Source organism: Cyanistes caeruleus, chromosome 3 (assembly GCF_971803275.1).
Source record: "Cyanistes caeruleus chromosome 3, bCyaCae1.hap1.1, whole genome shotgun sequence".
In the NCBI taxonomy this organism is placed as follows: domain Eukaryota; kingdom Metazoa; phylum Chordata; class Aves; order Passeriformes; family Paridae; genus Cyanistes; species Cyanistes caeruleus.
In genome coordinates this window covers 50,276,016-50,564,373 of record NC_141703.1, presented here as the reverse complement: position 1 = coordinate 50,564,373, position 288,358 = coordinate 50,276,016, and the positions used below count along the sequence as shown (strand labels likewise).

General features: G+C 36.4%; 4 protein-coding genes across 19 annotated transcripts; 2 read left to right on the top strand and 2 right to left on the bottom strand.

Annotated features, from left to right (window-relative positions):
• Positions 1-126,638: 126,638 nt before the first annotated feature.
• Positions 126,639-131,918, bottom strand: MZT1 (mitotic spindle organizing protein 1). Its single transcript, XM_023930197.2, has 3 exons — positions 131,789-131,918; positions 129,791-129,936; positions 126,639-128,369 (listed from the first exon to the last, which is right to left on the bottom strand). Exons 1-3 carry the CDS (start codon positions 131,835-131,837, stop codon positions 128,346-128,348), a joined length of 219 nt encoding a protein of 72 aa, XP_023785965.1. The 5' UTR covers positions 131,838-131,918; the 3' UTR covers positions 126,639-128,345.
• Positions 131,658-150,127, top strand: BORA (BORA aurora kinase A activator). Of its 10 annotated transcripts, none has more exons than XM_086881084.1 (13): positions 131,806-132,037; positions 132,847-133,017; positions 134,108-134,214; positions 136,528-136,573; positions 137,925-138,006; positions 139,185-139,250; positions 140,004-140,060; positions 141,715-141,932; positions 143,309-143,462; positions 144,486-145,090; positions 145,452-145,583; positions 146,872-147,049; positions 149,883-150,127. In XM_086881084.1, the coding sequence occupies exons 2-13, from the start codon at positions 132,862-132,864 to the stop codon at positions 149,894-149,896; spliced, it is 1,815 nt and encodes a 604-aa protein (XP_086737210.1). In that variant the 5' UTR covers positions 131,806-132,037; positions 132,847-132,861; the 3' UTR covers positions 149,897-150,127. The 10 variants fall into 10 exon arrangements, with proteins under 10 accessions (XP_086737213.1, XP_086737210.1, XP_086737214.1 ...); XM_086881088.1 differs by lacking the exon at positions 149,883-150,127 and adding an exon at positions 148,245-149,849 and having other exon boundaries at positions 132,033-132,236; XM_086881083.1 differs by having other exon boundaries at positions 132,037-132,236.
• On the bottom strand, positions 149,971-169,473 carry DIS3 (DIS3 exosome endoribonuclease and 3'-5' exoribonuclease). Of its 2 annotated transcripts, XR_015284539.1 has the most exons (22): positions 169,224-169,473; positions 167,132-167,289; positions 166,199-166,392; positions 166,012-166,085; positions 164,770-164,937; positions 163,698-163,862; positions 162,683-162,796; positions 162,457-162,594; positions 161,273-161,419; positions 160,417-160,533; positions 159,539-159,640; positions 158,889-158,953; positions 158,700-158,784; positions 157,982-158,109; positions 157,435-157,521; positions 156,635-156,791; positions 154,863-155,077; positions 153,559-153,643; positions 153,291-153,459; positions 152,755-152,913; positions 152,229-152,351; positions 149,971-150,288 (listed from the first exon to the last, which is right to left on the bottom strand). XR_015284539.1 is itself a non-coding variant. In XM_086881077.1 (21 exons), the coding sequence occupies exons 1-21, from the start codon at positions 169,461-169,463 to the stop codon at positions 150,205-150,207; spliced, it is 2,889 nt and encodes a 962-aa protein (XP_086737203.1). In that variant the 5' UTR covers positions 169,464-169,473; the 3' UTR covers positions 149,971-150,204. The 2 variants fall into 2 exon arrangements, 1 of the variants encoding a protein (XP_086737203.1); XM_086881077.1 differs by lacking the exon at positions 153,559-153,643.
• On the top strand, positions 169,331-273,720 carry PIBF1 (progesterone immunomodulatory binding factor 1). 6 transcript variants are annotated; one of them, XM_086881078.1, is made up of 18 exons: positions 169,331-169,455; positions 170,754-171,069; positions 171,946-172,046; positions 173,814-174,012; positions 178,986-179,105; positions 187,184-187,317; positions 189,340-189,448; positions 192,696-192,877; positions 194,662-194,787; positions 198,793-198,891; positions 232,346-232,511; positions 235,805-235,955; positions 239,905-239,995; positions 243,281-243,383; positions 245,152-245,282; positions 253,063-253,147; positions 270,969-271,142; positions 273,395-273,720. In XM_086881078.1, exons 2-18 carry the CDS (start codon positions 170,818-170,820, stop codon positions 273,449-273,451), a joined length of 2,280 nt encoding a protein of 759 aa, XP_086737204.1. In that variant the 5' UTR covers positions 169,331-169,455; positions 170,754-170,817; the 3' UTR covers positions 273,452-273,720. The 6 variants fall into 6 exon arrangements, 4 of the variants coding, with proteins under 4 accessions (XP_086737204.1, XP_023785444.1, XP_023785518.1 ...); XM_023929676.2 differs by lacking the exon at positions 169,331-169,455 and adding an exon at positions 169,524-169,931; XM_086881079.1 differs by lacking the exon at positions 169,331-169,455 and adding an exon at positions 169,588-170,164.
• Positions 273,721-288,358: the final 14,638 nt, after the last annotated feature.

Genomic DNA, 288,358 nt, shown 5'->3' with positions numbered 1-288,358 from the left:
CTTGCTCTTCCACTTTCAAGGCAGCCATCCTGAAACAAGACTGGGGCATTCTGGCACTATTGTCATAAGGTTCTATTTCCATGTTTAATAATTCTGCAAATGCAAAAGGTTCTATAGCAGTCACTGCTATTAGGTGCCAACTCAGAAATATGAGAATTCAGAAAATGGAGGGGGTAGGATGAGCAAAGTGGTGAAGATTTAGGTTAGATGTCAGACTGGAACATTCTGCTGAAATTATTGCAAAATACTTACTGGCAGAGAATAATAAATCTGACCAAACACATTTATTAAAAGTATTTTCTATGCATTATTTATTTACAAATAATCACCTTCTAGATATTTAAGTATTAGAGAGACTCTGTTTTTTTCCAAGAAAACTAATTAATTTAGCTATCCCAGTATAACCCCATTTATCCAATTTACCTACTTTTTTATTCTACAAGCTACCCATAATTTGAGCTGTCACATTAATATATAGTGACTCTAGTGCACTTAATCAGGACAACTCTAAAATGAAAAAATGGAGAGAAATGCATAAACATTTACAAGGTCATCTGCAAGCATATAATTTCATAAGTGAAGGTATCCTATGAGGCACATTTTAACCTTAAAAGTCAAGGTCAGAATGAGTTTATGTATTTGTTTATTCCTAAATAAACTGGCACCAGTTTCCTTTGTTTAGTGGCAATATAGGAAAACTCCAGGAAAACTAGTGACATGGAATATAAAAGACATTGACTATGTGCAAGTCCTTAATTTTCCTTTTTCTTTTTTTTTTTTTTTTAATTTTATGTTCAGTTAAACAAGAAGCAGAGCAATATGTGCATTGATGGCCTCATGGAATACAGGTGACAGAAATTAAGAGCAGTAATTTAAAATTATTTAAAAGGCAAAAGTATGAAGGACTAGTCACCTGTCACCACTACTTATAGAGACTAAAGTTTCCAGCACAAGATTAGTTTCCAGTTAGATTCTTGTTTACTTCAATGATTATTCAGAATCACTTTCTACCAAAAGAGATCTTTTCTTGCTCAGCATATTCACATCTTTTTCTGTAGGAATAAAGCCTTCCTGTAGGAACCCAGGGCTTTATCACTTCCAGGTTTAATCACAGTGTATGACACTACTCAGAACTACGCAAACATGCAGAATTTGGTGAGCCTCCTTATTAAGTAACTTACCTGAAAGAATATGTGAACCTTGGCTGTAGTTGCTGTAAAACGACAAGAGCAAATTTTTACAGCAGTCACTTGGAAACATACAATTCCAAACAGACAAATTTCTGAGAGATACCTTGTCCCTCACTCTTTGATACCACTGTGACAAATGTAATCACAAGTTTGCACTTAAACTCCTGTGCCACTACCAATGGCAACATTTTCTCACAAAAGTTCATATATATCTGATTTTTAAAAACTGTAACTACATTTTCAGTTGCCAATTCTAATTAATAGACTATTAGTAGCACAGACATAGCTCCTCAGCCTATTCAGCATTAGACCACAAACCAGACTTCAGCACCACAAGAAACAAACTTCTCTTTTAGGCAAAGTTTGTAGTTGCTTCAGGTAAAAGTACAAGTGAAGATGTGTCTTGAGATCTACTTTGCTCTGAGAGCCAAGACCCCTTTCTCTCTTGATTAGACAAGATCTTGTTATCTTCAACCTTCTATTCTTCCAGGCTTTTTAAAACAGATTGCTCATAGAGCTGTGAGAGTTTTACAGGAAGTAGTAGACATTCCTTTGGCATTAGAAGGATTCATAAGAATTCTTCTTTTCAATCCTTTTATGCATATTTCTGTAAGATGTAGTTTTAAATTTGTGTGTTGAATGACTGTGTGAGTTAGAGCATGAGTGTTTATATGGAAAACCCTTTAATATATAAATGAATAGCTTATCCTGTGAAAGCTGTGTAATTCCATATCTTGATACAGTAGTTTCATGCTGTGGATGCAGTCCAGCTGGTAAATCAGTTATAGTGTGAAACTATAACTGCCGTAATTCACAACTACCATTTTTAACCAAGGTAGGTTTTAAAACCTCTTTACAGCTATAAACCAAACATTCATATTTACCATGAAATGTCTTCATGCTATGTTTCAGCCCATCTTGTCAATCAATACCTAATACACTGTTAAACTAATTAGATACATACAATGTAATTATACATACAATGCAATTATATGGTAAGTAGAAATCCTCCTATTAAATATAACAATGCTTTAGACATGGGTAGACTAAAGAAACAAAGCTCTACAGAGTTGTGTACAATGATTATTATCTAAACAAAGAGCTGAAATGTCATATGAAGATGGAGACAATAAAAGTGATTGATATGTCATTTTTTTGTATTAGTTAAGATATTGTGTGCTGACTACTTTACAATGCACTCTGGATACAAAAAAGTGTGTCACTATGCTGCTTGAAGACATATATATATTTCTTTTATTGATCTAGCCTGTTTAAATTACACTATTGTTTTCAAGGAAAGCTTATAATCCTTTTTAGATGAGTGACATGTTTTCTTTTTAGCTTTAGCGCTTTTCAGAAGAAAAGACGACGCAGAGAGAGCATCAGATCTAGGAAGCACGTGCATCAGCTATTATCAGTCACCTAGCTCATACTTGTCTCCTTAATGTGGTTTCAGAAGGTCAGATCTGTAGCAGATGTATTACTCAGGTGACAACAGGAACATCAGCACTGATGCATATCACTCATGGAAGTAAAGCCTCTCTGCCTGGGCCATTGCCGCCCTATCAGGACACCATTGCAATGAACAAATTGTTACTTAGTCTCATAAATGTATATAAAAAGAGCTGCCATCAGTGTACTTCCTTCAGGCCTGCGGAGTCGGTCTCCTCAGATGCAGACAAAAGAGGACTTTTGCAGAGAGGGGGAAAAACATGTATCTATTCTCCAGGTTGGTGATAGAATATGAGAAGGAGCCTACAAGGCTGGTGAATTTCCAAAGCATGAATTTGACAACAACGAACACAGCAGATAAGCATTCCCAAGACTATTCAGTGCAGGGTGCAAACCCCAATTTAACTGTCAAGATGTCAGTACCTATAAGCAAATTAAGAGTCTAAGCTCCTGTGTTCAGTTGTCTTTGGCTGGACAGCAGGTGCCCACCAAGCTGCTCTAGCATCGCCCTTGTCAGATGGAGAAAAAAAATAATATGGAAGTTGTCTTGTGGGTTGAGATAAGGCAGTTTACTAAAGCAAAAATGAAAGGCTGTGTGTGCACAAGAAAAGTAAAAAAACCCAAGTGTATTATTCTCTCCTTTCCATCACCAAGCCATTACCTGGCCATTTTCTGGGACTCAAGGCTTCAGCACATGTAGGGGTCGCTCTGGAAGCCAAATATTTTTAAATAACCAATTCTCCCCCTTCCTGCTCCTTTCTCTTAGCTTTTATATCCGAGCTGACATCATGTGGTATGGAATACCCCTTTGGTCAGTTTGGGTGACTTGTCCTGCCTGTGTCCTCACAGGATTTTGCCCACCCCTCTGCTACTGGTGAGGGTGAAACACTGGAGAGGGGACAGCAATGCAGCAATGCAGCAATGCAGCAATGCAGCAATGCAGCAATGCAGCACCAGCGCTGCTCAGCAGTGGCCAAAGCACTGGGGTGTTATCAGCCCCTCTCAGCTGCCAATGCAGAGCTCAGCCCTGGGCGGGCTGCTCTGGGGAAATGAGGTCCATCCCAGCCAGACCCAATGCAGCTCTGGTTATGGTCAGCTGAAATTTAGTCAAAACAAGCAAGGCTGTACATCTGGCTAAATATCATTAGCTACTTTGGGGGAATTTTAAGAACTCCCATCTTCTATTAATTTTATTGACTAGATGAAAGCTTAGATGCCTAACTCACATGCTGGTGCTTGCATTTATAAACCTAAATTTAGATTTTAGAATCCAAAGCTGATGATCTCTACAGGTACCTTCCAACCTTGGCCATTGTGTAATCTCGTGGTTCCTCAGTTCCACATGCCTACTCAGCAGAAAATGATGAAACAATAAAGCATTTTGAATAACTCAACCTTCTAAAAACTTTGAAATCATAATAATTTCCACATATTACACAAGACTATTTATAAATTTGCATTGCAACAGAGTTTTAGCAGAAGCTCAGAAACATTTAACCTCGACAGATATAAATCAAAGTTTAAAGCACCAATGACTTTCATATTCATTGCTCTTTTTTTGTTTATCTCTTCAAGCTTTAATTTCCAAGTTCTTTTATATTTATTTTATCATTAAACTTTGAAAAGCATATTCAAGATGCTGGATCCTCTTGTGTGTATCATAGTGGGCAGTTCATAGTTAGTGACTGGTGAAAGGACATAGCCATAAATTTTAAGTAACCTTAAACTACTAGTTTAGTGTGCTTCACCCATCTACAAAGCACGCTAAAGATCACTTTAGAGATCACTTCTAACCCCATGATACACCACTGTCCTCTGGGGTGTTATCCTTCTCCTACACTTTTGTTTGTATCTTCATCTCTCTGCTTCCTCTGAGGGTCTGCAGCATTTCTTGGAGGCACACCTTGGTCCACCTTGCACAAAACAGCACAAAACATCAAAGTCACCTACTGAATATATTCAAGCATTGCTTTGAAAATGTATGCCTGTATTTTAAAGTGAGGTGAATTTTCATTTACAGTTGAAGCAAGATTTAGAGGAGATCAATGAAGCCTCCCCCAGCTGATACATAAACAGATTTTTTAGACTTTAGAATAATCAAAGAATTAACCTAGTTTCATTCCTTCATGAGTAAAACTCACTGGTAGGCTTTTATTATGTTAATTTTCCAAACTTGCAAAGCAAAAAACTCAGTAAACTGAAGGTAACCAAAGGGGCTGTTTGGTAGAGACAGAAATGAACTGTGTCTTTTGAAGTGTTCTAGAGAAAATGTGTTCAGAATATTTAAGTCTCAAGTGAGTTACCAAAGGTTATTCATTCACAAGTGAGATAAATTCATACCTGTCAAATTGTCTGGATCCTCTGTGTGATCACTAGGGCCTCAAATCATTTATTTTTTTCCCCAGTGAAAGTTCAAGATTTTCACATATCCAAATTTAGTAGCATTTCCTGTGTCTGAAAGTAAATGAATTCATTTTCCTTTCATCTCACTTTCCATTTTTACAAGACTAGTGTGAAGAAAAAAAATAAATCCAGGTTGGCTGGCATAAATTGTTTTAAAGTACAATTTCACACTGCAAACAGCCTGCAACCTCCTTACAACAGACACTATATATTTAAACAATCTTCTTAGAAAAAAATCCTGTGGCTGGCAGTGATTTTAAATGAGTGTGTAAAATATAATTTCAAATCAATTCAAGACCTGCATAGACCTTGAAGACTTTTCTATGGCTTAAGCTCTTGGATGTGCAAAAAAAAGCATTTTCTTCTTCTCCACTTTGATACTTGATCCAAAAGGAATTACTACAATCAGCCTAAACTTGCATTATTGTAATAACATGAATCACTGTTTCCATCATGCAAAGTGTGGACTGTGTTTGGTATCAGTCCTGTGGATTGATCAAAATTTCACAGAGTGGGGCTAAGGAAGGAACTGAGAAGTCAGCAAGTATAGCAAAAGATCTTTCATTTTCAATGAGAAAGAGATGGTCAGGGCAGGCAACACAGAAGCTCTTTGCTCATGAAGCCAGAATATTAAAAATGGTGGACAGAGGCAATGAGCAGGAGACACATTACTGAGGGAAACAAAAAGAGTTGGAGACTGATACTGTGAATATTTCCTATATTTTCCTAAACTGTTCTTACTAATAATTGAACATAATCGCAATTCAAAATATAGGTGGGTTCAAGATCCCACACACTGCGCAGTCAAATCTTTGTAAAAGAATATTTATATTTTGCATTTCTGACTGCATGGCAAATAGCTTAATTCATTTCTGAAAGAAATAAAATGCAGAAGAAAGTCCCTTATGTTTTTCACATGCTTTATGCTAGCTAAGTCAGCATTAAAAAGAAACCAGTATATGAAGTTTCTGAAATGATGAGGGTTATGTTTTTATATTCTGTAATTTTTACTTTTCTTTTGTGAAGTGTTATATTTCACAGCATTTATGCCCTAACTTTTGCTGCATTTGGCACCTCACTGCATTGAAAGACAAAGACATTTTTAATAAGACAGTAGGCCAAAAATTTGGAAAGCCTGTCTCCTCCCTAGATACACAATTTCAGAATTCTTTCTTTTCCATATTGTGTCATTAGAACTCAGAGACAGTAAAATACCTTAAACAATATATCATTCTATTCAATTTATATATTTCTGGATAAAAAGTTAAATTCTCACATCGAGTCACACTGTTATGGTTGATACTTATTTATTTGTTTGTTTGTTTGTTTGTTTTAAATTCCATGAATATTTTTTATTTCCAAATCTATGCATTACCCTTCCCTCAGAAAGTGTTTGTTCTGAAAAATGCAGCCTATGTGTTGTCTGCTGTTTTGATAATGCCTGATTCATGAAGGGGAACAGCTATTTGTGGAGAATTAAAACAATTAAATAGTCAATCATAGGTAAAGCAAACTATTCAGTCTCCTAAAACTGATAAATTAAGCCTTCCATGCTTGTACCTTGAATATGAATATATTGCTTCTGAGGAGAGCATTTTTTATATTTACATAGCTAAGTTTTATGTGAATATTAATGAAATTTAATTGAATTGAATGAGTATATTAGTGAAATACAAGAGATTATTATTAGGTTATTATTGTTGTTATCAGAAAGGAACTTCTTTACTTGATCACCCATTGTTTGTATACAAAACTTCAAAACATTATTTTCAAGGGTTCTGATAGCATTTTTAGTGTACAGTATTTTAATCCACTCTTGCAAAATGCACAAAGCTGAACTATTTTGATCGTACCAAGGGGAGAATCTGGCCCAATGGGGTCAGAGGAGAATGTAGCAGCATATGTATATTGCATAAATACAAATAAAATAGATCACAAGGTACTCAGAAAATGACAGATACTTTAATTCTTAAAAGGCTTAGACTTTCAACTCCTTTAGAAATTATGAAATGAAGAATAACAAAAAAACAACCCCCCATTATTATCCAAGCAGAAGTGGTATAAGATCATTTATCTTGATGGATGTCACCTTAGAGCACATATTATCCCTATCTCTCAAAGTGTTTTTTCCCCCTTATTTCATCTCTGACATTCATTGTAAATTTAATGATCCACATACGATTTGCTGGTGTCTCAGTCTGGTGTTTTGAATCATGAAACTAGTACTAAATTTATGGCACTGCAGTACCACTTAGTGAATCATTAAGCAGTACAGTGATTTTAACGATTTGGATCATACTGGACCTCATCACTGTATAATGAGGTTCCATTTAGTGTAAATTTTATGTAAAAATTCAATTTGCAAACCAACAACATGAAACTACAACATTTTTTTTAACCTGACATTGCATTTATTTATCGTGATTTCCATCAGTGTTTCACATGGGGAAAGAAAGTGCTACCTCCTTACAAAAATAATTTTTTATAGTCCTCGCACCATGGAAAAATATATACTTTCAGACTAGTATTTTTGTAGAAATCTATTCTAAAACAAAAACCTCTAGAGGGCTCAGATGTGGTTATTAGAGTATGCTGAATTAGACTGTGGTATTACTGATGTGGCTGAGCACTTGGAGAAATGACTTTTCAAAGGGCTCCCAAACCCTTCTCTGCTGTGCAAGAGGATTAGCCAGCACAGAGGGGAACATTCCTTACTGACCAGCTCAACAACACTGGCTCAACCCATTACCTTTTTTATTATAAACCCTGTTTCTCAAATCACAGACTTTTGGTGCTGAATTGCTTCTCTAAAATTCACTGAAGGACTAACTAGCTATAATTAACCAACCCAAATAGAGATTCCTCATTTGGAGGAGTTTTGTACTGTAGAAACTGTGCAGGGTACAATGGAGCTAAAGTAGTGTTAGAATAGCTAGCAATTCCTATGAAAAGTTTTCCATTTGTAAACTAGTACTTTTATAGATTGTTATACATTTTTATACAATTTTATACATTTTTTTCAGTAAAGTTTGTGTCTGAATTTAAACCTATTGCTTATATAAACTTATTGATCATAAATCAAACTGAAGCATTGACGAATAATAATTGGGTCATAGTGTCTAAGTCCATTTCACCTACTCTCTTGGCAGTATTAGCTAAACTGGTTGGTCCAGAGTCCTAAAACAGAAGAACTTTAATGGGAAGGAAGCACAGTTCTTGAAAAGCACAATGATTTTTCACTTCTTCCCATCCAGATTATATGCATTTATGGAACTTGAGATTTAATTAATTAAGTCATTGAAGCCCTGCAGTATTTTTGAAGTGGTGTAAAACAATGCAGATGTATTAAAATCCTTACATTAATTGATTTGCTAATTCAACAGCACATGGCAGGTCAGACTCTAAGTATTTTAGAGATGCCAAGGGTAATAAAAGACATGAATAGGATGAGACTGGAGTTTTTCCCTCAAAAGGAAAATCAAAGAAATGCAGCAAATCAAATGCATATAAGTGGCAAATGAGAAAAGTAGCACAATGATTCTAAAAAAAAATCTTAGAAAAGCTTGTGCTACAAAACATTCTAAAGCTATGCAGCCACTTTTCTTCATGCCTAGCCAACTCAGATGCCCAGTGCTAGACATAAAATATAGAAACTTTCTGTTAAATAGCATCACTGGCTAAGAAGTATGTGATGCTACTTACCTGTGTGTTTTTTAAATGGAGAATAATATACCAGAGAGAGAAGCTCCTCTCAGCCTTTTAGCTTTCTTTTCCATGTTGCAGTTGTAGGTGTAATATTTTATGAAACCAGGAACATTCAGTAGTCTGACTTGAGCGACAGTAAATCTTGCTGTATTAAGCTGTGTTGCTGCTGGGGAGTTAGAAAGAAGGGTAGATGAAATGCTGCATAAGATCTCTAGCAAATGAAATGCACATTTTAAAAACTTTACAATTGAATCCATATTTGTAACAGTGTTTAGGAAATAACAAGACTTGCTTTCATCTAGCTGAAGGAATATGTATGTGCACACTTTCACATATGACAGATTCAATAGCATTCTCATTCACAGTTTAGTGAGTACTAGAGCTAAACAAGCAGAGTTTCCTATGGATTTCCAGCTGATACTCCCTCCCCCTACAGATGCTACATTTCCAGTGAACGTTTCCTGCTCAGAGAAAGCACATCTGCTTTGTGTGGATTCTCTGATGTCTAATGATGGTTGAACAGTGGTCACAGTATTTCCTTCAGCTGGGTCACTAATGGGGTCCCTCTCTCCAACTTTGCAATCTGCATCACACATTTCCTCTGATCTGTGATCCATGAAACCTATAGTCTACTGTGAAATTTGGTCAAATCTAACTAAAGGGTATTGAGAGGAAGGGTTGAGGCAAATAACTGAACAGACCTAGGCCAAGATGGTATAAATGCGTATTTTTTCCTTTATAATCAAAATTTAAACAAAGCGGAAAAACCAGAAAGCTGGGTTAGTAGTTTCACAAAGTCTGCCTTTTCCTCAAATTAGATGGAATATTTTAATTTACTCTTGACATGATCTCAAGACTTTATAAAATTTTCACATACAACATGATGTATGACCTCACCACGGACAGAGCATTCAAAAGCATTGACCTGCAGTTTTTCCATAAACTCCATGCAACAAAACCAGAGAAAGCCTTTGGAATCTGAAAGGGATGTTTTCATTATAGCATGAGCCAGAGTCAAAAACTTTTCAAAGAGAAAAAAAAAAAGTAAAAATTTACCAAGTGAGACAGAAAAAACTATGACGGCTGGCAAAAGCATGTCAGCATTCACCTCTGCCTAACACACTCTGCACATACGAGCTGTTTGTGCCGGTTTCCTAACAAAAAAAGGGGTCTGTGAATGAATAAAGGACTACTCATCCATCAGACCTGATCAGCTCCTCACTACTGACAAAACTGTGATCAATTTTAGCCAAGCTTGATCAAGTAATAGAAGAGCCAAAGATATTTAATTGGAGCAAGTCTTTTGAGACTTAGCAGATAGGTCTTCATAGGTGGCCATGACCCTGCTGCCCTAACTTGCTTGTGCTGATGGCCTGCTGGCCACCTGTGCAACCTGGAATCAGTGAGCCCTCCGTGGCCACTTGCCCAGCAAGGAGTTCAAGTGTAGGGGAGGTCACTGTGGGCACTACAGGAAAAGGAATTTATGGGAGGCATGAAAGAGAATTGAAGGTGGTGCAGTAGCAAATTGAATTATTTTATTAATTTAGAAGATGGAAGATTTGCATCCACGGGTGACAAAAAATCTCCACAGCTCAATGAAAACCTCTTCTTCTGATGTCTTACCAAATTAACTTTTCATAGTCAGAAAATAAGTTATAGTGTACCCTTTGGAAAAGAGGAGCTAATGATAGGAGCAGCACCAGTTGTTTTATTACGATTTTCTTGGGTGATTCAGACTACCCAAGGCATCTGGACCACACAAACAGTGTGGCCAAAGCAAGCAGTATTCTTGACAAAAATCACCTTGAACCATTCCTCAGCAAACCTTAGCTAACCGACAAATCACTGCAACAGCTTTCTGCTGGCTTCCCAAGCAGCTGTGTTCCTACTCACACAGAGCATACAGTTCATCCAACACAGAGATTAGACATCTAAACACATACCATATAAAACTCAAGGCAGACAACACTATTGAGAAAAATATTAAATTATTTTCTGTAGCATTGTTCTATGACAAGGTAATGGTGTTTAGAGAAAAAACTTTACTATCTTTGTCAAGGAAGACTTGTGATTCTGGCCAAGAGCCCAAAACATCTCAAAGGTTATATTTCAAAATATTTCATGTAAAACAGAAATTTTAAAGGTAATTTGAATTATCCATCTCATAAATCACCAGTTTTTAAAATGTTGGCTGGAATCTATTCCAAGTTTGAATTATTTCTCATATGAAGTATAGATCACTCATGTATAGTCTTTATTTTAAAGGCAAAATAAAAATTAAAAAGTTTCAAAAAATCAGTTTCTAAATGTGAAAATACAATTTTTGTGGCTGTTATTTGCAAAAAAAGCACCCAAGCTAACCCTGAAAAAAAAAAGACGACACTCTTCCCTACACACACTCGTGCACACACGCATCCAAGGTTTGTCACAGATGAGCTGAGGAATGAATACATTTGAATACTTGAAAATTTGTGTATTCTTTCTGATAGCTTTGTTTTGCCAACTGCATTTTCAAACATTCAGAAAGAAAACAAACACGTACAGCTAACTTGTTTTTGGCATCGTGCCCACAATATGACTAGCTAAACTTGTCTAAGTTTTTATTCAGTCATTTGTTGTAATAACAATTCTTCTGCTTAAAATTTAAGTTTTATGCTGCTGCATTTTTAAAGCAATGTGTAATGTTTTGCAGCATAGTTATCTGGCACTATCTGTATATCAGGGCAGCCAACATCAGTATTTTATTCTAGATCATAATATGCTTGGCAAGATATGGTTTATTTATTTATTTTTAATTGGGCATTTAATTCCTGTGTAATAAAAAAATCTATATCATAAAACCAAAGAAAACTTTCCCATGGGAAGAATTTCCATCTTTTTGGTCACTGCTATTTTTCCAACATGTTTCTCTTTTCAACGTTCAACAGTGCCAACCCCCTCATGTGCTGTGCTACCCTCTTATAGCACAATCTTAATTTTATGTTTTGGTAGCAACCAGCCATATGAAAAAAATAACAAGCAAAAATATGTTTGACAATGGCATGACTAATATCACAAGAAAGCACATATGAAAATGACAATGAAAAGCAGGATCCTGCTAAAGGATATCACCATCAGCCTAGCAATCCATGGAGGTGCTTAGCTAAAGCAAGATAGTTAAAGGTCTTATTTAGAGGAACATGTGGACTGCAAAAGACATATTAACCTTATTAATTCTTAGGCACTAAATGAAGTTCTTGTACTTAAAGGCCTCATATTTTTCCATTTACAGATACTTGGTTTTTACAATGCTTTTAGTTCAGGTACTTCTGCTCCCCTCTTCAGCTGTACAATCCTCCATGATAATAAAGAAAAGTAGCAATATAGACATATATTGTGTGGTTTTAGCAGACATGGACACGTGCTTGCATTTAGTCTATTATATTGAAATGGTGATGGAGAAAAACTTTTGGAGATAGTCCAGTTTTTATGAAAACCTCATGGAGCCTTAACCTAATGGACAAGATAATATAATTAAATAAACTGTTTTTTTATGTTTTTGATAGTTATTTACTTTGATACTGAGTTCTAAAAAAATTTTTCAACATTAAAGAACCTTACATATGAGATGATTTTTAAAAAAACTCTGAAGTTTATTTGTAGCCCATTGTTGATCTTATCATTCAGATTTTAAAATATCTGATCAGGGATTTTTTCTGCTCCAACAGTTTCAATTTTGCAAGCCACTGGACCTTAATGTGAGCTAATCTCTTCACCTATTTTGTGGGGGAAGTGGGGAATCTAAGTAGGTTTTTTGTTTAAAATAACAACTTTATGTGCATGCACAGCAATTACTGACATTTCATAAAGTTCATATGGCTGTACATCTCAAATGTCTGTATCAGGGCTGTATCAAGAAAAGAAAACACTCTGAAAACATAGCCTGAAATGAGATGTTAAACTAATAAAGGAGTGAGTCCATTTTAATACAACAGTTTTTGCTTTATTGCATCATGTTTTGAACATAATTGTTTTCCATTTTCCTCCTCTTTTACACTAATAGTCTGTATCACAGTTTAACCACAGCCAGCAACCCAGCCCCACACAACCATTCACTCCCCCATCAGTGGGATAAGGAAGAGGATTGGAAGGGAAAAAAGTGAGAAAACTCATGGACTGAGATAAAGACAGTTTATTAGGGAAAGCAAAAGTCATGCAAGCAGAACAGAACAAGAAATTAATTCACCACTTCCCATGGGCAGGCAGGTGTTCAGCCACCTCCAAGAGAGCAAGGCTCCATCACACATTACGATGACTTGGGAAGGCAAATAGCATCACTCTGAACATCCCCCTTCTTTCCCTCACCTTTATATACTGAGCATGGTGCCATATGGTCTGGAATGTCCCTTTGGTCAGTTGGGGTCACTGTCCCAGCTGTGTCTCCTCCCAACCTCTCATGTACCCCCAACTCCCCCACCAGTGCATCAGTGTGAAAAGCAGAAAAGGCCTTGGCTCTGTGCAAGCCCTGCTCAGCAATAACAAAACCAGCTCTAGATCAACAATCTGTGTTCAGCACACACCCAAAACACAGCCTTATACCAGCCACTGTGAAGAAAATGAACTCTACACCAGCTGAAAACAGCACACTGTGCTAAGGATATTCTGCCATGGAAAGCAAACATCCTTTCTTGTACTATGTGCAGAAACTATAGGAAGGGTTGCAACAGCAGAGAAGAGTGATATATGTCTGAAGAATTCTTAACAGGAAGATAAATGGAGTTATGCCTAAAAAACTATTAAAAAACAGAGAAAAGTGAAATTAGCAAGTGTAGAAATATTACAGAAAACAGCGATGGTCTTAATGTGTGAGATGGTTTATATAATATATGGTATCAGACTGTATCTAGAGTTTCTACTGAACTCTGACTTCTACACAGCTCAATATGTTTTTGAGAGTTGCAGCTGAATCTTGTGCACTGTTAACAATAGTGTTACCTAGGTTAGTTCACCTAAAATTATCATACTTTGGACCATGAAGGACTGCATTTGTTTCCATGGTTTAACACTGTCTACTCAGTTAGAACAAAATGATGAATCAAAATCTCTCTAGTGGACATAAAGTGAGAAATTTGAAACTTCAAAATATGAGTAAATTTTAAAAATACAAAAAAGTACTACAAAAATAATAATTATAATAGCAACTGTAATAAATAAAATGCCAAACTCAAACCTAGGCTCTAAGCTGCTTTTCTCTTTCATGGGATCTGCAAAACATGAAATCACATTTTGAAATGTCATCTTAAAATACTTCTGATATATTCTAATTGTGTATCAGAAAGGGGAATTTTCAACTATTTATAAACGTAATTAACCTACTTGCACTTTATCCACCTTCACGATTTTGTGAATTTCAGCTGTATCACCTTTAACTTTCTCCTCTAAAAACTTAATGTTTCCTCATAAATCTGCTAGTCTGCCTCCTAATTCCCTATACTCCTAAAATTGTCCATCCATGGAGAGGCCCAAACTACCCACAATACTCAAAAAGTTGAGCTAACAAATCTTAGACTGTAAGAAAATGAGAATTTCTGGTTTTTTCTTCATTCTCTTCTTTGAGATGACCAGCATTTTGAAGGCTTCTTCGGGCTTCCTCAGCCACCAAACTGATATTATAAGGACTGACTCTATAATCATGACTTCCAAGTTAGTGTTCAAACTTTACTTTTCCCTAGAGGCTTTAAAGTCACCTACATTAAACTTCATTTGCCATATTTTTGCCCACTGATGCAGATTTTTAAGGTCATTCTGGAGTTTCTTGTTATTGGGGTAACATTTTACTGAAATCATCTACAAAGAAAGAGATTTCTCAGTCCGGTCCCTTCTCTGGTTTGTTTATGAAGACTTCAGTAGAACTGGTCCAACCACCTCTCTGTGTAGTACTTCAGCATGGATTTATCTCAGTTCCAAAAAGGGGCTAGTAAGGTCTGTTCTTTGTTTAATATCCTTATTCAGCTTTCATAAAGGAACCTTTCGTCCTATCCTGTGTCAACTCAGTTTCTTTAAATGGTGAAAAGACTCATCAGAAATGCTTGATTATAAAAAACTCTCAAGAATTCTGAAACAAAGCTGATGTATATTTAATATAAATAGCTATTGCAGGTTCCTGAGGTCTGAGGGTGTTTTTTAAATAATGTTTGTCAAAAATAATAATCTTGGAAATTTTTCCAGAAGACCAAAAGAGAGACCAAAGTTTCCTACGTTAGAAACTGTTGCCACAAATAAAAGATTTGAGTAGAATGTCATTCTTTTATTTTAAATGCACCACATGTTGTCTAATACCTATGCACAATAGGGTGCAAGTTTAATGACTTGCTTATTGTGCCCCTGTTGTAATTAGATATTAGAGGACATATGGCATGGTGAAGACTTAGCAGTGAATTTTCTTATTTTGATTGTTTTTTGCTACATGCATAATGTTACTTCACTGATGATATTGTTGAACAAATTTATTCACACATTGACTTCTGGGTTTATAAACTGAAATTCCTCCCAGATTATACAAACCCCAAATATGTAACTAGTATCAACAAGTGAATGATCGATAAAAAAGGGTATAATCTCTTCAAAAGGTATACGTTTAGAGACCATTGTGAATGCTGCATTTATGCTTCAAATTATGGTCAGAGTTCAGGATTCATTGGTGAAGGAGTGGCTTCTCTTTCCCTTCCAGGATCTTCTCCTTTTACAGATATATATACATGCTCCCCAAATGAGGATCCAGCCTCACATCTCTCTTCCTCAGTTATCTTTCTCCTACTCAAGTCCCTGAGTTCTGTCACCTTTGGTATCTCTTGTCTTTATTCAGTGGGTCTAACTGACCCACTGAACTGAACCATTTTTCATTTTTTATTACAGGAATTTGTGGTTAAGCATCTGGTACAGGGTTGATACAATCCTTTAAAAGAAAGTATTAATTTCATAGGTATAAGCAAGCTATATATGGATAAGGTATTAAAAATAGGAAAAACGGAATTTCAATATTATATAAATACACAAAAAATAGAATAAATTAAGTCAGACTATTTTATACATGATCTAAAAACTGTTCTATACATAATTTTTCTAATATAATTCTTAACTGATTCTATAAAATTTATTACTAAAGATGGCCCATAAGCATAGTGGGGGGATTGCTTGGGGTTTTTTTATATGCCTGGTCACAGGCATATAAAAATATATAAATATATAAATATATAAATATATAAATATATAAATATATAAATATATAAATATATAAAAATATATCAGGCCACACAACCAAGTGCTTTTTACTTGCAGTACTTCTGGCAAGATAAATTTGCCATGTGTTTTAGAGGACATACGGTATCTCAGTAATTCATACTGCACTAACCTCCTAAACACATTAAAACATTTCTTCTTGCATGACAAAAGCTGACATTCTGTTTCCTCAGCTGGTAATCTAGGGGACATTACCAACACACAGCAGTAGGAAACTATCAGCAGCACGTGATATTTCAGCAATACACACAACAGGCACCAGTTTTGCCAAGAGTCATGTTTTTATCATGAATCTTGCAATAGTTAATTTTTTACCCAAAGTACTCATTCTTGGACAGTGTAAATAAATTAGAATCTTAGCTTGTGTGTATTTTATGAATATGTCACTGTCTTTTCCAGGGGCACTGAAAACATGTTCCTAATGCCTCTGAAGAGCTCAACATGCAGAGAGGAACAGAGAAACACTGTTTTTTTATTTTTATATTATCTCGTGTTATTTACTGCTGTTTAATATCTGTGGAAGGAATGATACAAAATCTTTTCATATGGGGATTGGTATCATTGTGATGAATCGCAGTGCTGCAAATCAATACGATCTTAACATTTTTTTAAAAACAGCATTAAATTACTTCAAAATTACCATAATCTACCAAAAATATCATGGGAAAACTCGAGGAAGAGAGAGCAAACACTGAAATCCGTAAAGTATTGTCATTGCTTCTTTTGATTGACGACAGTTTCAAGAGTGGCATTAATGTTTTTACCCATCTTTTCAATTTTCCTTTTAGAGAGAGTTCTGCAAATAACTATCCTAAGGGGTACAGAAATGTTAGAAAATTTACATTAAAAACTCTGTACAAGTGTCCTACATTTGATATTGAACTTGTCAGGTAGATGTTGCAGAATTGTTAGGTCAGCACTACATTTCTTCACTAAGAGATTATCTCATCACAGAAAACTTCTACAAGTCCCCATTCTTAGTAGCACTCGCAGTTGCTTGCCCCTGTCCCAGTGAGCACTGGGAGCAGATCACAGTGTAGTGAGCCTCCCAAATGAGCCATGAAGTTTGATAAAATACAATCTCAAGTAGCTGCTGGCACCTCCCTGTCAGGCTTACTAATGAGTGCTGTGTTACTGCTCGAGTCAACTGTCACATTATCTCCAGGCTAATAAACGGATCCAGTGACAAACAATACACAAACAAAAAGGAGCTGATAGAGGATCTTTCCTTTTAATTCCTTCTCTGCGTGTCCCTAGGACACAATCAAATTGTTGGAAGAAGTGATTGTCATGTCGCAGAAGGAAATTTTTCATTGTTCACGGCTTTATGCATTTATTTATTTTTAGTTATGAGCGGCAAAAGCAGCTAAGTGAAAATATAGTGGGTCTTTGTTTAAAAGTTAAACAAATATTGCAGAATATGCAATACTTTGGAAAGTCAACTGCTCGATAAACGAATTTTCATGGTTCACACTCTTTCCTATTTGTAGTGATGGCTGGAAAGAGATATGCCAAATCTCAGGATGAAAATCTTAGCTGAGGTATATTCCCTGCACTAGAGAAAACAACAGAAAGAATAATTACCTGCAAAAATTGGGTCACAGAAAAAATTAATTTCTGAAGACTCATGTCAAATTTAAGGAATGGCAAAGCACCTGCATAACCTTAATTCAGCACCTAACTGAGGGCCATTAAAATAGTTTGAACATTAGCAATTCCCTAAGTTCTCTTCCTGATGTTACCCACCAATCAATGGTCTTCTGTAACATCAAATATTAGAGGAAAGCAAATTTCTAAGCAGCTGTTGATGTCACTTGAAAATCTCTGGAACTTAACAGTGTTAATTTTGGAAGTTAAGAAAACTCTATTATGTATTTCTTTCTGCATAGATTGTACACTAAAGAAATTTATCACAAATTTATAACTGCCTAAGTATGCAACTTCCCAATTAAACAAAAAATGAAACCAGAAAAAAAAAGAAGAAGAAATAACTAATGAGCAATGTCAGAAAACACAGTATAAAAGCCATGAAAGTGAAAACAAATTTTACTTCCTTATTACTTCTAGGTCACTAGTCCTAGTGACCTAGACCCAGAGGGAGTAAGATGCTTGTTTTCGATTTGTGAAGCCATGTCCCATATAACCAAGGAGTGTTGCAACTCATCTACTTTGTATAAGGCTCTGGAGTGAAGTGGCTTTTAGTGCTTGCCAACTTTCCTTCTCCATCCTCTGTAATGTCCAGGCACAGCTTGTGTCCTGCTTTGCCCATGCCAGTCTTTTCTCTCTTTATTGCTATCAATCCCTACTTCCTTTGTTCACCTCGGAACAGGTTCCCTCCAGCCTGTTCTTCTATAGTTCTCATTCCCTCTCTTCTGCAGTGATTCTGACCACTTCCAAAATTTGATAATATTGGTGCATCTGCCAAAGAACTGATGTGACTTTACAGAAGTTTAACTTTGGATGTTCAATACAAGGTAAAAAGACCAGCACTTTTTGTTACATGTCCCACATTCACTTTAGCACAAGAAGTAACAATGCTTATTTTAATCCAAGAAACATCAGTTTCTTTCCTACAGCTGTATTTAACAGTACTGCTTTTGGGTACACATCACATGGAATACTGAATTGTCTGAAGATGTTTTAGAATTTACATTTAGCAAGAAATAGAGGAATATTGGTTTCTTTAGTTTTCCATTGTCATGTGACACCTACTGGAGTTATTATTTTAGGAAATTAAGTTCTGTCATTTTATTGCAATCATCATGCATGATTTTTCACTAGAGTTTTGCTCTTCTTCAAATCACTTGGACATCTCATACAGCGCAAAATAAGAACTTGAACAACAAGGGAATTCAACAAAGGTACCAAAGACGTAAAAGAATTTTTTCTACTGGCATTCCTTTATCTTTATTACAGGCAGAAAAGGTTAATATAAAAGAATAAATCAAATTCCCTTGCCCTTGAATTAATATTTTACCAATCTGGACAGAAATTCAAAATACAATTTAAACTTTCAACACAGTATATTGTGTAAGTGACACCTCATAAGCAGCATTATTACCAGAGATGCTTTAATGTATCCATATCAGTTCATGAACACTCCTGTACCTACAAGTGGCTGCCTTCCAAATCCAGGCCCTCTTCTCAACGAAAAGCCTAGTGAACTGCATTTTAAAACTAAAGTGAAATGGAAATGAATGGAACAGTGTGATAGTTGACTCATTCATGTAACAATATTGCACATAATTCTATGTACTTATACTCAGTGCTTGGGGAAATCTCTTATGAAAGGGCAGAGTTTTACTGACAGTTTCTTCAGTTCTTAAGGCACACTATTCCTTTAATACTGCTCCTATTTGTGCTGTAATCACAAATATCAGAGATAAAATACCAAAAGAAAATGGTGCTGCTTATGCTGTCATATAATTCTTCACATTGATTACAGCAGAGACAAAATTCTTACAGTGCAGATAAAGGAAAGTTATTCTACATAGTAATCAATACAATTTTGTGTTTCTTCATCCTTAAATGCTGCAAGTTCAGGCTATTTGTATAGATTGCCTATAGATTTATGGACTTAAATAAATTTGTCTAAGCTTACTTGCATTTTGCCATGGGTACAAGTCAGTGGGTGGCTGTTACAAACCTCCATCTGCAAGTTACCACTACACATCTGTTTCCAAGCTGTAATTCCCTAAAGTAAGTTTTTCTCCAACTTGCAAATATCTCTGTTAGCTGCTCAATTCTGTTCGATACATGTTAGATCTCAATTCAGTTCCTACCAGTTATGTGAGAAAAGAGGTTGTCAGCATGGTTAATTTTTAAATATTTGCTGGAAGTTTCAGCATGATAAAACTTGGAAAAGGAAAAGTCACAATTTTAGTCTCCTGAAAAACATTGTCCAAAATTCCAGTCAGACACATTTTGCAACACAGTGGGAAACAGTAGCATTGTTCTAGAAATTTTTCCAACACTTCAATTTTCAACAATTTTGTTTCTCAAAAAGAATATGTGCAACACAGCAAATAAATAGGTATGTGCTTAAATATTTGTGAGCAGCAAATTAGAGCTTTGTCCATTTTTCCTCTGAAAAGCTTGCTTTTGTTTTATTAAAAAACCCATGAAAGCCAGGCTGCTTCTGTAAATGTGATGCCACAACAAATAGTACTGTTGGCTATCCCTGCTTTGGTTTTATGTCCTGCAGAGAGTGACATCTGTGTGCAAATTAACAACAGATTTGTGTAAGCTAGTTCTGAATGCAATATTTGGGGGGAAAGAAAGAAAGAAAGAAAGAAAGAAAGAAAGAAAGAAAGAAAGAAAGAAAGAAAGAAAGAAGACACCTATAAAATAATTAATGTAAAAATAATGTGATTTAATTTGATTTCAAAACACTCTTGTTACCTTCTAAGTGTGTATATTGTTAAAAAATCAAAGTGTTAATTGCAAACTTCAAGTTTTATACTTGGATTTTTACTGTCTGAAGACACCCTTTCTGTGACCTGCACACAATGTCTTTGGAGCTAAATGACTGCTGCTAAGGACCTGACATACACAGAAATATTTAGGGGGAAATTTACAGTGAACTTCTAATCTGGTCCACAAGATGAACATAAATTAGCCACTGGAACTCCTCTGGTGGCTCCTAGGTGACATTCTTAGTGCTAATTTCATTGCAAAGGGAATCCACTTCATGTACTTTTAAATTTGCTCTGCAATACCAACCACAACATGGAAAGTGGGAACAATTTGGTTACTGATCTAAAAAGCATATTCCTGATCTGAATACAGCCACATCCACTAAAGTCAGACAGCTCAAAACATAGTCCATCTCCAGACTCAGAAAAAGTTTCTTAAAAAAATAAGACTGTGAATGTATTCTTCCCAGAAACACTGATAATATTTGCATTTGCATTTTTAAAAGTCCTGAAAGGCTAGAAACATAAGCTCTTTCCATGAGGGTATCTAATCCTGCTTAACATGGAATCAGCTTGTCTTAAATGTGCAAATGGTGTGAGGAGCAGAGGCTGGGACATAATCCCACTCTTTTGTCCAGTTAAAGCCCTGCCCCTGACATCAGAGAATTTTGTTCCCTCTTCTGCTCAGTGAAAAAGTCATCATTTATTTAATGCAGAACTTCACCTAGAGAGCTTGTGTCACCTCTACAAAGACCATCATGTCACTCAATCCCGGATAAGTAAAAGCCAGGAATCTTTACTGGGGCTCAGCATTTGAAGGCTTTCAGAGGCATACAGGACTAGCAGGAGTAGCATAGGAAGAGGCAGCAGCTATTGCTGTAGTTTTGGTAGAGGCTAACCTTCACCTGTTAAAGATGTCCACTGATGCAACTCCCCTTGGAGAATATGGAGAGACAGAGGTTCAATTTATTGATCCAAACAAAACTTAAATAGGAAACACATAAAAGACAACCCATCCTGACAAAAGTGAGGCAGACAGAACCCGAGTTGGAAGCACTACCATGACTCTCCTACTCAAGTCTGAGGCACAAAAGTATTCCTTCAAGACTCAGGGATGGCAGAAGGCAAACGGGAGTAGGACCAGGAGAATTAAGGTTTCTGGTTGAGCCAACTAGCTTTCTCATGCTCCCTTTTCTAGCTTTCCAAACTTTAGCTGTTCCTCATTTATTGCCAATAACATTAGAGATGTGTGCAGGAATGTGGTAGATGACCATCAGGGAAAGCATGGCTTCCAGTTTTTCATCTTTACAAAGACCCCTACCCCTAGATTTATATATTATCCTGAGTGTAACTTGCTCACCTCCCCTGTTGTGCTTCTTAAAGGTCTTCTCATTGTTTTCCCCTTCAGGATTAGCTGGGAAATAATAATTTAGAGGTGACTTCTTTCTTAAAATGTACATTCCACTGAAAATATCTTAATCTTTGATAATTGTGAATGCACATACAGGAGAAAAGGGACGCTTATTCATGATGGCATGGTACAGCTACTAATGATACTGAAAGCACTGAAAATTACCATTTCAGATGTGTCCAGAGCAGTAAACTGGTAAACAAGTCTGCAGTTAGTGCTATGGATGGTTTGAATCAACAAGGGTGAAAAGATTTGGTTACTCTGTGTATTAGTGTTAATAGGAATAGATTATAGAGGAATATTTGTGATGTGACCTTCTGTGCACTAATTGAAATAGTATTCAGAGTCAGCAGTGGAGTAATCAAGTTAAACACTGAATCATAAATCATCATGAAAAGTGCTGTCACAACTTAGCCGTTAATGCCCTGTATTGCTGGGCAGCCTTACGAAAATATCTGCTATGCCGATCTTTAGGTTAATAGGAACAGAAATGGCATTTAAAGACTATTTGGATCAAATCTGCTCTGAGGTTGAAAGTGTTACTCTGTTAATTTACTGGTAATTTGAAGTGATGTAGTTGGGGTTAGAAGCAACACAGCTGAGCCCCACACAGCTAAACAAAGAGTAGTGAGAGTTTGTCTAATATTTATTTAATTGATACAAAATATAACGCACAACCTTAATATGTCTGTAAGTGTGCACCTTCCCTTTGTCCATCAGTTAGCATTTGGTATGGAGGTCAAAATCAAAGCACATAAAAGCTTATCTTCATAACATGGTTATGTTACTAAAGCAAAAGGACACTAAAGTTCAAGGATAGACTTCTATATATTTTATAAATAGACGGAAATAAGTGATTTTACTCTTATTCTGAAAGCTGAGGACCTTTTAAAAAAGGATTTTATAAAACAAAGCACGTTGCATTATTTTTTTAAATAATAATAAGAGTTCTTTTAATCTTGTATTTGCAGGGAGGAGAAATAAAGCTTAGTCTCCAGAATCAGAGATAAATAGTTTCTAAAGGCAGTAAATTTCTTTAGAGTAATTTTGTGATTCAAGTTTGACCAAAATAATAAGCATAAGAAATATCACAGCTGGAATGATGTATACTTTTTATAATAAAGACCTATGTCTAAACACTGGCAAAGCTTGTGCTAATTTGATTACCTAGACAACTAGATGCATAATGTTTTGGGGGGCGTCTATTTATCATTATTTGCTTCAAATATTGTTAATTAACATTAACATAAATTACACCGGGCATCTGGTACAAAGTAACTCATTTTAAACAATGAGCAAAGCCAGTCCTTAAAAAAACTTCATAGATTTCTGTTTCAAGAAAGTATCAGAAATGCACATTTATGGAAATATGTGCCAAATGCTTCTATGACACACAGAAATCTGGAAGCAACAGTATTCTATACACAAATTTTTCATACAAGATCAGCAAGTATGGCTCTTTATAAAATGTATCTATTAATGAACAATGAAGAACAATGGACAAAGTTTAAGTCTATTATTAGACTATAAAATGAACCCAAGTATTTGACTAACTGCAGTCCATTTCTATGCATTTATTTTTTGCCGGCATGTGCCTATGAAGTTCTTCACATTATTGAGATTAAATTCTGTTTTCCTGTTTACTGTTGTAAATTAGATTAATGTTATCCCAGAAATTCCCTAACTAAATGGATAAAAATATTCAGCCATAAAGTTCTTGGAGTTTGTCTTTTTAGTGATAAGTGATAAAGAGAGGGAGTTAATATGACAGCTACAAATGAATAAAAACATACAGTGCATTTCTAAACAAATTGACTGGAAACACCTGCTAAATAAAGCCACCATAAAATCAGAGTTGCAAGAATCTGACATTGTTTTGTGCAGAGCTCAAGGAGATTTTGACAACTGATTTATTCTTAAGTGTCAAATTGTATTGGAATTTGGTGTATTTCCAACATTTGCTTGAACATTTTCATTCTTTTCAAGTTCAGATCTCAGGCACAGTAAAGTAACAGATAGATGTGTTATGGGAAGATGTCCCAAATGTCTGCATCTTCCTGGACCAAGAGTTGAGGTACTGATGTGACAAACTCTGGGAATGGCATCTGGAAGCGGAGGAGGCACCACACAGAATCTCACATGATTTTAGACTCTTCTGAGTAAGCAACTAAATCATAACCCTGCTCTGGTGTGATGCATTTCACAGTGAAGTTTAAAACAGGTTTCCTGCAAACAGGTATGACAGCATACTACTGGGAGAATTACATTAAAAGGTAAAAGGTAAAAGGTACTCTTTCTACTAGCAAAGCAATGAAATTTGGGTAAACTAGGTACTGGTTCAGTAGTGAAAAATCAATTTTAAGATGCCCAAAATTATAAGTGAAGACCGATTATCTTGTGTTCTTTCACCACATTATTATTTGTTTTGGTCTATTCTTTCAAATGTAACTTTTAACATATATTAGCATCTTTTTAAATACCTGGCCATGTGATATGAAAAACTGGAATGTTTATGTTTCACCTCATTTACTATGATATCTTCCAGAATTTGCGTCCACAAATGTTTATGAAAATTTCCAGGGCATTATCTAAAAAGGCAAACAGCTGTTCCCAATTTGGATACAGTGTAAGCCTAAATAAAATTACCAGGAAGAGCTTATTGCCTCATGGAAAATCAATTTAAATACACTAGCTGTATCTGAAAACCTTCTTGATATTTTCAATATATTTTCATTTGGTAGCATGAAATTTACTTCAATACTAAATTTTGACCACAAAAACGAAATTAAAAGACCACTGAAATCTAGTCCTTAGAATCACGCTGCTGCAGAGAAGTATTATACTTTCTTCATTGTAATAGATCTGGTGGGCAATGAGAAATCAATGTTTGCAACAATTCTGTAGGTCTGGGCAACAGAAGCTCAGCCCTTCATTCCTGCAAGTCAGCTCAGCTGGCCAGTGAAACAAAAACTGACTTGCCACAACATAAACTTATAGGAAAACTATCCTCTGTGGCTTTTATGGATCTAAAGGTTGTACTACAAGAGTATTTTTGTTTCAGTATATGATTCCTTCCATCCAGAAAGTAATTTCTAGACTCCTTACCATCTGGGTGATACTAACAAATTATACTTGATACAATAAAACATAATTTTTTAGAACTTTAAGTAATAGGAGATTCCAAGCAATTTATTTCACAGAGTTTTATGAGAAATTGCAATTTATTACATTTTCTGGATATGTTCATTTTTAGCAGTTATTGCCAAATTCAGCCTCAGTATAAAAGGGTATAATTCTATTGAAGTCACTGGTGGTATATCAGTGCTACATATTCCCTAGTTGGACAATGAAGCTGTAAATAACCAAATACATCAAAAATAAAAATTGATTACTCTGTTTTATAGTCTCTTAGACTGAATAAGTTTATGATTTAAAGCTGTGTCATAATAAAACCATGCTGGGAGGAAATCAGAGAGAGAATACAGCATAATGGGCCAAATCTAGTGTTCAGCCAGAACAATTACCTTAACTTCCATAGAATTGTGCTCATTTCAGAGTTTATTTTGATTTTAAAAATGAGGGAAATATATCACTAGCTTGCCTTCTTGTTTGCCTATGAAATAGTACTCTGTATTTTCAGTGTTATTCTGTATATGCTTTAAACTTCATTCCTAATCAAAATGTATTAATAAAATTAACAAGATACAACAATAAATAATATATTTCAATCATTTTGTGTACTTGCAACAATCAGCATATTAGAAGCTCAGACTTGGTTTAGGAACATTTTAGAATCATGAGATCTTTAGGCCAGAGAGAGCCATGTACAGAAAAAGCCAGCTGTGTTTCCAGACTAACCAGCAAGATTTCAGAGGTACCAAGAGCATTTGTCATCTCATGGTGGCTTTCTATTGTTTGATTGAGATCTTGGATGGATATTTGTTTTACTACTGTTCTCTTTTTCTGAATGTGTAGTGTTTTTTAAAATTCATTACTGTGTTTATTGCATTTAATAATAATTGTATTCTTTGTGTTTGCCTACTACTCAGTTGCCAGTACAACCTGAACCACCAGGTAGGTTCATTACAAAAAGAGCCAGTGCCTGGCTTCAAAGGCATTGAAAATTGCTCTAAATTATTCACACAGCTCTAACAGGAAATCATTCATATATATTTATGCACACACAAGTGTGTGTGTGTTTCTACATATAAATAAAACCAAAATAAATAAAAAGTCAATGCAATATAGATTACAGCTCAATGTTCTGCTTTGCTATAATCTTATATAAATCCAGCTTGCACAAATTTAGCAGGTGCTTTGAAATTTATATATATAAATGTAAATTGTGTATTATTATGCACACACAAATTACATTTTCACACACTATGCAGTTTACCTCATTTGATGCTGAAAAATATATAATTTTATTCAAGGTAATGATAAAGGGAAAGAACATGTATGTTCATTTAAATTGTTAAAACTGATTTTTTTTAAAAGTCTAAATTAAAAATCTACTGTAGTGACCCTGTCTTGCACACTATAATACCCTAAAACTTCTAAGTCACTCAATGATAAGAGGCTGATCTAAATGCTTCCACTGCATTAATCAAATACCAGGTCTAATTAAAAGAGCCATGCACAAAGCTTTTTCAAAATGTTGCTCAGGTATTGCAATAATTTCTGATCACCCAAGCCTGGAAGACAAATAATTAGAGCTGCCAGAGCATTCTGATGAGTGATGTCAGCATCTCCAAGTGACCTTCCCTCCACTAATTAATTTTCATCTTAAGAAAAGAGACCCTGTTGTTGCACATTATTAATTGAGTTCACTAAAAGATGCGCCTGATTAATTTTTGTTGATAATACTTGTCATTCTATGCAGCGGCTGTAATCATTCTATTGGGTTTTATTTTTTTAAGTTGATCTAGGTCTTTTACAATGTGACTGATACAGTATCTTCCATACAGAATATTGTGCATAGGGGCAGAGTCTATAATGTGAGTACACAGCTTTCATTGTTGCTGAAAGTTTAGGTCAAGTGGAACTTTGTTGTCTAGTTTGCTAACTCATTTTCAGTTGAGTTGATAAAATATTTTCCCTGCTGCCTTCTGGGGCTTCCTTCAGTTTCCCAAATTAAGAGATTCTTACCTTTTTCCACATACTCCCCATCTTTACCCCTTTCTGCCAGCCAAAGAGAAGCGTGTGGCTGTCTCAGCAAAAAAACCCAGGAGCCCTCTTGGTCCAGGACAAAAGCAGTGGTGGGAAGGATGAGAGTGAATGGCTCAGCCTTATCCACAACAAATCATCCCAATGACAAGTCTGGTCTATCCCAAGCAGAGTTCTCCAAGCAATGATCACATCTGTTTTGTGAGGCTATGGATTCCAGCACAAACCTCGTCACCGTGGATTCTGGGTATGGGGGAAAGCAGGAGACATGTATTTCCAGGTGGATAGCAATCATGATGCTACATCAGCTTCATCCATTAATTTAGATGTGGCTACAGGTGGTGGAATGAGTAGACTCTCCCAAAATAAGTGAATAACAAAGCTACAGATGCATAACCAGGAAATTCCATTTCCTCACCTCAATTTCATTGGCTACTCCAAAATTTGGATCTCTCAAACTCCTCTGAAACCCATCTAGTTTATATAATTAAGCATTTGTAAGAGCTAGGGAGAGACAAACACAAGGACAATCTGCAATTAACATATTTATGTTATTTTCTTAGGCCAGACCTCACAAATTCATTTCTTAGGGTCCAGACCTATGCAGCTCTGCACATGGAGAGACCATACACACACCAACAGGTTGGGGGGTCTTAAGTCCTTGGGAATCCCATGCCTACAAGGAACACAGCTGACCATAATGATGTGTAATAATTTGAACATTACCAAGAATTTTTGCAGGAAGTGAAACTGATTTCCTGTTAAGTGATCTTAAAATGTATAGCCAACACAAGCCATGAAAGAATATATATTTTTCCCTAATTTGAAGAGTATTTTAATCATGTTTTAATCAAGATAGCTGTGATTACCAATTTATCAAATACCAATTTAACAACAAAGATTATGGAAATTTTCCCACAGCCAGTGAACAAAATATGATTAAAAGAGTTCTTCAGAGCACTGTGATGAAAATATGCATAACTCTATTCTTCAGCTATGGTCTAGCACATGAAGGGACCAACATATTGTAAAAGCAGTAGGCTATCTAGTTATATATAAAAATAGGAGAGTTATAAGTTGCAGTAAAAATAATTATTTTACAACAGATTTGAAAATGTTTTTTCTTAGGCATTCAAGCTTGGATTGCATGTTCTGCATTTCAGATTGTGATAAAGCAACATTATACCTTTATTTATCCTTGCAAACATTCTTTACTGAGCAGTGTGGTTCCAAATTCTGATTGACATGTAAGTAATAAAATTATCTGAATCAGGGGAAATATTTATTACCCTGGGAATTTTTACATCCCCATGTAGTAGTAGTAGTAGTAGTAGTAGTCCCCAATAGTACTAAAATATAAATCTGTGATTGTTCTACATAAAATCTTCTCCGAAAATAAATACTGGTTTCTTTTTGTCCTTTTGTCCCCCCAAAAGCAGTGTTACTACAGCTGCGATAGCAGCTTTGATTTTTCATTAAAGAAGATATTGATACATAAGCAAAGACATTAGCAGAGAGCTATTGGCTTCATCTAATTTCCTTTGGCTTTTTTACTTTCTTTGGTTGGATACACAAACACAGATCCCAATGATTAGATCCCTTTTGCTACATCAAATAGCTTTTCATTTATTCAGGATTCCTTTGATATTTTCTTCAAACAGATTCACAAAACATTTAAAAGACAACACAAGCATCTTAACATAACTAAGCTACTTGCCCCAAGACCTGGAAGGAAGATGGAGAAAAAAAATGTTTTGTTGTTTGTATTCTTAAATGCTTTGCCAGAATGAGAATGAGATCATACGCAGAAAAGACAGCTTCACAGAACAGACTGAAAATACCATTAAACTACTAAAAACTATTTTCTAATATACTAAATATTTATTTGAAGTTTTAAATGGTTGATTAAAAAAATACTTATTTTTGAAAGCATTTATCTTCATAATACACATATCTGATGGTAGGATCACCAGGTGAAAGTAGTGGGTTCAAGCATTTCTATATTGATTCTAAAGTGCGCTCACAGGCACACACCACACATACACACACACACACACACACACACACACACACAAGTTTACTTGACAACCTGCGGAAAAACAGATCTCTTCCTTACCACCCCCAGGAGCCAGTGCTTCCATCATGATACATATTGACAGTGTGTAAAACAAAGAACAAATCTGGTAAAATGTAACTACATATAAGCAATGGATTTACCTAGGTGTTCTTAAGTTGCTTTCCCTCTGTTCCAATGCCTTTAGGCAAATGCTAGCACTACAATTATGCTAAATAAGTCCAAAAGCTGAAGGAAAGTCTTCAGTTTCCTTTTCCTTCTTTTTGTTCACCTGGATAAGCAAGTGGCTGCAAGATGAGTTGATTCACTGCACGGTGTTTAAGTGCAAAACTAACTCTGAAAAATACATTTATATTTTTTTAAAATGCAGGGTTTTGTCCTCTAAGCCTGCTGAACAAATTCATCTCAGTGATACAGACATTTGATTCACTGAAATGAAAAAGGAGAAGTCCATGGCACAATAAGGGAAAGAGAACAAGAACTGCCCCTTTTAGAGGCAACTTGACATTGCATTACTCACAGCACATCACATCCTCAGTTTTACTGTAAATTTTGCCCATGTAAATATCACTGAGTGATGTTTACACTCACCTTTCCCTGTGGACTCTGTTACAGGGAAATTTCCAACCCTGCTCCTAGCTCCAAGAAAACCAGTTATCCATAAAGAGATACCTGAGGTGGAAATCAGGTCCCACATGTAGCCACCTAAATTAGGTATCTACATGTGAACTGATGTCAAAACTCCAAATATATTCAGTGGAGGGCAAGGATTTACTCATTTTCTCCAACAAAGGTGTTTGAGGATACTATGCAAAGCTCAAGATAAATACTGGGAGATGCTTCAAAAAGCATTAGAGGTCACTGACTGTAGTGATAGTTTGGCTTACTGTAATAGGAGTTTAACATCTCACTCCTGTTGGACTACATTTAGGTATCAAGTTGTGATCTGAAACCACTTTGTCAGCTCTAAACAGTAAGTATCTCCAAAAGATTTTCTCCAAACTCCTTCTGTGGCATCTTCTCTAATCAGAACACCAGGTTAGAATGGTGTAAGCAAGTTCATGCTGATGCCATTTAGCTCAATTTTTATATTTTACACCTCAGGATCTTACAAGTTACTGCTGGTTCCATTTTATTGTTTCTCACCGTCTTTAGCTACTACCCCTGGCTTCTGTCATCAAACCAACTATTAAATATTTTTGTCTTTCACAATTGTTAGTCAGACAAGAAACTATTTAGCACTGGTTACTTCATTTTTAATAAGCAGAAAACCTGCCATTGTGAAGAGTCAAACTGACCTATGAGAAACAGACCTGATTTCCTCAAAAACTGGTAGCCCAATACATGGATCTCCCTGCTCTGTTCACCTTATCTCTCCAGAATTAAATCTGGAGTGTAAATACCAGCAATCTTCCTTGGAGGGCTTAAAGGAACTACCTCATCAGCTTGCAGACCCATTTATCAGCCTGAGTTGTACATTTTCTTACTCCTGTACAAAATGACATGAGTTAGTTGAAGGCACTGAACCTCACCATTACTTCCCCCTGGGAGTAACCAATTCCCTCCATACATTTCCCCTTGAATTAAATGTCAGGAAAAACCACAATTACAGACCACAGAAAGCCTTTACAAAATCAAGAAAAGTTCAATCTCTCCTACTGGAGCTTTGTCAGTATACATCCAGCCTTGCAAAATGGGGGGTTTTTATTCCAATGTCAAAAAAGCCAGTCTATTTAATCTGGTTACCAACATGAGTCTTCACTACCTGGGCCCCTAGATGTATGAAGCCACTGAAAGCCTCAATCAAATATAATCTGGTAAGATCCTCAAGTTTACATTCAGGTGGAAAAGAATTGGCATTAGCATCTGCATTTGAGAGAATTTTATGGAAGAGAATTTATCTCCATTAAAAATTAGAGACACCCTGGAGACACCTGCAAGGACTTCCCAGCCACAATAAAGCAGCTCCTAAGTTGCTGGATCCCAAAGTATCCAGGCTGGAGTCATAGGCTTGAAGGAGGTTGGTTTTACAGGGTTTGTCCTGACTGCAGCTGTGGATGCCACACCTCAGCTGCTTTATTTGTGTGGTCCCTCTCACTCTGCTGAGACTATCCACATCCTCAGTGGGTGAGACCAGCAGAGTCTCATTGGTGATGGGGTTTTTTTGTGTGACAAAAAAATTCATCAACTCATGGTATGCTATCACAGACTTGTGCCAAGTGATGATTTTTGCTGCAGCTGACCTGAGCTGATTGAATCCATGAGTTATGGATGAGAGTTTGCTGTCCATTACAGATCCCCAGAGTTTCTCTGTCCTTCAAATAACGTCCAGCATTAACACTAGGCCAGTGAAACGCAATGTTAAACTTTTATTGCTATTGTAGACTTTTCCAATTTAGACTATTCTCAGAGTCATCTTCATGTGCAAATTAATGCCAGCTATGCATGTACATACACACAGTACACGTGTAATTTCTTTGGATGATATAAGATTTCATCAGAAAGAAGAGCTGGAGTTACCAAATGTGTTTTCATCAATGACCTCCTATTAGGCTCAAGAGTCACTAGGTTAACTGTCAATGATCTGATATCTATGCTGTAGCAGAGCCATCTCTTTATTCACAGAATATCTACTATTACACCAAGTACAAATCAGAGCAATTGTTTTCCCATTTATGAGATTTATACAGCCATTTAAAGAATTTTTTCTCATGAAATCACTGATAATATCATCTCAATAGTAAAGTGAATGGTTTGAATCAAATTTCTTCCAAGTAAGTTTTGTGTGTCAGCAGGAACTTTCAGAACATACTGGCTTATAGAAATGAAGATAAATATAGGCATATTAAACCTGTCTTTTTAGAAAGAATGATTCAAACCTCCTATCAAGTTTTCATGTTACCTTGGAGGAGGGAGAGGGTAAAATAACACTAACATAACATCCAGACACACACACAAAAAAGCCAACCAATCAAAATCCTCCAAAAAAAATAAACACCCCCAAAACCCCAAGCTAAAGCAGTCCCATCAGAACTGAGGAAAAACTCTTTGTCCAGTTGTCTTTTTTTTCAGAACTATTCTTCCAAAGTCCTTGAGATGAAAGAGAAGGCCAGACCTCCCAGCAGACTGTGAAACAGTTTGACTGTCCAGCTGATGATTCCCATTTCATCCAGAGCTGGTTCCCTTTCTCCTGCTGATCACTGCCTCACATCTGTGAGCCTCCTGCTGCTCATCTCTTCTACCCTCCTATTTAGAATAGAAAAATGTGCCCTGCCAATGGCCTTTTGCACTTCTGCCTTTGCTTGTCTTCTTGCTGTGGTGTTTGCAGTGGTCTCTGTGACCCCTACTCTTTTTTTGCTTTCCTTTACTACTCTCCCAAAGTTATTATGAGAAGCAGAGAACACAACATGTGTCTGACATTCTGAACTACTTCTGCTTCTCTACCTTTAAGGATCACACATTCAAGCCAACAATGGCTCCGTTGGCCTCTCTTTTACTCCCTGGGATACAGACACATTTGAATTCCTTGCATTCAGGAGTTTCCTATTCCTTGTTCTACAGAGTTCATCACATACAAAACTCTTCCTATTCTCACTCTGGGAGATATTAATCTTGTTTCCCAGACTAAGGGAGTTCACCCATTACTATATAATGTATTCCCTCTCCTGGGCACAACAGATAAATATTCCCAACATTTCTTTAAAAACTGACAATGAAAATATGTTAAAAGCGGAGCCAACTAACACTCAATGGCACTCTCACTAAGGTCTCAGAGTGGAGATGGAAAAAGAGAGGAGGGGGAAAGAATGTTAAAAAGCTCCAGATATTAATAAATAAAGATTCCAGACAGGTCCTGTGTGCCATATAATGCTTTGTCACTCATTATGTTGCAATCACATGTGTGAGGAACAAGCTCATCTACACAAATCGGGATTACAGTCATGAGAAGATGAGGACTTTAATTAGCTGCACTTCTAACTTTTAACTACTGCCCTTATAATAGGAGAAGGATTCTATCTATCTGTTATAAAATTGTATCTCCTCCTCCACACCTTCTGGTTCTATGCAGCACACTGGGTGCTCACAGTGTTGGCTTTGCTGTTTGTTTGGGGTTTTTTCCAGTTTCATTTCCCAACTGATTTCCATTTGTTTCATTTTCTTTTGATGTATCAGAAATCATCAATCACATAATTAAAAAAGGAGTTGAAGAATCATGATTAATTACTATCTAGAGCAAAGGAATGTTAAATCCCAACAACAACTGAGTATGTTCTGTAAAGGGCTGAATACCTCTCCAAGAATCCAGCTTAACTGGTTATACCAGCTTCACCTACTTTGGAGGCAATGTTTAGAGGGATGTTTTTCTTGCCATAAATTTTACTTCAGAGTTGTAAAGAGAAATCATCAAAAGTCGAGGAATTAATAATGAAAAAGTCATTGTTTCTTTTGGCATCCTTGTTTTAATTAGTCATTTATTATGCAATTGCACAATATATTTCCATAGGAAAAATCACCACATTTTGTCTACAAGATGGACAAGGTTCCATGAATGAGACAGCTGTTCTGTGTTTTCTGCTAACATCATGTTTCAGCATACAGTCCCAGACCTCATTTACCCAGCAAGCCCCACTTTAAAAATAAGTATCTTTTTCCTTGATGGGATTTGTTTTTATGACACATCTAAAAGGTGTCAGAAAACCTCACAAACATTAATAGATGTTGTGCGTATACAACGCTTTGGGAGGCAGGAATGCAATCTGCATTTTCAGTTGTTTGCTCCATCAAAACACAGTGTCTGCTTTATTTCAAGTGGTCCTTTCAAGAGCAAGGAAGAGCCTCCCTCACAATACTGCAGCTGCATTCTTCATGTCTGCACATTTTTCAGTAGTCAAAGATGTAGCAGAACTTACAAACTTCCCCAGACACTGCACGTGTTTACTAATGAAGCATTTGTAGTAAAAAACAAGAAATATATTTTGAAGATGCTAAAAAGCCACAAAACATGACTTGTTCCTTTCCAAGTATCAGCTCCTTGTAAACACTTGGTAACATAAGACATCAATCTACAGATATTGTAAGACTTTATCTTAGATTAATTGTTCAAGTATTAAAAATACCCCTCCCCACCCCCCCTCCCCCCTACTATCTGGGTTTTTTAAGATATCTGAACTTTTTCTGTTTGTCATCCCAGAAAAACTAACTTCTGGGCAAAGAGCAGCCCAGCAAACTCAGGCCTGGAATAATAATCTGAAAATTGTAATTTAGAATTGGACAAAGATGAAAAGCAGAAACAATAAGATTTGCTAGAGTGCAGAATGGGTTTAATGATGCCCATAAATAACAACTTTGTCCAGGGAAAACTAGAAGCCTCTGCAAGGCACTTAATCTCCACAGGAGCATGTGAAAAGGTTCTCTGAACAGACTATTTAAGTAAATTCAGTCAGAAATGCCGGTCCAGTTACATTAAAATACAAAATCTTCAGAACTGAACTAAGTGGCAGAGGCAGGACATAATGAATCTTGCCTCATCCCACAGTCCACGATGAGACATTAATTAGCATTTTCAGTCCACTGCCCATGGCTATGTTGTTAATTTTACAGGCTTTTGAGTAACTCCTCTGCATCATTTCTGTGTGGCAATGTATCTCCTGGAGAAACAGAGTCAGGAATGCTTTTTCAACCTAGAGTTTGCAGAAGAGCCCATCTCAGAAGACAAGTTACATTTTCAGTTTACACAAACTGGATACATAAAACTGAGAACTAAAATTACTGAAACTGTGCCAAAGCAAACACTGATGTTTAGATCTGTGTTTAAGATACTTTTGTACCTTGGAGATGCAAAAGGAGCACCTATTTCAGACATGTGAAAGATGGTAAATGGACTTACCTTCCAAGAGAATTAAAGAGATGGTTATGAGAAAGGAAAACCAGTGAAAGGGTGTTTGACCAGCATGCTAAAAAGTGTTGCTATGGTTCCAGACATCCAGTTCCATAAGTCAGTGTAGATTTTTATATTGCCCCATGAACAGACAAGTACAACATGTGTCAGTGAGTTAACTTCCTTGGATATCCACAACCACTCTTTTAAACTCAACTTACATTTAGTATATAAAACATTGCCTTAAAATATTCCCTAAATAATACAATAGCACTACCTGGGTAGTGCTGTTCAAACACACAAAATTATCTGTGTGTTAAAACTATCAATCTCCTACAGCTGATTGTTGTCCAGAGTAGTTTTGTGAGATCTGAAGTCATCGATTTGAACACATCATTTTACTTACCATCTTCTGCTTCAGACAATACCAGCAAGCTTCAAGGGTTTTCCATATTGGAAGCTTTGTATATTTTGACTTTGGTGGGTTCCTTGTTTGTAAATAGAAATTGGCAATATTTCACATTGAGCATTTAATTGTGTGCACAACTAGAAGAAACAACAAACAAACAAGCTTCAACACAAATAATTCCTGAAAACATTGTATATTAACTTGCTTACAGTTGTACTATAGACATGAATAATAGAAGAGATCTGTACATCCATAAGTTTATATTTTTTTCAGAATTTATTATGTTTTCGATCTAACTTTTATATTTGTATGGGTATTTTTAAGTTAATACAGAAAATCAGATGCCAGTATTCAAATCCATTCAAATCCAATAATTTGAATTTTTTATAAGCAATTCTTAAAAAATAGTGTGAAATTTAAAATCTTCTGCACATTTTTAATTGTGACCTAAATTAATAATTTTATAATTAAATTTACATGATTTGATTTATATAATGACCTCTACTATTTTTTACTGTTAAACATTTACAGCAATAGTGTAGGATATTGTATTAACCTATTAACATGATTTTTTCATTCTTTTCTTTTTTTTTTTTCTTCTTTTTATTTTTTGACCTTTGTGGACTGCATTAAAATCTGTCTGTTGAAGGGTAGAGTGTGATTACAGTTATGGTGTTGTAAATTTGGGACAATCATTTGAGTGACAGTGAAGTTTAAGTGTTTAACGGAGTACCCAATATTACTGTAAGAAAAAAAGCTCAATTACAGTAATAGGGCATACAATATAACTAAAACATGGCAAGAGCTGAGACAAGCCCAGCTGCTTAAAGCTCATTTCTCTTCTTCTCATGCAAGCAGATCGTTACAGAAGTCCTAGTCAGTGCCACAGTTTTATCTCACACATCAACTCTCTGATAGAAACATATATTTGGGCTTTGGCATCCAACTCAAATAAGGCTATTCTTGCACTCTCATAGAGGGAACACAGGCACCATGGGGGTGAATATACAAGAGAGAATGAGAAATGACATGATCCATCAATACAGGCGAATGGGGCAAGGATGTGTAGCCTAAAATGAAAGGGTCACACTAACTCCAAAAGTCCTATGTGGATCTATGGGATGAGAAACATCCTATATGCCATTTACTAGGGTGCCATTTGAAAGAATGTGCTGCACAGGGTTCCTCATTATTCATTAGGGCTGAATCCTCATTCATTCTCCTTTATATGCCATCCTGAATCTGCCCTACAGAGTCTTTTACAGGGAAATAACAATAAACTCTCTTATCAACAGCTTGTTGTAGCAGATACAATACATGGGGTACTGAGATCAAAAAGAGCATGAAAAGCATTTCTGCCAACATCGTACAAAATATTGAACATCTGCTATATCTGGGATCCTGGGAGTTGTAATTATAATTTTTGAAATCTGCACACAAGAGTTATAAATATTAGAACTGTAGCCTGTGAAAGCCATGAAATATTTAAGTTGTTTGGCAGGCTTAAGAAAAACTCATAAACTTAATTTAAGCAGCCAAACACTGTATTTTTACAGGTTTTACATCTTTCATGTCATTAGTCATATAAATTAAAGCAACCACGGAACAACACAGAAGTTGCAGCAGCAAGACCTGCGGGTGAAAAAAAAGGTCAGCTTGAGATTTAAGACTTTCACCAACACTTCACCTTTCCACTTACCCTGTATTTCAATTCTTGTATTGAATTTGTCATAGGTATCTTTAACGCATCCATTATTTTATTGTCTGTTAATTCTCAGTAGTGTGCCTGATGCTGATCGTGTGCATAAACACACAGCAGGTCAGATTCACTGGTTACATGGCACCAGTCTAGTGATGCAAAATACTCCTTAACCCACCCTCTTTATCCTTTCCAGAAAGGTTAATGGCTCCTCTAAGCTAGTGGAGAGATGCTCAGGGTCTTTCCCACCCTTCTTTTTCTAAAGGAACAGCAGAGAGGGCAAGTACATGTCATCCAAATGGTGATCAAACCTTAAGGAGCAGCAGGTAGCTTACACAAATCAGTGATGAAAGGCATCAAGGAAGGAGCTTAGACAGGAGATGAGCTTCACAGGAGACAAGCAAAAGGTACTGCCACGCCTTGAAGTGTTTCATGAGCCATGAACATGATAGTAGAGGAGTAGGAAGAGGAGAAAGAATCATAAAGTTGTGCATAGGGGGTTTTCAGTTTGTAACAATCTTTTAAACTTGTTCAGACACATCAGAAATGTTCAGGATTAAGATGAGGAAAAAAAACCAAACCAGTTTAAAATAGCAAATTAGTAAAAAATGCAACAGCCAGATTCACAGAAGCTAAAGTATGAAAAGCCCCAAAGGCAAATTCTCATTTGTACAGTGTCTGCTCCACCTGTTAGATAGCCATATGCTACTAGAGAAAATGGAGCCCTGCAGAAGGATTCAGGGATCACCAACTGTGCCACCAAAAGCAAAGCAAGAATTTCACTTGAAGACAAGTAAAGCAGAAAATGTGAGAATGAGGGCCCCAAATTTTGCTCTCCATAAATCCTGTGTTCAGCAGAGAACACTGCTGTACAAGAAAGTCATCTGACGTCAGAGATGTCACAATGGATCAGTGTAGGGGAAACAAAAGAGAATGTGTCTCAAGGGGAACAAATATATGCAACACATTCCCAGAAATTCTTCTTTGAACTAATGAACTGTGAGTAAACAGAAAAACACATACCCATTCTTGACTTACCTAATAAAATATGTATCTAAGTGCCAGATGCCATGAGACTATGAGATGTTAGGGTAGTTATTAGTTAATTTAATGAACCTAATTATGATCTCACTTGTATATATTTTACACCAGCCTAAGACCATTTGATCCATTCAGGAAAGCCATTCATGAACTGCACCTTTGTGCTGCACTTGTCAGCAGATTCCCTTTTCAAAGGTGCTGTGCTCAGACTGAGGCACACTGTAATTAGGGGGGGATCTCTGTGATTTAGAGGCTTTCATCTAAACTCTTTTCCTGGCTGCCATTTTAATATTAGAGGAAAAAGGTGTGCTTTCAGTATCTCCCATGATACAAAGATGATGCTTCTTTCACACAGACAGGGTCTAAGAGGTTTTCTCATGTTACACAGGAGTGTAGCTACTTTGGCCAAGGAAAGTAGGGAAAGACTCTCTTCAGTGCCTACTTTCTTTCACTGATAATAAGGAATTTGTTTTCTGAATAAGGTTTGGAATTTAGTGCAACTCTTCTACCAAGAAGCAACCCAGCATTGCTGTGAATCTGAAAGTACTGGAAGTACTCTACAAAGACAGTATTTTACAAGAATCTTCTTAAAACAAATCAGTTCCAAACATATGATTTCAAAAAATGTCATTATCTGTCCTATTTTTTCATACACTCATTAACAATATTTGTGTTACAGACTAGAGCACAAAGAGCTTTCACTCCTCATTTTCACATGAAACTCTGAAGAGATTTCCTGTTATTTTCAGGACAGGCAGTTGTAAATGTAATCATACACCTGGTATACTAGTGTTTTAGGGAAGCAAACATGTCCCATTTCCCTGACAGACAAACACACACATGCATATCTCCATCCAAAAATGAAAACATCAGCAAGGAGTCACCCACTCTGTTGTTATCATCCTCATTATCTCTCTGTAAGTCCTCCCTCCAACAGCTGGGGTTTTTCCCTGTCTCATAGATGTGCCATTGAAGACAAGTTGAGCAAACACTAGCAAGGAGTTTATTCTTTCTTATTTTCTAGTTCTTCCTTCAATTTTTTTGGCATCTACAGGAAAGAGGAAGAAAAAGCCAGGAAAGCTACTGCCTATAAGAATGGAAAACCTACAGAAGACCCTAAAAGAGACCTGGAGATAATAACAAGGTCTCTGTATCTCTGAATTTTCTAAGCTACATGCTCATCTGAGGCCAAGCTCTCTAGCCAGCTTCTGGCAGAGAGACAAAGCCAGTGTTCTCCAACAACAGGGCAGTATCGATATCCCACCTCCACTTTAATGTTGAAAAATTTCTTCAACAATGTTTTGATTAAAAGTTAAGGTCAAGTGAAAATAAAAATTCATAAAATAATCAGCAACATATTTCTAAGAGAAGGAATAGAATGCAATTCAAAATAAGAAAAGAATCCATCTGTTTTCCTGCCTAAAAATGTACAAGAAGTTGGAAACATCACTGTGAGGCTTTTCAGACAGCAGAAGTGTGCTTTATTTTAAATGGTAAAGGGCTGTATTTATAGAAAATTAATTTCTCAGATTTGCCACAGATATTAGTAGGATGATAACTATGGCATCTGCATCAGTCACATCTGAATCTTATTAACTCCTGTTTTCACCTACATTTCTACAGCATTGCCACAAGGTATCTGCAAATACAAATGATAAAGATGTTAGGAATACCTAGCAACATCCCTAGGGGTTCAGGCAAGCTTCTATTGACCTTAGCTGGACCACAGGTTCTAGTAAAAAATTTATAAACAAACAAGGGTACCATATTGACAGCTGATGCATATTTTTCAAAACAAAAATTAACCTAAAAAGAGAAGATTCACAGTCACTTTGATGTGATGTCACACTATATTAGGAATGGTGATGCATGACATGGACTCTTTTCTGGGCTGCACAGGAGAGCAAGTTTTTTATTCTAGGTCTTCTTTAATAGGTCTGAGAAAGTCCAAGAGATAAAACTCTCATTGGTCATTAAACTTACACATCACCATCGTTGGGCGATTAGGAACTACACCCCTTGACTGTTTTTACAAGTAAACAACAAGGATCCTAAACAACACCTGCAAAGGTTGTTTTCCTTCTCCAAGGACTGCTTGGATTTCTCCTTATGATTTCTCACACCAGAGTGAGAGCCTTGTGTGACTTAGTTTCACACAGGGTCAAGCTAATGCTTGAAGCCTAAAAATCTCTTATTTGACCATTGTCAGTTCCCATATGTGACACTGTTACTTGGTTCAAAAATTAACCCAAATTGCACTGAATATGGTATGAGGAAAACATGGACTGTTTTCATCATTGTGGCCATACCTGCCACATTTTAAATAGTTGATATTACTACATTGTTATCCATTCTAAAATGAAAACAACAACAACAAAAAAAAATCCATCCCCAAAGGATAGGTTTTTCTAAGTTAATAGCAATGTTGAGTGGACTGGACTGTCAGGTGTTTTGAAAATCAGCTGTGCTGCCATACCCAAAGGGTAGTGACCAATGATTCAACATATGGCTGCTATCCAGTAACAAGCACAGGGGTCAGTACTGGGGCTCATATTTTTCAGCATCTTCATTAACAACACGGCTGATGACACAGATTGCACCCTCAGAAAATCTGCAGACAACACAGAATTTAAAGAGGGTGGCTGATACAAATGAGTGGCCAAGCTCTGCTCCAGAGGCCCTTTGAGAAATTTGACGACTGGACCAACAAAAAGCTCGTGAAGTTCAAGAAGGAAATTTCAAAGTTGTGTGTCCAGGTGAGTAACCCCTTGTGCTTGTGCAGGCTGGGATGCAACAGCCCTCTGGACAGCTCCACGGGTGTGTAATGCTGAGTTTGTTTCCAGGAGACCCCACTAACACAGGGCAGCAGCACGGTTCAGCACCAGCGAGGCTGATGTGTGAGGAGGAGCATGTTTATAACAGAGGAATGTCAGGCACAATTGAGGGGGACAGGAACAAGAACAGAAAACTTTCACTCACACTGGCATGTCCGCATGACTTGTGGAGCAAGTTGTTTCTGTCCTCTGTATCAATAATCTGGTATCTCTGCAGGGACCATGGGCACACAGTACACATGCACAGCATGCATGTGCATCTAAGGTCTCATGTAATACTCTTAGTCACAGCAAAGCCATAGGAGTTCAAAATTAACAGCCCAGTTACAACAGTGAGGACAGAAGCAGCAAACTGGCAAAGCACAAAGGCAGAAAACCCTGCACACTGTAAGGCTCTAAAAAAAAGCCTTTCATAGCACATAGGAACAAGGGAAACACAGACACATGCACACACAAATTCCCTTCTGAGCAGGTTAGATTGAATGAGAGTAATCATTTTAAGTGCCCAAATTGCCTGACACCACATGGTGCTATCAAAAGCATTTCCATTTTTATCCAAATCAATGTCACCATTTTTCTGTAAAAATCAATGTGGAAAATAGAAGCAGGGCTAGAGGAAGATGCAGTTTTTGAGCCCAGTGGAAGCCATCACATGGCAGGATAACTGTAGGAACTCAAGACTTAAGCATCTAAGGCATGTCCAGCAAGTTCTGATGAGGGGCAATAAGCAGCTAGAGAGAAATTCTGGGTTTGCACATGGACTAGGAAAACTGGTGTTTAATTTTTTTGCAATTATAATCTCTCTTTCCCTCATACTTATACCTAAAAGCACAATGGTCAATATTCTGAACATCTTTCCTTCATATCCCCCTAACTTGCATTAAACAAAAAAGGAACTCTAAGTGAAAATTCAGTGAGCACCTGTCTTATAATGCATGAAAGCAACAGATAAACACTTGGTACCAGTGTGCAGAGCTGCTGTGAGAGCACATACTCACAAATTCTAGGGAGGAAGTATCCTTCAGCCTGTACCCCAGCCTGTTAAAAGAAAAAAACTGAGGCACTCTCTGCAGACTCATAGTGTGACTTATGGAAACTCTGAAAATACATTAAGAAATTACCTTTCCAAAGACATTTGTTGTAAACTTGGCCTTCTAACACAAGGAAAACATCTAGGGTATCTTTTCAGAGTCTTTAGTTCTCCATCTTGATTTTCTTAGAAAATCATTTTATCATTTCCCCTCTTGGAGAAAAAAATGCATAACAACACATTCTTTATTGAGGACGTCCCTTCTCATTTTCAGCAGGACTTCCTAGTAGGGCAAACATAGACTTGTCAGTCAGGAATATATAGACTTCTCCCAGAAGTCTATATCCAATGCAGATTGCATCCCTGGACCACATCACACAGTCACTTTCCATCTGCATGATAACTATAACTGAATTGGGGCCATTATAAATCCTTAAGAAACTCACTTTGACTTGAATCAAAAGCCAGATTTCTCTTCCCCTCAGCAGTACATCCTCATGGCATTTTTTGACATGTTTCAAAGAAAAACTGACATTGAATATACAGCAAAATATCCAAATCATAAGAAATTTTCCTGTCACAACCCAGTGATTCTTAATTGGAATAACCACATGATTTTGGGTTAAAATACCTTGGAGTATGTGCAAACAATACTCCACCATCATTGTCTTGCAGGTAGATCAGAATATCCTGCTGCAAATTAGCTAGTGTCAGCCTTCTCAGATGAAGAATCTAAATTCTCCAGATATCTTCCCTATTAGGGGATTGGTGTTGAAAATCTATGTAACTGAATAAGGAGCACCACGTTTTGATAGCAAAATCCTTTGTGATGATTACCTAATAGCCAGCATTTGTTCAAACACTTTTAATAGACCCTTTTTATCACATGCAAAAGAATTTCAGTGCTAGTTCAGTCTCCTGTTTCATTCTGTCATGAATCACTTCGTAGAGACATTTAGAAGTCAATAATCCACTGTAGCTTTGATGACAGGTGATTAATTTCTACATTTTAGAGACATAATAAGATTTAGCAATAAAAAGGCCTTGAAGTAACCTACCAAACAGCTTTAATCTCAGCCTTGGGACTGTTGCTAAATATGAATGCTTGTACACAAATGCAGATGATTTAAGTTAGGAGGTTTTATTGCAGACTTCTTGCCTTTCGTATTAATCTTGCTTTACAATCAGGCTATCTATACAATCACTTTATACTGAATATTGTTTCTAATGCAGTACTTGAGGAAGGAAAGTACGATTATTTACCCACAAGGGCTATATTCTACCTAAAAACTAGTTTTACATGCTTTCCATTATGTGGCTTACCAGCACTCTTTGTGTGGCAAGGTTGGATGGGTAAAAAAAAAAATTAACAGACACACAACTAGTCAGTGCCGGCCTGCACAACCACGCAGAGCCCTCAGGGCTCAATCCATCACACAGTGAAACTGGTGGGAGTATTTTGTTAATGCCAGTTGGCAGATCACTGTAACAGACAAACTTGAATAAAGGACCAAATTCCAAACTCTCCAGACATGTGCTGGTAGTAAATACAGAATACCTACATGGGTCCTGATCTGGCTTTTCTGATCTCTCCTAAAAACTGCCTGGATTCTCACCCTTCAAAAGTGATTTTCTGCTGAAAACAGTATCTGAGAAAAATGAAAAATTGCTCTTTTAAACTCCCAGTCTCCTATGTTTTCTTTATACCTGTTCAAGAATGCTTCATTTTTCTACTCAAAGTACGTCAGTCTGAAACCTTTGTCTATAAAACACTAAATCTTCGCTAAAATTCCTTCAGCCAAGAATCTCAAGATAAACTCACTAAATGGTTCTATGGGCTACTTCCCTTGAGGAGAAGAAAAGATACTACAGTAGCAACTGCCTTAGAAAACCCATTTGCTAATGCCAAGTTTAGAAGACTCTTAAATTAAGTGGGAGCCTAAGGGGTCTAGTTTAGGTTGTATTTGTTAGTGATCATATGGTTTCCTCTGTAAAAGCAGACTAACAAAAAACACAAACAGCTCTGGTATCTGGGGAGACATGGCAAGTCAGTGAACTCCTTTCTTCTTGCAGTGTATAAATTTTGTAGTGATCAGTCCTTGGGAGAAAAGGTAATAGAGGAACTGAATTTCTCACATCTAAGGGCAGCATTAAAATGCTGAAGAATATTAAATGTATTGTGCTTCTCCTGCTCTGTGTTTTGTGAAGGGCAAAGCATTAGCAAAGAAGGGATGGGTTCTACTTTTCTGTCTCTCAACACTTTTGGGGGTGGATGAAGTAAAAGGGCAGAACTTCCACTCCTGAAGAAGGAGCAACACCCTCAAATATCATCTAAGCAAGCCCTGAAGATAAGAAAACTAAAAAAATAAAAATAAAGCAAAACAAAACACATGTGACAGAATCAAAGGCAGCAGTAACACCTCCTTCCTGTCAGCAGACTTTGGGGAGGAGGAACAGAGGCTTTTGCAATCATGACAAATGGTGTTTTATCAAAGACAAATGGTAGCAATATTGCATTTCACTAGCATCTATTAAGAAGCCATTTGAATTTTAAACTCATTTGAAGTAAAGGAGATTTCAATGTCAGGAGATGTGGATAAAGATGTTTAGGACAAGTGCTAGATGTGGGGGTAATTGGAAGGTTGGGAAGCATGGGTGACACAGTGATGGTGGCGGTGAGGATGACAGCAAGAATTCTATTAGAGAGTGTAGGTGTTCGTATTTGGCTAAGTATAAAGTGGAATCTGTAAGAAATATATTTCCTAGCCATATTCCAGACTGATATGAAGGCAAGACATGAGTGTATAAGTTTTCTCCTTTCCTTTCCAGTGGACTTAGGTTTCTGCTGGACAAAGTCCTACGCGGCTTTTTTGGAAGGCATTGCAATATGGTCTGAGTACATGATTCCATTCTAGATGATCAGGAACAAGGACACCTTAGTCTAAATATATCTCAACTTTTTTTTTACAAACTTCAGGAATATATCTTCTTTAAGTTGAAAATCTCAGTTTTAATCCAGATTCATAGGTTCTGAAATCTTGCTCTTTTACTTTATTCATTTTTCTTGTTAAGAACAGGAATGAAAATGCAGTTTTTCTCATAAGACCTTGAATATAGGAACCTGATGGTTAAGAAGTCTTGATTACCACAAAAGTTGTGATAAAAAAGAAAATAAACATTTTTCAGACCTATAAAGGAAGCAATATTTGGAACAGCAAAAGTGGATAATGAGGGAAACAGAAGGAAAACAAGCATATGCAAGTAGAATCTGAAGGCAAAGAAAACTCAATCCATGATTGAAGCCAATGTTGAGATGTTGTATAAAACTGGAAGGAAAAACAAAAATCATAGATATCCAAACAGGATGAAATAAAAAGAAGCCCTCTATGCATTTATGACATGTAAAATCCTAACTGTTCTCATAAGTACAGAATATACTGATTCATTTCAGCACTTCAGAATATAACTTTTGCACTTCAGACTTTCCAATATTTGTATCTCAGTAGGGGAAAGAGCTGCTTCTACATGTAAAGTAGCAACGTTGTGTGTGAGGACAAACACATATTGAGGAAATGAATCATAGCTAGAAACTGGACAGTTGGGGAAGATTAGATATATCAGACAGCAAATGGCAGAGTGAGGTACTGCAGTGGAGCTGCCTACGCTGCAGAGCACAGGAAGAGTTATGACATTTATGCATTTTCATTTCTACAGGTGGGGACCTCAAATCATTCCATGGGTTAGGCTTCAGGTATCTCTAATATGGTCCTGCTGTGGCACACAGTTGATATACTTCTGACTTGTCAAGAAAACACACAAGACGCACTTAAATCTCTTCATGGTCCTAGCATGAGACATAAAGTTTGAGCTGCTTGTGATTTCAGGATGTTATGTCCCAAGCAACACATTACATTTTCACATTCAAAACTTAATTTCTCTTCATAGACTTTGGTATTTAATTCCTTATTTAGACCTTCAATATGAAGCAGATTATTTGAACTATTGCACAAAGGCATTTCTTGTCTACTTCAGTGAATCAAATGATTTATGACAAAAAATTGCCCAAACATTTTTTTTTTAGATCTAAGGGATTTAATACTTATTTCATTCAGATAAAAGAAGATATAAAATGGCCTTTTTATCTGATAAAAATTCAATATATTCACCGTTTTCAGATCTCTCCTTTTTTTCCAAGAAAATTACTAATCACAGAAAACAACCCAACAGCTTGGTGGATAAGTAATTTTTCAAGGAATTGATATTCTAATCTGCACCTTAACCCACTGACCTTCTTTGACAGAGGAACATCCTACCTATTCTGCCCACTGTCATCATAGCTGGGAGTCTTTTTCACAAAAGTTTTCTGCAGTCAGTTCTGCAGTTCCAGTTTCAGGGTCAGAGTAGACACTTTAAAAAAAAATGGCACTGGGTCAAGCCCTTTTACAAAAACAAGGAGTCAGAGAATAGATTTCAGTGAATTCAGTAATTTTGTTAAATATCTATGCCATTTTAAATAGTATTTCCACTGCATGTGATCACCACTAGGTATTCCTGCTTGCTGAGGTCAACACAACTCTTCTAGACCACATCTCCAGCAGGCTGCTAGACCACCTCAATACTTTTGGTATGGGGACTATGATGTAAACACGGTTTTGCTGCAAACAACTACTTCCTTTTTTTTTTTACAGAAAACAATTACAAAAAAAATGTTTTCTCAATTCTTCCTTAGATCCTAGCCTGAGGATCTAAGCAACCTATTAATATATGTTCTATTCATGACAGGCAACCCTGGTTTGCCCATATTGTCTCCAACATGACTAAATCTCACTGTGTTTCTGTGTTTATAGTCTAATTATTTTTAATAGAATACATCCCAAAATCATTTAAGATATAGATGAAAATAAAAGTTATTTAGACCTCCCCATTTCACCTTTTTAGCTTTGTCTCTGCCCAGCAAAATAAGATGAAAACACATTTCCTGTCTTAAAATCATAGCAGGCCTTCACCCCTCTTAAGTTTCTAGATAAAGCAAAAACAAAAATTTAGAAAAATTTCCAGTACTCTATATTCATGGATGCAGTTTCTGCTTTGAGAATCCTACTAATAAGTATACCTTTGATGTTGTGCTTCTTTCATGGCACTATGGATGGTAAAAACTGCCTGGATGGCCAGGCCCAGGGTGCTGTAAATGCAGTCACATCCAGCTGCCAACTGGCCACTAGTGATGTTCCCCAAGGCTCAGTTCAGGGGCCAATCCTGTTTAATAACTTTGTCCACTACCTGGATGAGGGGATGCAGTGCACCCTCAGTCAGTTTGCAGGCAGCAGCAGGTTGGGTGGGAGTGCTGATCTTCTGTGGATAGAAACCACAGTCCTCCATCAAGAAAAGCACACAAGGCAAACCACTGGTATCAACTCCAAAATGTGCTGCAAGTGTTTGACAGGAAGCACTGATCACAAGGTGTGTGCAGTCCTCCTCACACTGCTGTGCTCAGCATCTCCAGACTAATTCCAGTGTCACTCTTGACTCTGTGAATCAGAAATAAATGCATGTTCAGAATGGATGACGTGGCTGAACAGAAGGTAAAGCAATGAGATACCGACTCCAGAATATGTTTTTTTGGATGGGATTCTTTAGCACGGATGTTTACACATCCAACATATCAACTTGTGTATAAAAGCAGATATTTCAAACAATTTCATAATGAATTCACTGCCATCTACTATCCCTTGATTTCCTTGCATCTTATTTGCCATGGGCTAAGTATTGGCCGAGTGGATTAAATGGCAAAGCTCCCACAGAATTCAGCATTCTTTGAATTTTATCCAAACTGTCTTTTTATCCATGCATTCTAGATTATTTCCTTATATATTTCAAAATATTTTTTTCAAGATTAATTTAATTTTATTTCCTCCTGATACTTGAATCACTATAATATTCTTTACCATTTGTATCATTCTGATTTTCACATGTCATCTCAATTCAGTATTATCTGTGAAATCTCTGTGTTTCCATGCCTTTAGAAACACTAGAAGTCAAAGGTAAAAAATACATTGTTGTAATAATATAATGTTCTAATCTATAATATCAGTAGTAAATTACAAAGGAACAACTAATCTCATTAAAAGCTAGACTTCTAGAATGAAGCCCATTCTAGTCCAGAGAAAAATAATTTAAATTTTCAGTTAGATGTGATAGCAGGCTGAGCCTGTCACTGGAACAAGCAGGTGAATAGAACTTGGTAAATTGAGAAATTGCTGTATGAAGAAGTTTAATATATCTGCTGCTGAAGCAAATGACGGTGGTTTCTCTGCAGGCCAAGTCTAGAAAAGCTAATGTTAGCAAGATGTGCAAGACTAAATAACAGGCATCAGGGTCATGCATCTTATTAAAATCAGTATTTTAAAAAGTGCTTGCTTTAAACATTTACCTTGACATTGTAGATTATCTTTAATACCAAGCCAGCTCTTCTTCAGTTGACCTCTATTTGAAGCAGCTAAATCCCAAATATATGATTGATTTTTGGTCTTCTCTATTCAAAGAAAAATATGAAGCAAAAATAAAACTTCAATATATTTAAAATTTATGCTTGCAGAGACAGACTCTGGTGAAATTCTTCCAACTTCATTTTGTGCTGAACAAGATGAGAAGATTGGACAAGATGCATTTTGAGAAGACCTTTACCAACAGATAACCTAGGTGGTTATAATTAACATTTTAGCCATTTCAAATATTTAGTGCAATATGTTTAGTACAATTATAAGACACCCAAAAGGGTGGTTGTCCAAAACCTGAAGTTTCTCTAGATATCAGGTATCAGTACAACAAAATTCTTACACAAAAGCTGAGCCACAACAACAAAAAAAATGTCAGCCATAAGTCCATTGTTCCTTTCCAGTTGGTTCAAATGATTCAAGCAGAAAAACTGCCATGAGAGCAAAAGAAAAGTGAGCAACCTAAAAATTTCAGCATAATATTTTAACAAAGTTGACTTTTTTGTCTTTTGGTTACTATTGAGCTCTTGATGCTTACTAATAAAACTTCAGTAATATCAGCACTAAAGTTTTGTTTTACCTGTCAGCAGATAAGTAATAGTTTAGTAATGCCTCAGGGTGATTGATGGCAAAGTAGCAAAAAAATAGCTAGTACTATAAACCCTATTTACAACATGTGAGAAGAACCTTGAAAAGATAATACAATGGATTACCTTTGTGTTATTTTCTATACTTGTTATAAAATTTGTCACGGGTTCTTTAATTGTCTCATTTTCCATTTTTTATGGTCTTTGTCATGACAATAAGTTTTCACATAACTCACTGTCTGCTAGATTGCTTCAAACTACGCAGCACAAGTCTGAATGCATTGGAGACGCTGCGGCGTGATCATCCAGCTCTTCAACCCTTGTTCACCTAGTTATAAAATTTGTGAATGAAGAGCCATAGGAAATTTTATGTCCTCCCAATGAACAGCCATTCCCTACCTGTTACTTTTACAATTTTATTCCTTCTCTTTCCCTGGGCTGTCCACCCAAGGACTAGCTAATTTGACCGCAGAGAAGTCACACATGTGCAGGTCCCTTTGTCGTACCAGTGAACCCCACATTTTTCACTATGGCCTCCAGAACTCTGGGGTTTCCTCATAATCCCATATTATCATAAAATAATCAAATTCTTCATTTTCTTTTGATGAAATCCAACACCCTTAAAAAAAGCTAATGGAAAGGGAATCATGAAACAAGGTAGAAGCTCAGTAAGATCCATAAACCTCATTTTCCCTGCATGTATTATAATTTTTAAGTCCATTCCAAGTTGTTTTGGGGTATGATTCATGATTTTTTAAATGCCCATTGTTTGCAGTGTAGATGATTATTGAAAAATATTGATGGATGATACTAAAAACCTTATATTTTAACAAATACATTGATGGCTCCTAGTGCAGCCTGAGGAAAGCTTCCTTAGAGCTGGCAATGCTCATGGAAAGCACTTCCTTCCCTCTCCAGCTGGCACAATGGCTCCATTTTATCCTAGAATACTGTAGCTTGGCCTCATTCATTCACATTGCTCACATTCTGTCATTGTGTTGCTTTAAAGCAACGTGATAATTGTGCTTAAAGACTTCAAAAACCTAAGTCCAAAAGGTGTGTAACCACATGTTAAATATTACTTATATTACACAGATAACTACAAACATGTTTTATTTTTCTGCTGTTCCCTACTTTATTGTTCAGATTTAGGTACATTAAAATACCAAGTAAAGCAAAGGGATGATGGTAGTTTTCTTCTTCAGCAAAACTGAACTTTGAAACTTCCTTAAACATAAGTAGAACTTCAGAAGATTTTGAGCAGTTCCAGAATCATAAAACTGCATCCACAGAAAAAAGAATGAGCAGAATTTCACATTCTTCAGCCAAATGTGAGGTCAGAAATCTTACAGAGAAGCCAGCTTGTGCAGAGATGGCAATGGAGCCATGTAGTCATAGTTTTGGGAAATGAAACAGACACTGACCAAAAACACAGGCTGCACCAGCAGGACAAAATGCTTTACTGACTGCAGCCAATGCAGTTATTAGCTCTTAAGAGAATTATAGTTCCAGAACTTCCACTTGTGATAAAAAACTGCAACTATAAGAGAAACAGCCTTTGTATCTCCAGCAATCAAGCTCTTTAATGCTCAGTGCACAAACATCAGCTTAAGTAGAAAATAATATAAATTATTGTAATAATATTCTATAAAAAAATAACAGATTAGAGATGATCACCTGACCCTTGATGCTTGTTTACAAAGGAAGGCAAGGAGCCAACATCAGCCCTTCCTCTCCTGTGTTGGTTAGTATGATAAGTATTTAGGTCAGTAATGAGAAAGGAAGTGAGAGTCAGTTGGAGTGGGTGGAAATTAGACATTTAACAGCAAGTCTTACGTCCCATTGCCATTATTTTTATCAATGTAGAGCCACGTTTTAAGAGACTTATAAAAGAGAAGAATGATATTTAAACAAGAGATCTTATATTCTAAGAATATACAATACAAAAAAAATATACAATGCAAAGAAGTTACAATAAAAAGTGAGCTGTCAAAAATGTCACAGATGCTGAGGAAAGAGGTCTGAGAAAACAGGATGCATATGTCATGAGTACAGGTACCATGGCTATCTGTGTTAAATTGAATGGTCAAGCTGCACAGCCTGTGGCTCTGCCCAGCCCTGGAGCCCAGATCCTTCTGGTGATGCAGAAGAAGGCTGAGCAGCAATTTTAAAGCAGGGAAGTGGCCTACCTGAGAACACCTGCGCTTGGGTTCCTTTGGCTGAATAAAGCAGAAGTGTCAAATCTTAAATCACCTCTTCTAAAACGTAAATCTGTGAAGGAATTTGTAGGGTGGAATGGCAGATGAAAGAAAATAAACAATATTTGGGTGCCAAGAGAGGATCAGGGAATTCTTTCAAAAGGAGGAAGGAAAAGAAGCTCCTCAGCTTTTACCCTTACTCTACAACTCCCAAGATTTGCACATCAAACTTGGATGTTACAAAGGAGACAGAAATCCTTAGCATGACAAGCAGTAATTTACATAAATTTGATCTCCCAAGAGCTGACTTTAAGAAAATATTGCCACATCTATTTCTCATCTATGTTCACTGTTAGAAACTGCACTCAGTGTTCCCAGATAAAAAGGAGCAATCCAGAACCATAATAAAGGGGGGAGATGAAGGGGGGCAGGAAAACAAAGGCCCTTAGATAATAAAGTATGTGCTCACATATTTTATTCTTGAATACTTAAATGCACATTGGAAATATATATAAATATATAGCTTTTCTTTTAATTTATATTTAGCACTGTTAGGTTTTATTTGGCAGTGCATATTTGGCAAAAGTTTATCAAGCCAGTTGCTCAACAAGCAAATCCCTTATCTTGAGCACAGCCTCAACTTCTTACCTCATTATTTTGTTCCCAGCAAGAAGATGGGAGTTTCAGTTTGTGGTACATTTCATGTTGACAACACTGTAATAGGTCTGTTTAACAGAGGGGAAAAAAACACAAGAAAAATATATTTAAAATGATACAATGAAGCATTGTTCCCCTAGTGTCATTGAACAGGGCCCAACTATACCATTCATGGGTAAATACAGAGCTCTGACATTTAACTCTGATATTACAGACCAATGTTTTCAAAGAGTCACATGCTCAGTAACTGCAGCACATTTGCAATTGTCTTTGAAGTTTTAATCTCAGTTCATGCTACTAAAGCACCATGAAAGTTTATTTTTAACTTGTTATATAAAATGTCTTTAAAAAAAAAATTAAAGGAAACATCTCCAAGAATGAAATATGTCAAAATGAAAGCTTCTATTTGTGTAATTTCCGTATAGTGTTTTTCTTTTAAAGTTGGGGTTTTTTTTGGTTTTTTAATGTAAAAGAAAAAGTGCTTCTCAGTTTATAACAGTTTTCAAATTTTATTTTTAAGTTGTTGTACGGGAAGTAGGAATTTTGAGTGCATCTATAGTGAAATATAAATAAGACTAGAACAGATGATCCCACTAAGCCTACTTTTTCTCAATAAAGCTATGAAAAAAAAAATTATAGTGAAACTATAAAGAGAAAGGATAATGTACTATTACTGAATTGCTGGCACACTCCAGTATTTCAGCATTTAGTTTAGAAAACCCATTTTACCTAACATCATATACACCTCAGACAAATGAATTTCACTTGGGTTTGCTGTGAGATCAGGGTCTGAACAAAGCAAAGCCAGTTGCAGACTGCTGTGACAAGAATTACTGTGTGTTGCTACCCAAAGATGACAACATCTAAGGCTTCCATTGAACTTCTGTAGTCACCACTGCTGAAACTTCTCACGCCCTCTGCCTCCCACTCATCCCTGCTTGGTGTCGCTCTTCCCCTTCATCTCTAACCTCACCAAACTGTGTGCTTACAGTCAGTATTGAGAATTTTCTTTCAAATCCATGTTAGATCTCTAAAATTGCCCTCTGCTGAAATTCCTTTCCCTGTTGCCTCAGTTTCCCCACTGGCAAAGTTAATTCAATCTTTGTTTACTCCTCAAATATCTTCAAATCAAGTCTTCCCTTGATCATCCAGTTTGCTGTCCCAGTCCTCTTACTACTTCAGTTGTCTTTCTGTTTGTTTATTTGTTTGGTTGGTTGGTTTTCGTTGTTTGTTTGGGGGGAGTTGTTGGATGTTTTTTCTTTGATTTTTGAGTTTCTTAAATTTCTTTTTTAGAGTCTAATTCATCCTGACTAATTCTGACTTTGGGAGTGGAGAACAGTTATGAAGGCATATGGGCCCCTGCTACCCTAACTTTAAGAAAATCTCACAAACAAATGCAAATTTGGTGATGAGTTAAGTCCTAGCCATTGCATCTGGCAAGTAAGTCTGGCCAGTAAAGCTGATTTTCTTCTTTTCAACACCATTTTCTTAGTTTCTAGTTAGCAGAGCTAAAAAAATTCTTGTTCTGTCTTTGCTATTCCTTTTCAGCTTCTCTGGACATTATTTCAGTATATATGCCAAATATCATGCTTATCACTCTGGTGGAAGTTATAATTAAATTTTGTAGATTTTCTATGTGTCTCTTCTTAAAGACACAAACTTTTTTGCATATTCAAACAATTAGATTTTTTTGCCCAGTGTTTCATCCTCTCAGTCTTTGATTATGGCAGCATTTCACAAGAAAGGCAAGCCTTCCATTTTCCTAGACAGTTGTTTAGACCATATAGTCTTTTTTTGAAATCTTTCTTCTGACTACATTGTTTATCACCCAGGCCCTTCATGGTCTAGCCCCCACACTATTTTTTCCCTCTGTATTTCAGAGTGTCAACTCCCAACAGCATCCAGCAAACTGTGCCCATGCCCGTGACTCATTTCTTGCATCCTCAAACACTTTCTTGCATGCTACCCTTCATGCTTGGGAGCTCTCCACAAACCTTCAAACCCATTTTCTGCAAGACTTCTGAAAGGCCTGGCAGTGGTTAGGCTGGTAGTGCTGGCAACACTTCTCATCACACTGACTCCCTGTCTATATCACATCTGTCTATATCAATCTGCTGTGGTTTTACAGTTTGAAATTCAAAACTTGGTATGTCCATCACCAACTTTTTGTTTTGATTTTTACCAGTACCTGGGACAACTGGGACATGGTTCACAGCAGTGGTTTATAGCACTTCAGATAATGGGGAGAGAACACAAATTTTTCACATCTCTGAGAACAAGTTTAAGTTCTATTTCATACATTGCCTACGAGATTATAAGCATCCTATTTTCAGGTTACAGAACACACATGCTAGTATCTCCAGGCATGGAAAACAGACTAAAGCTTCTGGCTCTCAGTCCAGCTTTGTATCTTGGTAAACCACCCTACTTGTTAAATTTGTAGGACTGTTTCTGGAAATTGTAAATGGTGCTGATTGAGATGAACAAGTGTATCAGTCACTGAGGAATGGTCTCAAAGGCCTGCATCTCTGCAGAGTTATTAAGTAACACAGTGTGCTAGGTCTGTGATAAAAACTGTTGAGCAACAGTTTGGTGGCAAAACACATGCTACAGAAGTAAGATTTCTCTGAGATAAGTTTTGTTCTAGAGAACCACATAAAGTGGAATCATCAAATTTATTTTACAGTGGATTAGATCACATTCTCTCAATGGATATGAGCATTTGCAGATCAAAATGAAAGTTAAAGTTTTGACCTTTTCTTTCTTTTTACCATTTTGAAACACAAAATCTCATGAAGATGTGAGTAGCCTTAGGTATTACATGAGAGACAGGAAAAAAAGCAGTAACTAGAGTATACCAGTTATTTCCAACAAGTGCATCGGCCTATTTCCTTGTTACAAAGAGATTCAACAAGATTAAAGTTAACTGCAGTTTCCCAAACAGTTTGATTCAAGCTGCAGCATTACTTACTATTTTCCTCCTTTTTCCTAAAAACTAAGAGCATTTTGCTACTTAATTATGAACATGAACAAAGTTAATTGCATTATTAAGTCTTATTAACACGCAATTTACTCTGAAATTTGAGGATATGAAGGTTTAGCTTTACTTTTCGTATTCTAAGAATATGAAATAAAATGGAACATTTGTGAGGACTGGTGTTTTCCATTTGAGTTTTGTCTACAAAAAATACAATCACGTCAGACGATGAAATGAGTTATAAACGTACTCACAGCACAGTATTTTCATTCAGGAGTTTGTATCCCTTAGAAAGATAGACCCAAATAATGTAAATCTGATGAAGAAGTTAATTATGGGGGAAAAGGGCCAGAAAGTTAGGAAGAGAAGAAGTAATATCATTGATTTGACAACAATGGCTGCCAGAAACAGCTTACAAATCATGGAACTGTGCAGGGACGAAAAGTTGACTCTAAATTATGGTGAGACTGGCTATCTCTAAATCACTGGGGAGCAAAATTACTTCAGTAGGCCTTTAATTTTCAGTTATTGAAAGTCAACATCATGGCAAATAGCTGCAATGTTTTACAGCAGACCATCATGAAAGTATTTTATTCTTCACTTTCCAAAAATGTATGAAATTTTCAAACACAGGTGAAAATCAATCATCTCACCAATCATACAAAAAGCAGCTCCCATCCCAAGTGAGGTATGGATTCACAGAATAATGAAGGAGATGCTCAGAGTCATCTGCTCAGAATATCTTGCACTTGTAGTGCCTTTATCCAAGGACTCCCAAGTGCTCTACCAGTTATAAAGGTGTTTTATTTTAGCAAAACCAGTAGCAGAATAAGGAAGGAATATTCATAAAAAAGAGCAAGCCCTTTCATGCCTTACCTCCCCCTCTCCACCCCTGCCCCCCATCCCACTCCAATGTCATTTTCTGAATATGGAATTTCATTCTTGGTCAGGTAACTAGAGTCTTGCACCAAAATAATCAATAGCAACCTGATAAGATTTCTGCAGTATCCCATGGCACAAAATTCCTTCTGCTTTTCCTTTTTCCTTCTCTCTCCACATATACAGAATCCTACCTAGAACTGTGTCTCTAGTCCCCAAAACAGCAATAAATACTAAGCATGGAGGTGAGAATAAAGTTTTGGTTTTTCCCACAGCACAGAAAAATATCTCAGGTCTGTGAATGCTGGCTATTTGGAGCCCAAAATCTTTCCTGAGAACAGGACCCTATCTTTTGCAAAATTTCCCTTGGGTATCCAACCAGTGGAAAAGCTGAAGACAGCAATGCAGTCCACCTCCAAGATTCAGCTTTGACCCAGAGAGAGGGGATTTACTCTACTAATGAATAAAATAGGGCCAACACAAAAGCTCAGAAATTTTCCCATGATTTTTCAGATTGTCTGTTGCTATATACTCTGGCTCCTTCCAGACTCTGACTGAACTCAAGAATAACACACAGGAATAGCGTTTACAAGGAAGCATTTCCTGTATTATTTTGGTTGCAGACACGCTTTCTTAGAGGCAAAGAAGAAAGAATATTCCAAATTACTTTAACATTTTGGGACATTTGAATTGCTACTAGCAGTAAATGACAGAATTAGGAGTTGAATCTTGCATGTCTTAGTCGTGTTAACCTGCCAAAATGTCCCTGGCTTGCTCTAGAACAACCTCTCAAGCCAAGCCAAAAGCTAAGCCTTTGTATTTGCTTAGTCCTTGACCAGATTGGTTGGCCAGATTGGCATGACAATGCCAACAGAGTGTTTTGGAGACATATATACTGTCCAGATTGGGAAAAAGTGACCTTCAGGTATCTTTGATCAACTTCAGTGTGGAAACAATTCCTAGTTGCTATGAGATAGGACAGTCTTGACTTGTAACTAGAGCTATGTAAATTATTTTGGCTCAATAGGTTCAAGCTCCAATTTTTTATCCTCTTAACTCTCTTTTCTTTTAATCTTCTTTCATTTTTCTCTTTTTTTTAAATAGAAACTATTCTTATCCTTATGGTTTGATAAGGATAAAATAAGCGATAATAAAAAAAGCAAATTTTTTTACTTTTTATTTTTGTTGTTGTTTCAGTTTCATTTACCAATTTCGAAAGCAGTTTTTGCCTTTTCTCAGAGAATTTATTATTGTCCAAAATTATTCTGTTTGAATTTTGCATATTTATAAAGATAATATCCACTTATTTTCCTGAATTCTACATTGTTTTCAGAAGAGGACATGTGTCATATTATGAATGATGATACAGCAAAAATAAAAGGTCTGCTGGTAGTTCTCACAGTTCAGGCACTGTCAATGCCATGAGCCTGATTTCTTTATGTTACTGCTCTCGTTGACACCATTTTTATACTTACTTATATACTTACTTATATTTATATACTTTATATTTATATACTTGTACACTTATTTATATACTTATATACAACCCACAAATAATCAGATAATACAGACTATTTAGACAGCAAAATACTGAAGGAAAAAATTAAATATCTGTTTTTCAGAAGAGCAAGGCTGTGTGCAAAAACTCAAGAGAGGCTCAGAAATATGCAAAAAACTTGACATCTGAACACAGAAATGACCATTCCTCTTCAAAATATATATTGGAACCTCAAGGCAGAAGAACTTGTTTTCACAGTCCATAATATATTTCCAGCATGGTAATGTACATTAAAGGGCACAGGATGATCTTTTGTCCTGTTTTAACTCCAAGTCCAGATTCTAAAGCTGATGATTTTTTGTTGATTGTTGATTGATTAGTGTTTGTCATCTGGGTTTATTTTTAATGAAAGCCCAAAAAAGTGCACAAGAGAAATTTCATGAACAAAAAGAACACAAAAAATTACTAGGATGTCCAAAAACAAACTAATAGGCCAGTGCTGGCAAAACTTATTGTCATCTACCAACTTGCATCCCTTAACTGAATCTTTACAGTGTTTTAGTTCCCTCCCTACTTTATGTAAAAATATGGAAAAGCAATAGCCCTAGCTAGATAACACTTTTCGAGACTTTAATACTATCTATTGGATATAAGGACTCTTCAAAGAGGATAACCATAATGCAAAATGAGGTTATTCTGGATCCAGTTCAAGGGAATGAGCCAAGCATGATTAGCACCATAAGGCTGCATCTACAGAACATCTTGTACAAACGGTATTAGAAATAATAAGTCAGGAGGACACGATGTGTACAAGAAAATACAAGCACAGTTATTTAAAGGAAGCTGACATTGATGGGAATTCAGTACTACAGAACATATTGATTCAAATTTCATAACAGTGTTACAGATATGCATAATAAAATTCCATAGGTCAAATCTACTTCCACAGATTTGGAAACATCTACAAAAGTAACAGCAACAACAACAACAACAAACTATGAGAGGAGAGTGAGAGACCATTAATGCTGGAAGGACAGAGGTTCTCAGCCTCTATCTTCACCTCTGTCTTTACCAGCACTGTTGGCCCCTTGTCCCTTGGAACAAAAACTCAGGTGATGCAAACACAAATCCACCGTCAGAGAAGAAGAGTTGGTTTGTGAACTCTCACAGGAGATTGACCCCTAAAAGAATAGAGACTCCCTGTTTACAAGGAAACACATGGAAAAGATGAGGCTTAATGGATACAACTTGCTCCTGTGGAGATTCTGATTGGATTCAAGAGAAAAAATTTTTCCAATGTGAACAATAATCCATTGGAACAATTTCTCCAGGGAAGTGGTGGATTCTCCAACATTGGACACTTTCAAGAGTCAGCTGGACAGGGTGTGGAGTAAACATGCCTGTGGTTTTGCCAAGAAAGTTTGGACCAGATAATCCTTGAGGTTCCAGTCAGCCTGGTGTTCTCTGAATACATTAAAAAAAAATAAAATTAAAAAGTAAAGACCCCAGAAAATATTAGATAGGATTTAACAGAAATATTGCCATTTTCCAGAGACCATAGTTGAAGAGCTTACCATTTATTTTAGTACACTGTGAAGTTCACTACGTTTGAAGTAAAAGAACATTGCAAAACTTATCTAGTAGGAAACTGATCTTTTAACTAAAATTATTTTTAAATACTTGAGAAATAAAAACTGTTCCATGTTACTGGCAATTAGAACAACAATGTGGAGGTTATGTGACGAAAAACTAAACTTCAAGGGAAGCCAAAGTAGTATGTGCTGCATGCCAATTACAGAAGAAGCTTGGTGTGACTTAGATATAAAACAATAGCCATCAGTGATAGAGCTGATCTCCCAGGAATTGGTGGTTGAACACATCCCTCAAAAGCAAGTGAGTAGGAATAGACTTCTGCATCAGCATGAGACACCTACACCAATATGTGTTTTGGGAAGGATACTTCTCACCTAGCTTCAGAAACTGGACATGTAGTCTCATGTACTCAGTGTATGGAGAGAAAAAGCTCCAGAGAAAAAATTGTCTTCTGCTCAAACACCCACAACATATGGACAGACATTTCTTCAGGAAGTTCTCTCCAAGGACTGTGGAGGGAGTCAACATGACCTGCTTAGGCTGGACAGATCAGCTGGAACAGTCCCAGACTCTGCCAGCTCTGCTTTATAAAATATATGCTCTTTCCTCTCTGCCTCCTGGCTAGAAAGGTTACCCACACAGCTTGCAGCCACGCTTACCTTCCTTAGCTTCTACCAGTTCTGGCCTCCACCAGTAACTGCTGTAACATGTGCAAATGACAATCTTTACACAGAAGCTACCAGAACTTCCACTTTTATATGTCTTGCTCCACTTTGTACTAAATTATGCTATGTCAACATATATATTTCAGTGAAGCAAACCTATTAAAAATTAACATTGTTTTATCTATTGAATGAAAATATTTCTTACATTAAATGTTTAAACAGTCAGTGAAATTAAGTTCAGCATTCATACTAAGATGTTTCTAAAGCTTTAAACACAAACAATCATAATAAAAAATGTTCTTGTTTAATCTACAAAATAAGTTCATTTGATTTTAATTATCTGGGTAATGACCAAGCAAGTACATCAAGCACATCTCTTCCAAGATATAATGAAAGGAACAGAGGAGCAAACAATATCCCTGAGAATAGACCAACACATCCTGACTCTAAAGATGACTCCAGTAATGAAAATCTGTCTGCTGCGAATGACTCATCTTCTGAGGACTGCACTGAAGATGCTGAAAATCAGAATGATGCATGTGAAAATAAAATTATCACTATGAAGATGAGGAGCAGCAGTGTATCACTGAAGACCTATTTGATAATAATGAAACTGAGGAAACAGCTAGCAGTACAGAAACAATGAAAGCAGAGGAAATGTCGATGATTATAGTGACTCAGTAACTATTTATTTAAATGCAAGAAGAAGATATAGAAGACAAGGAGGAAATACACTGGACAACCATGTTCCTGACTGAATAATGAACTGAAAGGACTAAAAATGTTAAATTAAAAACAAATAAATAAATACAAACCAAACTAATACCTCGCTGATGAACGAAGACTTAGCACACTGCATTCAGGTCTACACAGCAATGTAGTGACATTATCACTATACCCAGTCCTGAGAGGGTCTGAAAAGAGTGAATCAATGGGAAGTGTAGGTGCTTAGGCCCTCTTGGCGTTTGACTCTTCATTTTCATTGAAATGAAGACTCATATTGACTATACAAGGAAATAATTTTCTTCTTATTTTAATTTTCACATTAGCTGATGGTACTAGCAGCAGTACTGATGAAAATGTACCTGATGTAACATCACCACAGGAAACTAACCATCATAATGAATCCCCTTCTGCTGCTGAAGTACAGAGATGCTAGAACATACATCTGTTTAGAAAGAAAACCAAACAACAAACAAAACCTAAAAGCAGATTTTTTAAATACAAACACATATTTTTATTACCAGTGTCTTCCTGCTTTATGCATTTATATGTGATATTTTCCCCCTCTTTAAATGCATTTTTCATAAGCAACCTTTAAAAATATTAATCTGTTTCTATCCTTCATTGTCATACCTCCATAGAGATTTCCAAAGAATTTCCCTTCCTACTATCTCTGTCTAATTGTCATTTTGTGATGGCTGATTAATCTATTTCTTTCTTTTTCATCTAAAGATAATCAGTGGTTAACTGGTATAAAATATCAGTTTCTGAAGCAGTTAATGTTCTGTCAAACCTATTTTTAGAAGTTTTTAACTGATCACCTTTGGCTGTTTTTTTACTTAGAATTATCGTTTACAACATTGTTAGAGAATTCTAAGGAGCAAAATAACACAAAATACTTACTGAACTTTTAACCACATGTGTCCTTCATAATATCATAGCAAGTGTTGTTTTTTCTTCTAGGCTTAATCACTGTTGAAGTGTTGGGTCCTATTTTATATTTTAGACAACAGGACAAAAGACAATCATAAAAGGAAGTGTTCTTTCACACAACACACAACTAAATTGTGCAGCTCTGATGTTGCAGAAGCCACATCAAAACAAAGCCACATTAAAATGTAATTTGTTTTAAAGCAATTACATTCAAAAATGGGGGAAAAAGGTGTTTTGGAACTTTTGAACACTAATGTTGCAGACAAAACCAGCAACAGAAGATGCAACACATGCACAGGACTTTGTGCTAATGGTATCTAATGGCATACATTCAAAATGTGTAAATACCAAGAGAATTTTTTCTTGTAAAGCAAGAATTTTATCTCTGGATGGAAAGTAGGTTGGCTTTTTTATTTTTTTGCAGGAGAAAGAGAAGAGCTTTAGACCTTAACATGTTTTAGATCTGAAAGTCAAGGTTTTGATTCAGTGCAAGCAATTAACAGTTAAAAGGGAAAAGAAAGCCAGAAAGTTCAAGTTGTAATTGAGGATGTGATTGAAGCAGCAAGTCCAGCTTGGGGTGTAGAACCAGCTTAGAAGCCAAACCTATGGAGACAGTTAAAAAAAGGGGAGATGAACAAAAGTTACCATTGTAAGTGTAAACAGTGTCACTGGACATAAATGCGAGACAGCATCAGTAGAGGAATAGAGTCACAGCAGCCAAAAATGTGGCATTCAACAAATGGGTTTATATGGGGAGAAGTGAGATAAATGTTTGCTCAGAGATGTGTACAGGTATTTGATTTCAGAAAATGTTGCTTCTCCCCTAAGATGAGGAGATTAGAAAATAATACAAGTGGATAGTAGAAACCACATGGATATTTCAAGATGATGCTTTGATCTGCTCAAATCCATGAGGGCAAGACCAAAGACCTTATAAACTAGGAATTTGAACAGATCATAAAATAAGACAGAGAAGAGATAAGAAATGTCACCAGAAGAAAACAAGGAAAACTAAAATGAAAGGGGAGTCTGGCACGCACTTATTTTTTTCCTTACATGTTTTGGGTAGGCTAGTGTAGAAACAGATAGATGTGGCACCAAAAATTCAAGGAAGAAATATCAAGCCTATGATTGACAAAACTGATTGCTTTGATACATTCCCCTTCCCAAATAATGAAAATATTTGTAAGGTACTGCCAGCTTCTTTACACGGTTATCTGAAATTCTGAGGGAGAAAACAAGTATTAATTTTTCCCTTTTCTTTAAAAATATCAAGAAGCAAAAAGAGCCAGGATGAAACTCTCAATTAACTTTTAAAAATCACATGAGAATGCAAAAATAACAGATTCTCTCTTTCTGGACGAATCAAAAATTAGAGAAAAAAAATGAGGATAGAGACTTGCACAGTCATGTATAGCAAAAGCACTGATGTAAATTGACGCTACCTGGCTACTGTGTGGGGAAGCATATTGTATTTCAGAGTATTATCTGTATCATAATTCAGGTCAAAGAACACATTTAAGGTGTCTTTTATGATTCTTGGGCAAACTTAGATGAATAAAGAATGAGCTGAGTAGTTTTTGATACTACAGATGTGTAAAAATCAAAGGAAAAGAGCTTCCATTCACTCCTTTGAGCTTTCAGAATGCCTTTAGGTCTTTCCATTAGAAGACAGAAGTCCCTGAGAAGGATCAGAAAACAATATTCTATTGGGAGCAATTTGATATCTGTAATACAGTTGGCCTTTAAAAAAAAACAAACCCAAACTTTACTGATGAACAAATTTAATGCAAAAATGTTTTAAGATTATAAAAGCATTTTAGATCTTTTAGCTTTGCAAAGTCAAGCATACAAGTATGTTTTATTTGAAATAATGCAAATTATCTTACATTATCTAACCATCTTGGCTATATAACCAAGCACTCCAAGGGCTTGTCTGACTATTATAGGAATAGCACAGAAAAATTGCCAGTGCAACAGCACAGTTTTACAGAATGCAAGCAAACGAAAAATATTCATGACATTGTTGAACAGTGCTATTTAAACTAAGTCCTCTTTAATATGCAGAGGACTCATGCAGAGATTGCAAATCAATGCACACTTAGGATGTGTTTAAACATAACCAATATGTGTATCAGGAAAGAGCACCAGTTCAGTAGTGCTGAGGCAGCTACCTGGTTTTGGGAACACAGGACTGGACCAGGTAGGTCCCAGTCCCAGGTGCCGACGGTCGCGAGCAGCAGGTGCTGGTTTTGAGGAGGTGTGCTGAACATCCACTCCAAAAACACCACACCCAAGGGGGCACAGAGCAATTCTCTTCCCCATGTCATAAACTGTAAAACTAAAATGCAACCCAAAATATAAGGTGTCCAAGACAGAGAGTGAGATTCCCCAGAGTTCTGGGCCTCTCCAAAAAAAACAGGGACATGGCAAATTTAGCTGACTACATGCTCGTAGATAGTTGGCTGCAAAACTTGTGCAGAGAAGTACGAAATAACCCATCTCCCTCTGGAATGTTGCTTCTGAAGAAAAGGTTTAAGAAAAACAAACAATTGTTTTTCTTAAACCCAGCAGTAGATTTGGCCCTAAATATTTTAAAGATGCACAGAGCCCAAATACAGAATATAAGAACAAGTAGACTCTGCTCTAGAGCTGTGATAGAGTTTTAGATTGCATAAAAATTTAAATTTTAAAGTTTAAAATTTTAAAATACCCTTCCTGTAGTAAGATACTGTTATTGCTTAGCACCTGCCTTGCAGGTGTGAAAGAGGATGACTGTCTTCAGGAAAAAGAAGAAATATCTTGCTAAGGTTTCTCAGCAGACACATTACACTGTTTTGTTTTTACACATTATTACTGTTTCAGTTTTGTCATTACTTTCCTTTGTTTCCCCCACAACAGTAGGACAGTTTTTCTGCCCTGGAATGTAAAAAGGAACCTTTTGAAAGTACTTTGCTGAGAACAGCTGATTCAACATTGCAGTTTTGCCTCTTCAGGCTTGGTACTGTTGAAGGGATTTATCTCAGCTAACTTCAGCTATCTAAAAAATTTAAACTCTCACCTGAGGTGGTTATCCAGCACCTTCTCATTACCTACAAAGAACAGCACATTCATAGGGTAAGGTACCCTAAAATAAATGTATAGGGTACATAAAAAAGGAGACTCTTTGAGAACAATTTTTAGGAAGACAAAATTTTTGGCCATTTGCTTACTAGTGCTGGATGCCAGAGTCTTGCAGGGTATTTCCAGATTTGAAGGGGTGGTGGGGAAGGGGAATAATGCAGTGTGTCCCTCTGTCATATTGTTTTATTCAGACACACTCACACACACACACACACACACACACACGTAGATGCAAATACAGAGTAGCTAATTGTGCTCATCAAACACAAGACTGCAAACGACTTTGACCATAATTGTTCAGCAATACATTACTGGAGGGAGATAAGGAGAACTGCTGTAACTGAATTTAAATGTGCTTAACACCTGACTCTTGAGCACCGATGTAACACTGAGCAGCCCTCTGAATATCGATGAGGCACCATTTACAATGAGGTGTCGCCTTCCCCTTCCCCTACCCCTCACAGATAAAGCTGTGTTTTGTCTTCTCTCACAACCTAAGAGCAGTTCTTGGAAAAACAGGTAACCTTAGCATTTCCTGCTCCAGTAGTGAGTGTTTGAAGGGATCCAGAGTGATGGTAAGTGCTTCTTCTGGGATGGGTGCTTGTACAGAGCAGCTCTAAACATCTTGCTCTTCCCGCCCGCCCCCCCCCCCCCTTTTTTTTTTCCTTTTATTTTCCTTTCTTTCTATTTATTTCCTTTTCCCTCTCTCTCTCTCTCTCTCTCTCCCCCCCCACCCCAGTACCCAGTGGAAGTTTGGCATCAAATGGCTGAGAAGCCAAGTCTGAAAACCTTAGTGCTGTTCCCTATTTAACTGCTGCCGTCAAGACCACTGAAGTAGAATAGGAAGGGAAACAGGAATTTCCCCTTCGAAGCCTTGCTTTAGTGATCCTGCCATGACAGCACTTCAAAGAGAAGCTGTTCCTTCCCCTCCCAGGCCAGCTTCCACCCTCAGCAACTCTACAGAGCAGCTGGGCTCATTAAAGCCCTAACAGCACAGGAAACGGCACAAAGAACTAAATTAAATTAAACACTTAATTTATTTATTTTGATGTATGAATTAAACAACATTGTCATAAATCTCATAGCAAATCCTGGCCACATCAGAAAAAAAAAAAACAGCAAACATTTCCAAGGGAAAATTGAAAGTCCCTTTAGTTCTCCAGATAAGAGTTTTTATTTGTCAGACTCCATCCCAAAATCTGCTTTACAACAGGCTGATTTAGATCAAGGCAAAACTACAAAGAGGAAAATCCCTATGGAGAAGAGCCCAGATCCTTTGTAAAACAACTGGGTTCCAAAGCCAGACAATAGGCTAACAAAAGGATGCTACCTCTTTAAATAGGAGTTTTAACTCATCCCTTTCTAATTATTCATGTAAATTAAATTCTACAAGTGAAGAAAAATTCATAAAAGTCGTACTTATTCATCTCAGAGGGAGATCTGGCATATGAATAGTGCCCATAACCTCGGAAGGTGAAATGTAGAAAATATCACAGGCAACTCCCACCTCAAGTTAACTGAACCAAAAAAAGGGAGAATCTTGATGTGAAGGAGACTTGAAGGAGATCCTCCCTAATCACTTCTTAATAGACTCACAGTCCTGACACAGGAAACAAATCAGAAATTCTGAGGACATGTAATTGTTAATCACTAGCATTCACTATCAAACTCAGTCAGAACTTAGAAGCACAGACAATGAACATTATCACACTGAAAAATAAGACTTATTGCTAAGGGTATTCACAGACTTCTATAGTGTACTAAAGCAAAAGCTCTGGCCATGACAATGCCATTGTACTTCCATAGTTATTTATTTGCCTCCAGTGAAGAGAGGGTGGAAAAATCATTATCAGTTGTAATCAATATATTTCATAAGCAATTTTTTTCTGTAGGATTTAGCAATACTAGATTTATAGCTCTAACCTGTTCAAAATACTTATTAGACTTTCAAAAGATGAAACAGACTGAGCTTCTTTGGGAAACAAAAAAAAGACCAGGAGAAAGAAATTGAATTAATAGCTCTTACCACACCACCACACTCTGTATTAATGAACAGATTATCAGAATGACATTGCAACTTGGAAAACTGAAATTCAATTTTTTTCATATTTCATCTCCTAGAAAAAGAACGATGTGGTCTGCAAACAGGGTTTTAGAAGTCATCTAGAGTGTCTACGGAATGAGCCACATAATTTAACACAAAAAAAAAAAATGGTTAAAAGTATGAGGGGAAACTATACTAAGGATAATTAGGCACATGTTTATTCAGTGCCAAACCAACAGACCCGTACATGCCTCCTTTTCATTAAACCTTCCTGTCCAGAGGCATGAAAAAATCCCACACTGGGGTTTTCTCTGCCCAGAAAAGCTACACTAGCAGAAGTGGTGTAACCCCTGGTGAGGTTTCCAAATTGTGTATGGTTTGTTGTTTTATCCCACTAAGCCCTTCCAGTATAAATAGAGATTACCCTAACAAAAGAGTACGTTACTTGCTAAAACTTCATAAGCCAGGTCTTCAAATAGGAACTCTATTAGTGAACGCAGGTTTTTTTTCCTTTTGGTGTTGTCACTACTCTTCACCTTCCATCAAAATTGAAATAACTGTGAAAAGTAAAATTCCATTCTGGACAGCAGAAAATACAAGCCAAAACTGCTAGCATAGACCTCACCCTGGAGTAAATACAACCAGAATATATATCCATAGAATATATGTGTATACCAGCAGAGCTTCACTCTTACAGAATGCAAAGAGGTTATTCTTGTGCAGAACTTTCATATCTATACCTGTATCTGTCTAATTATTCCATACACACATGCATGTAAACACACACATTTACCATAAATGGTTATGTAACTGTATCCATAGCTAAACCCCATCAGTGTAAGTGTATTAACACAAAATACAGATTACCCCTCCAGCAAGTAACAGAACCAGACAGATTCTGAGTGTAAGCAGAACCTTGCACTATACCAGAATTACAATGTTAGTCGGAGATGAAAGTTCCCAGAAACATCTTTCCCTTTAATTGGGCCAGTTACTGGTTCCCCTTCAGTGAGTTTTCTGACAGGAGCCCCTATCCTCAGAAGGTTTGCTGCTTACAATTGCCTGCTTCAGCCTCTCCTTGCATCTAATTGCCATCTTTCTTGTGTTGCAGATAGAAAGGCTGATTGCCGGGTGTGAGGGATGGGACGGACTTTTCCCGTACCAACAAACTTCTCTGTGTATTTTAGTTTTGGTTTGGTTTGGTGTTTTTTAATGTTCTAGTGGTCTGCTTTTTCTGGTATTTAAATAAGCATTCCTTCAACTTGGGGTAGCTCTGCTGTGTCAGGAGGCTGCAAAGGGCTCTGCATCCCAATAAGACACAGGAGGTGAATAGAGCGTGTGTGTGTGTGTGTGTGTGTGTGTGTGTGTGTGTGTGCGTGTATATCAGGGCAAGGAATGTGTCTCTGCACCTTGGCTGGTTCATGTCTCACTGTGTCTTCTGCCCCTGCAGAGTCCCTTGTGATGGATCAGAAGAACTATGGCTGTTACTAGGTACCATATTAGAACTTATTATTCCCCAGTGAGATCCAGCTTTGCCAGCAACTTTAGCTGGTTTTACTCCAGGGAGATAAACATCTGTTAAATACATCTATAGCATCCTCATTTAGCCAAGAGCAGTCTCTTACCACGTACAGGCTAGGGGCTGTCTCTCTTCACACAAATACTACTTCATAATACATTTTTCTTTTGGAATTTCAGGGTATATTGAAAGTTTTTCTGTGACACTGCTATTCTGAATTCATTTCTGGAAGGTTTATTTAGCACTTCTGTTCCACTGAGTTGTGAAGTATAACTCTATACAAAGACAGGTAGGTCGTGCAGGGGAAGACCACCCTCTGGAGTCTGGGTGCCTGCTATTCTTGGGGTTTTGCAGAAACTTGTACAAAGTCCTCCAAAGATTGCTAGTGAAATGCTGAAATTCCCCTCCCTATGATTGATAGATTTAATAGGTTCTCCAAAACTCATTCAAAACTGGCTAGGTTTTGCAGAAACTTGTACAAAGTCCTCCAAAGATTGCTAGTGAAATGCTGAAATTCCCCTCCCTATGATTGATAGATTTAATAGGTTCTCCAAAACTCATTCAGAACTGGCTACACCTATCCAACAGTAACAACATTAACGTGACATACTTTCCCAGCACAAAGATAAGCAACATTTCTGAGAGATCGACAAGGTAGAAAAAAAAAATTCTAACACCAAAATACTAAATGTTGCAACAACCACAAAACTTGACAAAATTTTTTCAAACCATACCATATAACTTAAGTTCCTGTTGCAGGGATTTATTCCAGTATAGTTAGATGAGCGATCAAAAACGGCCTTACAGCTCAAAGCTAGTTACAAACTTAACTACAATGACACCAGTGTGCTTCCATAATTAGCCCATCATACAAGGAATGTACTTGTCAGCCTGTGAATGCATATACAATTATTCAGCAATGTTTCAAGAAGCAAAGGAATAAACATGATCAAAGAGCATCCAAGAATTAGGGATATATAATTTTAATCTCTGAAAATTGTGCTACACATCAAATGCATGACAAATAGAATAAATAACAGACAAATCTGATTTATAAAGTTTGAATACCACCTAGGGGTTATGGTGACATCATGCAACAAAAGAAAGAAACTGAATTTAAGATTAAACATCGCCTTCAAATTTCACCAAATTCTGTTTTCTATACATTGAAATGGATCTCAAAACTATGTCTCTCACCCCCCTCTGGCTCCTTTGTCTGTTTTCATTAACTGCTCATATCCCTCACCTTGGGTTTCCTAGCTGTTGAAGGAAGCCATAACCTATTGAGGTAAATACAGTTATTTGGTTGCCACCACACTCTTTGATGCACATTTTTAGTTGATCACAAAACTATAGTTACTCCTTCTTATCACTGAAACTTAGCTGCATTTAGCAGAATTCCTCCCAGACTTTTTAGGTATGTGTAAAACACGGTAAATATATGAGTGATTTCTATTCTGTTTGATCATACAAGGTAAGCAGTTCTCAAACCTCACAACACTCATCTGCTCCAAGAGCTCATACCTCTGCACAGGTGAGATAAGCTGGCACAGTCTCTGTGGGTCCTTTTCCTTGCAGCTACACTGGTTCCTGGCTCATGCCACATGGTATCAGCCTCTAGCATCTACACAGATATGAAAGACTCTCACAACAATTCTCCTTGTTATCAGGTGTTTGGATCTTGAGCTGTTCGATTGAATTACATCAACCATGGTGTATTTACACCAGTCTGATACCAAGGCATTTGTGTATTTTTTTGAGTCACAGAAATGTAGAAAGAACAAAGAGGGCAATCCTCAATGCAGCCCGGTTCAAAAGCAAAAACACTGGCATGCTCTTTATGTTTGTTGTTATGCACGTCAAAGCAAAACAACCAGCAGGCAAAAAGCGTGTTTAGACTCTGCCTCAATTTTCTATTTCATGCTGATTAAGATATGGCTGTCTCTTGTCCCTCCTATTCTTGCTTTATGCAGGACAAACCAGCTCAAAACATGATTTGTACTATACATGTCCAGGGGGCAGGTGGGGAAGGAGATCCATGCAGCCAGAAAGGACAGTCTAGATGAAACAGGAGGATAGGACAGAATTTTACACATAATGTTACTTACAGACTCAAAGTCCTGCCCTTGTGAAGCTTCTGTGAACATTCACATAAATAAAAGTCTACAATTAAAGAAGAAAGATGCTGACATATCATTGTGTAATGGGTATCTGCCCCTCCTAAAGATTACAGAACCTCAACTCACCCAGAGTCTTTCAGCTGAATCTTCATAAGCTACTCACATGAAAAAAAAGAATACTCCAAACCCAAAGTCTCTGTTTTTTTTTTTAAATGAAACCACTAAAAATTATCAAGAATTGAAATGGAAGAGTTAATAAACCACTATCCCCCTTGCCCAGTGGCAAGATGTGTTATTTTCTTCAGGCTTGTACTTTGGCTAACAGCTTTTCTATTGCAGTAAGTTCTGTGTGTCTTCCCTTGGGAAAAGCTGGGTGAGTTTCCCCACTTCAGCTCTCTGACTGCTTGTCAGCCTCCTCCTTTCCATGGGCTGTGGCCATCTCAAGCACTCCGCCAGTTCCATCCCCATGGTGCCTCTCGGTCCCTCCCCGCCAACAGCAACACCTGGGAAAATTCTCCCAGAACTTGCTCCCAGGGATGAGCCAACCCTGTTCTTTAAACTGTATCCCACAATCTCTGTGCATCCACCAAAACAAAGGAAAGAAATGCCTTCTTTTAGGCTACCTTTCTTGGCTACCTCTTTAAAAGGACAATGACATACATTGATGAAAAACTAGCCAGAAAACACATCAACCAGGTGCTATCTATCACAGGTCTCCCTATCCTCAAGTAACTGACAATTCAGCTTTATTCCCTCTCCTTCCCTGTAGCTCACCATGTGCCGCAAAGCTCTCTGAAAACAGGTATTGATCCAAGACGCTGCAAGGACAGAGCCTTTTGAGCAGCTCTGTGCCATCATTTTTCCTGAGGATCTGAAAATACAGAAAAGCTGGGTCAGCTCAGACTGAGCCTGGACTTAACCTGGGCAGGTGCAGGAGTGGCAGTGTCTGCCCCAGGTGAATACACCCTGGACAATTTCTCTGAAGACTTACCGGCATGAAACATTTGCTCTCTGCAAAGGTGTATTTTTTATTGCTCAGCCACTCGCAACTAGATTAAGGGTTTTTTATTACCTTCATTGGCTTAGTATCTGTCACTTTCAATTTTACTGACTCATATTTAAGAATAATGTTAATTATTTTAATGTGTTTGCTGTAAATCTAGCCTATGCTAAGAGCTATAATGCAAACCATTTGCAAACTGAATCTTGAATTATAATTAAAAACAAATGCTTTGTGTTGTTTGTATTTCCATAGTGTTCACAAACTACTGAGGGTTGGGATGTGACTGCAGAAGAATTACATCAAACACGTAAGAAGAAAAAGACTGGTTTCCTATCTCTAATTAAAACAAAAAAAAATATTAAATGGATTGAAACTATGGCAGGTCCTGAATTGTTGTTTCAGAGGTCTCTTCCATCAGACATGCAACATTAAACAAGGAAAAGGAAAAACCATCAACATAAAACAGTTAATATAGATAATTTTTCTGGTGGTTTGAGTTTGGTTTTTTTTTGCAAATAAATATATATAATATAAAACTAACAAGTCTTAGCATCTACTCACTGCAGGGGCACAGGCGGCAGAAATTTCATAACCATTTCAGAAAACGAAGATCTCTTGAATTTAGGAAAAAAAACTATTCAATTCTCTTCAGATTTAACAGAAGACTTTTATCTAGGTGTACATTTTTCACCCTCAAAGTTTCAAATATAAAATATTACTCCCTGGGTTAAAAAGAGATAAAGTGACTAAAATCTGCCTTCTAAAGAAAAAGATATTACAGCCAATTTGTAGAGAGATTAATAGTATGTGCAGTTACACCAGATTCTCAGAATAAGGAAAACTAAGAACTAAACATATATCATTTACCTACAAGCTGGAAAGTACCAGCTTAAAAATACCAGGTTAGAATGAGATAGCAGTGACACCAAGTCACAAAATGGCCATAAGAAAAAATATTTCCATGATGTTTTAGGGGCTGGGTTGCAGAAACGAACAGCTGGAAAAACATTCTACAAAACGTTAAGCCAGCAAGAAAGAGTAGCCAAGAATAAATAGGTAGCTATGGGTAGGATTTTGCCGTCTGCTGAGGAATAAAATACAAGGAACTGACAGCATAGAATCCTGCTTTCCCTAACTGTGGTGTCATCCAGCTGAGAACCTCACAGCTGTGGCTTGGTCCAGACCTCTGGTGCGTGCTGTTATAATTTTTTTCACAAATTTTGATTTAAAGACTCATTTTCAGTAATGCACAGGGAATCACAACTGGGCCCTTCTCTTCCACAGCTTTGTAACGTGTTGGTCTCTGCCTCTTAGACTACAGGGAAGTGGCCTGACTTACTGCCTTGCTTAAGTTATGTAATACAAGAAATCAGAACTAAGACCCTGATCCTCAATATTTGTACCAGGAAAATAGAAAATAAGTAGCACTTTCATATGTAGAGCAATAAAATAGTGTTTTTCTATTTGTCACATTTACCAAGGGACATATTTCTGGGTTGGACATGTATCTGTACCTTTGTATTATCATTCCCAAGCCTGTGTGATCTGTTGAGCTGGGAACTATATAACAGGGAATTTCATGTTTTGCTGTTCTTAGAAAAGTTTTTTAAAATGTTCCTCTATACAGAGACAGTCATGTGTATGACACCAGGTACAGATGTGTATCTCAAGAAGCTGTAATCTCTAGACTTTTATTGTCTGAGAAAGATCTTATCAACTAATTACTCATAAATCACATTACTTTGGGCAAAAAGTTGCTTGAAAATATTTGAATCTTCTTTTGAAACTGTGTGTAGCTTTATTTTCCATCCTACACTTACAGCCCTAAATCTGGAAGATAAATCCCGTCTCACTTTTATATATCTTGAAGAAAGAAATATCAATAAAATGTCTGTGACAGTGTCCCCAAAAAGAGAGGTTCTGGGAGCAGCTCATTTGATCCAGAATTTCAGACAGTGGAACTTCAGGGGCAAGCTCATTGTGTGAAGAGTGAAGGGAAGAATAGGCAGGATATCCTGCTGAAATAATTTTGGGGGCTTGGTGTCAGATTTATTATATTGGTGTGGTCCAAAGTGTTTTTCCATACCAGGCTGGAAACGATGCCAGTGTTCACTTTCACAAATATAGAAGTTTCAGGTGCATAGTCAATAGAGGTTACTGCTGGTAAATCCTGTTTGAAATGGATATTGACATCAAATACCTTCTTGTCATCCTGGTAAAGACGGGGGGCACCTGCAGTGCCTGAAGCCTAAATCTCCCCAAATGCAGGCTAACTAGCACTTTGCCTTGCCCTGTACAGCCCTACCACACAGAAGTGTTTTTGACAAGGAATCCCTAGCAAGTTTGCTATTCCTTGTGGGTAAAAACTGCAGTGACCTCACCAAATCTGCTGTCTTGTCTAACCAATTGTACACTGCAAAACAGTCAAGGTCAGTCACTGTGTCCTCGATGAAGCCTTAGAAGAAAAGAAGAAATAACCTCTCTTTCCTCATTCCTTCCTCCTCTATTCCCTTTTCTGTTTTCACTCCTCATAAGTACCGGGGTATACATGATTTGTTACTTCCACTGTACAGCACAGTCTCCTTTTGTTTCTTTATCCCACAATCAATCAGCCTGCGAAAATAATTCTGCTTCTAGACCAACACAAAATTACTAGAGTAATTAATCTTGTTTCAAATTCTGGCCATCTGTACAGAATCTCAAAAGACAGGTGCTTAAAATTATCTTTGAGAATACCTGTGGAAAAAATACTGATCATCCAGCTATTTGCATACCTACCACATTAAACACAGGGAGGGGGAGCTTTGAAAATTCTGGCATAGATTTCAATGCTCTCTGCAATAATCTTAGATAAATTGCATTCTGCCTGTGCTTCAAAACCCCACTTCAAACACTTGTGCCAGCAAAATGCTGCCATTTTAATTCTGAGCAAACAGTGGATCACCTGCTGAGTCCAATGTTAGGTCTAAAGTTTTCTGTCATTTAAAAGCAGTCTTCTGACTTAAATATAAAATCAGTGGCTTACACAGTGAATCATTATAAATCTCTTGCAAGCTTTTAAATCAATCAGTCAAGCTTAGAAAGCAGTGTTTTTGAGAATCATAGCTCTGAGGCTTTGGGGCCTTTTTGTACAAGAGTAATAAAAGTAAACCATTTCGTAGCTTTTATGTATAGTGGTTAGTTTGCTTTTTACTTCCCAAGGACTACCCAGGTTTGACTAAGTAGGCTTACCACAGTATTTGGGGGAAAAAAAAAATCCATTATTTAATATTTTTAAACCATAAAAGAGAGACTAACACACAGAGAAATCATTTTTGTTCTGCTTAAACATAAAACTTGATCTAAAATGATCCTTTATACAGATGTGTTATTTTCTGGCTGATCATAAAGGCTGAAAATCCTAAATGTTTTTCAGTGCAAGGCTAGACAAGTAATTGCAACACTGGTGGCAAAAGTACTGTCACCTAGAATTAAGGGTGCTTAGCAGTTTCCATAAATACAACACTGCTTCCAACTGCTCTAAACTTTGGAAAAGCTGAATTATGAAGTTTTAATTTTCTATGCCTCCGCCTGTCTATGGCATGTTTTTCAGAGAGAAGCAGAAATTCAGCAAAGGAATTTGGGAATTTTTCAGAAGATTAGAGAAAATTTTTATTCATGAAAACTGTATTTGACTTCATACAGCTTCCACAGATTTTCCCATTTGTCTAAGGACCATTGGACACCAATTGTGCTTTTTAGTTGCCATCATAACTCCTAAGTGTTGGATGGAAAATGTATCTTTGTGATAAGAGGTACAATGCTTTATTTGCTCTGTTTCTTCTTAATTTTGTGTGTGCTTAAACATATATATTTATGAGTGTCTGTATTATTTATCTATATGCATATGTATATGCAAATAGTATCTATGTATGTGTATTTCTTTTTCTTTTATACTGTTAAAAAGGTTGTGCCTAAGCATTAGAAAGGAAGGCTGCCTGTTCCTTTTTTTCTGTCATCTCTACACTGGCACAGGTGAACCTTCTGAAAAGAGAGGGCTACATCTTTCCTGAGACTGAGATTTCTTTCCAGGGGAAGTTCTGGAAGCAGTTTAAGGTGGGAAGACAGAGATACATGCAGAGTGGGCTGGAAGGCTAAGGAGCAAAGGAGCTGGTTGCAGTGGGAAAAGTGAAAGAAACCACATCCAAACTTTAGGGATGATTGAAAGAATATTTTTCATGACCAGAGGGGTGGCATGGAGCCTGTGTAGCTTTATGAGGAAAATAATCTTGCCACTCTGGAAAGCCATGATGGAGAAAACTAAGAATCAACCCAGAGAGACGTAACATGGAGAGAGATCTTTTCCTTTAAATGGTGCCACTGAACATACTTACTAAGGACAGATTATTCTGGGGGCTGTTGTTATCTATTTTAACTAAACCAAGCTTTACTGACTAGAAGCCCAAAGGTGTATCCTGGGCACACTTGCTATGCTGTGGCCTCACCACAAGGATCCAGCTGATCCAGGTCTTGCTGACCTTCACATCCAAAGGCTAGAGATTTTGCTGTGGTCTGGGATCTGCATCTGTCCCTCAGCTGCTGGCAGAGCTATAGGTTTCTCAGTTTAGGTGCCCAGCTGGCTCTCTGTAATACAAAAGAAGGAAGAGAAAGTCTTCAGGGATCTGTGAGTCATTTTCCTCCACTCAGCAACACAAAGCACCTTTGGCTGTGGACCTGGAGTTTATGCTCTGTGCCATATCCCTCACGGATATGTCTTAGGAGGGAAAGAGACACCAAAAACAAAAAGAATACAGATAATTGTTTGATATTTGCTGTGATTTTTCCTGGTGTGATGTTTGTGATGACATGAGGAAACCACTACAGTGCAGGAGAAGCCATAAACAATCAGCACTGTATTCCATCGATTTGAGTCATCTGCCTTTGATAACATCTGCCACTGGTTAAATCAAGACATAAACTCAATAAAAGAAAGTAACAAAGTTTCCTCTGGAAAAGACGTTTTTCCACCATCTCTGATGACTTGTATGTTTTTACACTATAAAATGGATAGGGACAGATTTAACTCTAAAATTATTTTATCAAACTCAACAATGCACATAGCCATTTTGTGCAACTATGCTTTTAAGTCGTATTCTTTCAACAAATACCAGGTGCTTGGCTCCTGCCTACTCTTAAGATAATGTGTTTCACATATTGATTATGCCTTGTATAAAAGAACATTTCCTTTGATCCATTTTGCTCTTCAACTGCATGGAAAGCTGCTTTGTCCTTGTGCAGTTCAAGGTAAAGGAGCAGCCAGCCCCTCACCTGAACTTATTCTGGCTTCTGTGAGACTGAGAAGTGCTCAGCCCCCTTGAAAACAAAAAGGCTAATTATGTGAATTCTTGTGGATTTAGGAGCCCAAACTTACACATTCTATGTTAAAATAATTCTGCAATTAAGCATAACCCATTATTTTCTTTTGCAATGACTGGGCCCTTCCTGTTTTCACATCACATCCAGAAGCTATTCTCACTATTGTTACAATATTGATTAAGTTATGCAAAAAATTTATCATGCAAGCAATATAAAACTTATTTTTTTACATAGTGACCCATAATGTATATAATTGATGGAAAAAATATCTCTACATTTGGTCATCTTCAGATCAGGCCTAACGTTCATTTTGTTCCTAACATACACTTTGTTCCAGCAAATTTTGCTTGTAATTCCCTGAGCTTTGTGCCTTTCTGCCTATGGTACTGCATTAACATACTTTTATTGAATTATATTTCTCATTCATGTTAACCGAGAAAAATTAAGAGCTTGCAGCAAACTAAATTCAGGTAGATATAACATCATAGGAGCAGTGTTTGAATAGAAACATGAATCAGGTAATAAATAGCTCTCTTTGATCATTGTTTTTAAAATCTCTTGAACCATACTTTGATTAGTTCTATTTAATATTTAACATCTGGTTAGTCAATTTCAATCTGCGACGAGCGCTGCTGGAAAAATTCTATGCTGACTAAATACATTTATAATACTACAAAGCTGACATGTAATTGATTTTAGTTCCCATAAAAGGATTATGTTAACATTTCTTAATCCATATATTAGGGTTTCGTGAAGTCCAGTGAATTCACACTAGGGATACTAAGTGTTTATTCCTTATCAATATTTTATGTAAAAATGATAGGACTATATTTTAGCCTGCTTTAGTACTGCTTGCTAGCTTTTCCTCTGGAAAAAAAAGCTAAAATGCAGAAAATTACTGCTGTAGCATTGGTGCAGTGAAGGACTATTTGGTGTCTTCAGGTTTTATATTAGCCAAACAAAATCCTACTGCACGGAAATTTAGCATAGCAGTAAACTGCTACCAAAAATTGTTTCTCCTTCTGCTAAAAGAGTATGATGGATGCTTGGATTTTTTTTAAATCTTCATAGTTGAACAAAAAGTATTAAATTCTTACCCAGGCTTTTGATTTAGCAAACATAGCATTTCAGGTCAATGTGAGTCTAGGAAGCCATAAAAATTGCCAGTAGCTGCTGCTGGCTGTGCCCAGTTGCCCAAGTTAACCCAGGCAATTTGTTAATTGTGTTTATCTCCAGTCCAACAGAATAAGTGCTCTATTAATAGCAAATTTAAAGTCCTAACGTGTCTCCAAAAATGCAGAATTCTTAAATACAAAAAAGATCTTTGCCTGTCTGAGAAGAGTTTGATTTATAAAAATTTCCCTGTTTATCTGATCAAGATTGCGTGCATTTCTGTTCAACACCATAACTAGAAGTATGATATCAGGCAGTGTGAGTTGCTGACTACATCTTCTCTTTTGCCACAGTAAACCCACCCCTAATCTAGAATAGTAAGTCAAAAGGGGCTTAATAGAAATATTGGTTCTAAGGTGATGACCACTTCAGGACCATCCCACTATATCCATCCCATTACGTAATACTTTGTCAGGAACCAATATTTTGCTCCAAGGACAAGGACCATTTAATGCTCACCCCATCACAAGAAATTATCTTATAGAGAGGTAGTTGATATGGGCTAATTTAGAGTGGGGGGCAACTGTACGTTAATCACAGTAGCATCCACACACTTCTCAGTACTGATGCTCATTTGTCATTCTCTTACATGAAATTCACATTTGCTTCCCCTGCAATACTAAATAAATCACAGCAGCTTAAAATTGATGATAAAAATTAAAAACACTTTTGCCATTTCCAGGAAAAAATGGAACCGCACAGTGTTTTTTCTCCTTACACCAGCTGTACTACAGTGAATCTGGATTTCCATTTCTCATAAAGTATTCCATTATACTTTCCTAGCTATTCCTTTAGATTAAGATTAGCTTACACAAAGAAGTGTTATAAATTGTGAGGGATTTGGTGAAGAGAAATCTGAAAATGTTAATTGTGAATCCCTAAGTTATGAACTGAGAACTCAGTTCAGGCAAGGAGGTACCTTTGGCCCTCAGAAGCGAGGGTGCCTAGATGACTTTAGTAGCATGTACACATAAACTTTCTGGCACTAGATAGTGGACTTGTGCCTCCTTCTCTAGGATTTAAACACCTGCTTTCCACCAGAGCCCTTCAAAAGGCAATAGATAATTTTTTTTTTAATCTTGCACCTTGTCCTGTGTGTTCCACACAGGAAAAAAACAGGCATCTGCTTGCAATCAAGAAACAAATTTCTGAGGCAGAAAATTACTAAGAAATAAGGACAATCCAGAAATTAATGCTTCCTACAATCATAGATCCTATTTTATGTTTCCATAAATTATTTTCCTCTGTTCTTTTATCTTCACAAGAATACAGATTTACAGCTTAATAGTAATATTTATATGAACTAGTAGGAAACTGCACTTTAAACCACTTGTTGATGTAAGTCTTCACTTCAAACTACTCACACTAATAAAAAAAGGCAAGGCTTTCACTTTAGCTTGTCCAGGGCATCCAGAAATTCCCACTGTTTAACACATAGGCAACTATTTACATGTTTGGACCATACATATAAATGAGTGTTGCACAGGCAGAAGACCAAAATATCCATTGCTTTATGCCATATATTGGCTGTAACCCAACACAAGAGCTATTATGTATGATACACAAAATTTACACTATTTGCACTATTAAGAACACTTGAGTAGCGCTGAGGCATTTGTTTTGGAACTAGGACCCTTCAGCCCTGAAAAGGGTAGTTAATAATGGAAAGAGTTTATTCCTTAGCAGCAATACTGCATTGCTAGCTCTGAACACTCCTTTTTCAAAGTTAGCATATGGCATATAAATGATATATGACTTTGGGATGTATTTCCATGAAAAAAAAAATTCTTCCAGCCTTTGTTCTACCTTGAAACATCATCCCATTATTAATTTAGAGAATTGAAATATAAATATATGATTAAATGTCTCTGTACATTGTTCTCTTACTAGTGTTACCCTTTCAAGTCCTTAGTATAAGGTATGAACAAATTTCTATTGTGTTTATTGAACTCCTCCAAATAGCCAGTCTGAACAGATCAGATGTGGTTGCTATGTAAGGTACCCAAGCTCAATGCAGAAAGTCCTTCACCCACTTGTGCAGAAAAAGAGCCCCTGCACTGAAACAAAACCCCTAGGAGGGATATTTAAATCCTGAGTAAGCGGTCAGGTAAGTGCCTGCAGAAGCGAGAGGACAGATAGCATATTTGGTATGCTAATAGAAACCTATTTACTGGAGGAAGTGACAAAAACATCAATCAAATCAGAAAGGGCTATTAAGAACCGTTAACTCCCTTTCATATGAGCAATGATTTCCATTGGGAAGTAAATAAATATTCATGACAGGGAGCAGTGACAGAAATTTCACCAAAATTACACTCTGGCAAGGTTTCCACACTAGACAAATCTTTAGGAGAGGCAGTTGGCCTGAAAGTTGGAAGGGGATTGACTATTTAAAGAACCCCACACAAGTCATAGAAAATCTATTTCTGTATTCTCTTTTCCTTCCTTGGAAATCTGCTGTAGATATTGTATTTCAATATTGCCTGGTAAGTAACCCAAATCTGAGATTTTAAAGGATTTAAAGACCAGTTTAAAATCATTTGAAGCCCCTATCTCCTCATATTTGTTTTGGTACCTTCTCACAAACATCTTTTTATTTTTCCAAATATAAAAAAAAATCTTGCAGAAACTGACAGTAGATCCTGTTATCTCACACCATTTGAAAACAACATTTGAGCCAAAATCCATTTGAAAACAAGGTTTCCATCAGTTCAGGAGCTCTTTATGCAGAGCTCTGTCTACAGAGCTCTAAATTTATCAACAGTACAAAGTAATAAAATGTTATTATGCATTTACAATATCCCATAACCAGACTGGAAAACAAGCACCTGCTGGCTTTTCCTATATTTCTGTAAGAAAGAAATAAATCTTTGACTCTTATTTCCTCCTTTTTAGGCTGGAATATGGGAAGGCAAATTCTAGCTTGGTATATTCCTTTTCCACCTGTTAGAAAAGGAATACTTTTGTTCTTTTATTTAAAAAAAAAAAAAAAAAAAGAAAAGAAAAAAATCAATGCAAGTTAATAAATATAACAACTCACGTTGCATTAGTGCATTAGTAATGTAGCCTGAAATGAAATAACCTACTTACAAATATGGCAGCCTTCCATGCCAAGTTTCAGCCTGGAGCAAATTTTTATGGTTAAGTTATGAACCTCTAAAATGATGACATGTCCTTAATACACAGTTTTAAATGTCTCCATCTTTACAATTTACTCCTTTTTTTTTTCTTTTTTTTTTTTTTTTATCAATTAAGGGATATTTTTCAGATGTCTTTGCAAAATGGTTTCTTCCAGGGAGCTAGTCGGTAGGAATAAATGTTTATGCCCTGTCTCAGTGAATGGAGGAGATTTTTGCATAGAAAAGCGGAATATTTTGCCTGAAATCTTAAGTGGAAAGAGGAAAAGGATGTCCTGGCTAATTTCCTTAAAAGCCATCTCCTTCTTTATCAAGATTGCATGTCAAAATCACGAGAGGAAAAGATTTCTTTCCTTCTTTCTGCTGAGAGAGCTAGCAATTTGAGGAATAAAGATTTTTTTTTTTTTTTTGTGAAGGTTCTCTGGTCTTGTAAAAGGGTCTGGGGGGTGTTTAATTTTGTATTTTCTCCTTTCTAGATGCATTGTAGGGGTTCAGATGTAAATGTTTAAGACTAGTGCCTAAAAGGTGAAAATATTTGTAAAACTTACCTGTAGAATTTCATTTCAGCTTGTTGCTGGTGTATAAGAAAGGTCAGGGACTCAAAGTGGGCAAAAGTGAGATTAAGAAAAAAGGTGGTGATTTTTATAGACTAAAGGAAAAAAGGTTTAACATCAAGGGTCCAACACCATTTAGTCAGACGTGACAGGTATGACAAAATAATTTATGGAAAGCCCAAGCTGGGTTTACAGTTGGAGACAAAGCAAAAAACCCAGGCTAGCTCATGTGACAGCAGTCTCATGCTCAAGGAGCTAAATTTTGCTTGCAGGGTAGGATTCAGTTGGAGATCAGATCTTCCGTATGTCAGTGGCTATGTTTAGGTTCTCCTCCTAAGTGAGGAGCTTGATTCAGCTCAGTCTAAATGTCAATATCCAGTACCATTTGAACTGTCTCTGTGCTGGAAGAGCCAGATGCTCTTCCAGAGGTGCTCATGTCTCCTTTGGGCCCCGTGTCACATCTTCCAGCTCTCTGTGCATACCAAGGATGCTGTCAATGGCACGAGATGAGCTCTCTGTAGAGTCAGTATAGGTGTACCCTAGAGAAACTGAAGAGCTATTTGGTTTACTCTAAAATGGACATGCTAGGTGAAATTCAGTTACCTAAACAAAGGCCATTTCAGAGGTTCTCATGGATCAGAGATATCCTCACAGGGCTGCTAGATATGACACACAACTTTTGGAAGAGCAGTATCCTCTTGGGGAAGCAACTAGAACTTGATGAAACACCTCACAGTATCTGATACAACAGTATAAATCTACTTTTAGGCATGAATCTCACCATGGCCCTTTGAGTCAGTGGCGGCCTAGATACCACATCCTATGGACACCACAGGGATGGCTTAGTTGCTCACTCATACCACCCTTTTGAGGTGTCCTTCGTACGCTGAACATCGACATAGGATGACAGAAATGACACAGAACCTATAGGAAACCCATATCCTTCTGCCACAGCTGCTTGAGTCCAAGTTCTCAGGTAAATTCTGGGATCTCTCATGTAAATGCATACCTATGTGTGGGCATCTGATCCTGGTCCTAAATCTCTGCAGGTTGTTAAGGGCTTCTGGAAGAGAGGTCTGGGGGGGGTGTCTGTTTGTTTCTTTGTTGGTATTAGTAATTTTTTTTACTATCTACAAGAATAAAATCAAAGCAAGAGCAGAGCAACTGAATCTTAGTAACAAGAATCACCCTGAATATGCTAGGGAGTAGGCAGGCTGTGTAAAGGGAGTTCAAGAAAACCTCTGTCTCTCAGATGTGGAGGTGAAGAGACATTGAGTGCTGCACATTCCATGAATTTGAAAATTACAATAAGTTCATCTACCCATTTTAAAACCTCAGCCTCAAGCATCAGCTTTACTTTTTGTGCTCATCTTAGGCAGCAATTGGTATTTGTGTGGGGTACATAGTCCAGTTCAACTGTGGCAGCTGCATAAAACACTGCAAATATGATTTGGATGACAGTCTAACACCACTTGTGCTGTGGTTCCAACACAGCATCATCACACCCCAGTGAAAAACTGCAACACGCATGCAGGTACTTAAAGGTATGAACCAAAGCACATGAATTTGCATACAGTGGTATCATCAGCTCTGCCCCTAAAACTGGCCTGATTTCCAACTTGATCCTCAATTTGCTGGTCATTAGCAGCATTACAGTCACAGCACGGTTACCAGATATATAATGTACCTATATGTAATGATGTTACTGCAGTCTACCTTACCCTAATGGACAAACAGGCACATTCAAGTGCTACCACCTGATCTCCTTTGCATCCTCTTCTGTTTTGCAAAAGGATGTTGTCTCAAACACTGTGTAACTGATAAATCATTACTTGGAGGAAGGCACCTAGTCTCATGTCTGTTTATTGTCCTTATCAATATGCACTTTCAGGCAAGGGATAGAGTTACTTGATGTCAGCTAAACATCAATACCATGTCACAAACAGCGCTTCTAATTGTGGTGCTGCATTAAACTAGTATTGAAAAGTCTATGCATTTCTTTGAATAATACATCGTGAAAGCTCTCAAAAATAAAGTGGTATTTTATGAGATCACCGCTCATCTAAAATTTCTTAATTCTAAACCCAGTAATACGTGGGCTTCAGGGAATGACAGCCAATGCTGATGTGTGACTCTGAAGTATGTGCCTAATGATTGTGGTTGCCAAGTATCCCTGTTCTTTCCACAGTGACAGTCTATATCAAGACAAGAACTGACTCACTAGTCAAAGTCAGCCACATTTGCCTTTTGACCACTCTACAGTTCAGCCTTTTTTGTTATGGAAGCTGTGAGATGAGATTAGATTGTTGCTTCTCATAACATAAATAAATAATATACAGCTATCAAATGTATCAGTTTCATCTTCATTCAAAGGTCTGAAAAATATTACAGTTACTGTAAGGTTTTAATAATGTAGATTTTTGGACCCTTTCTTTACAAATACCTACCTTTGAAAATATAAATAAATGTAGACCACCATATCAGGGTTGAAGTTTATCTGCTTTTATAGACATGACAATAGACATATGAATTGTAGGTACTTTTAAAGATTAGTATTCTCAGGACCTTTGAAAATGAAAGGAAAAGGAGTCCCTGGAGTGAAACTGTAAAAGCAGCTTCCAGAACTGAAGATATATAATTAAATCTATGATTTTGTAACGGGACCAATCTGGTCAGAAAATAAAACAACAAAAATTCAGTAATAATTACCTATCTGATCATTTTCAAATATAATTAAAAAATAGTGTAAGATATTCAGTTGCATAGATAAGTCAATCAATAATTACTTCTTGCATCCTTGAGTGCTGCCTGAGAATGTTATCCATGTAAAAACCACTTAGGTACACACCAGAGGAGAATTTGTGACCATATTACATGGTTGGAATCTATTTGGCTTTACAATCAAAGAGATTATTCCCTGGCTGGATTTAGCCCAACCCAGGACAAGCCTAATCTTTTTAGTGGTTTGGTTATCAGAAATTATGTTTCCAATATAACTTCAAACACCATTTCATGATCTTTCTTATTATTGGTTTAGGGGAATATTTTCTATACAAGTGTTTACTCACAAATTTTAATGACCAAAAAATTAAGCATGTTTTAGTCAAAACACAGGGTGAAGACAATTTGTGCAAATTTAGAGTATGTAGCTGTCCAAACTGCAGTGACTATAGCCCCTTTATGAGCTTCATTAGGAACCTAGTAGAACACTGTCATTTAGATCTTGTCCCTTCTGAGCTGTAGAGCCAAGACTCAGTCTCAAGTTTCTGAGCAGGAATGTGTGGGCACCCCTGGAGCTCAGCTTTCCCACATGGCTCAGCATCTCTGCTCTTGCCATAAGATAAAATCAGGCTGATTTTTATTAGACTGAAATATCCTACAGGAGGGGACTGGGTGACCTTCATTGCCGTATTACAAGAAATGGGCTGAAATGGATTACTGTGAAAAATGGAAGGTCACAAAACTAAGAACTAGTAACAAGAGCTTGGATTCTGAGCTGGGAGCTTACAAATTAGAAATGGCAGAGGAGAAAGAACAGGCTGCGTCAGTCAGTCACAGAATACCTACGCATGCCTGTGTGTTTTATCTGCAAAAAGCCAGCTCCTAGAGCACATCACAGAATCACAGAATTTATGAAGAGGTTGAAGAGCACAGGGCTGAGGGTGGAGCCCTGTGGAACCCCACCAGTGACAGGTCTCCAGTCTGATGTCACCCCATTACTGTAACTCTTTGTGTCCAACCTGTGAGCCAGTTGTTCACCCACTACATGATATGTTTATCCAGCTGTGTGCTGGACATTTTGTCCAGGAGGATCCTGTGAGAGACACTATTGAAAGTTTTACTGAAATCCAAAAAGATTGTTATCAACTGGTTTCCCTTGAACAAGGTGGGTTACCCTGTCACAAAAGGAAATCAGGTTTGATAAGCTGGACTTTCCCCTCATGAAGCTGTGCTGACTGTGGCCAATGACTTTCAGGTGTTTTCCAAAACCTCTCAGAATAGCCTTTTCCACAACTTTACCAGGCACTGAAGTGAGACTAAAAGGTTTGTAGTTTCTGGGGTCCTCCTTCTTGCCCTTCTTGAAAACTGGGCTGTTCTCTGGATTTCAGTTGGGACCTCTCCAGATTCTGAAGACTGCTCAAAAATCATCAAGAGAAGTTTTGCCATGACATTAGCCAGCCTTTGAGGATTCTTCGATGAATCCCACCAGGCCCCACAGATATGTAGGAATCCATCTGGAGCAGAAGATCCAGCACAATTTCAGGGTCAACTGCAAATTTATCATCATCTCAGTTACAGTCCTTATCAATATGCAGCTCAGGACACTGGGCCCCCCTTGGCCTGTCATCCATGCTGAAGACAGAGGCAAGGAATGTGTTAAATACCTCTGCCTTATGTCTCTCCCTGTTTGTGAGGTGGCTATCCTCATCCTGCAATGGGTTGATGTTATTTTCACACTGTCTTTTGCCATCAATATGTCCTGGCAGCTTCAACTCCAGTTGAGCTTTGGCCGCACAAATTTTCTGCATATAGTGGCAAGCAGCATCTCTGTATTTTTCTCCTAACCTCACTTCTACTGGGCATACACCTTTTTTGCCTTAATTCCAAGAGAATATTCTTGTTCAACCAAGCCTGCCTTTTGCCTTGCCTGCTTCACTTCCCAAATCAGGGAATTCTATAAATACCAGGAAAGTTATATCCATCAAATATAGGAAAATATTAATGTCATCACACACAATTTACATTTCACCTGGAATACTGTGTCTGACTCTACTTTTTCAGGATACATGAATTCAGATGGGGGGGAAAAAAAGTCTATAAAAAGGCTAATAGAATAGTCAGGGGAATGAGAAGGAGAGACCAGAAAGGAGACTAAAGCTGTGGTCATATGTCACTTCTGCCAGCAGCAACCCAGCCATGTACTGTTCCCTATTGCATATCTCTGCCCACTCCTGACAGGAAACTTGGACCTCCAGACCTGCCAGCTTAATTTCTTGGAATTCAACCAGGGAAAAGAACAGTGTTAGGAAGTCTAGCATTAAATCTGTACATGATTTAATTTGGGGGAGGTTGAAAGATCTTTCCTGTCCCTCTGAGTACTGAGCTTTTGGAGTTGCCTTCTTATAAAAGGAGTGGGGACAAAATTGTTACTAGATTTCAAGGGAGCTGTGGTAGGATAACAATTAATATTACATGGCACAGTGCCCTTAAAAGCATGGAGATGGACAGAGGACTGTTGCTGTGCCTTTCATTCCTGTGTTCTTTTACCAGTCCAGTATTTGTTTCTACGCATATGAAAGACTTCAAAGATGTATGTAATTTTTTATCTTTACTGCGTTAAAAAAAAAAAAAGTAATAGCACTGATCTAGAAGAGAAATATTCTTCCAAAGGAAGAAGAATGGATTCATAAAGCTTTGCAAATTACAGTCATTGACAAATTAACTCTCTCACTGAGAGATCAATATCAAGATTGTGCTGTGACTTGGGCTTCTTTCCATGTGTTCCACAAAAGGGTAAAACCCCTGCTAAACCATTCCTTTTTATTGTCACTTTAAATAAATTAATGACAATTTTATCATTCAGAGGACCTAGAAGTAGCTAATTGATATTTAGGTCTCTCCTTTTGTATCTCACACTGAACATACAAATGTGTGCACAGTGGGTGTTTGTGTGTGTGAATAAACATGTATGAAGTTGAACTAGTATTTATTGCTTTATGAGAATAATTCCCCATGGTGCACAATTGCTATCCTACCAAAAAGCCAGCTGCTGTGTACTAGTTCATGTAAGAAACTTCTGTGACCATATTTATGAAAGCAGTGTAGAAAACCCCAAACATTTAAAGGAAAAAGTAGGAAGAGATTGAGTAATGGTGCATTGAATGTACCAGGGTTTGGCCCAGTATGTCCCTGCTGTTTTTTCAGGCCAACCTCAATTTGTCAAAGATGTCACATTCTTGTCCACATCAGAGATTTCTAGCATATACACCTATATTTTTTTTCACCAATGTCATTCCTATCTTTCACTTTGCCAAAATATTCACCCACTATTGGAATAATGCCTGTCATTCAACATGCAAAATTCTGCGCAGATCCCACCCTCTGAAGAGAAAAATCAGCAGTCATCCTTTCAGCAAATGGATAGAAAAAGAACAGCCATATTTGATAGTAGCCTTCAGAATCATGCTTTTGATGGCTGGTATTTTAAGTCAGTCATAAACTCAGCCTCACTGGCCTGTTAAAGAGGAATATGGTTGCTTTGCAACACCAAAGCAGTGCAAAATGGATAGAGCACATCAGTGGAAATGGTCCCAGATGTCTTAAATAATAAAATAATATACTAAATGCTTAGCAGTGCTAATGTGCCTGGTGCACACAGATCTCAAGGCACCTTACAGACATTAATGAATTAAGCCCTGTAAAGTGGGTAGTATTATCCATATTATGCCCAAGGGGAAACTGAGAAACAAAGATGTAAGATGATGGTCCAGGAAGCCTGTGACAGACGTGGGAATAGAACCCAGGTCTCCTGGTCCCCACTCCAGGGCTGGAGCAACAAAGCACTCTATAAATTCATCTGTCAGTTATTTTTTTGAGTAAATTTAGTCCTTATAAAATTGACAGCCCCAAAGACCAAAGTGCTCAGTAAAACCTCAGGACAGGTACATCACCAGCACTGGCTGAGCACGTCTTCCCCACACTGTCTCAATAATAAGCATCAACTGTGTTTGTTTGGAGACTGTGAGCTGCTCCTTTTGCATCCTGCCCATTCAGCTCTCAGGTTTCTCATAAGAGTTCATTGAATTACATATTACAAGGTGGAGCTTGTTCCATGAGAGCTGGTAATAACAGCTGGTGTCAAATATTACTTATTCAAACTGAGGACTGAGAGTGATTCGTCACCACTTTTGTAAACTGTCCAACACATGTTTAGCAGGCTAGATTTTTTCTCAGAACTACAAAAAACATATGTAAAATGCATCAAAACTCAGGAATATTATTAAGAAACTCGACTGTGGGGTTTATTTCTCTCATCAAAACTTTGAACTCTCTCACAATCGGCAGCGAAATTAATGCCAGTTTTACCAGCACTATCACAGGATCATTCAGGCATGAAGACACCCAGTCCAAGCAACTACTCAGAGCAGAGGTAGCTCTGACCAGGTTTCTCAAGACTTTATGCAGTCAAGTCTCAAAATTTCCAAGATTAGGAGATGGATGGCTTCTCAGAGCAACCTGATCAAATGCTTGGCTCTCCTCAGAGTGCAATTTCTTTCCTCATACCTAGATGGAATTTCCTCTGCTTCAGTTTATGCCCTTTTCCCACCATAATCCTCTGTGAAGGGTCTGGCTCCACCCCTTCCAAAGCCACTCACAGACACTGCTGTGCTGTTAGGTGCCCTGCAATTACCTCTTTCCCAGGCTGAATAAATCCTGGTCCATCAGGCTCACCTTTGCAAGGCCAAACAACCTCAGTGGCCCTCCATGGAATTCATCTCAGCTTATCAGTGTCTTTCCTGTACTAGGCAGCCAAACCCGGCTGCGTCATTCTGCATACAGGCTAATGATTACTGAGAAGTCAGAGATTAATAATTTCCCTTTATCAGCTGTCTCCACCCCTGCTGCTACTGCTCAGGATGCTGTTAGCCTCCATCACTGCCAGGGTACATCACTGCCAGGGTACAACACTGGCTCAGCAGAAACCTTAGCAGTGGGGTAGGAGGTGGCAGAAGCTCTACTTGATACCCTTTGTTTCAAATCCATAGTGCTTCTGTACAATGTTTCTGTGCTCTTATTTGGGCCCTGTCGTCATGAACCTTACCTTTATGCTGCCTCCAGCACTGGAATTCACAAGTTCCCAGTTCAGCCAAGCCAGTCTTCTGATACATTCACCAGCTTAGGTGAGCATCAGAGTGGCCCATTCTTGAGCTTGAAGATGGTTTGTCTGAAAGACCTCACAGTTTTCCTAATCTCCTTTTTCCTTAAATGCTGCTTCCCACAAGATCTCACCCATCACTTTCCTGAGGAAATCAGAGTGTGACCATTCTAAGCCCATGGGCTGTACTCTACTACTTGCCTTCCTTGCCCTCCTTAGGATGTTGCAGAGCATTGTTTAACAGTAGCTTCACCCAAGACTACGGCTGACCGGCACACGCCCAACCAGTTTGTCCAGCAGGGCAGCACCTCACTTAGCATTTGTGTTGTCTCCAGAAATGTTCTGGATTGCTCCTTTCTCACTTGTAATTTTCTACAAGTGAAGTGATTAGGGTTTCTGACAGAGGACTTTCCAACTGGCATTTCATAGACACATTAAAGTGTCCCAGACGAACAGTACAGACCAAAGGAGGTGAGTTTGTGATTTGGGACTTGCACTTAGAACCCTCCTTCTCAAAACCAATTCTAATTACAACTGTGGTATTTTTCAAAATGAGATTGATTAATTAATAGCACCATTTCTTCAGAGATGTTGCTGACACACTGTCATTTGAAAGTTTTCCATTTAAATTAGATACTTTCTGAAAAAATCATTAGCTATGAAAAACTTGTAAGTTTGATGTAAAAGCCACTTTGAAAAATATTTAAAACATCTGTTGTGTCAGACAAACATGCTTCGAATTAAAAGTTTATGCTTATAAGTATGTCTCACTATCTGGAAAACCCACTCAACTTACACATAAACCAATGGCACTCCCAAGAAAAATTAGTCTTTGCTGAGCTGTTTTGGATTAAAATCAGTGACCTATAGGTAGAAAGCTTTGTACATCATTAGCGATTCCCCAGAGCAGCCTGGTAAACACTAATGTTATGCCTTCTAGAATGAAGCTTGTTTTCTGGAAAGATAAGCTTATTAATTCATTTCTTGACCTTTATTGAGCACTCAGGCAAGGTTGTCCACCCTCTGGACACAAAGGTAATATCTGTTGCATACATCACTCTCAATGCCATACACGTTCTACAATTAAGTATTTCAACCTCTTCCCGAAGAATCCACTTCCATTAAGTAGTCAACAAGCATTGCAAAACAGTATTACCCTAGATTGCTTTCTGAATGTGCATTGCAAGTTAAAAATTCAATCAATTTTGCAAGGAATTTGTATTAATTTCTGGGGAGGTTGTACACAGGCACACCAAAAGATCCTGTCAGTCATAGAAGGTTTTACATTTTCATACTTGAGAGGTATTGTAACTGCATGGAGACCTAGGAAGGAGAGCAGCAGTCTGCTCTGCTTTCTCAGAAACCATTGCTTCCTAGAAATATTCCCAGACTCTGGATCCTGGTTCTTCATGTTGCATCAGAACATATTTTTCTGTGGTTTTGGCCCAGGGCAAACAACCTTCTTCCAGACATTCCCAGGCATTATTTAGGAGCCAGCAAAGACCAAGGACCATGATTAAGTGGTAGCAATTTACATGTGGCTACCCCGGAGGGTAAGGATTTTAACAACATAGATGTCAGCCATTCCATGTCAATTAGTCTTGGTGCCAGAGAGAAGTCCTAAAAGTATTTAAAGTTTACCATTTTAGATCTGGTCTTGTGAAGACATAACCTCTCTTTTAAGGTTGCTAAAGTATTTAAAAGGCAGCAGAAAGAATTTGAAAGGCAGAGATATTTCTGTTTTATTTTGGAAACAAATTGAAGACTTGGGATTATAGACTTAACAGGCAAGTTTGACCAACTGTAAAAATAAAATCTGAAGATTTGGATTTAAAACCATAAATGCTCATGGTACTTTTTTGCTACACACAATGGTCTACTCTATTAACAAAAAGCTATGCAAACAGCCTAGCTTCTCAGCTTGTCTAAATCAACATGTTGTTTCAAGGTAAATTATGGAATAGGGTGAATATCTGAAGATCTGTGGGCTGCAAAAGTACGTTATTTGGTTTATTCCAGTTTATATTAATTACAGTATAGTCAATGGCATTGGGGTCTTCTATACTACAAGGCATATTTGGTTTGTAGATTTAATTCTGTGACATTGTCAAACATTTATTTTTCTTATTTTTCAAATGTGTGAGTGATAGTTACCTAGAAAGATATCTAATAATAAAGATTATGGAGGACATAGAATTGAATAAAATGCTTTTGGCCTGAAGTTCAGTGCAAGTCAACCTTGTGTGCAAATTAAGGGATGAGAAAGAGGCATTTTCATCCAGAATCAATTATCAAAATGATCCCACAGTGATGGCCAAAATCACATTACTCACAAGAAATTAAAAATACCTGGCAATTCATTTTAAGTGCCTATAGGTTTAGATATAGCCAAAAAAAAACCCAAAAAAGTTCAAGTTCAATACAAGTAAGGAAGATTCCATCTTATTATGGCCTCTCCTGTGCCCTACTTTCTTCCAGTCAGAGCCTCAGCCTGCTGTGTCCATGTCCCATAGCACCCCCCGTGCCCATTTTGGTGCCTCTGCTCATTAAACATTTCTTTCCTTCACTCTTCAGCACTCCTGCTTTCCCTTGCCATTTCTCTACATGCTCTTTTCTGTCAACCCTCCTCGTACTTAAGTTGAAGATTCAACAACAGATCTTCATCCTATTCCTTCTTTTACCTTGAAACTATGTTCATTGATTCATACAAGCTAAGAAACTAGGCTAAGAACTTTAAAATTGTCCCTGTAATTTTTTTTTTCTCTGAAATGATGTGTAACACACAGCATGTAAAATTCCAGAGAAACTGGCAGGTACTGGCCAACATGAGGTGTAGGCAGTGAAACTGGTCTCAGAGAGGAGGATAATTTCTGACACAGTTACCCATACTGACTGCAGTTTCATAATACATAGCTGGGTCCAGAAGGAAGTGTCAGAAAAATAATTCTGTGACCATTTGCAAAATTACATCTGGCTTAAATAGACTTAATAGGCACATACACTTCCTATATATTCATGGAAAGTAAACACGAGTTAAGAAGACTAATGCTGGTTTGTGTTAATGCTTGAGGAAGAAAGGTTTAAGCCTATAGTAAAGATGCAACACATCTAAAGCCCACAGGTTATTCTCTACAGTTACTGTGTCAGGAGCCATAGGCTGGTAAATGCAGAATTAGTAAACTGGTTAACAGAATACATTGATTGCTTTTACATAGCATGATACCAGTTGAAATAAATGGTCAGTGTCCTCATAAATCTTTGTTAGTGCTTTTCCACATAGACAATTAAATAATATAACAGCACCCTTCACTGCTACAAGCGTGCAGTCACGAGCAATGCCTTTGTGATGAAAGAACATCACATTTTAATTCTTCACACAGACACTAATTTTTAGTGGTCTACTTTCCTGTAAGAATGACGCTTTGAACAAGATAGTAGCAAGACCAAAAATGGAAAGTTTCTGAAGTTTTTAGTCTTGCATACTTGATGACAGATTCAAAATCCTAGTGTTATTTTCAAGCCATCCTTTTGTATCTAGGACACAGGAACCAACAGAAGGAAACATTGCCACATGAGCTGCCTGATCAGTCTGTGCCATAAAACACAATTTGATTTTAGGCATGAACTTGCCAAAAACCTTTCCTAGTTAATTCAATAAGACCTTTCAAGTCACAAAGAATATTAGACAAGTTGAAAAATGTATCTTTGAAGAAACCACAATGTAAATATTCCAGAAGAAAATGAAGAAATGTCCACAAATAAAATGAGTTGCTGAAAAATCATTTGCTTAATTATAATTAACACTGTTTCTCACAGCTCATCTACAGCTGGGTAAGGAGGGAATAATATTGATGCAGACAGGAGTCCTGCTTTCAGTAAGGGAGTACTCCTGTACCATCTTGCTTAGCTAAAAATGAAAAGAGACCTTCTTTTTTGTTTGGTTATGGTTATTTCTTCATGAGAAATACACTGGGGAAAGGAAAGTTGTTTTTAGAACAGCACTGGGGCAGAAAGAATGGGAAAATGTAAGGCAACTGTTCTCTGATCTTCATGTACATCAATTGCATGCAATAAATTCCCTGCTGTTTGAGCACAGACAGAATCTCAAATGCACATATACTTTTGCTATTAGAAAGTATAAACCAAATAGTGATAAACAGTGACTATTTGTTGTTTAGATTTATTTTCCGAGTAATATAACTGGGGGGAAAAAAAAAGAAAAAGCAACCTAGTATTGAAGGATGTATCATTTTTAATCTCAGTGCTTTGGCTACTGCCAACATCAGATAGAGTGTCATATTGCAATAATTCAAGGATCTCTCTATTAGTTTCTCTAAGCCTTTAAAGTAAGGGAAGATGTTACAGCGGGAAATGTTAGGCACATTCTCTAATTCTCCTCAGGTCTGGGACTTAAATTTATTTTAAGGAGAAATTCAAGGTAAGCTGTATTTTACTTAAATGCATTAATCTTTTTAACTGTTATTGTTTGATACAATATCCAGTTGTGGGGTTTGTTTTTTTTTCCTTTTCAAAGCCTGCTATAAAAATTGCCGTTGCTCCCTTCTGCAGTTCAGCTGTGTTAGCAGCAGCATATTACGGCTCTGAGCTACTGCCTAACATCACCAACTTTGGGAAGTGATATTCTCTAATTGCTCTCATCCAGCACTTACATGTACGTGGCACTCAAAAAGGGTTAAGCATCTGAATCCTCTGGAACAGTGTCTCCTAAGGAACAATAGAAAAATCATTAGTGTGTTAACTGGAACAATACCATACTTTTCTCTCTATTGTTTAACCTTTCGTCCACATTACAAATATCTCAGTGTAGTTCTTATCTTTGACCTTGAGGGACTGTAGCTTTATCAGTGCTTCCGTTTAGATCCCAGATGACCTTCAGCTGATATCATTGAGCCCTGACCTGCCTCAGTGATCTGCTCGCGCAGAATACATATGCTGAACAGTGCTGGTGTGTGCAGTAGGGGTAAGTGAATTATTTACAAAAATTTGAGTTGACACCTTTTATCAAATGTGGAAAGATGAAGACAAAACAGCTGCTATTGCTGTCGTAAGCAATCTGCTGGTGATTGAATAAAAGTGTCAAGAAAATGGCTGCTTGATGGCCTTTTGTTCTCTCTCATCCAGCTTGATGTTAGTTTGAGCTGTCAGTTAGGAATCACGGCACAGTGATTTATCAATAGGCTGAGTGACCTTCCCGTGCAGCCGGCGCTACCGCGGGCAGACAGCACCCTCTGCTGCGGGCCGGCTCCGCTTCCCAGCGGGAACGGGCATCCCAAACAGCCGTCGCCTTTTCTTCTCTTTACCTTTTTTTTTTTTCTTTCTTTCTTTTTTTTTTCCTTTTTTTTTTTTTTCCTCTCCTTTTTTTTTTCTGCCTTTGCTTTGTTTTTATCAAATCTCGAAAGCTTAGCTGTGAATGTTGAGAGAAAAAAAAAAAAAAAGGAAAAAAAATTTAAAAGGAGCGCTATAAACTGCACTAGGTATTTCCAGGCTTTCTTCTAACAAAAGGGAAAGTACCAAGTGAATCGGTCACCGCTGTTCGGGCAAAACAAACTTGCTGCAGTTAGACAATGGGAAGGGGAAAGGCAGCGGCCGTCAGACGAGGCCCCTTTGTGAGGCGGGTTTGAGCCGCGGTGGTTTTCTGGCACCACATCATTCCCGCGTTACCCGCGTTTGTTCCAAAGCTCCCAGTTTTACAGCTCGCAGACATGGTCACGCAATGGAGCCCTGACTCCCACACGGCCACGCTGCTTTGTTGAGCTGCTGTGGCCAAAGGAGCTCGGGGGTGTTCCACGCCATGCACTCCTCTGCGAGAACGCGCTTCTCTTCCCGCCCAGCGCCCCGGCTCAGCAGCATCGCACTCCTCTCACCGACTCCCCAGGGGCAGCTGATCCCGGCGGGGCTCCTGGGCTATTGGCACGCCAGCCTGTGCCGGGGATAGCGCTGCTGTCCCCCGGAGGCCGCCCCTCGGGCACGGGCAGCCGCAGCCCAGCGCCGGCCCCGCCGCCGCCCGCGGAGCCCGCGGTACCCGCAGCCAGGCGATGCACTGCGCCTGTGATTGCTGGGACCTGATAATGCTTGGTAGCGCCTTTCAAAGGCATCCGCGTAACAAATTGCTTTCTGGACCAATTTTCCCTCTTCGAGATTATTTTCACGTGTTTTTGTTAAGATTAAATTTTGCTCAGTTTTCTTTCACAGGTTTCCAGAATATTCTGACTTGGAAGGGGCACTCTAAATGACCTTTTCTTTCTCAGAGTTTGTGGAACCGATATTCTTGTACTGAGTATTATAGTCTAAGGTGCATCTTTTGTTTGTGGAGATGTGATTTTTGCTGCAATTATCAGGTGAAAGGGCAATTGTTAATGCTTTAATTTTTTTTCTTTTTTTATTAAGGCTAAAGTAATGAGTGATTTTCTTTTTGGAGGGCTTTGCTTTTCATATACACATGCATGCATATTCAACACCCAGATTGCCTTTGGTTTTTCCTAAAAGTGGATTAAAAAGGGAACTAGTGACTTGGAAGGACTAGTTTATTTTCTCTTCACATGCTGAGTTAAAAAGTAATTCTGTGAAAAAAAAGTTTTCCTTAAAAACTGCTATAATAAAACAGTGATTAAATATCCCAGCAGCTGTCACTGCTCAGAAACAAGCTTTTAATTTTTCTCTCTTTTGTTAGGTTTTCACAGCAGTTTCTTCTATTATATATTTATTTATTTATTTGCTTCCTTTTAGGACCCACTAGTTAATCCTGCTCATAGCCAAGGTGTCAGGTTCAGTTGAAGTTTAGTGAAATTTAGTGAGGTTTGTGCATATTTGTCCAGGCCAGATCCTGTGTTCAAGTCCATGGCAGCACGAAACTTCCATTGACACTAGGATCGATTCCAGGCAGACACCAAAGAAATTTAACTTGATCAAGGAGAGAGATCCTCTTGGTAGCACACAGGTGACCAGCTGGATGGTGAGGAGGATACAATTCAAAGGCTATCCTTGGAAATCCATTTAGTATCCTAAACTGATGGAGTGCTAAAACAAGAAATATTTTACTTACAAAAGGACATGGATTTCCTCATCTCTGTCAAAGGCAAGGGTAGTCAGTGGCTGAATGAGGTGTTCACATTCATGTAATTTCTTCAATCTCCTTCTAAAAAAAAATAACCCTTTTTCCCCATTTATTTTTCATTGCAGTTTCACTCATTTTCCCTGCCTTGGTTTCATGGGCATGATTTCCTTTCTGTCACTATCGAGTTAGAGCCAACGCTCTGGAATAGTACAGTTATGCTAGTGGTAATCTGACAGAAGTGAAATCAGAATAATGGCCAACATTTTCTAGGAACAGAATTGAAGCAGTCTTTGTGCTCACAACATGGCTACCGTGCTGAGAAGCACCTTGCTGGCTTGGGTGAAGGTTACCGAACTGCGAGTTGAGCGTGGGTCTTAAAAGCAAAGTTCTTTGGATCATGAGAGCCTGTAATAGGACATAAATGGACATTTCATCTATAAAATGCCTGCTCATACACTGTCCTCACACCATAGCTAATGCATCAAAATCTGAAATGGGTTCTATGTGACAATTTATTCCCCTGGTTACAGAAAATAATGTCTTGTAATATCAGTAGATTTTCTGTAGTACTTATATGTTCTATTAAGATGTCTTTCCAGCTTGCAGTGTGAGCTTTACTATCAGTTTACATTATTTCAATAAAACCTGTTATTTTAGTTTGTATTTTCCTGTGTTCAAATGTTTATTCATTGAATATTCTTGTTGCTTAGGTGCTCACTTTATTTCTCTCAAACTTAATAGCTGGGGGGAAAAAAAGGCGTGTTGAATGCTCTAGTTGCAAAGATCAGCAAAAGTATAGAGAGCATGTCTTTGGTGTTAGGGGTCATTTTCATAGGAATAGCATTCATGTTTTTAATGAAGATATTGGTTACTTGCATAAAGACTATGTGGCATTGAAGGATCTGAAACAATTTTGAAATCATTGAACGAGCACAGTTTCCTGAGGAGATGAGGACTTTGAAGATGGCATGGTGGTACAATACGTTAAGAAGGCTACCCAGTACTTGTCTGACTGTTTTGCTCACAAGAATTTTTAGGGTGACAATTTTGGTGCCAAGCATCTTTCTCTTACCCTTGCTGTGTTTTATCCCTTGCCTTTCAGCTCACATCTTCCACATGCACAACTCTGGAGACTGTAAGGAAATTCTCCCATGTCTTTGGGACGTGACATAGATGTTCTCACAGAATGTCAGAAACACATTTCTGTACTGGATAGGGGAGTTATGTGAAACTTACCTCTTGCAGACTGAGGCTGTTGTTTGGGACTGTGAGAGACAGCCTGCAGGGACATGATACAGCAGTCTTGAGGTGGGATGAAGGGATGAATGTTTCAAGCATGCTCCCAACCAGACATTTCTGGGAGCATTTACAGAGCAATTAAAGTCCAATTTACCATCGCAGTGGGGATTTTCACCCACAGTAAGTCTACGTCAAATTTGAGTGTATTTCAAATCTCTGAAACTATGTAAAATGTGCTTACAAGTGACTGAGTTTTACCAGATGAATTCCTGAGAGATTATATCCATGTTAGGCTTGCCCCATCACAGCTGCAAATGGCTTTTCTTGCAACTGAAATTCAGGTGATCTAAATGTAGGTGTCTACACTGCAGCTAAGCCTGTGTAAGTGTGTTGGAAAAGGAAACATGGAATAAAATGGGATATGGACTGTGTGAAAAAGTATTTGGAGGGGGACTGAGTAGATCTTGCGACAGGGATGCTAGGCAGGCACTTTGGGAGAAGAGTTTGGACTAAAAGCTGTGTGGTGGAAAATGGGATTTATGCATCTGCTGTTGAAAACCCTAAGGAAAACAGACTGAGCATGATTTGTGGAGAAAATAGAGAGCTGGTGTTAAAATTTTTGTAGAAAAGTGCAACTTGGAGGAGGAGGGTGACCTCCAAAGTGTGAAGCCATGCATAGTTTGTGCCCAGAAGTGCTGTTCTCACAGAGAACAGCAGGAAACCCAAAACTCCTAGGTCTGATGAGAGCCAGCATCTATGAAAACTACCACATTCTCCACACAAGGCATCTGCACTGTGAAACTCTCTTTATTTGTATGCCCAGCATAACTCATGCTGTATTCAGTGAAGAGGATGAACCTGCTGCGCTAACAAGACAAACACAGTAATCTGGTATTCCTACCCATTAACTCAAGTGGCTAATGTTTTTGTGATTGATGTCCACCATCCAGAAAGCACTACTGATGACTGTTCATATGACATAAAGTGACAGTTCTGGGTGGGATTTTTTTTCAGTTTATTGTCTTAGAAATAAACAAAAATGAAGTAAAAGAACTTCACAAGATTCTGTCAGTCAAAAACTGTGAAACATCAAAATTAAGGTTACCTCTGAGAACTTTAATTTGCTCCTGCACCTGCATTTTAAGAACTCTTAAGCTGACATAATCACATTCTGCCTTTCCCACTTGCTTCATTCAATTCAGGTTAAGGCTAATGCTTAGTTAACAAACAGATTTTCAATATTGTTGCCTCCTCACTGTTCAGCATAGGAACCAGGGTCTTGCTTGCACACAATTCAAGTCCTGCTCTGAACGCAGAATTATGGTTTCCCCAAGGGCTTCTTTGTAAAACTTTCCTAACACCTCTGGGAGATGAGTGCCGTTATTCCCATTTTACAGTTGGGAATAATGGTACAAAGAATTTGGGCCCCAAAGTATTCACCAGTTTGCAATGTTCAGTTTAAGAACAACAAAACCAAGTATTTATGAGCATGTAGAATTCTACAATAAAATTACAATTTACTTCAATTTTAGTTGTGAATGCTTATTGCTTCTGTAAATCAGACTCCAGACACCCATAACACAAGAAACACACAATTATTGACCACCTGTTCAGTGACTTGCCAGGCATCCCACAGGAATTCCCTGACAGATGCACAGATAGAGTAAAATTCCCTATGGTTGCATTCAGCTCCCTTAACCATGACACCTTCTCTCAGTTTTTTTTTTGCAATCTCTTATGTTGGCTACTGTGCATGGGATTATTTCATCAAATCTGAACCACCTAGAAGTTAGCCCCAAGCTGGTCATCATGCCTCTCTCTTGACAAAAGGGAGATTGGCTGAACCACTAAACCTCTGTAGGCATAAATTGGACCGGAGAGTAGGTACCCGTACTTACCCACTGGCTACAGAAAGATTCCAGACTAGCTTAATAATTAGCACCCAGCATCTAGAAGGCTAATTTATGGTAAAATAAATCCTTCCCAGTATTACTTTATTATCTGTAAGAAAATAAGTAGACAGCATCATTCCTCACAAAAATCTGACAAATGCCCAGTGCTCAGGTTCGCTTTTTAAAATAAATACAGCAAAATTTATGCAGGTGGAGCACATAAATAAAAGTAGTCTCATAATGCATATGTCTAGTCAGGGTAAATTAAACCATAATTATACCCACCTTATATCAGTCTATACAGCTTCTGAAGGTATTTGAGTCACATTCTTGAAAAATTGGCTTTGCTTAACTCAGGCAGGACATGTCCTTGTCTCAGTCTTCTTTTTCATCTCTTATGCACATTACTTCCTGTATTATCACATTTTGTGATAACAATAAAGAGCCCATGTTCCGTATCCTAACAGAAGGTGGAATTTTCAATCCATAATCAGTTCAAATTCAAAGCCCAGGTCCAAGTCTTTGCTGAAGGCTATGTGATGAGCAGCCCTTAGGTAAGGCAGAATAACTGAGCTTGAAGCCAAATTTTGAGGGGTCTAGGAAATCAATTCTATCAAAAGTGACTATGTTCTCTGTCTAACTAACAGAGAGAAATAGATGGTTTTAAAGACCCTCAGAATATACCTTTGCCTACCTAAATCTAGGCATCTGGATCTTACCCCTGGAGTCTGACTCCTAGAACAGCAAAAACTGAAGTGATCCAGTCTTGAACCACTCTTCTCCAGGTGAAAATCATGTTAAGCCTGTGATTTTGACACAACACTGAAATCTGTCAATAAATTCTGATGTTTTGGAAAAGGCTGCCTCAAGATGGCATAGAATGCCAACAAAATCATGGAAATTAGTAGAGAAGCCGGAACAGCCTATATGTAATATATATTACATGTAATATATATTACATATATATTATATATATTACATATGTATTATATATATTACATGTAATATATATAATGTATAAGAGGTTACAACTAATGTCTGGAATGAAAGAGCTATCCAGCTTCCAACAAAAGTCAATGTGTACTGTTTATTTGTCATTACCCCTCCTCTACACAGATTTTGAAGGTTGGACAATTTACAAGTATCAAGTGTCTTACCAACCCCATGTATTGCCTTTGTACTTTTATTGATAGAAAATCATAGGGTGCTCTCCAGCAGCAAGGTCTTGGAGCAGTGGCACAAATGCAGCAGAGCAGGTGCTGGTGTGAACACCAGGTACATCTCCAGAGATCCACAACTGACTGCACAACAACCAGGTGCACAATATTGGCTGCACACCTGAGGTGGATCAGTTTTAGAAAGTGGTAAACTGCAGCTGCTACTATCTGCTGTGGCAAAGATTGCATGTTCATACTCCCAAAACAAGAATAATTAAGCAGAGAAAAAAAAGGTAGGACTACTGGTACAGTGTTTGGAGTGGGTTCCAGCTGGGTATGTGCAAACACAATGCACAGAAAAACTCATCAATTTCTCAATGAGGAAATGCCCCAGCCTGAGCCTTCATATATCATATCAGTGCAAAACTTCATCAAACACAGGAACAGAGACAGGTAGGTCTTGTCAGGATTTACAAAAGACATGGGAATACAGCTAATATCCAATACAGCATTGTCTCTGTGTGCTCCATTTATTTTTTTCTAAGATGTTGATCAAAAAGGTGCAGCCAGAGTCATCCATTTCATGGATTAAAAAATTGGATCTTTTCCAAACTGCAGTATTTTTTTTATTTCATATTGTCTTCAATCTCTACTCTTAAATGTGCAGGGATAGTTGTCTGCCCTAAATCTCATGTACGTATGCATCATGACTTCTTCATAAAAGGACAGTAGAATGTTGAATAATATGTAAATTTTATGTTGTAATGAATTGGGTCCTAACATCTTTAAAGGTCAGACACCTGATATAATACATCATGTTCTTTAATATCAACTACAAAATAACTGTAATAAATTTTGCCAGTACCATATCCTCACACGCTGTTACCCACAAAGAAGCACCAAAGGAAATGTGTCATTTGTCAAAACATGTAGGGAAGGTGATGTGTGTACAAGTAATTTTAAAAGTATTGCTAAGGTTAGGCATAGTTATGCAAGTTACAAGGTTGACTTTTCAGGAAAGTAGCACACTGTCAACAAGCCTGTTGCTTAAATTTCCTAGAAGATTCATAAAGCCACAAGTCTATTTCTTTTACAGTGAATTCACATCTAATGAAATGCCTGTGAATTAAAATTAGTTACCAAAAGCCAGACACATGGCAAATTGAATTTATTGCTGTTGATGTAGAGTTAACAAAACACCAGTTTGGGTTTTAACTAAAAAACAAGTTTATTTTGTCACAAATTCAGTAAAGCCCATAAGAGCTTTAGGCCCAAAAGTTAAACATGTTTAAATACCTCATTGAACAGGAAAATCATAGACATATATTTCAATTTAATCACATCCTTAAATGTTAAATATAAGAGGTACTGAGCAATTAAGTGCAATAAGCATTTCCTTAGAAAAATATCTCCTGGAAATACTGATGCTAACAGGAGGAGAAATAGACAAAAATGTGAAATGTACACAGATTTTGTGTACTGTGATGATTGTACCCAAGATTCCTTGGGCACACCAGAGAGTAAAAAGGATAGGGCAAGCACAAAAAAAAAGTATGTAGCTCTCTGATAAACTTTGACAAAGATAATATGTGAGGCATTTTACTGCTTCTTCGCAGTCTGCACAGGTAGACAGCAAGGACAAGCAGTACACATACTCACTGCTTTCTCCTCAATTTCTGGCTCAATTTGTGCCTACTGTTCCTGTCTTTAAAATGTGAAGACAGTGAATCGGTTACAACCTATGACCTATGTGAGTGGCCAAATCACCAAACTGTACTTTACAGAAATAATAAAAAATATGAAGTGCCCTTGACCTTCTAAACGATAGCAAAAGGAAACTCAGGATCGTGTCAGCACGAGAAAAGATGTGTCCAACTATATGTAATGCCACTGATAAAATTTTTGGTACTTAACTAAAGGGAACTTCTGTCTAAGTCAATAAATGGTTTGCTGTTGTACTGTGTTCCCCATCATGCTAACAATGTGGTGCTCGATCCTGGCCTTCCAGTATGCTCCTCCTCGTATGGCTGCTCTTTCTCCCACTGACATAGAGTAGGACTGAGGTTCTGCTTCACATTCACTCACTTAGATTTAGCCACATCCCATACTCTAGTTACTTGAGAGTTAGATGTTCAAGTTCCAGATGTAGCCAACAGAGAGATCTGGCCCTTGATTCCTTTGCATGTGTGGCAGCTTCTGGTACCGCCTGCGTCACGCTGAAGTGTCCCAGTGAACCTCATGCTGCTGCTGCTTCCAAAGGTCCCACTGACACAAAACTGGGCAGGTGTGCACGGAGTGTGAATGGTGCAGCTGACTGCCCTGTGACCTAAAACACCCAGCCCCTGAACAGATGTCTGCAATGTAGGCCTAGACATTTAGATAAGAGCTTTGAGGTGCTCCCACACTTGCTGTTTTTCTTTGATAAGGCCTATTTAGCCAAGATCAAACTGTCTACCATTTATAAATAATGGCCTCCAGAGAAATTGTCCATTGCTAGGAACATCTAGAACTCTGAATTCCAGGCAGGAGTGGTGAATGAACAGGCTTCACTTCAGCCCTAATGAATTGCTTTCTCATTAACCATAAAATGGAGCCCCGACAAGAAACTCTTTAACAACTGAACCTCAGAGGAATGAATGTGGTGTTATTTTTATGAATTTATTTTTTGCCACTCAAAATGTATTGCTATAGTACATATTATTTCTCTGGTTCCATGGAGTTATAGGCATAGTCAACAGCAGAAAAATAGTCCCAGATGAGAAAGACCCTCTGAAGAGGAAATGTAGAAGGCAGGTTCCCTTTGGCCCTCTCGCAGCAGGAACAGATAGACCTGAGCAGAAACAGGGAATAATCAGTGAGATTTCAGCCTGTATATTGGGCAGATTATATTTATCTACCTTGCAAAAGTCTTTGGAAAATTACTGCTTAAACTTGTGTAGCATTTTACAGGGGATGAAATGTGCAAATGTTACTTTTATACATATTTCCTAAGATACATTCTTCCTTTGATACCAATATGTAACCATCATGTATTAAAGAAATAAGATATTTCCCCATTAGTGTAAAGCAGATGTATATTATAGGATTAGCACCTGAAGAATATAATTTTAATTTTGCCATTTCATAAAGAAGCCCTAATTCATAAATGTTAATGACACTGGGGAGTAACAGTCTTTTCCCTGGAGAAAGATTAGACCTTATATCATATTGTATATTATTGGACAGTTTCAACTTGAATTTTATTGTCGTGTGCATTTGAAAATTTTTTTTTAGAGTTTATTCCATTATGTAAAATATTTTCACTTACATGAAAATTTAAGATTTGAATATATATGACATAAATATAATTTTTTAACCACTTAAACCATTTCCGTTAAGGCATCTTAGTTTACTCTAAAAGAGTATGTCTATACAATGTATTTTTTACTTACTAGTGTTGTTTACCACAATGTGTGATGCACAATCTTCCAAAACTGTTTCCTACATTTTAAATTAATTCTAATATAGGTTTATCAGTTCCTTGTTATGGTGCAGAACTTATATTAAATTCTGTGATCCATAAAACCTTTTTTTGAATGACACATAGTTTAGTTTTTCATTTAGAGGCTATAAAAGTGTTCACAAAAGTTATGTTGGAAAAAAAATGATTGAAAGTGCTAAAACACTGTACAGAATATAAAATCCTTTCATAGACTTTTTATGACACATGAAACATGAGTCTTAAAGGTTTAATGTTACTGACTTTTATACAAGGCTTTTTAATTCTTGATTCCAGTTATGGTTCTGCAAATGAACTGTGACATTAAAAAGAATCAGGCTGGAACTGCCTTAGCTTTCTCTCTAGATGAGTTTCTCCTGGCCATGAAGGGTTCACATAATCTGCCCCACCCTGCCCACGTCTGGTTAGCACTAACTCGCTATAGCAGCAGCCAAGTGTAAATCCTGCACTGCATTAAATCTGCCTAACACAACACATCCTACTCAAATTTGTCATTTAGGTTAGGTGGGCTTATAAATTGTTAAGAAGGGTGAAGTGTTACTTAATTTCCCTTTCTCTTAATATTTAATAGTGTGCTACAACAATTGGGCATGTGATTTAATTGACTGAATACAGAACCAGCATTGATATATACTCAAATAAAGAGAGACAAAGCCAGTTACTGCAGTATTTGCATAGAGGTGAAGAAGCTCATGCTGTTGGGACCAGTGGAGGAACAGGTTCTTACACCTTCTAACAGCTAAAGGAAGCCAAATATTCACACATGGACCACTCTCTCAGCTCAGCAGGTTTCTAGGACTCTCCAGAGTAGTGTCACATGTTCTCTGGGCCCTCCTGTGGGGGGATCTGTCTCTAGAAGACAGTTGTACATGATATGTTCTCAGCCAAATGTAGCCAGAGTGCAGCTGGAGAGCTTCCCCAGCACACCAAGTGACCTGCAGTACATACACCACATCAGGGACTACTCATGGGGGAAGGAACTGCTGTCTTCTCACTCTCCTAAAACCCAGCTCTGCACCTTGGATAATCCCATTTTGCCTGAAAAGCAGATCAACTCCATAACCCCAAGGATTAGGGAGGCCTGAGAATTACTGAACCCAGGTTTTCTTTGACCTGGACATTTGCAGTTTCTTGCTTCAACAGGTTTATCTGAACAAGTTATCTGAGCAAGTTTTCTACACAATCAAGAGGATGAAAAAGGATGTGACTAACTCCATCTTGAAATAAGTATCTTACACCATTAGAAATGCCTATTTCTCTGATACCAGTCAGGTGTACATTTACATATTGGATCTTGGCCTTTGAGTCACCAACAGCAGCCAGTTGGGAGAGCTCTGCCATGCAAGGTCTTGCAATTTTTCCCTACTGCTTGCATCTCTGCAACTAAAATTCCTTTAACTCCAGACACAATAGCCCTGTCTCTACTTCTTACTAAGAAGAACCCTCAGCTTATGCAAAATTCTGCCCAGCTATCATTAAAGATACACGTAACAGCCCAAGTTGTTGTGGCTCCTTATTTGCCACAACTTATTTGGACAAAAATGGGTGATTCTGGACTGTGCTTAAGGCCAGGCCCCAAACCTGTTTAGTTTACTTGTACAGGTACAGTCAAAAGCTGCAGATGAAGAGAGCCTTTAGCTTGCTAGCTAGTGCAAATGTAGTATTACTAGTAGATGAAATGATTGGCTGGGACTAAGTACCAGGGGCTTGATGGAATCAAAATATTTGCTGTAGAATCTTGTTCATGCTTGCTTTATATTTCATTACAAAATTATTATCGCTGTAGTATGCACACTTGACAAATTTCAGAGTATGCCACATTATAAATTATTGAAAGGGAACCTCACTATTCTCTACAGGGTTCAAAAACCTCAATAAAAGTTTTCTGGCTTTCTTTTTTCTTTTTAAATCCAATTACCAAGTGGCAAAAACACATTTACAGCAAAAGTTAATAGTGCATGATTGTGAAGCAGCAATCTAGTTCGTGAGCACTCTGTCCAGCAAATGTTATGAGCAGTGTGATTCTGCTGCTGATGAAGAAAAATTCAATGCTTTTACCACAGTACATTGATCTATTCTGAACTAATTTCATAATTCCAGGGTTTGCATTTGTTGCTCTTTGATTTGACAAGCATATTAAGTGAAGACAGAAAAAAATTGTATATTGTACATTGACATTAGCATCCAATTTTGTTTTCATTTTACTATTTTAAGGTTTTTTTATCTAGATTTCATCTAGAGAACATGTTTGAGTTGCATTTGTTGGAAGACATATTTACATTGTGAAAGAGAAGAAATGAAAAATAAAGCTGTAAAGTGCCATGAAAAGCTGTCTGCTACAAAAGCAGTATTTCTCTCCTGACAGAAAAGCTCCGTGTTCTTTTTCCAAAACCCCTCACTAAACTCGGAAACATTGATCCAGACATTTCTATTGCTTCCTTGCTCCACAGGTTGATTACATACCTCACAAAAACTCACAGCAGTTGTAAATTTTCAAACAAGAGAAAGCATACCACTTATCCACACCACAGTAGGATGGCATTTTCACTCTCCTTATAGCTTTCCCACCCAGAATTTCCATTCAGTCTCAGGACAGATTAAACTATTAAATTAGGTTAAGCTGTAATGTAATGTAAATACAGATTAGAAAGTCTTGCTCTCAAATATCTGTAAAAGTGATCCAGTAATTAGAAAAGTCCTTTTTCATGATATATCACAAAGTGACAAAATTGTGCTGAAAGAACCAAGGTCAAAATCTGGATTTGTTTTCTAGGGTTTTTTTCCAGTCAGTGTTTGTATAAATGTTCCAGTGCCCAATTTCAAGTGGAGGTATACTAGGAGAGAGGGTAATTTTTTTTTACAATGGGTCATCTTACAGTCTCAGGTCTCTCTTTTCTCCTTGCTCATTCTTCAGGACTTCCCCATTTCAATACAGCCTTTTGGAACTTCTCTCTGTTAACCATTTAGTCAGAAGACCCCATACTCAAAGCTTTCTTTTTCCTTGTTCTCAATGTTGTTCTAATACATGACTTCTGAGGTGAGAAATTATATTTTCTCAAGTATTTTGAGGAAGGGAAGGTTAGAAATGAAAATAGCACCTAGACAAGCATCATCTCTGGAGCAAATGGTTTTACAAAAGAGACAAGGCATTTTTTTCCTCAAAAACTCCAAAATATCAGAATCAAAATAATTGTTAACCACAGTTAAAAATGTTGAAAGCAATTGTAACCAACTGGACTATATGAGAGAGGCTGGAGTGGGACAAAAGAAGAAGACATTTTCTTAAGCTATTGAATTCAGGTAGTGATAACAGATAGGAGGTGAGTGAAAAGATGCAGAATAAAAAGATAGCAAATAAATTTTTATGATAGGAAGCAGTGAGTTAAATTAATTCCTTGACAAATTTCAGTGAAGGTACCTAACCTGGATGCATGCTGAAAATAAACACAGGAGTGTCACATGGGTGTAAAGCAAAGCAAGAGAGAAACATTAAAGTAGGAATAAGAACACTAGAAAGGAAAGCAGAACTAGAAGGAATGACATAAATTGTTAAGTATAGTTTTTTGTTATACCAGTGTAGGTACTTGCTACTGGCTCCCATGCTTTCAAAATTCATTCTGTATTTCTTTCCTTGAAAATTTCTTTTACCCCTCATTTACATTTTCTGCTTGTCCCCGAAATTTTTTTTAAGAGATATAATCTTTTTTGTTACATGGGGTTGTTTTCCTGCGTATCTCCTTACTTTCTTTGCACAGAGACTCTAGTTTAAATATTTTTAACTAAAGAAAATTCCAAGTCTCCTGTAGATTTGATTGTCTAAATCCACATATAGGTTACTCCATTACCTTACTTGAAATTATTCATTCATCTTTTTTAAAGTATTATTATTAAGATACCCATCTACACACATACTTCAGCTTTTCTTTCCATTGAATTCAATTTTAATCAAGTTATGATTTCTTGATCCAAGACCTGCTCTTTCATTTTTATCTGAAAGAAAGTCTAAACTAGCACTGTCTCTTAGTTCAGGAAGAGCTGGGGAAAGGTGTGCTGGGTGTGTATCATTGCATGTAGATTTCTCAGCACTTACTGTTGTCTCTGATGGGACTGGGCTAATGGGAATTCTGTTTGAGTGTGATAAAGTCATTCTTATATTGCTATTAGCACCACAATCTAGTACAGCCTGGCTTTCTATTACAAAGGGGAAAAACAACCTCATACTGACTAAACTTCTAAGAGCTTCCTTCTTTCTTACTGCAATAGAGGATTGTACACAACTCAAAACAGAAGAAACACATTTAGAGTTGACTCCTAGCCCTAGACCAGGACTTCCTTTATCTTTGTTTTTTAATGATTCTGGGTCAGATCCTTTCTTTTCCCTGGGGGCACTCTCTCCTGGGATCTGCAAAGACATATGCTTCATGTGGGAGGCTGGACCAGGAGGGTCACAGCTGTGGGAGCCAGCTAACAGAGACCAATAATTTCTTTGCCTGGACTGTGCACCATTCATTCTGTCTCCTCAATATGGATATTTTCTAGATGGTATTTTAACCTACACGTATCATTTTAAATGCCTTAGAAAACACCACAGAGACATTATTAAATATGGAACATGTGACAAACTGCCCTTGGCTGGTAGGATTTGAATCTTGTCCATGGTGTTGATCTATTCTGCCTGCAGAGGGAATTAAATTAATGTCAAAGTCTCCTGGCCAATACATATCTACATCCACAAAATGGAAAGCATCTTGATTCTTGCAATAGTGGCACTGAGCTGACTAAAATAATATCCTTTTCACTGCCATTATACTAACACAATATAATTGGGGAATTGCTAGTGTCCCTATATTTAATTTTAGTGCCTCGGCAAATGATCCTAATAGCCTAATGGCTAGATGCTGCTGTTGCTAATGCTATTCAATTGACTAGGTTTCAAAGTGTATCAATGAGTCTTTTAAGTATCCACTAGAGCTGTAAGGTTTCAGATTACAGCTCTTAAACTATATGTGATCTCTAATGAAAAAAGGGGAAAAAAAGGAATTGATAAAGCAAGCTAAGGCAGCAAAGTCAGCAAAAATTGTGCAGGTGATCTAACTTCACTCTATAACCGCGTGAGGACAGAAATTACATTTGGTCACTAAATAATGCACCTGGGAAAGTAAGAAACAATGCAAATAATAATCCATTTTTTAATAATTAAATCTTAGCTAGGTCACAATGATTTTTTTCTCATAGACTATAAGTATAATCAGGGGATTTGTAAACAAAAAAAATTGCCTTGTAACATTTTATGAAAATTAACGCATATCTAGTATTGATCCTGATTTGTGCATGTTAAAACAAATCTCCTTGGGTAAAATATTCTTAAAGTCAATAATATGCTGTAATCTCATGTGACACTAATAAAATAGCACAAATGACAATTCATTTTTGTTTACTTGTCTCCTCTTAAATAGATTGATAAATTTTGTTAAAAAAAAGACCAACTAGATCTTGGTGCATAGTAGGCAGATTTCTAAAACAGTTCTGATTGATTTTTTGAGTCATTTTTGAAGAAGCAATCAATCTCGAGAATTCTTTCCTGAAACATATTTTAATGGCTGTTGATGTATGTTGTGCATATTGCAAACACCAAAAATTCTGTGCTGAAGGTCTTAATCCAGCAAACACTTTACACTTGCTTTCCCCAAGCATTTGATTTCTCCAAACATACAAGCAGCTCCAGTGAGGCACAGCTGATTTCACAGATTTCAAGTTTAGCATATGTGTTTGCAGATTCTAGCCTAAAAGAAGCTGAGATGTCACAGAAAACAATTCTGTCATAATCAGAGTTTATCTGTCTGCAATGCCAGCTGTATTTATTTCAAATTACCCCAAATTAAAATTGCAGCTATTACCATTCCTCAAGAAGCTGTACTTTGCAGCTTATGGGAAAGAGAATAGGAAATGGTGAAAGTGCTGTCACAATAGTGCTAAGAACTACATGTATTCACTGAGACAAAATGAGCAAACGTGAAACTATTCTTCTGCCAAAGACAATATTCCATCTCCTCAGTTAGGAGAGAGAGAGAGAAAAAAAAAATAAGCTCATTTACTCCACCTGCACAAAGTGCTAAAAGGAAGCAGGGTTTCAAGGTGTTGTGATGCCTTTGAATTTTGCAGGTATGGGCAAATATTTTCACAGGAGTAATCTTAATAGTCTCAGCTGATATTTTGATGTTCACATAACAGAGCTAAGAGCTCACTAAATGGCAGAAAAATAAAGCCTAAATGGGGAAATGCCACCAACCTATCTTTTCAGAGTGGAGGTGGATTTGGAAGAGTGTTCACCGGACCAGAATGCAAAGTGTTGTTGGGTCCAGTAGAAATGTTCACAGATCCAATCTATGGACAAACTTGCTGCCCTCCTGCATTGACAACTCCAGACACTTAGTTTCCTGTTACTGGGTATTTGGGCTGTCCTTACTCTCCAGCTACACAGATTCAGGTGTGACTCGACAGCATGGAAATGAAAACAAGCTAATTTTAAACAGAGCCTCCTGGAGTTTTGGTGGAGTTTTGTTTGTTTTTTGTTTTGGGTTTGTTTTGTTTTGTTTGGGGGGGTTGTTTGTTTGTTTGTTTGTTTTAATTCTGGGAAAAATCTCTGCCTTATCAATTTTCTGGACTAGAAAATGTATTGCCAATGCCTGGTATTTTTTTAATAAAAAGGAGGAATTGCTGCAAAAAAAAAATAAAGTTTATTACAAAGTCAGAGTACTGCCACTTATTTTAGTTTATTGCTCATAGAGCAATCTAAGAAATTCTTCCTTGTCAACAAAACCAAAGGAAAATCTTTTTATATGTAAACCATATCAATTGAACAAATAACATATTCTGAAAATTCTGGTTTAAACCAGTTAAATTCTCTGGCTAAACAAGTTTTCAGTGTTGCTACTCTGTTGTGCAAAGATCTACTCCAGAGACAGGTTAACCTTTATGCTTTCTGCTGTCTGTAGGTATGCATTGGCTGAAATACCTTCCTATCTCTTCCTGATTCAATTTAAGGAAACAGATTACTTGAATTACGTTACTATTAAGTCCTCTGCTTTGCTTTTGCCTTAAACAGCCCCACTTCTAGTCCTAAGCTCCTCGAAATTCCATCCGGCCCCACACTGTTCCTTAAAACAAACACTGCCTATTTTATTATTTGCAGTCCTGCCATCTCTCTGCTGAAACAAAAGGGTAGATTGTCTGCTGCAGGAGACACCTGGAAAGTGCACAAAGTACAAAGGCCAGAATTCAAAGGAGTTCCCAGTGTATTCAACAAGCAATTACTTCTGCTTCTGATGGGAGACTGTCATCTTCAAACACGAGGCATTCTTTGGAAAGATTAGTCCAAATTACATTTTATTACATTGGCCTTCTTGGACGGCCTAAACTTCATCTCGTTCTTATTCTAATGGAATTCAATCAAGGGTATTAATATATTGTTTATGACATGTTTGGAGTTCTTGTGTTATCAGCACACATTCATGAGAGGAGCTTCAAACAGTATCAGATAACAGTGAGCTGGATGTTGGATGTTGTACAGCACAGGGGATTTTATCATCTTGTTGAACCAGTGGCAGTGATTAAATTAAACTGTCTGAACAAAGCTTTTGCATGTCAGGCTGTTGAATGGCAAAATGAAAGAGTGACACACTTCAAAGATCAAGGAGAGAGAGAGCTGAAAAATCATACTTACATAACTTCTTATTTAATATACTGATTAACTGAACCATTGGCTGCCTGAGCTTTTACTAAACAATAACCAGAACAAAATATTTTATTCATCCAAGCATCAATACACTCCATGTGAATGCCAAGGTGAAGACAAAGTTTTTGTGTCATTGTTCTCTCACCTCTATGAGCACTACACTGAACCTTACCAGTTTTTCCCTGCCATACTTTCAAAAAATTTCCAGAAGATATTATTTACACTAGTTTCTGTTACAGCTCACTTTACATATTTGTGAAGGCAAAAATTTTCACATCTTCTCTAAACGTGTAATAACAATATGCATTTCTTCATGGACACCAGTAGGACTGTTTATGGGAATAAAAAAGTGTTCGTTAAAGTAAGGGCTAAAATATCCAGACCCCAGGCTCTTGAAATGCAATGTGGTAAATAACTTATGTTCTCTTTTCATATCATTTAGAAGAAAAAGAAAAAAAAAAAAAAAGAGAGAAAAAAATTGCTAATATGGAAAGACTGGTTGAAAGAGAAGTAAAAACAAATTAAGGACCTACTATTGTCTCAGATTGTCTGGTTTCTGAAAGTAATGACTTTAGACAAATTTCATTTGTATATGTGAGAGCTTTTAATGTGTGCAGAATGATTTCCAGTTTAGCATACAGATTACTGATATTTTTGGTATGAGCTCAAATATCTTTCTTCTGCCAAATCTTATGTAAAAAAAGTCCTGCTACCCTTTCATCTATTACACTGCAACCTTCATAAAAAATGGCTTTCTTCTGAAATCCCAAATAAGAGAGTCCTAGATTTAAAATAAATAGGCTGAACCAGAAGGCAATTTCTGTTGCAAGGTTTAGCTGAATCTTCACTGAGGATGGATTATTGGTTAGGTATTCATTTTTTTAAATATTTATTGCTAGCATAAGTCAAATTTTAAAAAACATCAGAATGATTTCCTTTCAATTTTCTGAGAATCCAGAATAGGTCTTGACCTTGTGCACAGTGTTAACATAATAGGAATTATCGTTTCTTATCAATATTAATTTCATCTGATTACTCTGCACATTTAAACAAGCTTTAGTATGTTTTCTACATAAATAAATAAATTTCCTTTATTTATACAGCTAGATTAATTTGTTGTCATGGGCAAAAATGAAAGCATCCTTATTTTCATCAGAGCTGTGGCTTAAAAAATGTCTTCTTCAAAACTTCCAGTGTTTTCATTTGATAGTAATATTCTTCCTTCTTGTAGAGCCATAGTGCATTGACATCCATTAACATTCAAAACCAGAGAACACTTTCAAATTCAAATCCACTTGAAATGGTACAGTAACAGAAATGGAGCCTGAGGGAAACAATTTTGAGAATAAACAGAGGACCAACCTGTTAGAATATTCTACTGTGTATATCAGTTTTTATAATTGGTGGTACATATGTGTGCATACATGTTTGTATTTCTTTACAGCTCTATGAATCAAGATTTAATATTTATGGCAAACAGGCTAAATATTAGGTATTTCAATGCACTACAGTGTTTATGCTATAGTACAAATACACCTGATTATCTGGTGTAGATTTAAATATATATATGTGTATGCTTCTTTAAGAAAAAAACATACAGTAACTTTCCAGAGATACTTGTTCATGTTAGGCATTTGAGGAATTACAGCCTATGATTTACTACATGCATAATTCTTACTTTTTTTCTTCTTTCTCTTTTTTCATAATTAAATAGCAATCTATATGAAAAAAACTTAATAGCCAAATAACATAAAAAGTTCTACTTTCTATGCAAATGCAATTGCTTAATTTTCTTTGCAAAAAGCAAATATTACATATTAGTGACTTTTGAGGCATGGACAATCTAACTAAAATAATCGAAACCATTTTACTAAATAGCAAGTCTATTTTACTATTTTCCAAATATTTTGATTTTTTTTTACAAATAATTATACTTAAAATGCCTATACATCTAAAATGTCTATAAAAATGCTGGCTTTAGTATCATGCGAGTGTCTAGCTTTGCTGAGATGAGCAGCATTATAGTAGAATGCTCTTTGGTTTAATTTCAGTTCTGCTACTAGAGAAAGCAAAAAAAATGGGTCTCATTTCTCATATATCACATATATCATGGGCATATTCATGTAAGACAAGGAGAGTGTGACCCAGCTTGTACACCATGTTACTACATCCCTCTGTGTTGCAGGTTTTTTCAATCTATAGACTAGAATAAAAAATGCATAGCACTATGTACACAGGTAACATATCTTTCATCGTGTCTAACCCTCTGTAAACATATATATATATATATATATATATATATATATATATATATATACACACATTACCCTGGTGTATTTTAGTTACTGTGTGATTTACTGAGATTTTCAAATAAGACAACTTTCAGATATTTGTAGTATAAGGCCCTCAGCATGTAGACATTTATTCATGCAACCAGTTGCACTGCACTCAGCTAAAACACTATATGACTAATGGTAGTTGTATCTCCAGGAATGAAATTCATCTGATCGATAATAAAAGGCTGTGTCTAATTTAATCTAGATAATTAGAAAATTAATATAATTTGATTTATCCACAAAACAAGTCAGACTGTGCCCCAAAATTGCATTTCTCCATCAACAAACAACATGCCTAAGGCAACCAGCTCAGAGGTAGACATCATTACGGCAAATGTGAAGTTAGACAAGGTGAATCTTCAAGCTAAATATCTGCAAAGTCAGGTTAAATTTTGTGGGAAGCAGGTCTCCATCACACACTATTCACGTGCATGGGAATTCTATTGTAGCTTGTAAAGGAAAAATAAATATATTCAATACAGGATTGCAGCCCAAAGCAGAAACAAGATGAGTGCTTTCATGGGCTGTAGGAGTATGAAAGAGTACAGTAACACTCTGAGACATTCGTTGTCTGTCATCAACTTTTCTTAAATTGGTGCACTTCAAATAATTGTAATTTTTAAAATTATGTTCTCAAAACAAAATTCATACTATGTTCCTAGATCTAAAATAGAACACTGTTGTGCTTTGGTGGTATTATTCCCCATGGAAATGTGTCAGGAAAAATGGCATCTAGTCTTCATTTTCTGTGTTCTAAAGACTTCCAAACCCTGGGTAGAGTCTGTGGAAAGATGCTTGTGAATTCTTTTCCCTACCATGCTATTCCTTACAAAGTCATGCCGACATAGGCTTGAACAGTTCCATATTCCATATTGAAAGTAAAACCAGCGAAGAGTGGAGTCCTGTTTGTTTAGTAAAAGCCTCATTTAGAAAAGAACTTTACAACATGACTTTCTCATCTGGAGGACATACTATTTCAACTAGAATGTCTGAGGAGTGCATTCCCATTCTTAATACCTAGAAATATATTAATTATTCTTAAGCATGGCTATTAGAAGCATTAGCACATCAATATAAAGCAAAGAAAAAGGTGCTTTATAGGGTGCAAAAGGAGCAAGGCAATATTTTGCTGCCATAACTACATGCTTGCATTAATACTTGTGGTCAGAATCCATCACCACGCATCAATGCGTGCCAGGTCGTGCAGGAAGGCAGCACTGCTCTGACTGGCAGCCATAGCATGGATCAAAAGACCAGAGTGATATGCTAATTTGGTTTAAGATGAATAAGCATGTCAGCCACAGCATTTTATGTAAAACAGAACTTGTGAAGTTTTGCAATCAGGTAGACACCAGAGAGGAATTACAATAATCCACGTGGAGATGACAGAAGTACTGCATGGATTAAAGTTTCATTTGTGGCCTGAGAAAATACTATCCCCAACCCAGCAACAGCAGGTGAATAAAAGGTGTAGTGAGGATGGCATGTAAATGGCTGCTGAAGAACGCAAAGAGTAAGGTGACTGTGATTATCTTTGGCAAGGGATACAGGGAAAAAATATAAAAAAATATCTACAGACAACTCAAGGAATCCATTGAAGTACTTACATGTGTCTTTTATCTCCACAGTATGTGAAACATCTTTGTAGCTTTATTTGAAGGCCCTTACTCATCAATGCATTTAAACCAGCAGTTTGAGCTACATCCAGGAGAGCTAGAAAATTCCAGCCAGTGCCCAGCAAGAGAGGGGTGACCTCTACTACATGCAGCACAGGGCTGCAAAAGCTGTTAGCTCCTGAAATGCTCCTGAGAAGAACTTTCTTTTTCATATATGGTCTAATACAGTGTTCTAATAACTTTCTGAGTTCTTCTTTGCAGAAAGATTACCATCAACAAAAGGAGATGCAGCAAAATTTCTGGTGTGCAACATGGCTGCCTAGGTAGAAATGGAAAGTCATAGTGAGAGTGTAGTAAGCCAGTGAACTTGGATTGAAGTGGCTATGAATAACCTTAGAGAAGTGATTAAAGTATTTGTTTAACATTCCGCCTTAAATGCTTGCACTCAAGGAAACACTTGTAAAAGACTGGCAGCTCTGGTTAAGCCACCCACCTTCCAGTGAGAGAAATGGTACCCTATGCTGCTTAAAGGGCATTTATTTTGGGCATGGCTTTAAAATGCAAAGCTTATGTTAAATGTATATACTGATGGTCCTGTGCTTCACTTTGTATGAACAAGGATTTGCTGAGTGTCAATAAATCAAATTATATTTCCCCAGTGAATTACTGTCCATGCTGTACGTGGTGTGAGTCTACTTCATAACATATAGACATATATCTATATCTATATCTATATCTATATCTATATCTATATTACAAGGATTATGCTGTTTGATAAATATGGATATAATTTTGTTTTGCTTAGCTGGGATAGGTTGCACCTGGGCAAGTGTTTTATGGGGACATTTGTCATGAAAGCAATCATTTTGAGAAAATTATTGTGCATTCAGTGTCCAGCAATTCTGTGGTATTTAACCAGATACTAAGTAAGTGTCAAATATGAGGCTTCACACTTTGAATATGCACATTGCAAACTAGAGATTAAGCATGTACATGTACACTCACATGCACATTACCAGGCATAATCCTTGTACTGAGAAGAAAAATAGACCTACAAGGCTTAAGTAGAAACTAAAAAAGTGAGCTGGGTTCAAAGCTTTACTAACAGATGAAAATAATTTTATAGGAAATATGCAATCCAAACCCATCAAAGTAGCATGTATATCTGCAATGGTATTCAGTATATTCCTGCAAGTTTTGGGTTTTTATGATTTTACTACAATTAATACTTTGATAAGTAAACAAGCATAAGAGATGCATGAGCTTCATTACACAGCCTCATAATTTTTTGTCACTGCCATTGTCAGTCCTCTGTATCACAACCCTTCTCTGTGTGTCAGATTTGAAATTGGCTCATGAAGTTTTTCAGAACTTCATCAGAAGGTGAATTACATTTAAATAAGTTCATCACACCCCTGTTTCTTCCTGATTTTGATAACAAAACATAAATGCCCCTACCATTCTGTCTGACTCAGAGAAGCAAATAACAGAAAGTTTTCCCTCACATTTTTGTGGCTCAGGACACTTTAAATGCTGCTAGGCTGTCCAGGAGCTGCTTAAGCTTCTCACTCTCCTAAGGATGATTCCTGCTTTCAAAAAACATTTTGGACAATCAAAGAATGTCAGTCTTGGCCACCACTAAAGCCACTTGTGAGGTTTGCAGTCTGTATTATGTTTGGCTTGTTCATAGGCAAGACCTTTGGACTACGACAGAGCCTGTGAAAAAATATTTATCTTGTGCTAGATTTCGGGCTACTGTAAGGGAAAAATAAACAAATAAAAACTAAGTATATCTTTCAAAGGTTATTTGTACATAGTCTCCTCAAAGACAAAAGAATCAACAAGACACTTGCAACAGTGCCATCTGGTGACTCCCTTACAGCTAGCCCTAAAGCAGGATTCATTTGCAACAAGGTTGGAGCAAAAAAAGCTACCCTCAGGAATCAGGAATACCTTAATTTTCATTTTAATCAGTAAAAAACAAATGAATTTCCATACTCAGACACTGTCTGTGATCAGAGAAGTGCTCTGTCTACTTTCTGTACTTACAAACAGCAGCTAATAGAATAAGACATACAAAATTGTAGAACAGAGAAATAGTAAAATAATACATCATATATTAATCTACTAATGTTTGGAGCTACAAAGGAGCTAGGTATGCACAGTTAAGGAAAATAGTGGCAATAATGAAAAAAGCAAAAGATCTTGAGTCTAGTGCTCTGTATTTAAAACTCTGGAGAAATTAGATAATTCTTGAATTAGCACTTACATTGTACCATTCTTTTGAAAGGGAAACTGTGATGACCCAGGTAACTTAAAACCAGTAAGCATCACAAAAAAGCCAGGGAAAATTAATGGAAAAGCTAATAAGCTGATGTGGGATTCAATTAATACAAAATTGAAGGAATGAATGTAATTAATGATGGTCAACATGGTTTTGTAGAAAATAGGTCTTGTTAAATAAAATTTACTTCATTATTTGATGGGATTATTAATTTGGTTTATAATAAAGTGACTACTCTATCTGTAATTGCATGCTTTTGGACTTTCATGGGAGTCCTGACTTTAGAAAACATGACAGCTTTTTATTTTTTTAATGGCTTACACAGTCTCGATAAAAACTCCTTTCACGGGCTTCAGGAATGGATAAATCTTCCAAAAATCAGCATTCAAAAGCAAAGACAATGTTGAGACTTGATTTTAATAAAGAAAGGACATAAAATCAAGCACAAGTTGTGGCCATATTATATAATTCAAGATCACACACAAGCAAGAGCAACCATCCTGATTTTTGCAGGGTGCTACAAGGTTCTGTAGCTGTACTGATGCTTTGCCATGGATAACCTGGAACTAAATGTCAGAATTTTGGCTGATATGGTTTATAGTTTACAAAAAAGCTGGCAGAGTAGTAAATATAAAGAGAAGGCAGACGGAAAGAGGGTTTTGAACAGTTCAGTTTAAGTAAGGTGGATCAATTCAATTCAAATGAAAGGCATTTTAATGCAGATATATGAAGAGCTAAAGAACTGGCAACAAGTTGGGCCATCCTTGAAAAGTGGAGGACCAACTTCTGTGAAATAGTAACTCCAGAAAGGACTTAAGGGGTTGCTGAGGAAGCATTAAGCAAAAGGAATTGTGAGTGTGCTATTGGAGTAAATCAGATCGATCTTATCTCCACACACCACAGGTGAGATTGCTATCAGACTGAAGGGAAGGGAAAAGCCCCACAGATTGCAAAGAAGACCAGAATGAGTACTGGAGAGAAAAGGGAAAATGTTTTACAGAAAGAAAAAGTCCTTTCAATTTATCAAAAAGAAGATAGAGTGGTGACTTGATTATAATAGCTCCCTCTGGAGAAAATCCCACACACTAGAGGGTTCTTTAGTTAAGAAGGAATAAGCATAACAAGCAGCTGTGTACTGAGCTCGAGCCAGATAAATTAAAGAAAAAAAAGCACAGAAAGTTTAACAGAGGAGATGATTAACTGTGGAGCAAACCAACAAAGGAATCAGTGGATACACTATCTCTATTAATGTCTTCAACTAAAGAATAAATGTCTTGTTGGATATGCTTTATCTAAACACAAGTTATTGAACTCAACAGAGAGGTTGTTGGGTGAAATTCAAAGGCTTGTGAAACACAGGAAGTCAGAGTAGGTGATCTAATGGGAATATTTGCAAAGACTAATCTTAGCCTCAGGATACTAGTCTCCTTGGGTTACCTTTTCAGTCAACAGAGAGTTTCCTTTAGATAGCAATTCAGAATAGCTTTAGTGCTCTCTTTACCCCTCTCCACTGAGAGCTCCTTCTCTCCACCGACTGCAGAGAAAAACAGAGGTTAAAGGATAGTTGAAATAATCTGGGGTTTGTTTTTCTTTTTCTACAAAAATACCAGCACCATAAAGTATTAAATTGCACTTTTATTAAATATTTAGGAAAGGGCTTATTGGGTGTGGGCAGTACTGGGACCAAGACGGGGACAGCTCTCTTTCACTCATTAACAGTTGATAAATTAATCCGATTATACTGGGAGCTACACCTTGCTCCTGAAAGACTATCGTCAATGGAGAGAAGCTGAAGATTAATACAGTACTTCTATCCTACCCCTTAAATATCCTTCTTTAGGAAATCTCCATCCTACCTCCATCCCCCTCTCATTTTGGAGAACAAAGAGAAGAAAGAGATTCAGAAATATATTTGGTGGACAGAAATGACCTCCTTATCAGAGGGCAGGTGGGAGTATTCACCCTGCTTCTAACTTCTACTTTCACTGCTGGAAATGGTAGGAGTTGTCTTAATCCTTATGTAATTTAACACATTTAATAAACTCGACTATTTATTTGGTATTTATTTTAAACTGTGCCGCTGCTATGGTATGAGTACACCCATTGGTATGTCCTCAGCAGGGGAGGTATATCTTCCCACACTAGCTAGTCTGTGTGGCACCCTTACTTTGAGTGTGCTTTCTTGTCTTAAACACTCCAGATTGCTGAGTAACCACCAGAAAGTACTTAAACATAAAAGAAAAGAAAAGTTAAAGTGGCAATGAACTACAGTGGGTGACAGAACTTTCTTCAGTGCAATTTCTAAGACAGTTTGTGTAAACTCTTACTCTGAATGAAGGGGAAAAGATGCCACTAACCATTTACTGCACTGAAAACTCTCTCTCCTGTGGCCATTTTACTACTGCTACGTCCCTTCTTAGTAAAATTTAAATACAAACAATACAAAATGCTAAGTTCTTAAACCTCAATTCTCTCTTTTGTGAGCCCAAGTCATGCAATCAATAGCACACTTTTTTTATTCTTCCTTCTACTCTCTAAAATGTTTTTAAAATAAATCAAAAGGTTAAATTGCACCAGTCCTTCATTAAACTGGAAATTGATCCTAAAATACTATTTATTAGATCCATACAAAACTAATAGAGGGATATTTTACAGCGCTGCAGCAGTGGTTGCAAATGTTTGCCTGCCATCTAGTGGAATATGCAACAGTTTTCAGTCATGCTTCTATTTATTTCTATTTATTCTCCTACTTCGTGTTTTTCAAACATTGGAAGGGCTTAAAAAAGTTACTGACATAAGCACAAGGAACATGTATGATAACGGTACCCTCTTAATAAAATTATTAATCTGCAAACTTTAATTGTTGCACAGACAAAACAGTCATTTTTGTGGATATCAAGTATGTAACACAAATCAGGTTCTGTCTGCTGATCATCCCAGAAGTTGGGACAGATAAAGCCAAGTTGAAATTAGGGCAAAGCACTGCCTGTGTTTTTTTCCCTAGAGATTTTTTGCTAAAAAAAATAAAACTAAAATAAAAATAAAACTAAAAACAGATGCCAAGTGTGATTTGGGCACATCACAGGACAGTAATAGCAAAGCACAAATAAATGATGTATTTTAGAAGAATTAATGATATCTCTGAAATTCATGTGATCTCTCTACAAACAACACTGGCATCCATATACAAATGCATTGGATACCTACACTCAACAATATAACATTCTAAAAGTATTTTAGGGATACCTAAATAAAGAAGTTTGTGTACCAGGACACAGAGCAGATTTGAGCATGCAGGATATTGCACAACTCCACTTTCTCTGATAGTTGTGCACATATGATGACCAATCAAAGCACTTCTATCAAAACTATTTCCAGCAGAAAAGTCAGTCTCCAAGAAAACTATTATTGAATAGTGCCTGATTATCTTGAGGAAATATTGTAGAAATGACTGCTGAGAAATTGGAAAACATTGAAGCCTGACCCTCTCTAATGAGAGAATTAAAATTGAGGGGAGAGAGGAAAATAATGAATTGTGGCAGATGTAGTTGTCAGAAAACCCAACTTGCAGAAGATAAATGGAAGCACAAGACATAAAATGACACTGAAAGACACTGAAAGAAATTTTTTGAGTTTTAGTAAAATAATTTTCCTTTTTATTTTAATCATCATTATTTTTCAATATTTAGATGAAGGAAAACAACCTATTTTAACTAGTGTCCTCCCATGTGAAAACGAAAGGATTTTCCCAAACAAAATTATGTCTCTATTTCCCTCAGCCAGACACAATTAAGATGAACAAAGTCCATATTCCCTGTTGATTCATGTGCTCTATTGCTATTTTCACTAACTTTCATAAAATTTTCTAGGGTCAATGCAGAATCTGGCCCAAGATGTCTAAAACTGGAACAGCTGCTGTGAAGTCATCTAATGAGAGCACTCAGCAACTGATGGACAAAGACTAGTGGCTTTATTACTGATACAATGCTTACCAGTGAAATGCATAGCCTGAAATACCACGCTAAAAATGCAGGCCAGATTATCAATCTGTTTATGCACCAGAGTTATTTTTCTGCCTTCAATGAGTGCAATCATGGCATGTAAGAATAAATAGCTATCATGCACCTTGAGTTGTTCCTGTGCCTGCAACAGGTTTTACCTGAAGTGAAGCTAAACAAAACATTCCTTTTTGAATCAGAAAAGCACTTGCTCTGAAAACAGCCTGAGTTTTTCTTCAGGCTGTATCTCTGTATATCCAATATCTTACACAATTCAAAGTGTATCCTGAATTCTACCTAAGAGAATAGCAAGGCTCCTCTTTACATGTCCCAGGAAATGATTGTCCAGATATTTTTTCATCTTTATTTCAAAATGTTCAAGACCAGCGCACGATTCTTCTTTAAATCCCTCGTTGAACCTTACATATGCCAGAGCACTGTATTTGCAAATTTTTAATGTTTTTTCTTAACATTGATCTTGCAGCACTTATGAACCATAAAGTCTCAGTATTTATGCACATATTATTTTAACATCCTGGAGTTTTCACAGATGTGAATCACAAACAGTAAATAACTACCTGCTGCTTACTATAGGCTTTGAATTCAGTACAAGTTCACTGGTCACAGAAATGAGACTAGTTCTCTGTCCTTGATTAGCTGTTCCCACACAAAATTATAATTAATCCTGTTCACAACCATATGCCCCTATAAACTGGCTTGGGAGCAAAACTGGGGTGTGTGGTGAGCAGCTTTCTAAGAATACAAATGAAATATCATGAGGAGCTTTTCCAGTAGCCCAGAAAAGTGGGATGGAATGAGAGCTGATAACTCAGCTCCTTCCAGTCACATCCTCACCAGCTACAACAGGCAGCAATGCAGGAGGGGTTGGCTCGTCTTACCAGCTTCAAGGCCAAAAGCCAAAGCAATGGGATCACCCAAGTCTCTCTTTCCTCTCTCTCCTGTCCATTAAATAAGGAAATAAGTTGGTATCTCCAAACATACTAATTTTGTATCTGATGTGATAAGATAATAATAAATGAATTCAAGCTGGGATGTCACTCAGCCTCTTCACCATCCTGAGGCCTCCTTCCCTACTAAGGGGTCCTCCTGGGTGCTTCCTTGGGTAACCCCAATACAGCCTGGCATCATCATCTTCACTCCTTCATTTTCCATCTCCTTCACTGGAAGTTAAATTTGAGCATTAAACTCCCACTTGACTACATAATGACACCACTGAGCTCTTTCAGAGATCCATTTTCATGAGCTGGTCTCTTCTTACCTGTAAAAATTGGACGTGAAAGAATAAGAATATTTATAGAGTGGTAATAAAAGTGCCTAGACTCAATATATTCCAGATTTCCAGTGCAGATAATTAATAGTTGTGGTGTTTGGGTTTTTTTGATCAGGTAACATTTAAATATCTTGGAAACCAGGCTTCCATTTATCTTACTGACAGAAACACCACTGATAGTCATCCTAAATATTCCTTATTTTCTCCACATTACTTAGAGCTGTTTTAGACTGCCCTTCAGAGTCCCTGCAGTCAAAAGGGACTGCTACAGTCAGCCTCTCTGACACCCTGCAGAGAAGTACTGTAAACTCTGCCCCAGAAATTGGATTAAAGCATGTCTTTTAGAAATATTTTTCATTTCATATGAACAACACCAAGCAGTAGCCAGCTGTCATTTTCCCTAATATGCCATGTCAAAGTTTACTTACTTTCACTCCTGGGGAGCTGTGCCTTACTTTTAAGGTTTGATTTCTCCAATAACACCTACGGAATCTGGTTTTCTCTGTAAGGTTAAAAAAATGCACCCACAAGACCTCCTTTATATTCAAGGGCACAATTAGGGTCATTATGTCTCTCTGCAACTTCTCTTTGAAAACCTGCACACCACCTGAGTGCTTCGAGACCACTTCAGGCTTGCTCTCCCATTCCAAAAGAGTTTCACTGTTTCATTTAAATTATCCTTGTTTTCTTGAAGTATGAACAGTGGGTTTGGAAGTGGTGAATTGACAGCACTATGGATTTACTCCACTATTTCCACTTGATTAACTATTTTATGTAATAGCCATTTCCTCTCATTCTGTCTCACATTACTCGACTTCTTTTAGCTTTCATTCTTTGCTGATAAAATCCTGAATTTACCAGTTGGATGTTTGCTGTTGATGTGAAGTGACTGGTCTGCAACGCTCTGTCCTTGCCCTCACTCTTTTAAAGGTTGAAATTACTTTAACATATCTTCCATTCTTTGAAATTCTGTTTTCAAACTTTAATTAAACAAAAAAAATTGTGACTCAGAGTTGAATCTTCACAGTAAAGTAACCTGCCAATGTGCCTAGCTCAGATCACATATAGCAATGTAAAGCCCCTCTGTTCAGCATTCAGTCTCTTTAAAGCAGGTTGTCTACAGCCATAATACATCATGGGTCACTGCTGAGTCTTAGGTTACTGCCATTTCTTGTGCCTTTTAATTAAAGCATATTCAAATAATAAGGACTGCAGTGTTTCTCTGGCATGAAACAAAAGATGAGATGTTTGAAGGTGGAAAGTGTTGGGGAAGAACAGAAGGCTCTGGTACACAGCCTGCTGGGAGCAGTCCCTGGAATAATGTGTGCCTGTAACAGTGCACAAATTAAACTGAGAAGGAACTAGTTGACTGAATCAAAAAGCAAATCTAGGATTGAACCAGTATTTGCTCACCTAGAGAGCAGCAGGTGGAAAGAACATTTGGGATCCTGACAGTTATCAAGCACACCATATTCTCTGCAGGACTGGATTCACAATTGTGCTTAAACTCTCACAGTGAGAGTTGCTGCATGACAGTGAAGACATGTGGTGTAAGAATAATGCATTTTATTCACAATCACTGAAAAGGAATGAAAATAAATAGTCAGCTCCTGCCCCAGGTCATCAGTTGTCCTTTGCAGTCTTTGATACTTTGTGTGTTGCGTGACTTGCTTATAATTAACCTCAAAAAAGGGATAAAGCAACAAGATTTCCCAATGATAAAATTAGTGATGGTAGCAAGACTACTAGCAAACTGTGAGGAACTGGAGAAACACATGGAAGATTGATTAGGAGAAAGTGGCAGATACAATTCAGCACAAACGAATAAATTATACACACGGATATAAATAACCGATTTCCACATATGAAAAAATAACCTCTGAGCTTATCACTGTACCAAAGAGCGAGATCCTGCAGTTACCATAGACAATGCCATGAAAACAGCTCACCATTCAGATCACGTTAAAAAAGCAAATATTAGAAAGTACTAGAAAAGGAATAAAGAACAAGAAAGTTATCAAGCAGGCCAGTACTTAGCTGCATGGCTAATGTTGTGTGCAGTTTTGATTCCCTTCTCAGAAAATAATATATGAGACCCAGAAAAGTTTCTAAGGACAGTAAATATGGAGGCTATTCCATGTGTTTGATCACTCAAAGACTAATACATTTCAGTTTAGAAGATGCAATTTAAAAGTGACTTATGTATCTGCAGAACATGGCACGGTAGATAAAAGTTTACCGTGCAAGGGACATTAAGTTAAACTAGTGAAAATCACACTCAAAATGAACAAGAAGTGGCAATTCTTTATGCAACAGACATCAATTGATAAAGGCTGCCATTATTCAGGAAGCATGTATAGTCCAAAGGAAACTAGACAACTACTGGAAAAAATAGCATTGAGAATTACTAAATAGACAAACCATATGATGTTCAGGAAAGCCTGGAATAGAAGACATTTAGAAGCCAGGAGAACACAGAAGAAAAGCAACCAAATGTGCTTGCATTGTTCTTATCCTTCCTCAGGCAGCTGCCTTTAAGTACAAAAGAAGCTATTGTGTTAGAAAAAACAACTTTGGTCAGGACCTGTACAGATATTCCTATGTTTATCTTCTCCAGAGTTCCAAGAGCACGTAAGTAAGGAGCACAGAGGAAGAGCACGTGCTGTTTGCTCAGCTTCTTGGTTAAATGTAGTAAAAGGTGATGTGTGTTATAAACGCAGCCAAGACTTCTCAGGCATCAGTGCCAAGCCTCAGCATTCATGTTCACATAGTGGAGATGCTATTAAAGTGACAGACTTACGTTGCAGCACAAATACTTCCAGTATGAAATTTCCTACTAGAGGGATTTTCTTTTTTATTTCTCAGCAGGAAGAAGAAAAAAAATACTTATTATATTTGTTATGGATGGTATCCCAATTAAAAGCAGTCAGGAGTTTTCTTATACCACTTTAAAAGCTACATATTCTCCCTTTAGTACATTAAGTAACCAACGTTACCATTTAGTCCCACGTAATAGTGAAAATAATGCACTTTTAGTTTTATAGACATGAAATTGGGGTTTTGAATGTCAAAGACATGCCCTTCTTCTGTAATTCTGAAGGCCAAATGGTCTACCAGAAAATGTCTAAATACATAAAAGCTGTAAGCTTACCAATGGTAAAATGGTAGATGCAATTTACTGGACAGTTCTGGAATTAAATATAATTGTATAAATTATGTATAAATTGTCAAACTGCAGTTGCAAGCTGGTTTTAAGTATTTTGAGGACATTAAACCCAATCCAAAATCAAGCTACCAAGATAGAAAAAACCCTGGAAATACATAAAATTAATCAATAGAGTGACATTCAATTGAAGTCATCAGACTTCTTGTATTACCCAAAGATTTGGCTGTGGAGGAAAAGGAAATGCAGGAGCAGCAACATATGTTCTAAAAAAGTTTCATTATTATTCTGGGTACATTTGCTACAGTTTACAGAAAATTTTCAGAGTTTAAATTATACAAGGGAAATCTCATAGATTGAGATGTAACCCCTGAAACAAGTGAGAATGCCTCCCAAGTATTTTCTAATTTTTGACATGTAGTATTGAGTCTAGAGAAAATTAAGTAAGAGAGTTAATTCCTTATTTGTGCTGATCTGACCTGAACTCTTCCTATTTTACTGAATTTTCAGATTTCTTATGATAAATTTCATTGTGGTCTCTTTTCATAGTAAATATTCAGGTTATGAACATTTAAAGTCCTTGGTAAATTGATGCAATTGAGTGTGCAAAATGAAACCATTTAAATTCCCTGGTTTAGTTCTTTACAGCACCTTCCCAGAATGACATTTTGGCCAGGCTAACTGGAAATAAAGGCAAGTGATTCAGTGCAATATAAATATTTTTCTATTCTCTGTCAGCAATATGAAATATTTGCTTTATTGCTTTTTGTACAGCTGTCATCTGGAGTGCATATGATGCAAACGCTTCAAGTAAAAAGAACTTTTTATCTCTGCACAAATATAACTTCTGGCTTAACTAAGATTCCAGGTTCATTTCCAAATGTGCTTTGTCCTGTTAACCCTGCAGATTGGTTTAGGCCCTATTAGCGCTACACTTTGAAAACAGCATAACAAAATATCAAAAGACCTTTGAAAAGCCCCAAAAACTTAAACAGCTGCAGGTGATGAACATACAAGACACCATTTTCTTACAAAGTAGAACTCCTGTGTGCACATACTTACTGAGCATTAACACTTGTTTTGGCATCAGTGAAGGTTTCCAGTGCTAAATGAGAAGACATTCCTGTACCAAGCAGCTATTTAAGACTTACTGACACTCATCAACCAAATCAGATGCTCCTCATGTAAGCACTGACTATTGTATCGCAGTAACGATAAAGCTTTAATATTTTTAGATCCTGCAGTCAGAAGAGTATGTATATACTATAAATGTAATAAATGTAGCATCTGCTCTCTGTGAAACATTCCATGTCATCTAGAATTTAAATTTACGTATATATCTAGTTGGATATGGATATATGGATAGCTGAAGAATTTTGTTATCTAAGTTGAACACTTTTCCCAGCAATCTGAATAGAAATCAAAAGCACAATTCATTACCTACATTATTAAAAAAAAATGCTTTATTTATTACCTTTAGCTTGAGACTTAAGTTACTGCCCTTACACTAAAATAAAGTCAGTATGGGCATCATTCCTATCTGGACAATAAAGCAAGACTAAAATTGCACATATAGTTTTTCATCAAAGGAAAAGATAAAACCCATGATATACTACCACTTCTAAAGAATGCATTAACAAAGCTACGCTCATTATAACAAGAACTGTTGGTAAACACTGGTAAATTCAACAACTGTACAATATCTGGTGTGATTTTACATGTACAGGATACCAAAAAGAGCAATTGCACTACATTCAAAAACATACAGTTCACAAAAATACCAACTAATAATATTAAAGGTGAACTTTTTAAAAACTTTTCAATTCTTTTGAAAAGTACTACAGAAGTACTCTGAATCCTTGACATACACTTATTTCAATTTTTTTTTTTTTCTTAATAGTGGCAATCTTCAGAGCTCCTGGTAAGTTTAACCTGGCATTCTTCTCATGAAGAGATCTTGTCCCATATCAGCCTGTCATATTTTCAGCAGCCTAGAAACAGAAAAAAAAATTATTCCAGGTCATCAAAAGAGACATCATGTATATTAAATTTAATCTTTTCTTGAAACTTTTTAAATTTTCCTGGAGAACTTCAGAGTTAAAAAAAAAAGCTAATTAGGAAATTTTTTCTAATTTTTCTAATTTTTTCTAATGGACACTATTTTCTACAAAAATAATGCTGTCAACTGCCAACTTTACTAAAAGAGCCACTGCTGTTTGCTTATGTTACATCCTGTATCTGAGCAGCTTTTATCTTGTACATTTTACCCTAATACTTTCAAGAAAGGCTCAAATGCGTAAATATAGTTGCCTATGGAGTTTGCTTTATATGATTTATGATAATTATAACCCCGTCCATACAGATAAGGTATTGACACAAAACTCAGAAGAATGATGGTAATCATAACTGCATAAATCACACTACCAATTTTTTTACTAAGAATATTTTTTATTTTTATTACTGAATAACTCCAGTGAACAAGGCACTGCTGTTGAAGACTGATACTGGTAGATTTTAAACCAATTATGGGACAAACAAGCAAAGGAGAACAATAGGAATGGGAAACCAGTGAAAGCAATGGAAGAAGTAAAACAGCCACCAATTATTTATATACAGGTAAATGTGTGTGTACGCACACATATAAGCACAGACACAAATACAAAATATGTATGAGCACAGAAAAATGTTAAGTTAAAAATAAAGTATGCAGTCTTCCAGAATAGAAGCTACATATTGGTTTTCCCTTTCACCTCTCAAAAATAACAAAATGTAAGATGCAGTAGTAAAAGTCCTGACAGTGATGTTTAGGTAGACAGTAAAGAATGAAAATCCTTTAAAATGCAAGTGAGATTTTTTTTTTTTTAAAACCATGATTACCCTCTACTAGTTAAACAGGCATATACATGTATATGAAAATCCCTATATATACACACACATCACAAAATCCCCTCCTTCCAGTCTTTGGAAAGGTTCAAAGCACAGGATAAGGAGGATAAAAGCAATATGTTAAGGTGATGTTAACAAGCTGCATGTACCTGTTTACAAGTACTGTTGGTTGTAGAAATGAGGTGATACTGGTTAAAGGAAAAATCTATTTGTGATATTAAGCAGGTAGGGGTAGAAATGGTGACTATGATAAAAATTTGTGAGTTTTGGTTGTGTTTTTTTTTCTTCAGAAGAGTTAGTCTAATTTTTTTATTTCTACAAAGCATGATATTTGTACCATTGTATCTGTTGTATCTGTTTCATGTTGAATTCAGTTGTATTCATTGCATCCTTAATTGAAAATTTAATTTCCTTGACTTAAAAATGAGTCATATTAAAGTACAATTTACAAACTGAAGTACAGCAAGTTGCATATACACCTGACTCTTAAAAACAAATTTATAAGCTTTTTAAACTTGAGCATTACCTTTAGAGCTTCTGTAGCCTTACGCAGCTCTTTAATAACAGAAGATAATGCTTCTGGATTTATGCCTTGTTCACAAAGCCGCACACAAATAGATAATGTCTCCATATCCAAGCCAGTGTTTAATATTCTTGAAATCTCAAACAGAACTGCAACAGAAAAAATGAAAGCCCTTTAGTCCCTACAGACTATGAAATTTCAATGATCAAGACTGTTCTTCATCAACATTTTGATTCTACAATACTTCTCCAGTGCAAACATGGCAGATGTCCATTGCTGTTTGAACTTCAACAATATTTGTGTTCAACTTTCCAACATAACCTAAAAGCTTCTAACATAAACACCATGCTTTCCTGGGTCAGAAAATTTAATACTGGAAAATGGCTTTTAAAAAAGTAAAAAAAATAAGAGAAGAATTCAACAATTAACGTGCCTGCTCATTAGATAAATGGTAGTCTAGAAGAACACTGTGCTTTTCGACTGCAGATACTGATGAAGTCCTTCCTAATCCTTAGGTGTTGAGGCAAGTGTCTTTGGCAGAGAGATGTAGCAGTTTCTCCAAATTCTGAACTCTTAATAACTTTGCAGACAGCAACTGCTAAACATCTGTATGCTAAATTAAATATACACATAGTTACAAAGGAAGCCTGGGCTCCTGAATCTTAAGATTAATGCACTTTCCATATCTGTTCTCAAAAACCTTACTTTGTCTTTAAATCTGCCTGTTGTCCCTCCTGTCTAAATCACTCTTGCAGAAGTGGCAAGAGGGAAGTTGTTAAGTGCAGTTACCAGAGTTTAGATTCTTTGTCATTCCAAAAGAAATCTCTCCCTATCTGCACAAAATGGTTTTACCCTCTTGAAGAATCAGAGGAGCCATAATGATCCTGCCAGTCCTGCCTTGCCTCCAGCAGCAGGTCAGAGCATGGAGATCAGTAGCTGAAATGCTTTTTTATACCAGCTCAACTCATGAAGGTCTGTGCTAAAAAATCTTTTTGTAACAGCAGCTGTAACTTCAAGAGAAGGAAAGATGCTGAGAAAATATCAAATTCATAGCATTATCCCTTGAACATTCTCCCTAGCCTCTACTCCCTCATTAGGGCATTGTCAGAGAAAGGCTTCACATTTAACAACCCTCATCAGAGTGCCTGGCTGCTTTCCACCCTGCATCTAAGCTTTCGGTATAGGCATTTTGTGGAATTCCAGATTTCACACTACACTGAGAAACAACTTCAAAACATGCCAGCTTTGATTCCTCGTAGTCAGGCTGAAAGTGAGCACCAGAACTTCATGCACCTGCTCACATTTCTCTTATCAATCTCCAAAATATTTCCCAATACTCCCAGAACCCTTTCTCTCACATTCCCCATCCCACAAAAGTCCCTGGGTTTGTTTTATTTCCAGATGAGAATCTATTTTAGCTCTGTAACACTGACAACTGTCCTCAAAGCTTATTGCAGTTTGGATTGCTTTAGGTTTGCTTGGGTTTTTTTTCAGTTTATTTTGGTTTTCTGACACGAGCCACGAACAAGAACGAAATATCGGGGTTCAGATCAGTTCAGGTGCTGCCAGCGCCATCGCCACAGGGCCGGTCCTTCCTCCCTCTCCCGCGCACCTCCAGCCCCCTGGCTTAAATCCAGCTGCACTGAGCCAATCATTAACATTACCCGTTACAAATAACGGGAAACAAGAGCAAACATATATATATATACACACACACACACTGAAAAAACCCGAGTAATCTATGTTAAATACTTAGCTAAATTAAAAAAATAGAACCCAACAAAACCAAAATAAGGAAAAGACACATCGCGTCCACAGACACTCGCTCTGCGGCGGTTGAACCGTTTCACGAAGCAAAACAAAAACTGCTACTGATCTTTCGGTAGCCGCGACCCGCGCCCCTCTTCCCGAGAGAGGCGCACATGTGCACGGCCCTGGGCGGGGCCAGGCGCTCCATCTCCCTTGCAACCTGCGCGTCCCTGCCCCGCGGCTGTCACGCACCGTCCATGGTCTCCCTCACGGCGTTCAGGCTGGCGGCGTTGCTCGCCATGGCGACCCCGCCGCGCCCGGAACCGGAACGCCCCTCACAGGCCCGGGCCCGCCGGCCCCACGTGACGGCCCGGCGCAGCGCGAGCGCGGCGGGGGCGGGCTTCCTTTGAATTCGTGTGGTGGCGCCGCTGGCGATTGGCCCGTTCGAGAGAGGGACAGCCCTGCCATTGGCCCGACGGCGCACACCGCGCTTCGTGATTGGTCAGAGTCCGCAGAGGGGGCGGGGCTGATTAAAGGGCCGCCCGGTGCGGCGGGGGCGGGAGCGGCGCGGCGGCGGCCGGATAACGGTGGCGGGTGGCTGTGCCTGTATCCCTGGCATTCCCGGCATCGCCTCCTCGGGCGGCGGGGCTTGGGAGAGCGGCGAGCGGTTCGGCGCGGTGGCACCGTCCCGGGGAGAAGTGTGAGAAGGGGCTGGGCGTGAGCCGCTTCCCCGGGGCTCCCGTCCCCTTTGCGGCCGGAGGCGCGGGAGGTGCTCTCCCTCCGCAGCCCCGCGAGGGCTGGGGCTGCCCCCGGCCCGTTGAGGCGGGGGGCGGGCGGTTTCAGCGCCCGGGCGGAGCGGGACCTGCCCGGGGCGTTATTGCTGCCCCGGCCGCTCGGGCAGCACCGCGTCCCCCCGCCCGCAGCCGGGCTGGCCCCGTGTGCAGGCAGGACGGGACAGAACGGCCGTTCGGTCTCTGCTGGTGCTTAGCTGGGGTTTTTGGTTTGTTTGTTGGACTTTGTCTTGTTTGCTTGTTGTTTTGCCCTTGTTTGGGTGCTTGTTTGATTTTCTTAATCCCACTCTTCGTGTTCTTTCTTAACTCGTTTTCATAGTTTCTGTTTGTAATTGTTCGTAGCAGCCGTATTTACCAACTTCATGTCATTAGGTTCAAGCCGTAGCTAACTTGGTTTTCGAAATGCTGCTGGTGCCTTAAACTGATAAATTAGCTCTTCCCAAAGCCTTCAGGGTAGCCCTGAAATGTCAAAAGTGTGATTTCATGGTTTTCCTTAATCTTGCTCTCCTTCTTTTTCAGGTATTGCTTAGTGTTATGGGTGATACAGAAGAAGCTAAAATGCAGATAGCACCAGAAACTCCAGGACGAGTCACAATCCTGAATCCTTTTGAAAGTCCCACTGATTACTATACTCTTCAGGAGCAGATTGTTTCCAGTCCTTCTGTCTTTAAGTCGACGAAATCCTCATCTGTAAGATCTAGTTGTTAGTTGTGTAACTGTAGAGATACAGTGTTAATATTTTCAAATAAATATTTCATTAAAAAGGGTATTTTATTTAGTGTGCTTCAACATATGTTAACAAGTTAAAGAACTTTGATGGCATTTGGAGTTTCTTAACTTTACAGAACTAGGCTGCTTTTAAATACTAATATTGCCACTTAGTCTTCCTCCCTTCCTAAGTTTATTTTGTCTTTAGATATTAGTGGTTGAGTCCTAAAACCAGTAGAAAGTAGATAAAGACCAGTTGTTGGATGTAGTACTCTAATCCTACTTAAAGTGGAGAAAACCAGTTTCTACATAGAGGCTAAGTAGGCTGGTTGCAAATAAAACTTAAATGTTGTGAGCTGTTCATGTATTCAAGTCAATGATTTTGTGTATCTGTAACTTTTTTTTTAGTTGCAAGTTACATACTGGTTTGCAATTGAAATTATTTTCTGATAAGCAGTAGAGATGAAACTGCTAATGAAACTAAAAAAGACTCACTTGGTAGATTATTTTCCAAATATATTTGAATAGTACTTTGTTAAAGAAAAGGGTAAAACTGCTTTATTTCTGAATTGGGTTTTGTTGTGCCTTACATATGGCATTTATGAGGGAGACCTTTCAGGATGTACATGGTGTTGCAGCTCTCGTCTTAGAAATGGGAAGTGAAAGGAAGACTGCTCTATTATTTGGATAACTTGGGTTAAGATACTGGGTTTTCATGGATCCATAGTTTGGATTGTGGCAATCAAGAAGCAATTTAAGTTCACCCCAATCTTTACATATCATTAGTATACCTGTCCTTAGAAATTGGGAAGAAACTGATGCCTTGGTTTGTAAATACCAGCTGTAACCTTACACTTAATATTATGTTGTAAATTATTGTAATACCATTACTAGCAGGATAAGAAGCCTGACTTACTTTTTTCTTAGAGTAGATCATTTAAATAGAAACACTTTTGATTGTTTTTGATAGAAACTATATGGAAGCTGTGATTGTATTTTTCCATTGAGATTTGTCTTGTGGTTTAATCTTTTTAGAATAGTAAGCATTAAGATGCCCGTTTCTCTTTTTTAGACACCAGGAAAATTCAGATGGTCTATTGATCAGCTTGCTCTAATAAATCCCGTGGAAATAGACTCGGAAGACATTCGACGCCAAGGAATGTATTTGAGCCATGCTAGGTAACTTACAATCTATTTTTATGCAGCTAACTTAGCTTTAATACAAGAACACTTGCTCATTTATTTTATTAACATTTCAGCATAGCATTAAAGACTTTTTATTCAAATATTTTAACACAATTTTTACATGATGTGGATATAATATTTAAAAGAAGCTACCTCTGTGTTGCCTTTTAAAGTTAAGAGCTGCTGATCCACTCTGATTGCAGTTTGGAAGACAGCCAGATAAAAGCAGTTAGTGGAAGCAAGAAAATGTCTTGCCAGTGATCATTAACAGGCTGTCTCTTTTGCTCCTTGTTACAACACAGTTTATCTTCTCAGAATGCTCCATAGTGAGGCTTCTTTGGTCTCTGGTGCTCCTGCAGAAAGGGTAGACGTGGGAAAACGAGCTGGGGAAGCCACAGTACTCTATTTCAAAGGTATAGATTAGACTTAATATGAAGGAGGGGGCACCAGTGCTAGTTATTTGAAGCAGTTTGGGGACCTTATCTCAACTTCTTTCCTTTCTCTGAAAATAACTTGCATGAGGAAAATGGGTGGGTAAAATAGTCTTGATATTTGGAACTTGAGGGATAATTTTACACAAGTGGTAGAGAATAACATGCCAAGAGGAGGCTTTAATGGTGAATCCTGAAGACTCTCCTGTGCATTTCTCAGATACAGACTTGCATGAAGCAGGAATAGAATAATAAACCAGTCCTGTCTATATCAGGTTGCTCAGGCTCATGCACCTTGATCTTGAATGTTTCATGGGATGGAGCATCTACCACCTCTCCAAGTAACTTGCTCCAGTGTTTCAACACCCTCATCATAAAAAATACTGTGAAGTAACCTACTGTTTTTAATGTCTGACTGAACCTACATCTCTCTTTTTGAATCATAAAAGCTGTAGAACTATAACTGTCCCCAGCTGTATCTGAATCACCAGGTCTTAATGTACCCTGTCCTTACTCTAGTAGCCAGTAGGGTTCAGACTAATGCTCTATATACGTTTTAAAGTCTTAAACCTTAATTTGTTAGGGAATTAATTACCTTGTTTCTGGAACCTTATTCAGACAAACAAGCTTTAATGGAGATGACCTGGGTGACAATTCCAGTGATGAGTGACATGTCCCATAGATATAAAAGTGAAAACATGCATTGTCTCAGTGTGTCCATTCAGTCTGTCCCACTGTTTCATAATCATTGTGGCTCTTTTTTAAAAAAAAATCTGTTGTGACTAGAAAGAGGCTCGTTTGAGTGTGGATAGATTTGCTGTGTCCGTGCTTGCATGTTTCAGTGCATACCTATACATAAATACACAGTGATTGTATGCTTGTTTTTTTTTAGTACAATAGCTCTGCAAGTGCCTCCTTAGATCTATCACTTTAGCATCATTTAAGCAGATGTAATTGAAGGTGGCGTGTCCAAACATTGCAGATGTATTTGAAGTCTGATAAGTATAAAAGAGAGAGCTGTGAGAGTTTATGTATTTGGCACATCTATATGTGCTTTTGTATCTAATAATATCTTGTTATCTGACTGATTTCTGAAGTTATTCAAGGATAATTCAGGTATATGAACTGTGAATGAAAGTATTGGGTGATTCAGCTAAGAGGATGATGAACATTTATAAGCTTAAAAAAAATTTACAATAAATGACATTGTAGTAACTGAAAGGCTTAAAGGTGAGTGTTAGAGGAAATATAAATATAGAATCTCACACATCATGAAGTAACTACAATATTTTTTTTAAAAGTATGTTAAAGGCTGCATAAGGAGATATATTCATTGTTAGAAACTTAAATATGGTACTGAAGAAGCTGTGGCAGACAGGGAATTTGACTAGGGAGAACTCTGGGAAAGTGGGCTGTCAGGAATTTGAGTGTGCAAATTCCAGGAGTGTTTTCAGTTGCCCTTTAATTCCTTACAGCTTAGTTTTTCAGTCTGCTTGGTTTTATAGTGCAAGTCTAATCTCATGTTAACTTTAATAGTAAAATATATTCATATGACATTATTTTGGAAGACCATGGAAGTTATGATTGAGTTTTACTCCAGGCATGCTGAGTAAACAGAATATTTGCTATTATGTATTTTTAAATGGTACAAATCTTTTTCAAATCAACTGAATTGAGAAGTGCATTTATATTTCTAAATTTACAGTATGAGATTATTGCATGTAAAAGTGAAAACGTCATAAGATTTAGGGTTTAGTGCAATTTAATTTATAAAGTTTCTCTTGGACATCTATAAATTATTATATGGCTGGACTTTATATCTTTTCCTACTTAGTGATGGTTTTGATAATTGAGTTGTTTTTCATTTGTTACTTAGAATTGATAAGGAGACAGAAGAAAGAAGGCAAAAAGCTATCGAGGAGGTAATTAAACTTTGTGCTATCAGATATTGATTGAAAACCCAGAAGCCTATTTTATTTCAGTAAAAAAGTGATCTTGCACCCTCATCCCTTGTAGTTGGAGTCCACACATTCTGTTTCTTCCCCTGTTCTTTTGGACACATAGGTCAGAACAACAAATTTTTTTCTTTCTTTTTTCTTGGCTAGTGGTAATGCAGCTGTAATATAACTCTTAATGTTAACTTCAGGTTAAAAAAAATGAGAATTTGGGGGTTTACAGTAGCTGTTGGAGTGATACTGCATTTGTTGAAATATTGGAGAATTTGTGTGATTTTTTTATTTCTTCCAAATAGGGAATTTATTTCCTCCAAACAGGGAGGAGGGAAGAATTCTGGTAGCTTGTGTTTTTTCATCCATTTTTCATTTTATTTTTCACTATTCATTTGGCTAGCAGAGAGGAAAAGTGAAGTGTTTAAAATATTCAATACAGAAATCTTCAGTGTTATTTCAATTTAAAAAATAAATAAGTCTCTGATAGGCAGGTCTATCAGTTTCTGTCTCTACAAAAAAAAAAAGTTTTACTCCATAAAGGAGGTGTGTATTTCACCTGACCTATGATGTTCTGTTGGTCTAAACTTGCATTAAAAGGGGTATTTCCTCTTTGTGAGGTATAACCTCATGGATTGTGCTGCTGAACAGCTTGATATCCTGTCTCTGATAAAAATTATACCTTTAATAGTTGCGTGTTTCAAGCTGAGTTTTTCCATTTACGCCTCAAGTCTTGCATTTATTTGAGAACAGGGTTTTCCATGTGGTTCTTGAGGCTTTGTAAGTGTTCATCTCCTCAGCATTGGGGTGTTTCTCAGTGTAGCTGTGATGATAGACAGTTTCTGGTTCACAGAAAAAGACTGAAGTGCCAGTACTCAAAAGTGTTTTACCACTAACCAATTTAGCCAAATACACAAACACTAATAATGTTGCCAAAAAGCCTTGGTTTATCATTTTTACTGTTACAGCAGTGTCTGTCACTTCTGTGAAATAGCTCAGTTGTCAAATAAAGCTTAATAGACTGAAAATTTAAAAATAATTATTTTTAAACTACTATGCAAGAGGCATGGTAGTGATAATTCAATTTTCAAAATGAGTAATTATTGTTAAATGAAACTTCTATAGTTTTCACTCTGCAGACTTGAAAGATCTGAGGCATTGTGTCAAAAGAACATAGGGGTCTTCAAATCAAATTGTTTTTTCTTTAACCTCTTTGGGCCTAAAATAATGAAATGTTCTACTTTTTTTTCTTGTTCAGGGTACTAGTCTAAATTTAAATTGAAAATTTTAAAAAGTGCTGAGATGGTTTGTTTTTATTCTACTCCAGTTTTTCACAAAAAAACTCATAGTTCCTTCTCCTTGGACTGAACATGAAAGCAAGGAAGTTTCTCAATTTAATTCAACTAAATGTAAGTTGCCTTTCTGTGCACCCAAAATAATACAGCTTTTGGAGAAGTTATCAAGCATAATTCCTTTTTAACCTCAATTTAAATTTGAAGAAGCAATGATAAAATATGGCACAACTGATTGATTTTCAGCTGTTGTCTATAAGTTTCTTTGTTTAAAAATTATTTATTAATTGAAAGTCTTGAATAATTTTTCCTTTTTGTTATTCTTGGTCTTTGTTCTTTAATTTTTCACTCTAATAATCTGTCTGCATTGGTTTTAATTTACACACATAACTTTGTATCTATAACTCTCAGCTGTATTGGCAACAGCCAAGTCTACTTCACCTTTTTCTTCAGATATTTTCACTTTTCCTCTTATTCCAACTGCTTTCCTCACCATATAAGCATATTGGAATTTGAATTCTGTATTGTTTTCCCCTTACTAGTAGCATAAATTCCTGTTGTCATCCTGCTAGCTCACTGCCACTAGTTGTGGGGATTTTGTTCTTAATGCTGTTATTGAAGTTTATATATAACCAGTAGAATACAGAACAAATGGGTTACAAGATGGAAGATGTGGGCTATAAAGTATAGTTTGCATGCCCTGTTGTTTGATATGAAAGTCTTAAATAAATGGGGATTTTTGCGAGATTTGGAAAAGGCTAAGCTGTTAATTTTTTTTAGCAAGGAGATATTGCTTATGGATAGTATATTTTAATTGTCTGTTGTAAGATGGTCACTTCAAGGGCAGAGAACATAAGGCATAATCCAAAATCTGGTAAAATGAATGCTGGAAGAAAATGGTCTAGTGTGTTCTTTAGCTGCATAAAAATAGTTGAAGTGTGTCATCACCTTTCTCCAGTCCAGACTGAATGATTTTCTGGAAATGTGTTTTACTTGAACACAGCCTGTTTAGCTAAGCATGAACTAGTTTGTTTTAAATCCCTGTCATGTAGAGACAGCAGGAGATAAAGTTTTAGGCAGTGTTGATGCTACTTCACTAAGCTTTTTTTGAATAGAAACCTGCTGAAATTCTCTTGATAGCTGTAACAGTAACCTTTTCTCAGTACTCCTTTCTAATCTTTTCCAAATATCAATGCAAAAATTTTGTTTGGTTGTATTAAGTATTCTAATTTAATTTTGCTACATTTCAAAACTACATGAAGAGCATATTTAAATTTAAGTTCTATGTTTTCCAGCCATAGATATAAATAACATTTCTCCGATTGGAAGACAGCTGAGCTTGCAGCCTGGGAAAAGCAATGGTGAGTAAAAGGCAATGCCTAAAATGACAGGCTTTCTCTGAAGAAAAATAACCTATTTTTAATGGCTATTTAATTTCAAAAGGAAATTATTTGTTTATTCGTGCTACCGTAGAAATAGTTTTTCTTGAAACTGTATGGTACTATTAACTTTAATATCCATTTCTCATAGGAATTTAATTCTTTTATACTCTGTTGTAGTTTTTCAAGTTAAAAAAAAAAAAGTCCCCTGTAGACTGTGGAATGCATTTTTTCCAACTCAGTGTCTGTATATTTTCTGGATTAAAAAGTGCATGTGAGCTTCAGATTTACAAGTAAATTACAGTTTCGAAAAACTTTTAATATATTGGATTGCTCTGGGTAGAGAATCATGATTATTTTCTATGACAAATAAATATCAGAACTCTTAATATGTCTTTTAAACTGCATCATTTTAGATAAATAATAAGTTTTTTTCCCCAAGGTATTTTGATTTTTTCTACTGCTTCCCTTTGAATCCTTCCTTTCTTCAGAGAGATCTCTCTTCTCAGTTAACATAAAAGTCTCTAGAGAGGCATTTTTAACTCTTGGGCTTTCATCTCTTATGTGCTGCATGTAGTATTGTCAAATCAGAATTGTACTTTAATTAACACTTTTTCTTATTGCAATTGTAATTTAAATAGCTCAATTGCAGTGCAATTTGAAAGTGAATTTTTGTTTCTACAGCTTTAGTAAAAGGTCACTGTAAGCTAATTTTGTTGGTTTTATTCATTTCAGCTGCTTGTCAGACAGTACTGACTTTGCCAGTGGATTTTAATTTAGAGAAAATACTTGGTATGTCATGCAATATCTAAATTTAATTATGAATGTCTAAATAGAAAACTTGTTTTTGTATTGTTGGCTTGGTTTGTCTTGTGAAATACTGAAAATGAGATGTATGAATGAAAGTTTTAATTATGTATTCTAAATATACAGTTACTGCATGTTGCATGGGACATGTGGTTTGGGTGTGAATGTAAAGATAAAAAAAGGAGGGATATGGAAGACAGTCGGAAATTGTTCTGCCTGCAGGTGATTGAGGTGAGGCCTCCTTGCCTTCTACAATTTCCTCAGAAGAGAAGGGGCAGGCATTGATCTTTTTTCTCTGGTGGCTAGTGACAGAACCTGTGGGAATGGCCTGAAATTGTGTCAGGGGAGGTTTAGGTTGGCTATCAGGAAAAGTTTCTTCACCCAGAGGGTTTTTGGGCACTGGAACAGGCTCTTCAGGGATGTGGTCACAGCAACAGGCTGGCAGAGTTCAAGAGCATTTGGACAATGCTCTCAGGCACATGGTGTGACTCTTGTGAGGTCCTCTGCAGGGCCAGGAGTTAGACTTCTATGATCCCTTTGTGTCCCTTCCAACTCGGAATGCTCTATGTTTCTATGAAATTGATTAACAGTTCTGATTGCCTGAAAGCTAATGAGCAGAAGACAGCCTGTGCCTCTCCCAAACAGAGCAGTAATTTGTCTCAGAAGAGCTGTTTGGTTTACAGGTGCTGGCCAGGAGTCTTAAAGCCCAACCTTGCCTTGAGTAAAGCTGAGCTGTAACTCTGGCTTTAGTGTACCGGAAACCATGATGGGGACTAGAAGTTGTGTGGTGGCAAAAAGCCATGACTGCTGAGTGAGGAGCCAGGAGTCCAAATTAACTGTCAGATTAGAAGTGCTACGTGAAGGAATTGCTGCCACCTTCTCAGGCAAGGGGGCTGGAAGGGCCTGATCCTGCAGCTCAGAGGTGGGAACAGTGGGTACAGCCAGCTCACAGCATTTTGGCTGCATGCACTTATCCCAGTACTGAAATTCAGAACCCTGACTGTGGGCCAACAAAACAGAACCATATTTTTTGCCTTTGTTTTTTATCTTAACAAATGCTTCCATCATTACATAGTTTGGGAGTTCATGAAAAAATTCTCCTACAGGGACTATCCAGTAGAACAAGATGAAAAAAACTAAAATAATCTGGTGAATCTGAGGATTTTTTGATGGGTCTTAGTTTGTGCTTTCCTACTGTAAACAGCTAACTGCCTGGACTTTCTTCAAGTCTAACTGGTTTGCCACAATAGATGTATCATGAAGATTATCAAAGCATATGGGGGACCTGAAAAAGTCTTGGTTTTCTTGGGTAGTAACTTCTGTTTGACAGCTTAGATGTGATGATTAATACAATTCTGGGGAAAGATCAATAAGTAGATAGAAGCCAGTATTTTTTATTTTTTTTAAATTCAGACTTTTGTATTAAGGGATGATAGGCAAAAGTGGAACAAACCTTAGTAGACAGAGGTGACTTCTTGTAGGGATGACAAGCAATCCTTTGGGATAGGTGCCTAAACAGTTGCTATATTGATAAATTAGATTAAGTGTTTTAATTTAATTGTATATATATCTGTAATGGAATGTTTTTGGGTTTTTTTCTGTATTTGTATTGGAAATAATTTTCCCCCCACATTTCTAGGTGAATATTTTAGAACTGATGAATTTGCAGATCAGTCTCAGGAAAATCTAAGCTCTTCATCACTCAGAAGAAAGCTGTTTTTAGAAGAAAATGGGAACGTATCTGCATGTTTATCCCCTTCTCTGCATAGTCCACATGGTAGTCAGCCACTTGGAGTGCTTTGTTCAATAGAATTATCTCCAGTCCGGTGCAGAAGCCCCCTGGACACATCTAGTTCAGTAAGTAGCCTGTTTTCTGGGCTGGGTGGGATTTACTTTATGTGAGAGTAGGTGTTAGACTAAAATTTTGGGGTTTTTTATTTTTTTTTGGGGTTTTTTTCAAATTCTGAAAAAATTATGTGAACAAAAGTCTTGAAAGAATGTATTTATTATTTTGTATATTATTATTTTAATTATTTCCTATTTTAAAATATTTATTATATTTTTATTTATTATATTAATTTTATTTCTTTTATTATTTTTATTTTTATTTAACTGGAATTTTTATTACTTCCAGTAACTTTGTTATGCTGCTCTTCTTTTGTATTGGGAATTATGTTTTCATTTTGTTATGCAAAGGAAGTAGGAATTAATACATATAAAAGACTTGCTGAAAGCATGTTAAAACCTTTCTTTTTTTTTTCATAAAATGTGTCTACAAAAAAAGTCCTGTTTAAATCCATGAATTGCTGCCTACAATACCAGTTGATATGAACATGTGATATAATTGTATTTCCTTTAAATCTCATAAACTCATTTATAGTGAAAGAAATGATTTGTGGATCTTTGAAGTGCAGTGCTAAATATGCCTTTTCTTTCACACTGGCCAGCGTTTTCAGATGAATAGACATTTATTAGGACACAGAATGTAATGTCCATTTTTTAAATTAAACAAGATGAACCTTATCCCCATGTGGACTTAGCACAGCTAAACTGGTTTAGGTGATATATTTTCATCTGTTTGGTGGTTTGAAGTGCATGGAAAAAAACCTACCTGCGCTAGGATAGTGTATCTTATAACAAAATGTAACCTAGTAAAGAATTCTTACAATATAATTATAGTGCTAGAAGTGATGGGGGGTGAAGGGGTGGGTTTTGGTCTGGGTTTTTTTATTGTTGGTTGGTTGTTTTTTTGTTTTGTTTTTTTGTTTGTTTGCATCATAGTCTTAAGCAAGGTCATTCTCTTGAAGACAAACACTTTTGTATCTGCTGCTGAATTAAGCAGATTGGATTACTTTGAGATATAAATAGTGGCTGACTTTCATCTGCAGTGATACAAATAAGAAATTTAGATTCAACACTTGACTAGATACACAGCATTAATTCTCTATTTAGTTTCTCATAGTTCTTAAATATAGTGGATAAAGTAGTCATAGCTGCTATTATGTGACAGTTTGTGTCCATTGCTCTTTTCCCCTGTATTTTGGCATAAGGCCCAGGTGAAAAGCTGTAATTGGAATGTTTAAGCTAAACTAGAGATTGTCATTGTAAAGGATTAGTCTTTCCCAGTGCTGCCATATTAAGCATTTTAGTTAGAACAATTATATATGTACATGTGCTACAGTTTACGTTACAAAATTAATGTTCTGTGGGTTTGTTTTTTTATTTAATTGAAGGCTCAGTTTTCATCAAGTCCTATTCAGGGAGGAACAAGAGCTTATAGTCTGGGAAGTATAACCAGTCCGCCGTTTTCAGAGGGGTCTCCTGCACATAATGGTTCTCCTGCTTTTTCACCAATTGCTTTTCACATAAGAAAAACCCCACTCTCAGGTATGGTTTAACTGGATTTGTATTACTTTCTCTTGAGTAATATATTTTATTATAAAAACTTCTAAATTCTTAGTGGACCCTTTTTCTGTTTGGAGATGAATTCCTGTGCTTGGCAGACCAGCAGTCTCTTATGTGACACATTGGCTGTTCAGCAGTAAAATATGTGAAACAATGAAATGTGTATGCTTGCAACTGATCAGCTAGGGAAAATATTTTGAAAGAAGGCATTGAGACCCAACAAGAATGAAGAAAAGTTAAAAGGGTTAATTTGAGTGTGGGTTTTAAAGCCACATGCCTGAACTGTCAGGTTACAATTCTGATTTGGCCCAGTCTGAAGCATTTTCATGTTCAATGGGCAAAGAATGTTCAGCTTGAACTTTCAAATCATGCCATCATAAAGATTACTTGACATGAAATAACTAATGAAGAAATCACAAACATTTTGTGTCCTCCTTGCTCTAGAAAATGTCACTGTTTCATGCTGTGTCCATACCTGGTAAGGCTTAATGCCTTGTTTATAGATGATTATATACCTTTGACATGATTATGCATATTTACACATGACTTTTACACATTTTGATTAATGGTATTTTACATCATTATATATGGAGATTGCACAGATATTTTCTCACTTGTTTGATCTTAAACTTCATTGCTGCCAAAAATTTAAATGCCTATAGATTGTGTATTGACATTTTTTGAGGAAAAAACCATAGAACCAGCCTTCACCCATTTTTTTTTCAATACTGTTTAGTAATGACATTTCAAAATACAAGGTCTCCAAAACAGAAAATCATGTCATAGAAATTTGGTGGGATGAAAACTTACCTTTTACCATGGTAGCTGAAATGTATGGATGGTAGGTTTGGTTTTCAGGGTTGCTTGTTTAGTTGGGTTGGGAAGCAGCTGTCAGTGAAATAATCTGTAGCTGGCTATAAATTATTCAGTCAACTGTAGGGCCTTGAGAATGATGAGTTTTTCTGTCAGATATCAGGTTGAATTAAACTTTGTTTTTTTTTTCAGACCAAAGAAAATTTACATTTCGTTCTCCAGATATTTCTTCTTCCTCCAATAGAATGACACCCCCAACAAGTACAAGAAGTCCTTACATAGATGGTTGTTCTCCAATTAAAAATTGCTCTCCTATGAGGCTTGGAACCTGTAGAGGAACTGCCCAATATCAGACTTCTGTCATTAGAATACCAATTGCAGTTGAGAATCGTGATGAAGATGAGGAAGACAAGGAAAGCACTTCTTCAGCAGAAGCTGGGTTCCCAGAAATGGATAATGGAATAAACTTACATCAGGAAGGCAATGATACTTTTGCACGTGGTACACATCTTGTGGTGGCAACTGTGTCTATTGCACCAGATCACTCAGAAGGCTGTCATCAAAGGTTGTCATCATTTCAGGATATAGAAGGCTTAAAGGAAAGTAATACTGTAGACATGGCTGATGCTGCTGAAGTGTCAGAGGGAAACACTTGGATAAAAGAAACAATTGGCAGTAGCAATACACCAATGACCAGCTTTATGACAGGCATTACTTTCAGTATTGAAAGCTCTCGCATGTGCATGTCACCTCTTGCAGAAAGCAGTGCGATTCCTTGTGACAACAGTAGTATTCAGGTAAAAATATTTATTTTTTGTTTCTCTGTAAAACTGAGCTTGACATGGAATATGTATACTAATCTGGAAATAATTTTCTCTTATTTGTTATGGCATGCAGGCAGTATCATGACTTACCCCTTCCCTCCATCTCCTCTTTCAGTGGAGTTAGCATAGCCATTATTTTTGCATTGCTATGTACAGTAGTATATTTAACTTAATCCAAACTAAAGCTGACAGACCTGCTTACAATTTGCTTTTGTTATTAGCCAGTCATAGTTGGTTTGTTGGATTAAGTTCTGTTAATCAAATGCAAATCATATCTGGTATCTGAGGGATTTATTTGTGTTGAAATTTTTCAAGCCCTGCTTTTTGATTTTAGGTGGACAGTGGTTACAATACACAGACTTGTGGAAACAGCATTATGGATACTGCAGAGGCTGAAAACAGTTGCAAAGAAAACGATGTGAATACTGTTATGTTTCAGAATAAATCTCAGCTGCTCAGAACAAAGGTAGGAATTAGAGGAAACTGAGGTATATGCATGAGTAGTAGTAATGAGACTGCTCATGACTATTGTAGTCTGTCTCTAATTTTTGTTTCTTTTTTTCTTTCTGTTTCTTTTTGTTCTTTGCTGCTTTATTTATTGTTTTAAACACGTGCCTGTGGAGAAGGGCATTTCTGGGAAAAATCTGTTTGCTGCTGATTTTTATAAACTTAGCGTCAAGTCCATACCATACCTGGCATGTTGACTTGGTGGGGAAATTTCTGTGTGGGTATCCTTTTGGTTACAAGCCTTTTGAGGACCTAGCTGGAAAACACATTACAAAAGATAATGCCTTATCTAGCAACCTCTTAATCTTGTGACTGATAGGAAAGAGTTCTACTTCCTCCTGAGAATTGGAAACAAGGCTAGTTTCTTTGGAGAAGAGAGCAAAGATCATCTCCTCTCAGTAAATATGGTCACATGGTGCTACAAACCTAGTAGTTTATGGTCTGCTATGTCTAGAAAGTCCTTCAGGGGGACACTGTACTGACCATTAGTGCCAGATGATAAAAAAAATCAAGTAAACCTAAACCTAGTTAGCCCTGACTTCACTTCTTGATGTGACATGCTAAAAGCCACTTCTCTGCCAAGGGGAAGTGTAGACTGATGGTGTCTTACAGACCACTGACATCAAATTTTAAACTCTGTTCATTTAAGACTAGGACAAATGTGCCCATACAAGAACAATAGATAGATATTTTGTCATTAACATCTAAAAATACTCAAAGATCCTGTTCCAGTCACCCCGTTGGACATGGATTTTATGTGTGCATGTACTTACCAGAATCAATTGGTATCAAACCCATCCTAGAGCTACTTGCCAATGTCATGTAGCTGCCTTTTCCCACTATTAGTCTTTGAAGTGCTGGCTCCTGACTAAACCGAATTTTGCATTTTAGATTAGGAGTAAAGTGTGAAGGCATTAAGCGCTTCATTCACATCTTAAAACTGAGAATCCCCAGGGAATAAAAAAAATAAAATAAAAAAAAAGCACAGACATTGCTGACTGAAAGATTCAAGTCTGGCTCATTCAGACATTCATGTGAGCCCTTGAAATGAGATAGTTCGTGCACAGCACGTTTCAAAGATCTCTGTAGAGAAAATGTGTTACTTTATTTCTTTCTCATTTCAGAAGGATAGAGTTGGTACTTGAGGTACTTTATATAATTGAAATTTGCAGATAGTAAACTCGGATCTATTTCTTTTGGAGAATTTCTGTGAAAATGGTTTTAAAATTAACTTCTTATTCCCTTAGGAGTGTTCTGTTTTAAGCCATAAGGACAATCAGTTGCTGAGAACAAAATCTCCAGAGAAGCAATCCTGTTTTCAGAAAGCCAAAACACATAGCACAGTATTTGGTCAAAATGCAACTTGCAACATTTCTGCTTGGAAACATAAAAATGAAAATCAAGTTCAGGGATTTCACAAAACTGGTATGTAGTTTTCTTATGGAGAACTTAAGCTGTGGTTTCTAATAAATTTTTATACATATGACCTCAGTTACTTGGATTATACAAGCTATTCTGCTTTTCTAATGCAAATGTTAGGTATGTATTAAGGAAGTTTTTAAATAATGTGGGATTTTTCAGGTCTTACTAAGAAATTTATTGGTGTTATTAAGTGATCCTTTTTGAAAAATAAGGTGTCTAGATTTGGTACAGAGAAACAATAGGGTTTTTTTAGAATTGTATTCCTTCTGTGACTAGGGTGGATTCCATGAGCAGCTTAGGATAACTTGCATAGGAACCAGTATAACTGCAAAATCACCTATATTTTAAGATTTGTCCCTCCTAAAAGGCATGAAAGGCATTCTTCTTTGTGGGAAAGAAAAAGTGAAAAGGGTATTAGTCTGGTTTTGGATTGCTTTTCTCCAGACATATTGTATGACTTCATAAATACTACCACTAGTACCAAGAGTAAGTCACTGGACAGAAGTGAACTGCTGGGGTGTGATGAGAGCAGATGCCAAGTTTAGTTCTCTTAGAAATGTAAAATGAGCTTTATGTCAAAAGAAGCTGTTTAGCAATTCTCCAAACAGCTTTTTCCTTGGTTTGACAGAAATCTGTCATGTCAGTTAGGTTTACTAGATACTTAGGTAAAATGTATTATTGGTTACCTTAAAATTAAAAGATAGTGTTGCTGCTTTGGAATTTATATTAGTACTAAACTTGGAGCTGATCACCTGACACTACCAGTGTCTCTGAAGAACACTTGTGTCCAAATTGATGCTCTGGTACTCTTTGTAAGTGTACCTTTTTAGGAAGGTGGAATAAGATTCATTGGTGTCAGTACATCACTAAGAAAATGCTTTTCTTCTATAAAAGTGAATTGTTACACTTTTACTTATATATTTAATTCCTACTATTATTATGTTGCTTACAGAAATTACCAATATACTTAGATAAACCCTTTAAAAATATAATGAACTTTTTGCATGCCATTTATTACCAAAAATATTAATACAAGCAAAGCTTCGATCCTTTAAAAAACAAAATCAATTAATTCAAATAATGGACTGGGCAGGGGGGGTTAGAAGCCAAGAACTCCATTTATGTAATCAAATCAGATTTGGTTGAATTTGCTTGTATTTGTTTAAAAGAACCTTCTGGAATTTATATGTGTAAATAGGGAGAAAAATATCCACATGGTAATCTTGTGGCCCTAGTGACCAAGAGGGAAAGAAGAGGTATGGGATACACTGGTATTTCCAGGCTGTTTATGTAGAGCTCTGGTAAACTTCATTGGATTAATGAAAAAGGGAAGTCCATTCTAACAAGTGTTCCAGGTAAAGCAGTCTTCCTCTTTTTTCATAGCAATGATGTCCTAGGATACTGGATGGAAATTCTGCATTCTGTTCTATTCCACAACCCACAGAAAAGCTTGTACCAAAGTGACAGTGGCTGATGAGCAGCTGTTGGCACACTAGGCCTGAAACCCATTAGTCACATTGGTCAGGTCTAAATGTGAAGGCAAGACAGCATTTTAAAAAAATCTTAAAAGGGGAGGTGTGAGCAGAATCTCTTGGCATTAATATCAGTGTGTTAGACCTGAGAGTTGTGTGTTGTTTGAATAGAACAGTTCTTGAAATATTTTCATTTATAATTTCCTAGTGAAGACTTTCTGAGAAGCATATTTCAGAAAAGGAAATGTCTGTCTGCATCACTTGATTGTAGTTCTCACATTGCAAAAATAAATATTTAAAAATTTACTTTAGAAATCTAATGAGCAAACATAATGTGCCTTACTTTTACTTCTGTAGCAATTTAATCACTATTTCTGAAATGCATGGGATTGACATGGAATGTCAATGTAATGGAATCGAGTGTCATAGAGTAGCTATTTCATGATCTTCTAACAGTGCCCTACTAGAAGCTGAAATACACTGAATTGGTAACTGTCAAGGGATAAATTTTGTTAAAAGTAGGCAATGAACTCAGACTTCTGGAAAACAAACCTGATAGAATAGGGCCTTCAAAATGTTCTTCGCTTTAGCTTTTAAGTTTTGTCACTCAGAAGCAGGATAAAACTTGTTTGAGATTTAAAAGTTACGTATGACCTTGTGTTATTTCTGTTTCTCATGATAACTTCAATGATAAGCAATTGAAAGGACTGTACAAAGCATTTATTTTTGCAATTGTGATTACTAAAATAGTAATGTAAATTTAATGAATGTTAAGCAGGGCAGCCCAAATTATGATCTGTTTCTGAATTTTTCTGAGTTACGTGTATAATTAAGATTTACTTTTTAACTAAATCTTTTGTTTTTATAATGTGTTCAATGATCAGAGGCTTTTGAAGTATTCACAAGTAAAAAAAGCCATCCCTTAAGTATTTAACTTCATCCTGTATTAGTATTTTCTTAAAGGTAAGAAAAATGTAAGAGCAGAAATAGGTGAATGTGAGAAGTGAGTAAGGATGCTCCCACCTGGATTGCCTGTATTTTTTGTCCTGTTTTGTAGTCTTCAGTTAGATGGGAAATATTTATTTTATGAAAACATGCTTATTTTTTTATTATGTTTGTACAACTGATTTGTAGAAGAAACCTGCTGTGCAAATTACCATGGAAATCACTTCACCATTCTGTTTCTGTTATTGTTAATGCATTGGTTGGCACACCTTGCACAAAATGGTCATTGTTTACATTAAATTAATACTAGTAGTTTTAATTAGAGTCCTTTAACAAGTCTAATTGTAAATTGAGTAGTGAAACAGAATAAAGACATTTCTTTAATACCTATTGTTTTATTGTTTAATTACTTCTTCTAGTTCTGAGGTGCTAAAGAGAATGCAGAGAATTCTGTCAGACTCTCAAACCTTCCTTAAGGCTGGCTGTTAACAAGAAACTCTACAATTGTTTCTTCATTTTGCAGAAATATTTATTTTCACCCACAGGACAAAGGTGTAGATTTACACTATTTTAAAACTTGTTCTGCATTCACAGTCATAAAAAAGTAGCTTTAAAAAAAATTCTTTATAGATTATTAAAATGTGTATTTAAAAAATAAACAAAACCTGCTTCTAGCATTTTTTGCCCATAGGGAAAAAATACGTAAATGCAAGTACTTGTGATTTCTTCTTTTGTATCCAGCTATTTTTGTAGTTTCTTTTTCTTTTTCTCTGGTTCATCCTTGCTGCTTGCCTCTGCAGAGAGATGTGCAGGCACATCATTTATCTACAGGAAGAAAAGAACATAAGTCAGAACATTTTCATTCAGGTTTTGCTATCCTGGTAAAACTTGAGTTTACTTGTACAGACCTTTTACAAACACTGTGTCAAATTTCTGATTTAGATAAACACCTAAAAGGTGTCTACCATCTTAGAATAGTCACAGGTAGAACACTCACCTGAAATTAAAAACTGAAAAAAAAAAAGGCAAAGAGAAGCAGCAGGACACCTTCCTGACAAAGCCAACAGGTTGTTAGCACCCCAAGCATGAGCTTGCATTAGCCTTATATTGTGTCTGTTTCCAAAGTGTCCCTCAGACTGGAGACACACCTACAACAGAAGCTCCTGAGAAGCTAGAGTTGGTGAGCACAAGCAGAGAGCAGCTCAGCAGCACAACAGAATAGAAGGGCTCCTCTCTGCTCCAATTTTTGTCTACTCAGTTTTTGAAATCACAGGGATTCAACTCAACAGAGACTTAAGGGGTGGACAGATCAGAGCACACTGCTGGGGAGGACCTGAGGGTGCTGTTGGGTGAGAGGCTGGACATGAGCCAGCCATGGGCACTCCCAGCCCAGAGAGCCAAAGGTGTCCTGGGCTGCATCCAGAGCAGCGTGGGCAGCAGGGCCAGGGAGGGGATTCTGCATCTCTGCTCTGCTGAGACCCCACCTGAAACCCTGCATCCAGCTCTGGGGTGCCAGCACAGGAAGGACGTGGATCTGGGGGAGTGAGTCCACAGGAGGGCCATAAAAATGATCAGAGGGCTGAAAGAAGCAGCTCTCTGTGAGGAAAGGCTGGTAAGAGTTGGGGTTGTTCACTAGGGAGACCTTTGAGCAGCCTTCCAGGACCTGAAAGGGGAGCCTACAAGAAGGCTAAAGAGGGACTTTTCACAAGGGCATTCAGTGACAGGAAAAGGGGGAATGGCTTCCTCCTGCCCCCACCTGAAAGAGGGTAGGTTTAGTTAAGGTATCAGGAAAAAATGCTTTATTCTGAGTGATGAGGTACTGGAACAGGCTTCCTAGAGAAGATGTGGATGCTAGATCCCTGGAAGTATTCTAGGATGGGGTTTTGAGCAACCTAATCTCATCAAATATGTCCCTGCTTATTGCAGGGGGGTTAGAACTAATGCTCTTTAAAAGGTCTTTGCAACCCAAACCATTCTGTGGTTCAAACTCATACAACACCAAGAATATTAGAATATATTTACGTGTTTGGAAGCATAATTTCTCAAGGAAAAAGGTAATCATATTTAACTGTATAAACATAAAGAACCTGTTGCTTATTTTGGGTTATCTTTCTTTCCTCTGATAAGGGATAGTCATTGCTGCAACCACCTGTTTACCAAGAAAGATACAGGTACTTTAAGAGTAGAATTTTGTAATGTCATGCAAAATACTTATCAGGCCTAAAGTATGAGAACAATTGCAAATCTCAGTGTCCTAAATGCACAAAGCTAGAACTGAAAAGTCTAGAGATTAGAGACAGTTATTAGGACATTACAGTTCTTACAACATTATTAAGAGAGAATTTTTATATTGTGGGAGTTGTAAGACAGAACTACCATTGACACCCAGCAATTATACAGAGCTGAGCCACCCATCACAGTTGTACTTCACTGGAGTAAAGGGAAGATCCTGCTGAATTTTGGCAGATTTTCAGAGGGACATTTGATTACACAACTGTGAAATTCAATGCATTACTTCAGAGAATCATCAGTCAACAGTGGAACTATCCTGATGGGCCCAAAACGTAAGTTTAATTTAGAAGGCTCTATTCCTTTCAACAGCCAGTGAAAGCAGACTTGTGTTTTATTGAGAGTGGATATGAAGCAGTCATTACAAGCTGGTTTTAAGTTTTGTTTTTTCTTTTGGGTTAAATTTCAATTATATCACATAATGATTTTTTAACATTACTGAAGGATAATATGGTTCTAAGAACTCTGTGCCTTACCTTGGGTTCTACCAAGACCATCCGCATTTTCTGATGTTGGATGTTGGAATCATCTAACATAATGTTCACTTTAACTTTATCAAACATATGTAATGTTGTGTCTTCCACAGTAAGTGATGGCACCTGAAAGTTCAAATTTTGTATACTCACTATTTGCAACAGCTTATGTTTTTATACAAGTAAATATTTTTGTATGAAAATATTACTGTTACATGTAAATAAAAATAACCAAAAATTAATGTAGTGAATATTCAGTATTGTAATATGTGGTACATACATTTTTTGCAGTAATTAATCAGGTAATTAGATGTCAGTACTACCTATTATAGAAACAAATTCCTGTCAGAACCTACTTATTTAGACTTGGAAAGACTATAGTGACATTACTACTAGAGATTAATGAACTTGCACTTAGAAAAGCCTCTCTTACCCTTCTAAATCCAACTAGAATAGATTTTAGTCATTCTGCTTGCTTACCAAATCAGAAAATAAAATTGTTTAAGAACAAATAATAGTAAGAACGTACCTCACTGTTGTACTCCAGTTTTGGTGCTGGTTTGTCTTTTTCTTCAAAGAAGACTGTTCCTTCTAACCCATACTTGGGAATCAGAACCACAATCGCATTTTTTCTTACAAATAATATATATGCATCTTCATTTACTACTCCCTTGGTTTTGAAGAACAGCTGTAAGAAAAGCAAAACATACAGATCAGAAAAATAAAGCACTATAACATTCTCTTTCGAATTACAAATACACTCTGAGAAAATTAAAACAGTGAAATACACATCTATACTTAGTGATAATTACACAGCATATCCTGAAAGCAGATTTTAAAAAAATCACATAAAGCATTTATAACATTACTGTAGGATTAAGCATTCATATTTATAAAAGCACAGAACTAAAAGAATCCTGAAGATGCCATTCTGAATTTTTCAGAGCAAGCAATGTTTTAAACTTTTTGTCAGAAGCATCCCTCAGCCTTTAAAATTTCTGCTCTCTTGCTTGGTTTTGCCCTAGCAGTGTCTATAATTCAACATAACATCCCAGAACTACTTACCTGCGTATGGAATGCCACAGAGGCTCTTTGTGCATATTGTGCCATTTTATGTCGATAATTGAGATTTTTACACATCTCTGCCAGTTTGTGTTTATCTGTGAGTTCTGGGTAAGTACTGTCTGCTCCTATGGCCACTGCCAAAAGCCGATGGACTATGATATCAGCATACCTGCAAGGATGAGGTTAAAATCATCAATGACACAGTAAGACATAGATTTTCAAAATTAATAAAAAAGTTTCTGAACATACATTTGTTTTTGTGACTTACAGATTTAAGGTTTTGTAATAATGATGGTCTGCTGGCAACTCCCTCTATTAATTCAGCATCCATCTCTTTTCTGACCAAAGATACACTGCAGAGCCAGAATACTGTTAAAATGTTTGCTAAGATAAATTCTTTATTGTGCCAGAAAAAGAAACAAAGTTGTATTTTTGGACTTAAGAATGATCTTTCACCATGGCATTTTAAGCCAATCCTTCTTCCCTCTCCCATGAAATTAGATGAATTTAGTGCAGAATAGTATATCAATGCCATAGATCTGTGAAGTATAATCACATTTGAACTTCAGCAAGGAACTTTTTAATACATCTGGTAAGAACTAAAATGTACCATTTGGACTCCCAGAAGTTCCACAAATTATCCATAGAAATAAATACTGACGAATTTTAATCCACATCTAAGAAATTTCACTTGAAAAGTTTTCTAGGGCGCATGATAACAATTATTTTCTTCAGAACTCAGTGACTTCTTGGTCAGGAGAAAAATCTTAACATACTTTTCCAAGAAGTATGATTTCATTGCATGCAATAGCTGCCAATAACAAGTTCCCAATTACCAGTGTTTTCATATGGAAAATACAGTCTCCTCAAAATTTAAACACAGTTTCCATCTCAAAAATGGCTGAGCAAACTCTGCCCCAGTCTAAGACTAATGCTAAATGACCCCAAGTGCGTTTCTATGCCAGACATGTGCATTAGATATGTATTCCTATTATTTTTGCATTTTTTTTTAAATGTTACTAAACCCTAGGAGTTGTGGACAGTAAACCTGGGAATGTACATGAAGATGGGCCACTATGTAAGCCACTGCTGTTTCAATTGAAATCTAATGCTGAAAAGAAACTTTAATGGACAACACTGTTGAAGAATGGCTTGCTTCTCAAGGCCATAGCTCCTCTGAAGGCCTGCACAACCCTGAGTTTGAGTTAGCATGAGTCCTTGGCACAACATTGTGCTAAAGATAAGAGGAAAACTAAGTGCTAATGTGACAATGAATAGGATGGGAACTCAGGATGTGAAGTATGGATGAGAATTCAGGATGTGAAACTTGCAAAATGTATCTTATATAGCCTCCTTAATGTATCTTACGAGTTCTGCTAAAAGTATCTTAAGGAGCTCGGGTGTTATGAGCTGGACCAATTATATTGTAGAAACTACTGCGTGAAAAACAGCAATTATCTAATCATAATGGAACAAGTAGCTAACCCATACTGAGTTGTCTCTTGATTCCCAAACCCTTCTCCTGCACACCACCACTATCTTTTCTCTGAAACTTTCATAAAATACAAGTACCTTCTAATAGGTGAGGTAAAGTGAGTATAAATAGGTGAAGCTAAACCATAGTGATGAAAATCATTATCCATTCCCGAGCAGAAGTAAACAGCTTGCATCATGCAGCGAGTGGTCAAAATTCGCAGCAGTGTGTTTAGGTAGGGGAATGCAGGAGATTCAGCTTTGTCTAATGATTCAGCTAAAGCCTTTGCTGAATCTGTCTTAATTTCCAAATTCTGAAAGAAGAAAAGAAACAAAAAAGATCAGGTATTACTAGCAAATATACAGAATATAAGCAGAAATGTAACAGCTACATCTAGGATAATCTTAGCAACTGGCACAGCTGTAACACCTACTAACATGATGGAACACTACTACTACAAACACAAACAAAATCCATCCATGCACAGGTCCCTCCCTCATTATTACTAGCTCTATGCAGAAAATGACATGCTAAGTCAGTAGCACAGGAATTCAGAAAAGACCCATTCTGAACTAAGAAATACTTTATGCCAATATTAAAGAGGTTTTATTTCCTTTGGTTTGATTTTTCTATCCCTCTATTAAATCAGAACGAATGTAAAAAAAAATAAAAATCCATGTATTTATGCCACAAAGATTTTCATCCAAGCACAAGGTAAATAATTGACTTTATAGTATTTCCTCTGCAAAATTATTATAATGTATACTTGGAAAAATGAAATGTAAAACTAGTACTGTGTATAACATTTTTTTCTGTGTTTCCAGTGCTGTCTGATAAAAATTCAGGTAGTGTGAAAATACATAATGCATTTTTAATTTCCAGAAATACAAGGTAAATTTCATCACATGATCAGCTGAATGCTCTTTCCGTCACATACAGCACTGACAATAAAGTATGATCCAGAGATCAAATTATGCTTGCATTATGGCAAGATAGTTGCATTTTTATTTAAAAAATATAAATATAGCATATTAATACCTAATTGTGATAGTTGTGTCAAAAGTAGTAAAATCCCTCTTTGGTTTATTTAAAAGAATGTTTACCTATGCACAGGAATTTAGCTTTCCCAATCAAACAGTATTTAAAAAATATTTTTCAGAACACAAATCATTATCATTATTCCAGTTTTATAGCAGTGGAAAATTAAATGGGTTAGGTTTAGGCTTGTCTATTTATGTCACACTGAGAGAATCTGGGAGTTTCCCTCTTGATCTTATGAAAAAAAAAGAGGTGGGGAAAGAGCTGAAAGAAAAAGAAATGTGAATATGCATCACAAAATTACAAGTTTAGCTCAAATAAAAGATCCTGAAACTGGAAAAGTAATTTTTTCTGTTCAGACTCCTTAATTACATTAGACTTGTTTCAGTCTAAATAAACTTCTAGTTGCTCTATGGAGAAGACAAACTATAAACACATTTTCTTACTTCCTGACTTTAAGAGAAACACATCATTTGATGTGACTGATCAATTTTTAAGTACATCAATAATGTATATGATCTAAAGCCAAAAACTGTCTCAAAAATCACAGGTGACTTGGAAAGGAGAAATATTCACAGCTCACAAGTGCTACAATGCAAGATTGAAGAGAGTGGTATGTTTTCTTTACCTAAGAAAGGTTTTAAAAAGCACAACCATCTTCCTTTCACCTAGAGGTACAATTATCCTTCTAAAAATACCAGGGATTTCAAAGTGTAGCTGATACACATTTAAAATACTGCTATCCAGCCCTTTTTCCTAGTTAAGTAACCAACCAGAGAGAAAATACAGCTTTTCATAATTACCATGCTTAATTAGCATGGTAAAAACTTACCTTGGACTTAGCAGCCTTCACAAGGATGTCATAATTTGATGGGGGAGGAGCGGGATGTTTCCGGAGCAAGGCAAACTCTGGGAACTCATCATAAATTTTTTGTGCTACAGAAATATTGGCAAGCAACATGAACTCTTCAACCATGGAATTTGTCTCTCTATCAAGATAATTATTTTATATTGTTAGGAAAGCATTAGACATTTACTTTGAGGGCATAATGAAGAAACATTCCAGCATCCTGACAATGTTATGGAATATTAACTAGTGGTTTTGAACATTTATACAAATAGGTAAGCAACTTTAAGACTAAAAGCAATGCTTATTAAGCTCCAAATACTGAATCAGAAGAAAAAACAACCTGAAATATTCTACATCATCAAATTAAAGAAAAATGCTCACTAAAATGCCTGAAAAGATCAACAGATAAACCTCTTGACTTCTTCCTAAGAAGCTCACATATGAAGCACACAGTTCGAGTCTTGCTAAATAAATACTTCAGTAAAATAGAGGAATTCTCTTTCTGAGGATCAGCTTGGGCAAAAAAGTTGTGGATGCTCTATCATTGGAAGTGGTCAAGCCCAGACTGGGGGGGCTTTAAGCAACCTCCTCTAGTGGGAAGTGCCTGGGCCCATGGCAGGGGGGTTAGAACTAGGCAGGCTTTCAAGGTCCCTTCCACCTCAAACCATCCTATAATTCTATGACCTGCACTATTACAGGAACTTTGTACATTATTAACTAAATGTTGCTACTTAAACACATCTTTAATTCTGTCCCTACCCTGAATTAACTAAAATGCATACTTGAGCTCCTTTGTCTGCAGGTCAATAGGATCATGAGTTTCACTGTCCATGTGGAAACGAACCTCTGGTGATGCAAGTGTCAAGGCTCTGCAAGACAGTAAGTGGTATTAAAAAATTACAGTAAAGCAGACGGAGCAGCTGAGCTGCAAGCCCGTAACAATATCTGGGGTTACCATGACAGTGTAACTTAAAATCAGCAGAAATTAAAAATAAAATTGTGGAATTAATATTTAAATTTGCAAGAAATGTCATGCAAATACACACCATAGAAGCTCCTAAAATTTCAAACACTACTCCTCTAGTTGTGCATTTATGAGTCTGTGAGATCCATATTGATTGATCTTGCAAAGAAAAAGTTAATATCCTAAGTTTATGTATTTTGGGAAATAAGGATAAGCATTCTTATGCAAATCAAAATGGCAAAATACTTCTCTTTCACAAGATTCTCACTAGAAAAATGGACACAGAACCATAATATATTTTGACAGCAAAAACAGTCAGAAAAAAAAGGCGGGGGAAAAGGTAACAGGTACACTGCATGGCTTACCCATTATCAATTCTTTTCTTCTTCAAGATTTTTGCTAATCTGTTTAGTCCACGTAGGCTGTTAGTAATATCATCATTCATAGTTGCTGAATCTATTCTCATCTGTGCTTCAGCATAGGTAAGAGAAGCCTTGAAGAGGTTAAAAAAAACAGACATCATGATACATAATTGAACTTTCTAAAAAAAACCCATTCTTTTGTCTTGCAGAACATACAGCCTGCTGTTATAACTTGCTTCACAACATTACAAAGCTTTACATTCAATACCTAAATGCCTGTTATTCACAAAAATTATGGACAAATGAAGACAGATTTATGCAAGATATTAAGATATACCAGGCATTTACAGGGTGGTCTTTTTCTTTTTGCTGATCACGTGTGTTTTATGCATTGGAAGTCTAATTTTCAGAAATGTACTGAACAGCTACAGAATCCATTGAATTTAACTGATTATCTGGTGCTCATCAGCCATGTCCTATATGCATCGTACACACAGTAACTCCACACATAAACACTGCAGCCAGCCTTAGAGGCTGAGAAGAACACAGAAGAATCAAACATTTTCTTTATTTTTTAGTATTTCCTAGCACCATTTTCTAATTCTAATAAAATATAAATCATTAATCAGAAAGAAAACTTTGTCAAGTCTGTTACCATTGTTTTTATAATACAGTTTACAGCTTTTTATTTCAGAATTATAGTAATTTTTACATGACTTACCTTGGAATTAATAACACTCTTCGTAAATCTGGTTTTTAGAATTTCAGCCTCATGATTCATTTCCCATATGCATGAAAATGCAAGCCTAAGAGAGAAAGAGAGAGAGACAGAGGGGAAAACCTGTAAAAATCCCTACATAAACAACTGTAGTTTCTTGTCAGGATCAAAGTATGGATCATATACATATACCTGTCCACATTAGATCTCAGAGAGCACAAGTTGGAACTAAGGAGCTCTGGAACCATATCAATCCTCTGCAAAGAAAGAATAAAAATCAGTACTTTTTAAATTAGCATTTTGACTTCCTGATTTTTAATGTAATAAAAGCTTGGAAATTTTTTTTTTTTTTTTTTGCCAAGTCAGCTCAGATTACTGAAAGTAAAGTAAGCCACTTTAGGAAAATTCATTCCAAGATTTATTTTAGTTATCACCTTTTAATAACAATGATTTCTGAAAAGAAATCATGGTCTGGAAGAAATAACCAGGACTAAGTTTACAGTGTTCATGAATGCAAATCATAGGAACGTTCAGAGATTTAGCATCACAAAAAATGCAAAACCAATGGAAAAGGCAAAACCAGGCCACTTCTGCAATTTCAGATTGGAATTAAAACAGTATTCCGGTTTCAAAACCACATGCTAATAATGCTTCAAACCAGAGTTGAATGGAATTTTGTCCAGATAGCAGCTTTTAAAAGGTAAGACAGAAAATACAATTATCTTAGACAAATTGTCTACTTTTTTTTTTCTCCTTATTTCCGAGAGAATGTCCCCACTCCCATGAATTGAAAGAGGAAAGCAATGAAAATCCAACCACAAGAAGCTGTAGCAAACAATTACTTTTTCACACAGATACACTGTTGTTCCTCTTTTTACTGACTCCTCATCCAAAGCATTTCCTGGGCGAATAAAATGACTGACATCTGCAATATGTACACCAACCTAAAAAACAAACATCACATTATGCACCTCATGAAACAGAAACAGTTCTCAGAGTGAAACTTTCCCACATTTTTACAAATCAATTTATCCATTCCCAGTTCCTTTCAGCAGCTCCCATATTTTGTAATAATACTTAAAACCTATCATACTGATATTAAAAAAGTGAACAGGGGCAGAATATATTCAAAAAAAGGGCATTTGTACATTTAGGGGAAAGTTATATTCACAACCAATGCAACTTTTCTTTGAGGGTCCAAATAACCTCTTCCATATTCTTCAAGACTCACTGAAAATTTGTTTTTGCTTTTCTGTTTGCTGGACCTATTCTGGCACACCCTGCTATTACAATTCTAAATTAATTTCTAAAAAGGACAATCTGACTGAATCAGTTATAAACGAGTAGAGACTTGGTGTTAAGTCTGTAGCTTTTTACTGCCTTTTATAAAATAAAATAAACTCCACAGGCATTACAGCAGTAGCATTTTTTTTTTTCTGTAAATATCCTTGTTTCTAACACTTAGCTAAAGGAGTAAATAAATGTTAACTTCTCATGCCAAATGAAGATAAAGTAGGGAGAATCTAGAAGACACTAAATTCCCACTTTTGACACTGATCTGATGCAAATTAACTCCCTTTTTTTATTACCATCTTGCAGCTGTGCAAACACCATTAATTTATTTATAACAAATCTGGACCTTTGCATGTGTCATTTAGCACTACTGCACTGTTTGTAAAATAAAGGAAGAAGTAAAAAAATTACTAGATTGATACAATACCTCTAGATTTCCATTTCCTATTTCTCTACAATGTAATGCATCATCAATATCTGTACAACCAGGAGGATCAACACTACAAACATTCAGATGCCTTAAGTCCTCCCTGTGTTTCATATCCTGAAATTTAAAAGAAATAAAAAATTGTTTACAAGAACACCCTTCCTTTTCCAAGTAAAAATGGTCATTTGAGAAAGGCACATTGCATAAGATTTTCCCCAGCAACCAAGTATTTTCAGAATGTTTATTTTGTTTTGGGTGGTTTGTTTTATGGCAAGATCAAAACAGATATGCAGAAACAATGACAGAAAAAAACCAAGAAGATTAAGTACTAATTTTTTTTGTTTGTTTGTTTTACAGAAATGATGAAGAGAATCACAACACAACCATAGTTTCATCATGATGTTATAATTAGCAATATGAGGAATTGAGATTTTTTTTTAAGTGAAATTTTGACTGATGTCCAGCTGAATGACTTGTCTCGGATATGACTACTTTCAAGTCTAAGCTTTCTAAGGCTTAGTTGTCTACATAATTGAAAGGAACTGCAGACTTTGGAAGTATCTATCCTTGCAAAATAGTTGTCTCTCCTTTGCAAAAAACCTTATTTTATCTTTTTATTCTTTAACAAAACCTGTAGTTATCATCTTTATCTTAAAATATTTATCACAAACAAATGCAGTTTTAGCCAAAATGCAAAAACTTGAAGCGGTCTTGTTTCCATAGGAAATGCAGCTGAAAGTTCCCTCCTGGACAACACTTCTCATCTATTTCTGGTGCATTGGGATATTCAAGGATGTCACAATTTGCATTGAAGGGCAAGGTTCAATAATTACTACACTGAATTACAAATTATTACCTCTTCTGTAATGCTCCATGGCATTTTTGGTAGGAAACTAAGGACAGCCTGGGAAAAAGCCTGGTGAGGGACATCATGTTCAAGCAGAAGAACTTCTGTCTCTGTCTCTTTATCTCCAGCGCTTCCCAAATTCTTTACAAAATGACCCTGAGGAATAATATAGGTACAAACACACACACACATCAAGCAACACCATTTGTCCAAAAATAAGTATTTAAGTACATTAACCCTATTCTTGTATTAAACTACACAGTGGAAACAATCTTTTTTAATTTGGTTAACTTTCCCATCTTTAAGAGATATTTAATTTTAAACATTTATTTGTTTCAGAAGTCTGAACTGAGTCCATCCAGACTGTTCTTCTAGAACGGCTCTAAATTCTCCACAATTAAGACTCCAGAATTTATAAAGGTGAAATCATTTTTGCAGGAAGGAAAAACCACTGCTACAAAAACAGCAGAACTCATACAATCTAATTTCTCTATGGGTTTGCCTTGTGGCACACATCTCACACTCTAATACCACATCAACTCTGCCTTCTTCCTCATTTCTCTGCAGTAATGCTGTCTTGGTCTTAATGCTTCTTCCATATATTCCACATTCCCTTCATTACTTTAAACAAGAATGAGATACCTGTGCTCTGCCTCAACACAAGCTGTGCATTCCCACACGAGCCACTGGAAGACTTCAAAACCTGGCTAGTGCTCAGTACAAATGGAAGGCAGTGTTCTCAGTTTCTCATACAGCCTCAGTTATTTATGCTGAGCTTTTAACTACTTTTACACTACTGGCAATTTGATTGCATTGGGTTCATTTGTCAAATATCTGATGGAACAGTGATTGGTATGTGTGAATGAGCAAAATGACAGTGAAAGATTCACATTTCTGAGAACTCAGACTTAAGTCCCTGGTTAACCTACATAAAGCATCTTAAGTAGCACATATATGTTCAATGCAGAACTGGATGATTACATTTTTTAAGTATAATAACCCCATAGCTGATGGTAAGTGCAAATTAAATAATTTAGGGACTTCTTTAATTTGCACCATCAAATGGCACTCAAAGAATTTAAACCTTATCTCAACATTGTTTGCAGTTAATCAGTGTTGCTGATAAATATTTTACCTAAGAAACACAAAAAAATCAGACAGTTAAAAGTTCAGAAGAAAATGCCTAAACTTACATTAGGATACCTGGAATTCCTGGGCCAACCATCAATAGCAACAATGATTCTTTGCCCTTCCAATGTATCTGCTTGTCTGGTTTCTATTCGAATTCGAGGAATTCTGCGATCAGCTGGTGTAAATAAATGGCGCCTTGCCTATGAACAATCAGAAAAAGGAACAATTAATTTCCAAATAAAGAAAAAATCCAACCCTGCACTTACAGTAAGTGGATCATTTCCTCACCTCTTTAATCTGTGACTTGGAAAGCATCCCACAGTACGGCCGCCAGTTTCGTTTTATAATGCCCACTACTCTTCCTGTTGGCCTCATCATATCCTTGTTAATGGAAGTCTTCAGCTGGTAAAACACAGGTCACAAATACAAAACTGAACTCATGATTGACCACAGTAGGTAACTTAAAACTTAGTAGCAACGTTTTGTAACTCATTATACAGACATAAATTCTATTTTGACTTCATAAATGGAACCTTCTGTGCTTTCCTGTGCTTTGCATGACTTTTAATATTTTCAGTATGTGACACAACTGAAATCACATCAGTATGTGATGTGACCTAGCAGAGACAGTGGGAGAAAACAGCATTCTGCAGTCCTTTTCTGCTGTTCCTTGTTTTTCTGAAAGGATGTTCATTAAGAAAACCCAAACAAGTAACGTTTTCCATGTTATTTTACAATCTAGTGTTTTAATTTTTTGGAGTCCTTTTACGCTGCCTGAAAATTTTCCAGTAATTCTCCACATAATTATTTAAAAACATTCCCATGAAATTCAGTGGAAATATAGTTTTTGAAGAAATTATCTTCTTGTACAGGGCCTACACATGTGTACACTGCATGCACATTAAGCAGAATTACTGCAAGACCCAAATATAACCAAACAGGTTCCAAATGCATGTATTGCCTATATAAAAGATGATTCTCAGGATGCTGGAATGCCTACTCTAACAAATCCTAAGCTGCACATCAGTAAATAGAGATTTACATTATTACATGACTACCATTCAGCAACTTTTGGATTCATTAAGCTTAATAAAGTAATGTGGGAATTTCTAGCAGGGACTAATTGAAAATGGTCTTTATCCATCATCATGTATTTAACACAACTGTGTAACTACAATTAAATCTTATAATTTTGTATTCACATTTTATAAAGAGGACATATAAATTTAAAGCCTAACACTGTCAAGCTACCACAGACTTCACCTCTTGTATAACACCACAGTTAAGTAAAACTCTTTCATACAATGTTTTCTTTTTCCTCTTCATTTTCAATGTCCTCTTCATTCTGGCCATCATCTTGCAAGACCACTGAGGATGGTGCCACCCATTCATCTTTTGCCAACAGCTCCACAGCTACAACATCTTCATGAATTGCTCGATTCAAGTGTTTCAGTCCCTGTACAATTATCTGGATTTTTTAGAAAACAAAATGGAAATGCAAATATTCATGATGATGAAAACAGAAGACCCAAATCTAGAGCAGTGTAACAGAAAGTAAACATGTATGACAGGTTCTACATTCCAAAGAACATTTTAAAGTATGTTTGTGATGCACTTTATTCTTCTGCCAAGTTTTCTTACAGTACAGACGATCTTATACCAAGATTCCAATTGCTTCTATAAGAAATATGTTTCCCCCTGGTTTTTAAGTTGTTTTTTTCTAATTAAATCAGTTTTTTTGCAGGATAGGGGATTCCACATACTGCTGAGAAAGAGGAATAAAAGAGAGACAAGAGAAGTACCTCCAGCTGCCAAAAACAGGGAGGGAGGAGACAACTGCCACTGCTTGGAAACAGCATCTGTACAATGCACTAAGAATCCAGCAGGCAGACAGATGGACTATCTGCTGGGTGGGAAACAGCCCAGCTGCCCCTCACCAGGCAGGAAAACAGAAGAGGGGAAACAAAGCAAGAGAACCACACAAGTGCCCATGACTGTTTTGTTTCTGAAAATCCTCCTACACACTTGTTCCTTTGTCTTTCACCATATATTTCAAACTGATTTTAAAACCTCTTACAAGGTCAATTGAAAAACTATTAACAACCAAGATTCATCTTTATTTTACCAATTACTTTATCAAACTGTAATTTTAAATACATCATTCTTTTTCCAAAAAGAGCATAGTCAGCATTTCAGCACTCTATATGCACACAAATACAAAATGAAAACATCAGCACAAACATCAGCAAAAACCAGAAGAGTAAAAAATGACTAATATGCTCCATTTTAACATGCATCACCACGAAAGAATTAAATTTTAAGCCATTACAAAGGCTAGTTAAAGTTTAGAGCATGGAGGTAAATTTAAAACTCACCTCTTTGTTTTCTTCAGCATCTCCATGAACCCAAACAGTAGCTTCAAGATAATTCTCTCTGTTTGCCCTGTAAGTTCCTTGGAGGTAAATACCAGATTTTATTCCTTGCTGCAATTTGCTAAGAGGAATATGTTCTGGGAATATGATTTTTCCACCTTCTATTTCTTTCTTTACGAAAAAAGAAAAATAGGAGAAGAAATTTTCAGTATTTTATATTCATGTTAATTTCAAAACCAATCTCGGGAACATGACATACCCAAGCTAACAAACTCCCTAATTGTAACTGTGTGTGTGTATGAATATTCACAATAATGAAAAGCTATTATTAAGCAGTACTTTTTTAGTGACACATCGAAAGTATAAAGATGTGGCAATTCTAGGAACTTTTCCTGTTTTTCTGCAGTTACTTAAAAACATACTGCACAATTTTATGTTGATTTGGATATAGTGACGAAACAGATACTCAACAAAGAAAATATTAGTGTAGTAAAGAGTATGGCCCACAGTGTATGTGTACTGTAAGCTATAGGAAACATTATGAAAATATATTACTGTGACAAAACTTTGGAGCAGTCAGACAAGTGCTGCTTGTGACCTAGTTAACTGCTGAGAATACCTGAGCCCTCCACTTTCTTCCCACTCTTGCACAGAGTTCTATTCTGTTAAAACTGATTCTGATGAAATTAACTTTCCCATTTTTGTGGTGAGTGTTCAGCTATATCAATTGTATGTGAACATCTAAGTCTTGACTCTGATAAACACAAAGCACAAGGAAGTAGAATTGGATGGAGCTCATCTTTGAGCTGCAGCCTGCATTTATGTCAACTTAAATAATCATCAAATGAAAATGCTTTTGATCAATAACTTAGCATAGATTTTCCAGCAGACAGAAACAAAGATCTAAATGGTTTGCAATATATTTTGTTTTCATTTTGCTCCAATTGTTTCTCATTCATACACTTTATTTAACCATTATTATTCTCATTTTCACAACAGTTATCTAAAGCAGCTTTTTACAGATAACAAGATACATACTGACAAGAATATAAGCAGTAAATGAAAATGGCTGCAGTATTTCCTTTTTACTTTTCAGTTGTCAAAATGTTAAATTGCCAAAATAGTAATAAAGTCCAGACTCCTTGTATTCTAAACTGATGCCAGTACCCTGACATACAATATGCAATATTATACTGCAAGCCATTTGTGATCAATTTGTTTTATAAAAAGAAAATAAAAACATACCCCTTCATCAGATACACAAGCAAGACGATCTACAAGCTCAGGATTTGCTGTCAAGCTTTTTATATACTCCTCACCTACAAAAGCACACAAATATTTATGCAAGAGATGCGTGGGACTTAGGTCCCACGAAGTAACTGCTCAGTTTATTTGAGCAATAAATATTAAACATACATACTACCTCACTTACACGTATAAGCAGTTATTCCTTCCTCCAAAGCTTTCTCTTTATTAATTCTGTCATTTGTTAAGAAGATAACTTGAATCTTTTCCTCTTCCTCTATTTTCTTCAAGTGTTCATTGTACCATTTCACTGCTACCCGAATGGCTCTGTCATTGCGGTCATTAGAAGTTTCTCCCCGCTCTTGCTCTATGTACGTTTCTCTAAATAAATTTTAAAAACAAAGTGGGGTATTTGACAAACCAAAACAAAGCCCAGCATCTATCGATATGTAAAATTTTCAGACAAACAAGATCAAGGCTGTTAGGCCAAATAAATCATTACTGTACCCATCTTTATAACATGTAACACCTCATTAGGCCACTGAAGGGCCAGAAGACCTTTTCCTATGGGTAAAGGAAAATAGGAAGGAAGTGTTAATTTCTAATATAACTTTCTCACAGATAACTGAAGAGGTTTGCATTCAAGCTGTTAGAACTATGGATTCAAGATTCCTAGAACTACGATACTGCTGTAGTGGAAACTACTTGTGAGCACAAATAAAGGCAAATTAATTGCATCTCCATTTCTTAGAGCTTTCTGTCATTAACTTAATGGATTTTTAAATTCTGCTACAGAGTATCCTGACAATATTGATAAAGCATTGGAATATGTTTAAAAGGGACACCAAAATGGACAATCAGTACCCTATTGCTCAAGACAGTGCTGTCTGCAAAGCTTATTCAATATTCTAACACCTTTTCATAAAATATATAGATTTACAGTAACTATAAATAGAAAAGCTCCTGGAACACCAATTATTTCCCAACAGGAATCCTTAGAAATATACAGTTCTATGACACCAGTCTAATTTTTCTTCCAGTCCACAAGTTCCAGTTTTGTTTCCCACTTTCTTTTACTGGATATCAGCCCAACTTTGTTATATCCCGTTCCACCCCTTACCTGTGGTGCTCATTGGTGAAAGAATAGAAATGTTTTTCTGGGTTTTGAATCACGTCCCTAATTCGCTTGTACACTGGCGCGCTCCGATTCCTGACTTCTTGAAGGACTGTCTGCAGCACAATGACATTCTTAATAACAGGATCTTCAAGGATATCAATCTGAGGGACAAAATGGAAATTAATCAAAATTGTTGTTTAATTCTATCCAATAACAGGACTTGAAATACTTCCTTGGCTAATACATGAAAAGCTAACATGAATAATGAGTGGCACTCCTCCTGCCTTTTTCTCTCACCACTGGGAAACTGAACAGTGTATTAAATTGCTTTCTCCTCCTTGTGGGAAAAAAAGTCAAATAGGATTTTCCAGCCTCTCTCTGACCTGAAGATAAGGATTTATTCTGACCTCCAACAAATTCACTCCCAGTGCGTGCAGGATTCCAAACAAATGTAAGGCCGAGTGTACAATACAAATTTTGCTTGCATAAAATGGGTTCCTATAAAATTTACCCTTAGTAAACAAAATGCAACCAATGCACAATCTGTCAGAAATCTGATGTAATTTACAGACTGTCCTCCTTTGACCAACACTGACTGTGTTGGGTTCTAACGTGGTACCCAACTACTCTTACAGCTGACGTGCCTAAGCATGTGCAGGATTGAGTTCTCCAGAAACAATACCACTGTTAAAATGAAATTTTAATTTCCATGGAATCAAATCAATGGGCATTCTGCAAGCTGCTCTTTGCTTTTGACAGACTTTTTTATTTTTTAAGGAATATTGCTAATTTTTTCAGCATTTATCACAAACTCCTGACATCAAGACAGAGAAATACACACTAGAAATCCATGTAATCTGTTGGGAGAAAAAGATAGGAGCTTCACTTCCTAACCTTGTGGCAAGAAACTCTGCCCACCTGCAAAATGAGACAGCAGTAAGGCTCTAGGGGGCATAGCCAAAGGAATTAAAATCAACACCAGACCAAGGTCCTGTGAATCTGATGCTTACACAGCCTAAAAGATTTAAAGCCATGTTCAAAGGGGAAGAAATCCAGCATTATTCTATGCAAAAACTGAAGCACCAGTCCAGGTTTTACTGTGGCAAAACTGTTTGAGTTTCTAGGCCAAACCTTTCCCTATCATTACCAAGGCCTTCCAATCCCCACTTCTCCAGTTCACATCAGCACACCCTGGCACATTCTCGGAGCATTCTATAGGACACACATACAAATGTTACCAACACACACCAAGAAGTCCATTTGTAAGAGGCAGAAAATATCCCTTGACCTGCTGTTTTGGGACGAAGATCCTCCCAACTTTTGGGATCTCTGCTAAAACACACAAGTGTTGTGCCCCTCTCCAGAGTACTTCATAAATTAGTTACAGTCTCCAGTATGTGCACAAGGCTGTTCTACCTTCCACAGAGGTACTCAAAAACAATGAAAGAAAAAAATTAAACATCAAGCCTGGGAATTCCTCCCAGCCTCAAAGTCTACTGTCTGCCCTGCTCAGATTCAGACCTCTGCACACCTATGGATAGGCTGCAGAGTAAAGTTGCCCCCGTGCTCCCAGAGCTTTGCATGAGATGATTTCACACCGTCTATTCATTACATGATACCAACATGACACTATAAAGAAACTGAACCTACACCCTGAAAAACAGAAGAGGCATTTAACAAAATACAGCGACCACAGAATAAAACGACAACAAAAAAGAAAATCACAAAACAAACAAGACAAACAAAATAGTCCACACGCGCTATCCCCCTATAAAACTGGAACACAGTCTAAGACCAGGCCAGGTTCGCTGATGCTGCAGCCTTCTACTCAGGAGCCGGCAGGGAAAGACAAGACTACCCACGCAGGAATCAAGCAGCTACAGGCAACACGGCAGGAGCCACGCCAAACGCGCCTCTCCAGCGCGACGCTGGAACCCCCACGGAAACTTACAGCCACCAGGATTTAACAAGGCCGGCGCTGGAAAGGCTTGAGCCAACACGTGGAGCCCGGTCGGGCCCAGAGGAAGGCAGCGGCGAGCCCACCCTAGAGCTGAGGCGGCCACATCATTCGTCCCTCCCGGCCGGAGGCGCTCACCTGGTGCAGGAGGAGGTTGGTGTCGGGCAGGAGGAAGTGCGGCCCGGGGCAGAGGCTGCTGGCGGGGCCGCTGGGCCGCGCCTCCAGCCCGGGCGCGCTCCCGGCGGTGGGCGCGGCGGGGGGGCAGAGGCGGCACGCGGCGGCGCCGCACGCGATGTCGTCGCGCAGGTAATGCTCGCGCACCACCTTCACCACCGCGCCCGCCCGCGTGCGCTTCACGAACGTCCGCGAGGTCAGCATGGCGTGCGGCGGCCGCGGGAAGCGCGAGGGCGGCGGGAAGCGAAGCGGGAAGCACCGCGAGGGCGGCGGGAAGCGGCGCGGGCAGAGCGCAGGAAGCGGCGCTCCGGTCGCCGCGGTGATGGCGTGGCGCGCGGCCCCGCCCCCGCCGCGCTGAGGGGAGGCGGAAGCGCGCGCGCGTTGCCGCCGCTGTCCGAGTTGTGTGGGGCAGACCCTAGGACCGGCCCGGCCCGGCCCGGGCAGGGCCGCTGTTCCCCCAGCCCCCGCCGCTGCCGAGTTACCGCTTGGACAGCTGCCCGCTGCCTTCCGCAGCTCCGGGCGTCCTGCGGGACGAACAGTTTTCCTTTTCCCGAGCTGCCGCCGGTGCTGTAGGGAAGGAAGGCGCTGGCCCGGAGGACAGCCCGGCTGCCGCTGGCCCGGGCTTCGAGCGCGGCGTCTCCTCTCCCTGCTGGGCTCTGAGCAGCGCCGTCTGTAAGTAGCAGCCGTGGTCTGTGCCAGGTGCTTGTAAAAGTCCGCGTGGCTGCTGAGTTAACCAGCCTGGCAAGAGCAGTGCAGCTGCTGCTGCTGCTGAGAGTGCAAAGGCCAGCAAAGTTTGAAAGGGGGTTGTAGCCAGGTTGGGCCCGGGCTCTCCTCCCAGACACCCAGGCATAAGATAAGAGGACAAAGCCTCATCTGCACCAGGGGAGTTTAAGGTTGGACATCAGGTGGGTTTTCTAAAGAGAAAGGGTGATAAGACATTGGAATGCGCTGCCAAGGGGAATGTTGGAGTCACCATCGCTGGAAGTGCTTAAGGAAAGACTGAGCATGGTGTAGTTAACAAGGTGTTGTAGTTCAGATGTAGGTTGGGCACGATAATCTTGGAAATCTTTTCCGACATATGTTGCAAAACTACGTTGGATCCTGTAATCAAAGTATTCCTTTACAGTTTTCTCCAGTAAGTCGTGTTATGCCTCTTATAGGGTGCTGAATGTGCCTCATGGGTCTCAGGAGTTTTCTGTGCACGTGGTTTTGACAACGTCTATATCTTTATTTAACTGTAGCATCATACTAGTAAGCCAGATTCACACTGGTGTTCACACTGGTATTTAGCTTATTGTAGTCAAAACACTTGATGATGATTGTTCAGGAAGGGGGTCCTCAGGCAGCAGCCCTCCGGAGCAGCTTCTCAAAGTGTTTTTCTTGGGTTAAAAAAAAATGTTCATGTGATACTGAGAAGCGTGCCTTGCTTTGTGATCTAATGTAGTGTCATTATTTTCATAATGACATTTCATTTCATTGTTTTGATTCTTACAGTTGATTCTTCAGGGGGCTCATCTCAAAGTATAGCTTAAAAAAGCTTTGTGAGTAGTGGTAGAAAATGTCACACAAAAGCTCTAAGGTAATCAAGAAAGCAAACGTTTCTAGCTCCTTGGAATCTGAGGATATCAGCTTGGAAACCACAGTACCAACTGATGATGTTTCTTCCTCTGAAGAGAGAGAAGGTACTGTAAAAATCACTAAGCAGCTGATTGAACGGAAGGAGTTGCTCCATAATCTTCAGCTGCTTAAAATAGAATTATCACAAAAAAACTTGATGATTGACAACTTGAAAGTTGAATATTTGACCAAGGTAAGTAGTGTTTATCCTATCATTATATAGTCTTTTTTGATTATGGTGCTTTTAGATTATGATAGAAACTTTTGTTCTGAAAAGAATTTCTTTGAGTTGCATTATGGAGATCTGCTTAGTTGGTTTAGGGGTTTTCTTGGTGTGTTTTTGTTCTTTAGTGAGAAGATGGGGAAAAAAGATAAGGAAAACTTAGCTGACTTGTTCAAGCTGTTTTACTTATAAATAAGGGAGGATCTAGTTTAACCTTTCCTAATTACAAAGGAAAAACACCCGTTTTCTTTCAGAAATGACAAATAATTTTGTCATTCATGTTGGTTGCATAACAGGGCTTTGAACCTGAACTTGTAGAGTACTAGAGAGGGTGATCTGAATACTCTTCAATGCTTTGTGAATGAAGATCAGGATAGAATATACCAACGTGCTAACAGTAGATTTTGTTATGTACAGCTTGCATGAAGATGCATGAAATTAAGAAAGGTGTAAAAACATTGCCACATTTGTGTGCAGTTCATTTTTACAACATACTGTATGCTAACTGGTTTTTATTGGTTTTCTGCTCTGAGTTTAAGCCTAACTTGAAATTAATTGAACAAATAGCTATTTGGCTGAAAAAGACACATTTAAGGGCTAAGCCTTTTTTTTTTTTTTTTTTTTTTTTTTTAACCTCATAGAGTCAAAGTCTGTATGTGTGGAAGTCCAAACTTCCATTCTGTGAAGTCCTAGTGTATTTAGAGGTCCTGTTAGACAGCCATTATTGCACTGCCCACAGCATTGGGATCTTCATATTTTTATTTCAACTTACTCTTTTTGTAAAATATTTTTTAAAAATTAATATGTTAACTTGTTTTGTTTTATACTCACATTCTTTATATTTAGATTGAGGAGTTAGAGGAGAAGCTTAATGATGCAATCCATCAAAAGCAGCTGTTGTCTTTACGACTGGATAGTCAGTTGGCATTACAGCAAGAAGATGCCAGGTATGATGGAAGTAAAATTAAGAACTTCATCTTTAACAAATCTGTGAATTAATTTGAATTTGTGTAAATAAGTTTTTACCAGAAACAGATAATAAGTAGTTGCAGGAATAGGTTTTCTTTTGCAGATTATATTAGTGCTTTCATTCTAAAAGTTGAATTTACATATTTAATTTGCATATAAGTAAATTTGGATTCAACTCTCACTGGCTGAAGTTTGTGGATTTGGTTTTATGTTACCTAAATTCAAAATTTAGTAGGAAGAGGTAGTGAAAGTGTTCTTAAAACCAATAAAGAGCAAAAGGACTAGGCAGAGGTGACAGAATTTCCATCAATTTAAACAGCATTTTTAACAACTGCAGCGTAGAAAACTTGGAAAGATAAGTGCATAATGTTTAGCTCTCCCAATTAGTACTTCTTATTTGTCAAAAATGCTTTCAGTTTCCAAACCAACTTTCCATGTTGGTTTTCTGAAACATTTGGAGTTAACCTGAAAAATAGACTGACTAACAGGCTTCTCGAAACCATTTTGTCAATTAAGTATCTCCACACCTGTGAAGGAAGAGCATTACATAGTTTCATGTTAAAGTAGGGCTTATGGGATGTGACTACTTCCAGGTCCTATTCTGTAGTGATGCTAAAACAGATTTAGGGATGTGGAGACAGACCAGAGATTAGTTCCAGACAAGTCTTTCAGCTGAGAGCAGCGTATTGTCAGAAAAACGTTTGTCACTCTGAATGCTTAGATGCACCAGAGCGGAATATTTTTATGCTGGCTATACTTGAGTTATCTAAGGAGTGCTCAGTAAAAAAGTATTCGTGTGCAAACTGTTACTAATACGTGTAAAAAGGTTAAACTACTTTTCCCAATCTTTTCATTAGTTTTCTTGTCAGTCTTTTACTTCACTTTTCATCCTCATGTATAATTGTACACACCATGGAGTGTGGCCTTATGTGGCTGCTTTGCTGTCCTCAGACTTCCTGTTACCTGTACCTTACCAGTGGGGTAGATGTTATCTTCTAGTACTAGTTAGTATTTTTTTTATTCCTTTTTAAGTAGTGCAGAAATGGCCATGTTTTAAAGAGTGATTTGAATATGTTTTTAAGAGTTCCAGGTAAAAAATAAATTTAAAAAAAGTAGGTTAGCTGTCTTTTAGTAAGAGAAACACAACATGATTCACTGATGTGCAGTTTCTGTTACTGTGTAAAACCTTATCACTGATGATAATAGCAGTGATGGTATTTTAAGGCTGTAAGTAAGGTTGCTTGTTTCTATTGTAGTAGTGGTTGGTTTGTTGCCATTCATTTTTTTTTTTAATAAAGGACTCCAACTTTTTATGTTACAGTGGTTAGACAATTAGGGGTTGGTATGACTGTGCATGTGCTGAAACTTGGTAAGACCCAAATTCAAGTGATTTACCAGCTCCTTGGAGTTTCTGTGGAAATAGATTCCACTTTTTCATGTTTTTAACCTTTTAATTGGTAAATTAAGTTTAGTTCGTAAATTCAAGTCAGCATATTTGGAGATTGTCTATTCTCAGATTCAGCTTTGTATTGTCAATGACTATAAAGTTCCTGTCTTTTTATATATGCTGTATCTGATATGACTGTTTAACTATGGTGGTGCACATTCTGGCACTAATTACATAATCTCAGTAAATTTTTCCCTCTACAAAATGAGCAGAAATCATTTCTTTGCCAGGGTATTGTGAAGCTTTGTCACTTGTGTTGCCCACTACCTGATATGCTGTTTTCAAATCGATCTTCAAGGAAACATCAGGCTCTGATGAAGCAAGAAATGGAAACTATTTTGTTGAGACAGAAGCAACTGGAGGAAACAAATCATCAGTTGAGAGAGAGGGCTGGAGATATCCGTCGTAGCTTGCGAGATTTGGAATTAACAGATGAATGCTATGAGAGGCTGAAGTCTCTTCCTGAAGATCAGCTTTCTATCCCTGAATATGTTTCAGTAAGTATTGTCTTTTGTACTGCTCTAAAATATAAACTTGTATCTTGGGTCTGGCTGGGACAAAGTTGACTTCCTTCATAACAGTCTGAATATTGCTGTGCTTAGCACTGGTGGCTGAAACAGTGTTTTAGCTGTTGCTGGACAACATCAAGGTATTTGCACAACATCAAGGCTTTCTTTTTTGCCCATCCTGCCTCCCCCTGCCCCAGCAAGCAATGAATGGTCATGAGGTTGATAGGGGATACAGCTGGGAAGCTGACCCAAATTGACCAAAGGAATCTTCCATACCAAAAAATGTTGTACTCAGCAGCAGAGGAAAAAAGATGAGGTGGAGGGTGATGGCTTCCCAGTGTGGTTATTGCTCAGGGACTGGCTGGGTATCAGTTTTGATCAGTTTCCCCCAGTTTCTGGGAGGTGATCACGAGTTCTTTGCTTTTTCAGTTTCTTTTTTACTTTTTAAGTTCACCTCTCTTTCTTTCAGTAATTGTTTAGAAAACTTGACATCTGAGTTTTATTGCTTTAGTTCGTTCTTCTCACTTTTTCCTCTCTCCTGCTTCCAGGGGTGGCAGCGAGTGGGTGAGCAGCCATATAGGCTGCTGGGCAGGCTCAACCCATCACAAGCTGTAAATTATGGTGGATTGTGTTTTGTGGTTTTTTCTCATCTCCAACTAGAAATAAAGGGCCTTCAGGCAGATGTGTTTCTGGATCAGTCTCTTATGATTGGGTTCCAGTAAAGAGAAGAAGCTTTTAATCCCTGATTCTGATGTCTTGAAGGAGAGTAGAACTGCTGATTTATTTTAAGGAGGTAAAGCAGATGGGATGTTACTATTAAAATGTGAGCACATGGATGGTATGAAATACAGCAGGCTGAAAAAAAGAATTTGAAACTTGGTTTGCCAGAACCACAAGCTGGGATTACTCTTGCAAACATCCCTTACTTTTCTCTTAAGCTTTCCATATGTCCCTTTCCTATTTGGCTAAACACAGGAGACAAAGTGTACCTTAAAATATACTTTAAGATTCATTTTCTTGATTTAAGACGCTTGTTAATTATGGTTTGTTAATTATGGGTATGCAGAGAGGCCACAATATACTCTTGTTTGCAATAAAAAGCCTGTGGAACATGTCGAGAGCATCCCAGCTGACTTAGGAGAATGAAGAAGATTTAGACATATAAGCCTTAATTTACCAAAATGTTAGCATTGTACTTATGTATAGACCTTGTTATTATGGAAGCTGTAAATAATACAGTGTTAAAAACCTTAATACGTTTTCTGTGATATAAATGCTACATGAATGAATTCTCCGGGTCAAAGTCATGCTTTACTGTGCTCTAGATATGTATAGAGAAATAAAAATTGTCACCCTTATCTAAAGGATGCTCTTGGGAACACCTTTTAAAAAGCTGGGCTTTTGAAAGTGTTAGGAATATCATAAGGCTCTGTGGGATAAACAATAACATGTAATTTGATAGGTTATCACCCCCCTAGCTGATTACAGTACCCACTGCCCTGTGCAGAAGTATTTAATGGGGTTTTGTTGGTTCCTGCATCACCGTTGTTGAAAAAACCAGAAACTGAAATCCATGTCAATGGATCTATTGAAATTGGTGTGCAGGAAGTTCAGGACTTCAGGAATTGATTGACAGTCAGTACAAAAGAGTTTGCAGCCAGGCAGGATAGATACCAGGAGTTAGTAACCTTGTCAGCTGCTTTAAGTGAAGCTGTCACAGCACAGTTTAGATGTAATTTGTGAGTAGAAAATGGCTGTCAGAAAGATGTGAAGTATGAGAGATGAGTAGCAGCCACCTTCTACCCTTAACCTTCTATTTTTTTACTCTTGTGTTCAACCAGTAAATGGTATTTTTACCTGTGACAAAAGCTCCTCTACGTAAATGTTCAGTGAAGCTTTCTTCTTCGCACATTACTTTTTCTTTCGAAGAAGCCATTTTCAGACCTCTTCTTTTTCTGGACAAGGCATTCTAAAGATGTATTGTAGTAAAGTGCTGTTTTCCGCTTTATTCAACTTCTTTTAGCAGAGGATTAGTGTGAACCTAAAGGTATCAGTTATGCTTTGTGGTTGTTCATCATTACTTTGAGTTATGCAGCTGGTACAGATGCTGGGAGGCTACAGAATTGTTTTGCACATCCTGTCTGTGCATCCATTTGGCTACCAAAGGCTGGGGAAAGGACTTTGAAGGGAATGCTGTTTCCTGCTTTGCTTGCCTGGGGAGAAATTACGCATTTCTAATGGTAAAAACAGTTAAATTTTTTAAATGGTAAAATACGGTTAAAATTTCTGACTCCAGAGCTAGGTGCAGACTAATATAGCCCACTGATACTTGGGTAAAATTTTCCTTGTTGAGAAAGGGTCCTGCGTAGACAGCTTGAGCAAGATATTTTCTATATTTTTTTTTTCTTTTTATCAGTTATAAAATATGCCCTTGCAATTCTCTAGGATGGAAATAAACATGTATATAATGCTGAGACTATTTGAAACCTGGTGTACTGGACAAACAGCAGGAAGAACTTAAATGTGAATTTTGTATATAGAGATACTGTAAATTTAAAATACTGGAATTAAAGCAAATGTAAGATGTTTTTCACTGTTCTTCCACAAAGGGGTGCAATGGTGACATGTTAGAACAAAGCCTAGGCAATGTTTAATGACAGCTGAAAAATTATATTTTACACATCTTTCTCTTAAAATCATGCTTTTTTGTTTTGAACTTCTATGTAAAAATTCAGATTTTTGTTTGGTCATTTTTAAGCAGTATATGTGTAATTTGAAAGTATTTCAGGCTGTTAAATGGTTCAGCTGCCAAGCACCAGTTTAGTTTGTTCAGTAAAGTGAATCTCTTCTGTACAAATAACTCATCTCACTGTAAAAAAAAAATCAGCAATTTTCTAAAAAATGGTTTCTTCAAGTTCTGTTTGAACTGATTTTAATTGCCATGTCTTTCAGGTATATCATTTTGCTAACTGCAGCTCAGTTTCTGTTTGTTTAAGAAGGCAGTTAACTGATGCAACTGCTTTCACAGAACTTCATTTAACAGAAGCCAACTTTTTCAGTCTCTGCTGAAATTTTTACTTCATTTATTATTACACCCATTTTTACTTCATGCTAGTTTTCTATAAAAAGTGGTGGGCCCAGGCTAAGAGTTTTTTTTAAAATTGCCTAGAAAGTGGTAACTCTACAGCACATCAGTATAAACTTGTGATTTTTAAGTTATGCAGTTGTTTCTGAAATCACTTTCAGAGTAAGTTTTGTTTCTGCTATATTGAACCGGCAGGAGGGAGTGTGTGCTTTGACTGCTGGGTTACATGAATGTTTATTGGCTTGCAGACCAGCTAAATAGCAGCAGTTGAACTGCATTAACCTCACCCTCATCTGCTGCATTCATTTGCACTTCGTTATTACCATGCAATGATCTTTCCTTGGGAGGGCTGTGTAAATGAATGTATCCTTGATACTTGTATCCCATGTAATCTTTGTTTCCACTGTGAAATCTGTTTAAGGTTGTTGTGTTTTGGGAAAGAATTGTGGTGTGATAGCACAAGTTTCCTAGGGATATTGCAGTAAAAATTCAAGAAAAGCAGGTGTAGGTTTAAAAAAACCACAGTGCTTTAAATTATTATCAATCAAGGATAATTAAGGTTTTTTCTTAAGAAATGGCCAATTGAATCATCAGATGCTACAGTTAAAAATACTAATCTTTCAGTCATGTTGCGTGCTTGCCTTATCCTATAAAGCATACTACATCTGTGTTTACATTGCAAATTTCCATGGCTTCTGTGTTTTTTAGAATTCCATGCTGTCAGTTATATGAAATATACCTGGAACTTTTCTTTGTCTTCTGCTGTTTACAGGTAGCAAAACAGAGATTTGTCTTACTTCTGCATGGAAGTGCAGTACAGCTTGCTCTTGAATGCTTACTTAATCTGTGCTTTCTTGTCTGCATTTCTTCTTTAATCATATATGAAAGAAAGCATTAGGGATGGAGGGTATGCAATAGCTTTTGCATGAAAACAGCACCTACTTATTCTCTTCACACACACTCCCCATATGCAACATTTTAAGGTATCAAGTTAATCTGGGAATAAAAACTTCTGTGTACGTGTATGTGGGTGTATATCAAAAAAGCTCTTTCTTCTTTGTTTTTCTCATTTTGTTTTTTAATACTAACTTTGTGGTTTAACTGCTGTATTTCCTAGTCTTTTTTTCTTGATCTGGATAAAAGTTCTGAAAAAGTTTTATGAACTTGAGACTTACTTGCCTGAGACAATGCCAATGACTAGCGTGGGGGAAGAGAGAGGAGTATGCGTTACAGAATTTAATTTTTTTTTAATCCTGTTAGAAGATTGCAGTTTTCTGCTATTAATTCAGCAGAATCAAGTCTTTCAGAGCCTTAGTTTCCTGATGCAGCTGAATCCATATACCAGCATGTTACTGCTGAAGGTGTCTGTGGTGGGGCTGTCATGGTTCCTCTGCTGTTCCTGCTCCCTGTGCTTGCTCTTGCATTTTTCTTGGTGCAAATTCAGTACACTGAGCTGGCAGAAAACAAAACAAAACAAATCTCTCGATTTCTACAGACTTCATAAAAATTTATATTGGCTATGGGGAAGTTAGCAAGTTAAGTTGGTTATTATTAATTAGGTTTTTGTTTGTTTGGGATTTTGTTTGGTTTTGGGGTTTTTTTTCCTCTTTTTGCACTATTAGTCAAATAGGTCTAGGTTTGGCACAAGGAAGTGCGAGGGCCATGTGTCCTTTAGCAACTGTATTTTTTGATTGGTCAGCCTGAGTGGAAGCTGCCTTAGTTGTACAGCAATATAATCTTTACCTTTATGACATGCTCTAGAAATACTTTGGCAAATTATTGTCATAAAATGTTGAGCTGATGTGTTTTTAGGTTTGTAGTTTTGAGGTTGCAATTTTGCTAGTTTCAACTTCAAATATTTGTCTTGTTCTTCTAGGTCCAATTCTATGAAGTAGTCCATTCCTTAAGAAGAGAGCTAAGTGATCTACAGATGAAAAAGGAGAGTCTAACAGAAGAGTTAAGTGGGTACAGATCCCAACTGAAGAGTCTGACAGAGGTCTGTTCTCCTTAGTTACCTCAGTTCAGAAACTATGAATACACGTATTGCGAAAATCTCATTCTCCAAATCATTATTCATGTATAAGATATAAAAGCTTTTTTGCTGTGTAAAAATTACTGTAGGGAGAAGAGGGCAGGGAGGGAGGGAAAGAGGAAATAAGCTATATGCATCCCTGTATAACAGCTAACTTCATGCTATGGCTACCCTGCAAGATTTGCTCATTTGTTCAGGCTCATACCAGCTATGTTTTGCTTTCTGAGGGCAAGATTTCAAGGTGGAGAAGCTGGGCAGGAGATCCATGCAGCAGCAGCTGAATACACCATGATGGTTCAGTGTATAGTTTTTGAGATGGGGATGTCTTGGTAGTAGTTTGCTTCACCTTTTGTTTTAACGTTATAAAAATATATTTTTAAAAGTTCTTTGGAGTTGCATCTTCTCTGTTATGCTTTTCAATTCTTTGTATTTTAATTTTCCTATTTGTTTTTATACTAAAGGAAAAGCTACTTTGATTTCAGGTAAGGTGGAAACACCAGAAGCAGAGAACAAAATTATATAAATATTTTTTATTTTAATTTTTAAAGAGCTAAGGAATTGAAACAGTGTAAGAAGCAGGTTTTTTCTAACATATTTATCAATACTTGCATCATTCTTGGTATGTATATAGCTAGGGTGGTTTCTATTTTTAGCTTAGTTCTCCCTAAATCTGGAGCTGGGACAACAGTTTCAGGTACTCAAAGTATATTTATCCAGGTCATGGCTAGTAGAGATTTAAACTGTCATTTTACTACTTCTGATAACATGTTTTAGTTACTGCCTTTCTGCCCTGTGGAATTTGCTTGCAGAATAATCAGGTGTAAAGAGAAATTCTTTATACAAGTTTATCTTTTGAAATTCATGTACTTTCATTTCTCATTCTGATTGAATTATAGAAAGTAGTCAATAAAAGTTATGCATTTATGTGCTTCAGCATTATTCTGTGTCACTGTCTCCGGTCATAATTGAGAATAAACTAATCCCGTTAATTTTTGTCTTGCATAAGCATTTTCCTTCATTGTATATTTAATGTGCTTTGATTTTATAAAATTATAGAGGAGGATTTCAGCCTTTGAGATTTGACTGACATCTGTTAACTTTTGCTGAAGCAAATTAACAAGATAGTAGATAACAATAATTAAAGTTGTGCTAGAAACAGTTTTCTTGGGGGAAATTACTTTCTTTGATACAGACTTCTAATTTTAATATTTTTGCACCACATGGTGGCAGTATCCACCTTTCCCACTGGTCTGCTTCTCAAAGTTCGAAGTGTGCTGTGCTTTTCTTTGTGGGGAGGCTTAAGAGTCTCTGTGTTTTGATTCTGGCAAGTTCAGGTTTTACCTTGCTGAGTGTCACTCTAACAAGGTACCTCAGAAAATGTGGTGAGAGGAGTGCCATCAGGATGTGAGGGTACTTTAGAATCTCCAATGTGCTTGGTGCACAGGAGCTGACATACCTATGCATCTCTTGTAGTTTATGAAAAAGTGATTTCAAGGTGTACTGCTGGGGTAATTTTTTTTAGCTCTTCACTAAGGTCGAGCTTTTTTGCAAGGAAATTCATCAGTAGGAAATAAATTTTTGTTCAGAGCCTTACCTAAGCTCTTACACTCTTTTATTGTTTTGGGTTTTGTTTTTTCTTTTTTTGTATTCCAGTAATTATTGTTTCTCCAGGTACATAAAATATAGTTGCTGAAGGTTCTTCCCTGTTTAATAATTTTTACTCTGCAAATCCTTCTTTTGGGTTTCCATTCAGTACTTCAAAAATTTTAAGTTTTCTCTAATACTTGCAGTATTTCTGTTCTTTATGTAATTTATCAACAAAGTCTGTTCTGAATTTAAAAAATCTTTAGGAAACTAGTAATACAGAAGTTTGAAATGCAGTCATCATCGGAGTTAAGACAATTGTTTTTTTGGGTTTTTCCTTTTGTGAGAATAAGCTACTTCCTACAGTAAGCATTCCTTCTTTTTTCTACTCTTATAGATAATTAAAGCTCTTCTTAATGAGTTTCAGCACGAGTTTCTTCCTTCTTTTTGGGACATAGAAAGGAACAAAAAATATGCTTAGGCTAGATGGAGGAGGAGGAGGAGGATTTTGTTGGCTTTTCTGGTTGTTTGTGGCTGACAGACTATGTTTGAGCAGGTTTTATACATGTACCTATTCACCCCAAAATAAAGTAATAAGAAATATAAAGCAATTTGTTCTAGACTCATAGGAAAGATAACCTAGCCAACCAAGAATTGAAGAAGTTTGAAGGAAAATTTGAACTTGTCTTAATAGATTAAGTCCACATTAGGAAAATTTAAATGTGAAATGAATTCATCAAATAAGACAGCCATGGTGACTCTAAAACTGTAAACTTCCCTTGGTGCGCTGCTGCTCTTAGCCCTTAAAGGCTGTTGAATTTTTAACACAGACCCAGTAGGATAGGGAGCTGTTTCTGACAACTGGTAGCAGAAAATGACTTGTGAAGACTGATATCTAGCACTGGAACCTGATCTGATAAAAGATATTCGTTCTGCTTCTTCTGTTTTTAAAGTGGTCAGTGTAAGTGGTTTTGCTGTACAGCTAAATTGTACACAATTATTGCATCTGATTTAGATCAATACCTCTGGTATTTAGACCTCTGGTTCCAGGTATAATAGCAGCCACAGCCCAAGGGGAGGCAGTGGAGCTGGTGAAAGCCATGTTCTTGTACTGCTGACTGACTTGCTACTAAATGTATGGTACAGACTTGTTTTAGCCTCCTTTTACAGCGCTCAGTACTCCAAGTATAAATAATGTTGGCACCACCAGCTTTGGAGGTAAAGATAGAGGAGGAAGTCCAACTATAGTGGTGTATTACCAGGAGCTTCCCAGAAATAAAACCAGCTTCTGATGTGTGCATTCCTATGCTGAACATCAGTGTACTATTTTCAGTATTTGTTTGTTTCCAAAGTGGTTAGAACCTTCCCTCAAACAGATGTAATTTACTACTAGTGGGTTTCTCTCAAGGCTGGGAGAGTGTCTGGGAAGGAAATCTTGCTTTTCTTTGTACCTCCAGAAGATTAAGTATTGCTTTCTTCTTCTGGCTGGGAGTTTCTTGGCAATGTTTTCCTGGAATTTGGTATTGATACAGTTTTATCAGGGCTCCCTTTTCCTTAGTTATTTTTTATATAAATTTGCCTTCAGGATTTGCAATAAAATTTATAGCATGAAAGTATCTGAAAGCTGTGGTTATCCTAAAGACAAAGCTGGTTATGTGTAGGACAAAGATCTTTTGTAAGACTTCATCTCTGAATCAGGATTAGTAGCTGTCAGGTTTTGCTAGACATAACTAACAATTTTCTCTGTGATAATGTTTTCCAGCTGGAGGGAAAACATATCTATAGTCTTCAAAGAATAAACTAAGCTTTTGTACTCAAAGGATCACTTGGCACTAGATGTGTCTGAATATCAGAAAACTGAGGCTGTTGTTGCTACTCCAAAAGGAGTGGGATCCCTAGGGCTTCTCCTCAAGTTTGTATATCTGTAAAGACTGCAGTCTAGAACCCTTCCCCAGCCCCCTGACACAACTTCTTTCAAGAAGTGCCTTGATCATTTGGTCTTCACAGCTCTCTTGAGACAGATGAGATCTTGATCTTAGGTGAAATACGTGCCTATTTTTATTTTTTTTTTTGCTATTGGTAATGCTGTTCAGGAGAACAGCTGCAAAGATGATACTCTACCAGTAACTGTGAGCTTGGGGCAGCAGTTTAATATTTCCAAGACTTAAAGAAACTTCATACCTATGAAAGTTCCCTTTTCTATCCAATACCTTTATACTCTTTCAATAGATAGCTATGGCTCACATTGACTGCCAGCTGTGGTTTAGAGGAGATGAGATGGTTTAATTATACTGCTCTGTAATGATGTCAAGGATCTTTCACTGAAAATTCTAGTAAGCTCAGATCCAGAGAAAGAAACTTTTTATTCCTCCATTTCCTTTTGCTATAGAAGCACTTTTTCCAAAGCTTCTCTTTCATATGTTCCTTGCAGAGTTTCCCTACTTTGGATTAGCTCAACATTTTTGTTTATAATTTTTAGTGGCAAATAGTGACCTATCTACAATCAGATTAGCAATTTCCCATCTACAAACAGAGTACCAATTTCATAGCAAGTTACTAAAGATATGTCTTTTTTATCCAAGTATATATAGCTTCTTCCTGACATTTGGGCAGTTGCATTCCAATAAATAATGTACTGACCAGTAATTTTTGAATGCAGAATATGTAAACAATTGGAGCAAAATGTCATCTTAACAAAGAAACAGCACCTCATCCAAATAACTGGAAGGAATTTTTTTTACATCACAATAGTACAGTGGCTTTACTTTTGCCTAGGGCCTTTAGGATAAGAATATAGTGCTGGCTTTTGTAAGTGGTTCTTCAAAGATGAAGATCATTGAAAAAAAGGCTTTTTAAAAGCAGGATCACTTTATTTCGCAGGCTTATCTGTAGATGGTGTTAAGAAGTGCTGCTTCTGCTTGATTGGCTGATTAATCTATTCCCTGTATTTCTGTTTATCTTCTTATCTTCAAAGGCTTTTTGAAACATCAGCTAATCCCTATCATATGTTATGTGTCACTAATTTAGTTCAAAAAGTATGTCACCTGGATTTTGCATTTGAAATTCAGATAGGTGTTCATTTCAGTGACTGCTATAAACTGCTGCTCATTCCAGATTGAGGGTAGCAGTGAAGATTAATATCATTAAGTTGAGGTCTGTCATTAGATCTTTAGTTTCTCTATCAGTTTGGGGTTTTAGGTGGTGCAGATCAGGCAAGCTGAGAATATTCTTGCTTGAAACATCATTTGTGGACAGTGTTTGTAAACCAAATGAAAGCACTTCTTAGCTGACTCACACCCTGTAGAAGCCACCAGTACTGATTAATACCAGGTTTCTTAGGCAGCTCTGTCAAGAATTTCTTTTGGCAATGGTTGCTTATCTATCTCACAAGACAAGTTTGGTTTTTCATTTGTTTTAATCATCTCATCAATCTGAGTTTCTGCTCTGCAGAAGCAAAAATTAGTAAGAGGCTGAAGAAAAGCCATGAGATGTATAATGGTCATCACATTCAGTGTTGTAAGGAAGTTCTGTTTGTTCTTTAATTATTTTAAGGTTTGTGGGCTTACTTAAGCTAATATTATTTATTGGTATTATTTCTAGGACCTCATTTCTGTCCTTGTAAGAGCTCTGTATCTTGATTATTTTTAAAACCTCTTTTTTGCTGCAGCAGGACAATGCTGTTTATCAAGATGTTCAAGTGATCTTTTGAAGATAAATGAAAAGATAAAGCTGTTCCATTGCAGAGATCTTAAAATCAGTAGAAACTAAATTAATTTCATCACATGCAAAGCAAGGCTTCTTCTACCTAAGCACAGGCAGCTTGGTTGTGTGTCTTTAAGATGTATTGTATGAAGTCCAGAAGCTTGTGTATGTGCTATCTGGAGATGTGCATACCATATAGTGGGATTTGTGTGTCAGCCTATTTGCAGCCTAGAGTGTGGGCATCAGCTTGCTTTGTCATGTTTCTTCATGTGTTTAGAATAGTACTTCAGCACCTTAAAATTAGGTAGATGAAAAGCAGTGTCCTGTGCAGTATAATTACTGTTTCTTCAGGCATTATATTAAATCTTGGAAAAACAAACATGACAAACCCCTCTAATTAAGGTAGGTCTTAGTATCACTTTTCCAAAGCAGAATTTAGCTTTCCTTCCCTGGAATTGCCATACTGTTATGTGATATTAACATGACATTAATAACTGATTTATTAAATACAATTCAAAAGTAATTTTAGGTCTCAGGTATTAGAAGGAAGTGACTTTGCAGATATTTAGCTATTCTGTTAATTGTTGCTTTAAAGCTGCCTATGGCAACTTTCTCCAGAGGTTTACCAATTTAATTTTTTACTTTTGGTTGTTGTCTTCTAGCCGCTGGCTAGATAATACTGTAGGAGCTTCAGTAGCCCACTCAGTGAAGGGTGTGTGAATTCCAACATGACATTAGCAGCAGAATGGCATGGGATATGGGATATCCACAGAAAAATTGTATTCTAAACCTAATCTTTCTATTTGCACTTAAAAGTGCCTGTACCAACATTTCCTGTTGCAAGATGAGTGATGCTATGCATTGCATAGCAGGGTACTTGCACCACTATGTTACATATTTGCAACTTTAGCTAACTTGTGCACAACACCTTTTAAAAATATCTGTCAGAGACTTTCATTATAATAATGCCATCTTTATAAGGAATGACATGTAAACTGATTAAAGAAGAGACTTTCATAGTGGTAGTTTGCTTAATGTATATTCATTAATTAGGATAAACATAAACTATATAAACCAGTATGTGTTAGCATGAGTAACAATCATGTCTTTCCATGATGGATTTTTAATGGTAGACCATGCAGAATCCTCATAAAATCTTTCTGGGTGTTGCGATTTTTGTGATTTGCGACCCAAAGTGATTTTAGTAAAAGTGAAGATAAGTAGGTATGTGAAATATAAAACAAAAACTTCTTTTTTATCAGCAGAATAGTTACAGTATGGCTAGTAGATTAGGGAGCTTTTCTGTAGTGTCTTAAAAAGTATTCAGATGTGTTTTTTCAAGAAGAACAAATTCTGTCAGTCTTTCAGCTGCTGATGTCTGTGAAGTTTGTGTCCTTCTGTCATATACTCCATATATGCTGTTGCCCTAAACTTTCCTTGTCTATTAAAAACTAGCCAGTTATCTTCCTGTAACTGTATAAAGCTTAGCTTTTAGCAGTATTGAAAAATTATGCACTCATAAAATGTCTTTTACTGCAAAATAAACGTAATTTGAAGTTGCTAAATGCTTGGTTTAATAATGACATCTTAAGGCTGTGCTCACCTTCAGTTAATAATATTGTGATGTCCATTCATAATAACCAGATAGAATAATTGTTTATCAAGCATCCATTATTGAGCTTGCTGTCAACCACAGCAGTAAAAAAACTGAACTCAGCAGTATTCTGGGAAGTAAGATATGGAAAAAATCTAGATGCCTGGGGGTATTCTCAAATTTTTAACAAGCAACTCTTTTTGTTTTACCTTTTGTAAGTGAATGAGCATTATTAATTTGATCATTCTTGTGAATAAATTGCTAAATAGTACAGTATTTAGGACAAGTAAGATAAGTTTGTGAAAATAGTACCTACATAGTAGAAAACTGAAAAATGGAGTCTAGATTGGGGATTAAGGTATAAAATTCTGCTCTTCCTGCAGAGATTTGGAAGGAATTAGTATGATTAGGAAATCTGTTGATCTTCAAAGGGAATACCTAGTATTTTATAAGGTGAATACTCTGTGTTCTCTTGCTTTGCTTTCATTGTTTCAGTTTCCAGAATAATCCGTAAAAGCATGTGAAAAGGAAAAAGATAGGAAAATGGAAATTAATGCTGATGGACCATTAAGTAAACTTTTTACTTTATTTTTTCTTCCACCAAAGCTTTCCATTATATGCTTTAGCAAACATAGGTTACCAGATAGAATAGCTACAATTTGGCTGAAATCTTTCAGATAATACAGATGTTTGCTGAACAAACCATCCTCTTTCTTTTTTTTTTCCAATTAACTAGCAAGTGTCTTCACAAGTATCTTCACTTGTTTGAAACTGTTGTAAAGGTGGTGTGAATTTCTTGCTCCTAGTATAGGTTTGCAGACCACCAGCTATATATATATGAGGGTTACTGGCCTCAGAAGTTGTGCTAATGGACAAATGCCTTGGAAAAAATAGGTACATTTAGTCAAGTATTTGTAATAAGATAAAAATAAGTTGAGTATCAATATAGCTGGTTACTTTGTGATGCATTAAGCTTCCAAATACTGAGACAAATGAATGTATTAGCACCTGAATATTCGTAAGAGGTTTTCACAAAACATATTTGGTGATTACTTCAATATATATTGGTGTAATATATGTAATATATGTAATATGTAATATATTGGTGTATATAATATATATTGGTGTAGCTATGATCATTTCAAAATGTCTCACTTCCTAGAGCTATGAAGATGAGAGGAGGAGTCGGTCCGAGCTTGAGGTCAGATGCCAACGTTTAACACTGGAACTGGCTGATACCAAGCAGTTGATTCAGCAAGGTGATTACAGACAGCAGAACTATGATAAAGTAAAATGGTAAGTGTCTCTATGATTCAAGTGTTTAACTAATAAAGATCAGCCTGGATTGACCAGAGTTCTTACTTAGTTTTATTTTTGACTTATGCATACCACAGATATTTTTCCTTACCTTACCGTACACTAATGGTTCAATTTCCTCCTTTAGTATATTGCGGATATAAAATGAACAACATTCTGAAAACCAGTGCATCAAATTATCTTCCTAAATGTGTATATTTTCAGATTTACTGTGTTTTCAAGAGAGCCTAGCAGTCTGATTGCAGCTAAGGAAGTGGGAGCTGTTGATGGCAAGCATCTTGGAACAAGTACTCTTTTTTCATTCATAGTTTGAAAGCAATGATCTAACAAAGGGCCCTATGCTCTACTCTGTGCTGCTTACAGAATGAGTTAGGAGGGCAGGACCTTGGGAATTAATATTTACAACTTAAGATATCCTTGAAACCATAAATTTGAAAGGGCTGTTATGAGAACTCTGGCAGATAAACTCAGGATTACCTTAATTGCAGGAAGTTCCAGTCTCTAGCTTTTTTAAAATATAAATTGTACTGTTATAGCCAATGTTCTTAATATCTTATCTTGCAAAAAGCACTTGCAAAACAGTGAAAATAGACTTCATGTAAATAAACTCATAGATGTATACTTCACAGTCCAGCTTCCAAATAGCTTTTTCAGTGTGCTCAGAAGTACAAGAAATCTGGTCTTTGGCACATTTTTTGAGAAATGGATTAAAAAATGGGGATTATGAATAGTATTATGATATGAATTACCCTGTCAGCTCCTTAGTTGTTCATATGGAATGAGCTCAGGTGTAGTTGACACAAATTACTTTGCCCACCAAATCCTTTGGAGGGGAATCTGTCTTCTGTATTCACAGCATTTTTTGTTCACAGCTATATGTACAAAAACAACCTTGGAAACAGTCTGGCATCTTGCTGCAAATAGGATGGATTGGTGCTATGGTTTGCTTCCTATATGCAACTGCATCTTAATAAGTGGATTGTAATAACTTTCGTGTGAATGGCCCCAGTGTTTTTAACAGTGTGTGTTTAAAATAGTCTTGAGTTGAAAAAAGCATGAATGAATGTGCCAAAACTGTATTTGAGAGAGTAGGTTGTATTCAGCTGGGTAGGCACAGACGAAGGGGAGGGGAGAGCTCTGTTGGCATAACTGCATGAGGATATTTGGGAGCACTGCAGGAGTAAATCACTTCCAGACTTGTTTCTGCCTTTAAAAACACTATGTCAAATCTAGTTCTGCTGTAATACAGGTTATCTCAGTTTTAAAATGATGTTATGCTGAATATAATATTGGTTAGCTTTTTTCTAAACTGCAAGTTCATATTGGCTCATTCATTTCAGTGTTCTGACAGGGTGAGAGTGAAGACACGGTAATGGTTCTTTGTGCATGCAGAAAGCACTTTTGCTCAGGACACCAGCACAGTTTTTGCAGCTGTGTCATGCATATTTTACATAAGACAACCCACTCTAGTATCAAGTCTGTATGCAGAGCAGAGTACTTCCTGAGAGCAAGTATATATTGCTTTCTGCTCTGTTAGGAAGAATGGAATGAAGTTGCTTCACTTTTTCATTAGACTTCCATGTCTGCAAAAGATTCAAGAGAATGTTGTGGGAAATAGCATCAGAAGCCTGATAAAACTAAACAATGGATAAGGGTACTCACAGATCATTGCTAAGAGAATAAATGTGTAGCCCAAAGTTACACTAAAGAAGAATAATCGGAGGAGAATGAAAAAATTTAGGATGGGAGTTTGAGTGTTGTAGAATTTTCTTTGTTTCTGAGTATTTAAATAATCCTCAATTGTTTCATACAAAATGATACTGTTGCAGGTGTTAATAACTATAAAAGGTTAAGATAATCACCAGCTGGTCTGTGAATGACTGGTTGGAAGAAGTCAGTGTCGTGAACTGGAAGAACGCTGAGAAACTAAAAAGGCACAGGAATTTTGCTCATTACACTTTATGCATTAAATAATATAATAGTTTAACTTTGCTTTCACAGTGAACGTGATGTATTTGAGCATGAATTGTCAGAACTCAGAAGAAACTATGAAATACTGGAGGTGTCATACAAAACACAAACTAAAGAAAGAAATGACTTAGCAAAAGAGGTAAGCAAAGTTCTTACCTTAGTAATTGTGTATTTCTTCATCACAGGAATTTGATTCTTTGTCTAACCAAGTTTGTCAGGATCATGGAATAATTTAATTAGAATAGTCTCAAAAGACCATCTGCTCCAACCCACCCATGCAATACAGATCAAGATTAGCACGTTGCTTAGGGCTTTGTCAACTTTCTATTGTCTCCAATGATGGAGATTCCACAGCTTTTTGGACAATCTGTTCCAGTGTTTCTCTGCCCTCTTATGAAAATGCATTTTTAAAAACTATTCAGTTGTTACAGTTTTTTCTGTTGCATCTTGTCCTGTCACTATGTGCTGCCAAGAATCTGGCTATTTTTATGTGTTGCCCTTGGATAGGTGAAGATAGCAATAATATTTTCCCCAATCAGATTTCTCTTCTGAGGACTGAAAAAAGTTCCATGTATTTCTCTTTACATCTTGTACATCATATGCTGCAGTTCGTGACTATCTTGGTAGAGCTCTTCAGGTTCTGCTTCAATATGTTGAATAGGACATGTGTGTGATGGGATATAGCCCACCAAATACAGTTTCATAAGTGTGGAACACAGGATAATAATTTTTTTTAACCCACTGTCTGCATTGTTGTTAATACAGCCTTGTAGTCACTTGGTCTTCTTTGCTGTCAGGGCACATTTCTGTCCCATGTTGTTTGTTCAGCTGGTATTTATCCATCTGATCTGTATTTTGTCAGTTTTTCCATAGAGGTGTTACAAGGGGTGGCTGAAAGCAATGCAAAAGGTCAAGTAAATGACATGGACAGTGTCCATTCCCATCCCTATCCACAGAGCTAACATTTTGTCAGGTTTGCTAGGTTTGGCCTTGGTAAATTACTGCTTGTTTTTTCATCACCTTCTTGTTTGTATGCATGGGGATATCTTCCAGGGGAATTTACTTCATAATCCTTGCAGGGACTGAGATTAGGTTTGCCAACCCAACTGAGTTCTCCTCCTTGAAGGAGGGTTCTGATTATCAGAAGCCTTGATCACTTGCTATGATCCTTCAGATGGCTGGTCATCCTCACAGCAGCATAGGCTATCTCCCGCAACACTTGTCAAGTGCTTCCCATTTTTTCCTAGGCATTACATGCATGCTATTTTGCTAGGTGTGTGACCTAGAAGGCTGAAGCAAAGACAGACTGAACTCTACCAATAAGCTCAGGAACCTGGGAGGCCCCAGGGGAAAATTTATCACTGGAAGATGAATGCTGTGAGTATGCTTGATATGGTTTAACCCCAGCTGGCAACTAAGCCCCGCACAGCTGTGGGATGGGGGAGAGAATCAGAAGAGTAAAAGTAAAGAAAACTCATGGGTTGAGATAAAGACAATTTAATAGGCAAAGCAAAAGCTGCACACACAAGCAAAGCAAGTCAAGGAATTCATTCCCCACTTCCCATGGGCAGGCAAGGGTTCAGCTGGGGAAGCAGAGCCCTGCAAAACTAGTATGGAAGATCTTTGTGTATTAACACTTCAGCGGCCAAATAAATGAGAGGACTGCTTCTGAGAGTATTCAGGGGAGATGGTGTTCCTTAGTGTCTCTGTGTAAATAACAGTGTTACAGATAAAATAGTGGCTAAAACTGCCACTTTAAAGATAGCGTTGGTCTGCCTAATTGTACAGGTAGCTGTAGAGATTGTCAGAGACATTAGGGGAAAAAACTGAGTTTCCGTTAGAAAATACCTCTTTGATATCAGTCTGAAGGCTTTGTAAGTCTATTTATTCCTCTGTCTAACATTTTAAGAGAGCACCAAAAGTCAGGTTTGTTCTCAGCATACAACAATGGCTGAAAAAGTACTGTCCTGTACATCAAATTTTTACCTACATATGAAGTTCTACAGAATAGCAGCAAGAATGGCTTTTTTCATTAACTTTATACTAAATTAATCAGAGTGAATAAAAGTAGCACTCCTTTAAACTAAAATATCTCTTCAAACTGTGTATTACTTAAATTTCCTGAAAGATTTGTACTGGTTTTTGTGTATAATGATATAGTATCAAGTCCTGGATTGGAAGAGCATCCAATTGGAAGTTTTTGCACGGTACTTGTTCCAGAGGAGGAGTATTCATAGGAGCAGTAACTGCCTGCTTGCTTTGTGTAGCAGTCCATGATGTCTGTTCACAATGGATATACTTATAACTTGTTACTTGGAAAGAGGCTATGTTTACCTGTCTTTCTTAAGTTGAGTGTCGAACAGGCATTTGTACCTCACCCTGAGTGTGGTGCTCAGCAAGTGGGTGATGGAGAGAAGCATGCCTCTAAGATCATTGTTTGTATATAAACTGTCATCTGTTTAACTGCTTGTTCCGTGTCTGTCTCCAGTATCTTCCTTAAGTAACCTTCAGTCCTTTTATGTATTAGAGAAAGTGGACTATGTCTAAACCATGTACATGATGTCTTTATAGCTGTAGGAGACATGTTTCTGATAAGTTATTCATTTATCATTTATTGAACTTGGTATGTGAAATCCTCAGGAGCTTAAATGCAACATTCTTTAAGGGGATGAAATTGTGTTTCGTTATCATGATTATGGAGTTGGTCCACCCTGCAAGAGTGCTTTTATGCTCTTTGGCTGTTCTCTGTGTTCACCTTGAATGGATGGAGACTACTCTCTCACACTACTTCTTGGTGTAGTAAACATGGCTTATCTGATGGCAAAGGTGGTTGTTCTTAACATATTCTTGTTCCTACTTTGGCATCAGTTCAGCCTTCTGTGGGAACACTACCTCTTTGCCCTTGGCATTGCCTTGTCCACAAGAATCACACTTTACATTAGCCCCAGAATTATCAGTTTTACCATGTCTTTATAGAGCAGTAACCGCCCTGGTGCCCTGAAATGTTTCACTGCTGTTCCTGAGGAGGTTGTAATCAGTATGACAGGTTGGCACCAAGATTCTCCATGAGTATTTCTGATGCAGCACTATTCAGTACTGCTGCTACTCAGTACTTCAGCACTATTTAGATACTGTTGTAGATGAAAGCACCTGTTTTCTCAGGTGCCAACTACTGGAAATAAATAATGAAAATTGATAAAATTGTAATGTTATCAAAGTCTTTTTTTCAGCTTAAAACTTCATCACCTTAAACTAAAGTGTAAATAGTCTTTTGATTCAGATGATTTCACAGGAGAGAGTTAAAATTAAATTGCAAATATGTGTACATAGATAAAATACTTATCTTGAAATTCATGTTAAAGTGTTCTTTTTAATACCTTTTATAGCTGGCAACTGTACAACAATCCCTCAATTTGTTGCAAAAAGATAAAGACTATCTTAATCGCCAGAACATGGAGCTTAGTGTTCGCTGTGCACATGAAGAAGACCGTCTTGAAAGACTACAGATTCAGCTAGAGGATGCCAAAAAAGCTAGGGAAGAAATGTATGAAAAATATGTTGCATCCAGGCAAGTTATTGTCTGTTCACTTCTCTCAGTAGACAGGTTATTTAACTGTTTTCCCTTGTTTCCCTTGTTTCTTGTACAAATCCCATTTAATTAATCTTATTTTTCAGAAAGCTGACCTATATTTATGTAACTAGAAGCAGAACACTTTTCTTGGGTCATAATATGTATCACAAACATCTTTTTTAAACCTCTATAAGATCATAGCAGTGGAAGTAAGCTTTCAGCATTGGGAGTTTATGGCAATTATTCTTGTAGGTTTACTCAGTTAATTATAAAACAAACTTTTTGTTTTCAATGTATATCCACAAATCTTGTGTCCTGTGTAACTAAGAGGAAGTGTGCTAATATGACTCTCCTGATAGACAACTAAAACCAAAATTGTTACCTAAGTGAAAATAGAAGGGCATTCTTAAAATGATCAGTTATGGAGCTTCAGCCCCTAAGAGTTTTAAATATTATTTTTCCTTTCAGTTCAGTCACTCATAGTTTTTTATAATAGTTTTGAATGTTTATATCTCAGAACTATCTTCACCCAGAACCTCTGTATTTTAAATAAAATTTTAAGTCTTACTTTGAAATGGTACTTTAAGAAATCATGTTCTTTTTGGGTTTTTTATGATCAACTTTTTTATTGTGTGAAAGATCTTCATGCAGTATTTGCTATAGTGTGGCACAGTTGAGGAAGGAGAAGAAATAAGTTTACTTTTATCTTGAAGGGTCAGCTGAAATACAGTGCCTCAATAAAAAGAAAACCTGGAAAGTTTTCTTTTATAGCAGGAAAAATAAATAAAATAAAAGGAAAACCTGGATGGCAAGCATTCTCCATTTTAATATTTCTGGGCTTTTAGTTAATGTGAGGGAGTTTTTGACCAGCTCAGGTACTGATTTCTAAGAATTATGGGCTATCACATGACTGGAAATCAAATTAAATCTGAAACCCTTTACAGCTGTAAATGCACACATCTTCATAATATACTTTTGTTTCCAGAACTGTGATTTTTACCATTTACTTCATTGCTGATTGATTATTCTTGAACATTAACTAGATGCTATAAGATTTTGACATTCCTTAACTATTAAGGGCTTACAACATAACCCTGTTTTTGTAGGAGATTCCTTATGAGCTTCCTTACAACCTGTTGTGAGCTTCCAAAGTTACAAAAAACTCAATGTTTCTCTGAAATTAAATTCTTTTATCCTGATATCTTCTGATATCTGTTGCTTAAAAACTTTGTGGTTTAAATAATTTATATGTTATATTGACAGGATAAATTCCTAAATTCTGGGTGTTTTTGACTTCACAAATCTCCACTGCATTTAATCTTCAATGTTTCTTGCAATGTTTTTTCCCTCATGTGAGGTGCAGATAGTACACAAAGAAGTCTTGTAGAGACATGGCAGCATTGCAAGTCAATGAGTTAATCAGTCCTTACCCAGTGATGAAGAAGAAAGTGAGAAGTTAAGTGGTTACTTAATATAAGCACTTGAGTAGAAGCTGACAAAGAAGTTCTGGAAAAATGTTAATGTTATGTGATTAATCAGTATTAAATTACTTTAAAAATTCTAAATCTGTGTGCAAAAAACTTCTGTTTATTCACAGTTAAATATTATTTATTCCTGGTTGATTTTCATTTAATTTATGTAGCACCATAGGCTGATACGTATCATTGAGAGGTAAATGAATAAAGATTGAAATAAAATGTAAAATCAAGAACTCTGCTCTTGTAAAGCTGTACCTGAAGTTTCAATATTTTGACTAGTGCAATATATTTGTTTATTTACAGAGACCACTATAAAGCAGAATATGAAAAGAGACTCCATGAAGAGTTGGAACAAATAAGGTTGAAAACAAATCAAGAAATTGAGCAACTAAGAAGCACCTCAAAAGAGATGTATGAACGTGAAAACAGGTAGGTAAGGCGTAGGCAATAACCTAATTGGGGCAGAAATGACCAAGCACTGTTCTGTGCTTAGGTCTAATCCTACCTGACTGACTCTGAGAGGTGTTCAAAATGTAAGAATTTAAGTTCTGTTATGAAACTGGGAGTCTTGTAAAAATTAAAATGAAATTATACTTGTACAGTAAGTGTATGTTGTTGTGTTTATTATTAAATGATGGACAACCAACATTATCACTTGAAAAGGGTTATTAAAATTCATATTCTACATGAACTTCGGTTGTTTGAAGTTTTTTCAGATGTACAGTATTAGTTAATTAATACAGCATGACAGTTCACCTGTCATTCTCTATGGGCTATCTTGAAATTGTGCTGGGAATCCGGAAGAGAAAGTGTTGATGCAGAAAATGAGGCAGAAAAAAACCAAAATAAATAAGACTTAAGCCTGTATTAAATAAATCTAATGGAGTTTTTTTAGAGCATTGTGATTCAAAAACAGAATCGATTTCCTGTAAATTATTGTAAAGTTCTCTTTTGAAGAAGACTCGAGTCCCATAAAGACTTGCATGATGAATTTGTATGTGTGCCATCTAGTTGAATACTGTAGAATTACATGCACATGCATAAGCCTTTTAGGGACTTAGGGATTTGGACCTTTGGGACCAAATTCCTTTTTTAGCTTTTTTTTTTTTGCCTGTTTTATTGCTTTAAAATAAGAGGAGTGCTTTATAATTTAACTTCACTATAGATGTCCTGAAAGTGTCATGTGGAGAAGGAAATTACAGTAGTAAAAAGATATTTGTGGCATCAGCATCTGTTCCTCTAATAGGTAGTTTTGTTTCTGCTGGGAATACTGGAAAAAGAACACAACTTCTGCTGTCTTTCAGTCAGTGGAAAGGTTCTAATTAAAAAACAATTACATCATTGTGTAGTTTTGCAAATGTGAGTAAAATACACGCACATACATATACATCCACACCGCTTCCTGTATGCAAATCTACTTTGAATTACAAAGTATGAATTTAAACATGCACTCTTTGTGAAGATTTGACAAGCGTCTGTATATCATTGAGAAAGCTACTGAAAGATATTTCATTTGTATCTGGAACTGTTTACAGAAGTTTTGTTCCTCATTTTGAAATAATTACTTCTGAAATGCAAATCCTTAGATTTGCCTACATGTTTGACAAAAAAAATAAATCTAAAAAGGCTTTCTAGTATATGTTCTTTCTATAAAATACAAAAAAACCCACCATAGGGCAGTCTGCCTCAATGGTAGGACAAATGGAACCTAAAATTGTGAGCAAAACAATTTGCAGTGGATTTGTGTTATGTGATGAGATGCTGGCTGAAAATGAAGTTAAAATGTTGGTTTCATCCTCCTGCTCAAAGCATGGAATTGTATTACAGCTAAACTAATCCAATATTCAGTTGCTCATATTCTTTGCCACTTCACCAAGCCTTATGTCCCTGATAGTTCCTTTGAATTTATTGGCACTTACTTTGTGCTTGGATGAATCAGTTCAAGAAACTAAAATGAAAGGGTGCCACTGATAAAAAGGTGATGCCTTCATGCTTAATTTTTTTGGCATCAGTTTCACTTGTATGGTTGCTGTAAGCATGGGCTATGTTTGCATTAGCAAGCATGAGTGAATTCACAGGGCTTGTGAATGTCTGCAAGAGTTTTGGCACTGGATTACCTGCAGTCTTTTCCCATAGATCAAACACAATTTAGTAGCTGAGCATGTGAGATGCTTTCCCTGAGCACCTTTTCTGATGTGGTCAAATCCAGTCCGTGCATTCTAGAACAGTTAGGGATGTGACAAAGTGCAATAAATGGCAGTTGCCAAGAGCTTTGTTTGAAAACCTAATGAAGGTGCCCATGAGCTACTACCTCCCCTATCCTCATCCCACCTTTTTTTTCTGCCCATGCCCATTTTTGATCCTCCAGATAGTATTTCTGTCCCATTTCAGAAGGTTACTTTCACTTGCATGATAGGCTGGCTAGATACCTCATAAGGCCCCAATGTGCAGCCATTTGGGTAGGTGCTTCACCTCCTTTGAAATGGCAGTCACACAACTCACAACTGGCAGCATCACTGGTGTGTCTCCTGGCTTTCTAGAAAAAGAGTATTCCAACAAAAGTTGCATCACATCTGTGACTGTGGTCTTGTTGGTTGAATAGTACCTCAGTTGTGTCCTTTTTCTTCCTATTGCATTTTCAATTGATTAGTTGTTCAGCTAAGAAAAAGTTTATTCTCTAAATGAGTAAGTATCTGTATCTCTTACTGTTTAATTTTTATCCCACTTGCACTACTCTGGTCTTAAGGATACAGTTCTGGAGTCCTACTATATGACATAATATGCTTGATCTTAATGTTGTTATCTAGTAAATGTAAATTTATTGCCATGCTCCCATATTTTTGTATGAGACAGATTTAAATAATCTAATCATAAAGTCAGTCCCTGAGTTTCTGCACAAAATTTCTGCATTCAATTGTGCCTAGTAACTCAATTTTTAATGAAAATGTTATCTTTCTCTAATAGCCATTTAACTGCTACATAATTCTGACATTTATTTTTTCTAAGTAACTGTTTCCTGTTTGTATGAACTACTTTGAATTGAAGAAGTGCCACTGATAACATTTATTCTGGAAAATAATCTTTAAACCAGAAATTATATACCTTTAGTGTGATACAATGACCTAGGTTAACAATTACATAGGCTTAATAATTTTCTATTTCTTTTATATCCTGACTTTTATTCAAAGAAACTCTTTTATATCTTCACTTTTATTCAGAACTTGCCTGAGACTTTAATTTCATTAGGCCATAAGTCAGAAAGTTGCTGTGGAGAGAGGGAAAAGAAAAAACTTCAGTAGGGAGATGTTGGATACATCCACATTAGCAGTACAGTTCAGATGAAGTATGTGGTGTTGAAGTGAAACCCCCTAGTCATTGCTGCTAGCCATGGTTTTGGCTTGCCTTGCAGCTGCGCTTGGATTTGCTCACATTTGTAGCATATGAATAAGATTCCTTTTAGATAAAATTGAAAGGAATCTTTAAGATCATCTAATATGTTCCAAATGCTAGTGAATGTTCATCGTAGAAGCAAACCAGCAGTGGTGTAAAACCCTTAAGAACAGTCATAACACAGATATTTGATGCTCAGCAACCACTGTTAGCTCTAGCAAATTGACTGGTGCTGTGTCACACTAAATATTGGACACAGAGTTTATATGCAGTATCTAAGCAGTGCTTCCCCTCAATACAGACTTCTGCAGTGTTAATCTGTAGTCTGCTTACAGTATAACACACTATTAATAACAAATTCTGATTTTTAAACACAAATACTATGTTTTATTCTTAGTATCATGCTGTTCCCATTTGTGTTGGTGAAATAATAATAGAGGTAGCTTGAATATCTTGACTGATCTTTGGTAAAAAAAAAAAAAAGGTGTATTGGTTGTAATAAAATATTATTTTATGTTTCTTTGCACATCAAAAATAGTTCAGCAGTAGAACCTAGAATGAGACACAATGATGTGCAATAACCTATATATCAGAGTAATTAGACAATTAGTTGTATGTGGAAGTAGGATTTCTATGCTTACCTAAACTTTTTTTTATCTAAAAATTGTGGATCATCTCAGGCCAACAGCATTCCTGCAGTTATTCCCAAAGTACCAAGTGAAATTACTGGAATGTATTGAATTCCTGCAAAAAATAAGTAACTTTTATTTTGACTAGTCTTGACTTACATGTTTCCACATAGAAATAGGTGCTTTGATAATTGTTTTCTAGAATTTCAGAACTGGAAGATTTTCTGGTATATATGAAAATAACCTGAAGTTAAGCCTCTGTAATAAATAGGTGAATAGATAGACAGACCCTTCTGTCATTCTATGAAAGTTGAAGAAGGTAGTATTGAAGTTTGGATCAGAGAGCAGTAATTAATGAAGCAAAACAGTCTTTTTTCTAACAGATTCTTAAAATACCAATTTTTGTTTCCTTCAGAAATTTGAGAGAAGCAAGAGATAATGCTGTTGCTGAAAAAGAGAGAGCAGTTATTGCTGAAAAGGATTCTTTAAGAAAATATGATCAGCTCTTAGAACAGTAAGTGTCTTAAAAAGCATATAAAAATCTAAAGGTATAACAGTGTTTAGGCAGTGGAGGTAGGAAAAATGACTAACTTTCTGCTTACAGAGAACAAATTGAGTTACAAAATCTTTGTTTAAATGAAGTTACACATAATTCTGGTGGTAATTTTTTTCCCATTATCAATGCATTAACAAGATGAAAGTTTGGTATTTCTCCTACTTCCTGTAGAGAGAAGGAAACATAATGTTTCATTTCATCGCTAGAATGTGGATTTTATATTGTACAGTAGCAGTGGTCAAACTCTGAACCTGTTTGTGGGATTTTTGTGGAGTTGAAAGTAGTTGTCTTGTAAGATGACTTCTATTAATAATTTCTATGAAGTTTGGATAGACAGCAGTAATCATGAACATTTATGTGTGCTACATACTTCTTTTCTTACTACTGTCTCTTCTCAAGTCTTTCATATTCCACATGTAGAATGTATTTTCTATGCCAATGTACTATTCTGTTCAATGGAGAAAGAAACTATGGATGATTTTTTGCCTGTTTACAAGCAGTCTTACTTTTGTTCCATAACACCTTTTCCATTTTGTAAATTTAGAATATTAGGTGTGGTAAACTACGAGGTAATGTAAAACTATGGACAGTAATCAAAGTTGTTCAGGTTTGTGATACATCTTTATTTTTGTCTTTAATTTGTCGTTTAATACACATTGGGGTTTTTTTTAAAATGTAGAGATTAGTTCATTAACTGACTGTGCTACTTAGTCATCTCCTCAAAGGAAGTACTAGATGAACCTTCTTTGCTCTAAATAATTTTTAATTACAAGTAGTAATCAGTTCAAATGTTGTTAACTTAAGCATAGCCACAAATTTATTAAAGCTTTTAATTTTTATGTATAACTCCTGAATTGCAGTGGTGATACTACTGAAGAAACAGCATTGCCTAAGGATTGAAAAAAATGTGATCTCTAACTGATGATGTGAAACAATAGGGGTAGTTCTAGAGCATATGGGATGGGTCAGAGGACTTGATATCCACGGTGAGTTTAAGAGGCTTGACTTCACATTAAGTCTAGTTCAGCTGAATAGGCCCAAGGGTGCTGTAGGCCTTTTAGTGGTTAGAGCACATTGGAGGGGTTGTTGGGTTCTCAAAAAGGAATTCAGTTTGCAGACTCTGAGATGATGACTCTACAATGTGGAAATCAAAGCCATTTGAGTAGGGAGGACCAGGAAACTTGGTTTGAAACTGATCTCCTGAGTTAAAATAAAATGCTAATGTGAGTTAGCATGGGTTTCTTTCTAATGAGACTCCTACCTTTCATTGTGGTAAGATTTACTGAGACATGGGGATTTCATATATAACTGGAAACTCCTCTTGAAAATCAGTCTTGATAATTTGAGTTTGCACTTTTACTTAATAAAAATGCTAACTATGCAGTTCTTCTGCATTTTTAAACTTAAGAACCATGGAGAAAATACTTTTCTGTTCAGCTGTATTCCCACTCATATAATGTGTCCTATTTTGATACTGTTGCTTTATTTTGAGGAGGGAAGTTCCCCTGCAATTAGAAACACAGGAATCTTGTTTGATACACTTATGCTTCTGTGCTTTTACAGCTTTTTCTTAGTGATAAACTATATAAAACTCTCCTTTCCTCATGTTAAAAAAATTAATAAATATTAGGTTTTGGAGTTCTGAGAAGTAGATTGTTCCTCAGTGGATTATTTTCTGCTTGGAAACATGGAAAATCCATACTAGTGTTTTTTGAAATGTAGGTGTCTCTCTTTAAATCTACCTCACTTCTAATCACATAACAGGTGTCAAGACCTGACTATGACTTTCCCCACATTCCAAATCATCTAAGTGAACTGCAAAGTAACTAACTGGCATGTTGAGATGGTATTAATACCTTAATTGAAAGACTGCAAAATCTGTATTTACTGTGGATTCATATGTGGCAGTTCTATGGAACAAAGAAGTTTTCTAACATCACCAGAAACCCCTAAGATGAAAAAGGAATACCTATGTTGTCCAGTTCTGTATTTAAGTGATTATAACAGCTTGTTCTACTTTAATAAAAACATGGTGACTCATCGTAGTTACCACTGGTATTATAATCGGTATAAACAAACATGTTTGAAAGCTTCAGAACTATGTGGAATGTTGACTGGCCTGAATGGTGGTTAAATAAAGCCCCTGGCAAATCTTGTGATCAGAAGTGTAACTAATACCCAATTTTCTAGTCAAATGCAGTTATTTTCTTTTTTTTTTCACTCGTGTTTGTGATGGTTTTCTGTGAACAGCTATTTACAAGTCCCAAGAAAATACCAAAATGATAATATTCAGGAAAGGGTTGTAGTGAGAAAGGATCTGCTGTTTCAACCTTACAGTAGACCACTGTGATGTCAGGATGTAAATTTTGTTACTCTCTTTGCCATTATACATCTGTAATTTCTGCCTGAGAATCCATGTTCCATTTACCTATGACAGTGACAAAAACCTTAAATTGTTTGGTATTTTTGGATTAAAGTCTTGTTGATGTCACACATGTTCTAAAAAAGTATGACCAAAGGGAACATTTTCACTTGTTGTTGGTAGTGTGACTTAAAACTCTTTTCTAATTTCAAAGCTGTATTACCTCAATTGAAATTGTCTAGGGTTAGAATAAGCAGAGCAAATTTGTAACAACTCTGTCATCTACACAGTAGTGTTCAGATGCTAAATATGTTCCTGCTTTTCCTTCTTTTGAACACTCCTGGAGTGTTATTTTCAAACTGTTGACTTAATCTGTTACTTCTTCTTGCCAAAACAAAAAACATCCAACCCACCAAAACATCACCAACAAAAAAAAAACCAACACCAAAAAACTAGAAGTGCACTAGAAGTGGTTTTCTGCTGGGTTTTTTCTTGATGGTTAAATTTTCTAGTTTCCTATAAGGTGCAATGTCAAACTTAAATAATTTCTTTTCTTAAAGTGAACTCAGAGGTCTAATATGGAGTGAACTCATAATAGAGCATTTCAGCTACAAGAACCATCTCTTGCCTTTGATTGTTGACTTCCTTTAAAATCAAATTCCTTAAATTTCTTCTAAAAGGAGTATAATAACTTTTTCCAGGACTCAGCTATATCAGTGGAAACTGGTTTAAAAATTCTAGAATTATTGGGACCACAAGGGAAATTCATACAAAACCTTATTTTCCTTAGTGAGAAAAAAAAAGTGCTCTTTTACAGATGATTGCTGTTCACATCACGTACTTGAGGTGATTTTTCTTCTCCTGTTTTTTAATGATAAAGTGAGAAGTGTAGAATAATGAAGAGAAACGTAATAGGTATGCCGTAAACAGAAAATGAGTATTTAAGAAAATTGTGTTGTAGCAATGCTGTTCCTTCAACTTTGCAATGGACACTTCATAAAAACCCTTGGTTTTGTAAAAGCTAGTTTAAATTCCTGTCTCTGTCCATTAGGTAGTAGAATATTTTTAATTATGTACTTTTTTCTTTCTTATTTGAATATACACTGATGGACAGATGACAAATTTTAAAACATGTTTCTGTAGTTGTGTTAAATCAAGGTGATGACTACAGAAATTGTTTAGAGCCTTAGTTTTGTTCTATAAAGATTTCAAAGTATTTTGTATTACTATTATTTAAACATTTCTAGGTTGATATTCATAGCTCAGTTTTAAAAAATTATTAAATTTATAATGGATGATCTGCTACAGGTAAAAATACCTTTAGGAATATTTGTGTTGTTTCTAGTTGGAAATGCTTTTCTCAAATAAAAAACAAAATAAAGGTGATTGACATTTCTTGACAGCATTTGTCTCTGCTTTATAGGTTAAGAGAAATATGCAAAAAAGTTGTCTGCATGTTTGTATTTACAGATTTATTCCTTTTCTTCCCAGTCTGCTGCAAGCTGACTCTACAACTTAGGGACTTATTTTAGTCTCTCCATAATCTTTTTTAATTTGAATCTCTTTTATCCCTATTTTTTTCTCCTTCTTCATGATTGTGGTACATTTTAGAATTCATCAAATGCTAGTCATCTGTCTTAAACGTTTTAAACGTTGAGAAGGGGATCAATTCTGTTCATTAAATGGGTTTTTTAATAAGATGAAATGAAGATCCCTGTATCTTATTAATTGCACACAGATAGAGGACTGTCTTAGGTGAGAAGAAGGTAATCAGATAAATTTCCTGAATAAATAAATGTTAAAATTCATTTAGAATCTCTGTGGAGCATGCAGGAATCTCATAATTAGATTTTCATTTATTACATTATACTTGCATTGTTAACAGAAACATTGAAACTAATTATTTTCCCCTTCTGATAACATATTTTTATAATATGGATGTTGCTGGCTGCAGTGACAGGATTCTAATATTAAAATTACTAACTCAATGTATATTTGTGCTGGAGTTACTACTAATATTTAAATAGTTGCATATTATCTCTTGAAGAATATTTGTATCAAATGAAGATTTCAATAGCGCATTTTAAAAAATCCATACTGCAGACTCCTGGCCAAAATAGTTCTTGGGCAAAGCTGTCATCACCCTGTGATAAAAACTACTGGCAGAACTTCTTACTCCCTACACATGGCTACTACGTTTGTATGTGCTTTGAAGAGCAACGTAGGTCTTGAAAATCACTACCACTTTAAATCTTCAATTTCAATTAACACTGTTAGTGCTTTCCAAAATGCTGCTTTGGTAATAATAATTTGCTGCTACTGTATTCTTTTATGACTTCTGTCATATGATGTGTATGCATAATTTTTTAACACTTAGGATTTCTATCATAATAAAGCCAAGCTATTCAATGGCATTATTAGACCTTGTTTGGATTTCAGCCCTACCCAAAGTAACTATTGCACATTTCCCATAAAACTACCTTCATCTTCTTCTCCTAGTGAGAAAGTTAAATACAAGGTACAGCTAAAATGGTAAAATTCATGAATGCCATGGAAATTGCTGAAAGACACCCTCTTGGAAATTCTGAATCAATGCAAATAAGTCAGTGTAAGAGCTAAGAGCAGTAATATGATGCAGAAGCAAAGAAAAAGTCAATTTCCCAGGTGACTGTGTCTAGATTGTTTCCAAGCTGTAGAAGCAAGCTGAAATCTGTAGCAGAAAATGTCTGTGTACCCTATATTTTGACTGAAATGTCTAGGGAGATTCCTACTCTCTTCCTTCTGAGGTTGTGTTTATTTGAACTTTACATCTTAATGGATAATTAATTCTAGGATGCATTTTAATAAACAGAAAATAGATGAATAATAGTGTTGGGAAGACTGCACACTTCCTAATGGATGCCTAGTTATTTTTGATTCTTATATTCCTAATCAGGATCTTAAAATTTTATGTTCTTAGCTAAGATAGTGTTCTTGCAGAATGAATGTTTTAAGCCCTGTAACCAGTCACTTCATAACTAACTGTCTTGATGTTGAAGAATTATCTACATCAAGATTCACAGGAATGCTAAGTTAGTCTGATGTCTGACCTTTCTGAGCTTCATTACATCTGGAACACAAGCTTTGAAGTTTGTTCTCTTACTGTGCAAGGAATGTTTAATGATTATATTTATAGCTCCAAAAATCATCTTCAGTTGCTTTTGCCCCAGCTCATAAGAAATAGTTCTCATTCAGCCTCTGAGGGATGCTTTGGAATAGTTGCAATATCAACGTATCGTCATATCATAAAGATTTTCCATAAGCCTTGTTGTTCTCATTTTACCTTTTATTTCCTGTTAGCCAAAACATTTGAATCTTATAACATTATGATCAGTAGAGGCAAATTGTTAAATTGTGCAGTGGCTATTTGGAGTACCCAAGAAGTTATTTATTTACCCTTTTAAGTCCATAGGGTATTTTTGCTAGCGAAAGGTTGAAATATATCATGTCCTTTGAGAATAAATTCAAAAGCAGTTGCAAATGCCTTCAGAGAGGGATTCTGCATTATAAGGGTGCTGCTGCTGCTGCTTATATATATTTCTTGAAGTATTGGGTTGAAATTTCCACTGCAGTCCATGATTTTGCTATGGCTGTTAGTATTCTTCAGGTACACACCCATTTTTGTGACTCACTGCACCCAGCTTCTCATTAATGGTGAGCACTGCCAGGATGATCTAGTAGGGGTCATTTGTAACTCCTTACCAAATCATGTTTCAGGTACTGAACTTTACATGCCTTCAAAACAAGACTGGAAAAGCTCAAGATAAATTTGAGAATCCCTTTACAGGTAGAAAACACATCGCTATTCAGGAAGTGCTCAAGTGAGAAGTAGTTGAACGCTAGTGGCAGAAGATTAGGGAGAAATGCAGAATATGCAGAAGTTTTTCTTGCTTTTCTCAAAACACACTTTTGGCTGCACTTGGAGTCAGCTTTATCAGGCTACATATACCTTTCATGTGATACACTACAGCCCTTCTATGTAGAATAAGAGCTATGAGACACAGGGGAACTTCCCAGCCTTTTAACTATATGTGCTTTGGGTCCCTTTGAAAAGGGAACGTTACACTGGATATAATGACAAGTTACAAATGAAAGCTTTTACCTGAAGAAGTTGTTAATCTGGGTTTTTTTTGTATTTTTTCAAAGATTGTTACATACATTAGGTTGTCTGTGCAAATAATGTTTGTTTCTGGAGTGTTTCTAACCATCTAGACTTGAAGGACTAAGTGTGTGTGTGAAGTCCTTACGAGCATTAAGTAACCCAAAGCATTAACACTTCAATGGCACCCGAGAAAAGAACCTGTTTATAGGAAACTCTTAAATATAGAATACAGTTCTATAGTTTTTTAGAATACAGAAGAAAAACAGGTCACAAGTAACAACATGACCATAGATACAGCCAGAGAACATTAATTGAATATTTTAACTAAAACAGTGTATGCCAATTCAAGGGCTAAATTCTTCAAAGCAGGAATATGTATTTTCTCTGTGTCTGTATAAAAATTCTGGTCTTCAAATTATAGCTATTTGTGTAATATTATATTTAAGACTAACAAAACAACAAAAGTTTTAATAGTAATTATCTTCTATAATTACTTTCTCAGTCTGAGGTTACACCCTGGAAAAGGAGTTGAAATCATTTTGATTACCTCCTGGAAAATGATGTGATACTATACTCATTTCCACACAGCAAACTTCGGAAGAGCAGTGTCCAATAGGTGTGAGATGTGTGGTGTGAGATGGAGCTGTGAGGTGGAGATGGTTATAGCTTTGTGTTGTTAAAACCTCATAATAAATTCTGAAATGTTGGCATGAAGACTTAACATTGATGAGTGAGAGCGTTGAGGTAAATGTTGGCTAGAGTTTGTCGTCTGCAGAATCACATTGGAATTGTTAAGAAAACGATAGATATAACTGAAGAAAGCATTAGGCTGATCCTCATTTCCATGCTGTTGATACCCATTTCATGTGACTAATTCTTGCAAATAAGAAAAATGGTGCTATGTGCTTCTGGAATACAGGATAGGTAGTTAATTTGTAAATGAACGAATGAAGAACTGTGAGTAAATCAAGGATCATCATAGTATGTTCATGCACAGGCACTCAGAATAGTGTGCATTAGTTAGCCAAAGTACTTTCATACCATAAACCACAAGGAGCTGTTTGCCGTGTGTGGTGGGTTTTAGTCAGGGACATTAGTCAATCCAGCATTGAATGGGCATAATTAATCACATCAAAGACTTCCCAAAAGAGGGTGATGTATGATATTTATGTGTAGTGCTCACAGCTGGTGAGTCCAGTGTTCACAGCTGATGGAATAACCATGCAAGTCCTTGGCAGCTGTTTTGTTGCTTTCTCTCCTCATGAGATTGGCATGTCTGGTGACCAGTGCCTTCATGAGAAAAGAACAGAAAGACCAGGATGGGTCAGAAAGATCAGGAGGGCTGATTTCCCTTTCGTATGTTCTTGTTACTAGATAAGATTGACTCAAGAATGTATCCCAGACTTTGTCAGGGTTAACTTAGAGAGTTGTTCACATTCAGGGACACCAATAAATTTTTTTTTAAGCTCTGTGTGTTCAGTGCTGAAGTATTGCATCACATATTGAATAGTGGGAAGGCCATGTCCTTCAGTTTACTTAGTGCAAAGCTATTTAGATTATTTTTACAGCTATTTGTGTTTCTAGCTGAATGATCTAAAGGCACGATTGTGTCTACTTATATGACTATATGGGTAACTGTGAGTATATTCTGTGAAACCAGCAGAATGAATGTGCAATTAATGTTCAAGGCATAGTTAGCCAGAGTTCAAGAGCTTCCTAAGGAATAACTTGATCTGGGTAGCTATAGGGTGGCAGTGTGAGGTATCAGAACATTTTTACCAAACATCAATTAGCCATAGTGACACAGCTGTGATCTCACATTTGAATCAGGGGAGTACCAAGAGGGTGGTACTATTTTGAGCTGTTTGTGATACCACTGAGGGGAAGCTGAGTTAGATTAAAAAACAAAACAAAAAAACCCCAAACAAACAAAAAAACCACCAAACCCCGAAAACTATCTTAGAACCTTAGCAGACCAATAGGCTCTCCAGTGGGAGATGGGAACATTTGTTCTGGATGGGCCTCCAAGGGGAGCACAGTGTGAAAGCAGATATGCAGGTCTGCTCCAGAGGGTGGCTGCTGGTGATTAGGGAGACGATTTGTAATTCTGTGGGAGGTTTGTGATGAAAGGCAGTAAGGACACAGAATGTGGGGACTGAATAAACCCAACCAAGGTGGAATGGAGGGGTGCATATGAAACACTAGATCAAGAGGCTATATGACTAGCAGTAAAGGGCTCTTCTAGTTCTTGCCACTGGGCAGAATCCATAAAGATCCCGTTTATGTGTCTATACGGCCAACCCTTTCTTAATAGTAGGTTTTTGTACTAGTAAAGAAACAAATGTTGCCAAGTCAAGACATTCACTGCTGCACAGACCACCCTGCTGACTCATCAAGCTTGGAGAAGGTACAGACTCTGTGTGTATCCCTTTGAGGTACTCCAGTAGCAAAAAAACTTGCCATAGTTTATGCTGCTTCATACCCATGGAATAAACAAAATTGAGAAACATTCTCTTAAGAGAAAGTAAAATTTTTCCATCAAGTGGCAGTGCAGTTGTAGGAGTAAATGTAACTAGAAGTAGGTTCCTTTGAGATGGAGCTTGGGCACCACATAAAACGCTTTTACCTGTCAGGCGCTTAGTCTTTATATGAAATGTTGGATTTCATAGTAGATATATAAAATGTACATACCTGTACTTACAAGCCTATTTGTACCTCTCTTCTAAAATTTAAACATTAGATGTGTTGTCAAAATGCTGCAGCTCTTGCTAACATTTTAATATAAATACTACTGCATGTGTATGTATATCATCTAGTGTAAGCTTTGATGTGGAACTTGTCATCTGGAACTGTTTTCATAGATATTTTAATTGTTTCATGGGAAGTGTTGCCATGGATAAACAGATAAAGTGCACTGATTCATCCCTTCTGAAACTTTGCTTAATGTTTGCTCTGATTTTTCTAATATCTTTAGCATTTCCATTCCAGAAATATAATCTTGTTCATAAGTTTCAAAATGCTTCAGAAAGCTAAATCTTTGTATTTTACCTTGGATACACTGCTGAAGTCACTAGAATTGGTTGTTGGTTATAGAGAGAGGAAGAATCAGGCCCACTCAAAACACTATGGGAAGGGGAAAAGGTTTTATTTGTAAAAAATGGTACTGTAAGTAGATGAAAATAATTAGAAACCATAGTCCTTCCTTTGTCTTAAGGGAAGGAGTAAGGAATAAGCTGCTTACTTCAGGTAATTGACTCCTGAATCTCTGAGTACTCTTGTCATAGAGGGTTTCTCTAAACAGTAAAGGGCAACCAAAGTGTGATTAATGAAAATCCCGTGACCTTGTGAAATGCCCAGTATTAGGTGGAATGGAGCCTTTATTGATAACCCATTTCAAAGATTTTTAGACCTAAAACCAGGTGAGGAATTACTGTCTTTATTATCTGTTGCATGTTCTTCTAGAACATTTTTGTTTTTACAGACAGTTACTTTACAGAAGCTAGTGAGGCTGGGGTTTTTTTGTTTTAGATTTGTCCTTTATGACACTGTTCCCAGTCACAAGTTGTGAGATCTGGGTCTAATTGTCTGTGTCAGAGTTCTTTTTTTCTGTTTTCAAGGTATTCTATATGCGTAGATAAATGGGGTACATTTAGGTTTATTTTCGCTGTGACAGATGACTTCTTCTTTTCAAAGAAAATAAACTTTTTTAAATACTGCATTTGCTGTAAGGCAGTTGTATTACTAAAATGTGCAGATCTAAAAAAGTAGTTGACATGCTCCAAGTTAGAAAAGAGCTACCTTATGGCAATTTGTTTGCCTGCCAGGGCTCTCCCCCCACCCTGCATTTTCTTACTTTTTAAAATAATCAAGTCTTCCTTCTGTACTTTGTCTCAAATGGTTATCTATTTATACTGAACAACTGTATTAAACATTTTTAGTTTAACCATTCGAGTAAGAAAAAAAAATTTGGAATTTTTTTTATTGCTAAATTGATATCTTTTGGCAGAATTGCTAATTATTTTTGAAGACAGTTTTACATTTATCTTTGTAAGTCTCTTTTGTTATGCCAGCTGTCTAAATCTTTTCATAAACTTCAGTTAAAAGAACATATTTTCCATGATTATTTTAAATATAATGTTTACTGGAAGGGAAGTCTAGTGAATTCCCACAGATGAAGTGTGAGTGCATTTCTCCCACTTGTAAATGAGTTCTTATTTCCTACAATATGTATTCTGGTACCACAATGAGTCATTTTCAACATGTTTTAGTTTAGCTAAAACATTTAAAAACTTGGCAGATACATGTAAATGAACGTTTCATCTAGTTTTAGAAACTGCTTCCAAAGAGTATTTTACTAAAATGAAGACTGTGAATAAACCTTTCAGAATGCAGAAGTGTCTTTCGTGATAAGCTTGAAGTCATTTGCAGAGGTCTTTTGGTTTGGGTTGTTTGTGATTGGGGATTTTTTCCTCAACTTTGGCAGGTTTTGGTTTAACTATCTTATAAAATAGGGAGAATACTGTTGTGAAAAGCCTTAACATTTATATGCAATGTGTTGTTAATTGGATATTTGAGCCAGGCAAGTAATACCTTTCTTCCGTATTTTAACTGAATTTTGTAAATTTTCATGCTGTTTTATTTTCAAATTTTTAAATTTTATAACTTTTTCAAAATGAATGTAGTGTCGCCTCTTCTTTAATGTGATTTAATGTGTTTAAGATTATATTTGCCGTGCCCTGCTTAAATCTTTTCCTCATTTCCTCATGCTACCTTGACAGTTCCACTGTTGGGAAAAACGTCAAGACTAAGTAGTTTGCATGATTAAAAGGGACTGAGGAGTTGTAGGGGTGGAGTGCAAGTGCGAGGAAAATGGGGGAGACCAGCCATGTTTGATTCAAAAGGAAAAAAACGAAACAAAACAACAAACAAAAAACCAAAATCCTCAATGCAAAATGACAGTGTTCCATTTCAGAGAAAGTTATATCTAAAGAATATTTTATATTTTGACTTCATTGTCTTTGCTTCCTGGTATCTGGAACATTTAATATAAGGGCACCTTAGATACTTTGCTCACATGTGAGACCTATGCTTAGATACTTGCATGTTTCTGCAATCTGGATTCAAATACCACCCTAAATATTTTCCAATTGTTGGCAACATTTGTATTGTCAGTTATGGTACGGATAACTTTGCAACTATCTGATTATTCTGTTCCAACTTTAACCATCTGTATGTTGTCCATGATGCAACAGCATGTTATCAGTAAGGTTTTACTGTAATTAGCACCCTTAAAAATTTCTGTAGCTTTTTATTAGACTCAGAAGATGGGGAAAACATATAAAACTTGGATCAGTAAGTCCTTTATTAAAAGGTTTCCTGGAATCCCTTTCCCCTTAGTTATGTGGTATAAAATATAAAGGAAACCTGTTTTCAAACCCCTCTCTGCCTGACCCCCCAGACTGGTCCTAAATATGGTCAATTTTCATCAAGGACAAAATCAGGAAAAGGAGGGGAAGAAGAAAATTTAAGGGATTGAGAATCTTAATTGTTCTGTCAGACAAAAGTATTTTTCTCTGTCCATTATGTCTGTATTGTGAAACTTGCAGAGGATTGATGATAAGCAAAAATGTAAAGAAAGAAAAATGAGAGGTGGGGAAGGGAATAGTGTAAATAAAAGAAGAGACAAAACAAAAAAATAGAAGTTGTGAAAGTTTCACTGACTGTGATTCATATGAGCATAAAATACATGATGCAGTTTCCCAGTCTTTCTCTTTGGAAGAGTAGTATAAGCCAGGCAAAGATAAAACAGTTGTATGAAGCAATTGGTAAATGGAAGACAGTGTGTTGGGATTGATGGCAGAGTCCATTTCTTCATTTCTGCCCATCCAGTTACCTTTGTACACCTATTTGTAGATATGGAAACTGTGAATCTAATTGATGATAACTTTGCTATGAATTTTGTTCAGTGACACATCTGGTGAAGGTGAACATCTTCCAGATCTAACACTGAAAACCTCTGAACATCATATTCAGAGATTTCAGTTTTGTTCATACCACTGTTTCAAAATTTTGTGATGTTTTTGAAGCATTTTGGAAATGTAATATACTGTTAGATTTCAGATGAGTTCAAACATTAGTTTCTGAGCAAAGTAAGTAAAATGCAAATTTTAGTACAGTGTTTGCTGTGGCTGTTATCAGTCTTGTCTAATTTTAAATGACTGTGCTGGGATGGAATCATGTCTGTTATGGAATCATATCTGTTTCTTCCCATTGACTTATAAAGGGAGTCTGCACAACAGGCTCAGGTGTAGGTAACCACATCATAAACAGCAGAAGCTACACAGATCAAGTCCCACATGACTTTTGTGAGTAAAAGAAGTTCAGCATAGACCTTTTCAGAAATTCATGGGGTTTGGAGCTTTTATGTTTTACCATGAGTCTTAGTCTTCCTCCAATGCAGAATTGTCAAGCCTTTAAGCATTTCTCAAAGGCTGGTCATAAAATGGAATCTTTTCATTATGAAGTGCCATATGCTGCTTTTTTTAGTGAACTCTGCTGTCTTCCATGATTGGAAGTACTTTGATTGACAGAAATTCAATGTAGGTCTAGATACGTGATTAGACACAGGACTGGACCTGGTAATGAAAATACAGAGGGTAAGAAGATACTATACTCTTTCAAAATTTTCAGTCTTAACTACCTTGCAGTAACTCAAAAGAGTGGCCAAACCCAAATGAAGAGGAAGGAAACTTGTTTTTTTGTTTGTTTTTTTTTTGAGAGGGAGAAATGGTAGAAAGGACAGAAAAGATCTGTCATGTGGCAGAGATCTACTTGTTGCCCACGGGAGGGGTGGTGATTGCCCAAAGGAATCTGTGTCCCTGTGGGAAGCCCATTGTGGAGAAGGTTTGCTGTCAGGACTTGTGACCTCACAGGGACCCACACTGGAGCAGTCTGCTCCTGAAGGACTGCACTAGTGGGAAGGACGCACACTGGAGAAGTTTGTGGAGGGCTGTCTCCCATGGGAGGGACCCCCATGCTGGAGCAAGGGAAGAGTATGAAGAGTCCTCCACTGAGGAGGAAGGATTGGCAGGAATGTGGGATGAACTGACCACAGCCCCCATTCCCTGTCTTTCTGCACTACTGGGAGGATGGAAGTAGAGTAAATTGGGAGTAAAGTTAAATTCAAGAAGAAGGGAAGGATGGGGGAATGTGGTTTATTTTAGTTTTTGTTTTGTTTCTCGTTACCCTTTTCTGATTTGATTGGTAATAAATTAATTTTTTCCTAAGTTGTGTTTGTTTTGCCCATAAGGGTAACTGGGGACTCATCTCTCCCTGTTCTTATCCTGACCCATGAGTCTTTCATTACATTTCTTCTGCCCTTTCCAGATGCAGAGGTGAGAGATAGAGTGGCTTTGGTGGGTACCTGGGATCCAGCCAGGGGCAATCCACCGCACTGTACTCAAAATGTAGTGTATGGTTGGTAAGTGCAGGTTTTGCACACGTTAATGACTTTCCAACAGGTTGTCATAGTGATATCTGGAGGTAGCTTTTCCCTGACTAGATTCCAGTGAAGTCTTACCAATACCTCCTGTTCTCAAGCACCACCTAACCTCAGAGGCACTTAAAATCATTCCAAGTTGGAGCACATTTAGGTAGAGGTCCTTGTGCATGCTCGGAAGTCTCCTGCTTTGGAAAGCTAAATGTTTATTTTGATACGAGTAGGAGGTGCTTGAACTCTGTTCAAGTCCCTGAAGGGCCTGTTTTTATTAGAACATGGCTAACTCATTCAAAATCGAGTTCACTGCAGAACAATGTTAGAAGAAGAGGTAACGGCTAAGCTTTGCCTCTTTTGTAACATGATTTGAGCACTTGCCCAGAAAGTTTACGACCTTTGTCCTTTCCCTCTCAGTCTCCCTAATTATTTAAACAGGTTTTGGTGTTACCTGGAAGTTATGTTAATTTGTCCAGGACTAATTTGTTAATTTGTTGGCAACAAGTCTTGATACACATGATGCAATGAGTTATTCCTCATAAGAATGAGGAAATTTTCCTCATTTTTCAAGAGGAAAAATGAACGAATTAGGGATTTTTTTTGGTGAAAGTCAATCAAATTATCAGAAAATTACAAAAACGCAAGTAAAATATAACTTTCAGAATCTTTTAGCTATGTAATTGTCTTTTTTGTACTTCTTTTTCCATTATTAAATGAAGAAAAAATCAAAAACTCTACAAATGTGGATATCGGCAATATAGTAGTTACCTATAAGGTTTATAAACATCATATTTAGAGTAAGCCTTTTGGATCATTGATTATTTTGTCATTTCATGTAACCATCTTTTCAGAAATTAAACTCTGAACTGTACTATTCCTAGTGGATGATATTCTACTTGTTATGTTCAGATTGGGTTTTAATTTCTGTTTCAAGATTATTTTCTCCTAGTTTATATCACAGTGTTCCGATAATAGCATTTGTCAAATTTATCTATTGTTTTGTCCTCTTAAAATCTTAGTCAGACTTTGTTTTTCTAGATTGTAGCTTATTTGAGTTCTCATGGGATAGATTCCTTTTTCTCTTGGACATCTGAGTACCATTTCTTATAATCCTGACCTCACTTTAACACAGATAACTGGAATTCTGAATAATCTTTCAGATAATTTCCTGCTCTATCTCATATGATACCATAATTTCCACTAGATGTACCTTAGTGATTCCTGGAACTTTGTGTCTTTTGCATAGCTAGGTCATGTTAGCAGTTTAGTTATCCTAATCTCATGTAACAAATTTAGATCCTTCTCCTCAGTCTGCTCTGTCTTGTAGAATGCTGGATAAACAGAACTGTCACCTTAAGTTTCCTAGCCCTGCTCTAAGTCTTCCATCCGTATATACATTCTTACCAATTTTGTGATTATACTACATTATTATTGTTCTGTGATAATCACACTGTCATTTCATAGAGAAGCACATCACTAGAAGATGTGCAGTCACTTTTGCTGCAAATACTCAACATGAGATACAACTCACTAAATGAACCTGTGCTGAGTGCTTACAAAGGAGCTGCAAACTTCTGAATTGTTATCATTCCTCAAATATGTTTTTAATCTGCATTTCAGATCTTCAGCTATTCAGTGTTGTGTCAATAGGATACAAAAATGGAATTGCTAAAAAACGAAAGGAACTAGTTTTCAAAAGGTGTAATTTTAGCTCTGGTGTGTGATGCTAATCAATTTGAACTTGCACTACTGAGTTGTGGGGGGAAAATAACATCTGTGAAAAGTGCAAATACTTGCAAATTGTTTCTTTGTTCTTATAATTTGACAGTTTAACCATACAATCCTGCCAGGGCAATTTTCTTTTCTATATTAGTTATGTAAAATAAATTACACTGATTTACCTGTAATGTTTTTACTTGCCTTGTTTTAACTTTTCTGTACACTTTATTTAGCAGCTGCCAGATTAAAATGTTATGGAAATGTTAAGTGATATGCCTTTCTTTGTATTTTAGAAATACATAGATTCTAGGAACATTTTTTTTAATAATTACTGGTTCTATAGACTATATTTTTGTGTCCTGTTAAACAGAAAATATTTGAACTGTAAGATGCCTTTTTACTACACTCTGGGTTTAAGGAAGAGAATAGTATAAATTATGTTACAGTTCAAATAATGTCCTAAGCTTTCACTTGCCTGCTGCAGTTTAAGATTTTGTCTATGTATTATAGCTCATGTATGAAATGAATAGACATGCTTAAGCATCACTTTAATATTTAAATTCTCTCATCATATTAGTACTTGTTATCGTTCCATAATGTTTGCAATTCAAGCAGCTTTTATGCTTTCTTGTATTGGCCTGCCTACTCCAGTTACCAGCCTACAAAATAAATCCTTGTATATTCAAGTTGATGCCAAGATGCCAGCAGTACAAACTATAATGCGTGATTCATAATGCAGACTCCCAGAGCATTTACTCACGTACGAGTACATTCCTACGAAATGACAGTCAGATAACTTTATATCTGTAAATGTGTGATCACTGAAAAGAGATTCTTTGTTGAGCTTGCATGTGTGCACATTTCATATCAATTCAGTGATCTTAAAGTTACAAAGTAGTAATTTTCTGTTATTCCCATTTTAATGCTAAAATAGGAAATAAACCATTTAAAAAAAAAAATCTTCTAAGCTGAATTTGTTTGGAAAATGGAATCATATTTTCCAAAATTAATTATAAATTCATGTATCTTTGTGTATCAGTTTTTGGAGGGAATATAATGGAGGAGAATCTCCTCAAATAAGGAGATAAAAAGATTACTGAAATGTGATTTTTCCAAATGAAAGAAGAATAGTTTTGCCAATACAACACTGACCAGTAGTTTTCTAGGTCTTCAGAAAAATTTAAGTTCTATCCCTACCAACTGAATTGTGCTCAAGGTCTCTTCTTTTTGCCATTTTTGCAATTTTATTTTCAAGTTACAATTTCAGAGATTGCATGCTAATAATGATAATACCTTGAGAACTAATAATACTTAGAGAAGGAACAATATTTAAAAAAACTTGAAAAAAAGGTCCATTTAAACAGTCTATTTGTCACACATAGAAAATTTTGCTATTGAAACTCTACAGCAAAACTGTCAAACACAAAGAGTGAAAGAAACATAGTTTAAATAGTTTTGTAGAAAGCTTTATTTTCTCTTCTTAATTCCCTTCAATGTCAAAGGTGTCTCTTCTTCCTTTTTTTCTTTTTTTGTAAATTTTATTTTGCTGTTTAGTATTCTTTTGAACAGTCCCAAGCTATGTATTTCTTTTTTTTTTGAAAGCTGCATAAACTAATTTGAAGTCAGTAAGAAATGGAAAATGTGAACTTTAAATTCCACTAGTACTGGAGAAATGGAAATTGATAGGAGAATAATACCAAAGCACTAAGTATTGTTGCTTTTGTTATTGCAATTTGAAGTATAAAATCTGACCAAAATATTTGCAGTAGCAATAGACTGTGCATTCTTAAATACATAAAAATAAGTGAATATGCAAGTTGTAATTCTCCTTCTAGTGTGTATTTTAATTACTTTCCTATCCACAAAGTTTATGGTCCTATTTTATGTCTTTGTAAGAGTACTTCAGGCTGTTTATTAATCATATTGCATGCTGTATTTGATCATGATCTGAGAGATGCATTGAATTACTTTAAACACATGCTTTAGATTCCTATAGATCCATAGTACAGTTGTTGAACATACCCTGCATTTCTAAAGAAGCAAAAAAAGATTGCTCACATTCATACAAGAGCTTGCTTCCACGCCAAGAATGACAGATGCTGTTACAGCTGAGAAATGTAGTGTTTTAGGAAAACACTCAAGCAGTAGTAATCTTAGGCTAAAGTAAGAAAAAAATTAAGATGCCTTAAACTGGAGTTAAAGGGACTTGCAGTGTAGATGTTTGTTGTACAAACTGTCAAGGATTATGTTCCAATTCAGTAAATCTGCAATTTGAACAATATGAACAAAATAGTTTTGTTCTTTCCCTTTAATAATTTCACATGCACCTAATTGTTGTATTTCTCATTTTAAGTAAATATATTTGAAAGATTTTTTTTATTGTTTGTATTATATGTTGTAGAGTGTGTGTAAATGATAGCATACCAAGGAATGGTGAAGAGGGGAGTTGTCTGTGCATAATCCAAACTTTTGTGGCCTGTATTTGACTTTGCTGTGCCAAAGCAACATATTTATCCTATTTTAATGTTGATATGATCAGCCAAGAGTCTTTAAATTCATTCCATGTGCTGCAGAGAATAATGCACATGAGAGATCAGTTGTCATATTTAGCAAGAATATAGCATAATAGAGTAAATGGGAATTTGGAAAGTAAGAGAAAAGTATCAATAAAACTGAAACAGCAAATTATATAGCATTCTATATAATGATGCCACAGTTCTAGAAACACTAAAGTGGTAATGGCACAGATACAACCATGTAGCACTTAATGGACTTAAAGTCCTGACACACACTATTGTACTTGTGTAGTGACAATTTTGCTTCCTGCAATGCTAAAAATGCATATGACTCTATCTGAATATGAAAAATAATTGTTTCAAATTTTTTAAAGCCCCTAATGATGACATAGAAGTAGTAACATCTGAATTCTGTCAGTCATTAACTTATCAAAACTACAAGTAATTCTTCACAGTCCAGCAAGTTAATTCAGAAAAGGTACTTCTTGTCACTGTCCAAAAATAAGAAATAGCTATAATAGGTGGAAAGAATATCTGTAAGTTGTAAAGTAGTTTTATTCCTTCATTAATTTATAATGATGTGTGTCATCGTAAGTGGCAAATAATCAATACTTCATTTGCTTTCAGAAAAAGATTATATGAACAAGCAAGTTCTGTTGAGTTGTGTTACATTCTGTGGCTAGGGAACAGATATTCACAATGAACATTTTCTTCTATTTCAAAGAAGCAATTTTAAGATGGGATAAAATGCTAGAAGTTCTGGGTCTTCCCAGTGTTGGTATTATAGGCAGAGTTGAATTAGCTTGATACTTTTTATTATTCTGAAAGGGAGAATATCCCATGAAAGTTCAAAGAAAGTTGTTTAAACAATTTAGGCCACAGGCCACATCACAATGTTTCCTGGTTAGAATTTAACATGTATCTAAGTACTGTTTCTCTCAAAGCAGATACTCTTTACTCTTACCAATATACTTGCCATAGTACCAATACCAATAATTCAAGCAAGAATTCAGAAGGGTCATTTACATTGTGGGGGTCAAACAAACTAATCTCTGTGATTATTTTTGGCTATATATAAGACTTTGTATACAGTTCATTGTATTTTTGCATTAATCTGATCTAGCTTTATACTCGTCTGCACATACACCATTATTAACTTGATCACAAAGCTAAGTGAAGACTAATTTACTCTTCTCCTTACCTTACATATTGAATGCAGTCTTGGAAAATGCCCTTCATGTGTTGAAAGACTAGACATCTGTTAGAAAACCTGCTGTGGCAAATTGAATTTCAAATCTTAGCACTACTCATCTAGAAGTAATATCTTTTTAGTATCCCTTAGGTATTTGTCTCCACATCTAAACATTCATGCACTCAAGTCTAATGACAGTTTCCCATCTTTATCAATATTCATGCATGTCACCTACAATCCATAGTCCTACATTATCATATTTAGTCTTTTTCAACAGAGAACAGAGCACAAGGTCTGGCACTATACTGTGATTTCTGATTTATCTTCACTTCTCCACTGGTAGCTTTCTCACTGATGGTAATTCTCAAATTTGACACTAGTATTTTTTGTTTACTCTGCTTTAAAGAGGAGCATTTCATGCAAGGTCCAAAAATCAACAAGAAAATCTATTATTAAAAATTCCAGAAATATTCTCATCTGAAAGAGTCTATGAACTCCTTGACAAAAACAGGAAGCTTGGGTGGAGATCCTTTGTTGAGTAAAAGTATTTTTGATCTTAACTTCCTAAAACCTTCACTCCCATGATAGAGACCTTTTACCTCATCTAAGGACTTAATTCCAGTAATCTGCTGATGTTAGGCTTAAGCTTCACTCTGGAGGACAGTTTACACTTCCATACCCCTAAAACTTAAGAAAAAGAAAATGTATTCTGTCCTCTGCCTGTAAGTTCAGAATCATCATATGAATAATGATGCGGTGACACTATTCTCATATCATTTGCTAAAAATAGGTAAAATGAGATCTCCTCACTCAGGAATAACTGATCAAATTCATCATATGATAGTATTGTTGAGTGAATCAGTAACTAGGATGGTTTGTTCCCAGCTGAAAAATAACTGAAGTTAAAACTGATGATTTAAGACCTGTATTCAAAGAACTTGGAGATAACACAAGATTAGACACCAACAGGAAGTAAGTATAATTCTTTCTCTTCAAATTCTGTCAAATCAGAGATGAATTTGAGAAGGTTTTTTTAACTTTCTAGCTGGGAAAGCTGCAGAATGTTTTTCATATGTTGCTTTTGCCAACCAGAATCATCTGTACAGTAAATCCCCAACATCCTGTAACAATGGGGATTCAGCAACTGGAAATATAATTTACAAAGTTCTTAGCAGTGTTCTCCCTATCAGGAGTACTGCTGGATGGTCAGTTTTCCTGCTCAGCATAGTCACTGGTCTGATATGAGGAAGTGTTTTCAATATGTGTGTGTCTGAGTAAATTAGATTCTTGATTTACTTTATGGTTGTCACTGAAATTTTTTGAAATAATGTGACTACTCTTATATATTGCAATTTGAAGTGTTTGGCCCTTTAACTCTATTAGGCAGCAAAAATAATTTTTTTCCATTTATTCTTCTTCAGGGAAGTTCTGCAGCTTTATAGCTGACATGCTTTCATTTGATATTAATAGACTTCAAATCTTTAAATACTTTTTAGTATGTGGCAGAGTGATCCTAAGGAACCTCAATGCCTCAAGAGCTTTTTCACTGGATGAAAAAGCTCTAATAATTGTAATCATAATGTAGTAGAGCTTGTGTCACTGTGATTGTTCCCAGCACAAGTTGACCCCTGAGGTTTGTACTGCAAATAACGAGCTTTAACTCATGAAACGCCTGTGCTTTATGTTGCTTTCAGGATGGTAATTCTGCAGTTTTTATTGAAGATTCCTAACCCATATTCACGGTGTTTTGTGGGTAATACATCTTGGCATAGCTTAACACTCTGGATGTCCTGAAGCAATTTACCTGTAACTGTTCTTTAATGTATGATTTTTATATGCACATTTGCAGTGTACAGTCTTTATTGCTTGCCTTTGAATATCTATTTATGATTACCAGGAATTCTGAGATTAGAAAGAGGTGAAAATATGGGCCAAATTCCAGCCCAATACTAATACAGTAATAATAATATAATAATAATAGTAGTCAAAGTATTAGACTGTGTTGTCCTATTAGTATCGCTAAGACAAGTATGCTTTAGTGTCATGTACCTGTAAACACTGCATCTCCAAGAACAGCTGACAGAGTGCAGATTTTCTTGTTTTCTGAAAGATTGACTCCATTTTGAATTAAGGCAAATTGAGGTATTACCCTATTAAGGGGTTTCAGATTAAGCCTAAAGTCTGGTTCTAACCTGGTTCAGACTTAACAGCAGAAGAATGAAATGCTAAGAATGGAGCTCAGAGTGGAATAGAGATTAAATAAATTCGGAAAAATATTAAACACCTTCACCTACTAAAACCTTCATGTAATAAACAAAGCAAAAGTATTGCAGGTCACACAAAATAAGGTTAACTGAAGTGCAGTATTAACTAGACTGTTTTTCAGTCATAACCTAAATATTCATACAGAACTGGTAAATAGAATGGCCAGACTAAAGTGCAACAGTTCATTCTTCCAGTTTTGAAAGGAAATTAACTTTTTCTATCAGTATTTAGGTCCTCATTCAGTGGAAGTCTTGTAAACTGTAAGAATACAAAGGGTTAAAGCCATGTTTTAATGCACTGTTCAGAGAATGGGTTCCTTTACTGAGGAGTCAGAAGAAACTTTCCATTTGCTCTTTAGTGAGTACAAGAATTGCATCTGCAGCTGCTTTCTTATTTGCACGATAGATGTAGCCACATTCTAGGGTTCCTAGAAAGAACAGATAATGACAGGGATGAAATGTTAAAAGCACTGGACGCACAGAGTAATAGGAGTTTTCTCTTTCTTCCACAATAAGAGTATGCTGACTTGGATACGCTACTCAGATGGGATAGGGAATGTTTGGAGATCAGGAGTGTCTTTGTCCACAAACCCCATTTGAGGAAAAGACTCAAAAAAACAAACACTGTTTTCAAGTCCTCTACAAGAAGAAGGAAGATCATACTTCTTAGGTGTGGTTATTGCAGGGATTGTGATAGTTCAGCTAAAGAAGGAATTGTCGAAGGAGAGAGAGAGCAGAGCACATGAGAGGAAAAGAGAAAAATTAAGACAAAGATATGTAGGAAGAGAGAAGAACTGGACATAATTAGAGGAAACAGAGAAACAGAAAATATGATTAGTCTGAGAATGATATGCACTAAAATAAATTCATTTCAGTGCTTTTTGCTTTTGTGCCTCAGGACAAAATTGATGGCTCTATCACATCTAAGACTTTTCTTAGAATGTATGTATCAAACTTGCATTGCAAAGGCTGTTAGTATCCCAATAATTCATGAATTCCTTTTCTTCTTTTCAAACCTGAATTTTGTTATCTTATTTTCAACTGCTTTTTGCAATATTGCTCTTCTCAAATTAATAACTTAAGTTGTAAAGGCAAAGTTGGGTCTTTCTATAAAAATTTTGTTAAACTTGTCAGATGACTGATAAAATACAGAAAAGTATGCTGTGAAAACAAATATGCTCAAGAATGGAGACAACTTGGAGTTAACTGATTATTTTTCACAGTAGTTACTGCATTTTTTAAGTATTTTCAGTTCTCACATGCCTCAGCAGGTAATATAGGATAATTTGATAGTGGAAGAATTTATTGGGATAGGCTACTTTATAGAAAGCTTAGATTCACTCGACCTTTTTCATGTTTGCAGATGAAGAGAAATGAGATTGTTTCGTTAGTGTCATAAGCACCTTCATGATGTATCTGTTCAGGATTAATTTACGACTCCAAGCTTTTATAAGCATGGATAAGGTGACTTATATATATTCCTTTTGTTTTGGGCTGTAAAAGTATCTTCCATATTCCATTGTGCTATTGATACCATTGTCTGTGTGTTTATTGTTCCTACAAGGACTCTTTGTTTGATTTGAAAGACTTGTACACTTCAGGAAAATAAGTTTTAGAGCCAATATATGTTTAATTTCTGGATAATGACACCCAAAAATATCTACACTTTAGGACTTGTAATAAACCAGAGAGTATACAACACCTTATTATTTGATAGTTGTCTCTAGAGCTGAAATGCAGTTGATGAGCTCTTTTGGTTTTTAAGTCATGCTTATGAAGAGAGGTCTTCACACTGTCTGCTTTGTTTTCCTGTTAATGGTAATGTGGTTCCAATTACTGTGACTGCTTGGGAAAGGACATTTTACATATCTTAAATTTGAAAGAAGACAGATCCAGTTGTGCTCCCCTACCCACTGCTTGTCTGTCAGTCATTTTAGTGTCCTTTGATGACCATCTCTGTTGTTGCCATTATCGTGTCTTTCCAGCCTTTGCTCTTCTAACAAAAGCTCCCCTGAGCTGCCCAGTTGCACTGAAGCATGCCTGATAGCCTGCAGGCAGCTTAATGGAAGTTCCTTTAAATTCTGAAAAACAGATGGAAAGCCATGTATTTTTCTAGTATCATACTTAGTTTAGAACAACTGCTGGAAGTACATTTATAGCAGTCTTTGGTATGTGAATTTTAATATATTAATAGTTTTTATGTAGCATTCAGTTGCTAATAAGGATTATCTTGTGTGGGATCATCCTTCTTGTCTTTGAAGGAAACAAATGTCTTTTGTAAACAGCAAGTTCAGTATTAGCCAACAGTATACTCTTACAAAATCCTGGGCTGTATTATCAGGAGAAGAGTCAAGACATCAAGAGAAGTCCAGTTTTGGGATATCCGATACAGGCAACATAGTGATAAACTGGAGTAAATGTAAAGAGCCACCAGAATGGTCAGGACTGGAGCACTGGCCTCAGGAGAAGGGGCTGGAGGGTGGTGTTCAGCCTGGTTGGTCTCTGGGGCTGCTAATAGCAGTATCCCTAGTGCCTCCAAACAGATCACTGGGAAGATGGAGCCAGGCCCTTCACAGCAGGGCACAGAAGAGGGGTGAGAGAGTGTCATTTGAAGCAGAAGATTCTGACTTGGTCTGAAGAAAATCTTTTTCACTACAAGCATTACTGTGAACAGTCCCCATCTTTGAGTTTCCAAGTCCCAAGGGGCTAAAACTTTGAAAAACCTGGTCTGACTTAATAGGTGACCTGGCTCTGAACAGGTTATTGGACTAGATAGCCCCTGAGATCCCATCCAGCCTCAATTATTTAATAATTGGTTTGTGTTTATATCATTGAGATCTTATTTTTAAGGCATTATTTCACTGCAGAATAAATGGAATATTATGCAGCAATATGCTGGCCTTTCATAAGTGATTGCAAACACCAAGACCTCCATTACATTATATGGGGAAAAGGTAGTTTGCTGTCTCTTACTGCTAACTGTAGCACTTTAGGAACATGTCCTTGAAAGATAACAAGGTATGCCTGTACCTTGAACTCTGCTTATCAAGAAATCAAACCTGTTATGTGTGATATAAAGGACATACCAATCCTTTGCTAAATTATGGCAGTTTGAACACTAACCTTCTGACCTGTTCTGCCAGACTCTCAGTGGGGAAAATGGAAGGGGGGGAGTAAGCAGTCTCTCTGGTGGCACAGTAGTTACCAGTTTTGTGTGATGGTGTCCTAGTTAGCCCTGCCTCGAAAGATTTGTCCCTACCTTCTCATTTCCCTCCCTGTCCTTTTCCAGGAAGCTTCGGTGATAGCCCTTCCTTTTCTTATTTTTTCCATTGCTGATCATCCATTTCTTATCACTGTATAAAGCAGAATTTTAGTTTTTATATTATTGATTTCCTAAAAGTTACATTTACAGAATTAAGAACTTAAATATTTGGATGTTTATTTCTGACTGTTTTAAGGAGGTATATGGCATTCCAAACATTTCTTCTTCTTGTCTGTAGTTGTAATGCTCCTTAGATTTTATTTGTTAAAATGAGAGAGACATTTAGCTACTGCTCTTTTCATTTATGTAACTGCTGTTCTGCCAATCATTTCACATTGACTTTTTTGCTCTTTGCATTATTGGAATTAAAAATCATACAGTGATTATATTTCCTTAATTTTATATATATATATATAGATATATATATATATATATGTAAAAGTATCTTAATGAAATTCCTATTAAATCAGAGGAGCATATATGTCCAGAAATAACGAATGCCCTTTAGGTTAGCAAGTAATAAACACTACATGTGGAATCACAAGAAATACCAGAAAATACTTTTTTTGATTTAACTGTATATTTGATCAAATATAACCTCTCTAGTGGGAGGGGAGAGTTTAAAGGGACAAATTTTTATATGTCTTATACAAGAAGAAAAAACAATTCACAAAACAGATTCAGAGTCATTCCGTAACTGTTGACTCCAGTCTCTTAATTTGCATGAGCACTTAAAAACAATATTTATAATGTTTGTAGTGCAGTAATGATAATGTAATGAACAATTTCTGTAGCTCTTGATATCAGATCTGTTCAGGTATATTTTATCTGCTACACTAGCATTTTATTACAATTATTTTCCTGAATCACAAGTACTATTGCTATTAGAGAACATTTTAATAAAGTAGTGGAATCTCTGGAAAAGCTAATACTTTGTTTAAGGAGGTAAATTGTGGAATCATTACCAAAATTGTGCCATATCCAGAAAATATTATTATGAACAGCAGAAGGAAATTACCAAGTCAGACAATTCCAAATGTGTGCTACAAACTTGCAAGTTAGTATAGAGAAATATTAAAAGTCAATGCTTTCATTATTTAATATTAAATATCAGGAAAGTTACTGGCCTTTTCTTCATTCAGATCGGTTTTATATTTCTCATATCAAAACCTCAAAACAGTTACAATTTCAATTAATTATTTCCTCATTAATCAATATACATTATTGGGGGATAGGTCTCTATACTATTCCTTGATTTTTTTGTTGTTGTTGATTTAGTACAAAATTCAGCTTTGTTAGCATGGCATTTTTTGCAAGGAATTAAGTAAACCATGAAATGAAAATATTTGTTTAATAAAGTTAATGGTTTGGGATGCCATGAGAAATCAAATTGAAAAAAGTATACATAGAAAATATGACTAAAGATTTAATGAGGTTTTAAAAAATGTACTTTGGGTTCTTTGCTGTTAGATTAAAATATGTTCAATAGACAAAACCATATTGCATTGCAGGGATCCTTTTCAGTCTGTCATTTCAAAGTGATTTTTTTTTAATGAAGTGAGCAAAGATGTTGATTAGGCAATGAGAAATTTAGTCATGCTTATTTTGCTGCTTATCCAGATGTATGGTCCAGCAGTTCAGTATGTTCCTCATACTTCCAAGATCTGTGATTTTTGCCGTTTTATGTGCTAGTGCACACAGATGCAGAAGATAACTATGCAGTGTATTGAGGCTGTGCCAGAAACAACACAAGTGTTTAGCTTATTCTGACTTATTTTTGCTTGAGGTGCTGATGTCTGGACCGTTAGCATGGCTATGTTTCCCTTTTAGATTGTTGTCCTGAACTTAGGAGACTTTTATGAAGCTATTTCCTCTGGTGTCTCTTCACTAGGCTTCAGATAACTCATTTCATAGCCTTCCTATTTGAAAAAGAGGAATCTTTAATCTATCTTTGGGCTTCACCTTTGGGCTGTTTTGAAGCTTCATTCAAGGGACCTTGTGAGGTGGTAATTTACATTTGGATTCCCAAATTAGGTATCTCCATGCCTACATCTCCTGAAATACTTGATCTGGTAGGTATTCTTGGGCCAGCCGTGTGTTTCATGGTTCTATATTTTCTTTAACCCCAGAAACATAAGTGAGACCACAAGGTCATACATCTTGACTAATTTGTATAGGCAAAGAGAAAAGCAACTACCATTACACTCCTAAAAAATACTGAGGTGACTTTTTTCTCCTATTCATGTATCTAAAAACAGGTTTTGAGGAGGAAACAGTGACATATCATATCCTTTATTATATGCTCACTCATTTCTTCAGGTCCTTTCTTTTTGTTAAGGATGCTGTCACATCCTTAATAAATGTCTGTATACTAGTAAAATTCATTTAAGTTATTTGAACATCTTTTGTGTTTATTTTATTGAAACAACAAAATTTATTGAAATATGCCGATTACTTAAACCAAGTAATAACAGTTTTGATAAGTGAGCAAGCTAAGCACGCATCAGCAGCACGGAGGTGTTGCTCTTCTTTTTTTACAGTTGCCCAAAATAAAGAATACACTTACAGTAAATGAAAGTTTGGATTTGGTGCTCTTCATTGCTTCAGGATTGAGAAAAAACTCCTAGTGAAGTTTTATTAGGAAATTCTCATGACTGAAGTATGACTCCCAAGCACAGGCTTGGCAGAAGCAGTCTCTACCCAGTAGTCTTCAAGCTGTGTCTTGGTGCAGGAGAGAATCTTATGTTTCACAGAGTCAGCCTCAAATAAAAGAAAGCACAATTGCATAGTCCAGAGACAAGAAAACAAAGATGGATTTCTGTCCCTGTCAGCGAGAATGTTTCAGCAGATACACTTAAGGCAGACACATCTTTCATATTGTTAATTCTTGTAGTTTAATGTACACTGGGCATTCTGGTTAGGGTAGAAAGAATATATGGGTCTACATTCTGAAGAACTCGTATTAATTGTATAAGTGGTTTTGGATTTAGGTGTTCCGAAGCTACAAGGAGCGTAAACCAAGTGTTTATCTTGCTGAGTGTGGATGTTTGGAGCTAGCACTTCCTCCAAACTGCAAAATATTATGTGGAAGTTTTTTTTGACAGAATGAGGATCAGAGGTCGATAAAAAATAAGTGCTTAGAATGCTGCAAAACACAAAAATCTGCTTTGAAGCAAGCAGCTTTAAACAAAGCTTCTAAGCTTTCTCTCTGAACCACATGCAAAAGTACTGTATGTTTAATTACTTGATACGAAGCAAATGTAACATCTGGTAAGAACTTGAATGTTAAATGAAGTTTACCCTTTAGCGTCTAACCTATATGTTTCTGGATTGTTTTTTTAATTACAACCTGAATCAGGAATATTGTGCTAAAAAAACTCTCAGCATGTTGTTTGGGAAAAACAAATTTTAAGTGAAAATTATTTCAACAAACAAGTTTTTAATTGCTTAAACAATTAGTAGATGACATGCTTCATCTTGTGTTTAATCATTATACTCAGAGCTTTGTTGTTGTTTTTGGAGGCATTTAAATTTGTTGTTACAAAGTGCATTTTTATTTTAGACCAGATTAGAAATAATGTAATTGATAGACATGAATGAAGTAATAAATACCACAAAAAACTGAAAATGTCTATAAAGTTGGAATAAAAACTTCATAAAATATGTATTTTAAATGAATGTCAGATTTCTTACGCATTTTCTAGTAAAAATTGAAACAGACTTTCATTTTGTGAAACTAGCCAGATATATGATTAATCAGACTTAATCTGTGTGCTGCAAAAGCTGAACATTGAAAGTATTTGAAAACTAAGGTTCTGAGTTCCTACATTTTTAGTTATTTAGTGAGTAATATGTGAACACAATTAATGGAAAATTTTTGATTGCTCAGAAATAAACCAACCAGTTTTTAGTACCAAGGATCAAAAAGAAAACCAATGGAAACATGATCCATTGAGTACCCATATTTGAACTGGAGTCTGGCAGTTTGCTGCATGTATGGACAGGATTTGTGCAGTCTGTGACAGACTGAATTTAATTGAGGTCTATCTAGACCACTGTTACTCCTTCTGTGACTCCAGTTGGCACAAGGGAGAGTAAGGAGTATTTGTGTACTTTTATGCTTAGGTTGGGGCTCTTTGGAAGTGAGGAGGCATTAACAGGCAGACTCAGTTGCAGACAGTGAGAAAGTTAAACAATCTTAAACAAGGGATTTGAACCCCAAATTACAAGAGGTAAGGATGGGTAGGATTTGAGGAAGGATGCCAAACTACGAGGGTGATAGGAGAAGTAGAGAGAAATCCAGAATGCAGAGAGTAGGGCTATAAGATAGGAATGGAGGCTGAATAGGATATAAACATAGATAAGAAAAACAGATGTCCTAGGAATAAAGAATGAAAACAGAATAGGAATTCAAGAGACATCTGGAACTGGTGCTGGGACAGAGAGGGAGAAGGTCAGGAACATTAGGGGACATGTTGCGGCTGGAAGTGGGAGGCTTGCAGGAGGACAGGTTAGGGAGGAAACGTCTGTACCATTTAGGTTTCTTTGCAAATTTGGCACTGAACCAAAGCACAGACATTTGTACAAATATGAGAGTATATTCTAATTGCTTTAAAGATCTTAGATCTGGAACTGACCCAACTGTGGACTCAGGGTGATTTCACAACTTACAGGGATTTTTTTCCATTTTTAAACTTGAAAATCATTTCTAAAATATATCCCACAAAGCTTTAGGCTGAGCTAATCTGGTCTACAAAATTAAAATTAGAGTTCATTTTGTATCATTTTGGTGGGACTGTCTTTGTAAGATACATAGTTTTTATTTACTTGCTTGGCACTCTTTCTTATTAACAAGTTTAATACTGATTTGCCACTTCTTGAACAGGTAATTGTAAAAATTGTCTTCTAATGTACTTCATTGTTCAATTACCTTTTAAAGGAGTACTGCTGTACATCTCAGGTTTTGTAGGTGGGCAGTTTATAGTTCCTCCATTCAAAAACTAGTAGGTTGCTGTATTTTAAGTATTCAGACTACATGATTTTACCATTAAATCTTTCTGTTTCTTGTCTGGTATGCATATTTTGACACTTTATTATAACATCATCCACTACTCAAAAAACAAGCTCCTGTGAATAAAAAATCTTTCAAACCTTACAAAAGAGAGTTCAAGTCCGTCCCTGAGTATTCCCTCTTCTCCTTTACTCTGGAAGTAATTTTTTTGTCATGAATATGTCACAGCTTTAGCAAACTTCAGGCATCATTGACTGGTCAACCTAATGGCAGAGAGACATAAAGGAATTATGTCTCATTCTAGATGATTCTTACATGTGGGATTTTTTTCATTGGCTGAATCTGTAATTTCTCTTTGATTCCCAACCCTCATTTTTCTGTGAGACTAAAAACTCTACTCTTTCATTATATCAAGTTTGCTAAAATTTCTCAACAGAGAAAAATCCTGCAGACCCACATTCCACTCCTGTGGGGTTTTTTCCATAATAGTAGTATTAAAGCATAGGGTGGTTTTGTTTTTGTTTTTTTTTTGTTTTCCCTCAGAGACCATCTAGGCAGATGAAGGAATGTATTTCAGCACATTGTGTTACATGACTGTACACACATGCACACACACTTGTACTGAAATAGTAGCCAAGAAAGCAGAGATACTATCTGGCCAAGTAAAAGCAAATATGACAAAGAAACTCTGAATGGTGCTATGGTGAAGGAGTTACTAGTGAGATCAAGAGTGTAGTAAGGTTAAAAGAAAACTGACCCATCATAACCTTGCCAATGCAAAACAGATCACGCTCATGTAACCTACTTCAAATTTCCAAAACAAAGGATAAAATTTTTTCTGAAGTTCCTGCTCATGACTGGGTTTGAGAAGCATGCTCTGAAAGCACCCAGTTGATTGAGTAGAATCACCAGAGAACTACAGACTTCTCCACCAAGTATAGAAGGTGGATACAGAGAAGTATGGATTGCCTCTGTTCATGCATGTTGCCAGTGTGTCAGCTCAGTACAGTACAGATCATTGAAGCTCAGAGTGGTTGAAGGTCTGAGGCTGCGTACAGGAAGGCATTGCTCTTTGTTTTGTGTTGAGGTGGAAGATGTAAAATTGTCGCTGAGAGTCAATAAATATAACTAATAATTAAATTAAATTTGTGTATTTCATTGCATTGTTGGCTGAAAGACATGTATCTTCATGAAGATTTAACTCCTTTTGGAACAAAGCATTCTTCCCAGGATTGTAAACAATGTGTGTACCAGAACAGATGTAGTGTCATGTTTGCAGCCAGTCAAAGTATGGAAAATTCAAGAGTGCTGGATTTTTTTGTGTGTGGTAAAATGAAAACAGGAACATACAGTCAGGAAACAGTGATGAAAGTATCAGCACTTGAAAGGCATCCCTAAGCAAAAATGACTGGAGTAGTCAATAGGTTGGTGGCATTTAGCAGCTTGAGTGCAGTAACTCTTGTTTAAGAACAAATGTCATACTATTAAAAAAAAAAAAAAATTTAAAAGAAAAAAATTTCATGAGCTCAGTAAGCAGGACTTCCAAGCTCTACTCATGCAGTGAGGGAACAATCTTATTCATTCAATGAACTGTTTACACATAGACTGATGTCTTCAGAGTGATTATCAGGGACATCATAATGATGAATGCTGTTCAAATTAATTCCAGTGAAAATTGCTCCCTCTTTTTTTTTTTTTTGCCTTAGGAACTCCCTACATCTGGAATACTCAGGGAAATTATTAATTATTAATAAATTATGAAGTAATCCCCTTGTTTATGTGAAAACACTCTCCATGTCACCTAAAGATGTTAAATTGGGTGGAATTTTGTTGCAACTGTTACTTGACAAATGGCAGCTAACACAACAGCCATGTTGGGTTAGAGGTATCTGGCAATTCTGCAGTTTGTTGTGAAATGGCTTCAGTGTGAGAAGTGTCATCTTGCATTTAATGGTCCTCAAAGGACTTCTCTGCTACAAGTTGTTCAGTATTCTGTCAATTAAGTGTTAATTTTTAACATCCACAGCATCTCATGTTAAGGAATTCCACAGCTTTCATGCATGAAGAGAGATTTATTTTTGCTAATTCTGCATCATTAGAGGACTTCTAATTCATCTATTGGAAAATACAATTGCTTCCTATCTCCATTCTCATGATGTGACAGCCTCCTTACTCCTTCCTTTTCCTTATACCATCTCTTTTCTAAGCTGTCGACTCCTAGCTTGCTTAATGATTTATTCACACAGTGCAATTTTGTGAGTGCGTGATGTTGCTGGATGTCAGAGATAACCCTTCCTACCCTTCTCTGATGCTCTGACACTTCTTATCCTTGTGAGGTGAGGTACTAAAATAGTTGTCAACATTCAGTAATGCAGGCAACAACATGGAATTGCAAAGTAGCACAGTGAATTCTGTATTATTTATTTCTTCCACAGTAATTTCCAATATGTATATTTTGACCATTATTTAAAACTGAACCAAAGTTTTAATGGTTTTATCAAGTATAATAAATCCCAAGATCTCACTTATGAATGAAAACAGTCAACTAGGAGTTCATCATTTTATGTATATGGTCAGAAGCATTTTTAAAACCTGTGATTTATTTTGCATATATCTCTTTTTAATTTTGAATTTATTTAATGCTAAGATTCATTAGATTTTCTCCTGTTCTTCACATCACCTAAATTTTCATCTAATATTATAGTATTCCATCAGCAAACTTCTTTACATCTCATTTTTGAGATTGCCTGTTAAGTAGAATGAATGAATAAAACAGATGAAGTCTACTTCTAAGTGGAATATTATTTGTCACTCATAACTACCTTACAGTGATTTTCTAAAAATTATACTTCATTTCTGCTTTTTGAGAAGGATCTGTAATTCTGAGTGACTTTGGAAATTATTACACCATTGTGGTCAGTCTTTTCTTCATATCTTTGGCTATGGAAAAAAAGCAGTATAGCTGATACCCATGATATCTTAAAGGGTACACCATTGATATCACTGATGTTTAATGCCACTTCTCCCTATCACATGTAACACATGGTGGTGAAGAAGACAACATTTCATTAGTGTCTCTCCAATGAAGAGACTTCAGTGCATACATTTGTGTACCAAGAGATTCACATTGATTTAACACTTTAAAAATAAGGAAAATAAGTTATACTGTATGTATACATTGTCATTTGACTCTGCATGAACAACATATTTTGAAAAGCCATTTGCAGAGTTTTCCACCTACTGTGTTGTATTGTCATTATAATATTGGGTTTTCCTAATGATGTTTCAAATACAGGTTACAATAGTTACATAGATAACCATACCAATACCTGTTAAAGTCTTCAAAATACCATATTAATTTTTGAAATTTATACCTGCAGTGAACAGAACTAGGATATATTTCAACTGCTTTTTTTTGTGTCATAAAAACTTATTTTTTCATTTTTCTGTTAGGTATAGACAAATGCAGCTTGGCACAGAAAGCAAAGTAGCTGAACTTCTTCACCAAAGTAAGTTGAAGTCCTTTGAAACTGAACATGTTCAACTCATGCAACAAGAAACAGCTAAGAACCTTTCACAGTGCCAAATGGAATGTGAAAAATACCAGAGGAAGCTGGAGGTATGTTACATAAAGAGACACTTTACAGGGCATTACATAGTTGTTTTCAATTAGAATGTAAAATGGAAAAGCTTGGGGAAAAGCAACAACATGGCATGACTGAATTGATATCTTTACCAAATTCTGCAGAAGCAGGGTCAAGTGACAAAGCTTGCTAGGTTTGATCAGCTTAATGCAACACTAGACCATGGGGAGAGGAAAAAGTAAAAGAATATCTCATGGAAAGATGTTAAAGACAGTACCTCATTCATGTGGGTATAATATAAGTATATTATTATAATAAAATAAATATAAACATTTATCTGTTTGTGTCACAAAGCTGCTTATGTCAGTCTGTGAGAATTGCAGGGAGAGAAGACAGTTTCACCAAAACTACAGTACAAAAGTACAGTGAATTCAGTATCATTTGCAAATAGGATCTGTAATAGCATTGTTACATAACAAAATACTTTTTACTGATACACAATTCTGGAATAAATTTTTCACAGCTAAAAAAGTCAAGTGAGCATGGTGTATACAGCATTTAAAAGACCTAACATTGCTAGTCCTAGCATGATGGGTTACCTTGCTGAGGTGCTAGACACCCACCCACTCACTTATTCCTCCTCCTGAAGAGGATGGGGGTGGAGTAAATACGCTTATAAAGAGCATGGGTTGATACAAAGGTAGGGACATCACTTGCCAATTACCATCATGGGCAAAACAGATTTCACCTGGGGAAAACTAATTTCACTTAATACCCATTCACACAGGTTGGATGGTGAGAAAACAAAGACAAAAAGTAAATCACCTTTCCTCACCCTGTTTTAACTTCCCCCTTCATTTCTGACTCTTGTACTTTCCCCTTCCAGAGCAGTGCAGGGAGGGATGGGAAATAGGGATTCAAGTTGGTCCGTAGCTGCTCATCTCTGATGGTGTTTTCTCTTCACATTTTTTTATCTGCTCTGAGTGTGGGTCCTTCATGTCCTGTTTCATCCTTTAGGAGAAACTCTCCTATTTGGGCTCTCCACAGGTTGCAATGCCTTCAGGGGATGTTCACCTGCTCCAGCATGGTGTTCTCTATGGGCTGCAGTGTGGACATCTGCTTTGGTGTGGTCCTTCATAGTCTGCAGGCAGGCAACCTGCTTCACCATGGACTGCAGAGAGTATCTCTGCTCTGGCAGCTGGAGCACCTCCTCCCCTCCTCTCGCCTCAGTGTCAGCACCATAGCACTCTCACTTTTTTTCCTCTCACTCCTCACTGCCGTGCAGTATCTTTGTGCTTTATTAAATACAGTTTCCTTGAAGTGCAGCCCCCTTGGCTGAGGGACACAGCCTGGACACCTGCAGCCAATGCACAAGTTTATGTGGGCTTTAAGCACTTGGGCCCTCTTCAAGCTTAGAATTTATTACCTTTAGAACGTACAAATCATATCCTGTTCACCTATTTTAATCTTGGAAATGTGAGTATTCCACAAAGAAAACTTACTTTAAAACAAAGTTTCTTCGCTTGTCCACAGTCCCAAAAAACTTACCACGGAGTCCTATTTATCAGATTTAAATGAGGTTAATAGTGTATGTTTCAAATGAATGTCAGGATACAAACTGGATGGGACAGAAGGAAGTGACATCTGTGACAGCCTTTGTTTTTGGGGGAAGATTGCCGGTATTCAGGTCACCCCGTTTCTAGTGCTGAACCTGCCTAAGTTGTTTATAAAAAGGAACTATAGAGTGGAAATAGAATTAGAGCATTTCAGCTAGGCTGTAATCTCTTGTTTTGTCCGTATTGGGACATTCAGATCCTGTCTGATGAGGTTAGTTGTGATCACAAGCACTGGGAGTGCCAGTTTTGCTAAACTTAGAGGTTGCTAAACAGATTTTTAATTGCACAGACATGTCTAAACTTGGAGAATGTAGTTCAATTTGAGTTATATTTTCTTTTTCTTTGTGGAAATTTTTTGATCTGACAATAACTCAAATATTTGGCATTCAATTCTACTAACATTTTTGGCACTTCTTTCCTCTTTAGAGAGACACTTTTAAATTCTTTCTTTAAGAAATATGCACTTAAGTGCTCTTTCATTAAGACATATTCTTGCAGAATTTAAATATTTGATGTCTGAAGCTTTTAGTTTTGTTCCTTTTGACTGAATTCTTGGGGCTTTTTTATTTTTCTTTCTTATATATAGCATTAATTTACTAAGGTTTCTTCCTTATTGTTACAGGACATTGGTCTTTATTAATAGTGTAGGCACTGGTATCTTGTGGCTCAGCTACAGCTTTTCTGGACTGACTGCTTTTATTTAGGGCATAGAGTAATTTCTCTTGCTAAACTGGAAAACACATGATTTATATGTTGCCCAGTTTCAAAATATACATTTATTTCTTCTGTGACACTAAACTGAACTTTTTATATTCAAGTGACTTGTTTCTCTAAGCATTGTGTGTTCTCTTGTGGTTTCGACAGTGACTCTAGTATTACTGCTCTGCACCTGTGCATGTATTTCTGTATCTCCAAGTCTATATTCATTTGTCATTCTAAATGTTTGTGATTTTTACTTTGGAAGTTAGTATGACATTTAACAGCAGTACCACTTGGTTATTACTTTACCTGTTTTGGTGGGATTTTTTTCTGCAAAGTATGTCGATTGCTATTTTACATACCAAGGATTTTCTTATTCCAGTTTGGTGTATATTTATTTGGTCAATGTTGTTTCCTATTATCAACCACTTCATCAAATTTAAATTATTATACAGGCCTCCATAGCTTTTACTTTTGAACATGAGAGTTTTTTGTTTAACTTAGTGGATTAAGTATTCACTTAAATCTTGAATGTTGATGGCATGTTACCTTTTATTAATAAGTAAGTAATAAGACTGGTATAGCTTTAATGGCAAATTTTAATATTTGCATTCTGCAAAGGAATCTTCATAAATTGATGACTGAAATCAGAATCCAGTTAAAGCAACAATTACTGCATTTACACTATCTTGACTGCTGTGTGTGAATTTTTTTAGTTGTTACATGGCTTTTCCTAAGCTTCCTTTAAAATTCTTCTAGCTTTTTCAGACAGCTTCTTAGAATTACTAAGGCCTCAGCAGATAGGCCTAAGATCTGAGAGGTTAATCTGTGCAAGATAATATTATTGAAAGAATGACTGCTTTTTAAAGTACTTTAATCTTTGCTGTGCAAAACTTACATCAAATATTTAATACCATACTGGTGCACATTTTAAATGTATTATATTTTGCCTCTTTCAAAAATCATTGATCCTAATGCTGAATGCCTGATCTTTCCATTATTCATTCTCACAGGTACTTACAAAGGAATTTTATAGTCTTCAGTCTTCTAGCGAAACCCGCATTATTGAGCTGCAAACACAGAATTCTGAGTTTCAAGCAAGATTAGATACTTACGAAAAACTTGAAAAGGAGCTTGATGAGATAATACTACAGACAGCAGAAAGTAAGTTCTGTCACAAGTTGTTTTATCTGTAGGTGTTTCTGGCATTACAATACCATTTTTTTCATGACACTTGGAAGATATTACAGTGCCTGTCATTCTTCTTCATTATGCCTGTCAAGTTAAAGGCAGTAATTATTTTGGTAGAAAATATTAATGGCAGGTTTCTAAGTGTACCTGTAAATGTGTATCAGACATCCATATGTCTAAGTTTGTGCTTATTAAAAATTATCTCAGTATTTATTTCTCTTTTCCTTATTCTAATAATCCATTATAGTTAGATACAGTTTCTAGAATTCTTCTATTATTTAATACATTTTAAATGTCAGGAAGCCCTCTTTGTTGACAGGCAAATACAAGTTTAATATTTCAGTACCATGATTAATGTGAATTTTTTAACTAATTGGAAGGAGAAAGAAAACTCTTCCTTCTTTGAACTAATAATAATTAGACATTAAATAGTTGTTTGTGGCAGCTCAGTCTCTTCCGAGTACTAAACCATGGATTAAGATTACTCTTGAAAATTTTTGTCTCTCATTCACAAAAATTAAAATGTTCCCAAGCACAGAAAAAAATTGTGTAAAATCTCTATTCATTTGGTTCTCAGCCTAAATCAATCCAGAAAGCATTTCTAATTTGAAACTCTGACTCTAAAAATCTTCTAGCCAGGACATAAACAGAGTAAGACATTCTAAAATTTCAGACTAATTCAACTGTCTTCTCCTTTTCTCTTTCTTTACTCCTTCCAAAAATAGTCACATTTAGAAAGTATTCTGTATAGAAAATTATTGCACAATCTTATATATAAACAGTAGTCTCTAGCAAAGTGTGCATTGCCAAGATGCAGTGATATTAGGGTATCTTTAGTAACCAGACTGCACATCCTTTATTAATTTTTTGCACTGCAGTCTGTACTTAGAATGGCCTGACTACCCAAAGGTTCCAGTCTGACCATAAGTATGTTTGCTGTATACATGCTTCTGTTTTAGTCAGTAACATGTTTTTTAAAGTGTGTGTATTTATAAACATGCCCAAGGAATATTTATGTATTAACATAAATATTGGACCTTACCTTAATTTTCTTCAAGGAGAAGGTAGAGTTCAGAACAATGGTTTTTAGTTACACTGCTTTACATTTTCTTACACGTCTTGGGACAGCAGTAAGGTTTTTTTACCAGATCAATATGAACTTATTCTTAAATATCTGTTTTAATTACAATTTACATTCTATGCTACAGAATGCTGAAGAAAGGAAAGTTTCCAAATGAACTGTTCTTTTAAAATATGACTTTATTTTCTGATTTCCTTGGAGGAAAAAAGGAGTTACAGCTTCATATTAAGTCAGTATACTTTCTATTTAATAATGAGCTTGCTATTTCAGTGTATTTGATACAGAAAGTTAAGATAAATACAAGTTCAGTTTAGTGTCTTAGGGAAAACAGAAAATAAAAGTATTTTTAAAAAAAAGCTCTTTGAAGGAGAAGACAGATATACTTCCTCCTGTGTCTCAAATTATGCTCTGATAGTTATATGTCATAAATAACTAAAAGTAGAAAAATAACTGAAAGGAAATAAAACTATTTTTCAAATTGAATGTGTTATAGAAATATTTCAGTCTCTCTTTCGGGGAATATAATTTAGACAGAAACATTGTGTGGAAGACAATTAGAGTTTTTCACAACCTTTAGTGATAATAAGGATTAATCTTCATTCCTGTGGTCACCTCTTTATATTTAAACAGCATATAATGTTTTTTTTCTTCATCCTGGGTCATGAAGCTGCTTCTGTTTTACAATATTTGGGGATGCCAGTGGGGGTTGGGTTCTCTGGACTTTTTAAGAAACTGTTTATTTATTTACATATGTGAGATGTCTTTTGTCATATAATATATAAATTATTTATATATATATATATACCTTTTTCTTTTGGAAAATATGCATATGGAAGAGATTTCTGAACTTTTACTGTTACTCCCTGATCATTATGCCTCTTTAATAATATTGAAATGACATGAAACATCCTATTCAGGAAGCTATCAAGAATTTATATAGCCACTTCTTAAAGTCCCTGAGAGGTTTCCAGATAAATAACAGTAGTAAATTTCCTTAGTATTTGTCTATTTTTTCTTTTCAGGATACAATCTTCACATTAGGGTATTTTTATTGTAGAGTAGTGTTTGATTTTTCTTGTTTCCTTTCGTTAGTATCTTTCTAAGAAAAAGATTGAACTTATCTGTATCCTCACAATGGCACATCCTTGCTGAGTAGCATAAGATTCTGTCATTAATTAGCACCCCTAGCTTGTAAAATGTATATTTTACATCATAAAGTCAGGTGAAGTACCTGGAATGTTGTATGAGAAGCTCAAACTGATAAAGAATATTATTTTGATACCTACAACATTTCCAATTTCTTTTTTTGTTTGTCTTCATGATGTCTTGTCTTCAAACATCTACTGGATACTATGGACAGATCTTTCTGATAAAGGACATGATCTTTCTGATATTTTTCTGAGTCATACGACACTGTATATGTAACCAAACAGAAGGGTATTAAAAAGGCAGGTTAAGTTATTCTTTATGTTTTTCTGAACCAGAGGTGTTTACAGCACTGAAGAATTCCCTGTCATGTATAAGACGGATCTGAAGTGCTGCTATCTTTGTAGTGCCACATGAGTAAACTTCTTCTGTCATACTGACTGAAATTTGTATATTGTTTTTAATGTAACTAGACATGTGACTTTCCACAGGTACTTTTCTAGAGGCTCTTCTCTTTCTAAATGTGTTTTAAGAATCCTTGTTTAAAATAGCATTAAAGGGTATTAGACAACTGAGAACAGAAGTTACAGCATTTTACAATTTTTTGAGAAATTAAGATATTTCTGATTTTGAGGCACTTGAGCATAAAGAAAAATGAGTCAGATAGGACTCACATCATTTCCTATATTTGTTTCTCCTGTTCCCAACTATTTGATTCATCAAAGCTTTTGTGTGGTGCCTGGGCTGGTGTTTACTTGTTCTCCCTCCTTCTCTCACACCCCTGCCGCTCCCGTTTTTCTCATTGTCCCCCTTTACCCCTCTATTCCCCTCTCTGCTCCAGTCTACTTCACCCATATACTTGTTCTTTTTCTTTCTTTTTTTTTTTTTTTTTTCTGGTCCACTTCTTCTTACAGGAGAGAGGAAATCTGAATTTCAGAACTTGAAATATGAACATACACATTTTAATCTTGCTGCTATTGGGATTTCTTTTCAAAGCAATTATAATCTGTTTAAAACCCTTAGAAATGCATTTTCAGAAATCAATCACCTATGGAGGCAGAGATTATTTTAATATTTCTATTTTTCATATACATAAGAATATAATTTTTGCCCTTCTCTGAAGATATGGGTAGCATTTGTTTTCATCAAGTGTGGTGAAATTTCTGATCACCACAGCCTTTCACAAAAACCACAGTGAGCAGCCTCAGTGTGATGTCAGCTCCCATAGCAACATTAGGTATCCCTTCTGGTCCTATGGACTTAGTCCTGTCACCTTAAACACTCCCTAATTATATCTTCCTCTACCTTCTCATGTGTGCACAGAAAATTAATTCTTTAGACTAAAAAACTTAAGCAACCTAACCTTCTACTACTGAATTAAACTTATACAAGTAATATGTATTTTGTGACCATACTAACAGTATGAATATTCAAGTTAACTGAACTATTTTCCTTTACTTTCATATTGCATAAGTCTTACGTTAATAATAAAAAGTATTGTAAGTAATTAAAGTGTGGCACTATTTTTAATGCTAATAGGGAAAAAACTGTTCACTCAAGTCCAGAAGGTTGCACCAACTGAAAATTTAGCTTCTAGAAAAATGTTTTTGCATGTTGAGTTATAAATAGAATTGCTTAGAAGTTTGTAAGTTCTGACACTGTTCTTCAACAGCACTTTTCTGCAATTTTTTGCAGTGGAAGATGAAGTTGAAGCTGAAAGGGTTCTTTTCTCATATGGATACGGTGCTAATGTTCCTACAACAGCCAAAAGACGACTAAAGCAAAGGTAAAAAAAAAGTACCTCATGAATTTACTTGTTCAAGATAAACTAAATGAAGATTACATGTTTTGTCTTAGAATCCAGCCAGCTTGATTAACATAAAGAGGTTTTATAATGACTTAAGCATACAGGAATAGATTGAGGACCAGGACCTGTTAGTGAAGTTGATGGATATGAATGAGCATATACGTTTTTTCTAGGTGATTGTAAAACCTCTTCTCATTGACTTTCAGAAAGATTACTTATAATTGTATAAAACTAAGCAGCTGTAAAAACAGATTCGTTACAATGTTTACATTTATCTAATAGGACATGCATTATTAATACTCTAAAAATCATTGTATTTAATAGTAAGAAAAACATATCTGTCATGATATTAAGAAGGACAACAGTTCAGAGCATCAGTTTTATCTTCACTAATACAGGACCTGACTCCACTTGCATTTTTTTTTTCAGTTTGCTCTGGTTTGGCCAATTTGAAAATTTGATTAATAGACTAAAATGATGCATAGGTGAAAAACATACCTCTTGATCATAGTCATTTTTAACGAATAAATTTATATCATGCATTGTCTTTAAGAAATAATAGTGACATTTGAATGGCTCATTGTAAGCCTGTGTGTTGTGGCTATGACTCACTTCTCCCACGCAACTAACAACGGGTAAGAGGAAGTGACCTCAGGCTTGCCAGGGGAGGTTCAGGTTGGACAATTTCTTCACAGAAGTGATTGTCAAGCATTGGAATAGGCCACCCAGGGAGGTGTGGAAACACCATCCCTGGAAGGTGAGGAGTGTGCAAAAAACCTCAAAAGCCCTGTTGGACATCTGGTTTAGAAAACTTGTGAGTTCTATAGCACCATTTCCTAAAGCTTCAGTTTATTCCTCTTTTGTCAATAGTTTGGGCACTTTTCTAAGTTTCCACTTCAATCCTTCTTTTTCCTCACCTTTTTAGATTCAGTTTAGATTATTTATATATATATAAAAACTCTGTTAAATTTCCTTTGAATTCTGAGTCTGATGATCAGGCCAGGATTTCAGATATGCTTGGAAGACACTTTCTGTGCTTAGAAGCAGCTCTGTCAGAATGACTCATATACTCCACCTTTGTTCCAAAAGGCATTGACTAATAAACTGACTTAATCCTTCATAATAATGTTGGAGACTTCATAGACTTCCTTTATCTTTTAGAATTAAAAAGCCATAAAAGACTGTGTATTGTTTACCTGCTGTTTTGATTCAAGGAGAACTGCCATGCAGATGATATGTATGATACCTTTGGCTGCCAGAGTTTTTAAAAGCAAAGACTCTGACACCATCCTCTATGTTTAGCACCATTAAAGAAACCCAGAAATTTGCTGCTGTCCAGGATTGCTTAAGGAAAGAGACTGTATTAGAAATGTGAATAATCTCCTTTCTGGAGTCCACTGCCTGCTCTTTAATCCCAGACATATAGGATCCTAAATGAAGAGCTCTTTTAGGTTCACATCAAGCACTTCAGTCTCTGAAAATTTGTACAAAATCAACCTTTCCAAGCAGTGTGGGGTCTGTCTATACTTTTTTGGCCCCTTGCCAGAGACAGCTCTCTCTTTACTTCAGACATGGGTATTGTACACCCATAGTACTAAATTAAGCATGCCTGGGGACACTCTGAAGCATCAAGACCTAATTAATGTAGTAGCCCATTGCTGGAAAATAATTCTCGTGTAGGTTAAGTTATGTGTGAACAACATACTGGCGATGATTTGCTAGCCCATGCTGACTTGTCAGCTATGCCTAGGAACTGCTTGGGTTAGTTGCTGCTTTAGGTGTTAATGAGAGAATGCAGAGCACTACCAGGATGACTTTGGTGGTTTGCTAACAAGGAATTATCACATTCTTGAGCACTGCATAATTTTCTAGAATAGTTGGAATCAAATGTTTCTGGCATAAGACATCTTTGCACATTAGTCCCTTTGTCTCTTTGCTTTCAATTTAAACTAGTCAAAAAACATACTGAGAGGTATACTTGAAATGTGTACTTTTGTTATCCTTAAATATTTGCAAATTCAGGTGAAGTTCACTGAATAGCTGTAGCTGGGAAAATTACAATGGGCTACCTTCCTAAATTTGCCATGGGAAGGTATCCAAGTTTTCCCTTACACTCTAATAGCTACTAGTCAAAGAATTTGCTCTTTTCTCTTTTGTACTAGGTGAGATTAGTGCATGAAAGAGTATGTTTGTAACATAGATGAAGAATGTTTAGACTTCTGCCAAATCCAGAAGTCTATTCCATTTTACTGAGCAAGAGATGGAGGTTATGGCCGGTCAAATTTTCAGATAAACTTTGTACACTCATCTAGATTTATGCACTCTTAAGCCTAATCTTCAGAGTAAATAATCTCTCCCTGTCAATCTGCTTTAGACCACTTACCCTCTCTTAGATTCTGTATCATAGTCAGGAGCTGGCTACGGAGTTACTCAAGAACCACCTGGATGCAGTCCTGCACAATGTGCTCTGGAGGTTGGACCAGATAACCACTGTGGTCCCTTCCAACCTTGCCCATTCTGTGATATGTAAGAGTTTGGAAGACTAGGTTAGATGTCTGCTAGTGGGCTCTGCAGTGCATATTGAATCGTCCCATTGCTGCTTATATGCTCTTGAGTGGATAATAAACTTTGATTCTGGACATGAAGCTTGCAAGAGGTTGAGGATTTAATTTTTTAACTAGGTTGCTTAAGTAGTTCAATAATTCTTTCTCTTCAAAGTTAATCTGTGACTCTAATTAAGAGTTTATTTAAAACAAAATTAGAAATAACTTATTTAGCATATTAAATGTCAGACAAAACAATTTTTCCTCTCTTTTGAAAGGGATAAAATACTGCATTTTTTAGTGTCTTACTGCAAAACGTGTATTAATGACCATTCTTAAACAATTTTTAAGTTAGAATTAAAGTGAGTCTGTAAAATTGCTAAAAAGTAAATAATCATAATTAGATTAAGGATGTTAACAGTATTTCTCCAGTTGTGTAGTATTGGACAATTTGTATAGGTAAAATACTACTATTTTATTTGTATAAAATACTACAATAGCATAACTGTGGGAATGCTATTTTAATGCTGTTAAATTTTGTAATATTTACACGTGTTTTTCTAACTTTGACCATGCAGCATGTTTAACTATGTAGTTTATATATGTTAATATTTAAGCATTGCTGAAAAATTAAGGCAATCATTCCTGAAACATAAATGTGAGAATTTATTTTGCCTATTTTGGAAAAAAATCAAGTTGAGCTTGCTTTTTATTGGCACAGTGTTCACTTGGCAAGAAGATTACTGCAGCTAGAAAAGCAAAACTCATTGCTTGTAAAAGATCTGGAACATCAGAAGGAACAAGTAATACAGATTTCACAAGAGGTAAATCATTATTACACAAAAATTCAAATATGTAGAAACATTGCAGAACAGCTGTTCATAAAATGAAATATTTTCTAAACTGTGTTTTTTCATCTATTTGATGTTAAAAAAATACTTCATAATTAACCAAAATTCCATGATAAAAGTTCTCAAAGAAGTTTATATTGTGTTTTGCAACTAATATTGAAACGAGGATTGCTTTACAGGCTAAACAAGAATGTGAGCCAGATAGACAGCGTTTTGATTTCTGAACAGAAGAACAGCCAGCCAAGCTAATTTATTCTGTTTGAGACTTAATTGTTCAATGAATGTATCACTACTTCTTACACAGCTTTTCTGTTAAATCACTTTTGAAGATACTCAACTTCAACCTCAACTTGAAATGTCCCAGAATTAGGGCAGGCTAACTTTTTTAAAAATCTTCAAGATTGTCTTTTAATTTTTCTCATAGGAATGAAAGGACAACTAGGTTTGCTATTAAATGTGGCTACCATATGTAATTCTTATGCATACTATTTCAGGAATGTGGTTAACAGTTTGATTTTTAAAGCAGTAATTGCAAATTAGAATTACTACACCCAAGTACTTCACAGAGTGCAAATATTTGAATTCCTACATATTTTTAAATTACATGAATTTTACACATTTTGTATATATATATATATATATATTTATATAGATTATTTCAGTGAAAGATACATGAACGGTCAAGTTTGGTGATTTTTTAACCAATACAATAATTTGTTATGTATTCTTAGGTATATCATGGTAATTCCTATTTGATTACAGCATATTCTGTCATGTTCTTAGTGGAAGACATCAGGAAATTGGTGAATCCATTGTTATGCTTGGTATTCTTCTATCCTTCTTCTTTATCTTAAATTTTTCTGTGTTCCACTTCAATACATTCCTTACCCACAGTAGTTCTATACTTGGTTCTAGATCACTGATGAAAGATTCAGTATCAATGACCTTAGTTCAAATTCCTGCAACTTTCCACAGGAGTACCTTCAGCTCATTTTTATCCTGCCATTAAATTTTTGATCTTTTACCATATAATTGTATAGTTTAAATCACAATACAATCCAGTACAAAGTTAAACATTGTTTTTTTGTGTAAAGTTCTAAAACTTTTCTTTGCTATCTTTACATAATTTTTACTCTGAGCTGTTGTCTTTCTTGACTTTTTTTAAATTTAAAACCAAACCAGAGATCCTCTAGACTACAGCATGCTTAGGTAGCCCATTATTATTCTTTTGACTCACAAGTTTGTTCAGTCATCTAGATGAAGTCTAGCACATGGCTAAAAAGCTGATGCAAAAGTGATTTTATCAGCTTTTGGTTTGAACTTGGCTCAAATACTGCTACTTAAGTGCAGTATTTATGATACAACCTTTTCAGCATTTTAAAGGAGGGAGGAAAAGACCACAGTAAGTCAATAAGACCATAAACAGACACATTGACTCTACTTCCTTTTCTTAATCAATGGAAGCTGTTCTATTAAAACCCTTGAAATGCAGATTAGGGAGAGTAGTACCATTATTGCAGTGAAAATAGCGCACAATTAGAACAGAAAAGTGAGAAGATAATGTACTAGTTATCAATTTGGAGGTGGTGTGTTTCCTTTTTTGTGTGTGTAATAACAGGTTTGAAGTTTATCTTACTATGCAATTGGTAAAAGTCAATAGTATCCAATAATAATTCAGTAATAATCAAGTAATTATGCTTTACAAGTTAAAAATTTATGTAGTTTTACCTTTTTTTTGTAGCTTGACAGAGCAAATTCTTTGTTGAACCAAGCACAACAGCCATACAAATACCTCATTGAAACTGTGCAACAGAGAGATTCTCAAATAAGTCTACAGAAAGAACATATTACGCAACTTGAAAAAGATGTCAGGTAATTAAAATCATTGATTCTCATTTTACTTTCTCTTAAATTGAAGGTAAAATCACTTATATTTTTGTCATTAGAAAAAAGTTGTGCTGTTGTCCACAAAGTTGAGATGCTAATACTCCGTCACTGACCAACTCCAGTCTTTGTGCTGGAACTCTAACACTTTTTATTTTTTCTCAAAATGTCAGAAAAGGGAACTTTAGGTCTAAACCTAAAGTTTGGAAAAGTAGCTGTGCCAGGTTTAAAATGAGTTTGGAATTGAGAAAGAGCTATCATGAAGTAAAGTTCAGAAGATTAAAAGGAAAGAATGACACACCAGTTGTACAATAGTAAAAATAAAGAAAAAAAGTCAGAGAAAAATAAGAATAGTCCACAAGTAAAAGGGTGTTTCAGCCATAATTAGAGAAGATGGTCTCATGGAGACTCTCTGATTTGCTGCTGTATCCATCTGTCCGAGCTCTCTGACCACTGAGCAACTTCCTAGCATCAACTTGCCAGCAACTTCCCTAACACCTGATTACCAGATAAGCTGTTAGAAAATAATGTCCTTTGATTTTCAAGGAAGTTGATAGCCAAGTTCCACTACTCTGCAGAAGAATTAGCATTTTAAGTGTTAGGTGTTTATGTGGTGTCTTGGTTTAGGAAAAGCAAACAGTAGGTATTAGGAGACATTAATGTGATTCTGTTATGAAGCAACTACATGAAAAAATATAGGGTTTTCCACCAATCTACCGAAGCAATTAAAATAAATAAAACTAGGGTTCACCCTAATTTTAATACTTAATCATACATACTTTCTTACATATGTGTCTATTCAGATGTGTTCCTGTAAATGAAAGTGTGGCCTGACAAAAAATATTATATAGCAAAAAAAGGTAACACTTACTATGCATATCAAATATATTGGTAAGATTATTTTTTTTTCTGTATTTTCCAGTATTCCTTGTAAACTGAAAATAGCTTTTACTCCACTATCACAAGTTGGCCTAGTTTCATAGGCCAGAGAAATTCTTGGGAAAAGCCTAATGTCTTAGGTCTTTTGGTGCATATTAGTAGTCACTAATTTTGCTATTCATAACTCAACATTTAAAACAAAGGTAGCTGGTATTCTCTGGCACTCATGAGAAATCATAGTACTCTACACATACTGTAGCTATCTGTTTTAAATTAAAATATCCCTTAGGTGATTTCAGATTATTCTCAGCTATTCCAGAACTGCATCAGAATGGGATTTAAGTAAATTAATGATAATCCCTACCAAATATATGCCAAGTGAAGCTCTGCTGGATCAAAAGATTTAGCCCACTATTCCTATCCCTCTTAGTTTATTAAACAGCATTTTGTTGGTTTGTGCGTGGAATATTTTTGAGAGGATGAGTTCAGAGAATTAATGCTCCTCAAGGAGAGCCTTGCAGATAATGTTGGTGCTATTAGAAAAGTATTAGTGAAAACACTAAACATAGTTTATGAAGCCTGTTTTCTCTGTATCTCAGAGCTGAGGGAAAATTTTAATATTTGTAAAACTATTTCAAAATGAAATTGTTCTTTCAACCATTACCTATGATTTATAGTTAATACTGCAATTCTGCAGTGACCTTTAAACTGAGGCTTAATTTGTACTACACTTACATAAGGTACAATATTTTTTAACATTTTAAGTACAATAATGTGTTAGTTTTATTTCTAAACTGCAATTTCACAAGAATCAGCTAAAGGAAAAATAGCGCTTGAATTCTTGTTTTCAAAAGCTCTTCAAAAATACTTGTGATTTTTTGGATGCATTTTTTTTAATCTCATATTGGAGTACTAGATAGGAGACAAATTAATGTAGTGTTGCCTGCACCCTGACAATCAAGACTGAATACTTAATTTATCCTCACAGCTGCTCTGTGCTTGATCATAATTTTCCTTCCTTCCTTTTTTCAGTGTGTAGATCCAATGGTGGGTGTTCTTTTCATGCTCATGCTCATCAAGAGAGATGGTTCTGCATTATGTAAATCATGGATTCCCCAAGCAGAACAGGCACATCTGTTTTATTGGTGCCAGTGTTCTCTATAACTTCCCACTTAACTTGAGTGTGGAGGGATCAGCAAGGACTTATTTGCAAGTGAATTTACCTTTTTTAGTCTTAATCCATAATTGCCTTCTGTAGGCAGTGATCATGGCCAATAGTTTTTTTAGAACATACTCCTGGGGTGATTAGGTTGCAGCAGATTTCCCAGAATGATGAGTCAGTACTTTCTTGCAACCTATAAATGTTTTGCAGCAACCTGCAGCACTTTGTATTTCCATGTCTAATGAGGTTTGTTGGTTGTACTGGATGTGAGTTTGATTCTGTGATGAAACAAACTGTTGCTGGATCAGCACAAGAGGAAGACAAACATGAGGAAGGCTATCTATGACAGAAATCTCATTTTGGATGTTCTTGGGCCATTATCTTCATCAATTTTACAGAAAATGGTCTAAATTCACTTATGTAACGGTCCCTTAACAGACAGCAGATGTGTTGAGGATTCTCCACACTCACAATTTTATTAAAGTGTCATTTTGGACAGCAGTTATTTCTGCAAGAGGAATGGGAAAGATTCAAGCAGATCATTTTGATATAATATTTTTGACAAGTTCTGAAGACCCGTCTTAAGTCTCTTTCCAGTGTGGTCTTCAAAGTTCACTTAAACTAGAACAGCTTGCCTGCCTTCATCCTTAAGTGTCATGCCTGTAGAGCTAAGGCTGTCTTTCAGAGCCTTCATATCAAACTGTCTTCCTCACTTGGAAGGACTGTTCAAGTGATATTCAAGGTTGCCTGTGTCAGTAGCTGTCAGACTGAATCAGTGGTTTGGATTGGAAGGAACTTTTAAAGATGATCCAGTTCTACCTCCATGCAACAAGAGCTGCACAAGCTGTTGTAGTTTGGGTGAATGCTTAGCTGTGCTGCTCCATTACTGTGATTTGCATGAACAACTTAGGGACCCACTGCCAGGTTATTAAAGGTGTGCTGATACCACTGCTGAGGTTCAAGTGTGAGGGCACAAGCATATTACCATGCAAAGGAGAGGTTGTTTAGGAGTAATGGAAGCTCTGTCAGGTGTTGCCCACATATACTGTTCACTCCCTCTCTCATTCCCATCCCTTTAGGATTCTGCCAGGCAGGCCATGGGCTGTGCTGGCACTTGGCCTCAAACAGAACTTGGCACTGGAAGCAGAACACTTTTCGTGCTTCTGAAATGAGTTATGCACCTGCAGATATGTTACGGATACAAAACCTTGGTCTTGAGTGACAGGGAATCTTCAGCATGAATTTATAGGTGGTCTGCATATCTCAAAATACTCTGCTAAGTAACTTCTTATTTATATTAGACCACATAGCACTCTTGTTAATAAAAGTAAATAGTGATGGTTAGTAAGAGCAGTGCTGCGTGTGAGGATGACTCCTTGCTGCTATAAAGAAATCTCTCTAGTGTACAGTTCTTTAGGCAGAAATGAAAACATCACATTTAGCACTCCTTTTTGAAAAGAAATGCTTGTAACTATGTCATGCTGTGGGAAAACAAATCTCTGAGTTTCATTCTTATGTGTGTAGTGAAGTAATTGTAGTTTTAGTACATAATTTTCTGCTAAAAACATCTAGGTTTATAAATAACTGGAGATGTTAAAAGGACTTCATTCATAAAGAGAAGGTGTTTATTTTAAATGCAGTTACTCAAATTTCTCAGTACCAATGGCTGGTTTTAAAAGAAGTTCACTTACCCAAAAGCGCTACTCAAAAGCCTTAACTGTGTGGCAAATCCAGAAGCCATATAAGGATTTTGCTCACTGAGAAGCTTTGTACTGAAATGTTCCTTACCTAAACATTTTGGGTTCTCTAATTGCCATCCAAACATAAAGCTCAGCATAGGGTGTTAGATGACTTTTTTCCTGTCAAAGAATGGGCAATGAGCTTTTTATGAGAACATTACCATTCTGTGAAGTATGCACCATCTATTCCAATAGTCCTGCAGCTTACCAGAGAAATGTTCCAAGCAAAATTTGTAGAAATATGTCCTTTTTATACATTTTCTGACCTGTAATACAACTTTTAAAAAGTTGTTTGGGTTTGTTTTTTTTAAAAAAGTTTGAAAAAGTGATTTTAGTTTGTACACTTTATGGATAGATTTTTAAGCCTCCTGAAGCATTCCAATTAAAGTCATTGAGCAGTACTCTCCTAAATCTGTTTGAAAATCTGAGCTGTGGTTATTTAGCTGCACAATGAGAGATCACTGATTTGACATGTATTCTCTCTTGTAAGGGACTTTCGTTTGCAAAACATCTTATACCACCCTTTCTAACTTCATGACTTTAGAACAAAATTTAACCTAGACTAATAATTAACTGCCTGTTTTGAGCTAGTCATGTGTAATTTGCAGACAAGGGATAGCTTCACTAAATGGCTATATTATATATTCAGTTATATGTACAAAACCTCTATATATACACTATTTGTATTTGGTTTTTTTTCAGTGGTAATACTGTATCTGAATATAAAATGAAAAAAAAAAAAAATTCAATATTGGACTATTCAACTTCATGCTAAGGGCAAAGTAACAGAAAGGCACAAGCCATTGTGCAGAAAGGCACAATCCACACAGCATCTGGAGTACAGTTCACTGAAAAAGAAACATACTTTTTTTTTTTTCCAAACTAAATAGAAGTAATAATAAAATCCAGTGCTATATAAACCCATGTTTATTTTGTATGTCCAGCATAAACATATTATTCAGAATATCTAATTATAGAAGATTCTGAACAGGATAGTAATTAGTATATTTACAATTAAGAATTAAAATGGTTTAGTTGCCCAAATTGAAAAGCATTTATAAGGCTGAAACTGGTAAATGTTAGTATCCATTCTCCAGAAAAATCATGTTACCTAAAAATGTGTTACATACGATATCCAAGCTACCTTGACTTTAGATCCTGAGTGAAGCAAGACAAAACAAGCCAGTGGTTGCTATGAGCAATGCGTATGCATGTGACAAGTGTATTTATGGTAAGCCTGCATTCCTGGTACCTGAATTAACCTGGCTAGGCTTTGAAAGCATGATGGAATGAAACTGGATGCCCTCCCAGACAATCTGGTTTCGTCTAGAAAAGAACACAGAAAAAGCAGGACCTGCACTGCTTTTCAGTTAGTTCTCTAACCTGGACTTTTGGGGCCAGTTTTATGACATACCATAATGGGCACTTTCTCCACAGTCAGGGTGAGGCCATCAGTTACCAGGACTGTGGACCACATCATGGTCCCATCTTTTTAGATGAAAGTTTCAATCCTTCAGCTCCAGTGTGAGAACCTGGTTTGCCTAGACTCATAGATGGTGGTTTCAGAATCATAGCAAGACACTTGAGGTACTTCATCACCAAATGGAGCAGCTCATCTTTGCCTTCAGCTGTAGGTGTCCACCATACATGGTAAATCAAGTTATTTCTGTGATCCATGTGAAAGATAACCTATGAAAGGACTCCAGTGTCCATCCAGATCAGTGAAGGGACCTTCTTATGTGGTGACAAATTGTCTAGTACCAACAGAAAGAGTAGGTTACCAGGATGTGGCAAGGGAAGGATGATCCTTCAACAGTTCTCACTTAGGTCAGCTAAAAGAGATTGTAAAGCTGCTCTCTTGATTTGTCACACTGACAATTAAACATGGACTAGGTTAAACAACTCTTCAATGGGAGTGTAAGGTAGGTTAAAGCTTTGCTGCTATCCAAGATGCTGGTTCAGAACATTTTAAAACTAGAGACTGAAATGGTCAGTCTTCTTTCCAAAGTGGAACTTTTATTTCTGTTTAACCTTGTCATATATTATCATTCTGTCTGGTAACTGCTATCTCACTCTGTCAAATGTGTATACGCCTCTTGCACTATTCTTTCATGAGTACATTAATTATTCCCTTCTATCTGCAATGATGAAAAAGCACAAATGTTGCAAAACTACAAAATCTAAAGTCAGCACATACTTTGGTAATTTTATATCAATGTGTATGATAGAAAACACATCAAGTACTACTGAATGATTAGTAGTCTATGTCCTCTATTTGACTATAAACAAAGAAAATTAGAACTGCTCTACCTATTAGTCTCATGTAATTTCAGAAGGTATAAACAGTATAAGTAGAATAGGTTCTGTTCTGTAGATGAAACTGAACCTCAAACATGAATTTCTGGTTCAGTCATGAACACTGATGCTTATGCTTATTCAGTACACTATTGAAGTCATAGAGAAACTTGTATTATTGCTTCTCTAATATGTTTGTGAGCCTCTGGAAGGATTAGTTTATGTTCTTAGGAAATACAGAAATCCAAGAATAAGTTACAACCCGTGAACCCAAGAAAAAGAAGGTAATTTCATCATGATTAAAAATGTGACAGAAAATAAAAGTCTTGAAAATATTAAAATATTTTTATAGGTTTTTATGTTATTACTTCTCTTTTAAATAGTTGAAACAACTGAGCAATTTGGCAGAAGGATACATTTTTTTCTTAGGATTAATGAATGCCTAGAAGGAATTGACAGTCATAATTTACGATACAGAGCTTGTAAGGAGCTGCCAGAAAATCTCTGGGGCAAAGGATGATGTTCCTTATTTGAAACAAGCGGATGATACATGGCCAATTAAAGATTGATTTATTTTGTTGATAATTTCTGGATCAAATATTGGAAATATTAAATAATTTGTGTTTGCAACATATGTAATTGCTCCAGTTATAAAATTTTAATGTATTTGCTTTTGAACTCCTGACCTGTTTGCAGTATAACATATTTGCATTCCATATGCAGAATTGCATTTTTCATAGTTGTTGACTTACATTACCGTTTATATTGTACAACTTATTTAGTTAAGTTATGCTAATGGCATATATAATATGTTTTCCAAGAAAATCTCTGTGACTGTTTTAACAAAATAGATTGTATACTGCTAATATGCGTGCATTAGTCTAAAATTTAATGTTAGAAATTAATGCTGGGGCTCAATAGGAAAATACATTTAATTATTATAGAACTGCTACCTGGAATCACAATGTGTAAGCTAAACATTTCAAATGTTCATGCTCTGTAATTATGAAGACAAAGAATGATTAAAGTTAAATTTTACATTCTACTATAAAGGCATTCCGTCGTGCTAAATCAGTTTTCATACTTGGTTCATAGGACCAACTTGATCCCATGCATTATCCTGGAATAAAAAAAATAAAAATAACAAAAATATGTTTACAATTTTTACAGAAACTACACAGCTAAAGGGTGAAGAGCTTGATGTTTTTCTTCCTTGTATTTGCTATTTTCAGAATTCTAAATACAGCAGTACAAAGAGTTCATACAGTGTGCTATTACTACTGACTAATACAACAAAGAAATCCACATTTTGATATGGAAGTGTAGGTATATGGAGACTTTGCTTATAAAATAATATCATTTTGCCTAGAAGAAATCAAGAAATGATAATAGAAGATTCTGATCATTTAAATTACTTTCAGAGAAAAAAAATAAAAACAAAAGCATTTGCTGAAGGCCTTGAATAGTTTTTTCTGTTTGACTAAAGTAAGATGTTGTGTGTATCAGTACATTTGGGGCCATTTATAGAATTTTCAGTGCTTGAATATAGAGTAGTATCATTTCATACAATTACTTGAGCAGGTTTTTATTGTTGCCAGTATTTAGCTTTAGAAAATGCATGTTTCAGCCAGAACACAAGATTAAAAGAGATTATCTGTTGCTATTACTGCATTTCCTATCCTCTTTTTACCAGTCTTTTAAATAAAGAAAAGACAGCTTTGCTGCGTGTCAAGAATCAAATGGCAGCAGATTTGGAGAGACTTCTAAATGACCGTGAGGTAATCTTCCTCTTTTAGCATTACTACCATAAGTGCACTTTTTTTGCTACTGGTCCTTAAGCCATGGAGAAAAAAATGGTTTACTTTGGTTTGTTTCATTGGGGTTTTCTTGTCTGTGTCATATTCAGCAACAGAGGTGACTGTGTCTGTCAGGTACTGGGGATGGTCTCAGTTGTACTCTCAGCTGTTAAATTCTTTCTGATGATTTATTGTCTCTGTTCTTTTTCTTTTTTTGCCTTGAACAGCCTTTGGTGATTGCAAGCATTTAACAAGAATCTAGATAAAGACAACGAAACAGATACACATGTAATCTGCAAGGTCTACATGTGCCATAGGATACCCCAGGATCTCTCTGTGCTCCCCAGTCCTTGCAGTCAAACATTGGACCAAACTATTGTTCAATTCATTTCCCATACACTCTTTTGAATTCCTTTTCAGCTCCAATATAGGGGTTAGGGAGAGGAAACAAGACGATAGTTACACAGGTTTCCAAGAAGAGTCGGAGTACTTTTTTATGTACTTACCTGACTTTCATCCGAGCAAGAATCAGGGTGCTACTGGACTGGAATACACTCTCAGATCTAAAAGTATGCAAAATTGAGCCATTTAGGGAACCCTAAAGGCCCTTGTCAAGATTTTCATCCAAACAATCTTAAGAGACTAATTAATGTCGTGGCATATGAGAGAAAATCTGCAGATTAAATGTCTGAAACAAAGGATGAAAATAAATGAAGTTTACTGCAGGAATCTGAAAATGTGAATAATACCACAGAATTTTCTGAAGCTAAAGAGTACTGAAGATACAAAACCAAAAGCTGACCTAAGCAGCTATTAAATCTTCTCCCAGAGCTGCCAAATGATTTGGCAAGGATTTGCAAAGTAAATACAACATTAACAAATCAGGAATTATGCATATGAGGAAAAACAGTGCAAATTATAGATACAGAATGATGAGACCTAGCTACCCACTTACCTGTTCAGAAAGTGATTGTAGAGTTATTTCAATAGTTTTCTGACAACATCTTTCTTTTCTCTTACTGGTAAGAGAAAAGATGGAGAGATTACTTTCAAGAAAGCTACAACTCCCCTAAATTTTGCTGTCAGAGATTGGATTATCACTCATTTTAATACATTATTTTCATGGAAAATTGACTATCCACCTCCTGAAGTCTCATTCCACCTCCAAAATTGTTTCCCCTCATCTCCTTTTCATTTTATTTATCACATTCCCTTCTTAGATCAGTAAATCAAAATCCATGTCATTAATTGGTCCAAACTAGTTTGTCTCTTCCAAGCACGTGAAAAACTCCTTTTTGTTAGAACCAAATCAAAATAGTTTCACTGACAGCAGAGTCCAAGTAAGCCTTAAGTTATATGAAATCTAGTAATTCTGTTTGCTGTGTTCCAAACCAAACTAATCTATGATTTAAACATTTCTAGATTATAAACCTTACCATTATATTCATGCTTTATCATATCGTTATATTAATGATATGAAAAATACTGTGAGGAAACATGATGTAATTATGTATAATTGTAGTGGTTTCTTTCAACTTTCTTCTTCTAAAATTAAAGTCTTTGAAAAGAAACAATTAATTATGAATGTAAGTTCTTTATTTAAGAAGTGTATAAAATACTATAATTGTCTCCAAAGCATTATTATGAATGTAGCTGATATCACAAAGAGATAAAAGCAAAAAAAATTCCAACCCCTCAAACTCTAACATTCCATTAAAAAGAGTTAATACCGTCTGAGACCACACAGGCTGGAATACCTTAAGTCAAAACTGTACACCTATTGAAACACATCGCTGGAAGACAGCTTTAACACTGTTTAGACATTTTGCTTGTACTTTTAGCATTCACTTTTAACATGCCTAAACTTCATTTTATCTTAACTATGAATATCTTTGGTTTATCTATTCAAGAACTCTAATGTTTCTACTTGCAAACATGAGAGCAACAAGGTAATTCCTAACAAGACATGACAGTTTAGTATGTGCAATGACTGAACAAGGCTGATAGTAACCCTGTTACATGATAGCACGTACCAAACACATAAACCCATAATTCATCTTTTTTTTTTGTTCTAACTGTATGGATCTGTATATCTGACTGGTTGCATGTCAGTTTTATTTAAAATAGCAAACTGTTTAAATGCAGTTAACTCTTTACTAACCCGAAGTAGGAAAATTTGTATTTTTTTTTCCGTCAGCAAGGATAATTACTGGAAAATTGTGATGTTACTGCAAATTTAAATCTTTTATTAAGATGCCAAAGAAGTATAGTCGAAGACTAACTCGCTATCCTGTACAAAGATTTCAATACATGAGATAATTGCCTTTTACAGAAATTCAGGAAGTGTGAAACTACTGGAAGAAGTCTATATTAGAAGTAAAAAACAAAAGGCTGCATTAGGAATAAACAGAAGTGACAAAAGTTAAAGCTACACACAAACACAAAAGCCACCTGCTCTTTTCAAACATTTTCCTGAAACAATTTTAACTTATATTTTGTTTCTTATGAGATTTTTTTGTACGTTGTACTGGCATTTCATACTTTTCTTCTCTCAAACATGCAACTTCTAATGCTTCTTTTTCAGTATTTATATCCTTTTCTGCAGAGGTACCTTTAAAAAACATTTTCACTGTTTGACAAAACCAATATGACTAACATGTCCTGTTTTTAACAGAGGTAAAAAGAAATTTGAGAAACAGTACTAATTTTGGAAATATTTGCTCAATGTCTTAACATTCAGGGTATGAGGAACATCGAAGTCTGTTTCAAACTCAAATATTTGCTTTTCTTCTTCAATCAAGCCTTCCTCTGCCAGCCTTTCTTGATTGCTTGACACAGTTTAAAATTTGAAATGGTGATATGACACTAAGAAACAAACTGCTGCATATCAGGAGAGGGTACTTACAGGGGTTAATGTAGTGTGGATGTAAACAATCCTGCAGAGAAATGTTACAGTTTTCTTAGAAAACATGGCAAATTTTTTCTTTTATCACTTTCTACTGTTTCTAATTAGCTGCACTGCATGCTCATTGATAGGACACTACTAAAACTAGGCAACCAAGGTGTGACTGCTTTGTGAGCACAACCTGTTGGCACCACCCCTGCTTGGGAAAGGAAGAAAAGGAACAGGAAATTTTGAAGGAAAGTAGTTATACTTTGAATCTTGGAAAAAATTCTTACTTGTGCTCTTTTATTACAGGAAAAAATTACACTAAATATTAAATGTTACGAAATAGTTCATTATTTAAAGTTACATAGATGTCTAATTTGATGATAAATCTTACATTTTGCTGTGGGAAATGGAAGTGAAAACTAGTTACTTGCTTATACAAAGCCTTAAAGACTTCTGTCCACCCATGAAGGAGAAAAAAGGAAGGTTGGGTTTTTTTCAGACTATTTTCTTGGCCCAAATTCTGAATTGTTTCTTGACCCACTCCTTCCTTTTTTGTCGGACTTAATTAGTAAATGAATGTAGAAAACTTTTTAATCTAGTTTTTCATTTAGAATGCTGAGAATCAGCTGGTAAGATAAAATTTCTTGCATTCTTTATGTGGTTAAACACAAGCTTTCCTATTAGAGGGAGTTCAGTGGCACTATCATGAATGATCAGTATCTAGGATCATGCTGAGCTCATGCTGGAGGTTCATAATAAAGCTTTCCCAGTGCTCCTTGTCGTCTTTGAGCTCTCAAAAGGGTCTGGAGTGCACAGTATTCTGATGCCATTTGTATGTCCCTTAGTGCAAGACAGCAAGTTAATGGAGCCAGGTTTTTCAGTTGATTTTAGAATAAGACATTTTATATGTTTTGTCAAAGTGTTATTATTTATTTTTTTTCCAGATCCATCAGAAAAACATAAAACTTTGTTTGGATGAACAATGGGGTCTCCCATTAATAATCTTCCAGTAAATAATGGGGAGGTTTTTTTTAGAAAAGCGTTTTTCAGATCTCCAGATAAACTGGTTTTTTTGCATTATTATTTGTAGTTTCTGTTCTCATTTTAATCAGCTAACCTTGCACTATTGACACTTTTATTACTCAAATAACCAAACCACACCAACCTCCAGCTTGGTTTAGTTTTGATTCTTCCCACTAACTAATTAACTGTCCCCATCATATTGCTCTCATGTCTTTGTATAGTTGAGGAAGAATGAGTAAGAAAGATGCTTCTTCAAAGCATAAATCCAGATGAAATTATATGTCATTCCTGAGTTGACCCAACAGCTATAACACTGCCTTACCCCTTTGCTCTGTTCTCCTCCTCCTTCCCTCCTCCTGTTGCACCAGCTCTGACACACTTCTAATGCTGCAGTAGGACCATTCAAATCACTGAACAGAAACCTAACCTGGCCAAAAAAATCCCTACAAAAGTGTATTGCTGTCTGTTAAGTTAGTAATTTGAATGATCTTTGGAAAAATTCCAGCAAAGAAAAAAAAACACAAGTAAAAATATTTACATGTCAGTACTACTTACCTGTGATAAAGAGTTTTGTGTCCAGAACGTTATAGAACACTAGCTTCTGTGGCATCCTTTATCTGCATCCAAACGTTATCCTTTTGTGTATATAATGGGCATCTATTAACTTAAAGGCACTGAAATGCAGTTCTCCATTAAGTGCCAAAGTTAAGCGGGATGAATCTTTTTGGTGAAGCTCTTTATACATGATTCCTTTTATGTAGTTTGTTGGTTTGTTAGGTTTTTTTTTCTTTCCAGCAGTCAGCCTTTGACTGAAAGAAATATTTACCAAGAGCTCTGTGATCCTGGCAATTCCATTGCCTTTCATGCTTGATGCGGTTGTTAGTATTTTGTAACATCAGAACTGCAATTCTAGACTTTATCCATTGGCTTTCAAAACTTCAGATGAAAACTTGGAAGGGCAGTCTGTCAGCACTCAGATGTTTGGCAAGAAGTTTTAGTAATAATTTCCTGAGGTTACATTTAAGAGGTTATAAATTTGCTATGCTTTGATGTATAGCATTGTACTATTTCTTCAGAAATTTAAGATGCAGATGTGTCATAATAAAGAAAACTAATAATGTGCACAATTAAATCTATTTTAGCTTTTCCAATTCAAACAGAGTGTAGAAATTGAGTTCCAAAATCTTGAAAATTAACAAGCTGGGGTTTATGTTTTAATGTGAAGTTCATAATCCACTGGGTTTTGGGGGGAAAGAAAAAAAAGGGGAAAAAAAAAAGCAGAGCAAGTAGAACAAATGGAGTTATTACTATGTTTCAAATAGAAGAACTGTAGGAGACCTTAAAACAAAAAATGAGACAGTGGTGTAAGAGACACTAAAGACTTCAATAGGTGTTCCTTCAAGTCCTAAGGTCAGTTTCTGTTTGTATGAATATAAAGGACTTCATTCAAACTAATTTTTTAACTGCTTGAAATCACCAGTATGTGTCGCAGTCTGGCAATACAGTAATTTTTAACCTAAAAAAGTAAAACTAATGCTATGAAATCATTGTCATAAGAAATAGAAGGGTAACATTTATGACATTAATGCTGCAAATTCAGGCTGTTTACAGTGGCCATGAACTTCCTACAATGCAGTTGTTTATGCAGATATGATTCATTATCAGCCCATGAATATTATACACTAGGTAAGAAGATATGACAAGCTGCTGGTATTTTATCTGCTTTACACATCTGTGCACTCATCCTACATTAGCAGCTGTGCATACAAGTGATAGAATGTAAACTTACTGAACTAGTCACCTGCCTTATTGACACATTCATGTGTTACTGTGACAAAGCTCTCCAAGTGAAGTTAGCAACCAGAAACCAGGCTCTGGCTGTCTGCTAGGACACAAAGTAGAAACCACGTAGTAGTAGTTTAAATAAACCTGTTTGATATCAATCAGTTAAATGGCTACAGACACAGTGAGTTTGATTGCTATTTGTTTACTTAAATCCAGTTAGCTTATGTCAGTAAATTGTTGTGTCACTCAAATTGAGTGTAAATCTGTCTAAATATGTGTACCTGATTTGGTAAGAATCTCCAACTACATCGGGTTAAAATTTATTTTGGTTAACCATTGCAAGCTCTTATTCTATTTAAAACATATAAAAGTATAAAAAATTCTTAGTGAGCTGTTCTTGCTTAAAATAGTCTACCAGGTTAATATTAAAATGCTAATTGCCTGAGTGACTATTATGTTGAACTACAGGTGAGGAGCATTCTACGTGTGATGTATAACTCACCATTTATGAGTAAACCTAGTGCTTTTCCTTTAAAACCATGTAACTCTTTCCCTGTCCCAGGTCTTCACAGTTTCTTAACAATATGTCAAAATAATCCTATTTATTAACTGAATATTTCTGTGGCCTTCACCACTGTAACTGAGCACCTGTCTCATGAATATTATACCCACAAGCAGAAAACTATTACTATCTCTGTTTTGCAAAAGCAACGATCAAAATAAAAGCATGATGCTTTGTCCAGAACTCCTCCGTTTGTGGAAGAGATTAAGAGTTCATGTGTCCTAATGCAGTATCTTACAGCCATTTTTTGTTTCTTACATGTTTCAGTTCAAAAGCCTGAAAAGAAAATCTCCTTACTGTTTATTTCTCCTAACTAGACAAATTTACTCTTTTCTCTAAGTCATCATCTTATATAGGAACCGATTGCATTTTGGAAGCAGTTTCACACATAATTGCATTTTCACTTTGTATCATTCTGAGAATTAACATTCACTTTTTAATCAATGTGTCCTGAAAAAGGCCACTTTCCAATGTCCTGCCGGTCTCCTAAAGATTAAATCTTTAATTAAGTTTAAAAACTTAAAATGTAAATTTAAAAAAAAAGTTTTTATTTAATCTGTAGGATGGATATTATGTATCTTTTGTATAATATTTTCTGGGGTAAAAAAGATAAATATCACAACAGGCTGGAGGACTCATGTGAGTGAGATTAAAGGTCTAGCTTATTTTGTCCAAGCAAAGAGAGGATGTGGTGGTTTGCAAGGAGATAAGCATAAGGCAATATTGTGTAGGTAATAAGTAAGCATAGAGAAAAGGACAGAACTGGTGAGAAAGATGAAGTTAAGAACATAAATACTTATTTCACTATCTTTAAAATGTAAAAAAATCTGACTTCTTTTTTAGTTTTTGTAAATGGTTGCCAAGGGCATTTTCCAAGTGTGTTTAAGATTGGGGAGAGGTCGTGATCAGGCGGAGAAACAGTTACTAATTAGTCATGTTAGGATATGCATAGTATGTGAAGGGCTCTAAGCGTTTTTTTCAGAGCTTCTATAAATTATCAGGCTAAGGTTTCCAAGGATTTAGATAGATGTTTATGAATGTTAGATTTGAAACATGGCCATATGAATTTCAGAATTCCATTACATTGTTCCAGTATTTTAATGTTCGCAGTGTTTGAGAATCTAGTAGTCTCTGTGCTTGAATTCATCCTATGTCAGTATCCTGCACAAAATCCTGGTACTTCTCAATAGTTATCCTGGTTTTTTGCCCACAAGAGTGAAAGAAAAATCAGATGGTTTTATTCTTTTTTTCCTCTTTTCTGGAAGTGCAAAGTGTCCTGAAGAATCTCTGCTTTACCTTACTTCAACCATTCCATTCTGTATTACCAGGTTTGTCCTTCTTACTTGCGTATTGCCTTTGGGGACTGCCCCTCACTGCTGAGGTCTCTGTGCCCAGATTTTAATTCCATCTCAGCAATGACCTTGAAAATTCCAGATGAGTTTTCAGCATTTCATTATTAGTCATACTTTAAAGTCTGGCTAATACTATCCTTAGCTGTAATTAAGTTATGCTGAAGAAGATTGACTAGGAATAACCTAGGACAGAAAGCCAATATGTTGGATTTAGGAACCTGGAGAGTAGCAACAGCTGCCATCTGCAAAAAAACAGAGGTGGAGAGAAGTTCAGACACTCATAAAAAGCTTTGGAGTCGTAAGGGGGAGGGCAGTACGTGTTTAATCAGGGATGGAAGCTTAGTGGATAAAAGGAGAAAACTGCTTTGTTGGGGAGAGGGGAAGGAAGGGGTATCTGCAGGGGTTGGGAAGACATGAATGAAAAGATGTGATTGGTAACAGGTGCCTTCAAACAATCTCTATCTCTGCCTCTTCCCCCTCTTTTCTGTGCAAAATGATTGTACGCGATAATGTCAAAATTATTTGTGTTTCTAAAGTGAACAACTTCCTGCTCATCTATGTGCTGCAACTTGTTTTATATAAAAAAAAATGCTGATGTACAATGCTTAGCTCTCTTTTTAAATGTTAAGCCACAGAGTAATTATCATTTTTCTTATGCTACGTTTATGTTCCAAGATTCTAGTTTCTATTAATGTTCTGCATGTTTTCTAAGTAGATTACAGGGACATTTCTGCATCACAAGTAAGCCCTGGAGCTATTCTCAGCTTTAAGCTTGGAGAAACAAAGTGACATTTACATTGCTAAATGAGTGTAGAGAAGCTTCTGGCTCATTTTTTACAAAGAAAAATATGTTCCTAAGCAATATTTCTCATAATTTTTTTATCTATTTTGTTGCTGTCAAGCTTTAATAAAAATTGAATTCCAGATAGTACTGAATTTAGGAAGAGGAAGGACTTAACAGCACTGATTATTTTCTTTGAGCTGTATTATTCGGAATGTTTTACTGTTTTTCATATATATTCTTGCAAGAATTATCTTTCTATTCACAGTGGTTTACAGTAAGCAGTTGTGTACTAAATAGGAGGTTTCATAGGCAAAATGCAACATATATATGGATTATGTGATGGAAATTGGAACATGTATTTTAAATTATATGGTTTTGAGAGAGATAGAATCAATTAAAAGGACAAACTTTTAAACAAGAAATTTTTAATTGTTGATTGTTGAAATTGTTCAGATTTTCTCAGCATGTATTCCACGTTACATTCTTTTTTTCCTGTATTGGCTATGTATATTTCTGTCTCATTCTACTGCATATATCCAGCTGTGAAATTTTTTTTCATTTTTGTTCATTTCATGGTAGCATTTGACTATTACCAAGTGGAAAATGAATTTAAATACTCTGTAAGAAATAGCAAAAACAGGGAGAATTACACTAGACTATTACCATCTCAGAAAATACAGTAACTTCTACATAATAATTTATGAAAATAAGTGTGTTTTAACACATTAGCATGTTAGCATCTATTTCCTGTTAGGTAAACATAAAAATACTTTTTATTAAATGTTGAGTAAATGAAAGTCACAATGGCTCAGATTAAAAAAAAAAGTATTCAGAGAATCAGTCCTAGTTACAATTACAAATATATTTTTGATCTACAATACAAAAGTGAAAACCTTAAGAATTTGACATGCTAGTTCTGAATTATGAGGCACATTATTTCCTATTTTTGTTAAGAAGTTAGAAAGATTAAATTGTTAAGAACAAATTTAAAATACAGCTGAAATAGGCAGAGATTTTTGTGTGCCTAAAAAGACAGAAGCTGTTTTCTGCAGTGACTGGGACATTTTATTGTTGCCACAGTTCTAATGTGTTCACCTTATAAAACTGGAATTAGTTTGTAGAACCATATAGTCACAGACCTGTCTGTTCATTTTAAGGTTTTTATATGCACTGGGATATAGAGAACGAGTGAATTAAGTGTAGTGCAGAGAAGCTATCAACATCCTGCATATGGTCTGGCATCTTTCCACCACCCAGTTATCAGGTTCATTTGTTTGATCGGGACATTTCATACTGTCTTCCAACTTCCAGCCTTACAGTGTATCCATGTGCCTTAGATGACCATATGTGTAATTCTCACACTGGAATTCTTGCTGACTTCTTCTATTTCCTGCACAGCTGCAATTAGATTCAACTATGTCAAATACACTCTGCCTTACTTGAAGGATTGAACAATGACTTGTGATATTTTCTTGATTTCATAGGCAGTTGTTAAAATCTTCTTTGAGCTCTGTGATGATGTAGATTATATTTCTGATAACCACAAACTCAAGGAGTTCACTGTTGAAGCTGTTTGCAACAGTTGTGCTACTGCTTCCTATCCATCTGCAGTCTTAAATTGAATTGGCTGACTGACCATTTGCTTCATTTTGCTGTCATGTCAAAATGGTGATTCTGCAGTGTCTTTCCCCTATTTTACAACCTGTCATCATTAATGTTGCTGTCCAGTGTTGTCAATTAGTGCTAATGGTGTTGGTCTTTTTTCCACTTCCAGCCAAAAAAGGGAACGGATAATTCATTCCAGGCTATCGGCTGTCTTCTGCAGTATGTCTCTAGCAGAAGTAAAACCCCTTAAGGACAATTCTAAAATAGTTCTTTGTGTGAATTGTCAGCACTTCTGAAGAGGAGACATTGTAGGTACTACTTTTGCTTGAGAGTCTCATTCCTTGATAATGACACGTATGTCTCCTTTCTCTAGTGCACTCCAAAGTTTGAGTACTGTACTCAAACCTCAAAGTGCTGTATGCAAGTCACTGCATATGTTGAAAGGTGGAACCAGGTTCTGTTTCAGTCATCTAGTCTATTGTTGTGCAGAAATATGTTTATGCCAAAAATCCATACAGTGAGCTTTGTTTGTTAACCTCCATTTTAACTGGTGAACTCCAGCGCTGTCAGAGTACTGCCAGTGTAAAGGTCATCTGAGAAGTCACTTGTCAAGTGACAAAGTAGCAGAGATGCATCTTGCCTAATTTTAAAAATATATTGTGTGGGTATCTACATCTGAAAATCATCTAGGGATTTGCAGTCAGAAAAAAGAAACAGGCACTATTATAGTGTGATTTATCATAACCTCATTTAAAATAAGCAAAATTAATATTACTTTTGAATTTCTCACCAACAGCAATATAAAGGAATCAGACAAGCTAGTTTGCCTAGGTTTAAATTTTATTACTGAAGATATCTAAAGATGCATGTGAGAAGATCCAACCAAGTATCCAGTCATGTGTTCCAAAGCCAAAATGCAGTGAGACTTCTCACAAAGATCCCTCTCCTCCTTAGTATTAGCAATTAAATGATCAACTTTTAATATACCTTTACTTTCACAAAAGTTACAGTATGAGTCTAAAAGTAAGAAGCAGAGGGAAATATCCTTAGTATTTTCTCTAGCATCACCTGATATGCCCATTAAGCTTGATACTAATGAATGCCTTGAGACAGACAACTGTGAAGATAGTTCCTTCTGAACCACCCTGCCCTGCCTTTCTCCAGATTAAGATAATTTTCTCTCAAGAAGGAGATATGGGAAGTATAAAATTTTAATTTTTTCTCTGAATCCTCTCTTGAACATTTGTATATTGAACATCTATTTCTAATTTCTTCAGAGACTGAGAAATCATTCCAGAATGTGCTCTTTACAGAGCACTATCAAATGGGTATAGCATTCCTAAATGCTGGTTTAAGTTTCTCAAATTAGTATTCTTTAACAAACCTGTAGCTTAAATTTCTGAACTCTCTTTTTCCCTGTGCAGACTTGTTTGAAGACTACAATAGCTGAATAACTGAGAGGGAGCATGCATGTGAAGATAGATTGCACTGACTTGCCATGAACATGTTTTTCATGCCAGTATGGCTATCTTCCCTCAGTTGTATGTTCTAATATATTTATTGTTTTTATTGTTAATGTTTTTTTAGAAGTTAATGCAGCCATAATAGTCACCAGGCTGCTACATTCAAAGCTACTATTTGGCTCCCACATTGAGAAGAGTCCAGTCTCTGGACTCAAGTTTTGGTGCGTTAAAAGTCTTTTTGTGAAGCAGTTTTTTGTTCAATCTCTTCCATGCATGGGGGATGTACAGTCAAACTCCAGACTGGATACATATTTTATTTTGAGTTACAGTTTACCCACATGGGGACCATATGGCAGTTAAAGTGAAGAATACCAGCTTTCCAAAGGAGGTCCTGACCATGCATGCTTTGCTCTCACAGTACAGGGGATTTACAGATTGGGAGTGAGAATACACATCTAAAATCATTACTTTAGTGGTTGACTCACAAATTTTGAGAGACCTTAACTTTTAATCAGGATCCCTGACAGGGGAGACCTCTGGTTTTATCCCTTTTTCATCTGATTTTTCTGATTTTGACGTGAAATTTGCTTTCTCTACTATTTTTTTATGCTGTGGTCTTCTCTGGGAGCACTTGTCAGTCATAAAGTTCAGTGGTTCTGCAAGAACCTGATACATTTTCTAGGGCAGAAATCGCTTGTTCAGCTTCCACAATACGAGTTCCCTGCTTCAAAATGGAGTTATAATCTAAGGTGAAGTTTGCAATTGTAAACTGCGTACAGAATTCCTAAATTCTGTATGCAGAGCTAAAAGTAGAATGCCACTTCCCATGATAGAGTTTCAGTTAACTGGACATACTATTATCAGGGTCATTTTTGCTTTAGAGGACATTTACCTGAGTCAGTAACCATGAGCTTTACTGCATGAGGAAAGAGTCAGATGGATCTGACACCCACTGGCTTCTTCTAGGATTTTAGTGATATAAAAAATCCATTATATTTACTGTTAGAATGAGCTATCTTGAGACCACATAGGTATATATCTCTTCCTACTGAGGAGTTCCAACTGTTTGGTTTGATCTACGTGAACCTTCTTTTTAAGATCATTGTATGGAGATTGTTTGAGGTGCAAGATTTCCCTACCCTAAGAACCTAAGAATTGACATGTATGTGATTGATTCCTGTTAGCCAGTTACTTTTTCTTGAGGCTGTTATTTTGCATCTCCTTCCAGGTCATGATATATAGATATGTCTTATTAACTGCTTATATAAATTTACATAGTTACTGAGATTATACATAGACATATATAATGTTAAGTGCTATTGCAAGTTCTTGAGTGCACACAGAGGATTCTTTCTTCCTTTGGTAATAGTTACATGACAGAGACAGAAAAAAGAAATTTATACTGTTGACAATTCACTAAAAAAAATGAAATTACTATCTTGATACTATACTTGAGTACAATGCTTAATGTATGCATTTCTTTCACATACTTCATCAATTACTTCATCAGTGAGAAAAGAGCACCTTTTTATGCCTCAGTTATTTCCCACAGGAGACAATTCTTTTTCATTATGTTTTTATGATGTAAGTCATGGTTTTGTTATAATATTTAATATTCTATTCATTTTGAATTAGGAAGATGTAAGCTGCTCTTTTGGTACATGTATATTTGAGCACGTATCAATAACATCAAAACGAATGTTAATAGAGTTCATTTTATAGTACCTGTAACTCATAATACATTTACCTTTTATATGCCTCATTTTTGCATTTGCTTATCTTCTAGTTGCATTGCTAGTTGAAGGAATCAAATTTTATCCTTTGTATCCCAAAACTGATCTTCAGTCTTCATTTTTCTAGGTACTATTTCTATTATCCATAATACACAGGTAAAATCTATTTTAAATAAACTACAACTTATTTTTACTTTTATTTTAAGCTCAAATAACATGTAAAAGTCTCTGAATTTTCTCAAGTATGAGTAATATTAGGAGGTAATACCCTTTTGTACTTTACCTTTTTTAAGTTATTTCCACTTCTTTGGTTTGGTTCTTTTAACACTATTTTAAAGCTTGATGATTTTTCAGTTCATTCCACAGCACCACCATTTAGCCTAATAAATTAGAAATGTAGAATTTGGGAAATATGCCAAACCAGAAAACATTTAATTAATGGACACTAGAAAATACTGCTGTCTATCCTTTATCTATACCTAAATAACGAAGCATAGAAACACTAAAGTTGGAAAAGACCTCTAAGATCATTGAGTCCAACCTTTTTATCTCCTTCTCTGATTGTATATTGGCATATAAAATTGCTTTTGCTATTTTTAACTAAGGTTGTTGGACATAACTTACCAAAAATAAATGGAAATAAGCAAGTAGTTTCTTCTGATACTATTTACAATGCAATACATGTTGCCTTACTTCACCTCTTGCTACATCACTCCCAGTGTTCTCAGTCCATTCATTCTAACCACTTACTTTGAATTCCAACTCCTTTCTGGTTACGTACGCAAAATTTTCAAGTATGCTTTTATACTTCAAGTAATCTTTACTAAAAATGAATTAATATCCATAAGTGGAATACAGGATGTTAGATTGTCCTAAAGTATGAATCTCTGTATGTTTTGGAAAACTTGCCAAGTAGATAATCTGTGGTGTGAAAGCTTGTTCTAAAAACACAGGTCTTTTTAAGAAAATAATTTGATACTTCACATCTGTATGCAAGGGGAATTATGATTGCACACTGGCTATTCAGGATGAAAGTTGTTTTACATGAAGTAGGAAGCCTGAGAAAAGTAAGTGATAAGGAGAGTGAGGTGAGAAATGTATTCAGCTTATCACAACTAAATTTAGGTATCAAAATGAAGGTGTCTGTGGTAAAGTATTTTTCTGTGCTTTATAGTTAACAGCAGCCTAATGTTACAACACCAGTAGTGTCCCACTTCTGAATGGAGTCACTTTCCAAGCTACATTGTCTGTGATGGAAAATTAGATTCTTAGCTCATGGTTAGATACTTAATGTTTAGATACAGCAATTTAGGTGTTACTAGTTCAAGTGAAATCCCACTTAATGTGTCACATAGCTCATTACTTCGATTTTTGGGAATTGAGCTGGTAAACATAGCAACATTCTTAACAAAAATTAATTAGGTAGCTGTTGACAGACTTTCAAAATATTTAATAATGCAGTCCTGATACTTGTTTGTATGGGTGACACTAATTGTATATAAGCACTGTTTCGTGCCAGCTGCTTTTTCCCTTGTGTCATCCTAACCCACCTTTTTTTGCCAATTGCATTGTTTTCCATGTATCCACACTGCCACGTCCCCACAGCATGTTGCATAAGTGGTGAGTGGGTGCTTGTGTTCCCATAGTTTGTGACCAAAGGTGTAAAGCCAGCCCAGGGAGGAGCTGAGTGAATCCACTCAGAGGTGTTGGTACTCATAATCCTCCCATGAAGGATTGCTGTCTGGTTCGCCAAAGCCCTCGGACCTGGAAGCTTCAACACAGTGACACACAGCTTGCATAGCATGGCTTATATGTCCAGGAGCCAACTTGGCAAAGACTAAATACTTCACCAGAGAAATTGGGAAATGCAGAGCTTTAGCAACACTATTTCCTACAGTGTACTGAGTAACTGAAGGGAATACTGTAAGTAAACAATTTGCACAGCTCTGCCTAGACACAGAAACATGGACTTGACACAGTAAAAAATAGAAGAACTTTAATCCATTTTTCTTCATATCTTCCTTTACTTAGCTTATCCTGAAACTAGTACATGTCCTACACAAAAGAGCCTTCCTATCTCCTTTGAACCCTCTATCTACTTTCCCCTTCTTTCATAAGGTCTTGTTCCCCCTGGAACAAGTTCACATATTTCTGCTGACTACAATCTCCAGAGCTGCTTTTACCTTGCTAGCTTTCTAGACCAACTTGCTGGATTTTAAGACTAAAAAATAATATTCACAGAACCATGGTAGCATGCCAGAAGTAGCAGGTACTCATGACTGTTTGTTTGGAACTTAAAAGTGAAGGTAAGAATTAAGATTGTGTTGAGGAGCAGAGAAATCTAAAGAGGTGGTTAAAATCACTGCAGTTCAAGGCAAGCTTTGTTTTCAGTATTTCTTTTGTTGAAAACAGCAAATCTCTTGCAAGTATGTTGGGGCAATTTTCTTTCCTTGTTTAGCAGTACACATACCAGAAATTCTATTGGATTCAGTATTTCATGTGCTATTTATTTTTCCAAGTTTCTTAAGGTCTTTCTTGCTCAATATGGAGGGGGTTTAGAACAAATATTAAGGCAACCTTAGCTAAATCCTCGTGATAAATTTGGCTGTGATGTCAAAATAGCTTCTTCGCCCCACTCCCTGTCATTCCTTCCTATAGCTTCACATTGGAGAATCCTGCTGTCACAAGGGAAGCTTATGTGAGAGCTGACTCTCTAGAGCCTATTCGAAGTCTGAGAACAGACAGTGCTGTCAAGTACAGGACAGATAATATTAAGTAGAGAAGACTTTAAACTGCCAAGTGGATCTTGACACACGAGAATTTGACCCTACACATACAAGTTTCAACTCTGTTTCTGAAATAAATCTGTGTGACAGTTTTTGGGTTTTGCCTTGTTCAAACGTGCAGCTATTTGGTCCACAGAATAACACAGTTTAAGTATAGGAACACCATTTGCTAATGTCAAAACATTGTTTATGTACAATTTAATCTCCTGTGATGGTGTATTTATTTGCTGTATACTTGCTTGAGTTATTTTCATCAAGAAATTCTGTCTATGTGTTGCTTTGGCAACATCTTTGCAGAGTTTACAACTTTGAAAAACATGTTGGCATCAGCTATGCAGTCCTTTTAAACAGCTGCTCTGCAGTCATGCTGTTTCAACATGCCACCACACATGGCTGAATTATGCAAATAGTTAATATTAAATGACTGAGATACAAGAACAATTTGTACACGCCATAAAGCTGGTCTGTGGAGTGTAACTTCCATTCATGTAACTGAGTTAGTGTTGGACAATTTAAAGGCTTCAGCATGTTTCTTTTGACTTTGTTTCTTGTATTAAAGGCAGCAGTGGACAGAGAGAAGGTATATGGCAGGAGTATCTTAAAAGCCTGAGGGGTTTTTTTAACTCATTACTAATAATTCAGTGAAAATAGAATGTGCATCAATGTTATTTTCCAGCAGGTATTAAATAGGTAAGGTTTAACAAATATTTGTCATTCAGCTATAAACACGAATTACCCTTTTCTGGTTGACAGATGAGACAGAATGTTAATTGTATATAAGGCTAATATAGTGACAGTGTTGCTTATTGAAGGCAACACCATTTGTAAAAAGCAAGCAAACAAAACCATTAATATTTTAAAACATGTAAAATCCTCTTAAAATTTACATTGAAAGGCTTTGCTACTGATCTTGCTGTTCTAATTCTACAATGATGAATGCTCTAAATAATACTACTAGTAGTAATAATACTTACTGCTTTAAATTCTGGAACATGTTTTATAGTAATCATACCTATTACGTGGGGTGGAGGGGGAATATTACGAGGTAGATGTGGTGAAAGATGACAAAAGAAGATGTCCAGTTAAAGTCAGAAAATGCTATGTTTTTTCCTTTCTCACTCTACTGTACATTTTGAGTAATCTGTTTTATTCAGCCAAGTATTAAGGAAAGATTACATTTTTAATTCATATTGTTTTCAAAGAAAATTACTAGCATATCCAAAAAAAAGGCTGCGTTTCTATATGTTCTCATTCCTTTTTCCACACTGGAACTTTCATTTTTCACAAAACTTCTTTACCATTCTGGTCCTCTTTTTGCTGTACATCCTCTAAAGGTTCTTCATTGATTTTTCTTTTCTAATCTGGTTACAAGGAAATATTTCTACTAATGTATTTATAAAATTTCTGTGCAAGACCTAGTGCTCAAAAGTACAAGTTGTCACAGTCATTCAAATTAGATTTTTACACTCGCTCAGCCTGAAAAAAATAAATGCCAAAGAATTCTTTTAAATGGAGTGGATGTCCAAGTTAAAAGAGATAATGTGCTTCTTATGCTTCTTACTATACAGTAAATGTTGTCTTTTACAGCCTTTAAGTAGAACAAAATTTGAGTTGAATAAATCCTCTGTGCCTCTTTTATTTTCTTACTTTGCTAGGGTTTAAGTGGTAATTTTACTAATTATAGCAAGTATATATTCTTTTTTGCATTTACTGATCCAAGTTTCATGAATACAAGCTTGTTAATAGCAAATAAATATTTATAGGTTCAAATGTAATTTAACTGCATAACTTAGCATTGTTCTTTTGTGGTTTTATAGGAACTAGCAACAATGAAGCAGATTATTATTACTCTACATGGTAAACACTGTGAACAAAATCTACCTCTGTCTCATACTGGTGTAAAAAGTGCAGCTGGAAAAAAATCAAGCCCTTTAAAACTGCTGTCAGAACATGAAGAAGAAAATATATTTACACCTAAGCCAACATTATTTGTAAGTACTATGAAAAGAGTGAGTGCTAAAATTTCTGATGGTTCTCCTCACTTTTTAAAAAGAAAAATATGGATTCATCCTTCAGGAAGATGTATAATTAATTCAGCTCTTTATGGAAACAGTCAATGTTGAAGAGAAAAATTAGGGTTTGTGATGTTTTTTAGCTATTTGGTTACTTTCTATATCTTAAGTTTACAGCAAACCAGGTCATTTTCTTAAAAAAATACCATTGCTGTATTTACAACATTGAGTGGCTAGCAAAATTTTAATAGTTGTAGGAATTCACAGACCATGTATACTAATTTAAATCTACTATGATTGTGTATAAGTGGAGTTTGTGCATATCTATATTGAGAAGCAGGAGTGAGGAAATAGGTGTATTTATGCATTCTTAAATTGATGTATATTAATGTGTATGTGCATATATATCCAAATATATATAAAAAATAGAACACCAGAAGTATACCACTTCTGTTGCTAAGGAAGCCAGATGTTATAAAACCATTATAAAACACTGTTTTATTCCTTCAGAAATGAAAAGATTTTATTTTAATATTTGAAGTGGCCCACTTCAGATTTAGTGCTTCTGGTACTGGAAAGCTTCATGAAAATGGTTTGAAGTTTCTGACTATGACTGTGTCAGAACAAATAGATTCAAGAGAGCCAAGTTGCAGTGTTGAATCACAAAACAAATTATGACTCTTACTTACAAACTTCATGATTCTGCCTTTCTCTGGGGTGGACTGGGTGTATCCATATTGCATAGCATATGTGCTGACTTGGTCCAAAGAGAACTCTTTTTTTCCTTTTTTGTAGTTTTTTTTCCTTCTTTTGTCTTTTTTCTTTTTTTCCTGGTAGAGATTTTAACATACAGTGTCTTAAACAATATGAGGTTTGTGGTGTAGCACACCATGTACTGGGTTTTTAACACAAAAAGTAGGAAATGGTAGCATCTCTGGGACATGATGTGAGGACATTGGGGGATTTTAGGAGTTCAAATTTTGCTTGAATAGCATTATTAGACTAAACACAGGCTTATACAGGACTGTCTCATCCATAGTCCCTTTGGTAGTGCTAAATTATACTGCCCAAGCTTTGCTTTTGATGGAGCTATTCAGTGATCCAAAACATGAGCAAACAGTTTGTGTCCATGATCTGGAGTATCAGTGCATAATCTGTCCTGTCTTATAGACAGGATATAGAAACCATGCAGGAATCCAGAAAAACTGCACTTATATTAAGAAATTGTAACCAATTTCTCTGTGAAAAACTCTAGCCTTTGCAGATTTTGAAGTAGGGAGCTTAAAATGGGCCGATAGCACAGGTTTTCTTCTTAAATAGGGAAATAAATCAGTAGTCCTGTGAAAATCCTGCTAGTTTAGGTCAATTTCTAGAATTCTAAAAGCTTGAATAAACAGAGCAGATTTGTTTTTGTAACTGAAATCTTTGAAATGAATAAAATATATTTTTAAATTGGATGTTTTTTAAGTCTTGGAAGAAAGAATGAATAGAGAGCAGTCAGAAAAGGGAATCAGAAAGGAACAAGTTTAGAGAAAACATACTGAGACAGTGCTCACTAACTCAAGATATTATATTCAACCCTGGAAGCAGAATAGTCCTTACCTTTTCCCACCTCCACTTGATTAGTTATATTTCTATTAAAACTTAAATTATTTTATTTTATACAAACCACCATTGAATTTGCCACAAGCAATCCTGACTGTGCAGCAGTAACCCATAGGATTATGAAGATAAGGAAAAGTTGCTCACAGATAGTTCTCTGCAATTAAAATACCTTCTACAGAGTTAGAAAACTGTATGCTTTTATTTTCAATTACATTTTTTTAAGAACTCTATTTCTCCATATAGTGCAAAATTTTGGCACATGTAAGATCTCTTTTCTAAGATCGATTTCTTTCTCAGTTGGAAAGACAAATTATGTTATTTCAAATGAAATCTATTTATGGCACAGTTGCTGCTTGTTTTCATTGTCACAGGTATTTTTTAACAAATTATTTTGTTTTCATTATATAATTTGTTCTCTATAACCTGGAAGTAGGGAGGTTTTAATACTGATATGTTAATAGTAAATTTAAATGTGTGGTCTTGTTTTTGATATTTGCATTTAAGCAAAGAACTCAACTCTTAACTACGTAGGAAGGAGAGGGACTTGTGTAGATTGTTTAAATTGTGTAGATTGCATGTTTTTCTTCTGTTCACTGTCTCACAACTAAATGTTCATTCTTTTACAGACAAATAAAGAGGCACCTGTATGGTACAAGAAACTGCAGAAGAAAACATCACCATAGCATTTTTCCAAAATTATTCAAAATAATCCTTTGGGATGCTTTTCATTAAAGAAAGTTATTTTCATAATAATGAAGCCCAGTTTACTGTAAAAGCAAGCAACTGTTTTGGTTTTAATTATTTCTTTCTTAACTGTCAAATAATCTTATGCTTCATCAAATAATTTCTAGATCTGTCATGTGAATAAAATGTGTGAAAATGATGTATGTAATAATTTTACTAACATATTAATTTTAAAAGATAAATAAACACTAGTGTGTTGTACACATTATAATCTGGGCAGTTAAAAGGTGTTATTCAGAGTGTTCAAATTAATGCTGCATGTTTCAGTCTTTTTAAATTGTTTTTCCTGTGTTTCATACCACATTCCTTGCAACTATTTTGGCTAATGGAAATTTTCAAAATATACATGCATTAGTATCAAATTATATCATACTTTCTGTGAAAGAAATTTGTGTCAGCTGGAAAAAAAATTCTTGCTGCCTTTGATTTGTAGTTCATCATTGATGTCATTTGTATAACCAAATAGGCATTAAAAATACTTTAAAGAAGCAATAAAATACATCTTAATTATCAGCACTGATACTTAATGGACTAGACAGTAGTGTAGTTACATCAGTGTAATAACAAAAATAGAACCATGATGGGAGAGGACTGTAATGTGTAATGAGGAAATGGATAACTTAACCATATTTAATTGTATGAAAATAAGCCCCAAAATCCAAGAACACATTCTACTTTTTTATTCCACTCCATCATCTATTCTGACTATACAAAAGTTCTCTAGTTTTTCAAAGCATTCTTGACTGCATATGGTACATTTCTGTGTATAACATAAATACAGATATTTAAGTATTGCATACTGAAAATATTGCTCAGATTTCATTTAAGAGAAAGCTCCTTCTTCTTCCTTCTTCAAGGAACCTTTTTCCTTGACAATGTATCTTAAATTGATTATTTTTTTCTAACCTGGACATGAACAATAATTATTTACTGTATAATACTGAGCTGGATGAAGCTTATGATTCCCAGATACACTTTTCCAAACAGTTGAAGCACAGTAATACTTCCTCTGCTCCAGGAAAGCTTCAATTTCCTTTTTTTTTTTTTTTTTTTCTTGTTCTGAGAGAGCAAGGTAAAAATACTGGCAATTACACATCACAGGTTTAAAATTACCATTCTGTGAAGAAGGGGGGGCCAAGTGTGTAGACAGAGGTAATAATCTTTTATTAGACTAACTGCTGTTCACTGCAGAAAAAATCACACAGACTTTTGGGCTCACAAACCTTCAGTACAGTCATTTCTGAATAATTTGTTTCCTGATGTCTAGGTTTTATCTAATATATATTTTTACATGACTAGAATCTTAAACTTTTATTTCCTATGAAACAGCTCCCACATGCAGATACTGATTTTGTAGATTGTAATAGATACTTTATATGATTCAGTCCCTAGCTGAACTTCCCATACTAGTTTGTCTGTTATCAATTAATAAGTAATAAATTGTATTATCTAGAAGGACTGTGAGCCATTTTAGACAAGATACTAGTTGCAATCTTGATTTGTTTTCCTATGGTATCTTTATAGACAAATTGTTGAGATATGGACTGTAAGGTGGGTGACACACCCCCTGAACAAAACATGATCAACAGTGCCACATCCTGCTGGAATAGTTTCATCCCTTGGCAAGTTCACAGGCAATACCAGATATGAGGGAGTGGTCTATACACTGGAAGGAAAGGTCTCAGAGGACCTCATCAGACTGGAAATTGGGTCAACAAGAGCTCTATGAAGTTCAGCAAAAGCAATTGCAGCCCCACATCCAGGATGTAATAACCCCATATGCAAATACTGCTGCAAAGCAGCTTGACAGGAACAGAGCTTAAGGTCCCAGAGGACAACAAATGGAATATGAGTCAGTACTGTGCCAGCCAGCCACATCTTGGGTGGTTATTACCAACAGGATAGCTAGCAGATGCAGGGAAGTGATCCTTCCCTTCTGTTGAGCACATGGGAGGTCACATCTGGAGTCTTGCATCCAGTTTTGGGCTTGTTCAAGAAAGGCATTGACATATTGCAGTCAGTCCAGCAGAGGTGCACCAAGATGGTCAGCAGCTGAAGCACCTGATGTAGAAGGGGAGGTGGAAAGAACTTGACTTGTACAGCATTAATGTTAGAGGACTTACAGGAGAAACTTGTAGTCTCCAACTACCAAATGGGATGGTAGAGAGTCAACAGAGCCAGACTCTGAGCTCAGAGGTGCACAGCAATAGTGCAAGAGACAATGGACACCAGATGGAGCACTAGAAAACTCAATTAGCTATTATGAAAAATGCTTTTACTGTAAGGATGGTCAAATACTGGAACAGGTTGCCTAGAGAGGCGGTGGAATCTTTGTCCTTGGAGATGTTTGGAACAGAACTCCTGAGAAAATTGGAGGTCTAATTGGACCTGACTTTGAAATGGACTAGGATGACTGATTTTCAGAATTCCAATTAAGTTACTCCATGCTGTTATTCTTAAATAATCTGATATCAGATAGTGACATTAATTTACTTTGTACCATCCGAAGACAAAATCCTGTTTAATTCTTCCATGGAAATGCAAGACACAGGAACATTTTTACTCTTAGATAATAACTGTGCTTTGTAAATTTCTGTGTCCCCCGGGCAGCCTAGTTTTCTAAGAAGGCTGACAGAAAATTAGGCTGATTTTGTGGTGAAATTTTACTGATATTTAAACAGTTCTTCAGATGACAAAGTGACTTATTCTGTGAAAGGGTTGTAGTTTTTAGGGTTTTTTTGTAATTATTAACAAGGTTCATCTTTAAATGTGCAATAATAAGAGTAATTTATTAGAATATACTGATAGCACACAATGCTCATGGTAAATTCTTGTAATACATGTGGTCCTTATGTAAATCTCAATACGCTGGGATTTTTTTTAGTTGAAGATTGTATTTTTCCTGTGATTCTTCACTAGACTGCAGGGCAATAATTAATTATCTACGAGGAGACTTTCTGAGCTTCTCATGAGAAAGCTAGAATGTCACTTAAATACAACTATTCAAACGTGAGATGCCCTACAGCAAAATTTAATGAAGCTTTTTGCTCTTCATGTAATGAAAAAGCTCAGTTGCAGTACCTGTACAGCACTTTTACTGATGTTCTTTCCCACAAACATAGTTGTCAAATGAATTATTCTAAAATTATTCTTCATGGTCTTTGCAGTCTCCTATTGTCACAGGCCTTGTGTCAATGATGTGTGAGTCAAAAATAATGAAGTAAAGAGAAATTTTGAAGGGTAGTCATGCATGTAAGCAACTTGTGACTGAAGTGCCCAACCCACATAATCATCTTCAGTTCCTCTTTTTCAAACCAAAGGGAGCGAAGCCAAAAAAAATCTCTATCCGCTATTACATTTCTTGGTACATTAAGTAGGTGTTACTTAAGTGATAAGTTTCGTAAATACATGGGTTGAACAGGAAAGAAAGAAAGAAAATGCTTTAGAACAGGTTAGGATTTTAGGGGGTTTTTAACACTGTAATTGCTTTCTCACCTTTCTGTCCCTTGTCTGAAGCCAAGAAGCTATAGTGCATCAAGGTAATCTCTTGTTTTCAGAAAAAATTGAAAACATAATTCCTTTTTTAAATAAGGATCTAAACTTCTAAGACTTACTGCTGAATCCTGTGGTCATAATTCACTGGCACTGTAGTTTCTCAATATTTCCTTTACAAAGAAACTATGCCTTTTATATTTGTAGTTTTCATTCCCTTCAAGATTTTGTACAAAACAGCAATGAAACCTTCTAAAATAGGAATATCTATTAATTGAGATATTTTATAAATATCAATTTATAAATTAAGAATTTGTCAGTATCACTGGGATACAATTTCTTACCTCTTAGCTATTGGTTATTTTCTGTTTCAGTTACACTTTTTTATGATACCTAGTTCCAGCAAGTAAAGAGGAGCACTTAACTCTATTAAACCTCTGACATCTGCAAGATGGTCAAAGTTCTTTTATTCCTGGTAGGCATTAATTAACTTGCATGTCTTTGAAAGACGTGACTCAGAGAGCATGACATTGTAGAAACAAATTAATACCTTTTGAAGAAGTATTTATGTTATTATGTATATGTGTCTCAATCAATTGACAGCCTGTAGCACATTTACATGAAAACAGATTTATGCACAACAGTTTGAGTCTGTAACATCCTGTCATCTTTCAGGGTTGTGCTTATTAGGGAGGTCTACTGAGGAAAGCATTTCTCTCCCTGTTAACATTACATTTTATAGATCATATGCCAGACTTCTTACTGAGTCAAAGAAATGTATCCCTGGTATTTTCTTATACCAAAGAATATCGAGAATCTGTATACATTCTCGACCTTTGAAAATGAAACACGTATCTCTAGAAGATCAAGTTTTGCTTAGTGTCTTTGGGCAATATTATCCCCTTCTTAAATTCCTAGGATTGATTGGGAACTCTTGACCTTTAAAACGCATACTTCCACAGCTTAATTAAGGCAGTTACACTTAGGGTATTTCAGACTGAAGCTGGGCAGCAATCTGCAGCAGCAGAGGGTGCCAACTCTCAGGGGCCAGCATCATGAGCGGAAATGAACAGCACTTGGGAATTGTGGAAGAGTGAGTGGCCAGTACTGCAGAAACTTCTATCAGTAGAAGAAGGTATAGCTCTCCACAGATATTACCCTCTGCAGCTCTTTAAGCCCTCTGCTGACAGCATAAGAACCACAAACTCTTCCACAGAGTTCATTTTGTAGAGTTCCCTGTGTTTCTTTCCTCACTGATAAGTTTTCCACAAAAGTAAATACCTAGGGTTTTTGTTTCTTGGTTTTTCTTTTAGAGAGAGAAAGACTTCTTTTTCTTAGGATGTTTGAACTAGGTTAAAAAAATGGTGTATTTCAATCAGCTTACCCTTTAAAGAATGAAGTGGACAAAAACTCCCAGCAAATTTCATCCTCATGAAAGGAGCAAATGGCAGAAATATTAAATGTAAGAAGTTAGGATTTATGATGGAAATAGCTTTTACTCAAAAACTTACATGTTTTCATGGACTGTGTGCCCTTTTTGAAGATACTGCAAAAATAACCACAGTAAAAGAGAATGCCGCTTTGACTGTAGCAATAGAATCAACTTTGTCTGACCATGAATAATTGAAGTCTTTGTGTTAATGCTCCTTTTAAGGGAGTAGTGGACCAGTAAATGTAACTTAATTGCAGGAAAAGTCTTATGGATGGAATTTATGACTGTATTTCAATGAAAGTCTTTTCATTTTTCCTTTTGGTTCAATAGAAAGAGGATTACTTAGATTATTCAGTGTTGCAGCTGAAACCGTTAGCAATTCCCAGAGGTCCCGTTTTTCGTGATTTTAGATACATATTGTGGCACGCAACACTTGCTTTCTTATTCAGTTCTTTAGAAGAATTTGTTTCTTTGTGCATTTTTGTTGGGTAATGCTTGACTTCTGCAAGGGAATTTACATGTGCAGTGTGTATGTGGGTTTTAAACAGGATTGCTACCTAAGTGAAAAAAGAATTGAAAATATTCCTACTGGGTTCTCTCGGAGACCTTGAGAGAGGGTTGATCCTGTGCCGAAGCTTTCTCGCACTCCCCATTGCCAGTACAGGGCCGCAGATACAGGAGATCTGTCACTCTGTTTCACAGGACTGTGGTTTCCAAGCAGTGTAAACACAGATTCACACATTGTCATCCGCAGCTACATGTAAGACGTTCACAAAAAAATTAATATCACTCATCTCCTTTGTGGTATTGTGAGAAATCTAAGCAGAGGTAAAATACAGTATTTCAGTGCAGCTTGTTCATTTGCCACTTTTCCTTCCTGGTTAGCCTATAAATAACATTTAGCAAGCCTTCATTTTTGGACATTGAAATGGAAGCACCTTGCAAGTGTTGCAAGGATGGATGGCTAGATCCTTTTTTCATATGCTTCATCAGAGATGTTCTGTGTTCAGGTACTGACCAGACAGCTTCTAAAAGATCATTGCACGCCACTTCTTTCACATTAATCTTTGTTTTACTAATTTATTATTTAAATACTAAGTCCCCAGAATCCACTCAGTATTTCTGAGTAAAAGAGTACGTGCCTGAAAGTAACAAAAAGCAATAAAGGGACTAATATGTCAATGACTTGAGTCTTACTGAATTACCACATTCCTTGTCATTTTGTGTCATTTCTTTCATTATTGCAGTAATTAACATTGCAGAATTGCATTTGTGCCATTCAACAGGGAATGGGGAACAATAACAGTGTTTACCAGCAGCAGGAGGGAGCTTACCTTTCTTTCTCAACCCCATAAAATCTCTGCAGGCTAATCTCAATGCACAGCCAGGGTGCCCTCCTACACAATGGAGACTGTCTGAAACCTCCCTTAGGGGAACCTGAGTGAGCTGATTAGATCTCTTGTCCAAGAAAGCCAAATACCCAATCCTATGAAATATAGCGGTTTTTCATTCTGATGCACCATTTCACGTCTGGGCAGGCTGAAACCTTTGTCAGATAGATTTACACCATGATAGTAATTCTGAGATAGCCGAGGGATTTAAAAACAAGTACAGAGTATTTTAAATCCAATAAACTATGTGAGATTACAAAGAAACAAACTATGTAAAGTTCTGTAAAAGCAGTATGTAAAGCAGTTTCCAGCTGCAGCAATATCAAGAAATTTTCATAACACACTTACTATTTTGTAGTTGTAAATGCAATGTTACATAGAAATACATACACATTTTTAACATTAAAAGTTAAATTATTTGGGTTTGATTACTTTTAATACAAAGTAAAATACTTTTTCTGTGAACATCCATGTTTTAAGGTGCTTCTGGTAATGAGTTAGATGCCAATAAAGTATATTGAAATTAATTTTATTTTAAAATATATTACTCTATTACATCATCTTCATGGACTTGTCTGATTACTGTGCTGGCTCCAAGAATTGATGACAGAAAGGTGCAAACTCCTCATAGGCCACGAGTGGACAGCACCACATTTACTGATTTAAATGACAGTCCTGATTTTCATAAACATATACAGTACCTTTGATATGCAAGCTTCCAGATTCGCTGGATGTTTCTGGAAACAGGGTTACCTGATCCACCTTCTCAGCTTTGTTTGCTGTTATTCTTTCATGTACAAGGTTTTCTGTGTTCTTATCAGATCTATGTAATCTCTGAAAACATAAAGATGTAACTATAAACTATAGACTATATATAAACTGCTTGGGTGCCCCTCAGCCATGGAGGTGCCAAAAGCAGAGATGTGCTGGCATTCTTAGGAATCTCAGGAATCACCTTGCCTTGTCCTAGTCATGACACTGCAAAGTCCTACTCTACACAAAGAGATGACAGCTTTAACATTGCTTCACTCTTACAAAATACCAGTTGTTGGGTTTGGAATAGGAACAAGTGTGATCCTGAACATGGATTTATTGGAGCAAAACCTGGAACTCCATCTGAACAAACCTGGCAGGGCTATTGGCTTAACAGCTTTATAGCTTTACAGCTGTTATACTGCTTCCATAGGAAACTGAGTATGTACCATTTTCCTCAGGTGATGGGTAGGATTTAATGTGTTCATCCCTGCTGAGTATTTACAGAAGTTCCCTTTGGGTAAGATGGTAATAGGGGCACTTCTGAAGAAAGGAATAACCTTCGGCTTTGGAAAGAAACTGCCAACATTCAGAGTTTCCAGTCTATTGGCTTGAGGCACCTTCTACAGACTGCATAAAGCTCCTCAGTACAGTTGCAATACTGAACTTAATATACACCTCTTCCTTCTTCATTTTCTGATGTCAACTTTAAAAATACCTGTTTTCTAGTCTTTATCTATCCTGTTCTTAAGCACCTGACCTTATGAAATAGTGAGAAACATTTGGCAATAGTATGAATACTGTGACTACTTGAACACTTGACTTTGCCAAGGGTAGAACTTTTCAGCTGTATATTGCCAGTTAGGTGTATTTAATCCAATAAAACAAATTAGGGCCATAGCATTTGATGGAGGGTGGATATTTAAAAAATACAATATTCTAACATTTAACTAATTGTAGAGAGGAATTTCTTAAGTTGCATAATTCAGTGTGAATTCTGTGTGAATTATGTGTGAATCTTTGGCTGTTTGGTTATTAGCTTTCTGTGAGTGCTGTTTTAGCTCCTGCATTCAGAGCAGAGGGAAGTGGGCATTGCATCACCTTGTGTCTCACTGTGATACTTTTGAGAAAACACGGACATTACACTAGTTTGATAGTACCTCAGTGTCCTTGGGATAAAGAACACAGAGCTGGTTTTGATATTCTTAAATTAGATACCAAGAAAGTTTATTGCCACTGCTTCATACTATAAATAACATCACCTGGATTGGAAGTGCTGCAATGGATCATTGCAAAATACTTCTGTTGATAGCACACAGTGGACCAAGCTGGTCTAACCTACTGTGATTAAATATCTCATAGGTGAATTTCACTATCTTCAAATAGTTGTTTTAACGTAAGATTTAAAACAGCTGTGATGGATGCAGATAATATTGATGAAAGACAGTTTGTGCATTTGCATTTGAACATTGCATTTGTTCACATGGTCTGGCATGTGAAGCAAAAGGAAACCATTAACATGAAGAAAAGGAAAAGAGGTAATTTCTTTGTCACTTCCCTTCTATTTCTTTCATGTGTCAGTGATGTCATATCTGGATCCATAACTTAAAATTTGAAAAACTGTAATACTGCATGGTAACACACTTTAAAACATATAGAACAAGATGTTTATCCTGGTCCTGTCTAAATGCTTGTTTTAATACTAGTTTGTTTCTCCTGTGCAGTAAAATGCAGATTTTTTTTCACATTACATGTAGTTATGTTGTATCTTATGGTGATTTGTACCCAATACCATGTGCCAGATTTATGAATCATTTAGGCCCTGTTCTTGAAGTGCACAAAAACAAGGTTTTCTAATCATTAGAAGAAGCTTTGTATTTTGTTATCTTACAAAGTTATCAATATGCAATCTAGACAGAAAGAAGCCTTGTTTTCTTAAAAGATTGAATCAACTTTTCCTCTCCTTTATCTTATTTATATCTTTCAGACAGCACAGGGATTAAGACATGTTGTTAAAGTGTTGCCTCATCCCACTTGCCACATTACCTCCGTGTTCGTGCGTAAGCGGGCTCTGGAGCTTAACTAAGCATGTTGTGAACCGGTCAGGTAAACGCATTTAAAATGAGCTGTACGTTCATGAACAGCAGTTTGCCATACCACAACACAATAGGCATACACCAAACTTCCATTAAGTCACCCAGCAAGAATACTACTTACAGGTCAAATGTGAGCATCCTAAAACATACCTTTTTTTTTTTTTTTTTTTAATCTAGAACTGTTCTAGTTTAAAAAAAATTAACAAAGCATCATTAAAATGGGGAAAGGTTTTTATATTTATATTTATATAAATATATTTATTTATTTTATATTTTTCTATTTATTTTCTTTTTAAACAATTCAAAAATCATTTTCAAAAACAAATTATGAAAAAAAACTTTTAGAGAAATATTAGTGGAAACTAGCTAAGCTGGTTGTAACATATGATTGTAAATTAAATGTCTCATTTTTAAAAACAGTATCTTTTTTACATAAATAAATCCATATCCTTAAACTAGGTGCAGAATAAAGCTTGAATACTGTACTGAAATTTTGTTGTGTGTTTTTCCAGCATGTTTTGTAGAAAATAATCTGACACTTGAAGCTGAAGCTATGAGTATCAATATGTTAACAAAGTGTTTCATGTTTTTCACCCTGAAAACATATTTAGTTCTGTTAATCAGGTTCTAAATATTTTCAAATAGGCAAGAAATAATGAGGGGGGAAAGTAAAATTGTATTAACTAACTGTTTAACTACACTGAATGTTATTTACCATAATCTATTAATATATGTCTGAGAAATTAGAAACATTCTAAAGGCATCTGCAGCTCCTGGGAATAGTACAGTTAGCAAAAGTAGGGTAAGATATGTAATACTGTCCTATGTCATTAGCTATTTCCTCTTCTGTAACATTTGATTTTACTTTTTTAATGGACATGTTACATGATTTATTTGAGAAGAGAGGTATTTCTGTGTGCCAACATTCTGATGGACATCTGTCACTTCTAAGTCCCTACCCTGAACAGATATGTGAGCCATCACCGATAGCCACTGTCATTTTTCACCTATCATCTGATTTCTAGATTGTTGCAGTGTTAGCAAATCTGTCATTTTCTGGCTATCCCTTACTTAGAGTAAATGAAACTAAACAAACTGTGTGGAGGCTGTTGCTTCCTTGATGGAACTAGTTCCTCATGAGGCAATTAGAAACCTCCAAGGGGGATGCAGCTGTGCCTTTTCCTTACACTACGCTGTTAGAAATACAGACATTTCCTCATCCAGCAAGATGAATGTTGTCACCAATTCTGTAAGCCTACAAGTGAGCAGGAGATAGGACTCATGTGCAGCCACATTTTATCAAGGCTGATCAGCTTCCTTTTAGGGGAGGACTGAAGTCTCTGAGTTTGTTAGCCTCTGGTTCATTCATCATTCTTATTGGTCAGCTTGTGATGGCCACTAAACACAACAGATACTCTGATGAGTTTTAGCTTCAGTAGTGCTTTCAGATACATTCTCTGATTTACGGAGTTTTGAGGGTTATAATTTTAAACATTTACATCACAAAATGTTATGTACATTAATGTTAATGTAAATCCTCTTCTATGGAGTGATTGGGATGAAAAATCAAGCACACCTTTATATTTTTTTTTTTTTGGAAGCACCTTTCCAACTCCTGACTCACCCTTCTACTGCAACCTGAGGTATGTTTTTGTAATCTCTGCTTTGCCATTATCCCTCCTGACAAGTGACATCCAGTTAGCCAGCTCACTTATGGAAAGATGTTTAATGTGTCTTCACACATTATGTGAGGTCAAACCTCAGTCTTGAGGCAGATTCATAGAAAATCAGTACTTGCTGTTGACGGCTTTTTTAGAATTATGTGTTCATTCCTAAACTTCTATTCAAAACATGTCAGTTGAGTTACCAGGGTGTTTTGAAAAATGGCAATGGTCACCTGAGTTATTTCCCTTATTATTAAGCAAGTGAGAATCCTGTGGTAATATTAATATCCTCTGACTGACTGAAAATCCTGCTTTTGCAGCTGCAGCAGCTGTTTCTGATTGCACAAAGGCTGGCTCCTTCCAATTGTTGGGGGTATTCCTCCCCAAGGGCAGTCTGTTTAGATAGACAGGAGATGCTAGCTAATTCTTTCTGCTTCTTTAAGCTAGGGTTGCTTCTCTGCACAGATCATGGAAATGGAGCAACAAAACTGCATTACCCAGCTACTTTAATTGGGAATTCCTGAGCCGTGCTGCACATGCCATCAGTTCTCTGTAAGCTGCAGCTGAATGATTCACAAATACTAACAAGAAAGATCTATCAGACCACAAACAATGGTAGTGAAGCAACCTCAACTTGGGAGTCTGATCAAGATTGAAATTGTCTAGATTTAACTCCAGTCACTCAACCTCCAGCCTCAGTAGATCTTTATACGATAGCTCAAAGAATCTATTTTCAGTTTTAGCTCTATGCAGACATCTATACTGTGTGTAAATGTGTGCTGTAGAAGTCCTTCTAAACAGCTGTCAGTCTCTGAGCTTGTGCTCTTGAACTACTAGGACTGCTCAAAATGTAACCAAGAAAAACAAGTTTGCTGGTGCCAAGTTTGAATTAATTATACTAGTTTTTGTCTTAGGGTTTCATGTTATCATTTATTTGTTTATTTATTATAATTATTTTAATTTTTTTAACAAAAAATAAAAGGAGGCATAAGGAGGGAGTCTTAAACAGGAAAGACTGAAAACTGCATTCTTAAAATGAGCACCTCAGTTTGCTGCCCAGTCCATCCAAAATTCAGATGTTCCAAAGGAAGCAGTGTCTGCCTCCATCTTGAGACACAGCTCTCTCCTCTGGCTGCACAACAAATATTGCAATCGACACTGCACGTGCATGCAGGCTCAGCAGCTAAAGTGTGAGGGAATGATTGCAGCCCAACTTGAGCTGTAGGTGCTGAAAAAGATTGAGGAGGTCGGTGAAAGAGCCCTGCAAGTTACAGTATAACAGCTCTACAAGGTTCACCTTAGATGTTTAGGCACCTAAGATCCACATCTTTCTTGGCCATCTGAGGAACCTAGCTAACTAGCCATAATTAAGCCATGAACCTTTCCATGGCTTCATTTATATCTCTCCTTAAAGATGTACAGTTTAGAAGCATCCCACATACCAAGGAATCTAGGGATTTGTTGTTTCAATAGACAGATTTCCCACCTTTATTATTTATTTTTTCCCCCACACCTAGTCTCAGTAAAATTGATCAACTATTATGTTTTCTTTTAGAAAGCCAAACAGCTTGTTGTTAAACACCAATCAGTGCTTCCACATGAGACCTTATACACCAGCCAGGCAATATTCCATTTGAAAAAAAGTTGAGACTTGTCAGTTAGGAATTTCATGCAAAAATACTGAGCTAAATCCAGTGATATACTTTGCAAAAATTTGTTTTTCATAAACTCTGTTATATTTTGTAACCAACTTTATCCAAGAGTAATTTAACAAAATCTTGTTTTTCATTATCATAATGTCACATAAATAATACTATCTATTCTAATAGATTCACATACTGGCTGCTCACATTGAGCTGCTCAAATTAATGTCACAGTGCAAGTTCATAATTAGCTACATCATTTAGTTTACATTTTCTAAGTGTTGGTTCTAACTCTAGCTTTCTTAACAGAATTCTGGAACATGTCTAATCAAACTGAATATCAATCCTGAAAGCTCACTGACCATCTCTTTTAAAGAGATGTGAAGTTTTCCAGACATGCTCATCTAAGACCATAAATAGTAGCTGGTTTAATATGCTCTTGAATTACTGTTGAAATGTAAAGTATTTTGTCATTATATGATATAAATGTATTTCCTTCTCTTTCCCCAAATGCATCACAAAAATATCTAGCATGGTTTTTTTTTTTCCTCTTTGCTTATCGACAATTCTACATCATTTATCTAAAAACAGACAATTGTTAGAGTTCTTAGTACATTTCATGGACCATCTTAAAGTGGTTTTTTTCACTGCAGATTGTTGATTTCTTCGGCATCTTTCTTTCTCCGTGTTATTTTTCCATAATAACTGCCATCAAAGTTATATTTGCTGTTATAGTTCTTTTCCCAGCTGTTCAGTGTCTATAATTATAACTGCTTTACAAAATGCCCTTTAAAGAGGCAAGGGGTTATTTTTTTGAGGAAGAGGTGATTTGACTTCCATGGGATTATAGGCTTTCAAGACTGCACTCACTTCACTCCACCTACAGTTTATTTCAGCTTTGTCTAATGCAAAATTTGCCTAGCCCTGGTGCAAGGCTGTTTGAGTACAGATATGGCTTAGTTTTAGGACTTATGCAGACATTGGCACTAATAGCATGAACTCTCCTGCCTCAACCCCAAGGGTAGAGCTTCTGGGCACAGTGAAATTTAGGTTTCTACACTTCTCTGAACGGGGCAGTTCAGGTCCCACAGGGAACATAACCCCCCAGGCTCATTAGCTCCTCTAGATAGCCAAAGCTGTCTCTCAGGGCCTCTGCGCTTCTCCAGGGTCACAGTGAGCAGCACACTCTATCCTGCAGACATTGGCCTCTAAGGGCCTCAGAATCTTCCCTGAGCACCTCATAGGCAGTTGATTAAGGAGCTTATCCTTTCTTCCCCTACTTGAAAGGACACAGCATAAGAAGTGAAGGCATTTTTTCTGACCACATCCCTTAATTACTTTTTTCTCCCAACATCACTATTTAATTCCAAATGAGCATTCACTGCCTGACCTCATTATGCTTCTAGGGATTGTTAACCTAGCAGCTCACAGCTTTAATGCCCACCTAGCTTGTCCAGCCAGACCTTCGCCTCTGCCATGTCCAAGCCTGTATAGGCTCCATCTCCCACCTGGCAGACCAGTATTTCACAAGACCCAAACCACTCTCTGCTATGTTATTTCTCTAATCGGGAGATTTCAGCCAAAATACACTATTACGGCAGCTTTACAGTTAGTGTTTGTTAACAGATCCTGAGCATAAACATTCTGGAGCCAAAAAGTGCTTTCTTTAGTAGTAAAAAATGTGGGTTTCTTTTGTATATGCAAGCAGTTAAAACACTCACATAAGACCTCCTGTTGCTAACAAGAATTGCCAACACCATTTGCTCTTTTAAAGCAGGCAGCCTCCACACTGGACAGGAGATGTGGAGGTAAAGAATGGTGATGGCTCCCACTAAACTTCCAAGTAATGGGCAAACCACCTTTCCAAAAACTGTGAATGTTATTTTTAAAGTACATTAGCATTTTAATTAATCTTGTCTAATTATTCCACATGTACAGATTTCCATCTGCTCTAATAGTACATAAATAATTAAATGACAAGCTGAAGGAGCATGTCATTGTCATTTCTGGCCCTTCTGTGCAACAAGTCAGAGCCAAGCAGTTGTATGACAATGGATGAAAATACAGGAGAGACTCATCTCCTAAAGTTGAGTCAGTGACCTGTTGTTCTCAAAAAGACCTGTTGTAATTAACAGCCTCCAGTTCAGACATACACAGAACATACAGAGGTCAAAAAAAACCCCAAACAACTAGTAACAATAAATTATTTTTTTGTATTTTGTCTCGTCAGGTGGGCTGAAAATATTTGAACTGTACCTGAAACCTAAGTAATATGAGGCTGTTTACTTGAAGCTAAGACTTCTTAATATCCAACTAAAGATTGGGTTTAGCTACTGAGTAAGATGTCTTGTTCCCTCCAGACAGGTTGATGATTC

What these genes read in the sequence shown, in the direction of transcription:
- MZT1 (XM_023930197.2), bottom strand. Translation starts at nt 131,837, where the DNA reads ATGGCGAGCAACGCCGCCAGCCTGAACGCCGTGAGGGAGACCATGGAC. An exon ending in CGTGAGGGAGACCATGGACG is followed by an intron (nt 129,937 to 131,788) that starts GTGCGTGACAGC and finishes TTTCTGTTGCAG; the next exon opens with TTCTGTTTGAGATTTCAAGA. An exon ending in AGGCTACAGAAGCTCTAAAG is followed by an intron (nt 128,370 to 129,790) that starts GTAATGCTCAAG and finishes TTCTGTTTCTAG; the next exon opens with GCTGCTGAAAATATGACAGG.
- BORA (XM_086881088.1), top strand. Translation starts at nt 132,862, where the DNA reads ATGGGTGATACAGAAGAAGCTAAAATGCAGATAGCACCAGAAACTCCA. An exon ending in CCCTGGACACATCTAGTTCA is followed by an intron (nt 141,933 to 143,308) that starts GTAAGTAGCCTG and finishes ATTTAATTGAAG; the next exon opens with GCTCAGTTTTCATCAAGTCC. An exon ending in GTGACAACAGTAGTATTCAG is followed by an intron (nt 145,091 to 145,451) that starts GTAAAAATATTT and finishes TTTTGATTTTAG; the next exon opens with GTGGACAGTGGTTACAATAC.
- DIS3 (XM_086881077.1), bottom strand. Translation starts at nt 169,463, where the DNA reads ATGCTGACCTCGCGGACGTTCGTGAAGCGCACGCGGGCGGGCGCGGTG. An exon ending in TAGGAAATGGAAATCTAGAG is followed by an intron (nt 159,641 to 160,416) that starts GTATTGTATCAA and finishes TTTGTTTTTTAG; the next exon opens with GTTGGTGTACATATTGCAGA. An exon ending in CAGTGTATCTGTGTGAAAAA is followed by an intron (nt 158,954 to 159,538) that starts GTAATTGTTTGC and finishes CTTTCTTTGCAG; the next exon opens with AGGATTGATATGGTTCCAGA.
- PIBF1 (XM_086881078.1), top strand. Translation starts at nt 170,818, where the DNA reads ATGTCACACAAAAGCTCTAAGGTAATCAAGAAAGCAAACGTTTCTAGC. An exon ending in TAATACAGATTTCACAAGAG is followed by an intron (nt 243,384 to 245,151) that starts GTAAATCATTAT and finishes TTTTTTTTGTAG; the next exon opens with CTTGACAGAGCAAATTCTTT. An exon ending in CAACTTGAAAAAGATGTCAG is followed by an intron (nt 245,283 to 253,062) that starts GTAATTAAAATC and finishes TCTTTTTACCAG; the next exon opens with TCTTTTAAATAAAGAAAAGA.